At 32.1% G+C, this 236,855-nt stretch overlaps 14 protein-coding genes across 17 annotated transcripts; 6 read left to right on the top strand and 8 right to left on the bottom strand.

Annotated features, from left to right (window-relative positions):
• Positions 1-6,767: 6,767 nt before the first annotated feature.
• Positions 6,768-26,780, bottom strand: LOC134710997 (peroxiredoxin-5, mitochondrial-like). The gene is made up of 6 exons (XM_063571423.1): positions 26,647-26,780; positions 25,303-25,437; positions 23,300-23,431; positions 22,674-22,712; positions 8,090-8,145; positions 6,768-7,670 (listed from the first exon to the last, which is right to left on the bottom strand). Exons 1-6 carry the CDS (start codon positions 26,749-26,751, stop codon positions 7,565-7,567), a joined length of 573 nt encoding a protein of 190 aa, XP_063427493.1. The 5' UTR covers positions 26,752-26,780; the 3' UTR covers positions 6,768-7,564.
• A 23-nt stretch (positions 26,781-26,803) lies between these two features.
• On the top strand, positions 26,804-40,692 carry LOC134710996 (uncharacterized). 2 transcript variants are annotated; one of them, XM_063571421.1, is made up of 10 exons: positions 26,804-27,167; positions 29,079-29,246; positions 30,027-30,091; positions 32,011-32,120; positions 32,671-32,786; positions 33,262-33,298; positions 33,931-35,654; positions 36,292-36,387; positions 37,688-38,650; positions 39,320-40,692. In XM_063571421.1, the coding sequence occupies exons 1-10, from the start codon at positions 26,918-26,920 to the stop codon at positions 39,976-39,978; spliced, it is 4,188 nt and encodes a 1,395-aa protein (XP_063427491.1). In that variant the 5' UTR covers positions 26,804-26,917; the 3' UTR covers positions 39,979-40,692. The 2 variants fall into 2 exon arrangements, with proteins under 2 accessions (XP_063427491.1, XP_063427492.1); XM_063571422.1 differs by having other exon boundaries at positions 37,688-37,849.
• Positions 40,693-43,890: 3,198 nt separating this feature from the next.
• Positions 43,891-56,438, bottom strand: LOC134711000 (uncharacterized). 2 transcript variants are annotated; one of them, XM_063571425.1, is made up of 6 exons: positions 56,308-56,438; positions 48,456-49,141; positions 47,308-47,423; positions 46,513-46,652; positions 45,342-45,503; positions 43,891-44,318 (listed from the first exon to the last, which is right to left on the bottom strand). In XM_063571425.1, exons 1-6 carry the CDS (start codon positions 56,398-56,400, stop codon positions 44,283-44,285), a joined length of 1,233 nt encoding a protein of 410 aa, XP_063427495.1. In that variant the 5' UTR covers positions 56,401-56,438; the 3' UTR covers positions 43,891-44,282. The 2 variants fall into 2 exon arrangements, with proteins under 2 accessions (XP_063427495.1, XP_063427496.1); XM_063571426.1 differs by lacking the exon at positions 45,342-45,503 and adding an exon at positions 45,540-45,577 and having other exon boundaries at positions 44,208-44,318.
• A 1,987-nt stretch (positions 56,439-58,425) lies between these two features.
• On the top strand, positions 58,426-85,906 carry LOC134711001 (protein O-mannosyl-transferase TMEM260-like). The gene is made up of 19 exons (XM_063571427.1): positions 58,426-58,516; positions 58,914-59,029; positions 59,463-59,494; positions 60,241-60,392; positions 60,902-61,076; positions 61,663-61,776; positions 62,697-62,876; positions 63,635-63,675; positions 64,665-64,748; positions 67,300-67,417; positions 69,367-69,440; positions 69,870-69,951; positions 71,273-71,403; positions 72,720-72,774; positions 73,323-73,474; positions 73,826-74,005; positions 74,933-74,986; positions 85,018-85,105; positions 85,632-85,906. Exons 1-19 carry the CDS (start codon positions 58,452-58,454, stop codon positions 85,878-85,880), a joined length of 2,142 nt encoding a protein of 713 aa, XP_063427497.1. The 5' UTR covers positions 58,426-58,451; the 3' UTR covers positions 85,881-85,906.
• A 6,269-nt stretch (positions 85,907-92,175) lies between these two features.
• Positions 92,176-93,885, bottom strand: LOC134710575 (uncharacterized). The gene has a single exon (XM_063570951.1). It carries the CDS (start codon positions 93,883-93,885, stop codon positions 92,176-92,178), a length of 1,710 nt encoding a protein of 569 aa, XP_063427021.1.
• An 8,667-nt stretch (positions 93,886-102,552) lies between these two features.
• On the bottom strand, positions 102,553-104,367 carry LOC134709320 (uncharacterized). The gene has a single exon (XM_063569488.1). It carries the CDS (start codon positions 104,333-104,335, stop codon positions 102,629-102,631), a length of 1,707 nt encoding a protein of 568 aa, XP_063425558.1. The 5' UTR covers positions 104,336-104,367; the 3' UTR covers positions 102,553-102,628.
• Positions 104,368-118,977: 14,610 nt separating this feature from the next.
• On the bottom strand, positions 118,978-140,892 carry LOC134711012 (uncharacterized). Its single transcript, XM_063571438.1, has 5 exons — positions 140,696-140,892; positions 134,867-135,003; positions 128,130-128,211; positions 123,771-123,948; positions 118,978-122,143 (listed from the first exon to the last, which is right to left on the bottom strand). The coding sequence occupies exons 1-5, from the start codon at positions 140,840-140,842 to the stop codon at positions 120,909-120,911; spliced, it is 1,779 nt and encodes a 592-aa protein (XP_063427508.1). The 5' UTR covers positions 140,843-140,892; the 3' UTR covers positions 118,978-120,908.
• Positions 129,274-132,066, top strand: LOC134711013 (E3 ubiquitin-protein ligase TRIM33-like). Of its 2 annotated transcripts, none has more exons than XM_063571441.1 (2): positions 129,274-129,365; positions 130,287-132,066. In XM_063571441.1, exon 2 carries the CDS (start codon positions 130,305-130,307, stop codon positions 131,235-131,237), a length of 933 nt encoding a protein of 310 aa, XP_063427511.1. In that variant the 5' UTR covers positions 129,274-129,365; positions 130,287-130,304; the 3' UTR covers positions 131,238-132,066. The 2 variants fall into 2 exon arrangements, with proteins under 2 accessions (XP_063427511.1, XP_063427510.1); XM_063571440.1 differs by lacking the exon at positions 129,274-129,365 and adding an exon at positions 129,454-129,545.
• A 1,390-nt stretch (positions 140,893-142,282) lies between the features above and the next one.
• On the top strand, positions 142,283-152,441 carry LOC134709321 (cytochrome P450 4A4-like). Its single transcript, XM_063569490.1, has 12 exons — positions 142,283-142,572; positions 143,330-143,474; positions 144,024-144,068; positions 144,645-144,772; positions 145,698-145,813; positions 146,411-146,521; positions 147,365-147,500; positions 148,663-148,853; positions 150,086-150,219; positions 150,782-150,846; positions 150,996-151,072; positions 152,193-152,441. The coding sequence occupies exons 1-12, from the start codon at positions 142,408-142,410 to the stop codon at positions 152,356-152,358; spliced, it is 1,479 nt and encodes a 492-aa protein (XP_063425560.1). The 5' UTR covers positions 142,283-142,407; the 3' UTR covers positions 152,359-152,441.
• Positions 152,442-159,302: 6,861 nt separating this feature from the next.
• On the bottom strand, positions 159,303-164,592 carry LOC134709322 (dimethylaniline monooxygenase [N-oxide-forming] 2-like). Its single transcript, XM_063569491.1, has 3 exons — positions 164,536-164,592; positions 161,043-161,672; positions 159,303-160,574 (listed from the first exon to the last, which is right to left on the bottom strand). Exons 2-3 carry the CDS (start codon positions 161,670-161,672, stop codon positions 159,519-159,521), a joined length of 1,686 nt encoding a protein of 561 aa, XP_063425561.1. The 5' UTR covers positions 164,536-164,592; the 3' UTR covers positions 159,303-159,518.
• Positions 164,593-167,181: 2,589 nt separating this feature from the next.
• Positions 167,182-174,246, bottom strand: LOC134711014 (flavin-containing monooxygenase 5-like). Its single transcript, XM_063571442.1, has 3 exons — positions 174,079-174,246; positions 169,049-169,663; positions 167,182-168,322 (listed from the first exon to the last, which is right to left on the bottom strand). Exons 2-3 carry the CDS (start codon positions 169,661-169,663, stop codon positions 167,315-167,317), a joined length of 1,623 nt encoding a protein of 540 aa, XP_063427512.1. The 5' UTR covers positions 174,079-174,246; the 3' UTR covers positions 167,182-167,314.
• Positions 174,247-181,092: 6,846 nt separating this feature from the next.
• LOC134710576 (isonocardicin synthase-like) lies at positions 181,093-181,722 on the bottom strand. Its single transcript, XM_063570952.1, has one exon. The coding sequence runs from the start codon at positions 181,720-181,722 to the stop codon at positions 181,093-181,095; it is 630 nt and encodes a 209-aa protein (XP_063427022.1).
• Positions 181,723-184,644: 2,922 nt separating this feature from the next.
• LOC134711015 (cytochrome P450 4X1-like) lies at positions 184,645-195,315 on the top strand. Its single transcript, XM_063571443.1, has 5 exons — positions 184,645-184,773; positions 185,933-186,625; positions 186,919-187,020; positions 194,191-194,370; positions 194,801-195,315. Exons 1-5 carry the CDS (start codon positions 184,699-184,701, stop codon positions 195,116-195,118), a joined length of 1,368 nt encoding a protein of 455 aa, XP_063427513.1. The 5' UTR covers positions 184,645-184,698; the 3' UTR covers positions 195,119-195,315.
• Positions 195,316-202,719: 7,404 nt separating this feature from the next.
• On the top strand, positions 202,720-213,422 carry LOC134711016 (uncharacterized). The gene is made up of 3 exons (XM_063571444.1): positions 202,720-202,977; positions 207,662-207,718; positions 208,502-213,422. Exon 3 carries the CDS (start codon positions 208,505-208,507, stop codon positions 213,329-213,331), a length of 4,827 nt encoding a protein of 1,608 aa, XP_063427514.1. The 5' UTR covers positions 202,720-202,977; positions 207,662-207,718; positions 208,502-208,504; the 3' UTR covers positions 213,332-213,422.
• Positions 213,423-236,855: the final 23,433 nt, after the last annotated feature.

Below are 236,855 nucleotides of genomic sequence, written 5' to 3' on the forward strand. Positions count from 1 at the left end.
TGAAATTTTCAGATGAATCAGACAAGCCGTTGTTGGGTTGCTGCCCCTGAATTGGTAATTTTAAGGAAATTTTGCTGTTTTTGGTTATTATCTTGAATATTATTATAGATAGAGATAAACTGTAAACAGGAATAATGTTCAGCAAAGTAAGATTTACAAATAAGTCAACATGACGGAAATGGTCAGTTGACCCCTTTAGGAGTTATTGCCCTTTATAGTCAATTTTTAACCATTTTTCGTAAATCTTAGTTATCTTTTACAAAAATCTTTTCCTCTGAAACTACTGGGCCAAATACTTCCAAACTTTAACTGAATGTTCCTTAGGGTATCTAGTTTGTAAATTGTATCCGAATTTGTGATCTATCAACAAACATGGTCGCCATTGCTAAAAATAGAACATAGGGGTCAAATGCAGTTTTTGGCTTATAACTCAAAAACCAAAGCATTTTGAGCAAATTTGACATGGGATAATATTGTTTATCAGGTCAAGATCTATCTGCCCTGAAATTTTCAGATGAATCAGACAACCTGTTGTTGGGTTGCTGCCCCTGAATTGATAATTTTAAGGAAATTTTGCTGTTTTTGTTTATTTTCTTGAATATAATTATAGATAGAAATAAACTGTAAACAGCAATAATGTTCAGCAAAGTAAGATCTTCAATTAAGTCAATTTGACCAAAATTGTCAATTGACCCCTTAAGGAGTTATTGCCCTTTAAAGACTTTTTTCACAATTTGTTCATCATGTTGACTTACTTTAAAAAATCTTCTCCTTTGAAACTGCTGTATCAATTTTAGCCAAACTTAGGCTAAATGAGTTTCAGAGTATCTAGTATAAATTTTATATTTTATTTCCTTGTATGTCAAAAAACATAGCTCCTATGGCTAAAATAGAACATAGGAGAAAATGATTATTTTTTTTGGCTTTTGAAGAAAATAGGACGATCCAAAAAACATTTAAATAAATTGAAAAGCCAAAATAATCAGTGATGAGTGATTTAACCAAAAGAATTAAGGTGAGCGATTCAGGCTCTTGAGAGCCTCTTGTTTTCAATTATTTTTTTATTTTTCTATTGTTGTTTCAGGCTTCGCTCTGTGAAGCATTTTATTATTGTATGGTATACCAATATCTGTCTGATAGTCCTGTCATTAAATATGATTTTACCAATTATCGCTATTTTGTGCTTTTTTCCTTTGATCTTTTTTTTGTGATAATTTTCATATCATGCTTCTTGCTTGAGATGAAAAAATTATCACTAGAAACCAAGGAGGCCATGTGGCGTTGCTAACGAAATTGACATGAAATTGACAACGTCGTCATAGGTAAAATAGCGATAAACAGATTATCATTGGTCATCTCAACTTGATTGCTTTTCTCACTTTCGCTGTACCAGCTCAAGCGAGAAAATCAATCTTGTTGAGATGATCAACGATAATCTATAATTCTCATGTAATTTCAGCACAACATTATGATTGAAGGAAAAAAAAATCCCTTTCAGTTTTATTATTCCATAGAGACAGGAATTTAAATGTTAAAATTAGGCAATGTTTTACGTTTTGTGCATGTAACTCAAGTATGCCTGGATTAATTTCTCTAAATGTACTCAAAATTTTAACTCTAAAGTTTCTGTAATTTATGCATACGTTATGCAAAAACTTGAGTTTAATTGGATTGATCTACTTCAAAACATTACATACTAGTAATTGTAAGACTTGACAAACCAAAAAATCATTTGATTTAAAAAAAAACTATAACATTCCAGAGTTATGGGACTTAGACTGTTTTTTAATATCTTGCACTAGCTCAAGTATGCTTGGATAAGAGGAGAAGGCTCAGGAAGACTCTTTTTTGGTCTCAAAACAAAGCAGTTTTACAAAACTTTTAGCTATTCATTTGGAATGTAGAATATTTCTGCTACATAAATATGGGCTGGATTTTTACAAAACATTGCACATATATCAGGAATGTAACCATCATTAAAAGTGATGTTAAAATTACTGAAATCTTCACAATTTTAGCATTTGAGTTTTATTTTAGATGGTTTCCATCTTCAATCAAAGTGGCTGCATTCATGTTCATTTTTAATATTTTTATTTGTATTTGATGATAATACTTAAAACATATTAAGGTGGTAAATAACACTACAGGGAGATAACTCTGTAAAATTAGCTAAACACTTTAATTATGTTGTTGTTAAGGGAACATCAAGCTTCTCAATGATCAAATTAGGTTCTGTCAAAATGCTATATAACCAGTGTAATTTTTCTGATTCTTTGATTGGTTCAAATATTTTGAAACTTTAATATTTTTGTCAAAGGTTCAAAGTAAATACTTTGTCCAAATTTTATGAAAATTTAACAAGCCAAACTAATTAAAGTGAAAGTGTTGGGTACCACCTTAAAGTTAAGAGTGAACACGGATGTGGCAACTTTCTTTTTTGATCAATCTCATTTTGTCTCTGATGGAAAGTTGTCTGCTTGTCTATCATGCCACATCAAGCCAATATAATGCCAATTTACTCTCATTGTGGAGGCTTACAACTAGCCTCTAAAGAAAGGAAAAACCACTACTCCAACACAGTAGATAAAATGTATCTTGTAATTTTTTTCAAGTGGGAGCAGCAAGACTTATATAGGAAAAAATAAAACCACAAAAATACTGAACTCCCAGGAAAATTCAACGGAAAGTCCCTAATCAAATGGCAAAATTAAATTAAAACACATCAAACAAATGGGCAACAACTGTCATATTCCTGACTTGGTACAGCAGTGGTGGATCTAGAGGGAAGGGGGGAACACCCTTTTTTTTTGGACAATCGATGCATTTGAATGAACAGGTAAAAGATGGGAAAGCTTTACATGTTTATTAGGTGTAGGATGTAAGAATTGAAACCTTTAAGGTAAAGCACTCCTAAATAAGGAATTATTCTACATTTCTTATCAATTTCCCAGAATTCAAAATTATTTCAAACTCAAATAATTCCTTGTTTTCTAGTGTAAGTCAGCATTTGTTCTGAAATTAAAAGTAGTATCTCAACTTATAATACTAAAAAAAAACATCTTCTGATCTGAACCCTGTTTTAAGTGTTGTGCTCCTGTACTAAACATTATACTGCAATCAGCTATTTTACTATACAGATAAAGCTATACGTATAAACGTTAGCTTTATACGTCAATGACCCCAACTAACCTATAAGCCCCGCCTCCTTATTGTATTTCATCAACAACGACACGTCATGACCATGGCAACGTAAAGTAACAATGGTCAAACTTTTATGAATTTAAACTTTCATGTCTTCAAATTGGTTATTTATATACCATGATTATCAAATGTTTTTAATTAAGTTCATTTTCCCTTTCTATTTCCTCAATATGTCAATGTCTTATCGCCTGGACTACGCTCATAGGGGAATACCCCAAAATGGTACCCCAAGAGGGAAATTCCAAACACTTTTTTTAACAATTTTTGTTATATGTTTTTTTTTCATTTTTCATTTTTTTTTTCAATTTCAGTATAAAAACAATATACGTATAGTGTCTTGAAATATGAAATTTATTTGTATTCGGCACGAAACGGGAAAATGCTCGGTAGAACCTTGCATTTTCCCCTTTCTAAGCCTCATACAAATAAATTTCATATTTCAAGACACTATACGTATATTGTCTAATTCTATGGAATTTTATCTATATCATTTTTTCTTGAACCATATTTAATTGTTTGCATCAGAGATGAGCAATTGAGTTAAGAAAACTTATGGAGGGCTATTTAGAAATCTGTTTTTCTGTCAATATGCCAAGTTGCATACAGAGGCTGGACAAATAACAATGAAACTTTATACACTTGTTACGTAGAATACAACCTTAAAGGAATATATATTATATATGCGGTCATAAAACTTTCGAGCACGATTTTTGTACTCAGACTCGAGAATCAACCAATCAAAATGCTGAATTTCATGTTTCAAGCATGATTTTTGTGCTCCGAGCACTGAGCAAAGTTTTATGACTTCAACCCCTGGACCTACATGTTGCAAGGGAGATAATCATATTTATGATGCAGAGGTAATCTTTTGTGAGTTTACTCATAGTCAAACATGTCTAAGTGGTCAGATAATCATACTTATGTACTTCAATATGTGGTAATAGTTTCTCATAAGCTTAAATCAAGCTCTTGAACAGTACTTGGGGATGGACATTAAGCAATATAATCCTGGTTCTACATATAGGATAGATAATTGAATTTGTGACATAGGGGTATCCTTTTGTGATTTCACTTCTAGTTCTAATTTGACTAGCTCATTAATGCAATAAAATAATGTTATTCTAGTTCTTTGGGTGTTTCTCGTCTTATACAAAATCTCCCAAAAGAAAAACAAGAGTGCACACGCTGAAATGTCTCGCCTTCTTAACTAATCATAGATATTATGTTGATAGACCAAATATAAATCTTTATTACAACTATCACATAAACTCAACATTAACCAAGAAAACAAAACATTGATCAATGAACCATTGAAAATGAGGTCAAGGTCAGATGAACCATGCCAGGCTGACATGTACAGCTAACAATTCTTCAATACAACAAATATAGATGACTTATTGCTTATAAATTCAGAAAAACAGACCAAAACACAAGAACTTAACACTGAGCAATAAGCTGTGAAAATGAGGTCAAGGTCAAATAAAACCTGCGTAACAGACATATAGATCATACAATATTTCCATACACCAAAAATGGTTGACCTAATGAATATAGTATAAGAAAAATAGACCAAAACTCAAAAACTTAACTATAACCACTGAAACATGAAAATTAGGTCAAGGTCAGATGACACCTGTCTGCTAGACATGTACACCTTAAAATCATTCCATACACCAAATATAGAAGACCTATTGCATATAGTATAAGAAAAACAGATCAAAACACAAAAACGTAACTATAACTACTGAACCATGAAAATGAGGTCAAGGTCAGATGACACCTGTCTGCTTAACATGTACACCTTACAATCATTCCATACACCAAATATAGTAGACCTATTGCATATAGTATAAGAAAAACAGACCAAAACTCAAAAACTTAACTATAACCACTGAACCATGAAAATGAGGTCAAGGTCAGATGACACCTGCCAGTTGGACATGTACATATTACAGTCCTTCCATACACTGAATATACTACACCTATTGCTTATTAGTATCTGAGATATGGACTTGACCACAAAAACTTAACCTTGTACACTGATCCATGAATTGAGGTCGATGTCAAGTGAAAACTGTCTGACGGGCATGAGGACCTTGCAAAGTATGCACATACCAAATATAGTTATCCAATTATCTATAATAAGAGAGAATTTAACATTACAAAAAATCTTAACTTTTTTTTCAAGTAGTCACTGAACCATGAAAATAAGGTCAAGGACATTGGACATGTGACTGACGGAAAGTTTGTAACAAGAGGCATCTATATACAAAGTATGAAGCATCCAGGTCTTCTACCATCTAAAATATTAAGCTTTTAAGAAGCTAGATAACGGCGCCGCCGGATCACTATCCCTATGTCCAGCTTTCTGCAACAAAAGTTGCAGGCTCGACAAATAACTAAATCTGTAGCCTCTAACAAGTCTTTTTCCAGTCAGTTTAACCACTTCTTACTTGTCATGAGCAACACATATGGATCTGGTTACCCTTCAAGAGCATCATCCTATTCATCACTCTTTATTTCTTGGCTATTGTTTTATTTCTTTGACTTTGTTTTTCGTTATAATGTCCTTGGTATTTTCTATCACCTTTTCTGTTATCAGACTGGGCAACAATTTTGATGACACATATACAGCAGAATTATCTTATTATTCCGTAGCTCCTGCTGTCAATTCTGATTTTTGTGGCAGTTGTACTTGTGCTTGTTATTTGCTTCTGATTTGCCTTAATTTACTGTCATATTCATTATGAATTTTCTGTCTGTTTCAATGCAGTTGCCATTTATTTTGTTCTTGTTATTCTTCAATAATAATACAGGACTGAACTCTGAAAATGATGCTGATGTTGGAATGGTGTTTTTAATATACTGTTTAACGTCCAGTAGCAAATATTTCATGCATATAAGCGATGATAATATGTTATTATTTTATGAATATGAACCATACTCTTGTGTTGAAGGCCATACTTTAACCTATAATTTACTTTTTAAACATTGGAACTTGGAAGCACAGTTGTCTCATTGGCACTCATAAGACATCTTATTTCTATTTGTACTGGATCATCACACTGAGCTGGATTTTTAAATGTGCTAGAGTATAAGATTAGTCATTAGGTAGAAACATGACCTTACTGGGGCATGTTATCCTGACCAGAAACCAACTAGCCTTTGTTCATATTCTTGAATGCTGCTAAATAAGTGGAAAATCTGCAAATACTTGTACATTATTTTTTTTTACAAAAATGTTAAGGTTGCTACTACAAGAATGAGATAAGCATCAATTTTTGGCCTATTATATCGTACTATGTGATATGGGTTTTGCTCATACAGGCCATGCAGTGACATATAGTTGTGAACTTCTACTTCAATTTGTCTCTAGTGGAAATTTGTCTCATTAGCAATCATAAAATTGAAAATGGAAATGGGGAATGTGTCAAAGAGACAATAACCTGACCATAGAACAGACAACAACAGAAGGTCACCAATAGGTCTTCAATACCACATCTTCTTATTTTCATATTCATATTTTTCACATTCTGTGACTTTCCTTGCATGGAAATAAAAAGACATTTGCTTATAAAACCTTTATTTCACTTATTGTACTAAATATGAGAACTAATAACCACATGTAAACTTTAAATTTTACCATATATAGTTTTCAAAAATTTGGGATAAAACTAACAACCAGTAACTTATAATGCTGTATAATTTTTTTTTAAAGCTGTGCAATAACAAAACAGACTCTGACCCTTTAACTGACAAAATTGCTTAAGATTCATGGTTTAAATTTGATCAAATATATGGTACAGGTCCTTTAAAAATGGAATGATTGAAATGCTGACATTCATAAAGCAACTTCTTGCAAACAATTTAAAAAATGAAACAAACTTAACAATATGGCAAAATTTGAACTCAAAATATGATGTAAATGAAAAATAAAAGAAAGCTCTTGTGCATAAAAACACTGCACATAAAATTATCAAAGAAAAAAACCAAGCCCTTCTAAATTGATTCTTGTTAGAAAAAAAGCAATTGTTGATAAGCTTAAAAAAGCTCTTTGCATTAGCAAGAGTATTGTAAAAAAAAAAACAGCTACACAATTGCAGCTCTTTAGTTCTCTGACATAAGAGTATTGTAAAAAGTAGCTACACATTGAATAGTAACTCTTTATATCTCTGATCCAAGAGTATTGTAAAAATTTGCAAAAATGTATTTTGTGTGGCTTGAGTTATTTGTCTAAATGGCAGAAAAGATATTGTAAAACCTTGGTTTATTCAAATCCAAGGTCTATGCAAAACAATGCGTACAGATTCATGTCTATAAAAGGTAAATGTATTAATGCACTACACACGACTGTTCATTCAGACTAGACTTGTTTGAGAACTTCTGGGGCGAGACTGCAAGTTAGACCAGTTCCGTCTGGTTCAATGTTGAGTGCTGTTACTACACCATCATTCACTACCATTGAATATCTGTTAAAATAAATATAAGACATGTTCATTCTACAGGTTTACTTGAATGATTTACAATTTAGATCATATGTTTAATTTGAATTTTAATACCTGACAATTTCAGTTTGAAAAGAACAGAAAGATTGTAGGTCATGTATGTTTTTTTAATTTTAGTTCATTTATATGTTTTTGGAGTTAAGTATGACAAACATCAGTCCATTTTCATGGAACTAGTAGTACACATTTTTGATAAGGGTCAAGTTGAAGTCCGCCTCCAGGTGGAGGATTTTTTTGCTGTGTTGAAGACCGTCGGTTTTTTTACTCTTTGGTCATGTTATCTCTTTGACACATTCCCCATTTCCATTCTCAAATTTATGCACCAAGTTCATGACCTTCAGATTAAATTTTAAAGGTTTTTCTTTCACATACTATATACTAACCTCTTAGATCTTTTGCTTCCTAATGGACCACTCAAGTCAACTTCCAAGTCTACAGCCTGAAAAATAAAGATATTATATTCAATCACATGATAATTTCTAATGATTTCATTGGGGAGAACATGAGCTATTTCTATTACAATCTGCACCACTAGCCACTAGTCTGATGCCCCAGACTAGTAAAATTTATTAGAATAGTTAGTATTTGCAAAACTTTGTTTAAACACACTAAAAGAATGTTGGATTTTTGGTCTATGGACAAGTAGTTTTTTAGAAGTAGAATTTTAATTACCGGGTATTCATTATTTTTGGGATGTTTTTATACCTCAACAAGAGGCTGTCACAACGACAGCAAACCAGATTTATTAACATTTATTTGTGTCCTGGCAATATCACAAGAACCATTACTGATGAATGGTGAAAGTGAAAATCGTCAATATCAAATTTGACCTCCATTTTGTCATCAGTATCAACATAATAAAATTTGAAAAGCTTAGATTGAATGGTTCATGAGTAAATGCAACAACATGAATGGAAACCCCATTTTATAATCTTTCAAGAACCATAACTCCTGACGGGTAAAAATTAAAATCATCATTATTGAACTTGACCTCTATTTTGACATCAGTAACGGCATATTAAAATTTGGGAAGCTTTGGTAGAACAGTTCATGCGTAATTGCAAGGACACGACTGGAAACTCCATTTTTCAATCTTTCAAGAACCATAACTCCTGAACAGTAAAAGTCAAAGTCGTCATTATTGAACTTGACCTCTTTTTTGTCATCAGTAACGACATATTAAAATTTGGTAAGCTTTGATAGAACAGTTCATGCGTAAGTGCACGGACACGACTGGAAACTTCATTTTTCAATCTTTCAAGAACCATAACTCCTGAACGGTAAAAGTCAAAACCGTCATTATTGAACTTGACCTCCGTTTTGTCATCAGTAACAACATATTAAAATTTGGGAAGCTTTGGTAGAACAGTTCATGCATAAATGCACGGACACGACTAGAAACTCAATTTTTCAATCTTTCAAGAACCATAACTCCTGAATGGTAAAAGTCAAAATCGCCATTATTGAACTTGACCTTCATTTAGTTGTCAGTAACAACATATTAAAATTTAAAAAGCTTTGGTTGAATGGTTCATGAGTTAATGCACGGACAACATTTGATTGCCGCTGACCGACCGCCTGCCCGACCGCCCGCCCGCCGTACACCAAATCAATAACCGACAGTTTTGTCACAAAAATCCGGTTAAAAATGGCAATGGACAGGTTTTGAAATAGCAAAACGTAGCATCTTTGAATGCAGAATTCCAAATCTCAAATATTAATATTGGTAAAATTGTATGAATAATTGACAGGATGGTAGCCCTTGGCTAGCCAAGATGAGAACAACTACAGGAGCAAGATTGAAACTCCAACTTCAGTGCTCAGACAGGCTATAGTGATGATGTGGATTAACTACACAGACCACAAGGTCCCCACAAAACTACAAACAAATTTCTTTTTAAGAAAAAAAAACCTTTTTCGTGAAGTGTTTCAGCTTGAGTTATGTAAAAGGAGCCATCCCAAATGTGAACTATTAATTACTGTAACAAACTTATAAATAATTCAGAAAATGTTTTAAAATCATTTCAAGTTAAACTAATAGTGATTTTCAAATAACCTGATACATGTACTTCCATAAATTAAAAAAAAAAAGGCTAAACACAGCTATCCAAATAATACCCTAATGTGTCAAGCTGTCAATCCTACTGTGTTGAAACAAAAATAAACCTAAATAAAGCCCCCAGTTGTGAATGAAAGTGTAATGCAACTTATACTGTATTACGTATCTCTAGATCATTTCTATATTTAGAAGATTATGTTAAAGACAAAAGGAAGTGTATTAACATAAGTACTGTCACGACTGTATAACTTATATATCACGATTGTGTTAATCTCCTGAATTTTATGTAATACTTGCAACTGGACATTTAACAGCTCATATATCAATTCATCTAACATAAAGGGATGCAAAGACGGTGTAAATTTTATATCAAAGTATGCGATAATGTAAAAAATTACTCTTGACCATGCTGATTGAGATTTCATATGGTTTATACATACATATTTTTACAAGTCCAAAGTCCATCTCCTAACTTACTTGAGGGTCCCCCTTCATCAAAATCCTGGAACCCCATCTGGGTATATTGCTTATAACATAAGATTAATCATATGTAATATTTGATCTTCTAAGCATAAAGAGGAAACTTAGAATCAATTATAATTTTGAAAAGCTTTAAATGTACAATAATTGCAAAATATTGAAACTTGGAAAATATACCAGAGCGATGGAATTATTTATGAATCACAGAAATTTTTTTTGGAAGCAAGTATTGTGGAGATAACTTGTTGCATAATTTATATGAAATTCAGGGAAATTAATCAAATTAGATTTGACTAAAAAGCAACTAGTTATCCAAGTATTCTGTAAAATATCAGGAAAAAATAAATAGATATATCCTAATTTTTTTCTTCATACTTCCTTAAAATCGTTGACCACAGTAATCTCATCCTAAAAAATTATCAAATTTTGTTTCATTTTAATTTAAAAACAAAACAAAATTTCCTTGTACAATCTTTCTAAAATAACAGTATTTGTTTCTCCAAATATCTGGAAAACAAGAAGTCTGAAGATAACCTACATTTTAGAAATTAAAATTATAATTTTTACTTTTTTCTTAATTTATCATTTAGAATGTCTATTCTGGATGTAAAAGCATTTAAAATGTGATCAAGAACACAGCGCATCAATTCAAAATAGTGAGCCAAAATGCATGAAAAATACAAAACATGAGCAAATTTGAAACCAAATAAATGCTTTTAACAACCTATACTCCCCAGATGTCAATCAATAGGCATAGTTATACAAACTTATCAAATTTAACAAATGTCATGCAAAAAGTGCAAAATCTGTATCTGAGGTCCATGCATCCAAAAAGGTTATACTAAGTTTGCAGGAATATTAAAATAACAAAAGGTCCTGCTAAATTGTTGAACCTTTGATCAATTGATATAATAAATAAGAAGAGTTGGTATGATTGCCAATGTTTCAAAGAGAGACCATAATATGTAGAAGTAAGCAACTACAGGTCTATAATACAGCCTTCATCAATGAGCAAAACCCTGGTATACTGCATATAATGTTATAGAAGGCCAAGACATGACAAATGTAAAACAATTCATACAAGAAAACTAACTGCCTGACTTTCAAACAAAACAATAAACGAAAAACAAATATAGTGAAACCTGTTTAAACCGAAACCTCTTCAGGACTTTATATTTGGTTCCGTTTTGACCGATGTTTGGTTTTATCAGGTTTTTAACACAAATAATTTGATATGACAGTGCTTTTAAAAGAACATGCTTAGTTTATACAGGTTTTTGGTTCATGCAGGTTTCAGTTTATCCCGGTTTCACTGTCTTTTAAACAGCAACAATCAACAACCACCATAATTGGAACTTCACTTTATGTCCTCTTAGCGCAAAAGATGTTTCTTAAATTCAGCATAACATGTCAAAACTTCTACACACGTATTAGCCAAACAGTGCTTATAAATTGACATTACAAAGTTATCAATTTGATTATGATAAGTTTTAGCTGTAGCAACATACTAAACTAAGAAAAACACCTATACTGAAAATAATTTGGGAAATTGATTTTTCCGCCCATACGTGTCATCATAATTTATTATCTTTATTAATAATCTTACAGGGTTATTTCCAAATCAAATCTTGAACAGTCTGCCCATTTTAACGATTTTATTTCCAGTGTTCCTTGAAAGGGGTTTTAATGTAAGGGTACAACATTTTCCCCTGAAAAAATACAACCCCAAAAAAGCTTTGGTTACATCCACATTTGAAGCTCTGATTCTTTTCACGAATTTGGCTATACTTTTTGGACCTTTTGGATTATAGCTCTTCATCTTTTATATAAGCTTTGGACTTCAAATATTTTGGCCACGAGCATCACTAAAGAGACATGTTTTGTTGAAATGCGCATCTGGTGCAACAAAATTGGTACCGTTGATTTTATTGAAACAATACAGTAGAAATGGAAGGATTTTTTTCTTTTTCTGTAGAAAATAGAAGGATTTTTTTGTCTTTTTCTATGTGTTTACACTTTGGTTTCCATGGAACCAAATTGACAAAGTCTAACATCTATTGTATGTATGACGTCGGAGAATTTGAATAAGTGGTTCTTATTTGACTAAAAAATCAAGATACTTCCTAGCAACCACTGTTACAATTGATTTTTATTATTTTGTCAATCATTTACCATAGTGATATAAATCCAGAAGTACTACATTTGTACTAAGCAAATAAAATCAGTAAAACACAAAGCTTTGATCCTTTTTGGGAGAACATTTGCACGATAACTTTGATAACTAATGGCAGTCAACCCACTTCAACATGGAAATTCAAATATGAACAAAATATATAACTATATAGAACTCAAGTAGGTATTTCATTTTTTAAACCACAAAAAAGTATTTTCATGTGTGTAAGGTTATCTGATCTACCCCTTATTACTTTTTATTTTATCTAATAAGGATGTACCGTAGTCAAAGCAGATATGCAGTTGCTTAGACTATAAATCTTAAATAACACAAAGAACTACCAGTATATTCAATTGAAGTAGGCATGATGTTTTTTAAAGACCACAAAATAGAACATTCGTGTGTGTAAGATTATCTAGTCTATTTCTTTCTACATGCTTTTCTTTTATCTTATAAGGATGTAAGTAAAGCATTTATGTAGTTGCTCAGACTATAACATTTAAATGAAACAAAGAACTACCGGTATATTCAATTGAAGTAGGCATGATTTTTTTTAAAGACCACAAAATAGTACATTCAAGTGTAAGGTTATCTGGTGTACCCCTTACTACATTGTTTTCTTTTTATCTTTTAAGGATGTAGTCAAAGCATATATGCATTTGGCTAGACTATAATAGTTTTTAAACAGGCTAATAAACTAACAATCGAACTGTTTCTAATCAAAATAAATCTGTATAAATAAAAATAATTTTGCATTATTTGTTTTTTATGCCCCACCTACAATAGTAGAGGGGCATTATGTTTTCTGGTCTGTGCTTCCGTTCATCTATTAGTTTGTCCGTCCGTCCGTCCGTCCCTCTGTTCTGGTTAAAGTCTTTGGTCAAGGTAGTTTTTGATGAAGTTGAAGTCCAACCAACTTGTAACTTAGTATACATGTTCCCTTTGATAAGATCATTCTAATTTTAATACCAAATTAGATAATTTATTCCAATTTCACAGTCCACTAAACATAGAAAATGATATTGCGAGTGGGGCATCTGTGTACTGTGGACACATTCTTGTTTTACTATGTGAAATGTACATGTGAATGATGTGATGAATATAAAATAATAAGTTTGCAATTAGCAACTCATTTGTCTATTTTATCTTGTAACATAATACAGCATTTTTCCTTTGAAGTTTTTACGTGATAATCTGCTTAATAGTTGGTTTCTGAAAAACCATGGTTTGATATAAAGATCGATAGGTTTTTCCATTAAAAAAAAAATCATGACATACTTTGTGCTTGCAATTTCATGTAGATAGGCGGAGCTTAGACTATGGTTTAATCTGATAATTTTCATGTTAAACCATGATTTAAACCCCGCCTCTTTGTTACGACTCCATGTGACTGACAGTTAAGTGAATGCTCAACACGAATGAACCGGCTGATTTTCAAAAATTGACTGGATCTATTTTCTTGTGCACGTGATAAGCATGTGATAAGTATGGGGCTAGAACGACATTCTCACTGGGTTTTTATGGGATAAAAATCACTAGGCCACTTTTGAATGATGTTACAAAACATATACACCACACCTTACACCTGCGGATTCATCATTTAAATATGTTAACTCATTAATAGCGTGGTATATATAATACATTGTACTTGTGAATTAGATATGTAATGTAAAAAAAAATAATTTTGCATTTTGCAACTTATTTGTTATTTCATTTTATGATATAGACATGTGAGTTATATAAAATGATATAATTCTGCACTTTGCAACTTATTTGTCTATTCTATCTTATGGAATATACATGTCATGCATGTGATGAATGTTAAAAATAAGTTTGCAATTTGCACCTTATTTGCCTATTTCAAATTAGATATAGACTTGATATAGACTTTAATGTGACGTAAATATCATGTGTACATTGTATATATTGATCATGACAAGGAAATAAAGACTGAAACTGGAAGTATTTACAAAATCTTGGTCCTCCCTCTAGTCAAGTGCTATTTCTATATAAAGATATATAATGGGTTCAGTGGTTTATTATTAATGTCATACTCTTTGAGGACCTGGATGAGGAAATCTTCTTTCTGTATTCATTTATCATTTGTACTTATTTTTGTTTATATATTCTTTAATATTTAAGTCTTGTAACTATAATTTTCTTTAACCTCTATACCTCTTTAAAAATATTTTTATTCCTTACCTATTTATTTCTAATTCATCAATATTAAAGGTCATTATTTGATATAGTTACTAAAGTTCTATATAAAACAAATGCCATCTTTAGAGCCTCATTAGTAAAGACGTCACTACTGTATATATTTAGTCATTAGTTTTATTTTCTGACGATGCTATCAAGCATGAATCATTTACTTATACTATTTTTAAACTTTTGGAATTCTACCACAAAAATATATAAAAACAGACAAAGAAACTTTTCAGTCATAAATTGTAAGATGCTAGGATTGTAATCATAAAAGAGATACCAGCCTCAATCTTGTGTGATATAAAAGAAATTTTTCCAGGTGACTAAATTTCATATGCAACCATGGAGAGATGCAACTCACAAGTGAAAATTTCATGTCAGCTTTGCGATGGATCACAAAATCTCAAATGGCGCTGCATAGACTGTAGGATTACTATTTGTGATGGCTGCAGCGTAATTCACTCCAGAATCCCTTTTATGTCAGAACATATGGTAGTGAAATTTGGAGACATTTCTTCGTGTAATATGGAATTACGATTAGAGGAAGAAATCAAGAAAATGACATGTAAGAAACATAACAATGTGACATACACATTCTTTTGCCGATCATGCAACTTTTTGGTTTGCACCAACTGCATTTTTGATATCCAGTCAGATCACAACCTTCATGACCTTGCAGAGATTTCAAAATTTGTAAGTGAAAATTTTTCAAATGACACAAACACTTTAGTAGAGGACACAAAAAAAAAATCGTTCACAGATTCTGGATATGACGATAAAATCATTCACCAATTGGAAAGTCAAGGTAGTTCCGACAATACTTTTTGCATGCTGATGAAAGATTTCGAAGTTGTTCACACCGTCAGCACACATTTACCGTCAATCAATAAAATGACCATATCAAATAATGACGAAGCCTATGTGTGCAGTATTGACAGAAACAGCATAGTGAAATTAAAAATGAACTCAACTAGATTTTTAAACAAGAAACTAAAGCGTTCTAAATCAAAACAGTTGGAGCATACTGAGGGCTTCCAGCCAATTGATATCACAGTTGATTCCAATGGAGATGTACTCTTTTTGTCAAGGTTTGATAAATGTCTTAAATCCGTAACCAAAAACTCTCAAGGGAAAAGACAAGTGTCTGACATTCGAAGCTTTCATCCTTTAGAACCGATCTGTATTCACTGCGAAAAAGACAGAAACGGAAAGATCTGGATAGGTCTTACCGAAGGTGATTCTGACTTTGAAATAACGAAAAACAGCATTCGTCAAGTTGTTGCCTTAAATCAGAATGGCAAGTTGTGTAATACGTTGGAATTTTCAAAAGCACAAAGAAAACTTTTTACGCTGCCGTGGACAATAAAAAACAATAAAGACAAAGGAATCTGCGTCATTGACAGAGTCAGTCAAACTGCTGGAAGAGTTATTTCACTTGATGAGGACGGACACTTGATGTGGATCTACACCGATCTTCATTCAAGTTTTAGTGAGCGCCCATTTAATCCATCTGATCTAGAGATCACAAATTCTCAAAACGTTATCGTGTCAGATGCCGCAAACAATGCATTTCATGTTCTGAACAATACCGGTGATCTTATCTTCCATCAATCATCAATTCATTTAGGATTACAGATGCCTTGTAGCTTGAACATTGATAAAACTGGGCATTTATGGGTAGGCTGTCTGTGTGAAGCCAATTCAAGAGATAGGGTTGGAAAGATTTATAAAATCCAAATTGCTGGAATATAGTGATTTAAGTTCTGGTTAAGTTTATTCCTTGGAATTAATGAACTTAATAAACTTTATAACAGTCTATCAGTTTTGTTTTGATTCTAATATTGTACAAAATTGAAAAAATATATAAAATAGAAATAACAATAGTCTTCTTGTGTTTCTTTTTCCTTTTCAGATATAAACATTACAAAAATTCACTTAATTTCCTTTTAGGAAATAAGTAACATCAAAACTTCATTTACAAAACCTCACCATTGTAACAAAGGGGCGTAAAGCAGACACCATGGAATTTATCATTTTACACAAACTTTTTTCTATACTGAAATATTACCGTGTATTCTGTTTAGTATAACAAAGCCCTTTAAATTATTAAGATTAATTTTTCAAACTTTTGTTGGCTTTTGTTTTCTTTTCCTGCTTAAACTACAAAGAAATTTTTGTGCTTCTAAAAGTTTGAGTTTCAAAAAGGTATAGTAGTATAAGGAAAAATTTCTTTCATTCCAGTTCCAATGACCTAAAAGGTTAGAAAAATCAAACGCCTACTTTGAAGGCACACTAGGTATACATTTTTTTTTAGTTGGATACGAAAACTTCTATAACAAGAGGCTCTCAAGAGCCTGAATCGCTCACCTGAATTTTTTTGGTTAAATATCTCATCAATGATTATTTTGGCTTTTCAATTTATTTAAATGTTCTTTGAATCGTCCTATTTTCTTCAAAAGCAAAAAAAATAAATAATTTTCTCCCATGTTCTATTTTAGCCATAGGAGCTATGTTTCTTGACATACAAGGAAATAAAATATAAAATTTATACTAGATACTCTGAAACTCATTTAGCCTAAGTTTGGCTGAAATTGATACAGCAGTTTCAAAGGAGAAGATTTTTTTAAAAGTAAGTCAACATGATGAACAAATTGTAAAAAAAAACCTTTAAAGGGCAATTACTCCTTAAGGGGTCAATTGACAATTTTGGTCAAATTGACTTATTTGTAGATCTTACTTTGCTTAACATTTTTGCTATTAACAGTTTATCTGTATCTATAATAATATTCAAGATAATAACCAAAAACTACAAAATTTCTTTAAAATCATCAATTCAGGGCCATTATACCTGAAAAACCAGTTACCCAATTCGGCTTAAAATTTCAGGACAGGTAGACCTTGACCTAATAAAAACTTTAACTTCTTGTCTTATTTGCTCTAAATGCTGGAGTTTTTGAGATATAAGCCAAAAACTGCATTTTATCCTGTGTTCTATTTTTAGCCGTGACGGCCATGTTTTTTTACGAAATAGAAATTAAACACAAACTTTATTTTATACACCCTACTGATCATTCTGTTGCAGTTTGGTTGAATTTGGTTGAGTAGTTTTAGAGGAGAAGATTTTTTAAAGTTAGCAAATATGATGAACAAATTGTGAAAAATTGTCATTAAAGGACAATAACCCCTTAACCCTTTCCTCCATTGATTTTTTTTTTGCATACTTGATTCGCATAGGATTTTTTTTATAAAATGCTGAACTTATGCTTTGAAGTATTAAGGCATTGTGAAAAACAACTATTTCATCAAATAAATTTAAGTCGGATATTCCAATGATATTCCTTTACATATTGGATACAAACTTTATTAAGTCAACTGCAGACACTTTGTAGTAAAAGTGTTTCAACTGAGGTACTACACAGGCGTCAAAAGGCGTCATTATGGAGTAAGGGGGGTGGCGTCAAAAGGCGTCATTATGGAGGAAAGGGTTAAGGGGTCAATTGACAATTGTTGTCATATTAACTTATTGTAGATCTTACTTTGCTGATCATTTTTGCTGTTTACAGTTTATCTTTATCTATAATAATATTCAAGATAATGACCAAAAACTGCAAAATTTCCTTAAAATTACCAATTGAGTTGCAGCAACCCAACAATGGGTTGTTTGATTCATCTGAAAATTTCAGGGCTGATAGATCCTAATGAACATTTTAACCCCCATGTCAGATTTGCTCTAAATGCTTTCGTTTTTGAGATATAAGCCAAAAACTGCATTTGACTGCTATATTCTATTTTTAGCAATGGCGACCATGTTTGTTGATAGATCAAAACTTCGGATACAATTTATGAACTAGATACCCTAAGGAACATTCAGTTAAAGTTTGGAAGTATTTGGCCTAGTAGTTTCAGAGGAGAAGATTTTTGTAAAAGTTAATTAAGATTAACGAAAAATGGTTAAAAATTGACTATAAAGGGCACTAACTCCTAAAGGGGTCAATTGACAATTTTGGTCATATTAACTTATTTGTAGATCTTACTTTGCTGATCATTTTTGCTGTATACAGTTTATCTTTATCTATAATAATATTCAAGATAATGACCAAAAACTGCAAAATTTCCTTAAAATTACCAATTAAGTGGCAGCAACCCAACAATGCCTGAATGGGTTGTTTGATTCATCTGAAAATTTCAGGGCTGATAGATCTTTACCTAAAGAACATTTTTACCCCATGTCAGATTTGCTCTAAATGCTTTCGTTTTTGAGATATAAGCCAAAAACTGCATTTGACCCCTATGTTCTATTTTTAGCAATGGCGACCATGTTTGTTGATAGATCAAAACTTCGGATACAATTTATAAACTAGATACCCTAAGGAACATTCAGTTAAAGTTTGGAAGTATTTGGCCTAGTAGTTTCAGAGGAAAAGATTCTTGAAATAGTTTACGACGACAGATGACGACGGACGCAAAGTGATGGCATAAGCTCACTCGGCCCTTCGGGCCAGATGAGCTATAAATGACATTGTATAATATTATTTTATAAGCTACTTTTGCAAAATAAAATTAATAGGTGTAAGAAAAAGACTTTAAGTTTAAAATAAATATATAACTCAATTAAGAGCCAGAAAAAAGTCAATAAATGGTATAAAGTTTTCATATTTATACAATTCAGGACATTCACTTGAACATGAAACATTAAAACTTGTTGAAACCTAAACCAATAGTCATCTATAAAATTGTAAATTAAAGATTGGTGTCCCTAATGTTGTATATAACCTACAGGCACATGACAATGAAAATAATTATCTACACAGTTTCATAAGATGTGTTAAAAAATAATAGGGTTTTCCACAAAGGAAAAATACCACAGGTGGAAAGTTAAGATTAATCATGTTAATATGTCCTGTCTTTCGTATTTACTATAAAATTGTACGTTATTCTTCAACTTTAAAATACACCAATTATGTATTTTAGGACTTTAATTTAATTTCTAGGATAGCGATAATGTCTTGCACAATATTTTTAATCTGCCAGGTACATCTTTTAATCTGATTTTTTACAAGTAACTCTTCTGCTAAAACAGTGCTTAAATAGTTAGTCATTGTCACTCAATGCATAGTTTGCACTGTGACAATATTATGCAATAACCAATCACTTAAATCAATCTAAGGATTAGGAAACCAGCACTTCAAACACATTACAATTTATTGGTAATAAAACAAATTAAGTCCGGGTAAATTAAGTGCAATTCTTGCATAATGATTTATAATTTTCAACTTTTGAATAGGTTTTTTTAGATGACCTTGACTACCAATGAGGACCTTGCATAGTTGGTGCCTCTTTATTCTTATTTTCCATTTATATTTAATAATTTCATTTTGGATGTAACACTTCTTCAGATGGCTGACAGTAATTTGTCTATAAGCTCTTAGACATAATTTTGTCATGTGACTTTGATGCCATCAATGTTTTTTCCTGATTTACTCCAGCTTAAAATGGAATTCAGAATTAAACAATAAGGAATGAATGCAATATTTTTTCTGTCTATTCGAAATAACATAAAAAATGTGGTGCCCATTTTTAAAAAACCTGCTATGCATCAGGTAATTGGCAATACAATTTTGTATTTGGAGCACAGCTACACTATTGAGCAGTGCTTTACTCCTGCATAGACTTTATACATATTAGTTGAAACCAAAACAGTAGACAGTTTGAATGAAATCAAATTGATAATTTTCGAATTTTACACAGTGTGTACAGTAGAAAAGAAAGAATACACATGTACAGGGTATTCATCCATGACCTAAAATCAGAACATGCACAGTAAAAAACACTAAAAGCATGACCCAAAATCAGTACATGCACAGTAAAAAACACTAAAAGCATGACCCAAAATCAGTACATGCACAGTAAAAAACACTAAAAGCATGACCCAAAAATCAGTACATGCACAGTAAAAAACACTAAAAGCATGACCCAAAATCAGTACATGCACAGTAAAAAAAACTAAAAGCATGACCCAAAATCAGTACATGCACAGTAAAAAACACTAAAAGCATGACCCAAAAATCAGTACATGCACAGTAAAAAACACTAAAAGCATGACCCAAAAATCAGTACATGCACAGTAAAAAACACTAAAAGCATGACCCAAAATCAGTACATGCACAGTAAAAAACACTAAAAGCAAAGTGCTTTTAATGCTGTTCTAAGTCTTCAATCACAGTGAGGCCTTCAACACAGAGCAAAAACTCTCACCAAACTCAAAGTTTAAGACAGCCCCTAGCAGCTATTTGCTATATATGCAAAATGGTGATCACGACACAACTGTGAATTAAAGAACAAAGCCGTCTTAGTTATATCAATAAAATACATCTGGATAAATAAACATCATGAAAAAGTTTTCAAAAGACAGCTGATATTGAGATTGTATTCTCTAGAAAGTACATAAAGATATCTCAAAGTTAAAATGCCTGGTATAAAGTATCAGGAAAATGAAAACCTTTTTCTATAAAGGAAATTAACATTTCATAGGAAATAGAATAATAAACATAAAGGTACTGTGATTCTCAAATACCTTAGAACACAGAATGCTATATGTACATTAAAAAGCATGAATAGAGTTGCTATAATAAGGCATCATTTTGTACCCCGTGCTTGAATATTAAAATGCATTAAAATTTGGAAAGGTAATAAAGGTTATAAACTCTCATACTTTCAGATGTTTATGATTTATGATTCCAAACGTTTAGCTAGTTTCTTTTACCTATTGAGTAAACAATGCATGGGCTGAATAGCCAGTCAAGGTCGTTAAAACTCCCATCGTACCTATTGAGAAAGGCTGTGAAAATTCCTACCCACACAAAATGGACAGGAAGTTATAAGTTTAAATTTGGCCATAGTAATACAGTTGTCTTCAGAAAATTACTAAATTTAGATATAGGATTTTCTTTTTTAAATCATATGTAAATAGAGATGGGCATAGCACATTTTACAGCAAATCCCAAATGTACGTGATGCAATTATAGTCGCAAAAACTTTGACTTCCACAAAATAAGCAAAACAAAAGCTTTTATTATAAAATAAGATAGTCTTGTTCTTTTGAAGCCTGTTTATAATGTCCAGAAATTAAATAATTAACATCACATTTTTGTAAATTGTTCAACAAACATGACAAACGTCACACTTAATGCATGCAAAAAAATATAATTTAAAGAATACAATATTTATACCCTCATTAAAAGCATTTTAAGAGAGAACACTTTATTGCAACTATCTCGACCATCAATTATAAAAGAAACAAAAGGATATTGGTACTACGCCTTGACACAAAATCATTATGGGCAAAAACAAATACAACACAAAAAACAAAGGGATAATGCTTTTATTATAGTTCTTCATCTCAAAGACACACTGAGGCTTTTTACAAGTAGTAAACACACTCTCACCTCACTGCAAGTGTTTGTCACACTTTTTGTTAGGAACTACTGAACAGTTTGACTTCAAACTTGGTCAGCAGCACTACAGCTATGAATTGGAATATGTGAGCACTAATCATTCTAATAGGATCTGCCAGACACTGGCTTTGTGTTAACAGGTCTATACTTTGCATTTTTCATTATGTTACATGATAAAAAAAATTGGTAACTCATTTTTTCTAGAACTTCTAAACATAAACTTCACATTTGTTAAGTAACTGTGCAAGACCTTCAAACATTGCTCCCTGTACTGGTAGCTTGCAAATGAACATTTTTTGGGGGGAGGGGTATAACAGACAAAGGAGTTACATTGTCCATGAAAATAAACTTTTCTGGAAAGTCAAGACAATAATAAATGACAGACAGTAAAAAAGTTTAAAAGCAGTTTTGTCAAGAGAAATTCCAGAAATGAAGAAAATAAAAAAAATTCTAAATATCTAAGGGAAATAACTCTATATCTACAATATAATTTACCTGCACAAAAATCATGACTATATAAAAGACACTTTAAGTGTAAACTCTGAATGACTGACTGAAATGTTTGAAGAAAAAGACCAAATACTTTTTAACTTTACCTTTGTAAATGCTCCACATGTGTCTGCCAACATTCTAACCTGAAATTAAAAAGAAATCATGTTACATATATATATTTAAATAACAGTACAAATAAGATTCAATAAGAGAGCTCACAAGCTTCTTATTACGATGAAAATACGATATTTCCTCTTATTTGAAGTGTGACATCAACACATTTTAAATTGTTCAGATCAAATACATGAAATATGAGGATTTATTCAACATGTTCAAAGTGTGAACTAGTTTAAAAACACAGCATTACTTATGTATACATACATGACACAGATGCATGGATACAGTGCCATTTCATTTTCTATAAAACATAAAACATCACCTGCATAACATTTGTCATTTATCACTGATTCCTTTTTTTTTAAGTCACCAATTTTCATGGATATTAATTTCGTGGTTATACTAAAGTCATTGTACAAATCTAAAGAAAATCTTTTCTTTATTAAAACATTCAAATGGATCACATATAACAACGAAATCCACTCAAGTTGAGTTTCACAAATAATAATGAATCCACAGTATTAAAAAAGCGACAGGGATCAGAAATTTGGTCTCTGGGACTTCCCTTCAAGTTAAAACTGTTGCCTACAATAACTTATACTAGGATACAAACCTTGCCATCAGCCTTTTGTTCTTTGCCCCATGCCCCCATTACAAATGGATCATTGACAGAAATGCATGCTACGGAGTCAACACCTTTGGATTTCATCTTGTCAAAGTTTGTTACATAGCCTGGTAAATGAGTCTGTCAAAAATAAAACATATGATATACATATTTGATTGAGTTGTTTCTTCAACACATTCACCTTTTCCATTCTCAATTTTAAATGTATAAGTATATCAGAAGTCTATAAGAAAAGACCAACCAGAAATTTAATTAAGTACATGATTGTGAAGAAAAGGCAATTAATACTGTGCAAATATAAGAAATTGGGGGCAAAATTACGAAAGTTAAAATAGCATGATACTAATCATATCATGCTAAGTATCATGCTAATAGATGGCAATATATGAAGAAGCTGATATAAAATTGTATTGAAAAATGCAAAGACTGAACAAATAGCCTTCTTCAGTTTCAAAGGCTATCAGATGTAAAACATACAAACATGACTAAGGATTTTATGTTAAAATGACTAAGTATTACAGATAAATTTTAAACTATTGATTTAATCCAAAATCTGCACTTCATGCACTTCCTGAATTTAGGTTTAAATCAGGACATGATATATTGACAATTGTACATATTTTATATAGATTATGTAATTCTAATAATTTTTTTTTTAAATTTCATATTTAACATGTTTGATCACAAATTTCGATTCATAAATTTACAGTTATATCATGATTATTGTTGGATATTACTATGATAATAATGACGATAACAATGATGATGGCCTGGCTATATTCTAAGCTCAAAATATTCCATATCAGTGACCAATCCTGAAATTTGCATTAAGGGGGCCCACTGACTACCTAAAGGGGGGTGCTCCAGTCATGATTCAGTGATTTCATAAACAATCAATCAATGTTTTCACACAAAAGGGGGGTAGGGGCTAAGTCCTCTTGAAAACCCCCTTATTCTGCCTATGAATACCATTTCATTCTTTAATTTTAGAAACAGGACCAGATGAAATAACTTTTTGAACAGTTGAATCTAGGCTATTAACCCGGGAAAAATGATTCTGGATCTGACTAAAAATTTATTTCCACCTATCTTTAATGGGTTCAAAAAACTATGATGGGATGATTGAATAAAATTGAGAATGGAAATGGGGAATGTGTCAAAGAGACAACAATTTGACCACAGAAAAAAACAACAGCAAAAGGTCACCAACAGGTCTTAAATGTAGCTAGAAATTACCGCACCCGGAGGCTGGCAAACCACCAAACTTAAATATGGAGCAGGCACAACCATATTTAACTCAGTGGTTGTCTGCCTTTGTTTTAAAAAAAAATGTCAACTAAAATCTTTTTTCATTTCCTTTTACATGTCCTACCTCAATTAACATGATTAAAGCTTCAAAGTGTTAGACTTAAACTCATATAGTATACTATTTCATTATCTATCATATATAATAATTCATATATGAATATTCAATTTCTCTTCCTACTTTAATTTTTTTCAAAGATTCTCCATTTCACCCAAGTTTAATTGCATTAATTTGACAATGTTCATGACCTTCATTGGAAGGGGAACATCATTAATTCATCTGCTTCACAAAATACAATTGTTTAGTTTATTTTCTTTATCAATATTGCTCTTGGGGACAAAGGAGGAAACCACCAAATTTAGTAAATAAATGATTTATAAACTACCATTAGTTTTAAAACTTGATACCAACAAATAGAAAAAAATCACTTTAAATTCATTCAAAATATTGAAAGAATTGAAAGCATTGGCAAACAGGAAGTAGGTACAGATGTATCTAACAACTCTGAATAGTGCTACTGTAACACCTTACAACATGTACAAACATTACAGCTAATCATTTTCAAGCTGCTTACCAAATATTAAGTACATGTACCCTTATTTTCAAAAACTGTGTCCAAATATTTGTTGGACTAGGACAAAATTTCAAAATAGACCCAAATTTTAAAGTTGGAAAATAAATATACCATAGAACATCCAGGTGTAAATGCACCAGGTACAGCCAATATGACATGCTTTCCCTTAGCAAAAGCTTCTCCGGAGTTCACTTTAGTTCCAGGATCATTCTCAAACAGATCAACTGCTGGTAACTTATCTCCGACCTACAACATAAACAAAGATTTTAAACTCTAAATATTTAAATGCAACTATTGTTCATACTTTTCCAATCATATAACCTAGTCAGCTAGAACAAACATAAAAATACTCATTCTTAATGATTTTTTTATTTTTACCAGTTTTTTAGTTCAGTTCTGTATACTATTGAGGTAAAATAATTCTGGTCAAACCAAAGCCAACAACTTTTTGGTGTTCATATTTTAGTTTAGCCAGACATGACAGACAATAAGCCCTTACATTTCCCCCAATGCATGTCTTGTTTAAATATGTATATAAAATAGCGTAAATATAAACTCAAGACATATCAGTGTCCAGAAGGGAAAGGGATCGAATACAACTGTGTCAATTTTTTCTTCTATGTTGTATACTGTGAATTATACCATTATACAGGCTTCTCATTTTTAACTTCAGTGTACATATTAATTGAATAAACTTGTGACTTGATCCCTTTAAAGCATTCTCTAATTTTAACCTGGATTTTAATCTTTATGATCATGATGATGTACATCTGGAAAATATGTTTCCTGTGAACCCTTCGAACCCCCTCTGGCTACAGGTGTGAACTCTTCTGGTCCCTATTATCATGATTATATTTTGTTGATAATTTGTGATTTGTACTAACAAACCACAAATTGTCAAACTTTCACATGGACCTATATAGAACATGTAGAAGCTAAGTTTAGAACTTTTATTCTGATAAATAAATAGATTGCACCATTTGCCATGTTTGCTGCAAGAAATGCTAGTCCGGGGAATTTAATTTACGGCTAGGATGTTGACAGTATACACTGAAAATTCAAGCATGTTTATTGTTTTTTTCAATCAATTTCGGGAACAACCACAGGTGATCTTTGTATAAAAATAAATCTATATATAAATACATTTGTACATGTATGTATATATCTTTAATTACTCTACACCATATATGTCTATGTAATTAATTTAAAAACAGAGACAAGTACAGCATGTACAAGTGTTTGTAGGTAGTATGTCACATGTTTGAGTTGTGATTCATCATGACATGCAATTAACGCAATTATCTGAACAATTAGTAATTGTCTCTGTCTACTTTCTATTTCAACTGTATAAATGGTGTCACACCTGTAAAGGCTGTATAAAAAAAAAACTTTTTTTTTTAAATTCAATGCCTTGTCAACTTATGATACTAAGAGCTAGCTAAAACACATAACTACCTTGATTGGCATGGCTGCTTGACAACTTTTGCTAATTGCTCGCTGAAAAACCACGTTACAACTGATAAGGTTTCTTAGTTGTCTCGTTGACCTTGTAGCAAACATAGTTAGCCAATCACAATCGGATAAATAACACGCTTGAACCGGATTTAGTTTTGTATTTACATTGTACTTTGCCTCGATTTGGTTAACGAGACACAACTTCCGGTTAAACTTACGATTTTGGAGCGGTGGAAAATAATCGTAAACATTTGTTGCCTACAATGTAGTAATGAAGAGTCAACACCCAGATGCAATTGAACAAACCAATATAGAACTGAGACGTTCATCTAGGAATGCAGCAGGCAACAAACTTTCAAGAAGACGTAATGCGAAGTCAAAGAGTGTCCCCGAGTCTGAAAAGACCATAAGTTTACAAAGTCAGAGTATAGAGATTTTGCATAAAACTGTTTCACCAATAAAACACCAGTTACCAGTTATTCTTGAATCGCCTTCAATATGTCAACAACAGAGTTCAATTGGTATGATAATGAATGTTAAAGGACTTTATAGGTTTAGGCATAGGAGTTTTTACTATTTGCTGGTTTACTATCCAGGCCCGTAGCCAGGAAAATGAGGGGGTATTTGAACTCACGAACTGGACTTAAACAGTCACAATTCGAACAGAATGTTAACTAACAGTGCTTATTTGTTTTCAAGGGGAGGTTAGTCCATAGTCCAAACCCCCTGACTATGGGTATGCTATCCATACGGTTATGCATATTAAAGTATTGATAGTATATATACCTGGCAAATAGTAACCACCCCCCTTGGTACATTGTATGATGTCCATTTTCACTGATTAGTTCAAAATTTTATTTAGGGGCTAGCTGAGGCTCACCTGTGACGAAATGGGCCTTGTCTTTTAACTTACGTCATGTAAGTATTCAATTTGGAGCTACATTTGTAGCTAACATGAAGGCGCTTCTGGACATCACTTGTACCATTCTGTATAAACATATTGTAATGAGCTCACCTTTCGCTACAATTTTGGGTTCAGTGCATTAAGTGTCTCAGTTGCGAGCATGAACCTATATCGTTAAAAGGCCATTACAGACTTTTCCCTGTTTTTTAAAGTAAAAAATTAAGGCTGAAATCCAAGAGCTTCCAAGGGCATTTTGACTTACATGTATCTGCTCTTTGGTCAGCCTGTTGTCTCTGACATACATTTGTATTCCCTATTACCATTTGCAATTTTAATATAACATAAATAACCTCTTGAAAAAATGTGTTTAATCGTTCTAATTCTTAAACCAAATAATCATGATTTTTAATTCACATTTGGTGTGTAAACGCTACCATATTAACAATCAAATGCACAACTGACATGTGGTAACTAAGGAGTTGACGCCATATTGACTTTCTAAAATCCATAAATGTTCAATGGAATCTAAACTAAAATAGCACCTACCTCCAAAACTTCATTTGGATAATGCGATCAATTTGAAGTGTTGAAGTAACGAATTAATCTTTCCAATGAAAGTTTTCATTCGTAGGACGTCAGGTTTTGCCATGACGGGAATTCACCAAAGCATTCATGAAATTTCACGGAATTTTATTTAAATTTAAATTTTACATATTTTCAAAGCTTACATGCATTTATTTTATTTCTTTTTTTGTGGGTTATATATGGACTAAAATAGACAGAACTGTTATGCATTTGTTTTTTAATCTCAATTTGCTGAAAATCCTGTGAAACCTGCAAGCTTGTGTAAGTTGTGTATCACGCATGAATAGATTACAAAAGTAGTTTCTGAAACATATTTTATCGAAGTGTAAACTAAGAGAAAACTTCTAATCGACCAATCCAATTCAAGTATTTATAGATATGCAAATCATTTAAGAATTATAACAGATATAAATTTATTGGAGAAGTATTGTAACTGCTTTATCAGTAGCATGTGAAAACTAAGGTTGTGAGTTTAAATCTTGCAGGTACACTCAAATCTAATCTTTTTTAAGGTATCAGGTCTGTTCACTCCCACAACAGTCAACACATTCTCTTTCTACCCATTTGACTGCTTGGTTTTGTTTGCACCCAATTTTTACATGTTTTTTTTACAATGCAAACAAAGAAACATTATCTTCAGGTAATGTTTTTTTTTCCATTTTCTGATTTTCAATAGTCCAGGACTTTTGCACTCATCTGAGGAGAGATTCCTGTCATTACAATGAATTTTCAGTCCTCTTATGTACATGATATACATGTACATGTAGCATTAAGCAGAGTAGACACATGGATCAAGATGAGTTGATTTTTTTCAGTGGGTAAATTTTTCAAGAAATTATGCTTAGAACATTAATTTTAATTTATAAATGTACATGTGGAAGGATAGTGCTAAGGATGACATTGTATTAATTTAGAAATTCTCTGAATTTTGGTTTTATTTTAGGTCAACCTGCAGCAGAAATAGCCACCCCTAAGAGCAGCAAGACTTATTCATTTACGGAAAACACACCATACAAGGAGGATTTATTAATCTGTTCACAGCATTTTGACCCACAGCAAGACGTTGGTTGGGATTGTAGATCACCAGATGCTGTTAACTTTTTGAGAAAAAGTATAGTTTACATGTATTTACATCACATTATGTCATACATGACATATATACTGTGGATTAAACTATTTTCGTGAATGAAAAAAATAAATAGAAAAAAGATTTTCATTTTCATGCATATTTGGTTTCATGGTTTTGACATACTTTGTGAACCAGCATATTTAGAAAATCTAAATTTTGTTGAACATTTAAATTCATAATTCACCTTTTATCACCAAATTAAAAAATATTGGTATCCATCAAATAATAATCAATCTCTCCACAGTAAATAGAAAACGATTGTTTGGTATGATTGTCAGTGAGACATTTGTCAGAACTATGTTTCTGATTACATGTATATGAAGGATTTAAAAAAAATGAAGAAACAAATTTACAGTTATACCACATCTCCTTATTGTTTTTACAGAGAACCTACATCATGTACATTGTTTTTATGTACATATGCATACAAGGATTAATAACTTCCAGCTGAAGGACCCCTCCAGGTGTGGGAATTTCTCGCTGCATTGAAGACCTGTTGGTGATCTTCTGCTGTTGTCTGTTCTATGGTCGGTTGTTGTCTCTTTGACATATTTCCCATTTCCAGTATCAATTTTATCCTTAATGCTTTTGCAGGAAGAAAAGAAAGGTTATTATTCTGATTATTTTTTATATTTGATCATAGGATGATTGCCCAACAATAATCAACTGTACATTAATATATACTGTATATCTATTATTAAAGAAAGAATTGCCTTAGCAGAGTAAAATCATTTTCTGTAACATTTGATAATTTTTTTTCAGGCAGAAGAAGGAGACATTATAGTGATGTGTCCGACATTATTACTCAGCTCCATGTCAATACAGAGGTATGTGAAGAAAAGGCGCCAGACCACCAAATCAAAAAACTATAATATAAACAAACAATTTTTTCAGTTTTTATATATGAAAAATATTTAACCTTATGTTAAACTTCATAGAAACTATATTATAGATTAATAGCAGCAATATGTCAGACAAGTTCTATAATGTTGGTCAATCAACTTTTTGTAAAAGTGTTATGTCCCTTGGAAATATTAAATTTATGGAAAATGTCCTTTTCTGATTTTTGTCGAGCCTGCGACTTTTGTCGCAGAAAGCTCGACATAGGGATAGTGATCCAGCGGCTATGGCGGCAGCGGCAGTGTTAGCTCACTTCTTAAAAGCTTTATATTTTAGAAGGTGGGAGACCTGGATGCTTCATACTTTGTATATGGATGCCTCATGTTACGAAGTTTCCGTCAGTCACATTTCCAATGTCCTTGACCTCATTTTCATGGTTCAGTGACTACTTGAAAAAAAAGTTAAGATTTTTTGTAATGTTAAATTCTCTCTTATTATAAGTAATAGGATAACTATATTTGGTATGTGCGTACCTTGCAAGGTCCTCTTGTCTGTCAGAAAGTTTACACTTGACCTCGACCTCATTTCATGGATCAGTGAACAAGGTTAAGTTTTGGTGGTCAAGTCCATATCTGAGATACTATAAGCAATAGGTTTAGTATATTCGGTGTATGGTAGCACTGTAAGATGTACAGGTTCAACTGGCAGGTGTCATCTGACCTTGACCTCATTTTCATGGTTCAGTGGTTATAGTTAAGTTTTTGTGTTTTGGTCTGTTTTTCTTATACTGTATGCAATAGGTCTTCTATATTTTGTGTATGGAATGGTTGTAAGGTGTACAGGTCTACCTGGCAGGTGTCATATGACCTTGACCTCATTTTCATTCAGTGGTCAAAGTTAAGTTTTTGAGTTTTTGTCTTTTTTTCTAATACTATATATGCAATAGGTCATTTATATTTGGTGTATGGAAATATTTCATGATCTTCATGTCAGTTGCACAGTTTTTATTTGACCTTGACCTAATTTTTTACGGTTCATTGCTCAGTGTTAAGCTTTTGTGTTTTGGTCTGTTTTTCTTAAACTATAAGTGATAAGTCAATTTTATTTGTTGTATGGAAGAATTGTTAGCTGTACATGCCTACCTGGCGTGGTTCATCTGACCTTGACCTCATTTGCATGGTTCAAAGGTCAATGTTTAGTTTTCTTGGTTTATGTTAAGTTTATGTGACCGTTGAAATAAAGCTTTATTATTAGGACTATCAACATAATATCAATGGTTAGTAAAGAAGGCGAGACATTTCAGTGTGTGCACTCTTGTTATAAAACTTATGCTACAGGACTAAGGTTAATATCAGCAATATCTTGGACAAGTGCTTTAAATGGTGGACAATCGCTCTTTATCAAATAGTTATGCCCCTTTGAAATAACTCTTTTCTTTTATCTTTAAAGATAAGGAAAAGGTTTCTTTGGGAAATAAATTAAAAAAAATAGTAAGATAGTACAAGTTTGGGGTAATGGGGTTCATTATTATTCATAGGTACTGGTACCAATTTTCATAAAATTCATAAGTAAATCCTGAAAAGTAACTTTCAACAGAGTAATTTTTTTATAGGCTTTAATAGACACTGGAAAAACTACAAAAAATCAAGTATACTCAATTTCACACAGTTTTTCCTCAATCCACAAAAATAGGTTTCAACAACAAAAATTGATTTTACATTATTGCATATTGTTGAGTTAAGGTTTTGGTTCTAAATGGCTTGGTCATTCATCTGAAATTGTTCAGATTTTTCATTCTTTAAAAATAAAAACAGTAATCTGTGCTTCTACCTATGTTGTGATCAGCTGATATAGAAAAATATCATGAGATCCTCCAAAGATATGTCTTAAGTTTGTAATTTTATAGGATTTACATGAGGAAAAACCAGGATCCAGTACAACTCCTTTGTTGGGATTATGGATAAATGATGGAAACTGCTTTAGTAATAACAATCTACCAGACCCTCAACCAAACAGGTAATACAGAGTTTAGCAATAAGTATTCAGCATCTAGTAAAGTTTTGCAATTTTTATTTTCAATAAAATGAAACATTTCGTGTAAAAATTGTTTTGAGGGCATTTCTGGTTTGTTTTCATTGTTACGTTATTTGTATATTTGATTTGAAACTATGAACTTAAAAAGAGACTGAAGTGACGTTCCATTATTTTAAATTGAAATTTGTACAAATAGATATAGGAAGATGTGGTATGAGTGCCAACGAGACAACTCTCCATTTAAATAATAATTTATAAAAGTAAACCATTATGTGTCAAATTACAGTCTTAAACACGGAGCCTTGGCTCACACCAAACAGCAAGCTAAAAATTTCAAGTGTTAAACCATTCAAACGATAAAACCAGCAATCTGATCTATTTAAAAAATGAGAGACGCATATGAACTACATAAACAGACGACAAATACTGTACATCAGATTCCTGACTTAGGACAGGTGCAAACATTTGCAGCAGGATTAATGTTTGTTTTGATTAAATTATAATACTGGAAATTTATTTTTATATTTTTCAGAGAAAGAAGAAAGAAAAATAAAATCAAGTCAAAGTCTGTCAAATCTAAGAAAGGAAATGATGGTGCACCTGAAGCTTTGTTAGAAAAGTTACAGCATGTTTTGGAAAAATGTGAAGGTATGTAAGGGGAGATAACTTTAAACGACAGATGGTGTGCACAGTACACACAAGGGATCAGGCCAAAAACAAAAGATTAATTATATTTTCATAAAATGCTGTATTCAAATAATAAACTAAAAACATGACTATATTTTTTTGTAACCATTCTGGTAGCAATTTTTGCACAAATAACAATTTTGCAAAAAAATCTGATTTTACAGTATTTAAGAATGACATCATTGACATTGGGAGTATTAAATTTTTATTTGAATAAGTAGAATTTTAACGAGGTTAATTGTTGTAAAAAGCATTATTGAACATTGACTGTGAAATAGAATATAAGTATTGTAGGGGTGAAGGTACATATGTGAAAGTCTTCTAAACAATTTGTTTGGGCTGCTCCATTCTGAATGCTCACACGTCTTATATACTCTGAATCAAGTTTTAATTTAATCTCACCTGATAATCATAATTTGATTTTTTTCTTCTTTAGATAATGAAGGAAATGAAAAGAAGGACCGTAGGAAAAGGTAAGTTTGCTTGTCTTTGAACATAAATTTGATTTTCCTTTTATGCTGTTTAAAGATTGACCGGGGATAACCACTATATTATACCTCTAGTTGAGAAGTATATTTGACAATTTATTCTACCCCTGCTTCTTGAAGTAGGTGCTATATTGCATTTAACTTCTTTGTTTATTCGTAATTATTGGAAGCTCAATCTGGCAGAGTTGTCTCATCTTGCCCTTATTGTCATTGCTCATAGATTGATTTTAAGTTTTGTGGTTAAATTTTTTTTTTCCTATCCTATTAGTAATAGGTTAACTATTTTTTAGTGTCTAGAATTATTACGAGGTGTTCATAACTGCATTTTCAAATGGCAATGTTCATTTTTATTGTCTGTTGGTCAAGTTTTGTTTTTGTGGTTAAATCAGTTAGATACTATTTAAGCATTTAAGCTATACTAAAATTGGTGTATGAAATTATAACAAAATGTACATGCCTGTTATGAAAGTTTCATTTTCATACATAATATATAATGTTAATTTTTTGTGATGCCTTTAAAAAATTCTTTATTTTAAAGACTTTCTAGATAAATTCAGTAAAGATCAGTTAAGCAGGCGATATGTAGTATTCAGTCTATTTATATGTTATCATTTCAGGTCACTTTCAGTGGGTGATGAATCCAAGGACTTATTTGATGAAACATCTGCGAACAATAACGATAATGACAGTTGGAGTGATGACGATCTCTTCGAGGATGATTCATTTATCATTAAAGCAACTCAAATACAGGTTGAACCAAAATGTCAAAAAAGGAAAATGGAAACTCGTAAAAGTGACGAACCACCTGTTAAATTAGTGAAATATGTTGAAAATCAGAAGTCAGTTCAACCTAGTCTTCCAACTGTTAAACATGGTCTCTCAACAGCAAGATTAACAAGGGTTACTTCTAAAGCTTCACCCTTTAAAAAACACAAGAGTTTCAATGACAGACATGAATATCAAAAATCACAGGAGAAAAATTACAACTATGCTGCACAGAGTAAAGCCAGTAGACCTTTCAATGCTACAGCGAGTGTCTTAGCAACAAAACAAAATAATACAATTGTGTCAAAACAATTTTCAACAGTTACTTCAAAACCTCCTGTTTCTTCAGCGAAAGGAAATAGTTCATATAACACTTCTCAGCAAGTTAGTAATGTTTTATCAAATCCGTATAAGGCCTCTTTTCAAGTTTCTAATAATGTGTGTACATCGAACTCTAATGTTATAAGTGTTTGTAAAGAAAATGTTACTGCAACGACGAAATCTTACACATTCTATAATTCTAAACCAAGTTTTACTATGGCCAAACCTGGTACTGTCAGTCAGTGTCCAACGTCAAAACAATCATATAGACTAAGCAATCCTAACCATGGTGTAGTGCCTTCAGTAAAATCAACTGTCTCAAGTCAATCCTCTGTAACTTCAACACAAAGTGCATATAAAATTTCAACATGTACATCATTCTCAACTAGATCTAGTTGTGTAACCACTTCAAAGCCTATTTCATCTGTTGCTAACTTGTCCCATAGGAACATTGTAAAAACAGTCACAAGCACAGAAATTCCTGGAAAGGTGAAGGCTGCGAGTCATACACTTTTTAAGGAAACTGCATGTTTACAGTCTCCAAGTTCTCGTAGAACTAGTGGAGCATTTGACACCAGTCTTTCAGATGATCTTCTATGTCAACTTGTGGAACCAGATGAAATTTTAGACAGTCAGGTACAAGTTTGTACAGGAAGTGACAAAACTGATCATGTTGATGATGCTTTAAGTTTTTTCCATGATGTTCCACAGTCAAAGTCAGGAGCTGGAACTTCAAATTTAAACAGGCAAAAGGTTCCAAATTCCAAAATGATGGCTAGTCAAGCTAAAATAAACTACGACAACAATCATGCAAATTCAAGTGCTCAAAATCTAATGTGTTCAAATTTAAAAACTTCAGAGGTTAGAAAAGAAACAAGTAGTGGTGCTTATTTATCTAGTCAAATTTCAAAAGATAATTCAAAGAAAGTTGATCAGAAATGTTTGAATTCTATTAGACCTAACCAGAAAAACTATGTGGGGGCATGCGTAATAGAAGAAACAAACAGCTCATGTGCATTGGTCAAACAAGAGCCTATAATTAATCAGGACTCAAATGCAAGGAACTTTTCAAAAACTGTGAATACAACAACAAAAGGCCTTACTGGTGCTGTCAAGGTCAAAGTTGAAACAAAGGACAAACATGACAAAAGTAATGTGGTTGTGAAAAAAGAACTTAAAGAAGAACCAGCAAAATCATATCAACTCAAGTCAAGAACACCAAGGAGCAAAACGATGGCAGTATCATCTGCAACAGGTAAAATTTCTCTCTTGCTTGTTATAATTAATGAAGGATATGTTTTATTAAGTATTTAACGACGTCAAATTCAATGCACCACTTTGAGTACTTCAGGGGCTCAATTTCTGTATAAAAATTGTCCTGATGAAGCCTGCCTTGCAGGCGAAACATGTAGACATAGATAATAAAATTGCAGATCTTTTGAAGTGTTGTTGTCAATTTTAATTATTATTTAATGAAAAGCGTAAAATTAAGTTCAAATTTTAAGCATATTGAAGTATTCATCTGCAGTATGGTCATATGTCATTGAAGTCATTAGTATTGTGTTTATACAGATTAAGTGTAATATTTTATTAGGATTTCATTTTGATATAAGTGTACAGTCATCAATATATCAATAATAGGTTTTTCCATGTACTTTACAACATTTTATGGTCAATTATAGTCTTCTATGTTGATAGAAATAAGAATAACAAGTTTCTATTAGAGACCAAATGATGTAGAAGTTAGTAAATAAAGGTCAACACCATGTACAGCCTTCAAGAAAGAGCCAAAACAAAAACCACATAAAAATATAAAATGACAAATGAATTCATTACTTGTTATATAATGTTTTATGTCGTGTAAATTAATACTTTTTCTAACTATTTTATAGCTTATGCAATGGAGAATGCCAGTGAAGATTTGTTCATGTCTGATGATGACGAATTGTCTGAACCACAACTTTTAGCTTTGTTAGAAAATGTAGAATGTAAGTAGGATTTTTTTATTTAGAAAAGTTCCACATTTAAAAAAAAACACCTTGGTCTTGAGCATCACTGAAGAGACATTTATTGTTGAAATGTGCATCTGGTGCATTTAGTTGGAAGTTAAAACCATTGATTGAAATTAAGAAAAAAAAAAGGTTAAATGTAAATTTTAAAATCACATCTGATTTACATGAAATGAAATGTACTTCATTACATATCTGGCACAGGCACTTGTCTCAGAATTTTTTTTTCCTATATACCTTATTATAACACAAGGTACTTAACTTGCATTTTAGAAAAATGTTGGGTGGTGACGAAGTTCCATTATATGCCGCTTTATAGGCTGTTAATCCGACTAAAGCTTGTTATATCCTAAATCTAAATTGATTTATCTTTACAATTGTGTATAACATGCCTACATTTATTGTCGAAATCAACCGTAGCAATCCTACCAAAGTATGTCAATCGTTATAATTTTGCAAACCGCTGAAGAATTGGCAATAAACGCGTCATGCTCCTTGTATATCTCGGTTTCCGATTGGTCGATTCTATGGGAAAGTCTAAATGATTCTCGGAGTTATCGGATCTTGTTTCATTTCATACATAAAGTCAAGAGAGAGTCTGAAAGATATTGACGTCATGGGAAAATTTGTAACTAATTAAACATACCACAAACAACACTTGTTAGATTTTTTTCACGGTATATCTTACAATTTTACTAACTGTATGATAAGATCTATTCATACGAAAACTAACAGTTTTTTTTAAAACGATTTTTATAATAAATCATTTACCAATGTTTACTGCGGCCGTTTATTGCCAATTCTTCAGCGGTTTGCAAAATTATTACGATTGACATACTTTGGTAGGATTGCTACGGATGATTCCGACAACAAATGTAGGCATGTTATACACCATTGTATAGATAAATCAATTTAGATTTACGATATAACAAGCTTTAGTGGGGTTGACAATAAAGCGGTATATAACGGAACTTCGTCACCACCTAACATTTTTCTAAAATGCAAGTTAATTACCTTGTGTTATAATAAGGTATATAGGAATTTTTTTTCTGAGACAAGTGCCTGTGATATCTGGACTTATTTTAAACATTTTAAAATAATGATCTTTTGTTTTTTGAAAATTGAATGCAAAAGCATTGGTTATTATTACCATACTGGTATAATAATGAAATAATCATGAAACTCAGTATTCTCAGAAAAGGAATAGAATTTTAGAGAAGACGACTTCATCTTTTGCATAAAATATCTACATTAAAATATTTTGTATATTTTATTTTAGCTACCCAGTCATGCAGTTCAACAATGGGTAGAGGTACATTACCATCACGCACAGCCATGAGTTCTGTCAATTTTGATAGCCACTTAGATGAAAAGGGAGATAAAGAAGAAACTACAGAAAATAAGCAAACCACTTTTCCTCAAGCAGGAAAAGACTATAAAAGTCAGTCAAATTTATTTATAAGGCCAACAGCAAATTTACATCACACACCAATTGGAAATAATTGTCAACCTCTCAAAAGTCCATTTAAATGTTCACCTGAGGATATTGAATGGAAACGATTGGAGGCTATTAAACGCAAACAACATAAAACCAACATCGGTGATAAACATGATAAAGTTGGGACGTCTGGTATTATCCATTCTCTCTCAGACTTCAGTCCTATCAAAAGCACTCCTCCTAGAGCCGGTTCTCAGCCGATGAAAAGTCCATTTAAATGTTCACCAGAGGACATTGAAAAGAATAGACTTGAGGCTATTAAACGTAAACAACAAAAACCACAAACAGGAAATAAATTATGTACACCTTGTAATACTCAACTTCTTCCAGAGTTTAGTCCAATTAAAAGCATGCCTCCTAAATTAGCCAGTTCACAAACAGTTGGAAGTCCATTTCAATGTTCTCATGAAAACATTGATAAGAAACAGATGGAAGCCGTTAATCGCAAACAATGGAGTTCTAACATGCAAAATAAAATTAGTAGCAGTCCAACTATTTCGGATGAAAGTCCATTCAAATGCTCTCCACGGACACCAAATAATTCACACCTTTCTCAAAGTCCATTTAAATGCTCGCCAGAGGATATCGAAAAGAAACGATGGGCAGCATTAAAACGTAGACAACTTAAGTTTGATATCTCTGGATGCAATACTCCACAGGCACAGGTGGTTGAAAAAACATCATGCGAGAACCAAATAAACAAACACGTCGCTTACAAATATGGGAATACATGTCCTGTGTCAGGTAAGAGTAGAATTGAAAATATGTCTATAGAGAGCATCTGATATAATGAATTTAAATCTGGTGTAAGTTATAGAAGAAGACTTTTTTAATGCAAATAAAAACTTCCAATAGTGATCAAGTTTAATATACAAAGAGAACAATAAGTCTGGATATTTCACAAAAATTGTATTTTAAACAAGATTTCCTGATATTTCAATATAAAAGTTGAGATATTTCAGACCTGACTTAATGAATACTTTATAGTTTAGACATCATGAAATAACAACTCATGTTATTACAAATTATGTTAAAGTGATAAAAATCAATTAGAACTGTTTTTTAAACGAGTTGGTTGATGTTTTATTAGGTGGATACCAAATTAAATAGTATTCTCTTGATCTGTACTACAGACAACAGGCACACAAATGACACCCTTTTGCCTATGACAGCACATTAACAACTCCTACTTTTTATGCACGACTAGTTGTAATAAACTTAACAGGGATGTTATTACTTTGGTTTTGATGTAAATATATATATATATACTAAATATATAAATATAAATATATATATATATATATATATACTAATTTCGCAAATATATCCAAGTGAATGATTCTGTTTCCTAAAAACCTGTAATTAATTCTTGCTGCAAAAACTTTGTGTTAACAATTGTATTTTGTTTTGCAGCTTCTGAATCTAAACCAGAAAGACATGGTAGTGAAACAAGTCCATTGAAATATTCACAGGAAGACATTAAAAATAAGAAAGAGGAAGCATTAAGACGATTGCAGCAGAAATCGGCAAAAATTGTTAAATCAGCAGAAAGTACTGATGATCAAGAAAGTTCCTCTAAACACGTTTCAAAGACTCCAACAAAAACAGCCATAGATAAAAGTCATTTAAAATGTTCACCAGATGATATCGAAAAGAAGCGACTAGAAGCACTTAGACGTAAACAGCTAAAATTACATCAGGAAACAAACACTCAAATAGATAATGAAAGTCAATGTGATGCAAGTCCTTTTAAATGTTCTCCCGAAGATATTGAACTTAAGAAACAAAATGCTGTAATGCGAAAGAAGTTAAAATTTGATAATATAGATGACAAGAAAAATCCTGAAAAGAGTTCCGAAATAAAGGAAACAGTTGATAACAAAAAAATTACTAATAAGGCTTCCGATTTTAACAAAATAAGTAATAATACTAATGTTTTCAAAACTGCAAGTTCTCAGAATGCGAGTCCAGTTAAATATTCTCTCAAAGAGGAAATTGAGAAAAAGAAACAACTGGCTTTACAAAGAAGACTTGAAAAGATGAATTCTGCTAAAAACTTAAATTCCAGTTGATACACAATGTATCTTACAGTGATTGTAGACATCTACAGTGCTTTCATTTGTTCATAAAAATTATACAGCATTAATTTTGGTGATTTATTGTATTAATGAATTTGTTTTTGTGCATCATAGTTTTAATATATCCATCAGAATGGATGTTATGTTATACCATTGTAGCTATGCATTTCTGTCAGAAATGATTTTACATAAAACTTTTTGCTTGAAAAATGTCAAAGTTGAAATTTAATTAACTTGTATTGTGTTTTTGTTGATGTCATCATTAGGATAAATTTGCTTATGTTAATAATTTTGTAAACTGATGTTTCTTGGTCAAACTCCCGTAGCATATTGTATTATTAAATTGGTGCATCTCTATTTTTTAGGGGTTATCCTATACAATTTTCATTGCTTAGTTTTGCAAAACTTTGCATGAATTCTTTTCATAATTAGTTAAATTTTGTTTGGAACTACCAGTTCATAAGGGAATGCATTTTTACAAATGTTGCTAAAAAATTAACAATAATATGTATTTTTAGACATTTTTTTGAATATTTGGCTGCATGTGTAAGCCAAAAAAGTGTCCTATGAAACTGTGTCCTCTAGAACATTATTTCACAGTTCATCTGTAAAATTTTGTTCATGGGACAGTATATCACATTTGTACACCATAAAATAGTGTCTCCCTTAGTGAAAAATTGTCCCTAGTACTAGTATTTTTTGGATTAAGGCCGTGTCTGTTTTTTTCTTTGTTTTGCGTCAACTGATTCTGAGAAAACCTACCAGACAGCAAGGAAAAAAAACACACACAAAGAAAATAACACAAGAGTCTGCTTAAGTTCTGGACTGATTAACAGTGACTTTAGATCAATACTGTCATATCTAAGTGAAAGAGCAAACATGACAAACAGGAAATTTAGCAATGTACAAACTTGATATGACTATATTCTGAGAAATCATAAATGGCCTTGGTATTTCAAACATTTCCCATTTATACTGAAGCCTTTGAGAAGAGACATGTTTTGATCTGAGATGTGTCATGTTGTATTAAAACCTATGTATAATCAATAATTCCCTGTATCAAATCAATAATGCTTTAAGCATGAATTATCTCCCATTTTCAGAGTTATCTTCCTGTAATTTAAATACTTTATGTAAACTTTTTGGCAATATATTAATATTTTGTTCTGCATACTTTTTTTTCAGAAAATAAACTAATGAAATTATGTTTTATTTCTTAATATATTGTGGAATTAAAAATGTACATACTAATTTATCCTATCCTATCAGACAGTAGATATCATTTAAAGAAATTTATTAGAAATATTTGCAAAAACTACTATTTTTCATTTAAAAAAGTATAAAAATTTATTTCAATTATAAAATAAGATAACTTTGCAAATGGGAGGTAACTCTTTCTTCAAGCAAGTAAGGAACGCCTACTGTAAGACCTGTACCAAGGAAGAACCATTACAGTGAAATTGGTTGATCTTTTCAACAAAATTTAAAACAAATAAATCAAAACTTAACATGAGAACTAAAGTATAAAGGTGTTTTTGAAGACATAAGCACATCAAAGGCACTCTTTTGTTGATTTGAATTAGTTTTTTCACAAAATTTGTCAGTCAGCTCAAAGCTTACATATGCACCAAACATTTTAACAGCATCTATAGCCTTGAGAGATGTATTCATTTCAATTTTTCCCCGTTAGAGCTAGATGAAACATAACATTTTATCAGAGTTTTATCCCCTATGGTGATAGTTCTTGTATTTAACGTGTCTCTTATGCTGGCTACGTAAAGGCTCTCTAGGATCTGAGAAAAAGTTTCTGTGCCGGCGAGCGGAAAGGCATATGGAGCCAGAACGATCCTTTTATCTTTGAAAAGTGAAACACAAACGATCTCGCTCGCCGGCACATTTATACTGGCCATTTCTGCTGTCACATGTATCGAAGTCAAGATCGCTTAAACGCTTTAAATAAGGAGCGTACTTGTTATTTAAAGCGCAAAATAGATTTGAGTATAAGAATACACAAAAACACGGCTGGAAAAACCCGGAAAATACGGATTTTCTACTGACGAACAAAAAAAAGTTTGTGTTTGTTTTTGACACAAATTGGCCGAAAACCTACCCACACGCGGACGCAAAACAAATAAAAAAACAACTATGGCCTAAGTCTGTTTATCATAAATTATACCTGAACGGTTGATAATTATTTTTTTTTGTATGAATTCAGACTTTTCATTTGACTTCACCTGAGTTGCCATTTTGATCATTGTTGTAATTGGATGAGACAAATTAGTGTGTCATCATGATCTCTTGCATTAAGGTAATCTGTCTTAACACTGAAAAGAAATTCAATGTCAAAGAAGATTAACATTTTTTGATTGAGGAACATTAACTAGTGGTGATAGGGAAAAAGAAATTCATATGATAAATGGTGCAAAAAAGTATTTAATAGTATTGTGTATTTGTAGGTGTTTTATCAAAATATGTTGCAAATGATTGTATATTTCATTAAGATTATTTTTTTGTTGATAAAAATTCTACCCAGAGTGGCTAGAATTATATATATATAGATATACAGTACATAAATAAAATATTATGATAGCTTTTATAAGACTGATTGCTTTAAAAATTAGTGGATGACTATTAAAAGCCATATGGTGTAGAGCTGCTGTCTCATTGGCAATCAAACCACATATTTTGATATGGGACCCAGAGAAGGCAGTATGAAATCTAATGGTGGTTGTCAAGTACAGTGCATATGTTGGTAACAATACAAGTTTGCCCCTTTGTTTCTCCATTTTGAAAGGGTCTCCTAGGTTCCACTTGCATTTGTATGAAACAACCTTTAGTTTATTCATGGTTCACTTTTTGTGTAAGATAGATTTGTATAGAGGAGCCTCTTCAGCTTTCAATAAGATCATATTGTTGATGATCATGTAGGAAATTTTGGTTATGTTTTGTTTTCTATATTTTTCCTGTACAAGATAGTGAGGGAAAACTATCTGACAGCAGCAGCGGTGTAAAATATTTGTATAAAGCTATATCAGAAGGTAGAAGACCTTGATGCTTCATACCATGTTTGCATATACTTGTATGACAAAGTGTCTGCCTACCGGTAGTGTGTCAGTTGTCCTTGACCTAATTTCCATGATTTAGTGACCGCTTCTTAAAAAATTGGGTTGTTTTTGTTATGTAATTTTCTCACCTTCAAGTAATAGGACAAATATATTTGGTATATATGGGTTCCTAATAGGATAAATATATTTGGTATATGGGTTCCTTGTTACATTTACATGTCAGCCAGGCTTCAACTGATCTTGGTTCAGCAATCAATTTATTTGAAAGATACTACAGCCAGTAGTTGAATAATATTTGTTGTGGAGAATGATTCAGAGTACATTTCAGTCTGGCAAGTGTCATCTGACCTTGACCTTGTTTTTAAGGTTCATTTGTCAATGCTATGTTTTTGTGTTTTAGTTGGATTTTTTTAAACTTCGATAGGTCAACTTTTTTTGGTGCATGGAATGATTGTAAGGTGTATATGTCTGTTTGGCAGGGATCATCTGACCTTGACCTCATTTTCATGGTTTAAACTTTCAACATAAAACCATTGGACAGTAGAGAAGATTAGAAGAAACATCATTTTATGCACTCTTGTTGTATATGTGAAAGACATTATTGTCATAAATTATCATATGATAATTTCTAGGAAAAACTTGTACCAATTATTTGCTTGACATCCAGTCGAAAAAACATTTTTGCAGAAATGTTTTTTACAAAGCCTGGAAAATGCCTGAAATCATTTGGAATTACCAGAAAAATAAGACAACATTAATCATTCTACAAACTTGGTTCAATCACTTTCACTTGAAAGAAATGGTAGAACATGAGTACCAGTAATAATATTTTTCTCAGCAATAACATATTTGAAATATTTTTAATAGACATTTCTGAGATGCAAAATAATACAAAAATATATAAAAAAAATAATATCAGTCTCCTTACAACTTAAACTTGTACAAGTAATTAATAAAAAAAAAAAAGTTTATTAATTGAAATGAAGCAATCATTTGGGGTCTGAAAAAAAATATTACACAAGTTCGATCTTACAAATCTTTCTCTACAAATACAATATAAGTATTTGGATCACTTTTAGTTGAAAGTGTACTTGATTTCAGACTCTTTGATACCAAAATAAATCTATATTGCTGTTCTTTAAAATATAGGAACAACAACACCTCTTCAAGTACCATCTCCCGATCTGATCTTTAGTCCTTTTATAAAGAATGATGTATCCTTCTTGCAGCTACCTATACCCTTGGTGGAGGTCTCAGCTTGCGATTACTCTGTAGAAAAAATATTTTATAATGCATCATTTGTATCTACCGGTACTAAATTAAGCCACATAAACCACAAATTATAGATTTTTATCCTCCTTCAAACACATTTTGGAAAAAATATATTCAAGATTTTAGCTTATTTTTTATTTATCTATATATGTTTATACATGTAAAAGTTTCTTGGGAATGAGGGGGGGGGGGGGGGGGGGAATTCCTGGTTATTAATTTAATTTCTTTGTTTTGTCAAAGCCTATAGAAATTGTCTGTTCAATTTAACATATAAATCTTCATTTCAATTTTTACCAACAAATTCTCAAAAATTGATACCCCACAAATAATATTGAATCCTCTGTAATGGATGCAAAGTTCTTTTTATTCTACAAAATGAACATTTAAGCCTCACTAGATAAAGTCCTTGCTCTGTTGACTCAGTCACTTACTTTGCTTGAGAAAAATTCACATTACTGCTGAGTTCTTGAATTTTTACTATTTTTTTAATTCAATTTTAACATTTAAAATCAAAGATTTTACAAGTACAAATGTACTGTGTTATTGTATCTTTAAAGCATAATTTGTAAATTAGAAAGTTCCTCATGATTGATGTTAAATTTTAAATCAATTCACCAAATTATTGTTGTGACAGCAGCTTGACACTGATACGTGGTAATATGTGAGCAATTTTTGGTCTGATGAAAGATACTTCAGTATTCAAATATAACGAGTTACAAGATGGGGTATATGCCTATCATGATATTGCATTTAACTTCTAATTAAATAACTGCAAATGGTCTTCACAATCCATACAGATTGATAACATTTATATGATGAATTAATAATATGATTTTAGGAAACTTGTCTCCATAACTTAGAATTGAAAACAAGGCAGGCTGATATATTAAATAATATTAGTAAATGTTTTTAGGGTGACTGCAATGGTGTGTTAACTAGGATAAGTTCTAGTTGTCTTGTTTTCCCTTAAGATGATATTTCTTCCTTATGTATGTCAGCAAACTGCTGTCAGATTTTTACCCGTCGAGTTCCAAGAGGTGACTTTCTTTCAAACGTCTGCTTCTTTTTCTTCCTTCTTTCCCGATCTTTTTCACGTTTTTTTTCTTTGAATGCCTCAGATTCCTCGAAAAAGATTGGTTTTGCTCTCTGGCATTTTCTTTTTTTGAACTCTACTTTGGGTACCTAGAAATTAGATTTCAGAATAAATGTATTACTTACCATAAAGTATGACTTTTGTAGACTTTGAGTCATCATTCCTTCAAAGAAGAAATACAGCATTTAAAATTGAATAAACCTGGGTTAGTTTACGATTTCAATTACTGAAATTTTAAATCTATTCTGTATGGCTTTTCCCAAGTCAGGAGCCTGTAATTCAGTAGTTGTTGTTTGTTGCTGTGTTACATATCTGTTTTATGTTCTTTATTTTGTACATAAAATAGGCTGTCAGTTTGAATTGTTTTACATTATTCTTTTTGGGGTCTTTTATAGCTGACTAAGCAGCATGAACTTAACTTATTGTTGAAGGCGGTTAGGTAACCTAGAGTTTTTAATTTCTGTGTCATTTACGGAGAGTTTTCTCATTTGCAATCATACATAAAATGAGAAGAATGGAAACATCTCTATATAAATTGTGAACATAGGGCAATAGGTTTTGAAGAAGAGTTGGATTTAAAACTTTTGAAAAACAAGACAATATATACCAAATAAACTTAAGACTAAGAGTATTATACACTTTCAATCTAGGCTTTCAACTTTGTGTACTGTTTGATGAAGTTGTTGAATCTTGATAAATCATTCTTTCACCAGTTTAATTCTGTTTTAATAGTTTGTGGCTAAAAAATGTGTTAATATGTTCTATACAATCATATTCCAAGGGAGGTAACTATTCTGAAAATGTAGATTCATTATTATTTATTGGATTCCATTTTTTCGTTGATTTTGTGGTTATCGGTGAACTATGAATTTCAATGTACAACAAATTAAAAAAATCTATAAGAATGTATGCAGACTTTGGCTTAAACACAAAATCAAATATCCTTGACAAGGTAATTTTCCTGAAACCTTGAAAATTGGGCCTCAGAATTAATTGAATCTACACATTAATATATGAGTGACTCTTCTTATGGACTGAATTACTTCAAGATTTGATGAGAAAGACCTATTCATGTACCTTAGAGTAGCTCAACTTTACCTTTTGAAACATTTCTCTATATTCCTGGATGGGGTAGTCATTTACAATATTAAGTACATAATCGGCTACGTTAGCATCATTGACTTCATTGTACGAATCAATTTCTTTATCCACCATTTCAACTGGTTTAGTATCATCATCTGCAATTGATATTTAATAAACTTTTTAATTTTATGAAGTAATTTATAGTAATAGTATGCTGAAATGAAATGATTGATGTAATCCTGTTTAAAAATCTATTTTCTGTTTTGAAACACAGGTACTTATATAAAAGAAAAACAATATTGACACTTTTTTGAAAATCATAGATGAACATTTTTTTTATGTAAATCATTTTTTTTAATTATTATTTAATGAGACAACAAAATAATAGCAGATACAAGGAAATAAAAACTTAAATAAATGCAAACAGATTGAAATGGTAATTCTGATTTTTTCCTTAGAAGTTCAAAGTTCCGAGATTTTATCTAATCAACTATACTGATTATTTCTCTTCCTTGTATTAAGGCTGGTTATTTTTCTGTTAAGATGAGAATCTGTTATGTTTTATAAATTTGGCAGTTAAAAAAGATGGTATATAACACTACAAGGAGATAACTAACTGCTTTCTCCAACGAAAATTTTCCAATAAAGTGTGTTGTTCAAGTTTCTTGAAATTTTCACATTTTTGTCAAATTGTCTAAAGTAAACATTTTGTCAAAATTTTATGAAATTTGAAAGAGTCAAATTGATTTTAGTGAAGGAGTTTGGTACTACCTTAATAAATGTTTTTATATGCATATCTAAGCCCTATACCTATGATATTCAACAGGTCAACATTCTCCTCAAATCTTTCTGGAATGCTGTCTAGCAGCTTCACAGCTTCATGTAACATAGGAGTAAAGGGAATATACTGGCTTAATGATGGAGTACTGAAAAAAGAAATTAAATTTAGTGTTTGTGATATACATATGTTTTTTTTTACAAATTGTGACTTGGATGGAAAGTTGTCTCAATGACATTGATACCAAATCTTCTTTCGTCTATATATAAGCAAGATAAAACTAGAGGCTCCTAGGAGCCTGTGTTGCTGTCCTGATTTTCATGTTTACAATTGATGCATTAAATAATACAACCGTTATATTTTGCTTTAATTAGTATCAGAGATATATTAAGTCAAAAACTGCATTTTACCCCTATGATCTACTTTTAGCCATGATGGCCATGTTGGTTGACAAACAGGGTAATTTGACACATTTTTGCTGTCTAAACTATTTGTATAAGCTACATATTTTATAGGGAAAAGGACCTGGATGCTTAATATCTGGTAAACAAAAGCCTTACGTTATGAAATTTTCATTTGTCATATTAACATTATCCTTGACCTCATTTTCATTCATGATTGTTCTGCAATTGATTAAAAACAAATATGTACTTTTCTTGTTTTGTGATTTCTCACTTAGTATGTGTATTTTGATGACTATATTTGGTATATATATGAGTGAGTTCCTTGCAAGGTCTTCATGTCTTTATCATTCTCTTTTCCTCACACATAAAATTACAAGCAGGGCCCATGCCGAGTTAATAAATTTAGTTTTGCTCAAGTTTTCAGTGCTTTTTTCTTCCATTTATTTCCAGAGGTGAAATTTAGGAAGGCCCAGGGTCCCTGCCCTTCCCCTCTCCCTCTTTGTGGGAAAAATTTTGTTGATTATTTAGGGAGTCACCAAGACATGACTGGAGCAGGCCTCTACTAAGGCAGTCAGTGCCCCGTTCTCCCTATGAACATTTCTGGATTATAACATATCATTTCCTTTGCTATTCAAGATCACTATAATTAATCACTTTTATCAACAATACACCATTTTGCAGTGCCTTGCCCTTCATGGTATACATTATCACTAATAATTTCTGGTGTAAACATAAGAATTAATTATAGAATTCACATATTAAAACAATAAATATACCCAAAGTTTCTCCGTTTCTGCATTCTAGGTGTAGCACACAAAACTGATCTAAACATTGGTGTCTTTGGAGTTGATGGTTGGCTATAACTTAAACCTGTAAGTCTAGCAGAATTATAACATGGACTTTTCAAAAGAGAGTTCATAAGGTTCTTTTTCAGTTTTGCTTTGAAAGCTTTTGGCAAACGTGACTCATTTGCAGGATAACGTTCCTGGTAAATAATAGTTTGTGTACTGACTGATGCACATGGTGATTGTATTTTCGGAACTCTTGGACATTCTAAGGGCAAATCAAAAGAGGTAGTATTTCGTTGTGCAGGATCAAACATTCCAGATTTTGACACATTGTCATGAATACTGGGTTCTTTGTCCTGAAAACTGAATTCTTTGTCATGAAAATTGAAATCTTTGTCATGAAAACTGGGTTCTTGTCCAAAATTTGGTGAACTGCTTAATTCTGGAATACTATTTAATGTCTGTGTCAAGCTGAATTCTTCATGTTCTGTTGTTTCTGGAACACATTGTTCTTCATCAATTGCATTTCTAATGAACTCTTGGACTAGAGGTACTTCAATTGGTCTGACTTTTTTGTTTTCCAAATAGTTGACCATTCTATTTGACTTGCTCATTTCTTCAAAGGCTTTAAGATTTTTTCTCTTTCTTGTCTTTAGAACTTCATATTGATGAACCTGGAAAATTTTAACACATTATGTTTAAAGAGCTGCTAAAACATAATAATTTTTTTTAGTGGTGAACTTTGTGAGCAAAAATTAACAACAAATATTATTGTTTAACAAAATACAAGTTTTCCATAAGGTTTTGTATGCAGAATTCAATAGTGAAAACTAAGAAATGCAGTAGACATGATAATATATGAATTCATTGGTGCTCAATGCTTTTTGTCAAAATACTTTAGCTGTCCTTTTTACTTTTTTGATACAAGTCTTTTGAGACGAAATGTATACTGGCACTCAAAATCATAATCATGGTATCTTTGATGAGTATTTTCCCTCAACAATGTGCAAAACCAATATCTTAAAATAAGCTGTAAATGCAACGAAATAAATCAAAGACTGAAAGTGTTTTCTATATATATACTAGAGGATGACTTTTTGTTGACTCCTCTATGAAAGACAACATCTTTTTTTATTCTGTCAGCCTAAAGATATCTAATGTGAAAATTAAAACCATGATTAGAATAATATTCTCAAATTTTAAAGTTTCTGAAATTTTGATAGCAATTATTTATTTTGGATTATAAAAAAATTCAAGTTGGATGTTAGTTTTTTTTTAAATTCCAAATTAATTTATTTTCATAAGGGAAATAACTCTGGGTATTCTACAATTTTTTTATAAAAACATTGTTATGCGTTTACTTTTCTACATTGGTTAGAGGTATAGGGGGAGGGTTGAGATCTCACAAACATGTTTAACCCCGCCGCATTTTTGCGCCTGTCCCAAGTCAGGAGCCTCTGGCCTTTGTTAGTCTTGTATTATTTTTAATTTTAGTTTCTTGTGTACAATTTGGAAATTAGTATGGCATTCATTATCACTGGACTAGTATATGGGCAGGAATTCACTAGTGAAATTTTAGGGTCAATAGTGTTTATCCAATTAAAAAATAAAGAAATCATGCAAATATGGAGAATAAACATTGTTTAAATAGCAAAGTGGGTTAGTCTTTATTGCCACATGCAAAAAAAATGGATCCAATTAAAAAATAAAATAAAAAAATCAGCACTTGTTATGTGCTGGCAGTTGAAAACTGTAGACAAAAAGTGTGACATTTCTGCAGTGGCAAAACCCCTAGTCATATTTAGAATATGCCTGAAGAATTGTTCTTCTATAATAGTTGAAAATCAACTGCAAAATGATCGGTCTATCATTTAGAAACCCCATTTTGTACAGAATCCGATTATTGCTGCAAATAAAATATGTTTGAAAATGGACAAGTGCATGTAACTTTTCGGGTCAACAAATTTTACATGCACCTTTTCATTAGCTGATTAGCTTTGGAAGCAAGTTATTGGTTCAGCATGGCAAATTTTGAAAGGTGTCAACAATGGTTACAATTTGGATTTCATGATTTTTATCAATCAACTGAAGTTTGAAAAATATAGAAGGTAAGAAAATTTATTTCATTTTCGTGTCAATACTGCCCAATAATACTCATCTTTTTATAACAGTTGTATACTTTTTATAGTAAGCATTAACATAAATATTTTTTTCAAATTTCAACCCACTGATAATTACATTAAAATGTGGCTTTGTCATCTTTCACACTTGTCATCTACCAGTGATCAAGCAGATGATAAGAGAGTGGGACCAGGTTAATTTTGACCTCACAATGAAGTGTTACATGCACTTTTTGTGTAAATTAGGTTCTTTGATAATGATGTGTGACTTGCTTTGCAATTTTGTCAAAAAATATAAGTTTATCTTGTATTTAAACAGGTTTGACCCTTACGATATTCATTTTATTGCTGGAGAGATTTCTGTACATAACATTGACACGAAAATATTTACCAAGGAAAGGTGTCTATGATACATGCAAAAGCTTTTTTTTGTACGGTTTGCCTTATCAATCTAATTTTTTACATGAAATACCACAGATTAATTGCCAATTTGATTAACTAGTACTTGTATTCATTCTCAGCATTATAAAGATAACTGGCCACTTAATTTGAAAACATAAAATGTAACATTGACACCAGAATAAAAACAATATTACTTTATTACACTTAAAGCATAACTGGCCAGTGCATAATATTAAATCAAATGTAAATTTATGCTGAATTTTTAACAGAGAAGTTGTTGATCTTTCTTGATTTCTAGACTTTACAATATTTACTTGTAATTCTTATCGTTTAAAGGCATGTAACATTGACACATCTTCTGCGTCCAGGTTACATGCTACAACCTAATAAATGTGCATACAATTATTCAATCAATAAAATCTTGTTGAAATTTAAAATTTGCTTCATTAAAATGATATTAAAGAAATAAATGAGTTTTAATTATTTGTGTTTATTTTTTTCCTGATTGACTAGCAATTTTTCCTCATCATTTGTTGGTGTTCCTGTCAATGTTACATACATAACCCAGAATTATAATGTTTTAAAAGCATTGATTTCCAAACCTCTGTTATGAGCTTTAAAATGAGTTTATCTGAGTTTATAAATGACTTAAACATCTGAAATATTGTCATCACACAATTTCTTTGATGCTCCTATGATAACTTTATGAGTAACATGGACTACGATTTTTGTATCAGGTCTTTTTTGTGTTACATGAGAAGATTTTACTGTGTTGAAATCAACAGTTAATCTAATTTTTAATATTCAAAGTTATTATTATGATACTTATTTTAAAAAATAATGTATAAAGTAAACCCAAATTAAACTTTTTTTTCATTAAGAAATTGTGTATGTAACATTGACAGAGTCTATTATTTAGACTTTCACATGTTCAGGCCAGTGTTACATGCGTAAACAAAACTTACTGCCATATGGAGCTATTATCTTATTTTTTATTTTACAAAATTAAAGCGTTTTTATGTTTTCCTGTTTAATTTGTCTTTTAACACTAGTTAGTAACATTGACAACAATATTTTGTGTCCAGATTTTTTTATGTTACATGCAAAGGTATTACTTCCTTAAAGTCAGACATTTATATAACATTTTATAACCTAAATGATTAATTAGATATTACTGGGCAGCAATTATATTATTTCTCCAAAGTTGACTATTAAGCACACCACTTTCATCTTCTGGTCTTCATGTATGTAACATTGACATACAACCTTTTACTTTCTGTCAATGTTACATGCATGAACAGAACTGATAACATTTACTAACTCCTTTGCTCTATTAAGAGATTATTGATAATTTAACTTGTTTTACCACCATCAAACTTCATCTTTATTTCTAAATTTAGACATTCTTTTAAGAAGTGTATTTTCTTCATTGACAACAAAATTGGTGTCGGTCTTGAAAATTTACATGCAATTTTTAATAAAAAAAATCTACAGGCAATATAAACCTAAAAAGGAAAAAGTTGATCAGCAATAAATGTGATGAAGAAAACTCTCAGGAAGATGCTGCAAAAAGATACTGTCCCTGTCAACCAGTCAGATAGTGATGTCCCTGGCAGCCAGACAGATGGTGATGCATGTCCCTGTCAGCCTGGAAGATAGTGATGTAAATATCAGTCAATCAGTTAGTTGGTGATGTTCCTGTCAGTCAGTAAGTCTGTGATGTTCTTGTAATCCAGTCAGAGGGTAATGTCCCTGTCAGCCAACAGATGGTGATGTCCTAGTCAGCCTGGCAGATGGGGATGTTCATATTAGTCAGTCAGTTGGTGATGTTCCTGTCAGCCAGTCAGATGGTGGTGTCCCTGTCAGCCATTTCAGATGGTGATGTCCCTGTCAGCCAGTCAGATGGTGATATCCCTTTCAGCCTGTCAAATGGTGATAACCCTAGCTATCAGCCTGGCAGATTATGATGTCTGTGTTAGCCAGTCTGATAAGGTCTCTATTAGTGAGTCAGGTGGTGACGGTCCTTTAAGCCAGTCAGATAGTAGTGTTTGTCTGTGTCAGAAAACCAGATGATGGTGACTGTGTATGCAGACATACTAGTGATCTCCAATTTGACCATTCTACAGCAGTGTAGAAGATAGTTATTTCAAAATCTTGTTTATTTATCCCTTTTCAATCACCAGTCAACACATGTATCATGTGTATTTACTGATGCTCATTATAGAAATCATGAGAAATTCCATTTGTAACATATTTTTTTTAATTGTTATGCCAATAATTGACATTCCAGAATATCTTTTGCATTATAAGAGGTTCAGGCTCCTTCTGATTTCAAAATAATAATAATAAACTCATCATGGATACCAGAATTGAAATTTTGTAGGCCAGAAACGCTTTTCGTTTACAAAAACTCTTCAGTGACGCTAATTATAAAACAAAAAAGTAAAAGAAGGCCAAATAAAGTTGAAAACAGGACTATGGTCTAGTGGGTGTTGGTTTTCTCTTCTGAATTGTTTTACACTGGTCATTATGGGGCCCTTTAAATTGTGGCTTCCTGTAGTTTAGGTAACAAGTTTTCAAGATGAAATGGCATTGAAAAATCGAAACAAGATATTTGAGAGTTTCTATATTATTGTAAATTTTATAATCTATGCATGGATTTTGGTTCTGATTAAGGGTAGATTAATTGGGTTTTTTTGTTGTTTTTTTTCAGATAGATAGTTGAAAATGTTGGAGACAGAAAACAAGAAACAAGAAACTTGTTTTGAATGTTTGAAATAAAATTTATTGTTTAAACCTTAAAAAGTTATCATAAATGTAAGATTTACCAGCAGAAATAAAACGAGATATTGGGTAATATGTCTATCAGACAACAACCTCAAAGATGAAACCCAAATTGTTCTTTATAGAAGTTATGTAAACGATTGAAAATAAGATTCTCAATAAATGCAGCTGTATCAACCTCTCGTAGATTTGTCCATATTTTGTCTTGGTTTTTCATACTATTAATTTTAAGTGTAACTGTGTCACATGAATGAGGGATACATGTAATCATTTTGTACCCTTACTTTGTCAGTATTAGTTATTGAGTGAGAAACTTGTGGATGCTGATGGTTGTGTGGTTGTCTTCTTATCAATTTCATCCCTGTGCATAAAAAAAACGGGTTGCTTAAACTTACTGATATAAAAATGTTTCATGTTGTGGAAATTTTGGATGACTCCTTCATCAATTGATCTATCTTTGGTCTTAATTTGATTTTTCTGGTTATTTTGACATTTGAATATCTTTTAATTTAGCCTTCCATAGTGTACCACCATGAACAAGCATAACTACTGGTATAGTTAAAAAATATGTCTGCTGTCTGAAATTTAGGTGAATGGTTTTGGTATTAACCACTATTTAAATAATATCATATATGAGAAATGTGGCAGTATAATTGTATAATTTACATTCAGATGGTTGTTTGGAGGCTTTTTATATCTTTTAAGGTCAATTCTGGCATGGTTCATTATTCATATATTTTGTGTCCACGTTACATGCAACATTTAAGTCACTATTTTATGACAGAAATGAGATAATTGCAAAAATATTAATACAATTTTTTAATGTGAGGGTAACACAATGAAAAAGAGCCTTTACATGTTCAGAAAGAAAATGATTCTTACTGTATTTATCTCTTAAACATTGCATGTAACATTGACAGAAAAGTAGAGGAAACTTGTTTTCACAAAATTTCTGAAAGAAATGAAAATATACATTTTAGAGTTTTGATGATAGACAATGTTTTGTGATCAATATATATGATATTGAATGTTGAATAAGTTAAGGAATCATTAATCTCAATTTGGAAAAAGTGTCCATGTTACATGCTCCAAATTCATTATTTGCATTGGTAATCCAAACTGACGCAAGTTTGAAAATGATTTTTTGGTTACAAATAGAAGGACACCATTTGTAGCAATAATTTGTAAAAAAAGTAGAAGCTTATAATGATTTTTATTTTTTTCTTACAATGTCACACTAAAGTAGCATTAGTGAATTCCTGCCCATTATATATTTGTTTAGGGGCCAGCTGAAGGATGCCTCCAGGTGCGGGAATTTCTCGCTACACTGAAGACCTATTGGTGACCTTCTGCTGTTGTTTTTTATTTGGTCGGGTTGTTGTCTCTTTGACACATTCCCCATTTCCATTCTCAATTTTATATAGTGAAGATTTGTTTCAATGATGCAGCAACTGAGCAAGGGCTTAAAAAAGAAATAATTGGTTTTCTTTTAGTAATTTGTACACAATGACTTTGAAAAATTAAAAGAAAATATAAATAGTATATATTTAAACACCATATTCTATAATACAAAACACAGTTGATTATATCATTAGTATGTTAATTCCTTGGATTATTTTAAGTTATAACTGCTTTTAAATACATTGTTTCCAAAATATTCAATTATTGGCATATACACCAATTTTACTAAATTGGTTTCAGAAAAAAAATTTGAAACATTCTTTTTAGAGAGGGACTTAAAGGGAGTGGTATCTGCACAAAAGAACGTGAAATAAAATTGCCATGTCAGTATGAACAAACAATTAAATATGTTTTGCACATGGATCTTTTAACTGATTTCACAAAACACGGTGAATAATGAACCTTTTTCACAGCTACATGTAAAATAGAAATGGCAAAACACATTGTATAAAAATAACCCATAACCACCCTCTTAAAATATTTTATGATTAAGGGCCTGAGGCAGAATAACATGGTTTATTACCAAACTCAATGCAGAGTTCAAGAAAAGTGTCAGTCCTCAGGATTTCACCACCAAAATTTTGCATAGGACTGACACAATTTTAGTATTTTTCAATAGATTAATAGTGAGGACCAGCAGATTTTCTTCAAGGACCACCAGGGGGAGAAAGATTTCGCGAACTCAGTCAATGGGATCAAGCAAATAAAAGTAGACAAGTGTTCATTTACTAAATCTAAAAGAATTAAAGTACAAAAAATGGTATAAAAAAATGGTGAAAAAAACCAGTAGATCTCAAATGTAACTGTCATACAAATGAGAGGTTTAGCTAGCTGTGAAACCAGGTTCAATTCAACATTTTCTACATAAAAAAATGCCTGTTCCGAGTCAGGAATGTGACAGTTGATATTCGTTTGTTTGATGTGTTTGAGCTTTTGATTTTGCTGTTTGATTAAGGACGTTCTGTTTTGAATTTTCCTCAGAGTTTCATTATTTTTGTGATGTTACTTTTTCCATATTCTGTTTCTGAATAATATGTTGCTATATAGTCTATAGAATAGAGAGAAAAAAACACCTGGATAGTGGAACTGATTTCTTCAGCGTCAATTTCAACAAGAGGCCTATTCCTCAAACTACGAAGATAATATCCAGGCAGGTAATTTTTCATTTTTAACTGGACGTTTTTAAAGACTGCGTCGTCTGCTTTAAAAGAAATTGAGTGGAAAAGTCTCGAAAAGCTGCGAATGTAATTCCGGCTTTGTAAATGATTCAAAATTGATTTATTTGAATAAGAAAAACAAAAGAGTAACTTACATTCATATCAATAAAAGTAATTTATACATAAAAACTAACAGTGTGTTAATTTTGTTCAAGTTTTCAAATGAAATAATAATTCATTCCTGGTCAACCGATCTAGGTTTTAATTTTAGTTTAACTGTTTCCTGTTTCGGAACCTTTCTACTTTTTACCATGGTTTTGAAAAGCCGGCATACAGCGAAATAGGGAAATAATGATTATCATGATTATATAGTAAATATAAGTAAGGGCTACTTTATACAGTGCAAGAAAGTATGCATTCTTTATTCAGAAACTAGTTTACTTCGTTTGTCAACGTATATTTGTTCGTCAATACTGATGTTCCCCTGGAAACTTTATCAAAACATTGCCTGAGCCTGAGGCTGTGGGAACAAATATGCTATACCCTGTCTATTCCATTATCAACAACTACTGTAGCATTTTTTCCAGTGGAAATAATATTTTTGGGTTTTAGTTTTTCATTTGAAGGAATTAACCTGACACGCCACTGCTTTATTTCAGTACTTGCCCCAGTAGTACTATATATATATATTTTAAGGTTCATCATAACAAATGGACAAATTTGGCCGTATTTTCACCTCAAAAACTACTCTGTGTACAGACTTACCTGTGCTGTTTGGAAATTTTTAATGCCTAGCATCCACTAGATATATAGAGGTAAAATGTACTTTGTGTTTGAGAAAGATAAAAACTTTCTTGGTTTTTGATGGGCATTTTTTTTCCTCTCTGCAGAAGAGGGGGGATAGGACCTTTATCGGTACTCCGGGATCGGGTGTTTTTAAGCTCGGGATTTCGGGATTGACCCATTCAGGATCCGTGAATTCTTTTTTTCTGATTTCGGGACGTCGGGATTTACTTTATTTAAATTCGGGACCTCAGGATTTCGTATTTTTAAGCCCGGGATTTTGGGATCAGGACCCCTCCTATCCCCCTCTGCAGAAGGTGCAAAAATAAACAAACACCTGAATTACTTTGATACTGTCCACTCACTGACTCAGATGAACTCTTTAACTCGCCAACAGTTGTGAAGATACCTGGTGTCCATGTCAATTAAGGACAATGAAAACAATACAAACCGTTTTTTTACCTGAGGGAGCATCTCATAGTTGTACCACAACTTAGTCAATTTTCACACCTTTTGCATGAAGGAAAAAAAATGCCCATCAAAATCCAAAAGAGATTTTATCTTTCTGAAACACAAAATGCATTTAACTTTATTATATCTAGTGGATGCTAGGCTTTAAAACTTTTCCAACTTTACAAGTAAGTCTGTACTCAGAGTAATTTTTGGCTTGTAATACAGCCATATTTGTCCGTTTGTTATGATGAACCTTAATCTAACTTGAGTGCAGTGTTGGACCCCATTACTATACGGCATAAGGCAATTTACTGTAGTACAAAACCAAATTATTGGGCAGTTTTCTGCTCTTTGGTGGAGTTGTTATCTCTTTGGCCACATTCCCTGTTTTCTCATGTATCTGACAGATTGTTTGATGTTGAATAAAAAAATGTTGGCATACATTATTTCTAATGCAAATTGCAGAGGCTCCTGACTTGGGACAGGCGCAAACATGTGGCAGGGTTAAACATGTTTTTTGAGATTTCAACCATCCCCCTATACATGCTATACCTCTAACCAATGTAGAAAAAACAAAGGCATACCAATATGCACAGTAAAACTCAGTTTAAGAGAAGTCAAAGTCCCCTTGTTAGGCGTTTAGTATTATACCATCATAATATACTATATGAGAAGAACATAACTATAATGACTATATATATTTGCATTATTTTGGAAAACTTTTCACAGCAACTATGTAGTTGAAGTTTGAGGATCTGCTATATATATATAATTTTTGCTTTCAAATATGAGCAGATTGTAACAAGTTTGGTTATAAATGTGGAATGGATGCTAAGAAAAGAAACAAACGTTTACAGAAAAAGAGCAACAAAACAGAATCTGATTCAGAGTAAGTATTGCAACTTAGTAAACATTTCCCCCCACCACACCCCTTATGTTTATCATGTGTTTACCTCACATCTCATTTTATTCATGAATATTCAGGTGTACATAAGATTCATATTGAAATATTGGATAATATGTTGATTGCAGATTATGTATTTTCATATAACTTGTGTGTCATCAAAAGTTATATTGTAACTGAAAGGAAGTATAAATTATCAATGCAGCTGTGATAAATCTTTTATTGAAATATGCATGATTATAATAATAATGGTTATTGTTAATCTAAATCCAATAGCATTTCTACATCAATTAACATGAATTATGAAAACTGTTGCATTTTAAATTTTAATCCAGTCACATTTTTTTAACACTAACTATAATCTTTTTATTTATCTTTACAGATGTAAAACCAGCCATTCGCAGAACTATGATTCTGAATTGTCGTTAGCTTTGGGTGTACTGACCACAGGATTATATGTTGCTACCTTATACCCATCAGTGCCAGGTGGAGATTCAGGTTTGATTTTACATAGCTAAATAGTACTGTTAATTAAAAAAAATATGTTTTTACAATTGTGAAAAAATCAACTCTATCTTTACTGATATCATAAAGTTCTTTTTAATTTTATTTGAACTCCATTTAGTACAATGAAGTGGCTTCCTCCCAAATTGTCTGGTTAAAAAAAATGTCAAAAGTCTATCTTCAGAGGTTTATTACCTGTACAAAACACACATACTTCTGTCAAATGATGTTGTAATTATCTCCCTTGGTATTTGCTGTTTGTCTAATGAAAATTGGTCTGGAAAATATTTTCTTTTTTTGAATAATTTTTAGATAAATTTGATTTTTTTTTTACCTGAGATGCATTTCATTTTTTTTATTCAGAATCCACCTGCATTTCATAGTGATTAATTTTGTCTTTTAAGTCAGTTTGATTTTGTATTTTCAGGGGAGCTTATTGCAGCTGCATATGAACTTGGAGTAAGTTTGAATAAAGTGGAGATTGCAATATTGTCAAGAAAACTACTCAAAATATTTTAGATATTTTACTTCAACTTTATGAATATTTCTTTTTGTCATGTGAAATATTTACTTTTGTTCATAAAATACAACTTATCCATTGGCAAACGTTTTAAGACAATTTAAAAAAGAAGATGTGGTATAATGATTGCCAATGAGACAACCCTCCACAAGAGACCAAAATGACACAGAACTTAACAACTATAGGTCACCTGTATGGCCTACAACAATGAGCAAAGTTCATACCACATAGTCAGCTATAAAGGACCCCTAAATGAGAAAACTAAGGGCCTTATTTATGTATAAAAAGTAAATAAAAAACAAATATGTAACACATCAACAAACAACAACCACTGAACTACATGCTCCTGACTTGGGACAGACGCATACATACAGAATGCGGAGGTGTTAAACATATTAGCCGGATCCCAACCCTCATTTAACCTGGGACAGTGGTATAACAGTATAACATAAGAACTTCAATTTTTGATTTCTAGATCATGCTCTTGAGTAATCATATGATATAATAATATTTTATTGCCTCTTTTTCCACTATCTTTAGAAGCATAGCATATAGGTTATAATTTAGTTTTGCTTATCCTAAGCTGTGATAGCAATCTGTTTGAGGTTTATATAATAAGAAAGAGTATTAAAGTTGTTTTGAAATTTTATGACTTCTTTTCTGACAGTTTCTGACTTTTTCTTAGGTGGCCCATCCTCCTGGATACCCATTATTTACTCTACTTGCCAACTGTGTAATAAGACTGGTACCTTTTGGGAGCATAGCATGGAGAGTAAATTTACTAACAGCTGTATGTGGTGGAATGGCTGCAGCATTTTTATCCAAATTAGTTATCAGGTAACATTAAAATAAATTATCTAGCAAGTTAAAGCAATTACCAGCTTTGGATGGCAATTGTGTAATATGTCAATATTCAGTTTTGGATGCCAATTGTGCAATATGGCAATATCCAGTTTTGGATGCCACATAAGCAATAAGACAGGGACTTTCTAGTTTCTATACTAATATAGTTAGTATAGAAAATCCCTGATTATGGTTATATCTAGTTTTAGAGACTAATTATATAATCTATCTAGACTTAGTGCAGACTCAGAGATGAAAATATTAATGGCTGTTACAATTTAACTCTTGCTTCAATCTATTTCATGAATCTTAACGTATTTGCAAACATTTTGTCTATTTTGCTGTGATAAAATTGAATTTAAAAAATTAACTGCTGATGTTCAGGATAAAATTTGAATATAGCTATAGCCACTCAAGCCATTAGAAAACTTCCAACTGGCGTGCATGAATTCGTTCATATATCTATGTCATCTTCTCTAACTTTATACATCATATCTATTCAGGTTAACAGGCAGACTGTCTTGTGGTGCATTTGCGGTAGGACTTTGGTGTTGGTGCAAATTGACATGGACCTGGTCAATAACATCAGAGGTCTTCTCACTAAATAATCTGTTCATCACAATTATCATGAAGCTGTCTGTCGATTTTAACTATTCTGCTGGTGAAATGAAGCAAAAAGTAAGTTTTTACAATAGACCAATTTGAAATCCATTTTTAGTGTGATGTTAACAACTCTATTCTAAAGCCAAACCCAAATTCTCTTTGAGGTTTTTCTAGAGCCAGTTAGCTATTGTTTTTATACAAGTATTATTCATTTCAATAGGAGCAAACATTTCTGTATTGAAAAATTAAGTTCTGAAAAAAAGAAAGCAAATGAACCAGTCAGTTTTGAAGAGTGTTAGTAAAGATGTTTCACCAGTTAAATTTTCTAAGAAAAAATTGATTTACATAAATTGAAGAAAAAAAAATTGCAAAAACTCATGAATTGTTCAGTAGTTACTAAGTTCTTTGTACATAAAAAGGGATAACAGTTATCACCAAAAATACTGCACAATACAAGATACCTTGGACATCTTCCAACACTAGTCACCTTTAAAAAAAAACCACACACACACCCACAGAAGCAAAAACAAGACTTGGACTGTTTTTACATTATACATGATTGAGTTAAAAAAAAAAAAGATTTTTGAACTTTTGTTATTTAAGAGTTATTTCCCTTGAATAACACAATGGTTGATTTATGAAATTGCTTGCTCTGTTTCAGATTTCTTTATTTGGATCATTCATGTGTGGTTTATCACTGTGCAATCAACATACAATTGTTGTTTATAATATGATACTTATTTTATGGGTGCTGTTAGAATTAAAACAGAATCAGGTAGGCATTTAAAATTGTTTTGTTTTCTAGTTTAATACTTTGCAATTTAATTTAAGATAAATACATTCACATTTTACTCATACTGAAATTTTTGATTAAAGTAGATTGTTATGGGGTTATTTGCTGCAAGCATAGTCCTACTGTGACATTTTTTTGTGGATATGCTGTGAATAATAGAAAAAATTATACTTTTGATATTCTTAGATATAAGAAGATGTGGTATGAGTGCCAATGAGACAACTTTCCTTCCAAGTCAAAATTTACAAAAGTTAACCCTTATAGGTCAACGTATGGTCTTCAACAGCGAGCCTTGGCTCACACTAAACAGCAAGCTATAAAGGGTTCCAAAAATTACTAGAACCATTCAAATGGGGAAAACCAATAGTCTAATCAATCTATATAAAAAAAAACAGAAACACTTGTGAAAACATCAATAAATAGCAACCACTGAACATCAGATTCCTGACTTAGGACAGGTTCAACTAATTTCACTTGTCTGAAATATCATACACATTATATCTTATTTAACTGAAGGAGAGAGAAAGTAAGGGATTACTTTAGGACATTATGGAAATCAATCGCCAGTTGTTTTTTCCGATTTTTTTATATTGCAAACATTATTAAACTATTCAAAATACTGTAAATTCAGAATTATTGTAATGTTTTAGGGGTCATTCAAAATTGCCAACCATTGTCTCAAGCATACAAATCCTCACTTTTCTCAACCCTTAAGCATGCACTAAAATTATTGATGATTTTACCTCCACACACACACACACACCACCCCTTTTCCCTTTTCCCCCTCATCATGATTGGTTTTGCACACTTGATGAATGGTTGACAATTATGGACATCATAATAATCTCTGAATTAACAATATTACAAAGTTAAAATAAACAAATTTATTTAATATATTTCAGCTGCTGTCGGTCACATTTTTAATAAAACTAGGATTAACCTTTGCACTTGGACTTCTACCATACATTTACCTACCTCTGTCTGCATACTTCAACCAAGCCAGATGGACATGGGGAGATCAAAGGACAATTTCTGGATTTCTGAAGCATCTTCTACGCAAAGAATATGGAACTTTTGATTTGGTTTGTAAAATATTATTTTAGATAATTGGATTGAAGTTTTTTATACAGTATGCTGCTAAAAATAGTTTGGATTAAATGTAGTATGTATGAAAGGTCAATATAAGATTTCTGATTGCTATTTAAACTTTTTTTTAATAATTTAATGGGACTTGATACTTAAATCGAGACTTTCAAAATGAATTGTTTCTATATTCATATATTTAATTTATAATTTGAGCATTTGAATTTAAAATAACAACACAGCCTTTCATCAAAACAAAAGATACCAACTGAATTAAGCTTCATTTTTTTAAGGTTGAAAGGTTATTTGAAAATGTTGTACATGTACAATATATATATATATAAAAAAAAAGAAGATTTGTTATGATTGCCAATGAGACAAATCTCCACAAGAAACCAAATTACACAGAAATTAACAACTATAGGCCACAGTGCAGCCTTCAACAATAATCAAAGCCTATACCTCATACTCAGCTATAAATGACAAAGTAAAACAATTCAAATGAGAAAACCGATGGCCTTATTTATGTACCAAATACTGTAAACTAACTTATTTTCGCGACTTTCGCGAGTAGAAAAATAATCGCAAATATGTATCACTTGGATCTTTTCTTAAGTAAATTAGAAAATCGCAAAATTAAAAAGCCACGAAGTGGCCTAGATAGGACCAAACGCGAAATTAAGTATCCGCGAAAATAAGTTGGTTTACGGTAGTTTGTTTCAGTCAGTTGATGAATCATGTCTTTTTATTTATCTAGGGTAAAGACGGGGTTCAACAAGGATTGTTTCAGTCTTTACAGTAAGTTGTGAAGTTTAATTAATATTTAAGGAGAAAAGTGTGTAGAAAATCATCTTTTCACTACCTTTGCAAGTAAGCCACACAATCTTTGAAAATGTAGATGTTGAACTCCTATGCTTTTAATTTATATTACTTTATCTTAATTTAATTTCTTGTGAACTATAATGGCATGTAAGAAAGGGGTTTTCGAGTTTGTAAATGGTTTTATCACAAAAGAAAATGTTTGAATTTGGTATATTTGTGCAAATCTATGATCAATTACAATTAAAACTCTGTAGATAAGGAAGAATTTATAAACCACAGTAGGTATAAATAGAATGCACAAGATGCAGAAAGAACAAATATAACAACAAAACACAACAAAAGAAATCTAGAGGTCAGTTTACGATTCTATAGCAGTGGACGATTATCCAGAATTTCTGTCAATTTAAAAAAGAAGGTGTGGTATGATTGCCAATGAGAAAACTGGCCACAAGAGACTAAATGACACAAATACAGAAATTAACAACTGTAGGTCACTGTACAGCCTTCAACAGTGAGCAATTATTTTCCACAAATCTAGACAAGTTGAATACTCTAGGTACACAATGTAAGGAGTCAGTTTCAATATTCTTTGGAATTATTCTTAGACATCATTGATGGCATTGAATGTCTGTAATAGTCATTTAAACAGTGTCAGGAAAAAGTAAAAAAATAGCTCTCAATATTGTTGAATAACTTATTGTGTTTTTTTTTTTTATATATTTGTGCCATACCAATTTTGTGGATTTTATGGAAAAAGAAAAAAATGAAATTACACACTCAACAATATAAAAATTTAAGATACATTTAAGATACTTTGATCGTGGTGATAGGAGCATATGATGAAATCAACAAGAGATCATTTATTTATTTTTTTCTCAAACCACAAAAAATGAGACCAACATGAAAAATTAATCGACAGTAATCTATTTATTTTATATAAGTTGATTAAATTTATTGTGTTTCAGATTGTTCATGTCTCATCTGGTCAGTGAAATGACTGTTATAGTATTAATATTATTCTGTTTTGGAATAGCACAGGCTATTTATAGGTAAGAACATTTTCTGATGCTAACATTATATTTTATAGTGTTCTCTTACCTGAACACTTCTCAATAAATACATTGTATCAAGGTTCACTACATGGAGCACACTTTTGAAGATATTTATTATGTAATAAAAGAAATAATGATTAAGAGTTTCTGGAAAATATGCAATAGACCACTTTCGAGTTCATCCGTCACCAGCAAAAACTCATCCATTATGCGCGCCTTCATGACATCATTTACAAGAAAGAGGGGGTCGCCTGTATCCCCGCACTATTTACGTTCATATTCTAAGTTATCAGCTGAAAGAAAATGAAAGAACTTTGTATTGGAATTGGTGTAAAAAAATGATTGCTTTTATGTGTGTAAATTGATGTACATGTACATGTGATTATCATTGAATTTGTAAGAAATTTACAATGTTAGTTGTTACATTCTGGATATTTTTAACAAAATCATAGTAAATCCAAAGGATAAGGAGGATTGCTGTTAAAGATAACCATCCAATATACATGTAGTGTAAAATTAACTGATTTTTATACGACCGCAAATTTTGAAAAAAATTTCGTCGTATATTGCTTTCACGTTGGCGTCGTCGTCGTCGTCGTCCGAATACTTTTAGTTTTCGCACTCTAACTTTAGTAAAAGTGAATAGAAATCTATGAAATTTTAACACAAGGTTTATGACCATAAAAGGAAGGCTGGTATTGATTTTGGGAGTTTTGGTCCCAACATTTTAGGAATTAGGGGCCAAAAAGGGCCCAAATAAGCATTTTCTTGGTTTTCGCACTATAACTTTAGTTTAAGTTAATAGAAATCTATGAAATTTTGACACAAGGTTTATAACCACAAAATAAAGGTTGGGATTGATTTCGGGAGTTTTATTTTCAACAGTTTAGGAATTAGGGGCCAAAAAAGGGCCCAAATAAGCATTATTCTTGGTTTTCGCACAATAACTTTAGTTAAAGTAAATAGAAATCAATGAAATTTAAACACAATGTTTATGACCACAAAAGGAAGGTTGGTATTGATTTTGGGAGTTTCGGTCCCAACAGTTTAGGAATTAGGGGCCAAAAAGGGACCCAAATAAGCATTTTTCTTGGTTTTCGCACCATAACGTTAGTACAAGTAAATAGAAATCTATGAAATTTAAACGCAAGGTTTATGACTATAAAAGGAAGGTTGGTATTGATTTTGGAAGTTTTGGTCCCAACAGTTAAGGAAAAAGGGGCCCAAAGGGTCCAAAATTAAACTTTGTTTGATTTCATCAAAATTGAATAATTGGGGTTCTTTAATATGCCGAATCTAACTGTGTATGTAGATTCTTAATTTTTGGTCCCGTTTTCAAATTGGTCTACATTAAGGTCCAAAGGGTCCAAAATTAAACTTAGTTTGATTTTAACAAAAATTGAAACCTTGGGGTTCTTTGATATGCTGAATCTAAAAATGTACTTAGATTTTTGATTATTGGCCCAGTTTTCAAGTTGGCCCAAATCGGGGTCCAAAATTAAACATTGTTTGATTTCATCAAAAATTGAATAATTGGGGTTCTTTGATATGCCAAATCTAACTGTGTATGTAGATTCTTAATTTTTGGTCCTGTTTTAAAATTGGTCTAAATTAAAGTGCAAAGGGTCCAAAATTAAACTAAGTTTGATTTTAACAAAAATTAAATTCTTGGGCCTCTTTGATATGCTGAATCTAAACATGTACTTAGATTTTTGATTATGGGCCCAGTTTTCAAGTTGGTCCAAATCAGGATCTAAAATTATATTATTTATTGTGCAATAGCAAGTCTTTTCAATTGCACAGTATTGTGCAATGGCAAGAAATATCTAATTTCACAACATTGTGAAATAGCAAATTTTTTTTAATTAAGAGTTATCTTTCTTTGTCCAGTATAGTAAGCAAGAAATATCTGCAAGAATTTTTTTTAATTAGAGTTATCTTTCTTTGTCCAGAATCAACTTAAATCTTTGTTATATACAATATACAATGTATATTCACTTTTTACTACCAACTGATAAATTTAAATAATCTTTACCATTCAGTGATAACAAGCAGTTTTTTTACATCATGTATTTAAATGAGTAGTAATTGTTGCAAACTCCATTAGAATATTTTAATTGAAATTAGTTTTGGAATAAGGGAAAGGGGGATGTGAATAAAAAATTGGGTTAAATTTTTCTCATTTGAAATTTCATAAATAAAAAGAAAATTTCTTCAAACATTTTTTTGAGAGGATTAATATTCAACAGCATAGTGAATTGCTCTAAGAGAAAACAAAAATTTTAAGTTCATTTGAATACATTCATTCTGTGTCAGAAACCTATGCTGTGTCAACTATTTAATCACAATCCAAATTTAGAGCGGAATCCAGCTTGAATGTTGTGTCCATACTTGCCCCAACCGTTCAGGGTTCAACCTCTGCGGTCGTATAAAGCTACGCCCTGCGGAGCATCTGGTTTTTAGTGTTAAACTTATGTTTTTGTAGATCTGAACAAAAATTAAAAAACTCAAACTTATAAGTTCTACCATATTAATTTGTATTTTTCAGATTTGTATATAAGAAAGATCGGCTTTATTTTATATTTGCATTGATGATGTTAGTGTATACAGTATTTTTCTCATGGAGAGCCAATCTAGATGTAAACAATCCTCTAATGTATGGTGTGGTAAGTGTTCAAGATAGAATGCCTGGTCATTTTTATATTTTAAGTAATGAAGAATTTAAGTTGGACAGTTGTCTACCCTTTACTAATGTTTAATAATTTGTGTCAAATTAGTGCTTGCCAATTATTGTCTGGATAGGAAACTTTGAGTTTACCTGGGTTGGACATTATCCATAACAAAAATGTTTGAATTACTAAAGAAAAAATTTTAAAACAGGAAATTTGCAGACATTTTAATTATAACTTCATTGCTATTTTTAGCTCACCTGGCCCAAAGGCTTTTGATTGAGATTTTCCCATCACTTTGCGTCCGTCCATCGTCCTCTTTCGTCCGGCGTCGTTAACTTTTACAAAAAATCTTCTCCTCTGAAATTACTGGGCCAAATTAATCCAAACTTGGCCACAATCATCATTGGGGTATTTAGTTTAAAAAATGTATCAGGTGACCCGGCCAACCAACCAAGATGGCCGCCATGGCTAAAAATAGAACATAGGGGTAAAATGCAGTTTTTGGCTTATAACTCTGAAACCAAAGCATTCAGAGCAAATCTGACATGGTATTCAGAGCAAATCTGACATGGTATAAAATTGTTTATCAAGTCAAGAACTATCTGTCCTGAAATTTTCAGATGAATCGAACAATGGGTTGTTGGGTCTGCCCCTGAATTGGTAATTTTAAGGAAATTTTGCTGTTTTTGGTTATTATCTTTAATACTATTATAGATAGAGATAAACTGTAAACAGCAATAATGTTCAGCAAAGTAAGATTTACAAATAAGTCAACATGACCGAAATGGTCAGTTGACCCCCTTTAGGAGTTATTGCCCTTTATAGTCAATTTTTAACCATTTTTAGTAAATCTTAGTAATCTTTTACAAAAATCTTCTCCTCTGAAACTACTGGGCTAAATTAATTCAAACTTGGCCACAATCATCTATGGGGTATGTAGTTTTGAAAAATGTGTCCGGTGACCCGGCCATCTAACCAAGATGGCTGCAATGGCCAAAAAATAGAACATAGGGGTAAAATGCAGTTTTTGGCTTATAACTGAAAAACCAAAGCATTTAGAGCAAATCTGACAGGGTAAAATTGTTTATCAGGTCAAGATGTATCTGCCCTGAAATTTTCAGATGAATCTGACAACCCGTTGTTGGGTTGCTGCCCCTGAATTGGTAATTTTAAGGAAATTTTGCTGTTTTTGGTCATTATCATGAATATTATTATAGATAGAGATAAACTGTAACCAGCAATAATGTTCAGCAAAGTAAGATTTACAAATAAGTCAACATGACCAAAATGGTCAATTGACCCCCTAAGGAGTTATTGTCCTTTATAGTCAATTTTTTACAATTTTCATAAAATTTGTAAATTTTTACTAACATTTTCCACAAAAACTACTGTGCCAAGTTCATTATAGATAGAGATAATTGTAAACAGCAAGAATGTTCAGTAAAGTAAGATGTACAAACACATCACCATCACCAAAACACAATTTTGTCATGAATCCATATGCTTCCTTTGTTTAATATTCACATAGACCAAGGTGAGCGACACAGGCTCTTTAGAGCCTCTAGTTTAAAATAGACCATGATCTCCACAAAAATTAAAATCACTTAAAGCAATCAATATTATAGATAATGCAAAATACACATACTCCTTAGAGCCCTACTGAATGGGGGACGCCCTATAGTGAGCATTCTGTCATGTATATTAACCAAAACCAGAGGGTGTGTCATAATGTTTGTACAACTTCCTAGGTCAAAAACTGGTTTCAGTTGAAAAACCCATGTCCTATGTTTAAAATACAATTGCTATACCACACATTATTCACAGCGGGCCCACAGAGATAGCTCCCATCACAATGATATCAAGTTAGTAACTAATATTAGTACAAAAAATTTTCATCTGACATGGCATCCTTTTGACGGAGCATGTTTTCCTATGTATTCCAGGTGGAAAGGTTTTGGATGCAGAGTGATATTGTTGTCATTGTGATTTCTGCTCTTGGTTTTAATTTCATTGTCAGGTAAGTCTTTTTGTTATTTAGATGTTTAAATATCATTTCTAGGGAAATAATTAATTAATAATTAAGATTTGTCCCAGATCTGCTATAAAAATTAATATTGAGGATTCTATTTTGAACAATTGAGTCCACCACAATATATAAAATCTTACCTAAAAATCTCACTGACTAGACAATATTTGTGAATTTGTATGGAACTAAATTTAGCTTTGTATAAGAAACATTTATTTATTGCCATATTTTTTTTTCATTATTTAGACATTCCAGAGTTATTGCCCTTTAATATTATAAAAAAAGGTTGGTTTTTAAAAGCTAAGATCCTTTCATGTATGTATCATGAATGATGGTTGATTTTTTTTTTAAGAATATTTACACATTAAGTTATAAGTTGCATTTATATTAGTAATTGTTTGTTTTCTGATTACCTTTTAGGTTTTTTGAAGATCAGTTTCCAGTTCTCAGAAAATTGCTCATTGATAAACTTATAGTGGTAGCATTGATTGCTTTTCAACTGGTATGTTAATTACTGTATATACAGTCTGCACCAAAAACTTTTTCAACTACTACTACGAAGACCAACATTCTGACATTTTTCTTATTGGTCGAAACAAAGTTTTTGCAAAACCTTACTAGTCCGAATGAAATTTAACTAGTCTGCTTTTGCTCATCCATTTTCAGGTCTAAAATGCACCTTATTGCTGTATAAAAGTCAAACTGTACATAAAATCGCTGATTTTCCGAAGCAATTTTGATAATGTCTGAACCATCACAGTAAAAGTGGTTGTTATTTGACATCAGTTGTTTCATTGTCAAAAAGAGCAGGTCACAACCCAAAATATCTGTTAGCAATATTGTCTTTTATACAATTGTTTTTTATTCATAATTGATCAATAGTTTATCTTACTCGAATCCTATAGATATAATAGGACATCAGTCTATGCTTTAGTATTAATAGAAATTAATTACATCTTTCTTTTATGTAAATTTCATATTTTCTCATATAAGACTTTTTCCAATAAAAATTTTGCTGATTTTATCTGCTCAATAACTCAAAATAGAAGAAAAGGAGTGATTTCAATGACAATGATAGTAATACTATTTAGAAAATAGCAAATTCTAAGATAATGCATATGAGGTCTAGTGTAACACTTAACAAATATAGCATGCACATTTTTATGCCTAAACTACAATGATAGGGTGCAACATGATTGCTGGTTTGTGTAGTAATTAGTCCCCTACTGACGAAGTCTAGGGGGCTTTAGATTTTGTCTGTTGTTCTGTCTTTCCAATTTCAGGTTAAAAAACATGGTTACCATAGTTTACCATGAGGATAGGTTGAACATTAATACACATGTTATTATGATGTGTACTTTAAAAATCATATGGAAAATTAAGGTGGTACTCCAACACTTTAACTAAAATTAATTTGGCTCGTTTAATTTTCTTGAAATTTTGACAAAGTATTTACTTTCACCCTTTGACAAAAATATAGAAATTTTAAAAAATTTGAATCAACCGTTTTATCAGAAAAATTACACTGGTTATATAGCAGTTTGACGAACACTTATTTTGATCATTGAGACGCTTAATTTTCCCTTATCAACACAACGTAATTAAAACGTTTAGCTGATTTTACAGAGTTATCTCCCTGTAGTGTTAGGTACCACATTAAGTAACCCTTATTCCACCATTCACTGAATATGCAAATGTTATAGTATTAGTATGACATGGCATCTTATGGCCACATAATCTTAGTACTGAAAATAAACAAACTAACTACTGGTACTAAAAAGATCTTTTACCCTTCAAGTGAGTTACATTGCTATGTATTTCAGAATAGAAATTATTCATCCTGTAACCAGAGTCAAAACACAGCTGTGTATGAGTTTGGAATGGATGTTCTCAATACAATACCAAATGGATCATTAGTTTTGTCTAAAGGAGATCTACCTTCAAATACACTCAGGTACTGTGGATTTTTGTTGGAATCAATTGTTTTAATTGAAGATAAATTGAATTGTGTTTAGTCGATGAATGCTTGACTTCATTATTTTGACAAATTTTGCTTACAAGCTAGAGGATTTTTTTTATTTTGTAGAACGCTTATATATATTTGTTTAGGGGCCAGCTGAAGGACGCCTCCGGGTGCGGGAGTTTCTCGCTGCATTGAAGACCTGTTGGTGACTTCTGCTGATGTCTGTTCCATGCATGGTTGGGTTGTTGTCTCTTTGACACATTCCCCATTTCCATTCTCAATTTTACAATTCATCTTTACTTTGAAAATTAGTATAAAGGTTTTTTTCAAGTTCAACCTTTTAAAACAAGTGCCTTATATAATAGTAGGTGATTATTTTATTTCAATTTCATGACTCAGACATTAAATAACTGGAATTTGATGGTAAGCATAATTTTTATTTCACTGAACACTCACTTTACACCTATAACCTTTTACTAAAGCAATTAGGTATACGGTCTTACCAGTTGGTCAGTTTGTAAAGGTGAAAAACATACTGCAGTTAGATAAAACTTTTTGAGCAATTGGTATACTTATAGGGCAAAGCCTTCTAGATAAGCACTGTAATTTGTTTATGTCCTGAACATGCATGAAATTTTTGCTACTAAACATTAAGCAACAAAAAATCACCCAATATATTTTCAAGAAGATACACTGTTTGATTTTATATCATTTCAGTACGATTTAGTTTGGTTGGTGGCAGTTTAACATTGATAGAGCAATTTTTGTAATTTTTTTTGGTCTATTCAACCGTTTGTCCATCTGTCCTGCTTCAGGTTAAAGTTTTTGCTCAAGGTAGTTTTTGATGGAGTAGAAGTTGTATCAACTTGAAACTTAGTACACATATTCCCTATGATATGATCGTTCTAATTTTTAATGCCAAATTAGAGTTTAGATATCAATTTCACAATCCATTGAACATAGAAAATGATGGTGTGAGTAGGGCAACCCTGTACTATGGACACATTCTTGTTTAACATATTATTATAGAGGTCAGACGCAACACAGAACTGATGATGTTGTGACTTAAACCTAACAACTATTTCCAGCCCTTTGATATAGGTTTATAAAAAAGAAGATGTGGTATGATTGCCAATGAGACAACTCTCCACAAAAGACCAAAATGACACAGAAACTAACAACTATGGGTCACCATACGGCCTTCAACAATGTGCAAAGCACATATGGCATAGTCGGCTATATAGCTATAGTTTTGTATTCAAAGTGATTATGCTTTATTATTTATGACTTCCTTATATTTATTACAGATATTTATACTTGTGTGAAAATGTTAGACCAGATTTATTACTCTTTGATCAAGAGGTAAGCTAATCTTATTTGCTTTTATTGACTGAAATTCCAACTGAAATATTTATTTGTCATAGGAAATTAAATTGGTAGTGTAATTAACTCACAAGCTGTAAATTGTTAGGATTATTGCTAGTAACTAGTAAAATTTGAAATAAAGAATGTTATATTAATGTTATAATAATGTCATTTCAATAAGTAATGTATTATGCATCAAAAATAGTGAAGATAAACAAAGGTCCATGCTAGTGTCGTAGTGATATAATGATTTAGATAATAAGAATTTTAGGTTGTAAAAAGATGTCACAAAATAAATTGGACAAAATTAATTGTAAGGGTCTTATAACCTTTCTTTTTAATTGCATGATTTTTTTCCCTTATTTTATTTTGTGGAAAAAATAGTGGCTATAATTCAATTAACATGTTTTCTTGTGTAGAAATAGCAGTTGGCATTTTCCAAATAAAAATGTACAGTAAAAATGCATTCATATTAAACAACAAGTCTACCTTGCATGCATGCATGTTGCCAGTTTAAGTTGTAATGTTTCTAATAACTATTACAGGTATTAACTTATGATTGGTCAGTTTCTATGATGAAGAAGGTATACCCAGATATAGTATTCCCGGGAGATCATTTATACACACATGATGCAATAATGTCAGATGGAAGGACTGCATTTAGCTTCAAAAGATTCTTGGATGTTAACTCACAAAGGTATGAATACGATACCAATATCATTTTGAATACTTTTATACCATTGTGATCAGAATAAGTTTAAATGGAAAAAAAAAGTTTGCAAAGGTCTGTATACAAACCTATAAAAAACGTTGACTTAGGAAAACATTTCAATTCATGGATTACCTGTTTCTACAAAATGCACAAAAATTGGTATCCCACAAATATTCATGACGAGAGGAAGAAATAGAAATTGTTACCTCACACCTTTAGTAATTAGGGAAATTGATTCAAAGTCTGAGAGAGGATATAAAATCAACTGTTACAGGATTTTTTTAAAAGCATTTACTTGCTTATTAAGAAATTTACACATAATCCTTTTATTATTAGTAGATCCATATATGGTTGTATTGGTGTACAAGACCATGAGAATTCCTGGACGTCTAATCATGATTTACTACCATTTGGAGTATGCTCACAGTTTATTAAGAAAGGTTCCAGCATTAATCTATCTCAGTATACACAACAGACACAAAATATAGCAGAAAACTGGAGTCATTCTTATAATGGGTAAGACTAATATAGATTTTGCAACTTCTTCAATTGAAATACAATGTTTCTACTCTCGTTATGACTACTTTTTTTACCGGTAATTTTAATTGTTGCATGAAACTTTTACATATAAAGCATATGGATTTAGTGCAGTTAGGAGCATAACAGGGAGCCTCATGTGTTGTACTCTGGATTTTATTAAATGTGGGATACCAATTTTTGCTGATTTTTTGGGTAAAGATAAACGAAAAATTTATATATAAATGTTCATCGAACTTCAATTTTTCTATATATATGCTTGTATGTATACTTTGTCAATACAACAAAAAATACAATTTTTTTTTGCAAATTTATAAAAATTTGTATCCAGAAACATATGTTAATATATATGAAAAAATATAAACTAGGTTAAAAAGATTAAATCTTATAATTTTAGAGCATTCCACTGAAATTTGTGTTATTGTTTAATCAGTACATACAGATGCTATGCTTTTGGTTGTGATATTTGCCAATTTTTAAAATTTGTGTGGTTAGTTATCACAAAAATTAGTTGAAAAAACTGTTTCTGTAATAATGAATTTAAAATGCAGAGTATATGGTACTTAAAATAATTATGGAGAAATTCACTTGTTACAATTTAATTTTTAAAAGTGGTTTTATCAGAAATTAAATCATCTTGTCAGGACCAGTTTATATTAGACATATATTTTGTTTATATAGATTAGACCGTTGGTTTTCCCGTTTGAATGGTTTTACACTAGTAATTTTGGGGCCCTTTATAGCTTGTTGTTGAAGGCCGTACTTTAACCTATAATGGTTTAATTTTTAAATTGTTATTTGGATGGAGAGTTGTCTCATTGGCACTCACACCACATCTTCCTATATCTATGTTATTTTTTAAATTATTGCCAGTTTTATGAGATTTTAATTGAACTATTATTTCAGCTTTGAAGACTCATCATGGGAAAGAGTAGCTACCAATGAAATGTGGCATGCTAAGTATGTATGATGTATTACTATGCCCTATTTATGGACATTATATTTTCTGGTCTGTGCATCAGTTCTTCTGTCTGTCCCACTTCAGGTTAAAGTTTTTGGTCAAGGTAGTTTTTGATGAGGTTGAAGTCCAATCAATTTGAAACTTAGTAAACTTGTTTCCTATGATATGATCTTTCTAATTTTAATGCCAAATTAAAATTTTGACCCCAATTTCACAGTCCACTGAACATAAACAATTATAGTGGGATTAGGGCATCCGTGTACTATGGACAGATTCCTGTCATACACTAGATTAATTTATTGAATGTCTGTAGTTATTCTTGTATATGTGTGTTTCCTGTGCTCATTCCTCAGCACTTTCTCATTCTATACTATTGACTGGTTTTCAAAATAATTGTAGGAAACTTTTAGTGGATGTTGCCATTGTGTACATGGTATTAACTTTGATCTGATTATTTTGATGATTCCCATTCCCAGATGCCTAATGTGATGAATTTTCTGTCTATTTTGATGTCAATGTTCTTAATTAACTTTGCCCAATGGCAGTGCAACTGTTTATTTGAATTTGTAAGAAGGTCAGTTTAAGGGGAAGTCAATAAGAAATGTAAAGTCAAACTTAACATTGACCAATGAACTATTAAAAATAAGGGTAAGATAAGATGAAACCTGCCAGACCAATTTGTTCACCCTACAATTATTTCATACACTAGACACTAAACATAGTTGACCTATGTTATAATATCTAAGATATGAACTTGACCAACAAACTTAATCTTGATCACTGATCCTTCCTAGGAGATAGCGATCAGATGAACCCACTTGGGTAAACATGGTTACCTTGCAGGATCCCTGATACCAAATAAAGTTATCCTTTTACTCATAATAATTGAAAAAAAATTGTTGGCTTTCAATGAAATTGATGTCAAAGTTTATAAATGTACTAGCTAGTAAGTTCTTGTATTACAGTGCCAACCAATTATTTCTACAAGAGTTAAGGCCCTTGGAGATAGACATTTTATAGAAAATAACATTTCTACCAACCTTATGTTTACATTTCTTATACAATATTGATGAAAAAGTTTAAAAGAACAGAATATATGATTTTGTGATTTATTATCCATAGACAGAAAATACAACATTTGGGGATTTTGAAAAAATGTTCTTCATTTTTCATACCTGCAGATCTAGACCCTAGAATGAAAAAAGGTTAAAAAGGCCAAATAAAGTACGAAGTTGAAGAGCTTTGAAGACCAAAAATTTCTAAAAGTTTTGCCAAATACAGCTAAAGTAATCTATTCCTGAGGTAGAAAAGCCTTAGTATTTCAAAAATTCAAAGTTTTGTTATGGTGTAATACCACCATTGATTTTCCCCTATTAGTCTTTGTTAAATTTGCACTTTTCAAAAAATTGTGCAGAATTTATCTTTGTTTCAAATAAAGAAATACTTGGCATGAGTAAAGTTTTATCCTGTCCAGTTCTATAGAAAAAATTTCACATAACATTTCATTGCATATAAGAAAATAACCATCATTGGAAGTTAACCAATCAAATTTCTACCCTTATTCTATCTGTGTACAAGGTTTAGTCACCATTTAACCTCAAGATAACAACATTTTCTATAGAAATCACAAATAAAAAATAATGGTGTTTTGAAATATCCAAGACATATGTTTATGACACAGAAATAGTTTTACTGCAATAAAATGTAGGATTAATTACCTACAACGGTCAAATTCAAGGGAATATTTTTTTAGACCTACTTTCGTATACAACCGGATGTGACGAACCATGATTTGGTGGTATTACACCTTAACAGTTAATTTATAATTATGAACATATCAATGATAACTCATCATAAATACCAGGATTGAAAATGATTTTAGAACACTTGAAGAGTGTTAAAATGTGTCAAAATCACACTAAAAATAATTTAGAAACTTGTGTATGTTTAAACCGGAAGTTTGTATAGCACTAGAAAAGAAAAGAAATACGGTCAGAGTGTACGGAAAATCTGTACTTAGTAAAAGAAATCACTAGAATATGACTTTGAAAGTAAAACAGTTCTATCCTTCTGTAAAATAATGTTTAATATATCTATCACATAAATGTTGTGAAGGATCTTAAGCTTAAACAAATTGCATGCGTCAGTATAAAACACCAAAACAGAATAAATAACGGATTACGTTTTGTAGTTTATACATCGAAAGCTGGTACTCGGTTGACTTTTATACTTTTATCATTCTGTTAAATTCATACAGATTCCAGTTTATTTTAAGCAATGCAGTGAAAAAAAACGAGAAATTTGTAGTGAAGCATTTAATTTTTAAATGTATGGGTAAAAATTTGTTATTGAATAAAAATAACATATTAATATGGATTAGATAAAATAACTAGTTTTAAAAATGATAAGAGTGCCCTGTACAATATCAATAACAAACATGGATTTCTTGCTTATAGTACTCTATAGTCCGTATCCCTGTCTGGCAGGTTCAATTTTGGAAAATAAAACTGCAGACTATAAAATCCTTTTGGCGGTATTAATGAAATTCAGATCAATTTTGCCTCTCTTTCTGGTCAACTGACTTTTGGAGTGATTTATAACCGTTTGGGCTAAGAAAATTCATGGAAGTTGTACTAACTTATTTTGTTTAGACAAAGTCAAGGAAATTGTACTTGTCTTTTTTTTTTAAGTTTTATAATGCCATGAGGTTGGGAACTGCTGTCAGTGTATAATATTGACTAGCTGAGAGTGCATTTGTGTTTTACCAACATATCTACAGCCAAAACCTGTCCAAACCAAACACCCTCCGGACATTGTGTTTTGTCTGGTTTTCTCAGGTGTTTGAAATGGTAGAGGTAAACAGAAGTGAACAGTTTTAAATCATTTTGACACTTACTGAAGAGATACACCAGTTACACAACAGACGACACTATTATTTCTTGTTGATTCAGATGTAAATGTTAAAACAGTGAAAATATCAAATAGATGAAGAAAGCCAAATGGGGCAACTGATCAATTTTATTGTCTCGCCTTCACGGAGTCAAAAAGCGAGACATAGGTATGCTGTTTCCGGTGATGGCGTCAACAATGAATTAGTTTGTGATTAGGTCTAGTTTATGGTGGACCACAAGTGGTATGTCAATGATATTTGGTCTGCAGTTGTATAAGCATTGGCACATCTCATATCCATGGAGATTATTTGGCCCTGCCCCTTCAGTCATGGTCTATTGACTTCGAAACTTTTGCTTATTTTACATGTATTAGTTTGTGAATAGGTCGGTTTATGTGGAACCACAAATGGTGGGTCAATCATATTTGGTATGCAGTTGTATAAGCATTGGCACATCTCATTCCCATGGAGATTATTAGGCCCTGCCCCTTCAGTCATGGTCTATTGACTTCGAAAGTTTTGCTTATTTAACATGTATTAGAAAGTGGTTAGGTCAGTTTATGTGGAACCACAAATGGTAGGTCAATGATATTTGGTATGCAGTTGTATAAGCATTGGCATATCTCATTTCCATGCAGATAATTTGGCTCCACCCCCTTAGTCATGGTCTAATCGTCTATTGACTTTGAAAATTTATCAGTCTTAGTTTGATATTAGGTTATTTCAAGGGGAACCATTAGTGGAAGGCCAATGTTAATTTGTATTCAGTTGTATGAGCATTGGCACATCTCATTTCCATTGAGAAAATTTGGCCTTGCCCCTCAGTCACAGTCTAAAGACTTTGAAACTTATCTTAGTTTACATGTATTAGTTTGTGATTAGATCAGTTTAAGATGAACTGCTTATGTTAAGTCAATGATATTTGGTATGCATATTTATTGACATCTGCAAGTATCACTTCCATGGAGATTATTTAGCCCCACCCCCTCTTCATGATTCATTGACTTTGAAACTTTTTCATAGTTTACAAGTTAATGTTTGTATTTAGGTTTGGGCACGACTTATATTAAGTCGATGGTATTTGGTATGCAGTTGAATTAACATTGTCACATCTCATTTACATGGAGATTGTTGAGCCATGTAACTCAGTCATAGTTCATTGACCTTGAATATTTGCATAACTTGTGTAAGATGTTAAGTATTGCTATTTTGATTTCAACATTTGCATAATCAAAATTACAAAAAGGTGAGACATATCTCTGTGACAATAGTTTGTTTCTTTTAAGAAGTTCTCTCTATCATAGTTTTCAAGAGAATATCCAGTAAATGTGAAATGGATAGAAATTGTCATTCAAGGGCAACAACTCCAACAAGGAGTCAATTGTTTATTTCCATTGTGATGATTTATGTACATATCTTTTCTTTCTGGTAGTTTTAGGTACTGGCCAATTCTCTACTTGATTTTCAGTATAATTGCCAAAAGTACCAGCTTTAGGTAATATCTCTGCTTTAAAGCAATAACTCCTATAAGGAAGCAATTCCCTTGATTTGTATTTAATTATACATCTTATCTTGCTGATCATTTGCTGCTGTTTAAAGTTTCTCTCTATTTTGATTTGGCAGATAAAAGCAAAAGAAAGGAAAAGTCACCATCCAAGGATTGAACAATTTTATTGTGCTGACTCATTATAGTTCTCATCTTGCTGATTATATTTAATGGAACAGTCTATATATCTTATATCATGAACAAGTCTAAATTGAAAACTACGTTCAAACCTATGATTGCATTGGATAAAAACCGCAATTTTTATACGTGTGCATGTAAAACAAATTTTGTTGTAGAAGGGTCTTATATCATATATAGTTATCAAGAGAAAAAGCAAAATAATTATTCGTAAAACTTATAATGTTAACAGTTTCTTACTTTCTATCATAGTTTTTAAAGGCAATAGACCACTTCCGAGTTCTTCCATCACCGAAAAAAACTCTCCAATTATACGCGTCTTCATGACGTCATTTACCAGATAGAGGGGGTTGCCTGTATCCCTGCACTATTTACGTTCATTAAGCGTCTTAGTGATCATCATTGTGCAGGATAGACTAGATATAAGGGTTGTTCTGTAGGTACTTAATGACAATTCCCTAATAACATCAGTGCTGATTTTCAATTTTGAGAATTCAATTTGCTGAATAATTTGTACAATATAGAATTATAGTTTTCAAACCACACGCTCAACATTGGAATGGATGTGATGATGCCCCTAAACGCACAAAATGACGTTCACTAAAACCAGAGTTTATGACAGAAATGCATCGAACTCGAAAGTTGTCTATTGCCAAAAAACACATTATGTATTATGGCCTATGTAGGCAAACATACTACTGCTTTCCTGATGGGCATCTCAGCTATTTACTAGATCATTTTCCATAGGTGCTCTATATAAAAATTCATAGGACTACAATTGCATTTTTATTTATAAAATCCACATTACATATAAATAAACCCTTTAATAACATTTGGTATTGTAGGGACAAATTCCCTTCCTGTATAAACAATAAAAACAATATGTTTTAGTTAGTGTGTGTACATAGAATTTTATTTTCTTAAACCATTTTTACAGCAAATAACTTAGCTTTTGCACTTTTGTTTGCTGCATATCTATTGCAGCCAATTAATAAAATTCCATTTTGATCAAAATTGAGACTGAGTGGTAATTCAATCCCTAAGGGTTTTAAATCCTTATGTCCAATAAGGTTCCCAACAGAATTTAATATATGTAAAGCATGGTTGTTTTGGTCTGAAATTAAAATCATATTAGAAGAAGTTACTGTCATGTCAGTAGGACATAAATTGCCTGTATCTAAATTGAAATCACATCCCTTATATGTCCACAGCAGATTTCCTCCATAGTCTAACCCCATCGTCTTTCCTTCTTGGTTTCTGTTTACCCTATCAATGATATAGATATTGTTATTTAAGGTTAGAATTTTCCATGGTAGTGTAAACAGTCTCTGATTATCTTTGTCATTCTCATATGTATGTTGAATGTCACTGTCCTGATTTAGAACCACCACTCTTCTCACACTGTCTTTTGTAACTGAATATTTGAATGGAACACAATCAACCAAGCCAACAAATATTTCATTGTTCTTAGAAACATGAACGCTTATTGATGTTAAAGGAGAAAAAGACTTAAATGGTTTGAATTGTTTTTCAACTGAATACACTTGTAGTTCACTTTCCCTTGTTGACAGAAGAATTTCATCATTCTTTAATTTCGCCATATTACACACAGATATACTGAAGTCTTCCTCTACTTTAATTTTATTGTCTTCAAATTTTACTTTTTGTAGTTTTCTGTTATCATAGCATGCAATGAATGTGATATTGTTATCACAGCTAAGTATGTCCAATACATTTCGAAAATCACTTTGATATTGTCCTACTAGTTCTAAATCTGGAACTGCATAAAGGTCACCAAACATTGTACATCTTGTGTTTTGTTTTTCAAATATATTCCCAGAAAGGAATTTAGTTTTAAGAATGTCGCATTTAATTAGTTCCCCTGTTTTTTCTGGCAAAGTCTTATCCAGCTTTTTCCTTGAAGAGAAAATTTCAGAAGCTTGATGAGACTGCAAGGTTTTTTTCAATCTTTCTTTCCTTGCTATTAAGTCTTCTTTGGTTTTCTGTGTTGTAGAGAGTTCTGTTATGATCTTTATTTTGGTAGGCTTCCATTTTGATTCAAGATTCTCCAAAAGTTCTTTGGCATATTTTGACACTGTTTCCTTAATTTCCTTCTCAGTTAGCAGAATGTTATCTTTTATTTCTTGGTAATTTTTTTCACCATCTATAAGAAGTTTTTCTAGATTTTCATTTTCATCAACGAAAAGCTGATAACAAGATTCAAGTTTATTTTGTAAGTCTTTCATTTCAGAAATAGCAGTATCATAAACTTCATTTACTTTTCTATATTCATGTTTTTTATGAGAATCTATCAAACAGTCCATGCAAACTGGTTGGTCACAATCTGTACAGAATGCGCAGCATATTTGATCACTGTGAATTGTACATGGCATGCTTTTAAGATCTACCTTATGAATTGTCCTTGCAACATCCTCACTTCCAAAGTCTTTAAGATTAATTAATTCATGTTGGTCAGATGATTTGATTTTTCTATGAACCTTTGTTGTACAAAGTTGGCACATGAATACATCACAGTTGATACATTTCCACTTAATGTCTGATGACTCTTCACAGAACTGACACATAGCTGGTGATTGGGCTTCATCTGTAGGTTGTGAAAATGCCATTTCTTAATAATCTCAAAACGTCCTTGATACACTTGTATACATGTCTATAAGTTACAGGTAAATTACTTCCTTGTTAGAAGGTCAAGGTGAATTTAGTATAAAAAGATATTCATGGATTTAAATGGAACAATAAACTAGATATCTAATGTAGGTCATATACTGTCACATACTGTATAGTTTATAGATAATTATTTGGGAATTTCCTGTTATTGTTTACCTCTTCAATGTTTAACACCTCACATGCCTACAAAACAAACAAATACACAACAAAAACACAGATGGAGAAAAATAAAACATAAAACCAGAGGAACTTAAAGATGACATTTTTTAGTCAACTTAGTTTTTATTGATCAATCTATTTTTTTACTCAAAGTGTATAAATAGATTACACATGATAAATTTTACCATTTAAACAAGTAATTAAAAGACAAGTAAATATCTCTCCTGAAAATTGATCATTAAAGAATTCTTACCACATTTAAAAGAAAATAGGAAATGCATTAGCATTTTTAGCTTACCTGGACCATGGAAGTAATATTTAAAAGGAATAACAATGACTAATTAGCATGTATTAACGACCTGCAGAGCTCTGTACTAAAGTCATATGATTTTATCCAATTATAGTCTCAGCGGCAAGACCCCTTGGTTACTATATGTGATACCGCGGTTGTAAATGGCATCTGGAATTTCTTATCAGTCACATGATTTTATCGAGTCTGGTAATTATAAAGTACCTGTGTGGAATCCGAGATTTATTGTCAAGAAGGTGGCTCTGTATCATATAAAACCTCTACCTTCAGAAAGAAGTTGTATGTTGAAAAACGACCGAGAATTGTTCAAACTACAAAAGTTCAGCATGGAAAATTGTATTTAATGAAGCATATTTTTGCTTGTTACCGTTTGTTTTAAACTGTTCTAAAAGTATTTTCCGGTTAAAAGAAGATCCCAAGTAAACAGTTAAATACCGACGAATCGACATGATGTTTAACAAAATAATGTAGACAAATCTAGACACGGATTTGTTTACTGTTGAAATGTGCAAAGTTTATTGAGATTAAAAAAAAGGATATATACTTTCAAGTATTCTAAATTTATGTATAAATCATAAATGTCATAGATTACAGTATTGAAACTGGACATGCAACTAAAATGGGGATAAAACGTTCAATATTATATATATATATATTTTTAAAAGTGTTTATTGTGGAATACTTGTATCGCCATATGTAGCTACAGCAAAAATTAAAACAAACTTACAAAATGAGCTTAATGCTATCTGTCTTATGGAAAATTGATTTTTACACGAATTAGTATCAAGAACTATAGATTAAAGGATGTAACCGTTTAGAATTGTGAATATTTTTATTGACTAATACACGAAAGACTTAGATTATTCATCGTTAATAAAAGGGGGTCCAAACATATTTTTTGTACAATCATCTTCTTAACTTACGGAAATGGCTTTTTAATTATCTGTAAATATTAAAACTGATAATGATCCAGCCTTGTTCTCCAATATCATATGTGATATTTGTCGGTTTAAACTATTAAGATCGAACTAACCAGAAATAGGAAAATTGGACTAGAATAAAAATTGAACGAATGACTCTTTTCGACAGCGTACAGCAAAAGAATGTAACGAATGGACTATTCGGGTAAATCCGCAAGTATATACAACAAAAACTTGTCTGTTCGTAATTCGTTCGTAACACGAAAATGACCGTAAAGTGTCAGTGATTTGATAGATCACATGTGGAGAATCAATTTACCTGCCAGATATTAAACCAATTAACGAGTTATCGAAAAATGGGCGGTAACCAAGGCTTCCAAAACGCTCATATATTCAGGACATTTGTATAATGTCTGGTAAATTTCGTGCTGGGCAAAGCATTAAACGGTCATATACTTTTTCGTTTTCAAGGCTTTCTTAAGAGATGGTCATTTTAACATAATTGGCGATCTTTTTGACCCAACATTTTGCCTTTAACAGCCACACATATCCGGTCATAAAACTGACATGATCATTTATTACTATCAAAACAACCCCTACTTCAATACCGGCGGTAATGCAGATGAAGCCTTTGAAGGGACGAGGATGTTATTCCTTTCAATATTACTTCCATGCCAGGACATATGGACTTTTTAAAATAGTTGTCATCACTTGGTTTCTGTTGTCATCAACCTCTTAGACTTTTTAGAAAATCTCCTTCTGGGACCAGTGGAACTATATCAACCAAACTTAAACTTCAAGGATGATTAAAAGTTGGAAAATATTGTTTGTCCAGAGAAAAGGATACCATGCCCCAACAGACCATAAATGGTTGTTGCCTATAAACTATGATTTTTGACTCTTTTTTTTTTTAATTTTTGCCTATTATCTCATAGATTATAATATGAACCGTTGGAAGATTTTTTAAACATTTGACAATAATCAAAAATACAAGATCTGCCAAAAATGCTAATTTGACCAAAATCATTAAATGGTATGTTTCCTAAGACATTTAAAAGATTTTCCCATTTTCTCTTAAACTATGATAAATAAGTAAGAACACATAACACCAAAAAGATCATTACATGTTGCATTTTTGGTATGTGAACAATTAGGGCTCTTATAGGTTCCTCTTGTTTATTTGCAAATGAGTATTTACAGTCATAAGTTTCAAGTTTGTAATTATTGAATGAGGCTCATGAAAGATAAAATTTATTCTTAAAAGATGTAATACTAGAAGTTAGGTAGGAATAATGATTAAATTTATTTCAAAGAACATATTTTAACATCAAACTAGATTGTTTCACATCATACTAGATATCCAACTTTTTTTCTTTCAGAATTAGCAGTGCTTTCCAACTATATCAGATGTCTGAAGATGCAAAAATTGCCAAGAAAAAATCAGAATATTTAATAGCCTCTTATCAGGTAGGAACATGAATAAAGGTAGACTCTTCAAAGTCAAATGTTGGTATTGGGAAATCCTTAGACAAATGATAACACAAAAAAGGCATAACTTAATAAAATTGACATTTTTTCATGAATTCAATCCTACAATGGATGTAAATGAGAAGGGGTAAATATTGTGAATACATTATTGTAATTGTAAATTTTATACATGAGCTCCAAGCTTCTGCCATTACATGTATATGTAAAACAGTATACATTATCTTTCATATATTTCAATTAATTATGAAAACAGTTTTATTTGAAATTAATTACATTGTACATGTTTAATTAACAATCAATCTTTATTTTTTTTTACTTTGGTTTTAATCTTGTAATTAGAAAAACAGACATCAAATAATACTTCTAAATATGATGACAAGGATCATGTAAAAAAAGATATTAAAATAGTTCAGTTTTAATTTGTTCTCCATTATCAACTATAATGATAGAATTCAAAAACGTTATAGTAAACCAAATAATTATTATTACATTTGTTTATTTGCAGCTTTATGATTCAGCAATCAAGAGAAATGTTAACATTCCAAGCTACTGGCACAAGAACTTTGCTTTGGTTTGTGAAAGAATGATGCATATAGAAAGTAAATACAACAAGAAGGATATTTTGAAGAAAGTTATTCTACACTTTGAACTGTTTCTGAAGAAAGATCCTGGTGACGCAGACAATAATGCTATCAGGAAAGCTCTTGTTTCAATGAAAACACAATTAAATGGTTTTGATGGTAAAATTGTGTAATGTAATCAAAAGTGGATTGAAACAGGAACATGACTTACTTTTGACCTGTTCAATTCGAAATATGGAAAAAAAATATGCAATATTTTTTTCTGTGCTCAGGCAAACATGTTTTAGTTAGATCTGTTTTTTTTAATTTTCATCATTATAAACATGCAGCTGAAATATATTTGATTTGTTGCTTTTATTTTGCTATATTAACGTTTTTGAAAAAGAAATATTTATTAGTATTTGCTATCATTTTATGGATGATTTGTTATCTTCACTATTGTTAATAATTTCTTATCTATCTTATGCTGGTCTTCCCCCTCATGTATGATTCAAGAATTGTATTGATTGTGTTCTTATAAAAGTATCTGTAAGTTATAAGTAAGAATAGAACAAATTTTTACCATGTGTTACACAAGGAATTTTTTGAATCTGTAATAATTTTGAATTCTTAAAAAATCCATTTCCTTTAATGATTTATCAATAATAGCCATCTGAACTGAATTTGGACTTAATTCTGATTCCTCACATTTTTGAAAATACTAAACTTTCAAGTAAGAGAACCATAGAAGTTAAACAATAAGGTGTCAGTCAAAAGGCAGCCTTTTGTGAGGCTAAATGTCTACCTCAATCCTGATTGCCCTATTTCCAGTGCCAATTCAAATTTCAAGCCCTTGATTTTTGATGTCCCAAAATTTATTATCATGCTCCTATTTTTCTGAAATGGATTTTATATAGTGATGAAGAATATGATTATCTATTCTCTGTTCCACTTTAGTAACCATAATTGTTCCTGAAACATTGACAAACATTTTCACCTATTTTATTTTTTCATCCGCATTTCTTCTTCTTTTTTTAATTTATTTTGTAAGACATGGATAATTTCATATCAATGTCCTACTGTAACAGAAAATCTTAACCATATGATGCCACTCACTTCTTTATATTTTGACCAAACTATTTTTATCGTTTTCTGAAGCAAAGCAGGGACATTTTCAATGCCTGATCTTGGGGATACCTATTTTGTTTCAGCAATTTATTCTTAACACCTTATTAATTTTATAATTCATGGTATAAACTTCACAGGGCCCAGGAGCACAGAAGCCAATGCTACTGAAAATTTGGGTGGGCCTGTAACTTTAAACAGACTAATTTCATATGATCTAAACAAATTTTGACATTTTGTCCGTTGGGCCCCTTAAGTGAAAATTAAAGGCATATTCCCAGGTAATAGGATTTATTGAAACTTTTATGAGAACCTTTCACATAAAATGCTATTGTGTACCATTACTTTTTTCACCAAAAAAAATGTAATTTTTCCTTGATGAATGATATTAGTGATCAATTCCGACTTTGATTTTATTTAATGTTGGCTTGTGAGTATGAATTTGTGACCTTTTCCTGTATTTTTCAAGAAGATTCTATCGAAATTTCATGATATTTATTAGGCAACCAATGATTTTTCATGTTTTACTTTATGAATTAAACAGAATTCTAGTCCCAGCTATCATTTAGGGTTGCAAAAACTCAGAGCCGTGGTGTAGTGGTTAGTGCATCGGACTACTAACACAAAGGTTCCTTGTTCGATTCCCATTTGGGATGAAAATTTCAGGAACTCAATTTTCGGCTCTCCCTTGACACCATTTACGAGCATGGTCTTGAGGAAACGATGATAGTCCGTCGGACGGGGACGATAAATGGCTGACCCGTGTTAAGAGAGAGCCATATCTCTTGCACGTTAAAGACACCCTTGTAGATTTCAAAAAAGAGTAGGCTAATGCCGCTACAAAGCAGCACTTGCACCCGCAAAGTGGAAAAGGATTAATATAAGTTGCAAAACTTGTTTCCCAATCCACTATAAATAAATATGTTTAAACTAAAAACTCATCAATGATACGTAGGTTTATATTTTAATATCCCATACGTCTGTTTTGTCAACATAGGACTATTAATTGGCACAAAAACAAAAGTAGTTGTAAGGCCAAATCCAATTCCAAATTGAAGAGCATATTTAAGTCATTTGAAATTTCAAATTAAAAAAAAGTATGCTTATGTTTTTTATAACTAGATGGCTAGTTTTTATTATAAAACTTGTGTAATATACTTTTTTCTCAAGAAAATTCTATAATTTGTTTAAATTTTCATGAAGTTTACTTTATTTTAAATGCTTGCTTCCAGCAAACAATTTGCCCATGTTTTCAGTATGCAGCATGACCTTTTTTGTAAAAAAAACAGTGATCGCAATACACAAGTGCCCATTGAAAACCAAACGCAAACATCGCTCCGTCAACAAGATAAACTATATCTTATTGTACTGAATATCCATGCTTATGTGTTAATTGTTTACAAACGGGTGACGATAGTTAAATTTCGGCCCCAAAACACGATCATTAATTAGCTTCCATAACACTGACCAATTGAAATATTTTTTTGACGATTATACATTATAAAATTGGATTAACATTATTTTTCACCGGTCACTCTTTTCATATGACTTTAAACCCCATATTTGTAAACTCTTTAACTAATTTTGATATGTCCATCTCTACTTAAAGGTATAAAATACAATATTTTTAATAAATGAACATTATATAAACAGAAAATTTTCAAAAAGTGACCTTATCAGTGATATTTCATTTCAGCACCAACAATAGAATGTTTGAAAACTTGGCTAAGTGTAAGAATGAACTTCTTGAAATTCTTGACACGTATGTTTAATAAAAAGATAAATTTTCTAGTAAGTAATGGGCTATTCATATGTAATTGGGATTGTGTCATGCGAAGTGTCTTAAAATCATGTTTGAGTAAAAGAGGACTACAATTCTGTCCCCAATAGGAAAAAAAACATAAACTCATATGTAGGGAAAAAAAACTGCTTATGATAATAATAAATTGTTGTTACTGATATAAAACATGTAGTACTTTCAAATCAGGTTCAATCCACTGTTTTCTATTTAAATTTGAAAATGCCTGTACCAAGTCAGGAATATGACAGTGTTGTCCATACGTTTGATGTGTTTTATCCTTTGATTTTGCCATTTGATTAAACACTTTGGGATTCGTATTTTCCTCTCTGAGTTAATATTTTTTGTGATTTTACCTTATACTATGTAATACTATAGGGTTATTGCATGAATATTGTTTCAAGTAGATATTTATATTGCACGAGCTTGTGAGTGCAATTTATGTTCTACGAGGACAATATTCACCATTATTCATGCAATAACCATTTTATTGTATAGCAATATAATATTTGAAAGTAAAAATTGGTTAAACTAAGATTTTATTGTTGATGACGTCATGAATTTGAAGATTTATTGAACTAGAGCAATATTGGAATTTATTGCATGCTAACTTTTGGTTACTTTCTGTGGGAAATATTATATTGCTATGCAATAAATAAAGTTATATTAATCTTATTTTTACTATGTTTTGTTTATATTAGTGTTGACATAATTCTTCTTTTATCTGACTTTACATTGTCAAATTCTTTACAGGGATCATTGTATTTATTATATTAGCCTGTTATGTCAGTATTTTCTGAGTTTTTATTATCGAGTTTTTCTAATGCATATTTTGCAAATAATGATTTTGCAGTGTGAACAAGCTTATTTAAATCTGGTCAAGCATTTGCTCCACTTATTGATGTGATGTATAAAGACCTGATGAACCAAAACCAGGGGTAACATTAAAGATAAAAAAAAAATTATGAAAATAAGATTACTAAATAAGGAGATTCATTTTAAAAATCATAGAAAATTGTCAAAGAATCCTTGTTTAATCTAAGCAATTCATCATAAACTTTCATATACGAATCATTTATTCTCACATTTTAGTCATACAATCTTTTAGTATGGCGTTCATTATCACTGAACTAGTATATATTTGTTTAGGGGCCAGCTGAAGGACGCCTCCGGGTGCAGGAATTTTTCGCTACATTGAAGACCTGTTGGTGACCTTCTTCATTTAGCCAAATGTCAGCTAGGTTCAACTTTTGTGTCTTATTTTTAACACTCCCAAATACAACCATAACAAGAGCAAAATTATAACACAAATCTATTAAAAAAATGTATTCTGAGCAGACAATTTAAGGTTATCAGAAGCTTTTAAGGGTTCACCAGATCATTGTTTATCACACCAGCAAACTAAATACCTGATTTACCAGATTGAGTGTATATTTTATATTTTGAGGACCATAACATGTTTTATTTTTCGAACATTGTGTCTCATTAACTGTGATATTTTGTATAACACCATTTACCTTTGAATTTAATAGCTTATTAAAATAGATTTATACTTTTTTAATTCATGTTTTGTTGTTTCATTAACAGATACAGTTACAAAAAAAAGTAACATGGTTAAATAGTTACCAGGATTATAATTTAGCACGCCAAACACACGTTTCGTCTACACAAGACTCATCAGTGCCGCTCATATCAAAATATTTATAAAGCCAAACAAGTACGAAGTTGAAGAGCATTGAGAATCCAAAATTCCAAAAGGTTGTGCCAAATACGGCTAAGGTAATCTATGCCTGGGATAAGAAAATCCTTATTTTTTTCGATCAATTCAAAGTTTTGTAAGCAGGAAATTTATAAAAATGACCAACATATGGTTAAGTCGGCCTCCTATCTTGATATACACTTACATCTAAAAATTGACAATGAAGAAGTTGTTGATAAGTTGTTAGGATAAATTTTCCTGTATCTAGATTGATATCACAACAATTGTATATCCACCGCAGTTTCCCTCCACAGTCAAATCCCAAGACTCTGCCTTCCCACTGTTCATTTACATAATCAATTACATAAATATTGGCATTTAATGTTAACATTTTCCTTGGTAATGTTAAGGATGTGTAAGTAACTCTGTCATACTCATATGTATGTTGAATGTCATCCTCCTCCTGATTAAGAAACACAACTTCCTAACGCAGTCTTCTGTAGCTTGATATTTACTGGATGTCAACCAACCAATCCGACCAATATATCTCTGTCCAGGGAAACACTTATGGATTTTAAAGGAGAACAAATGACTTGAACGATTTGAATTGTTTATCTGCTTAATACAACTTTCTCTTTTTTGCTAAAATAATTTGATCATCCTTTAATTTGGCCATAATACGTCCATTAATACTGAGGTCTTTTTCTACTTTGATGTTATTTTCTTTAAATTTTTCTTTGTAGATTTTTCTCAATATAGCATGCAATGAATGTGATATTGTTATAAAAAAACTTCAGGACATTAGTTTTCTCGTTTGAAAAGTTTAACATTGGTAGTCATACCACATCTTTTTGTATACATTCATCACAAAAAAAATTATTTCATCTTTCTAATGGTGAACTGTCAACATCTATGTAGCAACATCCCATATGGCATATATATTATCTGGCAGTTGATATCATATTCCAGGGTTTTAGTTTCCTATCATGATTTCCATGATAGAGGGTTGGCATGCACGAGTAAGCTATTATACCAACAGTTTCGAGTGGTTAAAATCTTCTCTTTATAAATTTTACAGGTGCCATTATGAGATGGTTTAGCATTATAGAACATCTGTTTCACAGTTGACAACAGATATATTCTAAGTATGTCCTCTTGACCCACCTAATTAGACAAAGTATGGAGTTTGTACTTATGTTGTATCTATTCAATATAAATACTATATTTTCATATGTTTAATATAAACACTTATTCAAGCATTAAAAGTTGATTTCTGAAAAAGAAAAAACCAACATTATTCCTTTTGAAAGTCTTTTTTTTTTGTTTAACAAATAAAAACTGGAAAATGACGTTGTTTTAAAGAAAGCCTTCTATAATGTATTAAATCATAATAAAAATTCAGATATCTTTTGTTATGATTAAAACAATGTTATATTAAACAGAAATATATTATTTATATTGAACAAATACAACAACACAAGCAGTTCTGTTAGTAATATTTCATGTATTTTCATCAACTTAAAAGAACTTTTTTTTTACTCGAGTAAATTAAGCAATGAGCGATGGATTTCTCCTAGAAGAAATTTATATGTCCCAGTCAATAAACTACACAGTGAACATTAGGTATAATTGTATTTATTCAACGGACAATAGAACTGACAAAAGATTAAATACCTTGACCAAGAAGATGACTGTTGAAATAACAATTCATAGGACAACAACTTTATTTTTATTTATAAATCAACATCATATATGAAAGGATACAGCAAATAAACACCTCGATAACTTTGAATATTGAAGAGACAAAACCATCATGCATAACAATTGAAACAATATTTTAGTAACTGTGTACATTAAGACCTTTATTTTATTTAACCAGTTTAACAGCAAATATCTTAGCTTTGCTGTCTTTGTCATCTGCCCATCTATTACAACCAATCCACAAAGTGTCATCTTTGTCAACACTAAGACAAAGAGGTAATTCAATCCCTAAGGATTTTATATCCTTACATAAAATAACCTCCCCAGCAATATTTATTACATGTATAGCATGATTTAATTGATCTGAAACTAATATCATGTCAAAAGAGGTTGGTGTTATGTCAGTAGGATAAAATTTACCTTTATTTACATTGTTATCACAACCTTTATAAGTCCACAAGAGTTGTCCCCCATAGTCTGTCACTATGACCCTCCCTTCCCGCTGATCATTTACCCTATCAATGATATATATATTGTCATTCAAGGATATAATTCTCCGTGGCTCTGTGAACAACCTTTGACTGTCTTTGCCATACTCGAATGTATGCTGAAGATCACCGTCCAGATTAAGAACAACAACTCTTCTTACACTGTCTTCTGTAGCTGGATATGTGACAGGAGAGCATTCAGCCAACCCAACAAATATTTTATTGTTTTTGGAAACATAAACACTAATTGCCTTTAAGGGAGAAAAAGATTTGTATGATTTGAATTGTTTATCTTTGGAATACACCTTTATATCACTTTCCCCTGTTGCCAAAAGTATTTCATCATTCTTTGTTATCGCCATATTAATAACTCCGATACTGAAGTCTTTCTCCACTTTGATATTATTTTTTTCAAATTTGACTTTTTGTAGTTTACTCTTATTATAGCATGTAATTAATGTGAAATTGCAATCAAAGTTAAGTATGTCTAGCACATTTGAAAAATCACTTTGATAGCTTTGGACTAGTTCGAAATCTGGAACTGCACATAGGTCACCAAATATTGAACTTCTTGTGTTATGTTTTCCATATGTGTTTCCAGGAAGAAATTTTGTTTTAAGAATGTCACACTTAATTTCTTCCTGAAAGTGTTTTGCCAAAGTCTTGTCCAGCCTTTTTCTTGAAGAAAACATTTCTGAAGCTTGATGAGACTGCAGGGTTTTCTTCAAACTGTTTTCCCTTGCTTTTAAGTCTTCTTTGGTCTTGTCTGTGACAGAGAGTTCTGTTTTGATCTTATTTTCGGTAGGCTTCCATTTTGATTCAAGTTCCTGTAACAGTTCTTTGGCATATTTTGATACTGTCTCTTTAATTTCCTTCTCAGTTAGCAGAATTTGATCTTTTATTTCTTTAAATTTTTTATCACCATCTAGTAGTAGTTTTTCAAGTCTTTCCTTTTCATTACCATAAAACTGAAGACAACTTTCAAGTTTATTTTGTAATACCTTCATTTCATAAATAGCAGTATCATAAACTTCATTGAGTTTTGTATACTCATGTTTTTTATGGGAGTCTATCAAACAATCTATGCAAACTGGTTGGTCACAATCTGTACAGAATGCACAGCATATTTGATCACTATGATCTGTACATGGCATGGTTCTAAGATCCACCTTTCGTATTGCCTTTGCAACATCTTCACTTCCAAAGTCTTTTAAATTAATTAATTCATGTTGATCTGTTGATTTAAGTTTTGTATGAATCTTTGTTGTACAAAGTTGACACATGAATACATCACAGTTTATGCATTTCCATTTTATATCTGAGGACTCTTCACATAGCTGGCATACTGCTGGTGTCTGGGTTTCATCTGTAGGTTGTGAAAATGCCATTTCTTAAAGTCCTCGATGTACTTATATACATATAACTGTATCTTTAAGTTACAGGTAATTTACTTCCTTTTTAGAATTGTAGAAGGTCAAGGTGCAAAAAGTAAAATCACAAAAATACTGAACTCAGAGGAAAATCAATACGGAAAGTCCATAATCACATGGCAAAATCAAATAACAAAACGCATACAAAACGAATAGACAAGAACTGTCATATTCCTGACTTGGTACAGGCATTTTCAAATGTAGAAAATGGTGGATTAAACCTGGTTCTATAGCGCTAACCCTCTCTCTTTTATAACAGTCTCATCAAATTCCGTTATATTTACATGATGCGTTAAATAAACAGTCACATTTAATAAAATAGTCAAAATATGGGTACATCAGTCATCATCGCAAAACAATTTTATAATTTGTCGTTCAATGTGCATACAAACAGTTTTAAAATTTACATAGGCAGTGTAAGCATACAGAGTTAAAAAATCAAAAGTATGTAAGAACAAATTACAGAAATAGACCGATATTTAAACTAGTCCAAAAGTTATAGGTAGAATTTATGAGAATCCAAAAATAGTTAATTCCACTACGCGATTGAATGATTTTGACGTTTGTGGTTCAACGTATATAGTAATTCATAATAGAAATATATCATAATGACATATAATAGACCAAAATAATACTGACGGGATCTTTTAAAGTACAGAGTCACGTAATAAGAACAAAAGAAATACAAAGAGTGGCATATACAAAACAAACCACCAAAAAATGAAAGCCAATACACACACATTGCAAGAAATATTCATGGGTTAATAATGTGAGATTTAAATAGAACGATAAACTAGATATCTAATGTAGGACATATATTGGAACAGACTGCATAGTTTGTAGATAATGGTTCGGGAATTTCCTGATATTGTTTATTTCTTCACTACTTTTAAACATTTTCCCTTTAAAAAAATAAACAACAAACAGTAAATGCAGAGAAAGACATAAGGAAAAAAGAAAACCAGAGAAATTAATGGATAACAACATTACATTATTTCAGTTTTGTAATTCTATTTATCTATTTATCTATTTTTTCATTTATTTTTATTTTCAAGTGTATAAATAGCTTAGTCATTATACATTTTACTCTTATAAGTCATAAGAAACCTCAAATTGAAAAAAATTATGCGTATGTTTTTTTATAACTCAATGGGAAGTTTTCATTATAAAACTGATGTACATATACTTTTTTCTGAAGAAAATTCTTTAATTTGTTCATAATTAGAAGAAGTTTACTTTATTTTAATTGCTACCTTCCAGGAAGCTATTCCCCCGACATTATTTCCGTATGCAAAGTCACCTCATTGTGACCCATCTCGTAAAATTCCGGTGCTCGCAATACGCATGGATGTCCTTAAAATAAACTATTATCTGAATTTACATGTTAAACACGGTCTCAATGTCCATGCTTTTTGTTGATTTTTTGTTGATTGTTGACAAACAGGTAAAACTCTTAAAACTTCGGCTTCAAAACACGAACTTATATTACCTTCCATATTTTCACAACAATACTGACCGATTGAAAAAAATGACGATTATACGATATTTATGCGAGAAAAAAAATGATAAATTCGTGCACAGGAGACTAAGTTTATGATGTTTGTATGCATTGGTTCAAGAATTGGAATAACTTTATTTTTATCCGGTCACTCGTTTCTTATGACTTTAAACAAGTAAGCGTCTGTCAACTACAAACTATAAAATTGGAAAAAGTGTTTGCATTGAGAAAAGAAATGTTTTTTAGATCCCGTCTTTTTATCTTATAATTATAAAACTATTATCAGGAATACAAGATCTGCAAAAAAATCAAGTTTGACTGACACAATTTAATGATCAGTAGTCAGGTAGGAATTGTGATTTAATGTATTTTAAAGACATTGTTAAACATCATACTAGACATCCAACTATTTTTTTCAGAATTAGCAGTGGTTTCCAACTGTATCAGATGTCTGAAGAGTCAAAAATTGCCAAGAAAAAAATCTGAATATGTAATAGCCCCTAATCAGGTTGAAACACGAATAAAGGTTTAATCAACAAAGTATAATGTTTAAATGGAAAATACTTAGAGACAATATATAAGACATAAAAAGGATAAACGAGTTTATATTAATTTAATCCTTAAGTACAATGTATGTCAATGAAAAGTCGTTAAATATGCCAAATACATTGCTGTCTTGTGATTTTTATAAAGGAGTCCAAAGCTTATGCTCTTACATGTATATATTTATCAATATACATTATTTTTCATATGATTGATGATATAATGATGTTTAAAAAAGTTTTATTCTGTTAATAATATATTCTTGTGTTGTGTTGGGGATAACTACTCATCCAGTTCATTTGGTGGATTTAATTTTGTTTCAACGAAATTTACACGATATATTTGGTTTGCAGTTTGATCAGAAGAAACACCCACAAAGCTGGTTAATACAATTAATTATCTAATTACTACTTCTCACCACTTCAGTTTGATCATGTATATCTATTATATAGTCATTTTATAAAATTAACTGTTTGCAAAACTATGTATTATTCTTGGTTATAATAATGTTTTTATCTCAGGCGGAAAACCCTGGCCTCACAACTTTTTGGAACTTTTGGTCCTCGGCGATCTTTCACTTTGTAGTTGTTAAAGCTTTCAAACTTTTTACATCTGAGCATAGTTTTGTGTGGACGTAGCGCGCGTCTAGCGTATAAACATATTTTTTTACCTGTTAACTGTTGATAGCTATTATTCGTTTGTTTCTCTGTCCTAAATTTTTCCCCATTTATCTTTTTATTTATCGTTACCCTGTCCTGTAATGTTGTCATTTTAATGTTATAATTTACACTGCCATTAAAGCGGGAGGTTTGGCATGCCACAAAACCAGGTGCAACCCACCATTTTTTCATAAAATGCCCTGTACCAAGTCAGTCAAATAGCCATTGTTAATGATTATAGTTCGTTACTGTGTGTGTAACATTTCGGTGTTGTGTCGTAGTTCTTTTATATTTGATACGTTACCCCCAGGTTTAGTGTGTAACCCGGTTTTGTTTTTTTCTCTATCGATTTATGAATTTTGAACAGCGATATACTACTTTTGCCTTTATTTATTAAAAGTTTCATTGTAATAAACACAACATCTTGATGTTTTCCCCTGTTCAATTTGGTTTTTCAATTTGAATATAAACAAATATCAAAGAATGTTTCTAAATGAGGTGGCAATGATCTATAAAAAGTAAAATCACAAAAATACTGAACTCAAAGAATAATTGGTACAGGCATTTACCTAAGTAGAAAAAGGCGAATTAAACCTTGTTTTTTTTATTATACTGACAATGATGAGTGAACAAAACAAACAGACACAATAGGTAAAATGTCAAAAACAGGTAACCAAAAGAAATCTTACGTGTTCAGTTTTATTCTCCATTTTCTATGATACTGATGGAATGATACTGAAGTGTGAAACCCAAATTCTTGATTTAACAATTCTTTATCTTCAGCTTAATGATTCAGCAATCAAGAGAAACTTTAACATCCCATGCTACTGGCACACAAGTTTGTTCAACAGGAAATATATTAAAAAAAAAGCCATTTTATAAACAGTTAATTTACAGAATAATTTACTATATCAATGATATTTCATTTCGGCACCAGGAATGATATGTTTTCAAACATCTCGTAGAAGCCTCGGTAGCCGAGTGGTCTAAGTAGTTACTACTGTAATCACTAGCCAGTCAACACTGAAGTTGTGAGTTCTAACCCTGCTATTGCGGGTGCACACGACTCTAATCTTAATTGAGTAGGAATTTCAGTTTTCCTATCGCATTCAGGATTCTACTTCGTCAGAATTATCTCCCCATTACGCCAGTTCATTTTCACAATCGTAGAAATGGAAGCCATTGTAGGGATGACGCGCTACCAATTTTGCTCATGGAAACCGATAAATTCATCCATATTGAACCATTACGATCCTTATATGTCAGTTGTATTTTAAAAGACAAATGTATCAACTAGCTAATGAGCCTCAGTGAATGATCTTGTCTGCATTGATTCAACTTAAAACAATTGTCTGATCGGTTGTCAGGTGGAATTTTCGAAAATTCATAAAAATAAAAAAAAAAATCTAATTAAATATTTCGTGGAAGGGCAGACTAGACTTTTTTAGTGTATAAAGACTATAAACCCTAAACACAATATAATTTTTCAAAGATATGCATTTTCATCATCCAACTTGAAAGGCTTTCGTCAAGTACTTTCAGTAAAAATATAGCTATTCGAACACACCTTCTCTGTTTTTGCGACTCATTAGACCGGTATTTCACTTGACCCATATATTTCTTCTTTTAGTACTGTTATTTTTTGGTGTTATAAAGTCAATCTGTAGCTTTGATATATAAAAAAGATAGAATCTGAAGCGAGACGATGTATGCAATATTCTTACTTTGTACGATATCAAGACAAAATATTCAACTCAAACACGTCATAACATAAAAATGTGCACTCGATTTTCTCTTTTCGGTACAATTGTTAAATTAAAGTGAGAGGGTTAGCGCTATAGAACCAGGTTTAATTCACCATTTTCTACATTTGAAAATGCCTGTACCAAGTCAGGAATATGACAGTTCTTGTCCATTCGTTTTTGATGCGTTTTGTTTTTTGATTTTGCCATGTGACTATGGACTTTCCAAATTGATTTTCCTCTGAGTTCAGTATTTTTGTGATTTTACTTTTTGTTACCTATTTGGGGGAATTTTTTCTTCAGTCACATAATGGAAGGGCAGACACGAAAATTTTTAAACTGATAGATTGATATGTTTTCCGTCCGTGGTAATTTTTTCCAAAAAATCGGAGGTTATGCATTTTCTTCATCCAACTTGAAAGATACCCATGTCGTCGTCTTAAAATGTAATTGTTCTGCTTAACTATGTATTAGATAAATTGAAAACTTATGCAAATGGTGTTTTTAAAATAAAACAGCTTGTAATTGAGAAGAAAATTGTAATTATGTTTGTTTCTATTTACTTTTAAAAATGTTGTCACTATAGTAAACAATACAGTACACAATTATCGCCTTCTCTAACAAAGAGCTTCGATTCTTTTGTTCTATTTCAACTGGGTTTCCGACTGTATCGCAGGTCGGAAACATCCAAATTTCAAATCAAATCTAACATTTAGCAAAGAGTAATAATAAATTCATTCAATAAGTTTTAATGCTTTACACAGCATGTTTGGTATAATGATGATTTTTTCAGTTATTAATGGTTTATTAATATATAATCGAAATTGTGTCATGTGATAGTGTCAAAAACTCCTGTTTGGGAGTAAAGGGGAGTTGCAACAATTATGCCCTAAATCGGGGAATACATACTCTACTGAACAAGACCAAATAAATTGCTTATGGCAAAGATTAATTGCTGCTACTGATATAAAACATGTACCTTACTATTAAATACATAACATACATGTTTTGTTAATCTTATTTATATTTTGTGGTAAATATGAGTGTTAAATATTACTTCTTTTATCTAATTTTACATTGTCAAATTCTCTACTGAGAACATTGTATTTATACATACATCTCTATAAGTGTGTTATTTCAGTATGTTCTGTTTACATTGAGTTTTAAGCTAAAGTGTCTTTCTAATTCATTATGTGTGTGTGTTAATTCTGATCTTACCATGCTTACAGCGTAGACAAACATTTTAAAATCAGGTCTCACATTTGATATAACTTATTTGTATAATGCATAAAGATCTAGCGAATCAAAGCCAGGGGTAACATAAGGATAACATTTGAAATAAGATGACCAAATATTGTGATTCATTATATTTGAATCAAAGAAAACACAGATACATAGATGTTTATAACGGACAATTCATATAAAAAAGAAAATGTGGTATTATTACCAATTAGACAACTATGACCAAATGACACAGTAATTACAAAACATGCATTATCATTAACAATGCATTACTATGATATTGTAGACTTAAAAAGATATTGCTTAAATATCAAGATTTCCCTAATGTCTGTTAGGTTTGACATTGTTTTTTAACACCCACAACTACAGCCAGAAGCGAAATAATAAACACCAATTTATAAAAATAACCATTCTGACCAGACAAATTAAGGAATATTTGTTTGTTTTAGCTTATTTGATAAAAAAAAATCAATTAACAAAAAATAAAAAGGTAACATGAATATGACTAGATAATTTAAGGTTTACAGACACCTGTTAGGGTTCACCAGATCAAAATTTAGCATGACAGCAAATCAAATACCTGACTGAGTATATTTTTATATTTTGAGGACTATGATATGTTTTATTTTTCGAACATTGTGTCTCATTAACTGTGATATTTTGTATAACAACAATTTCTTTTGTATTAGCTTATTAAAATAAATTTCTACTTCTGTATTCCATGCTTTGTTGTTTTATCACACTGCATCCTTAGTATACACTGCTTACAACACAACCTATACTACTTTCTTTCCAGTAGTGTATTTAATCTCTTTTTTATGAAGTTTTATCTGTCATTTCGGGACCTTTTATAGCTGACTATACGATGTGAGCTTTACTCATTGTTGAAGGCCGTATGGTGACCTATAGTTGTTAATTTGTGTGTCATTTTGGTCTCTTGTAGAAAGTTGTCTCATTGGCAATCATACCACATCTCTTTTTTTTATATTGAAACCAAAACTGCTGATAGAACTCCGACAAGTTTAGATAAGGCAACATTTCTTGAAAAAAGCTGTTTCATCTAAAAAGCAATGATGTTTAATATACCAAAAGTTTGGATATGTTTAGGTAGCATTCAATATGTGCAGAGCAGTTAAAAGGTACATGGTTTTTTTTATCATTTTATAAACTACAATACTACAATGATGCAGCTTATATTGAATAATCAATAACTATCCAACAGAGTCCACATAACATGGATTTTTAGCAATTTTTATTCAGATATGACTAAACAAAAATATATCCCACAGAAGGACCATGGAAATCATTTCTCTGTCGTGCTAGTTCAATGCTTTACTGTGTAACATAACCCTATAGAAAAGTGGAATATCGCAAATAATATACGCACATATTGCTTTTCTAATTCATTAGCATTTATGCTATATTGAAATATGATAATCCAGATTAATTCTCAAGTCATTTCACGTTTTATCTATTTACATTAAGTAGAGCCCTGTGTGAATTCTTTCGTAACTATTCTCTAGAAGTGCAATTATCTTTAAAACTAAAATATAAATGGATAACAAGAGTGCACACGCTGAAATGTCTTGCCTCCTTTACTAGTCATTGACATTTTGTTGATAGTCCAAAATATAAAGCTTTATTACCACTGTCACATCAATTTCATATTAACCAAGGAAACTAAACATTGACCAATGAACCATGAAAATGAATTCAAGGTCAGATGAACCACGCCAGGCAGGCATGTACAGCTAACAATTCTTCCATACAACAAATATAGTTGGTCTATTGCTTATGGTTTAAGAAAAACGGACCAAAACGAAAAAACGTAATACTGTGTAATGAACCGTGAAAATGAGGTCAAGGTCAAATGACACCTGCCAGCTAGACATGTACACCTTTCAATCATTCCATACACCAAATATAATTGACCTATTGCATACAGTATAAGAAAAACAGACCTAAATACAAAAAACTTAACTATAACCACTGAACCATGAAAATGAGGTCAGGGTCAGATGACACCTGCCAGTTGGACATGTACACCTTGCAGTCCTTCCATACACCGAATAAACTGGACCTATTGCTTATCGTATCTGAGATATGGACTTGACCACCAAAACCTAACCTTGTTCACTGATCCATGAAATGAGGTCGAGTTCAAGTGAAAACTGTCTGACGGGCATGAGGGCCTTGCAAGGTACGCACATACCAAATATAGTTATCTTATTACTTATAATAAGACAGATTTTAACATTAAAAAAAATCTCAACTTTTTTTCAAGTAGTCACTGAACATGAAAATGAAGTCAATGACATTGGACATGTGACAGACGGATTTTTGGAATAGCGAAAATGATCTGCACGCTGCAAGATCTGCAAGAAACAAAATGATAGTAATAACCAGTTGACTCCTTTTAATGTTCTGCTATTGGATCTGGATCAATCAGCATTTATTAGAAGGGAAGAACTGGATTACCTTAAACGTTCTCATCAATTCAGCTAAGTATTAACAACTCTCCTTTTCGACAGGGAAACCTTGAAGAGTCATATCTGTTACTAATGTAAAACATATCAGTGGTTAAAGTCTTCATGGTTCGTGAAAATCTGTTACCAAAAACTGAAAGGACCTAACGATCGAAATAAAAAGCGGATTTTTCTAATCACAGAATAAAAAAGATTGTTACGTTTAGAAACATTACAGAAATTAAAAAAAAAAACACCACAAAATACAAAACTAAAGTTAATGCAATAGTGATCCCTGTATTACATGACATGTTCGATATTAAGCAATAGATAATTATTAGCTTGATAATTTATAATAAGTAACTTTCTTCTATAAGAAAATAAAAATGTGCGTCATGTACTATCAATCAATAGAATAATGATTTTTTTAATATTTTTCAATGCATGTTTTCACGATTAGAAATATGTTTCTGAATTCTAATTGTGAATGTGTATATAAAATGTTCTTGTATTATAATTCATAATTAAATAATATTTACATTAAAAAACAATCTAAACAAGTTTTACAGCAAATATTTTTGCCTTACTATCTTTTTCAGCTTTCCGTGTATTGCAGCCTATCCACAAAATTCCATTTTTGTCAATATCAAGACTAATTGGTAAATCAATCCCTATAGATTTTACAACCTTACATACAATAAATTCCCCAGTAGAATTTAATACATGTACAGCATTATTGTCCTTATCTGCCACTAAAATCATACCAGAGGAGTTTGTGCAGATGTCAATAGGATAAAATTTTCCTGAATATAACTTGGTATCGTAACCATTATAAGTCCACAGCAGTTTTCCCCCATAGTCTAATCCCATTATCCTTCCTTCGAAGTTTTTTTTCATTCTATCAATGATATAAATAGTATCATTTAAGGTTATGATTTTCCATGGTGATGTAAACAATCTCTGATTATCTTTGTCATACTCATAGATATGTTGCATGTCACCGTCCTGATTAAGAACCACAACTCTTCTCACGCTGTCTTCGGTAGCTGGGTATGTAAAAGGAAAGTCTTCAACCAACCCAACAAATATTCTATTGTTTTTTGAAACGTGAACACTTATGGATTTTAAAGGTGAAAATGACTTAAATAATTTGAACTGTTTATCAATTGAATACACTTGTAGATCACTTTCTCCTGTTGACAAAAGAATTCCATTATTACCTAGTTTTGCCATATTTAATACACTCATACTGAAGTCTTCTTCTACTTTAATGTTATTTCCTTCAAATATAACTTTTTGTAGTTTCCCCCCAGTATAGCTTGCAATAAATGCTTCATTGCTATCACAGTTAAGAATGTTCCATATGTTTATAATGTCACTATGATATTCTCTGACTAGTTGTAAATCTGGAACTTCATATAAATCACCAAATACTTTTTTTCCTATATTTTGCTTTTTAAATATTTTTCCAGAAACAAATGTTGTTTTAAGAATGTTGCAGTTGATTGTTTCCACTGATTTCGTTGGCAATTTCTTATCCAGCATTTTTCTTGAAGAGAAAATTTCCAAAGCCTGGTGAGAGTGAAAGACTTTCTTTAAACTCCCTTCGCTCTTTAATAAGTCCTCGTTATTTTTCTGTATGTCAGACAATTCTGTGTTGATCATATTTTCTGTCGGTTTCCATATTGCATCAAGGTCATCTAGAAGTTGTTTTGCATATTTTGATATGGTTTCTGTCATTTCTTTCTCAGTTAACAGAATTTCATCTTTTATTTCTTGATAATTTTTATCGCCATCCAGAAGCAGTTTTTCTAGTCTTTCCTTTTCATTTCTTAAAATCTCTTGACTAGATTCAAGTTTATTTTGTAAGGCCGTCATTTCAGAAATAGCCATATCATAAACTTCATTCAGTTTTGTACACTCATGTTTTTTATGGGAATCTATTAAACAGTCCACGCAAACTGGTTGGTCACAATCTGTACAGAATGCACAGCATATTTGATCACTATGATTTGTACATGGCATGGTTCTAAGATCCACCTTACGTATTGCCTTTGCAACATCTTCACTTCCAAAGTCTTTTAAATTTATCAATTCATGTTGATCTGTTGATTTAAGTTTTGTATGAATCTTTGTTGTACAAAGTTGACACATAAATACATCACAGTTTATGCATTTCCATCTTATATCTGAGGACTCTTCACAGAGCTGACATACTGCTGGTGTCTGGGCTTCATCTGTGGGTTGTGAAAATGCCATTTCTTAATAATCTCAGAAAGTCCTTCATGTACTTGCTGGATATAAATGTTTCTATAAGTTACAGGTAAATTACTTCCTTGTTTGAAGGTCAAGGTGCAAGATATATTTATGTGTATTTAATGTGAGATTTAAATGGAGGTCATATACTGTTACATACTGTACAGTTTAAAGATAAATATTGGGTAATTTTCTTCTAGTGTTAACCTCTTTTTAGTTTTATTTGCTTTTAGATCTTCCCTTCTCCAAATAAAACCTTCAAAAACAAACAACACAAAACAGAAGAAAAGGAAGAGAGAGAAAACAAATATTAAAGATGACATCAATAAGTCATCACATGACAGTTTTATTTTCCATGTATCCCTTGTTTTACTGAAAGTCCATAAATAGTTAAACTATGTTGAATTTTACCATTTAAATAATTTTAAGCATCAAATTGTCCAAAAACTGATAACTAATGACATCTCACTTCTTATGAAATAAAAATAAGAAATGAAGTAGAATTTTAGCTAACTTTGACCTATAGGCCATGTGAAACAATTGGAACAATTGGTATCTTGTGATCCTCGTAGCTACAAAAAATGTAACCACAGATATTAATGAACAATTTCAACCAACTGATTGCCCTAAATGATTTTGACTTAAAGCCAAATAAAATACACTTACAATTCAGGAAACTAACAATCTGACAGAAACCATTTGATGATTCCTTAAAGGAGTTATTGTCCTTCAATGATGATCATTTGTGTGTTCGTGTTTGCCTCATATCTTGAAAACAATAATAGAAGGGTTTAAAACCTTAAACAGCTTAAAAAACAAGCAATACAAGATCTACAAAAATGTCAATAAAACCATTAGATGACCCTTTACAGGAGTTATGGGCGGTAAGGCACAAACTATTTTGTAGGAGGCTCATGCGTTTTTTTTTAAACATTTCAAAAGATCAGTAACACAGTTAACATGAATAGTTTCTTTTTTATTTTCATAAAGTTGGAAAACATCAATTACCTAAAGAAAAAGAAATCATGCCAACCACAAACAATAAAGGGTTGGTGCATACATGACGTGTCCCCCCCCCCCAAAAAAAAAAAAATAAATAAATAAAAGAATAAATAAGATTTTGTCTTTTATCTAAAAAAAATCATAATAGATAGATAGATAGAAACTGTTGATGTCCACAAGATCTGTAAAAATGACAATATGTCCGAAACCATTGAATGATAATTAAGCTTCCTGCTATTTTTTTCAAAAGAGTTTGCCACTATCTCTCAAATTAAAATAGATTGGTAAGAACTACTTACAACAACAAGATCAATGCAAGCTGCATTTCTAATAGGCTAGTAATTAGGCTCTGAGGTTTCTGTTGTTTATTTGCAAAATAGTATTTACAGTTATAAGTTGTAATGTAATTATTGAATGAGGTAAATGGAAGATAAAACTGATTCTAAACAGATAAAATACAAGTAGTAAGGTAGGGGTTGTAATTAAATATATCTGGAAGATATTGTTTAACATAATCCAAGATATTCAACTTTTTTCTTTCAGAATTAGCAGTGTTTCCCAACTTTATCAGATGGCAGAAGACACAAAAATAGCTAAACATAAATCAGACTATTTAATAGCTTCTTATCAAGTAAAACAAGAAAATGTAGACGCCACAAAGTCAAATGATGAAATGGGAAATTCTTAAACAATATATAAGATATAAAAGGGATCGGAAAATAAAATAGACTTTATTATGAATTTAATCCCAAGTACAGTGCATGTCAATTAAAATGGGTGGATACGGCAAAAACACTGTTCTTATGGTGAAATTCGTAGATGATCCCAAAACTTCTGCTCTTACATGTAAACATAAAAAAAAATCAATATGCTTGACTCAAAGAGGGACAAAGTATACCAGAGAAACAGTCATAAATCGAAAATAAACTGACAAAGCCATGGCTAAAAATTAAAAAGGACAAAGGATAGTACACAAGAAACAACATAGAACACTAAAGACTTGCAACACGAACCCCACCAAAAATTGGGGTTGATCTCAGGTGCTCCGGAAGGGTAAGCAGATCCTGCTCCACATGTAGTACCTTACGTGTTGCTTATGTTCTAACAAACCCCGTAAATAGTCTAATTTGGTAGGTCAAATTCATGAAAAGCGAGGGGGAATGTTGTTACGACGCAAGAAACATGTGAAACGGTTATTCCATAATGGTCAATTAACTTGTGATGGCGTCCACAAGAATAACGAAGGGATGATTTCAACTTCACCATTTGGAACTCTTGGTGTTGTAGCTTCCTTGTAAGCAGAAGCATTCCTCTATCAAGGAAATCATGATAGGAAATGCAAGCTGAAAATATCATAGCAATTGGGAGATATATACTCCATATGAAGGCGTTGCTGGAATGTTGCTACATAATTATGTTTAAATATGAAAACAGGTTTATTTAAAATTGGCATTGTAATGCACAGTTTTGATTTCCATCGTCTATGGAATGATAACAAATTATAGTAGTGCAAATTTTTATTATTACATTAATTTATTTTCAGCTTTATGATTCAGCAATGAAGAGAAATGTTAACATTCCAAGCTACTGGCACAAAAACTTTGCCTTGGTTTGTGAAAGAATGATGCATATAAAAAGTAAATACAACAAGGAGGAAGTTCTGAAGAAGGTTATTCTACATTTTGAACTGTTTCTGAAAAAAGATCCTATTGACGCATACAATGATGCTATTCAGAAAGCTGTGGTTTCAATGAAAATCAATTAAACGGTTATGTAGGTTAAGTTTTGTACGTTATCAAAGTTGGATGGCGTCATGAGCATTACTGGCATTTGATCCATTGATTCAGAAATGGGTAAAAAGAAAGAAAAAGAGGCAATATTTTTTTCCTTTGACATTACATGTAAACATTTTTTTAGTTAGATCTGTTTCTGATATTTTCATTCTTATAAACATGCAGTTGAAATTTATTTAGCCTCATTAATGTTTTTAGAAAATATTCAAACACTCAAACAACAAATTCACAGAGAGGGTGGAAGTTGAAGCCCCCCTTTTTTTTATCAGTCAATGCATTTGAATGAAGACATGTACACATCAACTCAATTTGTTAATACACATTTCCAGTCTAGCTTTCAATACATTTGTAACGACCTTTAACCCCACTGACAATTTGCGTCTGTGTCCATACTTGTGTTTTTAGAAAAAAAAATATATTTATTAGTATTTGCTGTCATTTAATGGACGATTTTCTATCTTTACCATTGTTGATAATTTCTGATTTCATCTTATGCTTGCCCGTCCCCTTCATGTTAGATACAATCATTATGTGTTTGTGATAAATGTATCTGAAACTTGTCTCTGATAGAAGAACAACTTCATGCGATGTGTTATACAAAAAAACAATCTGGAATATTTTTTAATTTGGAAAATTAGTGGAAAAAATAACAAGAGAATGATGATAACTAGGCCAGGAGAGTTTGTCTTGTTTATAGTATATAGGAATTAAATGGGGATGACTTATCCATGATAAATAAGGAAAACCAATTCTTCAAAATATTTAAAAGTATAATTTAACTTCAACTTTAACATGTTTAATAAAATAATATTTGCTTCATTTATGTTTTTAGAGATTTTAAAAAGAAATATTTACTAAATTTGCTATAATATCATTGATGATTTGTTATCTCTACCACTGTTAATAATTCCTTATCTATCTTATACTTGTTCCTCCCCTCATTTATGATACAACAAGTATTTACCTGGAGTATTGATTTGGTTCCTCTATTCCCTTCCGACTTTGACTTTACTTGATATGGGCTTGTTGATCTAAATTTGTGACCTTTGCTTGTTTTGTCCTAAATATGCCTAATAAAATTTTAAGATGTTAATCCAGCAAGCAAAAGTCATTCAACCTTTAACACACTAAATGAATTAAAGCAGAATTCTAGTTACAACCTTGATTTAGGATTGTCAATAGTTGTAATAACTCATCAATTATATTTTAAAAAGTATGTTTTCTCCTCATAAGATTTACCGGTGCCAAACGTCATGATAACGTTTGCTAATGCCAAAAACGTCCTGATAAAATTTGCTAATGCCAAAAACTTCACGATAAAGTTTACTAATGCCAAAAACGTCATGATAAAGTTTGCTAATGCCAAAAACGTTATGATAAAGTTTGCTAATGTCAAAAACGTCATGATAAAGTTTGCTAATGGTAAAAAAAGTTATGATAAAGTTTGCTAATGCAATCTGCAATCTGGTTCAACAAATTTATAAACAGTAAATTTACAGAATAAATAACTTTAAAGATGATATTTGTTTCAGCTCCAGCAACAAAATGTTAAAAAAATTTGCAAAAAATAATAAATTCATCTAAATGGTTAATGCTACCCAGTATGCTTAACATAAGGATACATTTTCTGGTAATTTATGGGTTATTAATATATAATTGGAATTGTGTCATGTGAAAGTGTTTAAAAACTCGTGTTAAGGTGGTATGGGTGTCTTCCTCCATCTTGGATTGTAAAAAACAGAGAACCAGAGGTCCATATTTTCTATCAAGTAAGCAATATTTGATGCAGGAATGCAGATAATTAATGTGAATTTTCATTTAAAAGAACTTATTCATAAGAATATAACTTATAAATATTAAAAAAAATTGCCAATGTTGATTATTTTTGGTTGTTTTTTTTTTTTGTTTTTTTTAAATTGGCATTTTAAGGGGAGGTAACTCTAAAAAAAGTGCATTTTCTGAAGGATTCCGTTTGGAATTTTCCTATTTTGTATTTTAGCCGGAAAAAACGTACGGTGACCCTATCTTTTCTTTTGAGATTCTCAAAGCATTGTCTGAAAGCTATCTTTTCCTTAAGTATTTAACAATTCTATCATTTTGTTTAGTTTCTAATCACAAAATGGTGTTTTTTCCTGTATAATCCATACAAAATTTGTCATTTTGTCACGACCTCTAGCTCGTAAAAATGCGCGATGACCTATCATTTTTATTATATTTTTCAACATATATCAATAGATACTACGTTTTGGCAAAGTATGAACAAATTCTATCATTTTTATTTTAGACTCCCATACCACCTTAAGGTAAAGGAAAATTTAAACAATTCAGTCTCAAATAGGCAAAAACATCTTACCCTCATATGCAAGTTCTAAGAAACTGCATATGACAAAGTTAAATTGGTGTTACAGAATTTGTAAGGGTTCCGCGGAACCCAGTGTCTCGCCTACTCTTTCTGTTAATCGCAGGCTAAACAAAAATGAGGTAATAAATCAATGAAATATTCCTGTTGATATTATCTTTAAATTATAAGAAGCTTCTGTCCATGTTTGGTAAAAAATTCAGGATAGTTTTTGAATTTAGTAAATGTTTAAAAACTTCAGACTAAATGTAATGTTAACTGGAAGAAAACTAAATTTCCTTCTAGATACTAGTACTAGATTTTGTTCATAATAAAATTAACGGTACCAATTTTCTTGCACCAGATGCGCATTTCGACAATACATGTCTCTTCAGTGATGCTTGTGGCCTAAATATTTGAAATCCAAAGCTTATATAAAAGATGAAGAGCAATAATCCAAAAGGTCCAAAAAGTATAGCCAAATCCGTGAAAGGAATCAGAGCTTTGCATGAGGGAGATACATTCCTTAATTTATGATAATTTCGAATATTTTGTAACAGCAAATTTTAATAAATTAATCTAGCTTCTGTCCATGTTTGGTACAAATCCAAAATAGTATAAGAAAGTTAAATTTTAACGCCGCCGACCACGACGACGGAATGTAGGATCGCTTAGTCTCGCTTTATTCAACTAATGTCGAAGGCTCGACAAAAAACACGTACCTTACTATTTAATAGATAACATACATGTTTATTTAATCTTATAAATATTTTGTTGTTTATATCAGTATTTACAAATTACTATTTTTATCTAATTTTACATTGTCAAATTCTTTATAGGGAATATTGCATTTATACATACATTTACATAAGAGTGTTATGTAATTATTTTCTGTGTTAATTTAGATTTAAATTATAGTGTCTTTCTAATGCATTTTTATGGGGTTAATTATGATCTTGCAGTGTGGATAATCTTATTGAAATTATGTCTCACAATCGATTCTTATTATTGATATGATGCATAAAGGTGCTGAATTGAAAAAGGGATATAATTGAGATAACATTTCCATTTGAAATAAATTTACATAATATGTGATTCGTTAATGTTGAATAAAAGGAAACTGTCAAATATTCTATGTTAGTGCTTTACAATTCAAAACACTTTTTCATAAGCAAATCGTTTATTCTCATATTTTAGACATAAAAAGACATGGCTTTGATATCAAGATTTGAATGATATCTGATTGGTTGTATAATTGTCTGGTTTTCTAGTACTCCCAACTATAACTAGACGCAAATTAAAAAACAGAAATCTATCCACAAAAATAATCTTACCAAACATTTAAGGTTATCAGAAACCTATAATGGTTCACCAGATCAATGTTTTACATACCAGCAAATAAAAAAAAATGATTTACCAGACTGATTGTACATTTTATATTTTGAGGACTTTTGATATGTTTTATTTTTCGAACATTGTGTCTTATTAACTGTGATATTTTGTTTAACAACATTTCTTCTGTATTAGCTTATTAAAATAGATTTATACTTTTATAGTTGATGCTATGTTGTTGTATCACACTGTTTATACTGTTTCTATATCATACAGTGCTTACAACAAATAAAACTAGAGTCTTTTGTGTTAGTAGTCAACTTTATTTTCATATGTTTATTAAGCACTGTTTTGTTGAAACAAAAAATGTTGATGGAATTCAGTTACGCAACAAAATATACGCAATGGCGTTGTCAGCTAATTTTCAAAATGTATGAGTTTGACTGTCCTCTGATATCTTTCGCCCCTCTTCAATGTAAATTAGTTCAGTTTTGTTTAAAGGTGTTCAATCTTAATAGATCTATAATTGTGTAAATATAACTGGTTTTTCGATTGACTCCTAATAAGTGTAACTACGCCTGAATAAAGATTTAATGGTTATATGTTGACCTGCCCATTATTTGACGGAAGGCCTGTAGTAATTGGCTGGTCTGAGCATATTTTATAAAACCAGCTGTCACAATTACTTTAGTGAATACAACTGCCCAAAGACAATTAGAGAGAAAACTGTCATACTAAGAAGGGTTGGTTGCCTTCATTATAAATGACCATGTTATACCCTAATTTTGATGAGACTATTATTAAGTATGTCCTTTATGTATTGGACATTTATCATTTTTAGACTACCATACCCCATAACACAGCCTATGAAATAACAAATAGCATTTCAATAGAGTCAAAATAACATTGAATGTAGTAATTATAGGTCACAGTACAACCTCAACAATGAGCAAAACCCATTCTAAATAGTTATCTACAAATTACTTGAAAACACATGAAACAAAAATATGTCTCCATAGAAGTAACAAGGAAGTCACTTCTATACCTTGACAATTCAATGTTAAACTTTGTGACATAGTCCTACAGACAATCGTGATACAGAGCATAATTAAATGTGTGCCTTCCTTTGAAGGAATGATATAGGTTTTGAAGGAATATAAAAACCCTCATTACTTCAGTCCGAAAATATCTATAATGGAAAAGGCTTTCAACAAAATCATTGTATAAACAAAACCCTGTAGCAAAATTTCAAGATTAAGATATTCAGTTGCGCTAATTGTTGTCCGAAGCACCATGTGATATATTGATAAACTTCGTTACAAGTGAGAGTATGTTTGCATATAGAAATGTATGCCAAATGAAAAAAAAATGTTTTAAATTTTCATTTCATTTTTTCGATTCAGCCTTGCTGGATCTATGCGATCACTCTGGTTTTGGAGAGGGTGCAAAATACTTAGTTGAAGACATATCATGAAACTAATTATGTTTTTATGTCTTGCAGAAACTTTCTGCACCATTTTAATCACCAACTACCAACTTTTTACATGTTATGTGCCCTTAGATTAAGAAAAGATTGATCGAACCATCCTTTTATTTTAAATTAACACTCGCATATAACTCCTTTGTAAATCACAATTTAATTGTAAAAAAATCACTCCGTCATTGTTTGGAAATGAAAAGAGAAAAATATAGAAAAAAGTGACCAATTGTCAAGAATATAAATATACTTTCAGTTGGAGATTTTGAATAGTCAATACGTTTTTTCTGTTCTCAACAGTAACATACCGCCCGTTCCATACGTGAACATATATATCATTTAGTATGTTCTGCTCTTGCATGTTCATTTCGAGGGTCGTGTTTCTCATACAAAAACATTCCCAATAGAGTAATGAGTAATAAGAACGACATAATGAAAACGACACTGCAAAATGTTTTCGAAGATTTGACTTTTAGAAACCAGTATAGGCATTCGATATGTTTACCGATTGTGGCATTTTGACTGGCTATATATTTATGTACTGTCCTTAGTTTAATTTAGGTATTCGTTGATGTTCTGTGATTTACATGTAGAAACACAACTTAAAGTTTATCATTTATTAATAATTACATTAGATGTATGTTTCATTATAATACTTTATTTTGATTGGCTAACTGCACAGCACGGGTTATTCCGTAAGCAATTGCATCACTCAATAAAACTTTTCATTCATGATAGCACGTGGTCCCACAATAAAGTGCACAGGTAAATAAAATACAAAATTTATAAAATTCGTGTTTTCATGATCATAGCTAAAAAATGTATTTATAAGTATTGAATGCTTCTTTTTGTAACTTTATAGGGTTGTAAAAAAGCGTTGACCGTGCGCACATTTTTAGTAAGAAGCGCTTCCGCGCTTCATACAAAATATACTTCGGTCAACGCTTTTACACCCCAATAAATTTACAAAAAGAAGCTTTCAATACTTATAAATACATTTTTTAGCTATGATCATGAAAACACGAATTTTATAAATTTTGTATTTTATTTACCTGTGCACTTTATTGTGGGACCACGTTCTTTTGCATATTTTGATATAATTTCTGACATTTCCTTCTCAGTCAGCGTAATTTCGTTTTTTATTTTATGGAAATTGTTGGCACCATCTAGATGTAGTTTGTGTCGTCTTTCCTTTTCATTGTCGAAAAATTCAAGACTAGATTCAATTTTATTTTGCACTTCTTTCATTTTAGAAAACGTGGTATCATAAATCTCATTCAATGTTTTATATTTGTGTTTTTGGTGGGATTCTATCAAACAGCTTGCACACACAGATTTCGCACAATCCATGCAGAATACACAACACTTGTGTCCTTTATGAGTTGGACATGGCATATCCTGAAGATCAACCTTTCGGATTGCCTGTGCAGCGTCAATACCTCCGCAATCTTTTAGATTTAAAATTTCGTGTTTTTCGGCTGATTTAATTTTTGAATGAATCTTTGTTGTACAAAGTTGACACATAAATACATCACAGTTTATACACCTCCATCTTATTACTGGCGACTCTTCACAGAACTGACACATTGCTGGTGTCTGAGCTTCCCCTATGAGTTGAGAAAACGCCATTTCCAAATGATTTAAGAAAAATCATTGATACACTTTTTATGAATATAAATAGTCTATTAATAAAATACTTCCTGAATTTTTAGAATGTCATTCCAAACTGTATGAATGTAAGGTTCAAGTGGAACGATACACTATAAAATAAATGTAGGTCAGACTGAGTTGTCCATTCGTGTGATGTGTTTTTCATTTGATTTTGCCATGTGATAAAGGACTTTCCGATTGAATCTTCCTCAGAGTTTAGTATTTTTGTGATTTTACTTTTTTCTGTATGTTTTATAGATGAATTACTTATTTTCCTGGTATTGGTCGCCCCTTCTGATTAATTAACCCTACCCCCCCCCCCCCCCCCCCCCAAAAAAAAAGAACAGTGCACACGCTAAAATATCTCGCCTTCTTTACTGTTACCATTGATAATATGGTGATAGTCCTAAATAGAAAGCTTGACTACAACTATTACATAAATTTAGCATGGTCCAAGAAATGAGGTTAAAGTCATAAAAACCAAACGAAAAATACATGTTCACTTTACAATCATTCAATACACTAAAAATATTTAAAAAATGTTGCTTATAGTTTCTAAGAAAACTTACTTAACCAGGAAAACTAACCATTGACCATTTAATAATGAAAATGAGGAACAATACTAGGCAGACATGTACAGCTTACAACAAATATGGTTAACCCTTTGCTTATGTTTTCAGAAAAACAACAGACCAAAACACATAAACCTAACAATGAGCAATGAACTGTGAAATGAGGGCAAGGTGAAATAAAACCTGCGAGACCAACATGTAAATCATAAAATATTTCAATACACCAAATATAGTTGACCTATTACATACAGTATTAGAAAATATGACAAACACTCAGAAATTTAAGTTTCACCGCGAACCATGGTGATGAGGTCAAGGTCACATAACATCTGCCAATTGGACATGTACACCTTACAATCATTCCATAAACCAAATATAGTAGACATATTGTATACAGTATACAATAGGTCTGCTATATTTGGTTTATATAATACAGTATAGGAAAACAGACCAAAGCACAAAAACTTAACTATAACTACTGAACTATAAAAATGAGGTCAAGGACAGATGACACCTGCCAGTTGAATATGTACACCTCACAATCCCTCCATACACCAAATATTCTAGACCTATTGCGTATAGTATCTGAGATATGGACTTGACAACCAAAATTCAACCTTGTTCACTGATCCATGTAATGAGGTCAAGGTAAAATGAAAACTTCTGACGGGCATGAGGACATCGAAAGGTACGCACATACTACATAAAGTTATCATATTACTCATAATAAGATAGAAATAAACATTTCAAAATGTCCAAATTAGTAGTCACTGAACCATGAAAATAAGGTCAATGACAATGGAGATGTGACGGACGGAAACTTAGTAACATTAGGCATCTATATACAAAGTATGAAGCATCCGGGTCTTCCATCTTCTAAAATATAAAGCTTATAAGCAGTAAGCTAGCACCGCTGAAGGATCATTATCCCTATGTCGAACTTTCAGCGACAAAATTCGCAGGCTCGACAAAAAACTACAAATAAACACACGAGTGCACACGCTGAAATGTCTCCCCTTCTTTGATAACTATTGGTATTATGTTGATAGTCTAAAATACAAAACTTTACTACAACTACCACATACACTTTACATGATCGAAGAAAAAGTAGTAAAGGTCAAATAAAAAACCCAAGAAATACATGTTCACCTTCCAATCTTTGAATACACGAAATATAGTTGAACTATTGCTAATATTTAAAAAGAAAATGACTTAACCAAGAAAACTATGAAAATGAGGTCAAGGTCAGATGAACACTGTCAGACAGCACACCTTACTTTAAATATATGCATTAAATACAGTTGACCTATTGCTTATAGTATCTAAGAAACAAACTTAAGCATAAAAACTTAACATTGACAAATGAACCATGCAAATGAGGTCACGGTAAGATGATACCTGCAAATTAGACATATACATACTACAAACTTCCATACAACAAATACTGACATATTGCTTGTAAATTAAGAACACGCTGAAATGTATCACCTTCTTTTCTAATCATCTATATTTTATTGATAGTTATAAAACATCAGATTAATGAAGTCAAGTCGCACGAATTCTTTAAAGGAGAAGGTCAACTGCTAATAAAATTATCGAATTACATTGCACACAGATGCATGCCACAACTGTTTACCATAAACCGAAAAGCCAAAGAATCGGCTGCAGAAAATCATTCAAAGCTCTTAAGTTTGATCCGCATACTTGCCAAACACACTGTAATGGGTGGAACAAATAAAAAGCAAAATCAAAGGGTGCAAAACAGAACCCAAGACATGCCAAACAGAATTGGTTGATCTTTCTGGTGTTGGTTATAGACAGTCATTGTTTTCGACAGTGACACAAAGTTCAAACCAGGATTTTAGTTTATATCAAATGATTTGAAAAATAAAATGACGTAATCAACTCATCTTTCAAACTAATTTTGTTGACCTATTGCTTATTTATTAACTTTTTTTTAAGTCGTAACTGAACCATGAAAATGAGATCAAGGACAATGGACATTTGACAAATGGAAACTTTGTAACAAGAGGCATCTGTATACAAAGTATGAAGTATCCATGTTTTCCTTCTTCTATAATAGCAAGCTTTTAAGCAGTTACCCAAAATCGCCGTCATTGCCTGATCACTTTCCCAAAGTCGAGCTTTCTGTGACAAAAACGCACCAAAACACAAAATCTAAATACTGAGCTATAAACAGTGAAAATGAGGTCAATATCAAATAAAATTAAGACTGACATGCACATCAAAACATATTTCATGCACAAAATATAGCACACCTAACGCATACAGAATAAGAAAAGAAAAAAACAAGAACTTTACTGTAGCCACTGAACCATAAACAGGCTTAGGTCAGATAACACCTGTCAGTTGGACATGAACACACACCTTAAAATTCTTTCATAAACCCAGTATAGTAGATCTATTACTTATAGTATCTCAGATATGAACTTAACCTTGTTCACTGATCCATGAAATGAGGACGAGGTCAACTGAAAACTGTCTGAAAGAATATGAGAATTTACTATTACAAAAAAATCTTGAAATTTTTCAAGTTGTCACTGAAGAACTAAAATGAGGTGAAGGTCAATGGACATGTCACAGACGGAAACTTTATACCATAGGGCATGCATATATATTTAAGGTATAAAGCATCCAGGTCTTGCACCTATGTCAGGAGCAGGATCTGTTTACCCTTCTGGAGCACCCAAGATCACCCTTAGTTTTTGGTGGGGTTCGTGTTGCTTAGTCTTTAGTTTTCTGTTTTGTCTTCTGTACTATTTTATGTGTGTTTATTTTCAATCTATGAGGATGGCTATCCCTCTTTTCTAAAATATAAATCTTTTTAAGAAGTTAGCTTACGCAGCGACGGAACACTATCCCTATGTTGAACTTTCTGTGACAAATGTACATGTTTCCTCCTGTATGTTCATGACATGTCTTCTAGTAGGGTTGAATGATGATATCACTGTTTATCCTGAACCAAAAGGGTATTAAGGTTGGAGATTCTAACGCAATTTTCGTACATGCATCTATGTGAAGTTTGAAGAAAGTTCTAGATCCTGGTCCTAAATGAAGTTTTGTTCAGTGTAAATTAATCTTGAATTAATTGTAAATGATCATGCAGATTGTCAAACGTAAAGCTGGAACAGAAACTATATCTACATGTATCTAAAGTTGTGGGAAAAACTGTTATAAATATCACTTTTTATGCATTAGAGAATGGAAAGGATTTTTGTACATGTGCACAGGGATGACTAAGATGTATTAAGTTTTGACCATGACTTTTATTGTACTGTTTCTTTCTTCTAGTAGTGGTGACTTACTAATAAAAGTGTTATAATGCAACAACTATCCGCCTGAGACCAAGTGAAGTACATTTATGCAACTAATGGTCACCATAGAGCAGTTAGCTCCCATAAGGTGATAACTCTAGATCTCTACTGTAAAATCAGCAGGTGAATAATAAAATACATATTTCAATTATGGATCATCTTTATAAAAAAAAGAATTATCAAGGACTTTTAACCAAAATCAAAATTCCATTTCTTTTCATGACTTATTAACTATTGTGAAATTACATTCTAAAAACTTGAAACCAATACAATTTTTTTTATTTTCGTGTTTAACTCTGAATTCACATTGTCACTGAAACCAAAAAATTGAAAATGATTTCATTTTTTGTTATCTGCAAATCAGCAGTACAAGTTCATTAGAAAGAAAGACTGGTTCCCTATTGCAATATTGAGTATATAACACATATACCAATATAACTTTGTGACAGCGTATGAATATCAGCTAATACATGGAACGTAGTACCGGGAACTAGGATCATTCTAAATCTACCGAGGAAAACATTCCTCTTAATGAAATGGTAGCTGTTATTACATGTGTAATAAAAAAAAACAATACTTTTATGCTTTATTTTCCCGATTAAACATTGTAGCATATATATTTTATCTGAATATTCTCACACAATATTGAAAATGCTTATATAACAAGCCAAGACTAGACATATTCAACAAGAGGCTCACAGCCTATCTCATCAGTTATTAATACATGTATGTTCATTTTAATGTTTATACTGTAAACCAACTTATTTTCCAAGATATTTTTTTGTTTCTATAATTTAATTATAGCTGCTGGACTTTTCCTAGATTTATTTTAATGTGTTTTAAAATTGTTGATGAATTCAAAACAGAAATAGACATATTTGATATGGACATGTTCAAAAACTAATTGTATTTTTTTTTTCTCTAAATTTTCTACATCTGAATGTCAAAATGTTAATGATGAAAGTAAGTTTTTTACAATATATACCACTGAGAACTAATGTAGATCCCTTTATTTGTTGGTGGAAAAATTGCATTTTTGTAGATATTTGATTCAGTGGTGTGACACAAGTGAGCATTCAAACCTGTATAATATTTAAAACAATTTTGTTGAACATTTAAATTGATAGTTTCCCTTTACCCACAAAATCAATGAATACAAAGCTGTATTTCATAAATGCACAAATAGTCAAAATTTATCTTTACATCAAATATAAAAAATAAATGCCCCCTTTTCTTTATACCATATATGTACATGTACAAACCTCAGTTGAAATTGATCTTTAAATCTAAAATCAAGTTAATTTTGTTCAAAAATATCAGAAATAAATGTTTCTAGATTACCACAATTGATTTATTACAGCTTGCTATGTATGCACAATAAACCAAAAAAATACTGTCATGATTTTTTAAAAAGTACCATTGAGAATTATGTTTGGTAACCGATCATCATATATAACTGGTTACAGTTTCTATCACTTTATCCAATGGTAAGAATAGATTAGTTTATGTAGTCCATAAACATGATAGATACTCACATGACTCAAATGCACATCTGTCAAATGTTTTGGCAATTTTTTCATTTTAAATGTGAACATTTAATTTGTCTTGCAAAAAAAATTATGGACAAAGATAATTTTTCCTCACAACAAGATGAATTGTCTTTAATTTTCATTCAGTCTAGTTCAAGTACAGTTAACTCTCGTTGTCTCGAACTCGGTTGACTCGAAATTTCGGATGAGTCGAAGTTTTCACGTGGTCCCAAACTTTGTTCCATATAAATGTATGTTATTCGACTCCAGATGAGTCGAAATTGGATGTGTCGAAATTTCGGTTGAGTAGAACTAAATTTACGATCCCAAGGTTAACAAAAGCATTCAAAATTCATTATTTATCTTGAACTAATACACATATGTCAAAACATGACCTCCGGCATTTAAACGGATTGAAGAGTTAATCTGACAATACACGTGTAATTAAATTTCCAGTCACTGACCACTGTATTGATTTATGACATGCTATTTCCACGAGTGTTTACCTAAGATTATCTTTAATAGAATTTTTATAAATAATTAGTGATACATTGTTAATGTTCATGAAAAAGTATTTAAAATGTTTACAAAACAATTAATTGTGAGCTTGGGTGTGTATAGGGTAAGGATTATGACTTCGGTTGATGATCACCTAAAAACTACTCAATCGGCGTCTTTAATCTTGTTGTATTTTCTTTTTTTAAAAGAAAAAGTGAGATAAAACAAAATGAAGAGGAATCTAAATTTTCTAAAGTCTTTTGTATCCAAGAATAAACAGTTTTGTCAACTTTAAACGACCTGAATAACGAAACTATCGATTAGAAATTACTCTCTTGGATTAAAGCCATAGGAAACAATTGTAACTGAAACAATTAAATAAATAAACAATTGTTATTATAATAACGAAAGACCATGACATACAAATACATCGATCTGATACCAGAATATCGATCCCCTTCCCATATTCACCCGGATTTATTTTAGCCTTATCATGCTAAGCAAGAGTTGTGTCCCTTGTTCAGTCAAACTTCCGGTTTTCGTTTGAGTCGAACTATGTGTATCTCGAAATATTTCTCCGGTCCGGCTGACTTCGAGATAACGAGAGTCGACTGTATACTACATTATCTGATTTTATAAATGGTATTTTAAAATTTCTTATACATTGTAATTTGTCAATGAATCTAGAATAAGTTGATAATAGTTTGAACACCTTATATTTATATATGAGGATATTCTCATCAAAACATAATTATGGTTTAAGCTCACATTAGACTCAGATGGGAAATGGAACCGGTCAACCCAATAATTTGGGCAAATATGCAAAATATAAGGGTTTTTTTGTTTGTTCAGCGCTACCTTACCATGAAAGGTAACTTAAAAGGTATTTACAGCTAATTTCCTAATGCGTGTAAAGCAATTCTTTGGTTAGATTGCTTTCTTTGTTTGTATATTGTAATTGTATTAAAGTTTATACAAACAGAGCAAGCAAGCCTACCAAAGTTTAACTCTACAAGCATTTAGAAATTAGCTGTAAAACTTATGATAAATCTAAGCAACAAGATCAATGACAGGTACATCGTCTGGTTCTATGTCAATAAAACAACAACTTTCATCTCCCATCCAAACAACATCATCATCAACTTCTTGTAGTATTATAACATCATCATCAATTTCAATGTAACGGAACCGTTTCTCTTCATCATCGATCATTTCCTTTTTGATTTGATGGGACTCAAGTATCTGCATCCTGTCCGACTCTGAATGGCATTCCAGTTTGGTTTGGAAAAGGTCTCTTCCAAGATCTGATTGTGAATGGCGACCGAGTTTACCATTGAAAAGATTTTTCCCAATATCTGAAGGAGTGTGACAGCCTAATTTTCCGGTCTCCTCTATCATTTCCCTTTTCACTGAAACCAAAGAAGGTGAGAAACAGTATAGTTTCCTTGGATTGGCTGTTTCAGCACAATCCAAATCTTGCAATTTTGAGATGACGTTTTCAACTCTTTCGTTGTACTTTTCTTGTGCACTTATAGCCTCCTGCTTAATTGTTTTACTTTTTTCAGTGCACTCATCTTCAGCAGTGTTAGAAACACTTTTCTTAGACCTGAGTACTTTTTTAATGTTGTCAATTTCCATTTGGTGATTGTTCTCTTCAACAGCACTAATTGCTTCCTGTTTAATTGTTTTGTTAGTAATATTGTTTTTCTTCAATGCCTTGGCATCATCTTCTCCAGTCGTCTTGGTTACCTTATTCCTAGACCTGAGTCTGCTTTTAATGTTGTCAATTTCCATTTCCCAATTGTTCTCTTCAATACTTTTGGGCTTCTGAGCCATGTTAGATTCCAATGCAGGTTTCAAAACATTACATGTATCTGATACTGGCCTATTCAATTTGTCTGTTAAAGCGATCAAGTGTTTAGAGGGCTGTGCATTTGCCTTCTGAGATACTGGCGAATTCATGTGAACATCGTCAGGTTCACTAGCAGATATGTCTTTGGAAGACCTGACATTTTCTTTCTCTAAGGTTAGTGAAATTCCCTCCTGTTTAATAATACTTGGAACTTTTCCTTTTTCTGATGGTGACATTTCAACAATATGTTTGTCTGATACCCATGCTTTGTCAATTATTCCCAAATCCTCTAGAACATGTCTTGTTCTGTACTTGAGTGTTATTTTTCCAAAATTTCTTTGACCCAATTTATATCTTATCATGGTAATCATTCTATCTGTATTCTCAAAAGTACAAATTCCTCTTCCTTCTCTAGTTGATACTCCAATGCCACCTAACAACAAATAATTGTACATATTTAAAAGATGGGACTCAATAAACAATACGAAAAAAATCCCTGAAATTTTAAAACAAAGCACACTAACAATTAAAATCGTTTGGTCTTAAATATTAACTTTATATATTATGTTAGACCTTCAAAATGTAACAGTGTTACATAACTTGTGTCATCTCTGCCATTTTCAGAAGGCACAATGCCCAACTCTTTAGCATGTGCCCTTTTCCATGTATCTTGTTGTTTTGTCCTTTAAATGATCCACTCTTTTCTTTTAACAGCAACAAAATTTAAGGTAAATGACTGAGGATTTTAATACTTTCATACAGGTTAGCCTTTGAATAAACATGTTAAAGTTGGTTAAAACTATTTTTACAATCAAATGGATTTTGACATACTGTGGATTCAATACATTTTCATGGGTACCTATTTTGTGCATTGCGGTATCCTTGCATATTTTTGGATAGGATTGATGGTTCTGCCAAAGTCTGGATACAACTTTATAGAAATTTGTATTTCAACGAATGTTTAAATTCATGGTCCACCTGTACCTTAGAAGAATTGGTATTTTAATTACTCATGCGGAAGGTGAACAACAACATTGTTATGTCTTATAAATTAAAATTTGTATGAGTTTATTTTCAAAATGTACACTGTCAACTGATTATGTTCAAATGACCTACAAAATGTACAATGTATAAATGTATTAAACTTGGATGGAGAGTTATCTAATTGACATTCATATCACATCTTCTTATATCTATATACTGTAATAGCCGAATTTTAAGTGGAGGATTTAATTTCATTCATTTCTTGGAGAGAAGATGTCCACGAAATTAAAACCACATCAAAGATATAACCTGCATATATTATAATATCTATTTATTTGAAACCATGTAATTAAATCCCTATGAAATCTTATGCAGAGACTCCAAAATTTTGACCCAACAAAAATTAATGTTTCTACAATACAATTTCTACAATTCTACATATGTATGGCAAGAACTCATGTTGACAAAAGTATGTTGAAATCTCCTGTAGTAAATTTGTATTGCTTTGTTTCATTTGTCATGTACTTACATTTTCATTAAAAAAAAATTGTGATGTGTTGTTGTTTTAAATTCTTTGATTAAAATTTGTACCCCTGTGATGCATTGCAGTTTGAAATTCTTGATGGGTGTTTTGATCTATCTCATCTTGCATGTATTTAGGTATATTATGATGCATTGTACATTGCATAAATATTTTCCGCTTTTGCCTTAAATCTTCATTTCAACAGGTGTTTTCTTTCCACCTCTTTTTGAATTACACAGCAAAAGGAAGATAGAGTTACTTAGATTTTGATGTTTTAATGCCATTTTGAAGCACCGCATTTAGACTATTTCGAGGCGGAGGTCATTTTTTTTTGGTGGAGGAAGCCAGAGTGCCCAGAGAAAAACACCGACCTGTGATGGGAAAACTAACAAATCCTAGTCAATTAAGATTGGAGTCGAGTGCACCTGCTCGAGCAGGGTTCAAACTCAACCTCAGTGTTGACTGGCTAGTGATTACAGTAGTAACTACATGTACTTAGACCACTCAGCCACCAAGGCCCCCAACTCTATTGGGAAAACAAAAAAAATCATACCTCTCTTTGAACAATCTTGCTTGGTTGCTTGCTGGTGTACAGCTCTATCAGAAAGATTTCTTGGTGCTGTTTGGATGAACTGTCTCTGATAAGTCTGGAAGTACCCATCTTCAATGGCTTCTAAACATTCAAGGGTTATTGTACCAAGATCTGATTTCCAGTTTTTAGAACCTCTGTCCTGTTAAAGAAAAAAACTTTAATACCAGAGTCAATATTATTTTATAAACCTTCTGAATCTTGTATGTGTTAAAAATCGGAATAAGTAATACAAATGTAGCAAATTACTAATAGAAGTTGGTAGATATACTAGAACACCTTTAGAACAGAGGATGGAATTGAAGATGAATCCATTTCCTCATTAAATGTAAAGCGTTAGAATTTTATAGAAATGTACTTTTATGTAGTTTAAGTGATATAGTTACATCTTTTGTTAATATGTCTGAACAAGATAATTTAAGTTTCATTTTGAAAATTAATGATACAGACATTAGTACTGATGAACTGTGTAGCTGGAATAAGCAACAGTGTTGGACACAGTCGGTCGCCTGGTCGCCAAATGCGAACAAAACCTTGGTTGGGCGATTAGAAACTGTAAAAAGATAGATAGTTACTGACCCAAAAATAAATCATTGGACGAGTGCATTATTATTCTCAAAATCATAATTACTCCTATAAATAACACACCCCAACTTCGGAACACTCATTTTCGGAAATCCTTTGGTCACATCGTTAAAACGTAGAAGTTGAGGATGTGTTCCATAATTGGAAAGATATACATATACAAGAAGAATAAGTGCAACAGAATAATAAAATGGTGAATGACAAACACATTGTGCGTGATATCGCTTGTTTAGTGGGTCAAATAAGGTTTTACTGGCAATGGTGGTCGCTAAACAAATTATTATGTTTTATAAAAGATAACGACAGTCATTGACAGTGAAATCTAGTCTGAACCACTAAACCAAAAAAGGACAAGGGAATTCTGAAAGAACTCCAAACACAGATACAACATGAGAAGCTGTCAAAATATTTTTCATACGATTGTGGATAGTAAACCCACAAGGACTGAAACAAGTGATAAGAAAATGTATGTTAAAAAAACTTTATGAAATGTCTTTTGATTTTGCACTGACATTTTGTACTGAAATACAAACTTTTGAAATGACTGGCTGGATAGAATATCGCGGAAATTCCTAGGACTAATTTTAATAGATCAATTCGCAGAAAACTGTTTAATTTTAAACGCAACAGCAAAATCTTCAGTGATGGGCAAGAAATCACTATGCAACCGGAACGGTAATGGAACTTCACTTCTCGCTCCTCTCATGGAATGAGAGCTAGGTCGCCTTTTCCTCTTCAAAAACCCTATTTTGATCGATATTAGGCACTGGACAGTGAGGTTTCATTAATTCAGTGACAATGAAGACTGGGAATGTGTTTATTAGGGTTATGTGTCGGCAAGGTTTGATTAAAGAATTAAGAACATCAATTTATATTTTTTCCCCCCCCATTTTTTATGGCTCAACACGGAAAAAAAATTGAGTACAATAATTGGGCTACCAATTTGCATTTTGGGCCTGTGAAGCATTTTTTTTACTGGCCCAAAAAAAAAAAGACTGTGCTACACTGAGCAATATATATATATGTATGATTCGAACATTCATTTAAAGCAAACATAATATTGTTAAGAACTGTTATAGCTTATTATAAAAGCTGGAATTAATAATATAGTGTGAATAACACCTCCACACAATGTAGATACATGTATAAAATATGTGTCTCTGTATATTTGTTTTTTTTTGTATTTGTCTTTTGTAAATGTCAGCTGGTATCATTCCTGTATTGGAATTTACTCCAATAAAATTATTTGATTTGTATGTTTCAATGTTGACAATGGTAAAGAAGATAACTTTTTTTTAACATTTTTTACATATTATTCAATACTAGTATATGAACTATACCATGTATACCAACAATCGCAACTTCTGTGGATTCATTTTTTGATGTGGGAAGTAATTTTTGTGGATTGAGAACTTTTTTTTTTTTTTTGGTGGATATTGGTTTTTTCAAAGTCTGATTGAAATATTTTACTTCATGGTTCACCTCTACCCACGAAATTGATGAACATTTGGTATCCCATGAATGATAATGAATCCACAGTAATAGCACTTTACTGGATTTCATTCAATGAGGCCAAATAAAATATATATATATATATATGTTTCTTAATTCCCTGTTAAAGTCAAAATGTCCCTCTCATAGACTCAATGTAATAAAAAAAATGTAAAATGAGAAAAAAAACCTACCTACCAATAATATTTTTTTTAAAAATGTAATAGGAAAACACATATCATTTTTATTTTTGCCTATCATTATACTTTTTAAAATTACCAAAATATTATTGGACGGAAGAATGCAGCCTCAGACTGTTGATGGGTATAAATCATTTATTTTCTATAGACTAATTACTGTAAATTCAGACATTATTGCGTGCACTTATTATTGCGAATTTGTCATTTTACACTTGAATGCGATTTTAATTTTTACGATTTTGAGAAAAGTCATGCTTAATTCAGTTAAAATATTACAAAATGCGAGTTTTAATTATTGCGTTTAGGCCACACCAATTTAATTTCTTGTTCTACGGATTTTTGGACTCCAAAAATTGGGGCGAGCGAGCGATTTGAAAATTTTAATTAAAAAATATTTAATTTGCAAATTTTTGAGTCGAAGCTTAAAAAGTAAAGGCGAGCGATTATAATTTTTTTTTGTAAACATAAAATAGTAGGTTTTGACTATATTAAAACTTGATTTATCACTTGTACCTTGACATTTCTTTAATTTATGAAGTATTTTTTCCCTGTTCAACAAGAAATAATTGAAGAATTAAATCTAGTCTATGTATGTGTGACTGACAATGAGACAATTCTCCATCCAAGTCATAATCAGGTTCAGAACAACCCCTTAATGTTATGAATATCCCTTTTATGAGGGGTCAAAATATTAAAGTTATAATATTTTTTTTGTGTAAAAAACACTGTAAGTACAAAAGGGCTTATATTTTCCCAAAGAACTATAATATTTGGTATTAAATGGTCAAAACATGTCCAAGAATTTTGTAATATTCCTGGACTTTAACCATGTTAACACATTTACTTTAACAGTTTAATATTATTCAAAATAAGTTGACCCATCCCTCTTTTAGTTGTTTAAAATATAATGTATTTCTCCTCTTTTTGAGTAAAAAATTCTAAGTTATCAAAGGTTTTGTATAGTAGCACTGTACAAATCCTTGGTATTTCTATTTTCTTTTCTATAACAGACTGAACAGTAAACATGGTTAAATGACCCCTTCAAGGCCCTTGTCTGAGGGAGGGTTGGTCCCAACCTGATAATAACAAACATAGGTCAAAGTACAGCCTTTTACACAGTGCTTTGATCAAGACCAACCAGCAAGCTATAAGGCACCACAACTTAGTATTGTACACAATTCGAACAGGAAAATCAACAATCTAAATTATATTTCCAAACGGGAAAATACCAATGAACCACATCAACAAACGATAACTGCTGAACGACAGGTCTCTAAATCAACCAGGACAGGTGCACAAACCTGCAGCGGGTATGACCGTCACCATACATTATAATTGCAGTTGAAGGCAAATCCTTCAGAAGTTCTTTGTACTTTATTTTAACAACGAACATTTCTTTTATAGGGAATATAAGTTAGAGGGAAAGAAACCAACGTTTTGTACTGTACTGGTATTTCTATTTATATCGGAGCACTCCCGCTTGGAATAAATTGGTTTCATGCTGAAACAAATATTCTCGCAGATATTTAGTGTTGTGGGGTGCTGATAGGTTTAAAATCGTTATATAAAGGCTAGACTGTGATTTTAAAAAACAAATGTTGAGATCTTTATATAATATTTAGAAAAAAACGGTGCGGGAAATGGACATGATTTGATTTACGGATGCGGGAAGCGGGAATATAATAAAAATAAAAAAAATCTGTTTTGAAAAAAATAGGTGCGGGCGGGTCCGTCGAACAAGGAATCAAATTGGTGTGGCCTTACAACTCAGTCGCATTATTCGCAATAATAAGAACCTCGCAATATTTTCTGAATTTACAGTACTCACTAATTAATCAAACATTAACAGTGGGATCAATAAATAGTACAAAGTCATGCAGAATGATTTCTTTGAAGTGCTTTATTTGTTTTTACATGTATGTAAAATATACAACATTCTTCTTTTAAGAATCTTCATCAACTTATTTTATAATAAATGCAGCTAACATATTAAAATATTGACACACCTTTACAAGTACATTTTGTATTAAATTGGAGAATAACATACCTTTTGTGAAGTGATCTTTGGCAATGAGAACAGTAGCTCTTTCACGGTTCCTTTTCTATTGTCTTTAATACCAGTGACCTTGCTGCAAAATAAAAGTACATGCTCTTTACTGATGAATAAATCAAATGGTACAATCAAGACTTGAAATTTATTTATGAATGAAAATGAAGTTTATTGTTTATGTTTTGAAGATCTGCTAATTGTTCTGCACAACACTATAATCTAATTAAAAAAAATACAATCAGAGACACCAAGATTTTTTTTACAGGCACATTCAATAAAGATGAAAAAAATAGAGAATGGGTTGAAAAAATATACAGAATAGAAAAAACAAGTGAAACTGCGAGCTACTGCTCACTGATGATACCCCCGCCGCAAGTGGATAATATAAAGTGTCAAAATATGCAAGAAGTGTTCGGTAAACAGGAAGTTGTCGAGTGATGAATCTGAAATGCATCACACGGTATAGCTGACTTAGATAAACCCTGAAACCAAATTTCAGAAATCCTTGTATCGTAGTTCCTGAGAAAAATGCGACGAAAAAATAAATAGTGTAAAAATATGCAAGTGTTCGGTAAACAGGAAGTTGTCGAGTGATGAATCTGAAAACGCATCACACGGTATAGCTGACTTATATAAATCCTGAAACCAAATTTCAGAAATCCTTGTATTGTTGTTCCTGAGAAAAGTGTGACAAAAATTTTCAACTTGGCTATCATGTGTAAAATCATATAAGTGTTCGGTAAACAGGAAGTTGTCGAGTGATGAATCTGAAAACGCATCACACGGTATAGCTGACTTATATAAATCCTGAAACCAAATTTCAGAAATCCTTGTATTGTAGTTCCTGAGAAAAATGCGACGAAAAATATTCATGGGACGGACTGACTGACGGACGGACAGACAGAGGTAAAACAGTGTACCCCCCCTTTTTTAAAGCGGGGGTATAATTATCCCAAATATTTAGAATGAAAAAATAAGGACCCCCCATAAAGACCTTCTCTCTGATCAACTGATTTTTCCTTAGGTTCGATACAATTTGCTTAAATTTTAGCAATGTTTAGTTTTCCATGTTTTTTGGCCTTTTGATTATCCTCTTTTTTATGGTCTTTAGTCATTTCCTTTGATTGGGCCCTGTAATACTGTTTTTAGGTATAGAGTTTGGTAAAAAAAAAATAAGAAGGAAGAACACAGACAAGAAAAGTGGTTAAAACAACATATCAGATACTTTCTTATGTAATTATCATTGATAAAAGTATCAAAGTTGAAATTATCTATAAAAAGAATCATGTCTTTTCCTCTTTTGGTCTATTTATAAATTAATCAATAATCCCAGTTATTTTACTTCCCTGTGGAAATTTCTCTTCTGGGATTTCCTGAGAATCATCAATCAGTTTCCCAACAATTACACTAATGGTAAGATTTTTTTTGGAGATCAGGGGTATACATTTATCATTAATGAAACAGGAATGATTGCAAAAGAAAGGGATTTACAGGTAAACTTGTCATAATCAAATGCCATAATAGATGAATCAGGGTCCTTCATTAATGTCTTCTTTCATTCTAAAATTGCTCATTATTCTTTATCTTTAAAAATAATGGCTTTTATGTATGTAATTACTGTATGCTCAACTTTTTTTTTTTTTTGTAAACAGTATATTTAACCAATTGTTTAACGACCCCTCTTTTATAACTGTTTATATTTAAACAACCCATTATTCTTTATTCTTTCTTTCTTTTTTTTTTGTCATTTTTACTCTTTTTATTTTTATTTTTTCGCCTATTACAATGTATTCTGTAGATCTATTATTTCATTGTATTGCATTCACAGCCATGGCTCACACCAAACTATAATAAAGTGCCCCGAAAATGAGCTAGTGTTAAATGTTTTTATTTTTAATTCTCAATGAGATTTTCTCATCCAATATTTTCAACGGTTTCAACTTTTTAAAAACTTATCTGTACATGCCATGCAAATCTAAAAATATCCATAAAAGTTAAATATTATGAAAGTTAGGCTACACGTATGTTTCCTTGCTACATCTTGTGTTACCAGATGTAAGTGTGTTTTCTTTGGCCAAGTGATTTTTGGTTATAGTGTTGTTTCAATTGATATTAAAAAAAAATCTAAAAATCTTTCTCTACTCTTATTTTCAGAATAAAGATCTAGAGAATATGGCTTCATCAGATATGAAAATTTGCAGCCTCTGTTATGAGGATGATGAAGACGGATCATTTACAGATGCAGTAGAATGGTGCATAGAATTTGAGGTGTTCCTTTGTATGGATTGTGAAAAACATCACAAGAAGTCCAGAACATCTAAAGACCATAAAACCATGTCTACTGAAGACTACCATGAATTACCGAAATTCATGCAAGAAATAAGTAACCAGTGCAGAGATCACAAGAAGAAGTTTGACCTTTACTGTTCCTTCCATGCCTGTCCCTGCTGTGTCACATGCATTACTGATAAACACCAGCAATGTCAAGAAATGAAATCTCTGTCAGATGTTCTAGAGCAAGTTAAATCATCAGCCTCTGTTCAACTTCTCGAAACAGATTTGAAGGAAGTGAAGGAAAGCTTTGAAGAGATTAAAAAATATTTGAACTCTAGGTTGGAAACCAGCGATAGTCAGAAACAGAAAGCTGTTGAAAACATTAAATCTATGAGGAAGTCTTTAAATGATTATTTAGACAAAATAGAAAAAGAAATACTTGATGACCTTGAATCTCAACAATCAAAGCTGCAATCAAAGTTGAACTCTCTTCTACAACAACTGACTCAACGAGGCCATGAGATTATTCAATTGCAGAGCGAGTTTTCTAAAATGACACAATATGCAACTGACTTACAAACGTATGTTGGTCTGGGAGAAATTGAGAAAACAACATCACAAGCAGCAGAATACATAGAAGATTTGAAAAGTGGAGGTCAATTTGATGAAATTAACCTAGATGTGACCATCTCATCTGAAATTCAATCTATCATAAAAGATGTCCAATCCTTTGGAGATATTAATGTCAATACCAGTCCATGCCCTCTTCAAGTTAAGACAGGAAGGAAAAATCAAGCACAGTATTTAGCTCCACTGGGTTTCCATAATTGAAAAAATCAAGCCATTCATGTTAAAACAACTGACACTGCCAGAAAAAATAAATAATTTGAGGGTGAGGTATCTTGATATAGTTGCCTGTAGAATATTACCCGATGGTAGATATTTAATTCTTGATAGCAATACGCTAGGTAGCCGTCTGCTGTTATTTAGTAATGATGGCATGTTTTTGAGAGACATAAAGCCAATAAAGACACTGACTGGATATTCCTCAGATTTTTGCTATGTAAAATCTAATACAGTGGCTGTTACATTGGGAGATTTAAAGAAAATGAAGATGATAGCATTGGTGGATATAGAACTAGAAAAAATTATCAAACAAATTCAACTTTCTCATTTCTGTTATGGATTAGCGAGTGATGGTCAAATACTGGTCGTGGGCGGAAATGAAGACAGTACTATAGTTAATCTGAATGACAACTCGCAAACAATCTTAGAAGGAGTTAGGGCATATTGTGTTGCATTATTTAAAGGAAACATCTACGGTACCACAATAGAAGAGGTTTTTTGCATTGATACTTCTGGTACACCTGTCTGGACATTTAAGCATGAGGATATTGGCATTCCAGGAAAACTGACATTAGACAAGAATGGCTGTGTTTATATAGCTTGTAAGAATAAAGACAGAATTGTGGTTGTGTCACCAGATGGACAAAATTGTAAGACAATATTATCAGAGGCTAATGGAATTAAATCTCCTAAAGGAATAGATATCGACATAGAAACAGGAACTATGATTGTATCAAATCAATCAACTAGCATTGATCATGATCATGTTAATAGTGATTGTAAATATAATCAAAAAGCTTTTGTTTATAAATTGTGAAATGTAAAATATTTCATTTTGGAATTAAATTCTATAGTAACTCCTTCATGTTAACTGAACTCCTTCAGTGTAAGAATAACAACACAATTGTGTTAGTGTCACTAGATGGTAAAAACTGTAAGACAATATTATCAGAGGCTAATGGAATTAAATCTCCTAGGCTAAAGGAATAGATATCAACATAGAAACAGGAACTATGATTGTATCAAATCAATCAACTAGCATTGATCATGATCATGTTAATAGTGATCGTAAATATAATCAAAAAGCTTTTATTTACAAATTGTGAAATAATTCATTTTGGAATTAAATTCTCTTGAAGACAAAATACTGTAACACTAAAGGTTAAGAGTTTAAATCCCACATGTGGCAGGTATAAATCTGAATTAACTGAGATTGTCAGGTTTCATACCCAAGGTCAATGGTACTTCTCTGGGCACTTAGACTTCCTCAACCAATAAAAACTGACTACCATGAAAAAGCATAAAAGTGCTGAAAGTGACATTAGACACCAATCTATCAATATATCCTACATTGACAGCCTTCACTTTGAGTGGCAGGCCAGGATGGTAAAATTGCTCTTGGGTCTGTAAAAATCATATCTACAGGCCAACAGAATCCAACTAAAAATTTTCTAAAATTGAGCTCCGGGCCTGTAGATTCAAGAGTTTATCGTGAAGACTGCATTGATATGTCTCAGATCCCACTCTTAGAAATTGTGAAGCCTTCTACAGTGAGTCGACAAATGATCATTTTAACTATTAGTGTCAAATTGATTGATTCACTTTTGGTTCATATATATAGGAGGTTGTAAATTATAACCATTAAATCTAATTCAGACACAAAAATTGAATAGATAAAACAAGTTGATGCTTTATCATCTATATAAAAAGGTAGAGGTGTTATGGTTGCCAATGAGATAACATTTCACAAGAGACCAAACAATACAGAAATTATAGTCTCTTTGACAATTCCCTTATTGATCCTATATTTAGGGATTTTTTTTAATTTGAGTTGTGTCTCAGCATATGATTATAAGATTTTTTTATTGGCAACTAGGAGCTACTTGAAATGTAGTGGAAATACCAAATTTATCTGTGGTAATAAGTGTGTGTTATATTTAAATTTTACTAAACTCTTCATTCAACATAATCTATTTTCAAGCTAAACAACTAATTACTTTGATATCATTTTTAATTCTTTTTTTAGGAAATTAGATAAAACTGCTACATTTGTACATGTACATACATGTAGTACATATACAACACTTCTCATGCACTGCATGGACAGAAGCCCATAATGTCTAATAAGAAACAAGTCTACAATTGGCAAAGGGACACAACTCTTGTTAAAAAAGTTATAACAACACTTTATTTTATTTGTTCAGAAGTGTTTTCAGGATTTACATGAAAATGTGATATATAACAGAATCCCCTCAGTTCTTGTCAATTTGATTATTGAAGACATTAACCCAAAAAATGGGTATCAACTCAATACCCTGATTTTCGTTAAAAAGGACAAGACATTCTTATATTTCAAAGAGATGAAAAGGCTATGTCATTTATATGACCTTTTATTAAAAATCATATATTAGAATGTAATGGAAATAAATATAGTTATAAAATACATGTAGAATCTATGGTGACCATCATATAAAAACATGGAAAGGAGAAGGGCAATAAGGCCCTTGTTTGGCCAAAAAATTACTGTAAATTTAAAAGTTATCATACGTATTCTTAGATTACTGAAAACTTGTCTAAGGTATAAGGTTCTAATTATAAGGAAAACAAAACAAATTTGACATCAAACAAGATACCATGGCAACAAGTCATATCCTAATTTGCATATTTTGTTAAATTTCGTGATTATCCTTGTTTTTTCATCAAATTTTAAGTATATATATTTTTAGACTGAAATAGTACATGTATGTGCACACCCAAGAAACAACTTTATATTTGGTGTGATTATGCCAATAGTTATAATTGAGCTTTTGTTAAATTATTTTGTTGTTTCTCGGCTGCGCAGGATGTTTACACAACAGAATAAAAGTCTGAAAACTGCATAAATTATGTATTTTTTATAATTTCTGTGAAAACAGTACATATCATGGCGTAATTGTGACATCATAAGATTAAAATTTTTATGTTTTTCATTAATATTTCTTGACCCTATGCATTTCTAAACATTATGTGCCAATTTGAAAAAGTTGTCAAACATTTCATTTTCTTGGGTCAAAACTAGGCCTTAACGCCCTGCCCCTACTCCTTTATAATCTATGAACATCCTAAAATTTATTCTTGCTTTGCCTGGTCACTAAAATACATATGAAAGTTGCTTGCTTTATTATTATGTTTAATGTCCAGTGACAAATAGTTCATGCATATTCAGGATGTGAATAAATCATCAACTACATGTAATTCCAAAACAATTGATATGTTTTGCTACATGTCAGTTGATCCAATGTATTGTATACATGTACAGCAAAATAAAAAAAAAAGCAAATATAACTTAGTAAATATATGCATTATAGGGACAGAAGAATTCGATCTACATGTACATTGTAGTTAAAAATCTGCTGTGTTTTGGCATAAGAAAAAAACAATTATTAATCCTGATATAAACATGATAAAAAAAATTGGTAAAATATACATTTACATGTAAAATAAACAGAGATACATGTATTTTTTATTAGATGAATCACCAATATTCATAATGAAATATTACCAGCAAGAGCCATTTTCAACTAAATCAATCTGTTTGTATGTGTGCTATACTTATATATGTTATTTGTTCTTACAAAGACTGCTCTCTATAACTTGGAGGAAATGGCTTCATCCATATTTGTTGACCATCCACACATAACCTTAGGTAGCAAGGCAGGGTCAATCTATTCTTAAAATTTCCAATAACTTCAAATGGAGTGACTGGATAATGCTGCAATAAACAAAACATGATATTAATTTGAAAATGGAAATTTGATGGTACACAGTCCTTGAAATTAGCACAGGACTAAGTCACTTACAGGACATGTTCTGTAAAATATATTCAGTCCAGTCAAAATTTGTCAATTACAAATACAAACCTAAGAAAACATTTTGAATGTGAATCTCCTATTTTGACTGGAAACTCCTTTCCAGGGTTGGCAAAGTATTACCCGCCCGGGAATTCCCGGGTTTTCCCGGACTGGACAATACTCCCAGAAATTGGTATTAGTGGGCAATACGATTTTCTATGCTTATTTTAACACTAAATAGTATAGACTTGCTACAGTTTCATAGTATAACAGCTAAATATATATTTTTTATACAGATAACCATTGACAGTCATTTGAAAAAGATTGAAATATTAATTTCATTCTCTTCTCTATTAATTCTATGTATGTAGACAGAACAGAAGATTTGTACATTTAAAGATACCTTTTTTAATTACCAAGCATTGTTTTAATAATCCAAACCTTGAAACATGCATTTTATTGCAGTGTTTAAGTGACTTGTTAATTTTATTTGTTATACATTCATATTGCTAAATAAACACCCTAAAGGGTCATGCCAATAACACTTATAGAATTACAAAAATGTATAAGGGCTGATTATTTTTACATAAACAAATCTGTGTTCTATTGTAAATAATAACTAATTAATTAGTGACATTGTTTAAATGTAATTTTTCTTACAAGTAATTGTTAATTCTTGATAGGAGTTATATTTATTTGTAAAACAATTTTTTTTGCTTTATATTTACAGTTTGCCAATCTAGACAAATGCTAAACAAACAAAATAGGGTATAAATATCTTATTAAATGTATTACATTTATGTTTATCACTGAATCCTCTTTAAAATTCAGACAAGTATTTTATATTACCCAGTATTGACCAGGATTACCCACTAAAACCCGGGTTTTCCCAGTATTTCCCACTGGGCTGGGCAATACTCATAAAACCCGGGTTTTTGCCAACCCTGCTCCTTTCTGAATTCTGTCTGTATATGGCAAAATTTTTTTTTTGCAAAACTGGTCCGAGACCACCATTGTCGTCCCTTGATTTTCGTTGTTCACAAATATAGTCCCTAGTGTTGACAGTGGGTTACTTGCCATTAATTTTTATACCCCTTCCAAATTTATTTCTCCATGTTCAATGCCTCAAATTGCAAGTAGGGGGATGAAATTACACTGTACAAAAATTTGGGTCCAGAATTTTAAAGGAAAGTAGTGATTTGGTCCAGCTGAAAAAGGTTGAAAATGAGCAGTTCGGAAGCTGTCAAAAGATTTCAAGACGCCCTAAACATAAAATTGTCCATATTTTCAGTTAGAGGCGATGAAGTTTTCTATAAATTTGATATAATTTGTCCCAAAAGTAGTACAACACACTGTAAAAGTTTCTTTGAGAAAGCGCAGGTGGGATTTTTTTAATTTTTATTTATGTTCTAAAAGAAATGCACTACGAATTAATTGTGTTCTCGGACCTAAGAGGTGCCAACTTAACTTAATGTCCATAATATACATCCCATTGTCATGAAACTTTGTAAGCAGTGTTATAATACATTAAGCTTTGTTCATACCAAGTTTTTTTAAGATTTGTCAACTCTTTCTACCCTAAGAGGTGAAATCTGTAAATATAGAATTTGTACTCTGGCAACTTCCCTAAATGATTTAATGGTGTCAACTTGTCATATAGAATGAAACTAAAGGATTTAAACTTTTATTTTATAGAATTTCTGCAAAAACGACCATTTTTTGGCATTTTATGGTCAAAATAGGCATTTTTTTACTTTTTCAATATTGTTGCATAAATGGCATCCTGACTTTCTATCTGACAGGTTTTTATGTGTCAATACTTGTGTTTCTATGCCTTTATCTGCTTCTTTTACTAATTTATAAACTCTGAATCTACAGAAAAGAAGTTTATCTCAGATAAAATGTGCAAAATGTGTTGTATAAATGACCCTTGTCTAACGCCTTGTTTGGATGAAGTCAATAGTGGGGAGCTTGGTATATAAAATTTGATGTCCATATTAGAGACCTCACTAAATTTGTATCAAATGCACTTTACAATGTCTATTGTACCTGTTCCATTTCACATAATATATTTCTTTTCTTCTGTAGGATAGAAAGTGGTTTAAATATAAGCCTGTTGAGAATAAATTGCATGCAAGTTTTTCCCTAAAAAAGCAAAAATCTTTGTTTCAGCCCATACTGCTTGTAAGAAAAGTTAATTGCAAGAGTTTTGTTGTGCTCAGATTTGTTGTATTATGTCACATGAGTATAGAAATGATAAAAAAGACACAAATTTTTATTTTTTATAACCTCAATATGCATTTTTTAATGTAAATATGTGGCACGGCCTAAATTGACCCTAAATTTTTTCCAGTCTTACTTGGCCTAAGACCCTTTTAAACTAATATCATATGTTATTTGTAACTTTTCTTTCCATTTAAAGTACTTTAAATACATATGTAAGGATTATTTATAACCAAAAAGCTTCACAAATTTAAAATTGCTGGAAAATATTACATCTTCATGTAAGGCCCCCTTTCATTGAAAAACCAAAATTTTTAGGCGCAGGCTCATATAAATTTGACTTTTGAGTAATTATGTCTAGTCTGATAAATCAAATGAGTACTCTATTGCTTTAAGTACATGATAAGTTATATATTAAGGCATTTAAAAAGTATTTTTTTGCAATATTTTAATTTTTAAAGCCCCAAATGTTGATAGTTGAAATTTTTCAATTTTAACGTCAAAATTTTACACGCAAAGGAGAGTATAGAACTTAACTTAATGTCCATAATATACATCCCATTGTCATGAAACTTTGTAAGCAGTGTTATAATACATTAAGCTTTGTTCATACCAAGTTTTTTTAAGATTTGTCAACTCTTTCTACCCTAAGAGGTGAAATCTGTAAATATAGAATTTGTACTCTGGCAACTTCCCTAAATGATTTAATGGTGTCAACTTGTCAAATAGAATGAAACTAAAGGATTTAAACTTTTATTTTATAGAATTTCTGCAAAAACGACCATTTTTTGGCATTTTATGGTCAAAATAGGCATTTTTTTACTTTTTCAATATTGTTGCATAAATGGCATCCTGACTTTCTATCTGACAGGTTTTTATGTGTCAATATTTGTGTTTCTATGCCTTTATCTGCTTCTTTTACTAATTTATAAACTCTGAATCTACAGAAAAGAAGTTTATCTCAGATAAAATGTGCAAAATGTGTTGTATAAATGACCCTTGTCTAACGCCTTGTTTGGATGAAGTCAATAGTGGGGAGCTTGGTATATAAAATTTGATGTCCATATTAGAGACCTCACTAAATTTGTATCAAATGCACTTTACAATGTCTATTGTACCTGTTCCATTTCACATAATATATTTCTTTTCTTCTGTAGGATAGAAAGTGGTTTAAATATAAGCCTGTTGAGAATAAATTGCATGCAAGTTTTTCCCTAAAAAAGCAAAAATCTTTGTTTCAGCCCATACTGCTTGTAAGAAAAGTTAATTGCAAGAGTTTTGTTGTGCTCAGATTTGTTGTATTATGTCACATGAGTATAGAAATGATAAAAAAGACACAAATTTTTATTTTTTATAACCTCAATATGCATTTTTTAATGTAAATATGTGGCACGGCCTAAATTGACCCTAAATTTTTTCCAGTCTTACTTGGCCTAAGACCCTTTTAAACTAATATCATATGTTATTTGTAACTTTTCTTTCCATTTAAAGTACTTTAAATACATATGTAAGGATTATTTATAACCAAAAAGCTTCACAAATTTAAAATTGCTGGAAAATATTACATCTTCATGTAAGGCCCCCTTTCATTGAAAAACCAAAATTTTTAGGCGCAGGCTCATATAAATTTGACTTTTGAGTAATTATGTCTAGTCTGATAAATCAAATGAGTACTCTATTGCTTTAAGTACATGATAAGTTATATATTAAGGCATTTAAAAAGTATATTTTTGCAATATCTTCATTTTTAAAGCCCCAAATGTTGATAGTTGAAATTTTTCAATTTTAACGTCAAAATTTTACACGCAAAGGTGAGTATAGAACTTAACTTAATGTCCATAATATACATCCCATTGTCATGAAACTTTGTAAGCAGTGTTATAATACATTAAGCTTTGTTCATACCAAGTTTTTTTAAGATTTGTCAACTCTTTCTACCCTATTAGGTCCGAGACCACCATTGTCGTCCCTTGATTTTCGTTGTTCACAAATATAGTCCATAGTGTTGACAGTGGGTTACTTGCCATTAATTTTTATACCCCTTCCAAATTTATTTCTCCATGTTCAATGCCTCAAATTGCAAGTAGGGGGATGAAATTACACTGTACAAAAATTTGGGTCCAGAATTTTAAAGGAAAGTAGTGATTTGGTCCAGCTGAAAAAGGTTGAAAATGAGCAGTTCGGAAGCTGTCAAAAGATTTCAAGACGCCCTAAACATAAAATTGTCCATATTTTCAGTTAGAGGCGATGAAGTTTTCTATAAATTTGATATAATTTGCCCCAAAAGTAGTACAACACACTGTAAAGGTTTCTTTGAGAAAGCGCAGGTGGGATTTTTTTTATTTTTATTTATGTTCTAAAAGAAATGCACTACGAATTAATTGTGTTCTCGGACCAACTGCAGCGACTAAACTTGGGAATTTCAAGCTAGGAGCCCAGACCAGATATTTCATAATTAATTTCTATATGTTCAACTGAAATTTAACTGAAAGTTTAGGCCCAGCTCAAAATCTAGAATGACATCTTGAAAGGCTATGATATTTTTTTTACTTTGACGCCCTACACCGATGCAAGGAAAAGTAAAAAAAATATAATAGCCTCCTGAGACGTCATAAATATTTGGACTAACGATAGTAAACCTGGCAATTGTAACAAACCTGTGGTCCATTGCCTGTTTTACCAGACAAGCTGGGCCGTAGGACGTAATATGGGGACGAAGTCCCCAATAACAGTAGAAAATACAATAAAAAAAAAAATCGGGGAAAAATTCCTGAATTTTTCATTGTACTAATGAACTCAAAATCATTCAATTTTTTTATGTCATGTTTTGAAATCCCGGACCTGCGCAGAAATCTACAATGTACTTCCCTTTTCCGGTTTTGTTTGTATGAATCTTTCAGTAAAATATATATTTACCAGTCTATTATAAATAGGAAGAAACGCAATAACAATTTCATTTTTTATATGAAAAAACGTTACCTAATGAAAGCGTTTCTTTGTTTACATTTCATATGACGTCATAACTCACGCACAACTAAACTCTCTAACAACAGAACCAAAATCGGAAAAGTTAAGGTATATTTCCGTTTCTTTTTTTAACAAATGTTTAAGTTACAGAAAAATAATTCATACAGACTTCGTCCCCATTTACAGGTAATGCCTGCCTCATATTAGCTCATCCCATATTATCAAGATAGAAACAAGTGCCTGTGCCTCTGCAAGCTCGTTGGGTTGTTTTATTGTCAGTTGATAAAATAAAGTAGATGGGAACCTTACACCATTTGAGATTATTTGTGCTGAGTGATTTTTTGCTTTAGTTCCTCAACTTTGTTGATTGTATCCAAAAGGGATTATGCTTGAAACAAAATTTGATGTTTATAAAAAATGAACCTGTTGATAGCCTTCATCATCCGTATCCTGTATTATGTACGACGATTGAGAGTGTAAGTTTGCTTCAATGTATGTATCCCCGTCTGCCTTGTATTCAGGTAAAAGCTTGCCACCAACCAGTACTGAAAATGAAAATGTTGTTTCCATGCTGTCAAATTATCAAGCGGGAAAAATTTAAATAATCAACATAGAGTAACTTCCCTTGGGACCAAAAAAATATAAAAGATGGAGTACTGATCCCGCGCGTATACCCGATTCACTGCGTTTTACATCTTAACTTCTATATTTTGAATATAAAATTGATATATTGAATGCCGAATTTAAAGTTTTGCTTAAGTTGATACCCTGATAATTTTCACAGATTTGAATCATGCTGATAATTGTATCTTTGTCATATTACCCATTTACATTAGTCATTTGAAATCAGAGAAAAAAAATTCTAACTTCAGTATATTTTCTTTTTTTCTTTTTTTTTTATCAAGTTGAGCCTATTAGTACTGTGTCTAAAAGATAGTGAAGTTTTGCATCAAAAGAATAACCAAACATTTACAATTGGAATGTAGGAAGCACTTACAAGTAACTCAATTAACAATAATAAATAAATAAAGACAAAATAAGTAAAATTATCTTGAGTGTGCAACTACTCTTTTCGGCTTTGATATTCTACTGAGTCTATGAAAAGTGTGGTATATAATTGTATCTTGAAAGTCAGGGAAAATAAAAATTGAAAATCTCACTCTGTTTGGAATCATACTTTTATCATTTGTTTATTTATTTTCCGGTTTACTGGAAGCCGTATTGGATTGGATTTTGTCTCTCTGAATATTTCGTTTTCTCAAGATATGTATTTCATTGTGTTTGTCGGCGTGGCTATGATATGATATAATCGAATGTATTTACGTCTAAATATCATTAAAAGATTCATTTCTGCGAATGTGTTAGTTGGTTTAAGTAAAAAATTACACCAATCATGGTGAATTATTGGCCTGATGCGTCGAAACCAAGAGGCCAAAACAGTACCACAAGTAATATTTGTGTCGTGCATAATATAAATTATTGAAATGAACTGCATATAGCTGGTACCAGTTACGTGATACTCTTATCTTCAAACAACCCGTCCCATCCACATGTACTTGTCTCAGAATTTTTTTCCCCATTATACCTAAATATTAAGGTTTATCGGGAAAAACATTCTGAGAAAAGTGCCTGTGTTCCCATCCCATCGCATTCAGACTGACTGTATAATCGACTTTTTCACTTCACGGAAAAATATTCTTATATTTGACTCTCACTTCTCGCAATCTATATCGGTGTTCACGCATCACTCGGAAAATAAAAACGTCCCTCACGAAAATTATGGCCAAATAAACATAAAAAATGCAAACATTTCTATATTTTTTGGTTTCATATTTAAACAAATTGCTCGAAAAGTCACTTGGTATTTTTTTTTAAATTCTGAATAAGTTAAAACGATAGGATATTTTTTGAGTGGGAACTCACTTTTGTCTACTGACTGTACTACATCACGGTAAAATAAATTCACTTGGCCAAATCATATAGTTATATAACAATATTTTAAAAGTTTTCACAAACAAGCTATCGAATGTTGTCAAAATGTCTTAATATCTACGATGTCCACAAGTTTATCAAATTGACTATATAAATATCGTCGCATTACCTATCTTACAGATAATAAAAAGATAAAGGTTAAAATGGCTACCTTAACACTGACTTTGTTGAAATTTATACCTGTTTTCATTATACTATTCATAATAAAGAAACTGTTTGGATTATATCAAAGAAGAAAGGCACTACAAAGAGCATTGAAGGATTTCCCTGGTCCGGCCCCACATTGGTTATGGGGCAACATGAAGGAGGTAAGTTAAATACCGAATACACCGTCATAAATTTTTACATTACAGTTAGATTATCGTGTAGAATATGGCATTATTTATATTGAAATAGAAGGAGATTCCTAATGAGATATCTCCACAGGAAACCCAAAGATGTAGAATTAAACAATTGTAGGTCACTGCGATTGAGACAATGGCCTTCGGCAATGAGCAAAACCTATACTGCATAAATTATAAATGGCTTTCTGCCGTTCCTATTTGATATACTGAGTACCGAATTTTAAAATTCCATTCGTTCATCTTGGTCTATAAATTTGATTTCTTAATTTTGTGTCGTCCTAATTATGCATAAAATATGTCCCAATGGACGACCAGACGAAACATTCAAATATGACAGAGTTTTTGGTGTTCAACTCTTCCCCTTAGACATTCATAAAGTATGGGAGGTATAAAGAAATCTTACTAGAAAAATCAGTATTGAAAAAATGCATTATTGAATAATATTGAAACTATAACAATAAAAAAAATAAAAAGAACGAAAAAACATTGCACCTACTGAAGCCGGTCTTAAACCATGCCTCCTTTCATTGTACAAGTGACGGCTGTATAGCAGCATCCCTACAAGTGCAGAAAAAACATGACCAAGTGCAGCGATATATGTAATGAATGAAACGAATACATTATGCTATGTTCTACTAACAACAGTGCATGCATAGCGGGTAAAATCTCTATTGAGGGATATGAGAAATAGCTTGTAAAAATGTTAAACACTATGTTTTAGCTGACCGGAGATTACCAAGGGATGCTTCGGACTGTAGAGTATGCCAAGAAATACAATGGAGCATTCCCTGTATGGATGGGACCAACAGATGCCTTCTTGATGACTGTCAATCCTTCCACTGTTAAGTACGTCTTATCAGGAACAGGTACTGTGCACACTCAAGACGTTTTCGTATGTTATGGGGTTGTTTTGCCTTTTTTCTTCTTTTTGTTATGTGTTTTATGTTGTTCTTGTTTCTTTTTATTTCATGTTTGACTATTTTTGGTTTACTATTTTAAGTATTTTTTTGTGTTACTTTTTGTTTCTTATCTTATAATGATTCTGTAATTTCATTTTTTTTCAAAGTAAAATAGTATAGTTGTATGTAAAGTAGATTTAAACAGTTTAGATATTTTTTTCTTTTTAGTAAGCACTCATTTATGTCATACAAATATGTCCAGATAATCTAATATCATGGTCTTTTGGCTTCATTGCAGTTTGTTTTCATAAAGCCATTTATTTTTACATGTTCTTCATGTAGATGTTAATATCTCTGTATGAATAACAGCATGTCTGTCTTTTGAATCTATGTTTTGAGAGGACTTGGACGTGTATTCTCAGAACGATTTTCGATTTTATGCTTTGTCTTTTCATTCATGAAATGTAATACTAGTAGTAAAAAAACGAAATTAATCGTGTGTTTCATATCTTACAGATCCTAAAGATGAATTTTCTTATGCACTGATGAGGCCATGGATCGGTAAGTTTATGCTCAAAGAAAGTTAAACGCGAGGGAAGATAACGATTTTGTTTTTGGCATCACGCTTTTTATGGTCCAATTTTGAAAAAGTTCATGATGAAAGCTAGTGATATTATACATGGACATTGGAAAATCAAATTCCCTTTATTCTAAAGCCATAATTTCATTAAGGCCAGTGGTCTTTTTACTTATACATTGTTATTAATGATATTATTTTCTTGGCAAAAATGTTTGCGTAAGTTTTATCCAACCCAAATGATTTTCCTCAGGCCAGTAACAAGTATTTTAAGTAGTGACCTTTTTTAGTTGATTCAACATGCTCATCTTTTTTTGTCTATTTTTTTTGTATTCAAAGACTTGAAAGAGAGACGTTTATTAAGTGACAGGTTTGGCTAGCTTTAAAACTAGGTTTAGTCCACCAATTTTAATGCCTGTACCAAGTCAGGATTATGACAGTTGTTGTCCATTCGTTTGGTGTGTTTGGGTTTTTGATTTTGCTATTTGATTAGGAACTTTCGTTTTGAAATTTCCTCGGAAATCAATAATTTTGTAATTTTACTTTTCTCTTTTTACAAGGTGATGGTTTATTACTGAGTGGTGGCAAGAAATGGGATAGAAATAGACGTCTTATGACACCAGCATTCCATCAAGATATCCTCAAGAATTATGTGAAGATATTTTATGATTCATCTAAAATATTGATAGTAAGTATACCGCCATTTTAAACAAACATTTTTTCAGCGACAATTAAAAACATTTTCTATGAGTATAAATATTTTTCTCATGACAATAGATATGATTATATAAATATAAGAAGATGTGATAAGAGTGCCAAATGAGACAACTCTTCATCTAAGTCACAATTTGTAAAAGTAAACCGTTATTGGTCAAAGTACGGTCTTTAAAAGGGAGCGTTGGCTCACACCGAATAGGAAGCTATAAGGTTCCCAAAAGTATAAAAATTAGTTATTTTTGTTTTCCTCGTTTTAGATGCATACTTCACATAACACATATAAAATAAGTCTGTTTGATTGCATACATGTAAGTCTTAAGTGGAAAGAAGTCTAAACAAATTTAACATTTCTTACATTATACCAGATAACCTTTACTCAACTGGAAATCAAAATGTTGAACCTGACTATATCCTTTTGTGCCAGTTTCTCGTAAGAAACTACAATATAGGTTGATTTTTTATTCATTAAGTACTCGTAAGAAACTACAATAAAGGTTGATTTTTTTAGTGATTAAGTATGAAACACTTTTCACTGGACGTTAATTTAACAACAGACTTTCGATCATTTCTATTCAGAAAGAAGAATTCTAACTCGAGTCATTCATAAGTTAATTGTGCATTTGAAGAAAAGCATTTAGTTTGGTATTATTAAAGATAGGTAAGATATAAATGAATGAGACACAACCCCAACAACACAGAAAAAGTAAACGACTTATGTATACGTGTATGCATGCAAACTTGCTATAATTATGCGGTATGGATTTGTATAATTGTTGGATGCCGTACGGTGACCTATAGTTGCTAACATCCTTTGAACTTTAATATAGTTGTCTCATTTGGAAATCATAATACATCTTCATATTGTATATTCACATGGATCAAAATATTTATTTCAGGAAAAATGGAGGGAAACGACAGAACCAGTAGAAACTTTTCATTACATCAGTCTTCTTACCTTGGACAGTATGATGAAATGTCTGTTTGGCTACAACAGTGACTGTCAAAACGAAAGGTACGACAAAGTTAATCCGTTTCCCACCCAAGGAAAGTAAAACTCATGTACAGTTTTGCGAATGTATGATACCGTCTTCGAAGTCCCCTTTCCTATAAATATCGCTAACATAGCTATTTATTTACAATACATCTTTGGCGTTCAAATGTTCAAGTTTTAGCGTTAACGTTCTTGATGATTTTGTGTCTAAAGAATCCATTCGAACGCGCGAAATTAACAACGTGTTAGCACTGCTGGTGGACTGTTAATCCCCAAGGTTTCGATTACTAAAATAATTTATAACCTATTTTGTTTCTACAATTACCACAAGCTGTCCTGATCGTTAAAAACTTTTAAAATTTAAGGTTTAAGATGAAGGTAAATCCAGAAAAGGTGCTTCGAAGCACACACTTTATAATGTGTTATTTTTATTTACCACCAAATATTTCCCCGTTCAAAAGTTGCTGCATAGATTTCCCTTTATATTAGAGCCTTTTGTTTTTATCGATCAAGAAAGGCTATTAAAATTCCTGCAAAAGCAGTTTTGATCTCATCAGTTTGGTATATATGAATATAGAATTGAACATAAATATAATGATAGAATACCTTTATTTCTAGTACAAGACATCCATATATACAAGGAGTGTATGATGTGTCAGAGCTTATAGTAAAACGGATAACAAATCCATTTCACCACAACCCATTTATCTACAAATTTACAGAAAATGGGTAAGTAAGGAATTTTGAATACCTTTACAGTCGATTGCATTGAGTGTGTATGTAAGGGTAAAATCTTTGGTTAGCTTGCTTGCTTACTGAACAGTGAAGTCATTATTAGGTTATGTAAACTATCCTCCTTTAATTAAGAGTAGATAAGCCGACAGATAACAAATCAATTTCATTATATGTCTGCATGACTAGTCTACCTCGAAAGGAGAATAGTATACCTTACATTATAATGTCTTCACGGTTCAGATAACAAGCAATCTAACCTAAGATATTACCTTTTAGAGATACACGCTCAATGCAATCGGCTGTAAAAAGGCTTAGAAGAATTTCAGTTCTGATCCCATGTACGTTATTTGTCCTGGTCGGTTAAGGACCTTTTGTACTTTCATATACATATCATCTTCTATACTTTCCCGTCTGTTTACAATGGGGAAACATTTACCAACGTTCATGTCAACCCATCACTGCGTTAGCATCTATTGATTATGGTTTTGACGTTGTTTTGATCTTTCCATTCGTATGATAATGAACATTCAAATAAATACATTTGTATTTCGAGCCTCTTAAAAATCACAAAAATACTAAGCTCCGAGGAAAATTCAAAACGGAAAATCCAATACATTAAACGGATGCTTAAAAACTATCATATTCCTGACTTGGTACAGGCACTATTTTCTTATCTAGAATATGGTGGATTAAACCTAGTTTTTAAGCTAGCTAAACCTGTCACTTGTATAATATCTTTTCGTGAGTTTGACTCAAATTCGTGGAAAAAGTTTCATATGGATAAAAGATTTATGTTTTTAGTGGAAAGATGAAATGTTGACCTTTTCTTTATTTCAGAAAGAAATTTTACAAAGCTTGTGAAGTAATTCATGAACATTCATCGAAAATAATATCTGACAGAAAAAAGCTGTTACGAACGGAGGAAAAAGGCAGTAGAAACACAGACTTCTTGGATATTCTTATAAATTCGAGGGTAAGATTCATTTACAACAACAAAAATGTAGAGTAAGGTATCATATGTTTAATTGGCTTATATTTCAAAGTGAAATTATTTGAAGAAGTACTGTTAAAAAGCAGTGGAAATTTCGAACTAATGTGGAAAACGGAAATAATGTGTCGTATACTTGTAAAATCTAGTTTCTAAAAAATAGAGAGCAATATGACTTTAATTGACAATATGTATACAGACATTTTGGCACCAATTAAGAGTTATCGTATAGATATTTTGTTATCATCTGATTCAGTTCGCGATTTATTGTTACCGATTCTTAGTATTTTAAAGTGAACGTAAAAGAAGGGCTCATTGTTAAATGCGCATTCATAGAATCAAATTAATTTTGGTGTCTGGTAGTTTTTTTGTTTCTTTATTATTTGATTTGTTTGTTATTGCTGACGTTTGCGATGCAGATTTATATCTTAAAATCTCGCACTGATTATTTGTTACGCTAAATGGTGCATTAACGGTATCTTTGTCACTAATAAGTTCTATATGATATAAGTCAGTATAGCCCTTTAATTCAGTAGTTCTTGTTGTTTGTTGCTGTGCAACATATTTGTTTTTCGTTCATTTCTGTGTACACAAGTTAGTCCTTTAGTTTTCTCATTAAAATTGTATAAATCATTTCGGGGACCTTTTGTAGCTGACTATGCGGTATGGGCTTTGTTCATTGTTGACCTATAGTTGTAAATGTCATTGTCATTTGTTCTGTTGTGGAGAGCTGTTTCAATTGCAAATATTGAACATCTTTTTACATCATTGTCTTTTGATTTATCATTTTGATTTTAATAACTTTCCTACTTTCGGCCAAAAGTAAAAGTTTCCGGAATCCTATGCTTTTCTGAATTTTCGTTTTAGCATTATATGAGGGTTTAGATGGGGTTAAATTATTAAAGAATAATGCCCTTAAAAATGAAGATTAGAGAATAACGGGCTAAAAAAATAAAGATTAGAGAAAAAAGGGGTTATTTTTTTAAAGATTAGAGATAAAAGGGGTTATTTTTTTGAAGATTAGAGAAAAAAGGGGTTATTTTTTGAAGATTAGAGAAAAAAGGGATTTGACAACAAGAGATGAATGATTGAGAGTTTATTATTATTCTGACTTTATTATAAACCTAGCAATTATTTGTTTGTACAGGACGAGGATGGAAACGGAATGTCTGATACAGAAATACAAGATGAAGTCGATACATTTATGTTTGAGGGTCACGACTCTACCGCTAGCACTTTGTCATGGTGTCTCTACAACCTCGCTAAACATCCAGAATACCAAGAAAGAATCAGAGAAGAAGTGAAAGAACAATGGGGAAACAAGGATGAAATTACCTGGTAAATTGTTTTTAATAATATCTACATCACTGAACAGCTAAAATTGACGAGCCTTTTGGCTGAAACAACCTGATTAGTTTGGTTGGAAATTACTGAAGTGCGTTATAAAGTAGCTGTTTATTTTTTGTTATTTAGATATGTCCATTCCTTTAAATAAGGACTCTGTCTTATATAGAACGACTAATATAAAAAAGAAGATGTGGTATGATTGCCAATGAGACAACTATTCACAAAAGACCAAAATGACACAAAAATTAACAAGAATAGGTCACCGTACGGCCTTCAACAATGAGCAAAGCCCATACCGCATATAGTCAGCTATAAAAGGCCCCGATAAGACAATGTAAAACAATTCAAGCGAGAAAACTAACGGCCTCATTTATGTAAAAAAATGAACGAAAAACAAATATGTAACACATAAACAAACGACAACCACTGAGTTACATAAATAAATGTGGCGGGGTTAAACATGTTAGCGGGATCCCAACCCTCCTCCTAACCTGGGACAGTGGTATAACAGTACAGCATAAGAACGAACTATAAAAATCAGTTGAAAAAGGCTTAACTCATCAGATAGACAAAAAATAAAAGTGGACGTGGCCGGGTACTTATACATCCCGACACAAAAAGACACAATGAACAGATCTGAGAGTACTCGCAGTTATCTGACAGCTAGTTCAAAGCCATTAACAACTAATAAAAAATCATGCCTCTAAGACTTAGCAATCAATCCGTACACATCCAACATACAATGGATTTAATGCCTGCGTCAAACTGTCCCAAATTTGACTCCACATGAAAACATCATAAAGAAAAGGTTCAAATTTGAATGTGGTTGAAAAAAACATCGGGCCATCCATGATCATTCTTACGTCACTGCATGAATGAACACAAGTTGATTTCTCAGTGCCTCAGATTCCGGCAGCAACTTCATAAGCGGTAGCCAAATATTTGGCATTTCTCATTCATAAAATTGCCGAATTACCTTGTGAAGGAACATTTTCGTGTTGAATCCGTATGCCCATTTTATATCCCTCCGTAAAACCATCGTGTATGTAGAACTTCGTATGTCATTGCCTGACCTTTTGTAGGCATCGAACTAGTTAATTTCATTTCAATTTTACCTATAGTAGGAAAGAAAGGTTATGCCGTATCAATTCAACATGCAAATATGTATAAAGATAGATACTATATGAATTTATAACCAGTTAATTTCATTTTTTCTAATGAAGGGAAGACATCAACAAACTGGAGTATACTTTGATGTGTGTGAAAGAAAGTATGAGAATGTTTGCACCAGTACCAAATATATCTCGGTGTACAGAGAAAGATATACTATTACCCGATGGTCGGCTGATCCCAGCAGGTATTTGTTCTAGTATTTTGTATAATTTGTATAATTTGTATTACAGCCGATTACTTTGAGTGTGTAGATAAAGGTAATATATTTGGTTAGCTTGCTTGCTACCTGAACCGTGAATCATTATTAGGATAAGTAAACTACCCTCCTTTAAGAGAAGACTACTTCGAAAGAAGGGTAGTATACCTTACCTAATAATGGCTTCACGGTTCAGCTACCAAGCAAGCTAACCAAATATATTATCTTTAGCTATACACTCAATGCAATCGGCCGTAATAGATTCAGCTCGGTTCCTTGGCTTACCTAGTCATTTGTTGTCGCTCTTTGACTTATAAGTATATCATTATGTATACGGGCTTCCCAAATATTGTTGCTCTTTGACTTATAGGTATATACTCATGTTTACTGGATAAAAATAAAACGCACAATTAAATGAAGATGGATACAAATAAGCTAGCCTCACATTTACTATTATTTCATATCTTTCTTTTGACATTAGTAAATACATGACTTGCATTTTGTGTATTGCCCTAAGATTTCACATCGTTGTTTTTTTACTTTATTTTAGGGGTTCGGATGGGAGTATCTATTTATGCTCTTCAAAGAAACCCGGATGTTTGGAAAGATCCAGAGGTACAGTTGTTATAGAATAGATTTTGTAAAATGACTTTAACTTGCTGTTTTTTGTTCTTTGCAGATATTCACATCTTAAATTCACTAACACATGACATAACTTAAATATAACTGCAAAAATTATTGTAGTTTTTTCTTTATCATTTCAGATATATGACCCTTCAAGATTCTCATCAGAAAATAAAGTTTCAGCTTTACAATTCATGGCATTTTCAATGGGTCCAAGGTAAGGATCAGTTAACATGGTCTCTCGTCTGCATTAGGTCACGTGCATTGTTGAGTCAACAATTTCCTTTTTAAAACTGAAAATATAAAAAACAATATTTAGAAAAGATTGTCGCTTGAAAATAACACCACGCTAACATACAGTACATGCATTCCATTTAACTGTTTGTGGTTTAGTTAAATTGTGAAGCAATTGATGCATATGAAATAAATCGGACCGAAATCCATTGGTATATCATTGGAATATATTTTTGATGTAGTAGACAAATGTGTTCGATTAATATTTTTTTTAATGTATTGTACTCTTAACATGCATTTAAAATTGACTGCTGGACTTTCAAGCAAGACTAAAATGTGTTTTTCGACGTAATCGGTATAGTTTCGGTTTGTGCTCTTTGAACTTAAGGACGCTTTACTATGGCAACAGAATACGCACGCTCGAAAATCCTTTCTGTGATTGGACAAAATGCTGTCATGGTGGGTGATTTGGTTGTGTTTGAAAAAACGTCTCGCCAATTATATTGTGATGGAAAGCAAGTGAAAAACTATGAATATTTGAACTAGATCTTACAAAGATTTATATTTTTATTAAAATAATTGATTCTCCAATAGCTCTTTGCAACCATGACAGCTGTTTATTCGGGACAATTATATAATTTTTAATGTAAACTTTGTTGTACGAACGTACATGACTTTTAGAACGCACCTACGCATGTGAGATATCATCACAATATTCTTATATATTATTCCCTTAATATAACCAGACTTAGTAAAGAATTTCTTGTTGTTACATTCAGATGGAAATTTAAGTCATTGTGCTTCTGAAGGTTATCGAAATGATAGTTTTAAACATATACTCATCGTCGGATATATTTTTTAAAGATAGTTCTTGTTTTTATATATATTGCTTGGATGTTTTTGTTTATTCTTGAAAAAACAAAGTATAATACACACGACAGCAACATCATAACAAAACAAAAACCCAAATAAAAACAAAACATTTAATCGGAATTTTAGATAAACATTGAACTCTAAATTGTCATTTTTCGTTCTTTTGGGATTTCATCCTATTGAAGTTCACTCTAGGTCCACTTTTATCAACTTTTACTGATTTATTTTAGAAACTGTATTGGAATGCAGTTTGCGTTAACCCAGATAAAAGTAATTATTCCAATGATAGTCCGTAATTTCCACTTGGATTTGGATCCTGAGCGACCAGCAGAACCTGAGAGTATGTTGATATTAAGGAGCAAGAATGGATTGTATCTTAAAGCGACACCAATATAAATCTCGGCTCGGACAAAAGCGTCTTTGGTACTGGGTAACTGAATGTAAACTTCATGATCAAGCCGAGAGAAGAATGGTGCAGTCAATATTAAAGTGTAGATGTTATCATAAACCTGAGGTTATGAGCTTATACAGTTTTAATAAATATATAGTTTTAATAAATATATTAAATTTGTACGTTTACTTAATCAATAAAACCAGATGCACTGCCATTTGTGAGTTAAAAAAATAGTGTGCACTTGACCAAAATATTAATTGAGTAGGATTGTCAGTTTTCCTATCGAAGATCGGTAGTTTTCTCCGGGCACTCCGGTATCCTCCAACAAAAAAAAAACTGGCCGCCACGAAATAGCCTAAATGCGGTGCTTAAAAGTTGCGTTAAAATATCAAAAATCAAATAAAATCAGTTTACAATAAAATAGGATGTAAATGCAACTAAGTACGAAAAGGTACTAACCAAAATATCGAACCCCAAAGTATATCAAACTAGAGGCTCTAAAGAGCCCGTGTCGCTCACCCTGGTCTATGTGCATATTAAACAAGGACACATATGGATTCATGACAAAATTGTGTTTTGATGTTGGTGATGTGTTTGTGGATCTTACTTTATTGAACAATCTTGCTGCTTACAATTATCTCTATCTATAATGAAACTGGCCAAGAAGATATTTTGAAAAAAATCATGAAAATTGTTCAAAATTGACTATAAAGGACAATAACTCCTTAAGGGGTCAATTTACCACTTTGGTCATGTTGACTTATTTGTAGATTTTACTTTGGTGAACATTATTGCTGTTTACAGTTTATCTCTATCTTTAATAATATTCAAGATAATACACAAAAACGGCAAACATTCCTTAAAATTACAAATTATGGGGCAGCAACCCAACATCGGGTACTCGGATTTTCCCAGGTCAAATTTGCTCTAAATGCTTTGTTTTCAGAGATATAAGCCAAAATCTACATTTTACCCCTATGCTGTATCTTTAACCATGGCGGCCATCTTAGTTGGTTGGCGAGGTCACCGGAAACACTTTTAAACTAGATACCCCAATGATGATTGTGGCCAAGTTTGGTTTAATTTGGCCCAGTAGTTTCAAAGGAGAAGATTTTTGTAAAAGTTAACGACGACGGACGCAAAGTGATGAGAAAAGCTCACTTGGACATTTGGGCCAGGTGACTTAAAAAGGGGTCGCCAATAATAAACATGACAAAACTAAATGCTAGACTACATCGACCAATAGAGCAAAACAGCTGTCATATTCCTGACTTGGTACGGGCATCGTATGACAGCTGTTTACAGTAGTCATATTGACAAAATTTAATGAGCTAGTTGGTTTATGTGACAAAACAACTAAGACGTCAACATGCGGTTTCCAACAGCAAATAAAAGAGGGACGAAAGATACCAAAGGGATAGTAAAACTCATAAATCTAAAACAAACTGACAACGCCATGGCTAAAAATGAAAAAGACAAACAGAAAAACAATAGTACACATGACACAACATAGACGTCAACATGCGGTTTCCAACAGCAAATAAAAGAGGGACGAAAGATACCAAAGGGATAGTAAAACTCATAAATCTAAAACAAACTGACAACGCCATGGCTAAAAATGAAAAAAGACAAACAGAAAAACAATAGTACACATGACACAACATAGAAAACTAAAGAATAAACAACACGAACCCCTTCAAAATCTAGGAGTGATCTCAGGTGCTCCGGAAGGGTAAGCAGATCCTGCTCCACATGTGGCAGCCGTCGTGTTGCTTATGTGATTACAAATCCGGTAAATAGTCTAATTCGGTAGGTCACATTCATGAAAGGGAAGGGGATTGTAGTTACGACATAAGGAACATATCCGATATCATTTGTGAAACGGTTATTCCATAACGGTCAACCAACTCGTGATGGCGTCCGTAAAATTTACGAAGGAATGATTTCAACTTCACCATTTGGAACTCTTGGTTTAATAGCTTCCTTGTAAGCAGCAACCCTCTATCAAGATCATGATAGAAAATGCAAGCACGGGAATATCGTATCAATTGGGAGATGTATACCCTGTATACAGGTGCTGCTGGAATGTTGCTACTTAGAAATGGAAAGTTCACAATTGGAAAGCTGAACTCATCAAATAAGTGACATCATGTACGGTACGTCAAGCTTAATTTGAAAAGACCGGAGAGTTCGTTCTGGTTTTCTTTAAACATATATTATTCAATAAAGCACAGGCAATCATACTTTTAAAATCCATCGTTTAATCGGAAAATTGAAGAGGTACAAGATGTTGAAACTCAGATAGTTACTCAACATCTTGACTGGTTATTGCTTTACGCCGCATTAGCACAAAAGGCTATATCGCGGATATTAAAATTGTGAAGAAAAACATCCTAAATATTATGAAGCCTTGTCACCAACAATATGTGTTCTTTATTGGAAAATGGGCATAACAAATTATCAATAACAATCTTACGTCGCCATACACTTGAAGGGGTCAAGAAGATAAATTGACAAAAACTATTAATACAAGTAGATATGAACATCATGTCATCTGATAAAAGGTGGGTACTGATAGCAATATTACCTTAGGTATATAAGTACACAAAACAAACACACTTTACGAAAACTAAGATAAAACAGACAGGATTAAATGTGTACTCAAATATCATGATGACCCTTTTGACTCGCGAGTATCAGAACATCTGGTGAATCCAGAGTATGAAAAAATTGACGAAAGACAACCGTCAACATTGAGTAAAATATATTCTTTGGAAGTTGTTCGTCAATCAGAACAACTTCAAGCTCAGTGTCAGACGGTAATACTGTAACAACAGCGAATATTTTCAAATTATAAAAGTTACCGGTATGACAACATGCGAGACAAGATAACAGAGAAAATCAATGGCCTTATTTTTTGTTGAAAACAACAAAAGGCAAACAAATATGACAGACAACAAACAACGGAAACCATTGAATTGGAACAGCTGAGGAAAATAAATATTGTAAATGTTAAGCATACTTGTGAGATCTGTAACACCTATTTAAAACTTTGATATCATAGTAACATAACTTGTGCTCATCACTTTGTGTCCGTCAGCGCCCGTTGTCATTGTTCGTTAACTTTTACAAAATCTTTTCCTCAAACTACTTGGCCAAATTTAACCAAACTTCGCCACAATTATCACTAGCGTATTTATTTTTTAGCATTGGTGTAATTGTGAGTCGCCTCGGAACTAAAAAAATGAACTTAAATGAAGATGCATTTTTTTTTTAATTTCCTGATCTTTGTTCAAGCACAAACAGTTACGGTACAATCGGACATCGAGCGCCATACGGACATATACAAGTTAGTTTGACCTGATGAAATCTGTCACATTTTCACCTCGATCTTTATTTTACAATTTAAAGTACGCGGAATTTAACATCATAGACTCATTAACTTGACAAAGAACGGAGTCTGTGCGCTGTGTGTTCACTTTATGAACCCATTTCGTCCTTGTTGTCAAATCAAGCTTGTTTATCTGACCTTTTCATAATCAGCCTGTTTATCTGACCTTTTCAAATACAGCATGCTTGTTTGACCTTTACATACAAGTGCAGGCGATGCTACTATTTTTATTCTGATTACTCATCGTCCAGTGGCAATTTGTTTATGCACTTTCAGTACTAATTAAACAGAAATCAAATAAAGAGGGTATATTTACAGATTGTGTCGATGGAAATGGAGACTTTCACTGAGAAACAGAGAGAAACTGACATATTACAAGAAAAAAAACAGAGCGTTCCGAATATCTAACAAAATTCAATAAAGAGCACTGAATTGAGAAAGGAAATGGGAAATGTGTCAAAGCGACAACAATCGACCATAGAGCAGACAACAGCCGAAGGCCACCAATGGGTCTTCAAAGTCAATAAATCCACACATTTGTCATATGAAAAGACAGTACTCGTATAATAACAACAAAAGCTGAGCAATTCAGGGAAATAACGTGTAGCAACTATACAAAGAGTTATTCAGATTCCTTCTCTTTGTGCATTACAGCAAAATGCGTTGGGTAATATATTTGGATAGCTTGCTTGCTATAGCTAGGTATACTACCGTCCTTTATTAGTACACAAGTCGGACAGAGAACCAACTTATATCTGTCTGTAGGACTTCACGTTTCCAAAAGGAGGGTAGTACACACACAAACACACGTACAATACCACGCAATTACCTGATGAATCTTTTATCTTCTGTCCTATTATAAGTTTCTCTATATTAAGGTCTTCACCTATGTGACCCGAGTTCTAGGTAACCAAAGTCACGTATGTGTTAGATATTGGTCAGTTTTGTAACTGATAGTGAAAGGGTTAAAATTACGGTCAACTATATATATGTCCCCTCTAAATTAAACCCTCTTATCTCTTGAAATATTTATTTTAGTATCATAGGAAAACGATAACGATTGGCGTATCTTATTGTATTTCTATCATTTAAGCTTAGCAATGAAATCTTGGCTGCTGAATTGAAATGTAAATTTTTTTACCACTTTTGAAATATCATTACATACTTTCCTTATCTGCATTTTATCATCAACTAACAGTTTTTTTTATGTAATTTGATTATGCACTTTTATCACTTTTCTTTGTCAATTATGTTTTGGGTCCGCAGAAATGCATTGGAAATCTAGCTTTGAACGGCACTTTAAAGATCCTCTCCTTCAGCGTCAGTCCAAGTTGTAAACTATTCAACCTGGTCGACCAACACTGCAGAATCCACCAAAATGGATTTATTTTTCTATCTTATTGTTCTGAATGTGTGTGAAATATTTGCCACTGGTCATATTTCTCTTATAACAAAAGTCTATTACTTAAGGGGGCTCGCAGGTCTAAATAAATTTTTTTTAATTTAATATAGGATTTTGCTATATTTTTCTATAAATGAACTTTATCTTATACTAAATAAAAAATGAAATAAAAAAAAAATGGTGTCACCGTCCATTTTCGCTTACAGTCTGTCTTCTAAAGAAGGATACATTTTTGTAAAGGTACTTATTCTCTGTTAAACTGATAGGAGAAAAAGATGTAATATCGAAATAAAAAAGAACTTAATTACAGAAATCGCTAAAATTTTACAATTATTTAATTTATGTACAGCTTATTCGAAAACAACAATAAAAAAAAAATAGGTCACCTATGAGTTAAAAAAAGATATTTCCCGCATTTTTGCACCAAAAGGAGATAATTTGGAGCTTTTTCAATGATGTCTACATTTTAAAAGTCACCTGGGGCCAACACGAATTAATTTTGTGGAATGATTTTTGTACCATATGATAAAGTAACAAACTACTCAAGGTACTTAATAAAATTTGTAATGAAAAATAAATGTTTTTTTTTTCTTTCTGAAAATCTTATACAACAAATGGAAATTTTTAACGACCTTGACTGGCTATACAGCCCTTGCACGGTCGGTAAATCTTATACCCGCGAGCCTCCTTAAGAAAAACAGTCTGTTTTAAGGGTCTGTAAGAAATAAAATATGTTGAGTGGTCGATTGTTGTTTGATTAACTTCCATTGCTTATAATTTGTGTACTAGTATATTCAAACAAAAACAAATAATTTGTTAAACTAAGTACTGCATAGATGTAAATCCGGGATTTAAAGTTGATAATTTAAATATTTACTGTGAAATGAGATCATGTTGGATAGGTGCAGTACTTTTGCATTGCAAACACATGCAGGCTGCCTGCTAACTCTTCAAAGAGTTGTAAATCAGTTGTTGCAAGGGTTATTCAACGTGCAACCAGGCAGTGATTACGCTTTAATCCTCCCAATCCGTCCGGACGTGGCTGCGTATTTGTGCATCCACAGCCAAACGAACTGCAGATTTATTGCTGGTTTTGATACATTTCCATTCTTCTGTCGAACCATCTAAGGGTGAAATATTATCGATTAACTTGCAAGATATTTTATATTTCCAACATATTATTCGTCTTTTAATTGTAAGACTTTTAAAATGAATCAGCTACATTACACATCTTCAAACAGGACAGGTGCAAGTGGATTTTGAACTCAACACGCACATCAATTACGTAATGTGGCGCCCTGACGTTTGGAAAGTTAGATAGATAAAAATCAAGAATCAAAAACAAAAAAGAACAGAATTAGAACTGCCAAAAACCGTATAAATATAAAAAAGAAAATGTGGTATGATTGCCAATGAGACAACTGTACACCAAAGACCAAAATTACACAGAAACTAATAACTTTATGTCACCATACGGCCTTCAACAATGAGCAAAGTCAATTTGGCTGAAAGAGTTCCAATAGTAGTTTAAGTTCACTTTATGTAACACTTTAATTTTATCAGTATTGAAGTATTAGTGACTGGACGGTTGGCATCTCCGACGACCTGTTAGTGCACCAGTCGTGTGACCAACTGATGAAGTGGTTGTTCATTAAGAAGGTATGATACCTATTTATATGAGATAGCACGTGTTTAAAAATCCGTCATAAGGTAGACTCGAGACCAAAAGTTTGGACCGTCAAATTTATGAATCGTTTGATAGTATTAAAAAAACAAGAGACGTTAAATCTAAAATACCTGCACTTGTGAGACAAACACATCTTTCAGAACCAGTCTCAACAATTCTATTAAAAGAAAAAAAAATGCACAGCAACATTTTTGATCTTACTTAACTTGTTCACATTATTTATCCAGTCATTCTGCTCCCGAACTATTTCCTTAGATAACACCTATAATTGATCGACGCTTTGAAGCTGTATTTGGAGATTGTACTGCAAGTTTTAAAAAAATAAACCCTTCTTTCGCTTAATAAGACAACAATCATTGAATCCATAAGCGGAAAAACAATACATAACATAGACAATTGTCTTATCTCGAATTGTAATTAAGTCACAACAGTTGATTTAGATTTTGGAAGGGAGAAGTATACAATGTTTTTCTAAAAATATATTTAATATGAGGTTGATCATTTTTTTAAGTATACACAAATGAGAAAATTCAACTTTTGGCAGCATTTTTGTTTGCAGTAAATATCTGTATAGTAGGTTTCGTATACTGCAATTCCAGCCGACTTAAACTGTTCAATAACATTCATTTGATTTTAACACTGAAAATAAAATGGCGTGTATTGTTTCAGACATGTTAATTTACTAGTATGACGACCATTGTGTTAGTATAGAGATCGCTTGCGAAGGGAGTGATCTAATGCTGTCAATGTCTATGACTTTGTTTGTTTTAAGACAATAGAGACCATAAATGGCACTTGAGAAAAGTATAGATCTGGATATCAACCAAAACCATCCGTCATAAAGCCCTTTTGTGGTTCCTTCCCCTGCTCTTCTAGTTTGTAATGGATACCACGTCTTTTCGTCAACCTGTTCAATTGCTCGACGAGCTCCATCCCATTTTCCAGGTCCGTCTAATCTCCATTGAGGCGGTGCAGCAGGCCCAAAAAATAGCTTGGACCAGAACAGAGGGGCAGTGAAGAAATATTTCGTAAGATTGGGTTTGCATCCAATTAACCCAGCTATTTTGTCGACGTATGTAACTGCGTGAATCTGTAAACAGTACTTTGGAGACTCCGGAAAATGCCTTTTCATAAATTCGTGCTTTTTAGTAGCCATGGATTTCATGACTGACGCAGGCGGAAGTATGCAATTTCCAGAAAACACTCGCGCAGCCCATCTTGTCTGCATCTCTAAAATTGGCGGTAATGCTCCAAATGGCTGAACGAGACCAATGATTGCCAAGGTTGGCCTACTCAGATCTACTGGGAAAACCAATTCATGAAGATAAGGAAAATGGTTCTCTATTCTTACAACGGAGTCCTTCAGAAACGGGAAGCTAAATTTAAACCCTGTTGCTAAGATGATAACGTCTAAATTGTCTGCTGTTGTTCCATCTTCAAAAGTAACACTATTCGCTGCGAATTCTTTCACGTTAGGTTTTACAGTAATCGTTCCATACAGTATACGGGTTGGCAGGTCATCGCTGATTGTGACAACACTAAGACCAAATTTACCATTTGGTGCCAAGCTGTACTTTGTATGGTCAAATCGACTATTCAGCCTTTTAAAAGCAAACGGTTTCATTAACCAAAACGGTACTGTTAACCCATAGCGTGTCATCGCTTTATGGTCAAAGGGGACACCTTGGTCTGTTGTTCTCTGTATCACATAGGTACCAGTTCGTGTGCTCATATAAACCTGTAAAATAGTAATTGATTTTTTATTATCAGATGCTGCTTCTACAGAAAGGTAAATTGTGAAAATGTCTCTTAGAGCTTTGGAGAGGTGCTGAAGAAATCATACTAAACATAAATTCCGATTTGTACATGCGGTTTATTGTAATTTTGTATGGCGAAGACTATCAAAATGCATAAAAAAACGTGAAGACAGCACGAGGCAATATTTAAATAAATAGTGTGATTGGATTACTGTCATTTTGATGTTTTATTCTCTCCTTTTCAACATAAGCAATATAAAATGTATTATTATCTCCATTTACATTTTAATATTTCTTATTTGTAATGTCCAATGAATTATTTTTCGTTTAATAGCTAAAATTTAGATTGTCTCTCAGTTGAATTGATTTAACTATTTCATCCTGTTAGTAAAAACTTGGAAGAAAAAAGAACAATATGTTTGTCCCTTGAATGCAACTTTTTAACTTACATGTTCAGCATGACGACTCAATTCTGAAGCAACATCTGAAGCAGAGTTCCCAATCCCAATGACAAGAACCCTCTTTCCCTCAAAACTTCGAAAATCTTTGTAGTCATGGGTGTGTAAAACACGCCCTGTAAAGTTTGCAAGTCCTTTAAAAGTTGGTATGAACGGTTCGTGAAGATGTCCATTACAAACCATTACACAGTCAAATACGTCTTTGTTTGTAGAATTAGTGGCGAGATTTTTGTATGTTACCACCCATCTTCCGCTTTCTTCAAAGTCTTCTGCTTGTTCTACGCGCAAAATCATGTGTCTAAATCTGATAAAATTTCTAAGCTTAAAATGTTCAGCATAAAGTTGTAAGTATCGTTTGAAGTGTCTGTGTGCCATGAAGTTTGGAAATTCTTTTGGAATTGGAAAATCGCTATAACATGTCATTTCTTTGCTGGTGTTAATGCTACACGAGTTGTAAATACTGGGATCGCCTTCCTTTGATTCATCCTTGTAATTCCAAAGCCCGCCAACTTCATCGTCTTTTTCAAAACATACTGGTTCCATGCCTTCATCCAAGGAATTCTTGATACCAGCAAGACCTGCTACACCGGCACCAATCACGCATACCTTCTTTTTTGACATCTGAAAAAAATTTATGTTAACTTTAGGGAAAACATCAGTCAAAAATGCATTTGTCCTGGATATGCATGTACTATTTGCAACCGGACGTTTAAACAACCACCCTGCAAGTGATAAATAAAAAAAACATATAAGCTGATCGAGTGTCATGTTTTGGACGACATTTTTTAAAGTGTATTTTCCAACACTCAAGTTTGATTAATTTTAAACTTATTATCTCATTAAGACAGACAAATAGGGAACCCATCAGAGTTCCAAAGCAAACATTATCTGATGCAAAACCTATATCAAAAAGTAAAATCACAAAAATACTGAACTCAGAGGAAAATACAACCGGTAAGTCCATAATCACATGGCAAAATCAAATTACAAAACACATCAAAAACGAATGGTCATATTCCTGACCTGGTACAGGCATTTTTCAATGCAGAAAATGGTGGATTAGCGCCAAACCTCTCAGTCACTTTGTTGACCGTCTTATCAACTTGTTTTGCAATCTATAACATTTTAGCATGTTTCAGAAGTTTGAACATCAACCCAACAATGTTAGATCTGTAAATTTGCTTTCGCAAATTTTTGGTTCGCAAATTTTTGGTTCTTCCCTCGCCGGGATTCGAACCCATGCTACTGTGATATCGTGACACCAAATCGCCTGCACTGCAGCATATATATACAACTCGTCTAAACATCAACTCAACAATGTTAGATCTGTAAATTTGCTTTCGCAAATTTTTGGTTCTTCCCTCGCCGGGATTCGAACCCATGCTACTGTGATATCGTGACACCAAATCGCCTGCACTGCAGCCGTCCCGCTTGACCACACGACCAGTCTATAGTAAAGGATCCTACAAATTAATGTAAGATACAGTCACAGAAAATAATTATATTCATAAGTACGTCTGAGTCAGTGACAACCCTACAACAGATGTATCCATCGGATCGCCATCAATATATATCCGATATGTCGAAATCCGGATATGGTGTACTAAAGAAATATTGACACCGAATGTTTGTGGCACAACATCCTGTCCACAAGTTAACAATTTTTTTTTTTTTTTTTTTTTTTTTTTTTTTCTGTGACGTATTAAATTTATATTAGGATCCATTTTGTTACATCTTGTGATCAATTTTATTTGGCAATCGCCAATGGCAGTCAGCAGGGTTAAAGAACATCAGTTGTTCGACCTGTTAGTCAAATGCGTTTTGTTTAAATATACTTTTTCACTCTTTTGGTCTTTTGGAAAATGTTGTTTGTGCTGTTTTTAGACCCTTCTACAACGAAATTTGTTTGACATGCACACGTATAAAAACTGCGGTTTTTATCCAACGCAGTCATAGGTTTGAACGTAGTTTTCAATTTAGACTCGTATATATATATATATATATATATAGATTACTAATAAATCCAACATTTCCGGTATGAATAGTTTTAATTCACTAGTACTTTCATTATATATATATAATATTTATTAAGTTTATGTTTCAGAAAATTAAAAACTTGCCTGGATTTTTATGTGCATTTTTTCCAATCTGCAGAAGGAAGAAAAAACCCAAAAACATACGGTCCACTCAGATACACAGTTTAAATCACCCATGTATTAAAATTTAAAATGGCAATGGGGAATTTGTCAAAGAGACAACAACCCGACCATAGAAAGGCTAACAACAGAAGGTCATCAACAGGTCTTCAATGCAACGAGAAATTCCCGCGACCGAGGCGTCCTTCAGCTGGCCCCTTATCAAATATGTATACTCGTTCAGTGATAATGAATGCCATACTAAACTCCAAATTGTACACACAAAAAATAAAATTAAAATTAAACAAGTCTAACAAAGGCTAGAGGCTTCTGACTTGGGACAGGCGCAAAAATGATTATGAGATCCCAGCTCTCCCCCTATACCTCTAGCCAATGTAGAAAAGTAAACGCATAGTAATACGCACATTAACATTCAGTTAAAGAGAATTCCGAGTCTGATGTCAGAAGATGTAACAAAAGAAAATAAACAAAATGACAATAATAAATAAATAACAGACTAATAGCAGTTAACTGACATGCCAGCTCCAGACTTTAATAAAACTGATTGAAATATTATGTCTTCATCATATGCATATCAGGCACAATTGTCCATTTAAATCAATACTACCCTCAACATTTATTATATGAGGGGAGCTTCTCAAACCTCTTTAATAACTTAGTTTATTTATGCACCTACTGCACGAATGGTTCTGGAACATTTTTTAAAAATTTAACTATCTAGTTCCTGACATGTCTTATAACCTTTTACAGTAAAAAAAAAGGCTCTTAAGTATGAAAGTAAATGTAATATCTTTGGTGATCTTGCTTGCTAGCTGAACCTTGAAGTAATTCTTAAGTTAAGTAAATCGTGAAATCATTATAAGGCTGGGTATACTAGTACCCTCCTTTCGAAGTAGTATATAGTATTCCTATAAAGACAGATACATTGGTCATTTGTCGTTAAGAATATAGACTAATCCGACAAATGACCAATGTATCTGTCTTCATAGGAATACTAGACTACTTCAAAAGGAGGGTACTAGTATACCCAGCCTTATAATGATTTCACGGTTCAGGTAGCAAGCAAGCTAATCAAATATAATTACATTTACCTACACACTCAAAGCATTCTGCTGTAATGTGTACAGGTTTGTCTGTACTCAGAAAAAATGGTGTTGTAAATCCGGCCATTGTTTATATAAGATGAACCTTAACTCTTTTAAGGTAGCTTTGTTTACATTTGAATATGCTTCACATATGATCACATTTTGTTTTGTTTTAAAATTAAGTCTTTTGAAATGAATATATTAAAAAACGTTGATAAACAAACAAAAACTGTAAATACTTACGTTCGTCCACTTATACAACCTGATAAAGTTATCTTCAGCTTTAATGCCTTTATAAAGGTAAAGGTCAGGATTGAAGAAGATAAATAATCAACACGCATAACTTACACAACTGGACGGGTGGCGGTATTAACTAGTATTTAACAATTCTGTGTTATGAAAAGATCTTTTTTCTCATTTTAACCAATACAACTACGTTACAACATTAACTAGTATAAGTGCTGATGCATCATTTGCGCATTTCCCAAATAATGTCCATGAAGTTATGTTCTAAGCACAGGGGCGAATTCAGCCATTTTATAAAGGTGGTTCCCTTGTGGACTGCCACAATATATATACGTCCCCATTCACTGAAATGCATTGATCTCGTAAAAAAAGGAGTTATAATTTCCAGAATCCCCAATCCCTTGGATCTGCCACTGAAGCTTAATTGAGAATCTTGTAAAACGCTCAAGAACTGAAATAAACGGAAGAAGGACATTTTTCAATTACGTATCATCAACCCTTGCAGTTAGTGTTTTGCCCTAGAAACGATGAAAGATCATATCTTTATTAATTTTTCGTGATCTTGTACTTTTCTTAATCATTAAAATGCTTAGGTTTAAACACCCGTAGGTAAAGTTACCCTTAACTGTATTTCCTATTCATTTAGATGTCATTGAAAGGTGGTTACAAACACCTTGCCTAAAGTAAATTTGTTTCATTTAATTTTTATTAAATTTTGACCAAAACAAACTTAAATATAAATTTCCAGTTTACAAAACATTGAATTTCTTATCCCAGGCATAGATTACCTTAGCCGTATTTGGTACAACTTTTTGGAATTTTGAGCGTCACTGTCTTATGTAGACGAAACGCGCGTCTGGCGTATTAAATTCCATCCTGGTAACTATTTACGTTGACCCTTTGAAAAAATTATTTGAAAAACTTTGAAACACACTCTTTCTTTGATAAAAATCATTGAATATTATTATATCATTATATTATTATATCAGTTTATAAACAAACATTTATTTTGATCATTTAGAAGCCTGATTTTTACGGAGCTCTCCAATCGTTAATTTTACGGACACCATCACGAATATCTGTTTCGCAGACGACGACGGAAAGGTCGCAACCAAATCCCGTCCTCTTTTCCCCGAATGTGACCTACTAAATTTAACTTATAATCGGTTTGCACCTCCATCAGCAACACGACGGGAACCACAGGTGGAACAGGACATGTTACCCGTCCGGAGCAACTAAGTCACCCTGGTTTTTAGTCGGGTTCGTGTTTCTCAAATTTAACTTTTCTTGTTGTGTTTTGTGTACTGTTGTTTGTCTGTAGGTCTTTTCCTTTTTTGCCATGAAGTTTTCAGTTTATTTACCTTAAAAATTGTTTTTGGCTTTGATAAATACTATTCCAGAAAAAAAACGTTTTCTGAGCATTGACAAATAGGTTCTAATTACTGAACACGTCATTAACCTTACTATTGACGAATTGAAACACTCCTACTCACGTGGACGGTACTTCCAGCTTATATTTATTGACATCATGGATAGCCATGTGTTCATGGATATTTGGATTTGATTGGTCTATAAATGTTTGATGCTTTAGTTAGTACGGTAATTTGAATGTATCACAGTTACATACGATTTTTTTACTTTAATAATCATATTTTCATCAATTATTTCCCGTGTGCCTTTGTCCCATTTCTGTAATGATGTACAGTACTACAATGTATATATGCTAGTTGTTTACAGCTTCGGGAATGCAGCATTTCAACCCCAATAGAGTTTCAGTAGCTTAATTTTGTTCATTGAAACATTTATTACCATGCACTTATCCAATTTGATATACTAGTAAACAAAATCAAAATTCCAATGACGGTTCTTTTGCAACAATGAACATATTGTGCAGTATGGTCATTTAAAAACATAACTGCTCTTAGGGACGACATCAAAAGTTCAATGTAGGATAAAAAAAACTTAATTCAGATAGTTTTTTTACTGACCCCCCTACCCCCCCCCCCCCCCCTCATAACTTAATTTGGGGGAAAATGATTGACCCACATGGATATATGTAAAATCGATGTAGGATAAACAAAGCTTGCAGCAAGTTTAACCCCCCCCCCCCCCCCCCTCCCCCCCACCCCCAAACTATTTGAATTAAGTTTTTGTATCCTTCATTGATCTTTTGATGTCGTCCCTTACTGACGTCAATGTAATCAATTTTGTTAAAACTTTTCTTGAAAACGCCATCATTTCTCATTATGTTTAGAACATAACTGATAAACAAAAACATATAGTTAAAAAATAAGATTTCCCTATGATGTCATAGGTATTGCCACAGGCACTTGTCTCAAAAAATTTTTTCTATATACCTTAATATGTGTTATATTAAGGTATATAGGAATTTTTTTTTTGAGACAAGTGCCTGTGGGTATTGCATGTCGTCTACTGTTTCAAAATTTTCTAGTTTACTGACTTTTTCTGGCTTTGCCCTTCGAAATATTTATACGCAGTTTCAGTAAACCTCGAATGATTTTTTTGTGAATTGATTGTTGATGTAATCAACTATTAGTTAATGTAATAACATCAACAGAAAGCACAACTTGTTATACCGTATACATAGAAACTCTTTTTTTTAAATGAAAACAAAATCTAATATCAAGCTGAATAATTTATAATATACATTAATTTAGAGTTAAATACAATAATGAAGAAACATCAACCCAAAAAGTATTGATAACAATACAGGGGTATCGTTCCAGTCATAACCAGTTGAAGGGGTCAATTTATTTTAAACTTTAAAAGAATGCACACTATATCCGTTAGAGAACATGAAACGAAGAATAAAAAGTACGAGTATAAAGATTATAAATCTTTTCAACCATTTGATCCATCCGTCATATAATCCTTCTAGTTCTCCGGCTCCAGATTGCCTTGTTTTCATTGGATAGTATGTATTCTCCTGAACATTCTCGATTGCCTTTCGCGCTCCGTCCCATTTTCCTGGACCATCCAGTCTCCATTGTGGTGGTGTAGCAGGTCCGAAGTACAATTTATACCAAAGCTTTGGATCTGTGAAAAAGTGCTTTAGAAGGTTTGGTTTGCAACCTATTTTCGATGAGATAGTATCTAAGTAGGCAATGAAATATACCTGAAGACTATACCGTGGTGAATCGACATACTTCTTCTTCAAAAACTGTCGCCTTTCCTCAACAACTCTACGACGTTCAGATGGGCTTGGTAAACTGCATTTACCCGAGAACACCATACTCGCCCAGCGCGCTTGAATTTCTAGAATTGGCGCGAGACTGCCAAATGGTTGAACAAGACCAACTACTGCTAAAGTGCTCGGCTCCATGTCTACAGGAAATACAAGTTCATATAAGTACGAAAAATGGTTATCTACTTCAATGACGGAATTATCTAAGAAAGGAAAGCTGTATGTAAATCCGGTTGCCAAGACAACGACATCGATATTTTCAACCATAGAACCATCATCGAAAATGACTCCGTTCTCTGTGAACTTCTCCACGTTCGACTTGATGCTGATAGCGCCATACAATATACGGTTTGGTAAATCATCGCTAACCGTGACAACTCCGCCATCAAACCGGAAGTTCGGAGCCAGTCCATAGTTTGAATGTTTGTATTTGTAGTTGATTTTGTTGTAATGGATAGGTCTCATGATATCCCATGGTAAACTCTGGCTATATCTGTTTAATGCTATGTGATCAAACGGAACGCCGTACTCGCCAGCTCTTTGCTGAATGTAAGAACCCCTTCTGGTGCTGACATAAACCTTGAAAAAAACCCAATATAAATCAATTATATAGTTATAAACAAACAGAAAAATATACATTTTTTTTCATTTCATTTTAAAATTGATAAGATTTCAATTATTTTCACATTGCTTTTTAAAAACATGTTATGCGTCATGAAATGAATTGTTCGTTCTTTTTACTTTTTGTGGTGTGCTGAATATTGAATATAACGTGTGAAATTTACCTCTAAATTGAACACCTTTTTTTTTAGCAGCATAAGATATGCTGTGCCAAGAAAATATTTGTGTTGGGGGTACTTGTTAGCCTCTTTGTACCAATTAAAGTTAAACGTAAAAGAGCAAAGATTCGTAGAGGTGTAGAGACTACTTATTCTGTTTGTTTTTTTCAAAGAAACCCTGCAATATGTCTGGCTTTTAAAGTAGATAAGCTTTATTTACCAAATTTGTTATTCTATATTTTGTCTAAATTTCTGTTCGTTTTTACTCGCACTCGCCGAGGAACAATATTCGAGCGCGAAGCCATGTGTTCCACATCACTTTCTTTATATGTATTTCCTGTTAAAACCATTTCCTACACCCTACCTATCCTGATGCCCGACACTACGTTCCAGGTATTAGCTAAAAGCCATACTCTCTCTTATATTGGTATATGGGTAACATACTGAATATTGCGATCGGGAACCAGTCTACACCCTACCATAAGATATTCTACCATTAAAGAAACTATAATAAATGAAAACTAACGTGTTCAGCATGTCTACTTAGTTCACATGCAACGTCTGCTCCAGAATTCCCAATACCAACAACCAGTATGCGTTTGTCTTCGTATCCATGGAAAGTCTTGTAGTCACGTGTATGCATCACTTTACCTTTGAACCTGTTCAAGCCGGGAAATGTTGGTTTGTTTGGTTCGTGCAAATGTCCATTGCATACCATTACAAAGTCAAATAGTTCTGTAGAGTTCTTTCCGGATTTCGTGTTCTGTGTTCGGACTTTCCATCTGTTGTCGTCACTTTTCTCGATTTTTTCTACTAATGTTTGAAATCTTATACAGCTCATCAGATCAAAATGATCAGCATAGAGGTTTAAATACTTCTTAAAATGTTTATGATCCATAAAATTTGGGAATTCTTTAGGGATAGGAAAATCGCTATAACATGAAATTTCTTTGCTGGTGTTGATACTGCAAGAATTGTATAAACTTGTGTCGCCCTCTTTCGTTGTTGTATGATAGTTCCATAGACCTCCAATGTCAGTATCTTTCTCGTAGCAGACGACATCAAAACCTTCCTCCAAACTATTTTTTATTGACGTAAGGCCTGCTACCCCTGCGCCTACTACACATACCCGTTTTGTCATCTGAAAGAAGGATAATAAATGATTTAAAAAACCCAAACACAATATGTGTTTGTATTCTGGTGTTTTAATATGCGTTTAGGAATCTTTTTTATGTGGTGACTACACGTTTTAAGTTAATGTTGGGGTATTTGTACAGGTATTGAAACATAAGAAGCATTCTCCAAACAGCATTTATCGTGACCACCTAAAATTCGGTATTTATGTTATTATGTTTAGTGTTGAGTGTGTATGGTGTGTTTTTTTGTCGGCTTTTTTATGTTTTAAAACCGAAAACAAAAAATAAATATACCTAAACTTTTAAGAATTAAGAAATTAGGATTTTAAGAGTTCATTTAAACTTTAAAAGGTTATTTTAACCGTCAGTATAAACAAACTCTTTCGATACTCTTTTATTTAGATATGAGATATTATCAGATTATTACATGGCATTTTTCATATCGCATGTATTATCAGCCCTTAGTTCAATATCAGCCCAAGAGCCGCATGGCTCGAGGGCTGATATTGACCGAGGGCTGATAATATATGCGATATGAAAAATGACATGTTATGATCTTTTTATCATATGCTTCAACAATGGAGTAAAAAAGCTGATTCGTATATTGATCCTTGTACGTGGTTCTGTAATAGAAGTTCCTGAGGGAAAGAGAAAAGTTGGACGTCCCAAAACCACCTGGAGACGGACTGTAGAGACTGAAAGAACATCACTTGGATGGAACAGCTGGGCTACAGCAAGAACAGCAGCTAAAGACCGTGTTAAATGGAAAGAATGTATCAGGGCCTTAAATGCCGACCGGCATGAAGAGGATAGGTGAGGTGAGGTGTGAGGTAATAGAAGTTCAAAGATTGAAAAGTTCACGGACCTCGGACCCCAAATTTAGTACATTCGATATGAAATTTTTCTATCATTTGCCTCAACAGAGAAGAAACACATTTTAATATGGACGAATCGACAAAAACAAACGAAAATTAACAATACACATAATGAAGACTGTTTGGCAACTTTTTAAAGTAACTTTCTAAATTATGTTTGAAACTTTTAAACAATGCATTTATTTAATAATTTGTTTGTTGTTTTTTTTGTTTGTTTTTTTTTTAATTATTTCACAAAATATACTTTACATCATCCAAATGATTGTTTTGTACACTACTTTGTAATGGTTTTTATTGAAAACGTAGCATTGAGGTGTATTTTCTGGAATTTGCCGAGTATCACCGAAATGCCATGTGATAACCTTACGGAAAGGCATGTGATAACAATCGAAGCATGTGATAAACTTTTCATATCAGCCCGCTAAGGACTAATTCGAAAAATATTTAATGGTATTATCATACAGTAAAAATAATATGTTATTTAGTCTAAGTATATGATAATATAATATATTACAGGAAATTAATTTACTTCTCATTTATATAAAATTAGCTTTTAAAAGTAAACATATAAATAAAAAAGAATATGACCAATACAGACTTCGTAAATTAAAGTCAATTAAAATATAATTGAATTCGAAAGTTAGTTTTCTCTGTTTGTTTTGTTGTTCTTCGATCTAATGCGTAAGTCTATCTATACGACAGAATATGAACTTTAATCTTTTATACATCAGAAGCTGTATTGCATTTTGAGCCTGTCCTAGGTGTAGTCAGGGTTAGGGGTTAGGTTATAGACATTCACAATTTTATAGGAGTAGAATATTTAGATTGGCATGTTGTAGTTATGTTTTCTTTCGTGGTCCTGATTTTACAATAAATATGACCATGCTCAATATTTCTAGTTATTAAAAGACATTTAAAATGGTTAAAATGTTTGTAGTATCAGGCGAAAATTATTATATGGAGATGGCACATCATCAATTCAACCGACCAGCATCAATAATAGGATGCCTACTTTGACAAAACGTTTTACTTTTGAAGTTTGTATTTACACTCAAAAGAAAACTTACTAAATATTTGCATATACGAACTTTTTGTTGAAAGTTCAAATATATTTGGACTAATTTGTACATGCAATTTTATTCGGCCAATATTTTGCATCTAGATATCATTGAAGATTGCGCTTCAAAGTATTCCCATTAATGTGTTTAAGGGGGCTCCTGGGTATAAATGATTTTTTTTTTCTAATATAGGATTTCGCTATATTTTTTCATAAATGAACTTTATCCTATACTTAAAAGAAAAATGAAATAAGAAAATGGGGTCACCGTTCATTTAAGCTAAAATCTGCCTTTGGAAGAAGCATACATTTTTGTTAATGTCCTTTTTTTCTGTTGAACTAATAGGAGAAAAAGAGGAAATATCGAAATAAAAAAATAACCTTATATAAGAAATCGCTTAAATTTTACAATTATTTAGTTTATGTACAGCTTATTTGAAAACAATAATAAAAAATGTAGGTCACCGATGAGTTAAAAAAGATATTTAAAATTTAAGGCCAAAAAAATGGCATTTTTGCTCCAAAGGGAGATAATTTGGAGCTTTTTTTCAATTTTTAAAGTCATCTGGGGCCAAACCAAATCATTTTTTTGGGGTTGTTTTTTGTACCATATCATAAAGTAACAACTAATAGTGTAATAAATAAAATTTGTAATGAAAAAATAAAGGTTTATTTTTTTGCTAAAATTTTTGTACCCACGAGCCACCTTAAGTGATATATTTGTAGTATAGGTGACTGACGGAAGATCATATTTCGCACATTGGTTGTAGATTGGCATATTGAGAGGTTTCATGGTATATTTTTTTGATGTATAGCCCTGTCAATTCTCGCGAGGATATTGCTTTGGCGAATTTCTCACCTCGGTTTTATATTGGTTGATTGATTGATTAATTGAATTATTGGTGATTGCTATACGCCGCATCGGCAGAAAAAGCTTCTTTCAAGAACAAAAATGACGAACCTTTCTTAAAATTCTATGCGACTATCATACAAGTGAATGTTTAATAGCTATCAGGTTTAACCACCATTTATTTGAATAAGGAATGCCTGTTACAAGTCAGGAAAGTCAGTTCTTTTCCATTCATTTATTGTGTTTGAGCTTATTCTTATGTCATTGAATTTTGATTTAGGACTTTCAGTTTTGAATTTTCCCTAAAATTCGTTGTTTTTGCTATTTAATTATTGGCCTATTGACGAAACGACTATTCTCGGCATACATCGGCGTACAGATATTGACTCATACAGAAATAACTTTTTTCAGTACATTTATCTTTTTATTTTATTTTGCTAATTTCAATTTTCTGTTAATACTGCGTCATTGAGTTCTTAGTTTACGTTTAATTTGGAACTTCAATGTTCTGTTCTTTTAAGATTCGTGTGTGTTTTTTCTAGATATCATATACAAAAACAAAAAAAGGTATTGTGTTAAATCCTTGCAAATTTAAATACTGTTTAAGCTCCGGTCACAACAGATCGTACGATTTTTTTTGTCGTGGAAGATCTATAAAATAGATGTCGTAGCACTGTCGTGCAAAATGTTAAAAAATATTTCGAGTGGTCACATCAGCTACGAAATATCAACGATGTTTCCACGATGGGTACTAGACAGAAATAAATTGTAAGTGTTCTGTCGTGGGTTTATCGCATGTCGGTCGTGTGACAGTCGTGCGATAATCGTACGACAATCGTGAGTAGTTTGGAGCTATTTTTCAGGTTTTCATGTCATTGATTGCTCGTGTTCTGATGGAATAGACATCATGTTTAAACGATAAACGGTATTTTTTTCCAAACATTCATTCTAACCAAACGTATTCTAAATAAAACGAAAATATGTTGCACGACGAACGTACCACTGTCGTACGACGGACAATCAATGTTGTGCGAGCATCGTAAGAAATTTGGTGTTTGTGAGACAATCGTTCGACTGTATCACGAGTGTCTTCAGACAGTCGTGAGATTGTCGTACGACAGTCGTGTGACGATTGTTTGATTAAAAGGATTTGTGTTGATACCCACGACAATGTGTTTATCGCACGACAGTTGCACGATGATTGTAAGACACTTTCTTGACAGCCACAAGACTGTGACACGACAAACAAAATCGTAGAGCAAAAAAGGTGCATATCCAGTTTTTTTCCCACGACACACGACAACGCCACGATGCTCAAAATATCGTGCGATTGTCGTACGACGACCACAGATGACCCGCGATTTGATCAAAGTCCGTGTCGTGTCGCTGCATAGATGTGTCGTGTGTTCGTTGTGACCAGGGCTTTAACAGATCTTTTACCGTTGATCTTTATTTTATGAGATTGCAATGTAAGAATTTTTGACAACAGGAAAACCATAAAAAACACATCCAAAGCTTTTGGATGATATACTATAGTTTAGCGGTATATAAGGTGGGTTCATTATAGTGTAGATTCCTGAAAAATACCATTTTCTGAAAAGGGAGACAATTTGAACTGAACATAACTGGACTACATACCTTGTACTTCTCGTCTGTATGTGAATCTCGTCTCTATGTATTTACAGCCATCTGTATGTTCTCAACAAGTTTATAACGATTTTGATAAGATGTTTCATAAGTTAACTGATTAACGTATGAATTATTACGTCAGATATAGTAAGGGGTGCCTGATCTGGAGAAATGGTAGGAGTTTACAATTGATAATGTGGTGAAAGAGATTTGGACACATCCATTGGGGAACTAACACCGTTACACGGGTTTCGGAGATTATAATATTTGATTATTTAGTCTTCATTTTAAGTCGGCCATGATGCTTTTCTGCTCTGTTAGGGGTTCATTTCTGTAAGATCTATTATAAAAGAAATAGTGGAATCAAAAAATTATTTAGTTGAGTGCCCAAAGATTATGACCAGATATATATACATTTAGTCTTCATGATTATACTGAAATATGAATTACCCAAATTATTTATAATAAGAAGGAATAAATGGAATGGTATGTAAAAATTAGAAAACGATTATAAAATAAAACTAGATTTGCCATTGCAAGCAATAACGGATGGCACCCTTCTCCCATTGCCAGACAAATTTGGTTCAATTTTGTCATAATATGTCAAGGAACATCGCTGAGCAATTATTCACTTGCAAGTGAATAATTCGACCTAATTGCATCCGTATTTATGTGACCTTTAATTTCACCTATTAGCTAAAGATTGGTTAGGCATGTATTTGTCGTATTAGTATTTAAAAACTTCTCGTTGGCTGTCTAAATCTTTACATACAATCACATTTGGTTTAGACAACGTATACAGACACTGAAGTTAATATTTACCAAAACACTATGGAGGTACGAGATTTTTTAGCATTGTGTGATGTGTTAATTAATATATAAACACAAGACCAAACCTGGCCTGATAGGGTTAGACCATTGGTTTTTCTGTTTGAATGTTTTTACACTGGTCATTTTGGGGGCCCTTTATAGCTTGCAGTTCGGTGTGAGCTAAGGCTCCGTTTGAAGACCGTACTTTGACCTATAATGATTTTCTTTTACAAATTGTGACTTGGATGGAGAGTTGTCTCATTGGTACTCATACCACATTTTCTTATATCTATTTAACAGTGGATGAAGACATAAGTGTGCTGGAGTTTCTTTTTGGGGGTAGACTTTTTCAACAAATTGTCAAACTATGTGCCTCTCCTTGTCGACCTCTTCTTATTTAAGCATGAGTTGGAGCTCCTCCAAACACTGATCAAAATCAAGAATATCATAGAAGCCCGATATTTAAGATTCACATTCAGTTAAGTTGAGGATGTTCTTTCAAAAACTTATCTGATTGTGTTCCATTATTATATCCTCCAGAACTATAAATTAAAGAAACAACAGAAACGGCTCCCTCCGTCTCATATTTAGACTTATAACTCGAATTTGTCATAAGTGACTATCTCAGTACCAAAATCTATGACGATTTTAATAATGAAAATTATGAATCCTCCCTTAGCAAAAAAAATCCAACTCAACCTGCATATGGCCTAAACCTTTCCCCAACTCATTCGGTATTCAAAAGCTTGCAGCTGCTACTCAGACTTATTAAAACATCACCAGTGTCTGAACAGATTCTGAAGATTAACTGTGACGAACCAAGTTTATGACAAAGAACGTTTCGACCTTTTTCTAAAAATGGTGGTCATGAAGTATTGATTATAGGTACTGACGTGGTTTATTATCATAATCACATTAACGTGCTCTTTTCATTTGTTCTTATACATATTTAATTGGAATAAATGTTTGGCCTTGGCTAGGTATTTATACAGCCATTGTGTTATTACTAAGGTCATTTTTTTTCGTATTCTTGGCTTTCATGCTTATGGACTTTTTCAATAGAGTGTCAATATACTATTTTTAAATATGTATTTGTTTTATTGTGTTTAAGATCATAACACATAGTTGACTGCTGTACCACACATTTGGTTTGCTTTGTTTTCACGTTGCCTTGTCAATATAATTGGGTACATATATCAAATGCAAAATGTCATACAATTGAGAGGTTAAGCTAGCTTTAAAATCAGGTTTAGTCTACAATTTTCGATAAAAAGAAATGCCTGTAACAAGTCAGGAATATGGCAGTTGTTTTCAAGTCGTTTGATGTGTTTGAGTTTTTGATTTTTTGCCATTTTGATAAATGACTTTCTGTTTTGAAGTTTCCTTTAAGTTCGTTTTTAAAAAAAAAAAATTACTTTATATTAATTTTTGTTTTTATGACATCAAATTTTTTTTTTTGGGGGGGGATGTTATGTGTACTGTAAAAAAATGTCTAGAAATTGGCAGCATAGATTCTCACAAAAAATAATATTTGTATCATCAGGTATGGAACGCCATAGCTGTCTTATGTGTCTTTTTTATTGCTTTTCTATTATAAGATGGTGCTTTTCTATTATAAGATGGTGGTTTTCTATTATAAGATGGTGCTTTTCTATTATAAGATGGTGGTTTTCTATTATAAGATGGTGGTTTTCTATTATAAGATGGTGGTTTTCTATTATAAGATGATGGTTTTCTATTATAAGATGGTGCTTTTCTATTATAAGATGGTGGTTTTCTATTATAAGATGGTAGTTTTCTATTATAAGGTGCTTTTTTATTATAAGGTGCTTTTCTATTATAAGGTGCTTTTCTATTATAAGGTGCTTTTTTATTATAAGGTGCTTTTCTATTATAAGGTGCTTTTCTATTATAAGGTGCTTTATAAGGTGCTTTTCTATTATAAGGAGCTTTTCTATTATAAGGTGCTTTTCTATTATAAGGTGCTTTTTTATTATGTGATGGTGTTTCCCGTGATTAACCGGGAGTGTGGGGAAGCACTAATGACAGGACGATTGCCCGGATAGTGACAGGACGGTTGACCGGACGAGATATAAATAGTCATAACTTTTTTGTTATTCGGTAGATTGGTTTAATATTTGTAGACCTTAAAGATATTAAAATATATTTTATGAAAATAAAAGAAAATAAGTGAAAACAAATATTTTTGAGCAAATAAAGTTAACCGGACGGTATTCACACTCTTCGTTATACGCTGTACATATATTCAACTTGTTCAATTCAATTTAAAATATTTTATTGTTCATATCAAATGTACATTTAAACAAAGGGATTGGACAAAAGGCAGTGCCTATACAAATCCTTTCCCATACAAGACGAATTGAATAACATGCATGCTAGTATATAATTTTCTGGTAAGTTAATAGATCATACGTTGTTGCAGTGAGTCAGGGAGGCAGTTCCTCCACTTCTTGAAGTATTTTTTGTGTATACATTATATATGTTCCGGACCATATGAGTATTTGGACCATACGCGTATGGTCATGACCATATGGGTATATACTCATATGGTCCGACCATACGCATATGGTCCGACCGTACGCGTATGGTCGGGGTAATTAATACTCTGTTACAGTTTACTTTTAATATTTCTAAACTCTTCATATGGTCTGGCGTTTCTTTAAAAAGACGCTATCATACAGTTAATTTTATCTTTATATTATAGTAAAAAGGTTAGCTAAATAAAAGTTACAAGTTTCACAGCTAATATTACTTACTTGTTAAAACTATAATAATCACAATTTATACCGATTTATATCAATGTGGAAGTAAATGTCACCTCAAGCCTACATGCAAGAATGTAATTAGCGATGAAAACTTACTATGGCATAAATATTTTTTTTTACGTAGTATTTGAATTATAAAAATAATACATTGTTTTTTAGATAAAGTTTTTGTATTATTGAAACTTTTATAATGTGAGTTACAAAAAAAAATACCTGTATGGTCCAAATACTCATATGGTCCGGCCCGTTAATAACCAAACGAGTATTATACTCATATGGTCCGACCATACGCGTACGGTCGGACCATACGCGTATGGTCGGACCATATGAGTATACGCATTTGGTCATGACCATACGCGTATGGTCCAAATACTTATATGGTCCGGAACATATATAAATAACTATGTTAACAAAGTTAAAGCAAGACCTACTGAAGGTGATGTCGAATTTTATACCAAAATAATAAGTGTTGGTTAGGAATCAAGTAGATCATAAAGTGATTTTTACTCAAATTCACAAGCTCACTGCAACAAAGTTGTTCTATTTATATGAATAAAAAGAATTCATTGGCCCTTTTTTGCAATACATAAATAATTTAGTGTACCATCTTATTACACGACTATTATTTTCTTGATTTTTGAAAATATAATTACTAATACAAAAAATAAAATAAAATAAATATAAATTTATTTGCAAAAAGATTCTAAACACAATTGGTTGTTTTTTGTGTTAAAAGTTAGGTTTGTCTTAAATTAAGACTAAAGAGTGGTACACTGTGGTTATAGGCTGGTTTCTAAACAGTATATATCACATGAATTATTATAAAATCTTCCAGTTTCATGACTATATTGTTGTACATATGTAAATATCTCTGTGTTTTCGTCAATATTTAAGTCTGAGCAACCCTGTAGTAGGACATCAAGATTGACATTTTCAAAGTTACTTATTTTTTGAAAGAGCTCATATCTCTGATAAATGTAAAAATGGACAAACATAAAAGAAATGAATATTATCTTCTACTGGATCTCCACATGCACACATAGAGCTGTCCGACAAATGATCACAGAAGAGATGATCTTTTAGATCACTAGCCTCATTTCTTAATTGGCAGTGGATTATATTAACTTTACGTGAACCAGTGGAAAAGAAAACAGGACAAGGACTTATGTCCTCATTCAGTTTTCTTTTAAATCCTGTGAAGCTTAAAATATTTTTAACTTCTCCATCAAGGGAATTCCTCTTTTCAAGAGTATGTGGAATAAAACTGTTTTTATAGGCTGTGGTTCGACACTGAGGAGTTTTAAATTTCCTTTTTTTTCTCAAACCATACTGGTCATTAGTGTTTGTATATGACAAGATATCAGCAGCAATATAATTAGGAATATCTCCAGAAATAGTTTTATGACGAAACAATAATTTGTTTTTCTGACGTCAACAAGTGTTAATATCTTTGACAATATTTGTCCAAGTAATTCAGGAATCTGTGAGATTTAAAAAACAAATTATACGAAAATATAGATTTATAGTAAAAAAAAATATTTTTCTGCTAAAAAAGTTGACCGGACTAAATTCACATTCGCCGATGTGTTTAACAGAGACATATATGATACATGAAGAGATTCGCACATCTATAATTGTATTTTAGGTCTTTGGCTTTAAATATATTAACAGGATTTTCTTTCTTCACAGAAGGTTGACTGTCAGTAAGAAGTATCTGATGAACTTGACTGCCATTATCAGCATACCTCAATCTTAGTAGATTTCGGTGTTTATACAACCTTTCTGTTTTGACTGAGGTATTTTTAACTTGGCTGGTGTTTTCAACTTGGCTGATGTTTTGTTGTTTTTGGAGACTGAGGTTCCAAGGGAAAGGACATTCAAATAATATGCCTCCTAAGAGTCCGAGAAGCTCTCGAGATGCACGATTTTGCGTATTTTTTCAAGGCTTCTGGGGGTCTTGAGCGACCGCCAGACCCCTCACCGAATGATGAATATATTTTGCCTCACTTTTAAATTTAAATATAGTGACAGACTAGTAGTTAGTGACAGTGCAATATTATACAAGAGTAACTTTGTGTTCGATGCCCGTCCTTTATTTTCTATTGTAAAGTGTCTGAACACGACTGAATGCAAGTTTACTCCTTCGAAGTTAAAGGTCATATTGGAATACATTGTTGTTGTTTTTTTCAAATGATTTGATACCGGCAGATTGGTGGTCTCACTTTAATTTAATCCATGTCAGCTATCTAGTTTTATCTTTAAAAAAAAAAGAGAGCCAGTTTTGTATTCTTTAATAAAAAGTTCAATTCACTGTAATCTTTGTTTGGATTCTGATTGCCATCTGATTATATAAGTTAATTCAATTAAATGTATTTGATGTCTCAGGTGTGAAAACTTAAATGACATGATTATTTGCTTGATTGGTGATTACGACAGGTGTCAAAATTAGATAGTAATCTAATTAAATACATGTAATAAATATTTTATATATCAGGTCTTCTAGTGTGCTGGTGAGCTTACTCAAGTCAATATTTTAAGCTCAAAAGTTTTTATTAATTTATTTTATTTTATTTATTTATTAATGAAATGCGCATTTATACCCCTGGGGGTTAATAAAAAAGCACCTTATAATAGAAAAGCACCTTATAATAGAAAACCACCTTATAATAGAAAACCACCTTATAATAAAAAAGCACCTTATAATAGAAAAGCACCTTATAATAGAAAAGCACCTTATAATAGAAAAGCACCTTATAATAGAAAAGCACCTTATAATAAAAAAGCACCTTATAATAGAAAAGCACCTTATAATAGAAAACCACCTTATAATAGAAAACCACCATCTTATAATAGAAAACCACCATCTTATAATAGAAAAGCACCATCTTATAATAGAAAACCATCATCTTATAATAGAAAACCACATCTTATAATAGAAAAGCACCTTCTTATAATAGAAAAGCACCATCTTATAATAGAAAAGCACCATCTTATAATAGAAAAGCACCATCTTATAATAGAAAAGCACCATCTTATAATAGAAAAACACCATCTTATAATAGAAAAGCATCATCTTATAATAGAAAAGCATCATCTTATAATAGAAAAGCAATAAAAAAGACACATAAGACAGCTATGGCGTTCCATAATCAGGCGTTTATTTGTAACTGTGTAACATGCACACAAGAGGACATACAAAAACACATATACCGACTGCTTCAGTAAACCCTAAATTTCTTATTTACGAAAAATCGGGTCCAAGGATGTAAATGTTACAGCCTTAATAAAAATTATCAAGCATGAAAAATATACTGACGTCACGGGAGAATGAGATAGAACGGTATAAAAAGGGCGCCAAATAACATTATATAATTTTCCAAAAATTTATTCTATATCTAAATGCAACATCATATACAAACACAAATATTCATTGCCTTTGTAGAGTATAGTACTGGAGTATCCCACTCTTATCGTCAGCAATGCCAATACAATGTTTAACAACGAAGTTTTCCATCAAAGAAAAGTTAGCAGACGATAGCAAGACCGGTGTATGTCCAAATATTACCATGTATCCACCTTTCTTAACTGTCGGCAAAAGAGCACCAATGAGTTGTTCTGCTTCGGTGGACGTAACAACTTCAGAATTGAGAAAACGAATAAAGACAACATCAGCTGACGCTGGAGATATTTTTGGTTCCATGGCGTTCCCACAGTGTACCTCATCGACCCGAGTTTTAGAAAATCCTACCATTTGCTTGCTGAGATCTTGTCCAATGGTATAACTCTCGGGAAATGCCTTTTTCAAAGTTGACAGGAAGACGCCAGTTGAGCAGGCCGGATCAAACAGTACCAACTTTTGAGTGCTCAGAGTTTTTAGAAATTTAATGGTGTACGCTCTTATCCTTTCTTCCCCACATCCAAGCATTACGTCAAACGCATCATCAACAACCCAACCTTCGGAAGGTGAGCATAATTCCTTCCTTGTCGATTCCCGCAGAAGAGAAAATGGAAAAACAATCTCTACGTTTTCTATTTTATGGTCAGTGATGTCTTTCATTATTTTGAGCTTTTCACCGTTCTTCAACGGATGATAAAATACATTGACGAATGTTTCAGTTATCCTTTGGTCGGAGAATACGCCTAATATCATACCCGCGGAAATAAAGCTGCAGTGGATCTCTGGAATCCTATTTTGTATCCACAAGTCCGAGAGGATCTTTCTTCCCACTAGTCTATATTTCGATGGACCTATATTAAATGTTAAGAAGAATACACTTTGCGGAAGGGCCCAGTGCTTCTCAGTAAGTCGCTCCAACTTTCTATTATTGACTTCTGTCCAGTTAACATCGTCAACAATTTTGCAAGAGTTTGTAATGTGGAAGGTAACATAGCGATCTAGTTCACTTTTAAGAAGCTGCAAGGTACTCCTGTCTGACGGGTGTTCTCCCGACTGGGATAAAGATTCTTCTAATAATGCCTGTGCATTTTTCAACTGTCCTTCCGCAAGAAGTCGCCGAATTTGTAAAAATTTCTCTCGGAGATTATCATCGTACATTCCTTTGAAGATCCCATCGTAGCTTTTAATAGCATCTGTCAAAACGGGTGCCTTCTTGTCGGCCATTGTTTCTTTTATTCCAAAGTATATTGTGGTCACAAAAAGATTCACAAGAATATGATGACGTTTGTAAACAGTTTGTAAAATCCTTATAGCCTTGATCAGATGGTAGTTTAACCTTTATCGCTACTTAGTAGATATCGTATCGAACATAGATAACATTGCGGTTCAGGAAAACAAATCCATGTATGACTGGACTGTGAACCAATTATTATGTAATAGAATATACTAGTATTATCAAATATTCAATTGAAACCTATAAATAATTGTCAGATTAGGCAAATCTATTTGACATCCTTTAAATCTTATTTGTTTTCCGATTAAACATTCACACTTTTAAGTGAGCAGATTAACAGTCTTTCCAAAGAAATTTCACACCCTTGCTTTTTTTGTTATTTTAAAGCGTCTACTTGATTGCTTTTTATTTAGTTGAACGGTTCCGATTCGGTTATGGTTTGAAAAACGATAATATTAATAAATCTTATTAGCTTTTCTTTTTTACATTGATAAGAAATTAGAGAATAATATATGGAACTTTCTCTTAAAACTAACTATAATATTCCATCATCTTTCTAATAGGCTTTGTGATTTGGAGCATCGTATTTGGCTATTTTGCTATAATATTCCATCATCTTTCTAATAGGCTTTGTGATTTGGAGCATCGTATTTGGCTATTTTGCTATAATATTCCATCATCATTCTAATAGGCTTTGTGATTTGGAGCATCTTATTTGGCTATTTTGCTATAATATTCCATCATCATTCTAATAGGCTTTGTGATTTGGAGCATCGTATTTGGCTATTTTGCTATAATATTCCATCATCATTCTAATAGGCTTTGTGATTTGGAGCATCGTATTTGGCTATTTTGCTATAATATTCCATCATCTTTCTAATAGGCTTTGTGATTTGGAGCATCGTATTTGGCTATTTTGCTATAATATTCCATCATCTTTCTATTAGGCTTTGTGATTTGGAGCATCGTATTTGGCTATTTTGCTATAATATTCCATCATCTTTCTATTAGGCTTTGTGATTTGGAGCATCGTATTTGGCTATTTTGCTATAATATTCCATCATCTTTCTAATAGGCTTTGTGATTTGGAGCATCTTATTTGGCTATTTTGCTATAATATTCCATCATCTTTCTAATAGGCTTTGTGATTTGGAGCATCGTATTTGGCTATTTTGCTATAATATTCCATCATCTTTCTAATAGGCTTTGTGATTTGGAGCATCGTATTTGGCTATTTTGCTATAATATTCCATCATCATTCTAATAGGCTTTGTGATTTGGAGCATCGTATTTGGCTATTTTGCTATAATATTCCATCATCTTTCTAATAGGCTTTGTGATTTGGAGCATCGTATTTGGCTATTTTGCTATAATATTCCATCATCATTCTAATAGGCTTTGTGATTTGGAGCATCGTATTTGGCTATTTTGCTATAATATTCCATCATCTTTCTAATAGGCTTTGTGATTTGGAGCATCGTATTTGGCTATTTTGCTATAATATTCCATCATCATTCTAATAGGCTTTGTGATTTGGAGCATCGTATTTGGCTATTTTGCTATAATATTCCATCATCATTCTAATAGGCTTTGTGATTTGGAGCATCGTATTTGGCTATTTTGCAGCATCGTATTTGGCTAATTTGGAGCATTGTATTTGGCTATTTTGCAGCATTGTATTTGGCTATTTTGCCATTGGTAGAAAGTAGCATCTGTAAAACAAATCGGGGATTTCGCTCACTTGTATATTTTTCTTCTAAATACATGTATTAGAAAGGAAAATTCTCAGTAAAAATTCATAGATACTCATTAGATACTCATTTTCAAATAGTTTTTAGTGTGAGATTATTGGTAAACACAAAAATTAGGAGGGAACTACAGATAAATAATTTGAAAACTTTAAAAACACAAAATAAACAAATTCTAATTCGGCTCTCCCTTGACACCATTTGCAAGTATGGTCTTGAGGAAACGATGTTAGTCCGTCGGAAGGGGACGATAAATGGTTGACCCGTGTTAAGAGAGCCATATCTCTTGCACGTTAAAGACACCCTTGTAGATTTCGAAAAAGAGCAGGCTAATGCCACTACAAGGCAGCACTCACACCCGCAAAGTGGGAAGGGATTAATATAAGTTGCAAAACTTGTTTCCCAACCACTATAAATAATACTAAACTAAACAAATACAAAAAAAAATAAAAAAAATCTTAAAATAAACAAAAACTGCAGTTCATTTTTAGATGTTAAAACATTTTTTTCATTTTATAAAATTCTAAACGTTAGAATAAGTATCTGACAATATGGTGAAAATTTGAAATGTCTATCTTTTTCTTTCAATAATGGGCGGAGCTTAAAGATGGTCTAACACATGGCCGTTTTGTTTACAACTGATTACAGTGAAACATGGCTGATTACCACCAGATAGTGTCTTTCTGTTGTATATTCTGTTTAAAACTAATTTGTTATATCATTAATGTGGTAAGTTTTTTTAACATTTAAACTATAAAATACGTGTCACAAAAATACAAAATACTTATGTTTACATGCTTATACATTTGTTTAGTTCTTATGAAATAATATGCGTAGGCCAGAACAACTTTATTCCTGTTTTCACGATTTCTTGTCACGAACTTTTTCTGTGCACTGTAAAGGAATGCTTTTCTTTTCGCCTACTGATTGCTTTATTTGCTTATACTACGAATGCACATTTATGTAGTTCTATGAACACGTTATGCTAAAGGTAAATATTCTCTGCTGTTATCCGCCAAAGACAGGTCCTGTGTTTTATATCTGTTTTTTATTTAGAAAAGGCGTGGGCGGGTAGGTGCTACAACACTAATTCGCCTGATTATTAGTTATTCAAGGGAAATCGTCTTCTGAAAGGCGTGTCTCACTGTCTCTCCTCAACCTAAATTTTCCACTGCCAAATGAGTGCAAAAAGTTATCAAATCTAAATGTTATCTTTTGAATGTGCAGCATATAAATCTGTTCACGGTTAAAATTTAAGGTATAAAAGAACACACCAGTTGTCTTGTTGTTTGTTACTGTTTGTCATGTTTAATATACACGAAAACAAACAATAATTTACTAATATTTTATAGTTTTTTAAGGTGGTACCAAACACTACAGGGGGGTAACTCTGTAAAATCAGCTAAACGTTTTAATTACGTTGTGTTGTTAAAAGAATATTAAGCTTCTCAATGATCAAAATTAGTGTTTGTCAAACTGCTATATAACCAGTCACGTAATTTTTCTGATAAAATGGTTGGTTCAAATTTTTTGAAATTTTAATATTTTTGTCAAATGGTCAAAGTTAATACTTTGTAAAAATTTTATGAACATTAAACGAGCCAAATCAATTTTAGTTAAAGTGTTGAGTACCACTTTAATATAAACGAAAACAAACACTATATATATAATGTACTAATATTTTATAGTTTCTTTAGTAGAAAAGTATGTTGAAGAGACCAAAAACATGTACATATGATATAAAGCATACGGTCAATATAGAATGATTCGGCAAAAATGTACATGAACATTTGCTGTAGAGAACCAGGTTAAAGTTTCTATTGATATGTCTGAATCAACACACATTTTGCTTTCGTTAAAAGTTTTGACTTTCTCTCTTCTTTTCTAGGTTCCATGGTTAAGTAATGGTTCCGTTTCAAAGCCGTCCTGGATTATACAGTATCTGTTACAGAAAACGTTTGAAGATGACAAGTTGAAAAAGTTAGAATTTCTTACACAAATTTACCACAAGCAAGGTTTATTTCGTTTTGACAGTAAAATCTATATTTTCAACCAGAAGCTAGCACAAACAGCTATCAACAAGTTGGAAAAAGGAGCAGAAAATTACTTAGACAACTCTCCACTTAAAGATACATTTTTAGGTTCATCTCAGAAAAGTCCCGAAACAAGACGTGCTATCGCATCCTTGTTCAGAAAAACATCTATAGAAGAAAGGGCATCTTCGATGACAGAAGATATTAAAAAGATGTGTTTGAAAATGAAGCAGCAATCACTTAGATCTGTAAATATAACTCATTGGTCGCTACGTCTAGCGTTAGACATTGTCGGTCACGTGCTTTTGCAGTTAGATCTGAATGCTTTGGACGGCGAACAAGATGAATTATTAGAGTGTATGGTGACAATTCTCCATAGGTGTTATGCTTTAAATGAAATTTCAACAGACTCTGACGAATTTAAGCAAGCAAACGAGGGACTTGATCGGATTACTTCAAATATACTCAAAGATGCTCTAGAAAAAGACGATACTACAATACAGAAACGGCTGGTTGTTCAATTGCACGAGGCCTGTGGATTTGAAGAAGTGAGTATTTCCCTGTAGTTATAAAATCGCATAGTTTTCACAGGGACTTTCTATACTCCCTGTTTTTTACTCCCAAGTTCATCTGTATTTGTGTGTGTAAAGGAAGAATAGACAAGGGAAAGAATACTACACAAACACACAACTTTAAATTTTATTATGTCAAGTCAAATATTGAAAACCTACCAGCAAGTCTAGAATAAACAAATAGATTTCTTTTGCCTTTCAATATTGAAACACTTCATTAATCATCTTATTTTATAATGTAACAAATAGGCTCCTTTTTATTATTTCAGGCTAAGGACAATATGAAGCTATTTCTGATGGCTGGAACAGAAACAACAGCTTCATCTATTCCCGTGGTGTTCTCATTGTTAACTGATAATCCTGACATTCAGGTAAGTGCTATCTTTTCGGAATTTGGTTATGGAATTAATTTTTTTTATTGAGTATGCGACTGTCACATTTCCGTCTAACCTTGGAAGAGTTGTCTTTCCCTATGGTAAACCTGAATTTATTGACTTCTAGATGTCAATTTGCCTTTCTTTGTAGGTTGTTTGCTGTTACTTCAATTTGACGTAGATGTTATGAAAGGATTTAGGGCACTTGTGGAAATAATTAGAAATTGAAATAAAATAGATCTTATTTAAATAAAAGTATATGTTTATAGGTGATAAAGATAGTTCCAAGTAAAATATTATATAAAGGTCAAATGATTCGTTGATATAGGAAAATAAAATAAGAAGAAAACACATAAAGAAAATAGCGAATAACAAGCATATCTTAGATGCATGATAAACAAAAATAGTACAAGTCAAGAACCTCATTAGTTATTTGGCACGCGTTTAGAAGGTTGCTAGGTCGACGGACAGATGTGTATGTCGAATTGATATTACATCCAAGGTTATAACCATATTCACAGAATGTGTAGATACTACAGCATCATGAATATTCAGTAATATATTTAGGCACACAAGATTGTATAAATAACCAATCAAAAAGTTTAGATACGAAGATTGACGTACACAAGATATTAATTAAAATTTAACAAATCTTTAATTATCAATTATAATAGAGATCGGAAATTGAAATTCTTCCAAAAATATTATTTTATTTAATTTAAGAAATAAAAGTCCAAATGCTTTTCAAAAACAAATAAATACATTTTGCATATTATGAAGCAATATAAGTTTTGGCAACACATTCCAAGAAGCTCAATCTTGTCTGGGGAACAAGAATGTCGGGTAATGAGTAGTGACTATAAAAGCAAATATAAGTCTACTGCCCGTACATTACATTACAATCCTTGTTCCAACCAGCAAATTGAGTTGTCTTATTTATTTCATTAAAAAGGTAAGTTATATAATGTTAATTAAAGTAATTTAATAAAATAAATTAATTGCAGATTAATAGGAAATAATTCAATAAATATAATAGGTTTAATTCGAGCAATATTTGAAACAGAAATATATTTGTTATTGTTAAATGTTATCTATATTTAATCTGTATGATTTATGCACTGTAATATTTTACGATAAAAAAGAAAAGAAACATTACATTACATTACATTACAATCCTTGTTCCAACCAGCAAATTGAGTTGTCTTATTTATTTCATTAAAAAGGGTAAGAAGGCGCGAGTCCCACTCTCGCTGCCAAGCAAGTCCACAACAACGACATGTAGTCCCCAGATGTGCAAACATCCTTCTACCGACAAGAACTGTAGAAGAACGCAGAAAACAAGAAGAGACAAATCAACAACATGTAATCAATTAAGAAACCACCAAAGACAATTCAAATACAAACATTAACAAGCGACCTCCAGGTTCAGTTTCCAACAACAATAATACAAAACCCTTCACAACAATATGGCGGAGGACCCAAACCTTCTTTATGACAACAGAGGACGAGACGATTTAAACTACCTTATCAGGAGTAGACAGAAATTTAAAGGCCATGAGGAGACAAACAGTACCCTAAGCCAATTCATAAAAATCTACCTATGTGATGTTAGGAACGATACCATACAGGTCAATCGCCACTTGAGAATAGCGACTACAGAACCTCAATTCAGTGAGCCCGAATTTCAAAACAATCCATGACGATTCCAACAATTCTTACGGAAACAGATACAATTAGTTACCCATGCACTATTGTGACAACCCGAAGGATCAAACTAGAACAGATTTTCAAACCACACACGAACAATATTAATGTTTTCTAACAATATTTCCAATATTATCTATGGACAATAATTTCATTTCCAACTCGTATTATTTTTGTATTCACATGTACGGTAAGACGGTTGATTTTACTTATTTTCTCTCTACTAAAACAATGATTTAAAAAAATTAATGATAATAATAATAAAGAAAATTAAAAAGAAAATTAAAAATAAAAAAAAAATAGATAAATAAATTTTTCGTATTAAAATTTAAAGAAAGTAAATTTGAATACTTCTAACCATTTAAAAAAAAAAAAAAAAATTGTCACATCATGCAATTCAAATACAAAAGTATTATATAATCTAACTGGTATGTACATGTATCCTTTTGAATAGTTAATTGAAATATTATAAGGTGAACGTTTAACTGAACCTGTATTTTTTAAAATCATCACGGTGACACCAATTACTGATTTAATCTTTCAAATCGAACACTATATTTATTCTAAATGTCTTTCCTATAGTTTTTAAGTTGATATTCAGTAAACAAACCATATTTGTTTATAAAATTGCATTACTGACCACTTGATGCTCTCATGATTCATATCTGATATACAAGTTATATTAAATTGTTTTACAAAAAGAGATGAAACAATCGAAACTTTAACTAATATACATCCATAATTCTCCTATATCAAGGAAATAGAATTTAAAAGTACAAAAGTACAAGTTTAAAGTATACATCAAAAGTGGAAGCAAAACTTCCCACGCTTATTTATTATCTAAGATATAACTTAAATCGAACAATCAGGAAGATCGTACTACTGACATACTCATTTAATCTATAAACAAAATAAAGTATTCACCTTTATAATGATGCACCTATTCCGCCAGATAACATTTTAAAAATAAATATCATTCGTTCTGGCCAATGCATTGCCAACTATCAATAATATTACAAATGTAGATACCGTTGTAAAAAAAAGGAATACATCAGAGATAATATTCGTATTTCAAATACATCTATGCGTTCTTATTGAAAGGTTTATTACAATATAACATAGCTAAACAACAAAAAAATCCTATGAATGCAGGCAGTACGAAATGATAAATTAAGTTTTATACAACGTTTTCCAACCCAATGCTAAACAAAAACAAAAACAAAATAAATTGGGAGAAGTTTTATTTCAAATTGCAGTACCAGAAGAATTACGGAATAGCATAAACATATATTAATTGCATTTCACGATAATTCTTTCCACCAAGGTGTTATAAAAAAAAAATATGAAGCTATAAAAGCTAGATATTATTGGCCTGACATGACAAGTTTACAATCACGTGACATTGTGTAAAACATGCCAGGAAGTAAAATCAAGTTAACAAAAAAATGCGAGCGCCCTTACATCCTATGCCGGTGGTAAACGTTTTTGAACGTATTCATGTCGATATCCTTGAAGGATTATGCAAATTCCGTTCTGGAAATTCATTTATCCTTATTGGTCACAGACAGTCTAAATCACTGGTCGGAGTGCTTCCCCCTGAAAAAAAACAGGAGGCGAAATATATAGCAGACGTGTAATATTAAGAAATGGTTCCCCGTTATGAACAATGAGGGAACATATTCAAATTAGCTAAGTCCTTAATAGCGTCATGCTCAATCAGAATAGGACACGGAGATCAAGTGTTGAAAAGTGTTATGACGGCATTTCAAATGACGACAGTCACCCAATCTTTAGGATACTCGCTTTTAACATGCATATCAAATTGGGGAAAGAAATGACGTAAATAAACTATTGATACTCAATTGATTCCCACACAAAAAAAAAAATGGAAAAAGCACCTTAAGATTCATTGATGAACTAATTAAATAGGTCAAAATTATCCATAAAACGGCTAAAGAGAATATAACAGAGGCGCAGTTATAAAAGTAAAATATATAAAGATAATAATAAAAGTAAATTATTTATAAAAAAGTTATAGTTGAAGATTTCATAATGAAAATAAATAAACAATGAAGATTCGGTCCGGTAAGAAAAAGACACCGGAACCCTAACGAATGGGCCCTTAATATAAGGTACGGGGCGTATCAAATGATACGTACAAAATTTGTGAAACTGCAGTCACATAACATGATGATACCATTAGTTTTTGCTAATAGGTTGAAACCGTACAAAGATCCACGAGATTACAGACCACAGGCTGATAATCAATCGGATCCGCGTATTGATAAAAAGATTAACACACAAAGATGAATCAGACACAAAAGTCTATTCAAAATTTGCGTCAGATCAATCAGTACAGCAATCACAGACACGTGATACGAGTATATATAAACAAAGAGATAATATTAATTTTGATAAGAAATCAGACAATACACCTGACGGTACTAAGAATAGTAATAACGATAAATCATCTAAGAACATTTGGTTTGAAGAAACTTATTTTTTTTAAATAGAATTTATATCTAAAAAAAAAAAAAAAAAAAAAAAAAAAAACATTACTTGATACAATGGACGGAACGTTTAAGAAAAAAAAGACGATAGTGAAAATTGAGTTTTAGCTCATTCATCAAAAGAACTGTTTAAGAGGACGACTTTCAACGTAATGACAAATTACTTTCTGCCGAAAACGTTATGTTGCTTATAATTTTGAAGTTACGGATCCTAACTTCGATAATTTATATTGTAGGTCTGGCAAGGGTAATATGAATTATGTTACTACATTTTTAGTGTACTTCTCAGTTCTGACCATCTCAATGCTTGATGAAATAGTATAAAATTTGCAATATTAGGTCTGTTTTAGAAAAACATCAATCTGGACGCATTATGATGTGTCATTGATAAAATAGTATAATTCAAGACTACATAATATAGCAAGAAATACTTAAACTAAATCGACAAGGATATATATAAATATATTAAAGATAAGATACATTCATAACAAAAATAGACAGTGAAATGAAACTATATAAATTTATAACAGAGATCATTATAATGGTAAATAATTTGTCAAACAACTAAACATGCGTTGGTAAAGTAAAGTAAGAAGGTCAGAGATAATAACATATGTTTTGATAGTTAATCATCACTATATATATTTTTGGCACGCGAGAGAAATCAAGATAAGATTTTTCTAAACTGGCAGTTTGCCTTCAGAAACAGGTTGAGATTTCTGAACAATCTGTCATATAGACATTAGTTTAACTTTCATAACACATCAGAATAATAATAACATACATTTATTTGATAAAGATTATATTACTGTAACAATTCTAGCACACAAAAAGGAGGGTAGAAAAATTAAAGAATTAAAAATAATAAAAATGAAAATAAATCAAATGAAGTAAAAGAAAAGAAAAAAAAAGAGTAAAAATCATAAAAAATCTGGTGGAATTCAAACAATCAAGTCCGATCTTCCTCTATATATATATACATAAGAAAGTATTAACATGTTCAATATAAACGTTATAACAACCACGTTGAGTTAAATTCTCTATAGTTTAAATGACAAAAAAGAGAGAGAGAATATGTTATTTTATTCACTTGCATATGGAGTACATAAGACACAGATCTTCATATGACTTATTTTCGCGTGTTGGAGTACATCCAAAGACAGATCTCCAATATTTCGCAGGTGGACTTTTGTTCCACGGAAGAGGATCGGCATAATAATATTATTATTTTTCATTGTGCATGCATCATACAATTTGTGTATGTATATGTATTTGTGTTTCATTTATTGCAAAAACAGTTCATAGGAAAAATTAAATAATCACAATTAATAAGATTCAAAGATTAAAGTTAAATTCAAAACAAACATGTGAAAAAAAAATGAAATCAGGAGATTTCAAACTTAACAAGGGGGTAATGTTATGAAAGGATTTAGGGCACTTGTGGAAATAATTAGAAATTGAAATAAAATAGATCTTATTTAAACAAAAGTATATGTTTATAGGTGATAAAGATAGTTCCAAGTAAAATATTATATAAAGGTCAAATGATTCGTTGATATAGGAAAATAAAATAAGAAGAAAACACATAAAGAAAATAGCGAATAACAAGCATATCTTAGATGCATGATAAACAAAAATAGTACAAGTCAAGAACCTCATTAGTTATTTGGCACGCGTTTAGAAGGTTGCTAGGTCGACGGACAGATGTGTATGTCGAATTGATATTACATCCAAGGTTATAACCATATTCACAGAATGTGTAGATACTACAGCATCATGAATATTCAGTAATATATTTAGGCACACAAGATTGTATAAATAACCAATCAAAAAGTTTAGATACGAAGATTGACGTACACAAGATATTAATTAAAATTTAACAAATCTTTAATTATCAATTATAATAGAGATCGGAAATTGAAATTCTTCCAAAAATATTATTTTATTTAATTTAAGAAATAAAAGTCCAAATGCTTTTCAAAAACAAATAAATACATTTTGCATATTATGAAGCAATATAAGTTTTGGCAACACATTCCAAGAAGCTCAATCTTGTCTGGGGAACAAGAATGTCGGGTAATGAGTAGTGACTATAAAAGCAAATATAAGTCTACTGCCCGTACATTACATTACAATCCTTGTTCCAACCAGCAAATTGAGTTGTCTTATTTATTTCATTAAAAAGGTAAGTTATATAATGTTAATTAAAGTAATTTAATAAAATAAATTAATTGCAGATTAATAGGAAATAATTCAATAAATATAATAGGTTTAATTCGAGCAATATTTGAAACAGAAATATATTTGTTATTGTTAAATGTTATCTATATTTAATCTGTATGATTTATGCACTGTAATATTTTACGATAAAAAAGAAAAGAAACATTACATTACATTACATTACAATCCTTGTTCCAACCAGCAAATTGAGTTGTCTTATTTATTTCATTAAAAAGGGTAAGAAGGCGCGAGTCCCACTCTCGCTGCCAAGCAAGTCCACAACAACGACATGTAGTCCCCAGATGTGCAAACATCCTTCTACCGACAAGAACTGTAGAAGAACGCAGAAAACAAGAAGAGACAAATCAACAACATGTAATCAATTAAGAAACCACCAAAGACAATTCAAATACAAACATTAACAAGCGACCTCCAGGTTCAGTTTCCAACAACAATAATACAAAACCCTTCACAACATAGATCGCCAATACACCTCCTTTATGTATTTGGTCCATACTGTTTCACACAAGAGAACGCCAAATTGTATACTCATAAATGTTCAATTATATCTTACTAGTATTTATTTTTTTAAATTTTGATCGTCAAATTTAAAGTTTTCCTACAAATTGACCAAACAAAAGAAAACATTCCAGCATACAGCAATATCAGAGGGCTGTAAGATTCGCCAAAATTTAACACAATCTACCATTAATGAAACATTTTTTTTTCGAAGGAAGAACTAAGAGATGAAGCAATAGATCGCTGGTCTGAAATGATGGCGGAACCTACCACGTCTTTACCAAAAATAGAAAGTATGATTAAAGAGGTCCTAAGACTTTATCCAATAGCACCTTTCATTAGCAGACAAAACAATGTCCCTGTAAATCTGGGAAACATACACTTGGATGAACATGTAAGTTTCAACATATATAATGCAGTATATTTGTAAACCTTAGCTTCAACAGAGAATCAAGTTTCTGCAATGCTAGCTACTTTTTTTGTTATTCTAGGAATAATGGTTAATCCAATGGAAAACGCACATAAATGTTATTCGCCATTTACTTCAAGATTAAAATCAATATTTTTTTCTTGCAGTAATTGATATAAAAACTGCGTCTGCATATTGATCGAGTCCGAATGGCATCAATACGTGTAACATTTGTTAATCAGAGGTCTATTTGACACACCAAAAACCTCTAGAAAAAATGTGTTATATCTTTATAGATTATCAAAGAATTATTACATAACACAAACATGTTCCATATTTATTTAGATAAAATTAACTTGGATTATATAATATTTCTAGTATTTGCTCATTTTTTGACAATATAATTTCATTTCAGAGTGATGTCGTTATTTTCACATGGGGAATTCACAGATCTCCGTACCTGTGGAAAGATTCAAAAGTATTTAAACCGTTCCGCTTTCTTGGAGAGGAAGCTTTGCATTCAAACATGTATATACCATTTGGAGCAGGATCTCGAGTGTGTATTGGACAACATATGGCGGTTCTGGAACTGCGTTTAGCTATAGCAATCTTACTTCATACTTTTACATTTTCAAAGAACCAATCCACACCAGACTTAAAGTTTGTTGTTGACTGGGCCCATGCTGTTGTGCACCCAGATAAAGATATGATGTTTACTTTAGAGAATGTTTAATTGTCTTTTGAATTCTTAATAACATGCACTTCAAAACAGCTTGGACATAAGATGCATCGGCTAACTGGTATGTGGAAAAAACTATCCTGTTACATTTGTCGATTGGACTATATGCATGGCCCACTTCAGGAAACTTAAAAGTTAAATACAATTATGAGCACCAAAAACAGCTACAATAAAACATTCAGTGCCAAATATTTCGTAGCACTTTTTACTTGAGACATTTTTATCCATAGCCAATGCCAATCACGATAAAGTTAAGTCATCAGCCAAAACCATGACTCATTAATTGCTGTGACCAATGCCGTTTTTATTAGTATATTTATTCAGGAACGTTTAGATTAAGTCACTTTTTGAAAATTGAGCTGCTTGAGGCAATCTATGCGACAGGACAAACTTCATATTTTATTTCGTATTTGAATGTACCAAAATTTATGAAAGTCTCATACAAGTACATATATAAGCGCACTTGTATAAGGTCGATTTCGATCTGATATTTCAGAGCAGGTTTGACATGCATGCGTTCCGAAGTACGATATAATAAAGTCCCGCATTAGGCGATGTTTGCTTGCAGATTTTAACATGAGGTTTAACATGTTTATTTAGTCTTAGATGTATGATTTTATTTTATAAGTTGTAAGTGGCTTTGAACTAGCTGTCAGTAACTGCAAGTTATCTTTGGGATCTGTATGTATTGTCCTCTTGTTGTTTGGATATACAAGTACTCGGTCACGTCAACTCTGTGTAGTATTTGAATTTGTATCCATCTGATGAGTTAACCCTTTTCAATTCAAGTGTATAGTTCATTCTTATGTTGTTCTGTTACACCACTCTCCCAGGTTAGGGGGAGGGTTGGAATACCGCTAACATTCTGTATGTATGTGCCTGTCCCAAGTTAGGAACCTGTAATTCAATGGTTGTCTTTGCTTATTTGTAATATATTTGTTTTTCATTCATTTTTGTACTTAAATTAGGCCGTTAGTTTTCTCGTTTTAAGTGTTTTACATTGTCATTTCGGGCCTTTTATAGCTGAGTGACTGCGCGGTATGGGCCTTGCTCGTTGTCGAAGGACGTACGGTGACTTATAGATGTTAATTTCTGTGTCATTTGGTCTCTTGTGGAGAGTTGTCAATCATACCACATCTTCTTTTTTATATAATGGAAGAAACCCTAAGTCTTGATGACAGTTATATAGTGACCTTTTCAACATGCCGCCGAAATTAAACCATTCATGCATTAGAACACATAATTATAAGTAGGAATCCACATGACAGCCTGGAGTTTTCAAGCAACAACAATGACAACTATTTTACAAAATAAGCTGTATTTGAAGTACATACCACAAGACGTTGTTATATAAAAATAAGGATATGTGGTATGATTGCCAATGAGACAATTATCCGCCAAAGATCGAATAAAGTTGATATTTTATATTTATTGACTGGGTATGAGTAGTTGAGTAGTATAGTATAGTAATTTTATTGTACTCCGAGACGAAAGTCTTGACATGAGGCGCAGCATCTTTATGGTTCCATGAAGTTGTAACAGGAAATTAACTACTTTTCAACAGCTGTGAAATGAACGAATTAATTGGCAATATAATGGCTTTGAAAAAGGTGGTATGAATTTTCGCAATGGATTTTGAAGTTTCGAAACATAAAATTGAGAATGGAAACGAGGAATATGTCAAAGAGACAGCAACCCCGACCAAGAGCAGGTGATTAGTATCTACGAGTTTACGAGATGTGCGAAATAGATAAACCAAACAAAGTAACACCCGTAGGTCCGGCTTCTATTGCATTTCAAGTGATATGTCGTTTTTTACATTAACATTTACAGAAATATTAGAAAATACTATTTTGCTAGAATCATCACGCAAAATATTTAAGATATTTTTTTGCTAAAGCTCGAGATACTAACATACTGGCAGATTAGATCACATTTAATAAGTTGATCATTTTTCTATTGTACTATCTTATAATTACATTAGATGTATGTTTCATTATAATACTTTATTTTGATTGGCTAACTGCACATCACTTGTTATTCCGTAAGCAATTGCATCACTCAATAAAACTTTTCATTCAAGATAACTCGTGGTCCCACAATAAAGTGCACAGGTGAATAACATACAAAAAATATAAAATTCGTGTTTTCACGATCATAGCTGAAAAATGTAATTATAAGTATTGAATGCTTCTTTTTGTAACTTTATAGGGTTGTAAAAGCGTTGACCGTGCGTATATTTTTAGTATGAAGCGCTTCCGCGCTTCATACAGAATGTACTTCGGTCAACGCTTTTACACCCCAATAAATTTACAAAAAGAAGCATTCAATTCTTAAGTAAAATTATTAAAATATAAGTTTCAATATATACTTGAACACACCCGCGATATCGCGGGCATATGCAGCTTGTGAACTGTTGTAGGATGATTTTTTGTAAAAGATATTATGTATTGAGAATGACCTAAAAGGTAGCTTCCTTTTTCCAAAGTCCGATATTTGTTTCCTTTCTGTTAAATTCAATTAAAATTCGTGTTTCTGGCCTACGACCACAATTATTCTTCTCCTTTGCTACAATGCTTTTAAAAAATTGCACCGTTTCAAACATGAAATAAATGAAACTGCTTATATATAGACCATTATTAGTCTAAAAAATATGCTTCTATGACAATCTATCAGTGCTTTTTTTTTGAGAGCCTTATTAATATGCCAATGGTAGGATTTGAATCATGTATAAATGACTAATACCGACTAAGGCTAATTTGAGGGGTTGTCGTTTACATAAAAGGTATCTCCCTTTTTCCAAAGTCCGATATTTGTTTCCTTTTCGTTAAATTCATTTATATTTGTGTTTCTGGCCTACGACCACACTTATTCTTCTCCTTTGCAACAATGCTTCTTTTGGTAAAAGTCAAATAAAATTAAAAATTTGCACCGTTTCAAACATGAAATAAATGTAACTGCTTATATATAGACCATTATTAGTCTAAAAATATGCTTCTATGACAATCCATCAGTGCTTTTTTTTTAGAGCCTTATTAATATGCCAATGGTAGGATTTGAATCATGTATAAATGACTAATACCGACAAAGGCTAATTTAAGGGGTTGTCGATCGTTGGGGTCCTGATCCCGAAATCCCTGGCTTAAAACCATGAAATCCCGAGATGCAGAATTTAAAGAAATTCATATCCCGAAATCGAAAAATATATTCCCGGATCCCGTAAAGATCAATCCCCAAATCCCGAGCTTAAAAACACCCGATCCCGACGCCCCGAAAAATTAAAGTCCTGTCTCCCTCTAATCTCTACCTTACTTTCATTTTTGCCAAATTACTATTTTCCCTTTTAACGATAAATTATATATAGAAATTCCCTGACAGAATACAGAGAGTCTCTATATACTAAAGTAGTATAATCGTAGATGGTCCGAGCACACAGTTATTTCGTAGTGCATTTCTTTTAGACAATAAATGTAAATAAAAAAAATCCCACCTGCGCTTTCTCAATAATATTTTTACAGTGTGTTGTACTACCTTTGGGACAAATTATATCAAAATTATAGAAAACTTCATCAGCTCTAACTCAAAATATGGACAATTTTGTGTTAAGGGGGTCTTGAAATCTTTTGAAAGACTCCGAAGTGCTAATTTTTTACCTTTTTCGGCTGAACCTTATCACTACTTTACCTAAATATTTATGACCCAAATTTTTTTACAGTGTCATTTCAATCCCCAACTTGCTATATGAGGCATAACACATGGAGAATTAAATTTGGAAGGGGTATAACAAAAATTGGCAAGTAACACACTGTCCACATTAAGGACAAATCAAAGGACGATAACTGTGTACTCGGACCAGATTACATGTAGATAAACGCGAAAAATAGTTGTCCTCTCTAAGGGATATAATAGTTGTGATTGTTGCTATCTAAACACCATGATATGGAGAACGCTCTACCATTGGTTGTACTTGTGTCACATGTTTTACTTATTTTAATATAAATGCAACTGGTATGACCCCTTTGTAGATAAACGCGAAAAATATTTGTCCTCTCTAAGGGATATAATAGTTGTGATTTTTGCTATCTAAACACCATGATATGGAGAACGCTCTACGATTGGTTGTACTTGTGTCACATGTTTTACTTATTTTAATATACTAGTAAATGCAACTGGTATGACCCCTTTGTAGATAAACGCGAAAAATATTTGTCCTCTCTAAGGGATGTACTAGTTGTGATTTTTGCTATCTAAACACTATGATATAGAGAACGCTCTACGATTGGTTGTACTTGTGTCACATGTTTTACGTATTTTAATATAAATGCAACTGGTATAACCTCTTGAATAGTAAACATCTAAAAAAAAAAATATAGAAGACAGAATATAGAGATTCTCTATATATTAAAGAAGTATAATCGTAGTTTACATGTAGATAAACGCGAAAAATAATTGTTTTAAGGAGGTATCATAGTACTAAGTTGTGGTTCTTGCGATCTAAACACCATGATATTGAAAACGCTCTGATTGGCTTATCTAATTTTTTTTTGGTTATCTATCATACGATTGGTTGTATTTGTGCAAACAGGAAGTCTTATCTATGACTAAAAAGCAGTCTGATGAATGAATCATTTCCGGACTCCTTTTTTGTCGTTTTTCTCCCAAAATAACTCAATCTGAATAATCATAAGAATGGATGACAAATGCGACTATGCATGTTACCTATAGGACACGGAGGCATGATGATTGATTTATTGTGGAAGGAAGAGAAGCGACACCCAAAATGAGGTCTTCTCGTTTAATAGTATAGATTACCCAAGATAATCGTTAATATCGCCTACGATCTTCTATAATGTTTCTATTTAATTTTATATGATTCATTAGATTTCTTGAGAAAAAGAACCCTGCATTAGTAGTAAAATGTTGGGGTATAATTTTCTGCACGTACATGTAACTCGTTTCTAGAGTTCGTACAAGAACTGTTTATATTTCTTAAAACTCATATATTACAATATATATATAAAAGTGTAAAAACTGCTGAAAATTTTCTTTGTTTGTTTTTTCAAAGAATTTTAACAAGTAATTTATTAAAAACCAACGTTTTATTTCGTTGATTGCAAAATTTGATGGCTTTAAAATTGTAAAATTAGTTTAATTAATCTATGTACCCAAATGATATCTTAGTACTTTTATCCGTGATCTAGTTTACCTACAGTCAGAAGGATGGACTATATCACATCGTAATGTTACATTCTCATGTACTATAATCAACCTTGATAGCTGCTTACGTGTTTTCAATTGGTCCGGTTATATAATGAATGGGTCTGAAACTGCCATATGGTTCCTAAATATAGAAATTATTGACCAATTTGGTAAGACTATCATTTCCTTAGTATTATAAAACGTGCTTCAAGGTCATCAGTAAAGATGATCAGATACGTTCATGGTTTGAAGAAATTACCAGAAATTACCAGAAATTACCAGAAGTATATTTGTGTAAATCTAAATAATGGTAATTGTGTCACCCACCTAAAAAGTCCTTCAAAGTTCATTAATATACTATCATAATGCATCAATTAAGTCTTTGTGTCTTCTCTACAATTAATTATCTTTTCGTCTTTTTATTTTTAGCCATGGCGTTGTCAGTTTGTTTTCAATCTGAGTTTGACTATCCCTCTGGTATCTTTCGTTTCGTCTTCTATGCATCAATTAAACTATATTCTTGCGTTTTATTGTCAATGGGAATTACAACATCAAACCCTTTCTGTCTATATTTTTTTTAGTTTATTATAAAATTATTCTAAAAGACGCGATTTTGAACAAGGAGTTGAAGCAGTTTATAGGGGTGCAAAATCGACCAACTCACTCTTAAAAAGTGTGTACTTTTTATGATGTAAACTCACTGCATGTTAAATGGGATGTCTTTGAGAGCGAAAGGCAGTATTCAGTTATTGGCAAACTCCGTATATTAACTTTAATCTCCTAAAAATATACTAAATATTTTGTCTATATCTAATTTTAGTGAACTCATAAAGAACTATTTCGCCTATGTATGAATTCATATTCATGACGTCAAGATACTGGCTTATACTCGTAGCCGTTTATATTACTTTTTTTATAGATTTTTGACCGGAATGAAATCAAGCTGTCTGTAAGGCCACATAGTTCATAGCGTGATGTGAAAGTTCATGCTTTTCGTACTATAATTGGTTATTTGCTAGATCCACGTCATTTGGATAAAATATGAGGACGAGAAAAAAATATAAATCAAATAAGTTGATTCTGCTAAAAAAGGAAAAAACAAGACCTGGGAATGAGATGAAGCAAGAAAATGTAATTCAGATTTATCACAACTTTAATATGCAGTTAATGCTTTGACCAAATACAAACATCATAAGACCTAATGTTTCATACAAATATAGATAAAAAAAGTTATAACTACCGGATGCGGTATGAGTGCAAATGAGACAAATACTATAAAGGGCCAAAAATGACTAGTGTAAAACAATTCCGACAGGAAACCCAATGGACCAATCTATATAAAAAAAAACGAGAAACGAGAAACACTTACGAACCACATCAACAAACGAAAAACACTGAACAAAAAGATAAATCCGACATCAATTAAGTTTGTAATTTGTATATATATATTGAGTTACTTAGTTATTGTCTTTATTTGTTATTGTTGTTGTTATATGTCACAAACTGTAAAGTTTATATGGCAATAAAACTTTGAATTGAATTGAATTGAATTGAATATATTGATTGTTTTAAAGACTTTGCCATGTATCAATTGAACCCAGGTACCGATGTTGGTGCGGTTCAACCTTTTGACCCCAACTTACTATGTTTTCTCCGATTCGATAAAATCTGAAAGGTGGGACACGTATAATGTTATCTGTAGCGGTTTTAACAAATTTATTCAGTGGTTAGGTCAGTTTTGGTGTTTTAGTTTTTGAATTTGAATTTTAGTTTTATATGTTGTGTCATGTATACTATTATCTTCTGCCACTATTTCTCTGCGGTTTTTTTTGTCTCAGCGTTTACAGTTTCTTTTAGTTTTTGAATTCTCCGGCTTGGTATCTTCTGATTCAAGTTTTCTTTTAGTTTTGTATTCCCCCGCTTGGTATCTTCTGATTCAAGTTTTCTTTTAGTTTTTGAATTCCCCGGCTTGGTATCTTCTGATTCATGTTTAAGTAATTTGATATATTTGTTTTAAAACTCTTTTTTCCTCAATATTAACGAATAATTGTTATTCTTGAAAAAGTATCATATTGATAAGTGCACATGTGGAGCAGGAAATTGCCACACTTGGAGCAGGATATGTTTACCCTTCCGGAGCACCTGATATCACCCCAAGTTTTTAGGTTGGGTTCGTGTTGCTTAGTCTTTGGTTTTCTATGTTATGTCATGTGTACTATTATCTTTCACCCCTTTTTATAAAATATTATGAAAAAATAAAAGTACAATTCAATATGTTCATGCATAGACATATCATATCAGTGAATAAATAAAAATATGCAATCATACACGGATAATATTTCATAATCTCAATTGAGATAAGAAACCTTATGGACAGTACTGTTAAGGCAAAATTAAGTGATGCAGTGAGATTGATCATAGATTCTCTTTCTGGACATACATGCAACGTAAAAGGATATAATCATTATTATTATTGAACCCACTGGTCACCATGTCTTTAATCTAGGGTCAGAAGTTTGCTGTAATCTTGATAATATTTGACCACGGTGTACCAAATAACCCAAATGGACTCATCAGAGATAAGTCAACAGAAAGACAAACTTTTTCAGAGAGCCACCACCGGTGTTGTTCTGGGGTTAGGAAGGCCAGGATAGGTATGTTTTTTGCAGCTTGTAAATTATTTTAAAGGTTTAAAGCAAAATAAAACAAACATAGGAACACAAATTTTAAATGTTTTGTAAATACACACACAACATTGTTCGTTCCAAGTGTGAGCTAGTAGATTAGGACATATGTTCCTGGAATTAAAACATCAATTATTGCGTGTGCTAGCGATAATTATCCAATAATTTACTATATATCAAAGAATAGGTGCTTTTAATTGTTAATTGTCTTCAAGATTTACATTTTCCCCTTCAGAATTGTAGTTCTTCATCTTGATACTTGCTGATTTGTCCTTAAAAACGAACAGTATGCCGTTAACCATTTTCGTTTCAGCATCCTATAAGAATATCAATTTGCTGTATTTTTTCATTGTAAATCTCTGTATGAACAATTGATGTGTATCTTCTTTAAGATTGTAGTCCTTTATCTTGATACTTTCTAATTCGTCCTTAAAATGAACAGTATGCTGCTATCCACACTTAGTTCAGCATCCTATAAAATTTTACATTCGCGAAGTTTCATAGATTATATTTGTCGACATGAAGATGAAAGGTTTAGATGAAAAAGTGCTATTTTATTAGAAAAAAAAAAATCTTGCACTGCCGATAGATGAATTAAATTCTGAACTCGAAGAAATCCCAGCAAAGAATGCCCCCCCCCAAAAAAAAAATAAACGATTAAAAGAAAAAAAAAAAAACACCACAAACCGGGGTTGATCTCCGATGGACCTAAAGATGTTAATAGATCCTGCGCATACTGTTAGGGGTATGGTGAATAAGGAACGAAAATATAAACAACGCTTCATTGAAAAAATGTCAGTTATAAACATGTTGTGAAAAGTTCAGAATCTGAGATCACTTATACCGTAAAACCAAATGGTTGTCCCAAGCATGAACAGCAAAAATGTATATGTGCCTTCTCTGGAATACCTGCTAAAAACTGAATATTAAGGAAATATCAAGCAACGTCATAATCAAATTTTTGAACACAGCAAATTACGTCCCTTTACGATTTAAAAAATAAATATGATGAAAAAATTATGAATATTAAGGCAGGGTCTAAAATATTGCTTAAAAATATAACCAGATCAGTTCAAAAACTTATGTTAATTATAAGACTTTCAAAAGATTAAAACTGGCCCTTTCATTTTGGTATTATTCCAAATTGGACAATATTCTACAAAATTTAAAAAGAAATATTGTGAAAAACCTATGACATCATGGCGCCTAAATGATGCCATATTTGTATTATAACGCCCATTTTTGTCTTATTTTTCAATTTTTAGCATAAATAAAGTTTGCATTACGCCCTGATTCAGATTATTTTTGTATCATACTTTTTGGACCTTTTGGATTATAGCTCTTCATCTTTTATATAAGCTTTGGATTTCAAATATTTTGGCCACGAGCATCACTGAAGTGACATGTATTGTCGAAATGCGCATCTGGTGCAAGAAAATTGGTACCGTTAATTTTTTTTACACAGCATTAAGGATTTAAAAAAAATGATCTTTTAAAGAATCAAAGTTTGTTCTTTTTTTTAAATAATCTGAGTTAAGTTGAAATTTGCTGATGACAATATTTGAGGACAAGTGCAGCCCTGAATGAAACCGGGAGTCAAGTCAAATGGACACGTGTTGCCCTTGTTAGTCTTGTATGTTTTTTTTTTAATTTTAGTTCATTGATAGGTTTTTGAGTTTAGTGTGACGTCCATTTTCACTGAACTTGTACACAATTTTATTTAGGGGTCAAATAAGGACCACCTTCGGTGCGGGATTTTTCTCATTGAGTTGAACACACATTGGTGGCCTACGACTGTCGTCTACTCTTTGGTCGGGTTTTTGTCTCTTAGACATATTCTCAATTTCCATTCTCAATTTTACGGTATCTGTTTAAGTATGAAAACTAGAAGGCAAATGCTATTTTTATTTGGTTTATTTATATCAATGTTGACACTTCTTGCTTCAGACTCACTTGCAAATTTAACGTTTTCAGTTCCAAATTGACATTTCTCTTACCAAGCTGACATTTATCCTTTCATATTGAACTTTGTAGTTGACATTTATACCTTCGAAGTTGATATTTCTAGCTTTGAAGTTGGCGTTTCTAACTTTGTAGTTGACATTTCTAACTTTGCAGTTGACTTATCAATTCCAAGTCCATATTATTCAATCAACCTTGACTTTTCTTAATTCAAACTTGACATTTTCCAATTCGAACTTGGAAGTAATCAATGTACACCTGACATTTTCTACTTCCCACTTAACATTGCTTATACTGTTTAAACTTTGAAGTGAAAATGTAAACTTGAAAGTGAGATATGTAAAATATAGAAGTGAGAAATGTCAAGTCTGAATTGAGAAATGTAAGCTTTTATATGAGAGATTTTAACTGAAGAATATCCCTACCGATCTCCGAATTTTCGTCATTATTTTAAAATAAATATTTGTAAATGATTACAAGTGTGGAAACATATCAGTGTAAATAGTATGTTTAAGCGTTTGACAGTGTTTTCTTCCTTTTTTTTAAACTATCAATGCAACTGGGCCTATAATTAATACTCTTTAAAATTTTAAACTTAAGTTTTAAAGGTTTTTAAGGTCTAATGTGAAACTTTTTTGTGTTACATCCAATTTTTGTCAGAGTATTGTTCTTACGAATCATCACTGCAATATCCCAAAAACCAAAGCTGTAAAAGGCAATCGACACAAATAACTATACAATTTAATTTGTCTTAAAAACTACCAAAACGCGGACATATAGTGGACTAAGTAGTCCGTATAAATTTTCTATGACGAATTGACTCGATTGCCTTAGTGTTTCTCTATGAAAATGCTAAAATTGTTTTTTCCGAGCAAAAAAAAATCCAATTATAGATAATAAAAAAAATTACTAAAAACTGGCTGTACAAGTAGTTTCTTGAGAAAAGTAAAATTAATTTCCATTCAACCCCAGGAAGAGATTACATAAGCTGTATTTGGCAAAACCCTTTTTGAAGTTTGGAACCTCAATGTTCTTCAAGTTTGCATATTATTTGACCTTTTAAACTTTTATAAGTATCCCATTTAAGTTTTGTGTAGTCTGGCGTACAAAACTTTCATCCTGGTATCTTTGATGAGTTATTTAGTTCAACGATTTTTTTTAGTTTATGTAGCACTTGGGTCATCTTTCAATATATTTCGTCCACAAAATGAGAGCACTAGTCACAAATCGGGACGTTTTAGAGGTTACGATAGTGCGTGAGTGCCTATTCATTTTCGGTCATAAGGTGACTTCCGGGTACGGCGAAATAAGTCGTTTGGTAAAACAGTGCTCATGTGCAGAGATTCCAAGTAACTGCAATTTTCAAAGATTTTTCGCAAATTTTGATCATTATTTTTCTTAAAATGAATAAGAAGGAAATTCTCAACCAAAACCATAGTTATACCAGAAGAACAGATATGTATCATGAATAAATTGGCTTGGTTTCTGTCTATAAAACAGCTACTCATCGAAAAATACACCAAAAGGAAAATTTAGAAGGCAACATCCAACCATCCATTATTTAATTTCTATTATAGATAGGTTTTATTAAAGTTCGCATCTGAACCTTGCAACTAAGTTAAAAAACATTGACGAGAAATAAGCCACGTACTTAATTACCGAGACACTACTGTAATATCGAGCATATTTATATATTATTAGGTCTTTCATTATTGCTTATTACTGACCTATATTCTTACACTGGCATGTGACCGACTTTCTACCACCACTGTCGTATGATTTATCACTGGACTAAATGATTCCTGATTCTGGACTTTCTAAATCCATCTAGTGAGATTAGACATGAGCTTTCGCTTTTGACTCTTTATTATCTAAATAGTACACTTGTAGACATACTAACTTTGTAACTTTTCGTTTGTATGTTAGTTGTTTGTTGTTTTTTTTTACTTCGTGAGACACTTTTTTTATTTATTGTTTGTTCTCATGTTATGCTTTTACACAAGTATCTTATGTTGGGGTAGGATTGAGCGCACATAAAAATGTTTAACCCGGCCACATTCTGAATTTGCTTGGGATGACTGTAATTCGGTGATTGTCGTTGGTAAATGTCTGCGATTTTTTTTTTATCGAATATCCTTCCAGAAGCAAGCGTTATGAACCATTTTGTATTTGCAAGTTTTAAGTTTTTCCACACTCAAGTTATAACTATTTCGTAAAGCGGTGGACTTTTGAATTTATAGTTTAAACGAATGTTAAAATTTCTAATTTATTTTGTTTTTTTTCATATTATGTTCTACCCCCAACAGGCGGATATTTTGTGAAGAAATCACTAATTAACGATGTCACTGTAAGACGCCCAAGTTGTTTTTTTCAGTCAAAAATTAATTTATATAACTATTAAAAGAACTATTATTTTTCATAAAAATGATTAACCACAAGTTTGTACAACTAAATGGGGTTTTGATTGAAACCTTAGTCCAGTGGCAAATATTTCGACCTTATAAATCATATAGATGACTTGATAAGGGTGAAGGTCAGACGTCGTTAATGTTTATTCTCAAGTGTTCGCTTTCAAGTATTTTTGTCGTTTCGTCCCTTAAACTGAATATAATCAATGAATTTATCGTGCGTAATAATTTCCTCATGATCATTGTTGTAATAAATATTTATCTTATATTTTCAACTTTTTCAGATTATATGAAGAATGTATGCATATTCTTAGAAGAGGGCAATTTTAGTTACTGAACCTGTAAGTGAAGTTGTGATTTTCAGTATTCTGTGCACATTTCAACTTATATGAATACGACAAAACCATAATACAAAATATCGCGTCTTTAATTTTTTTACGAATAAGGTTTGTATGAAAAAAGTAAAATCATAAAAATACTGAACTCCGAGGAAAAAGTGCCTAATCAGAAGGCAAAAAAATCAAAAGCTCAAACACACCAAACGAATTGATAACATATTCTTGACTTGGTATAGGGAATTTCTTACCTGGTTTTGTATCTCGCTAAACCTCTCACTTGCATGACAGTTGCATCAAATTTCTTTAACTATTTTGTTCTTTGAAAATTTATGAGAACTCAATCGGTAAATCAATAAAAAGACTATCACGTTTGAACTGTTTTACATTGTCTTATTGGGGCCTTTTATAGCTGACTATGCGGTATGGGCTTTGCTCATTGTTGGAGGCCGTACGGTGACCCATAGCTGTTAATGTTGGTGTCATTTTGGTCTTTTGTGGATAGTTGTCTCATTGGCAACCATACCACATCTTCTTTTTATATATCAAATTAAAAAAAAATGATAAACAACTTAAAAATGATATTCGGAACAGATATATACTTAACTCTATATTTAAACATAGTGATATCATAATTCGGAACAATTATGAAAAAAAACACACCCAAAACAAACATTCTTAAATTTGTTCTATAGTACAGAAGTTTTGTGTAGATGAGCACAAACAAAAATGGTTGTTTCTATGTTGTGGGTGTTGATTTTTGTTAATCTTTTTTTTTATACTTTCCAGTTCATGATGCCACCTTCCAGTGTGTTAGAGTCAATTCCTTGTGTGTGTATTGGGGAAGGAAATCTCCTGCTCTGTTGTTTGCAAAACCTGAATGAACTTAGATTCAACGTTATCACCGTATTTACAAATACTCCAGCCGTTCGAAAATACTGCGAAGATGGAAACATTTGTCACTGGGAGAGAGGAGCTAACATGGAAGATGTTTTAAAGCACGCAGAATTTGATTATTTATTCAGTATTTCAAATCCACGTATAATCAAAGAAAATGTTCTTAGGCTGCCACGTGTGATGTCAATCAATTATCACGATTCCCCACTTCCGGCGTATGCTGGTGTCCACTCTACAAGCTGGGCAATTATGAACGGTGAATTGAAACATGGGATCAGTTGGCACGTCATTGAAATAGGAATAGATACGGGTGATATTCTACAGTTTAAGGAGGTGACTGTTGCTGACAACGATTCAGCTTTGACTCTTAACCTTAAATGTCAGGAAGCTGCTAAACAGGCATTTGAAGATCTGCTCTCAGATATAAGAAAAGATACCATTAAACGACAGATACAACCACAAGTAGGGAGATCATATTTTGGTCTGTATGCTATTCCTCCAAACGCAGGAGTGCTATCATTTGACTCTAAGTCACAAGAAATATACAATATAGCGAGATCACTTGAATTTGGTAACCATAACAACGCGCTTGCTAGTCCAAAAATTGTTACAGCATCAGGGGAATTTCTTTTAGTAACAAATGTTGAACCAGCTCGTGGAGAAATCTATAAATCTGGAGATCCTGGGTGTATTTTAGATATTGTTGACGATACTCTAGTCGTTAGCACAGCTGATAAACCCCTTTTCGTTTCATTTGCATATTTAGATGGCACCCATCCACTTCAAAACACTTACAAAGACCACAGCCTATATACAGGAGCAAAATTGACAACTGTCAATTTAAATACTGATGCACTAGTAGACATAAAGAAGAAAGAACAGTTTTGGAAGAATAAAATGGCTGCTTATGAACCAACAACTTTTTTCCGTCAACGTATGAATGTAGTTGCCGGCATCATAGATGTATCAACTGAAATCAACGTCAAAACAGCTGTTATACAATTACCCAACATCCCACTACCAGTTGCTTTTGAGGATGTTAACGACTACCTCTCAGCTGCGTTTCTGGCATTTATGGCCCGTATATGTTGCATCAAAACTATATGTGTAGGTATTTTAGCAGATAAGGATAAAATTTCAGATGCAGCTCTTCCTTTGTATTCCGACATCTGTCCTGGTTTATTCAAAATCAACATCCGTGATGAATTGTCCTCCATTTTGAATTCTTGTCATGAATCACTACAGAAACACCACTCGTCACACTCGTTCTTGATGGACATGTTCTATCGATATCCGGAATTGAGAGGTCGGAAACAAGTTCCGCATCATAATATTGTACTTGGAAGTCTGATTAAGAAATCATCAGAGCGGGAATTTAAAGAAAAAGTTCTGCATGACTGCAACATCCTGCTCCTATTTGAAAATTTCGGAACCGAGATGCATTTGCTTTATAATGAAAGACCTTCACAAGACTTTGAACACATTAAAGACGTCTTGAAGCATTTTCCTACATTTTTAAAATCTATGGTTGAAATTGGAAATGATGCCAAACTATCAGAAGTGTCCATGGTTTCAACAGAAGAGTTGCGACAGCTTTATCCAATTTATACTCATCCGGAGATCATAGCAGAACCACCCTTTACAGCTTTTGAAAAACAATGCAGAGCTACACCAAATAACGTTGCATTAACATCTACGCAATGCAGCATGACCTACAAACAATGTTACAACGAAGTAAAGAGATTAGCTAAACTCATAAGTGATCGTGACTGTTCTCCTCAGTTCGGGAACAAAATTGTGGCATTGCACCTACCAAACTCTTTGTCTTACGTCATATCAGTAATGGCCGCCATTCACGCAGACAAAGCGTTTCTGCCATTGCCTTTAGACTACCCTCCTGAACGATTGGGTTTTACCATGAAAGATGCAGATGTTAACATTCTTATTATGACAACCGAAACATATGAAAGCTCCGACTTCACAAAAATCAGAAACATTAAAACAAAAGTTGGTATTGTTGGCGATGAAGACATAGTCATAGTAGAATTCAAACCAGAAGAAAAATCCGTTCAAAGAAACCAACGTGAACCTAAGAGAAAATCGTCTATTGCACCATTGGATGATGATATTTGTTACATTATGTATACATCTGGATCAACTGGCCGACCAAAAGGTGTACAAGTTACAAAAACAGGAGTTCTCAATCTTTCAAGGGCCCAAATAGAACTGTGGAGTCTAAGTGAAAACGATATCATAGCCCAGTTTGCATCGATAGGATTCGATGCTACTATATCTGAAATATTTACAGCATTATTTTCTGGTGCAACTTTAGCAGTCCTACGAGAGAACGAACGATTAGGACAAGAATTTGTCGTTTCAATGAACAAACTGAAAGTCAATACCATTACTTTGCCACCATCCGCTCTTAATGTTTATAAACCATCAGACCTCCCGAATTTGGAAAAAGTCATAACAGCTGGAGAACCTTGTACTCTTAATACAGCAGTCAAGTGGACGTCATCTGGTAGAGATATACAATTCTTCAATGCATATGGTCCAACTGAAACAACAGTTTGTGCAACAAACTACAAATTCAACAAAGGACTTGGACATGAAGATGTCAATAGAGACATTCCAATAGGAAAGGGGATTCCTGGCGCATGCGTATATTTATTTGACGAATTTCTACAACCTGTCCCACCTGATGTTGTTGGAGAAATATACGTTGGTGGTTTAGGCTTATCAAAAGGATATATAGGACATGCAAGTCATCACAACACAGATAAATTTATCCGGAATCCGTTGTCAGATGATATACTTCTGTACAAAACCGGAGATCATGCCTTTCAGGATCCTGACGGCACATTAACATATATAGGTCGCCTAGATGATATGGTGAAAATTCGAGGCCAGAGAGTAGACCTAAGTGAAATAGAGCAGGTTCTTATTCAACATCCTAAAATAGATATTGCAGTTGTTGTAGTCCACAGATGTCAAAAACTCAAAGAAATGAGCATTGCAGCTTATGTTTCTCCAACGTTTGTTTACACGTCAGAACTAAAAGAGTATCTGACAAAAGTCCTGCCAAAATATATGATTCCAACGTATATTAAAAAGTTAGAGGTAATAGATTATCCAATGACGCTAAACGGAAAAATTGACCGAAAGCTCTTAGAAAAGGACGAGTCCGTGCATGAACAGCAACAGTATGTTGGATCAAGTCACTTAAATGAAACACAGCTGGCTATTTCTAAGCTTTGGTGCAGCCTTCTTAAATTTGAAGAGTCATTTGCTTATACTCTTCATCGACAAAGTTCGTTCACAGAACTCGGTGGCAACTCTTTACAACTGGTTCTTCTGCAAAGGATACTAGAAGAAAAACTCAGCGTTAAATTATCGTTCACCGATCTTGGTACTGCCGATACAGTTGAGGAGTTTGCAGAAGTTATAAAACGCAAGAAAGATGTTCTGAGAAAATCCTCACAGTGCCCCACTAAAGATAAACACGACCTCAGAGATTTGATTTTAAAAGATTCCCAAATAGCTTTTGATGATCGAACACGTGTTGGTAAAAAAGGAGCCGTCCAATTTCAGTATTTTTCTCCGTCTACAGCTAAATGTAATTTCAAATATCCAAGAAATATACTAATATCTGGTGTTACAGGCTTTCTCGGGGCTTACTTACTGTCACAACTTCTGGAGCAGACAAATGCACATATATGCTGCATGGTTAGAGAAACGACAGAAGCTCGTGGTCTTGGAAGGATCATAGAAAATCTGCGGCGGTATAATTTATGGAAATTCAGTTACTCTACAAGAGTGGCAGTAGTTATATCTGATCTTTCCCAGGAGAAGCTTGGAATTGCACCTGATATATACAACGCACTTTGCAATGCTATTGATGTAGTGTTCATGAATGCTGCAATGATGAATTTCAATACTAATTACGAAGATCACAGAATTGCAAATGTCGACAGCACCAAAGAATTTGTTAAATTTGCCATGACCGGAGTTCAAAAATATATATTTCAGACTTCTTCATTGAGCGTATTTCTGTTCCCACCAGAACCCAAAACTGGAGAACCCCAACATCGTATGTGCTACGAGTCTGATTTTTTCGACGATCCTTGTGCTGTTGAAGGTGGCTATGGTCAAAGTAAATGGGCTAGCGAAAAAATCGTAATGGAAGCAATAGATCATCTACCTGGCGGAGCAATATTTAGACCGGCAAGAATATCTGGATGTTCAGTTACTGGATCAGGACCCAAGAACGATCTATTTGCGTCTACTTTGATTGGCATGAGAAAGTTTGGTTATTATCCCGACATGGATTTTCCATTTGACCTTACACCGGTCGACTTTTGTGCGAAAGCAATGGTAGAAATTGCAGTCCGAATCTGCAACGAAAGTAATGGATTTCCCAAAGCCTACCATTTGTTTAACTCCAAAACATTCCCTTTCCGTGACATTTTTAAAGGCATGGACTTAAAACCGTTGCCTCTAAATGATTGGAGAGAGAAGCTGAAAAAAGCGCCAGAAGAATACAAAGAACTAATACCGCTTACACCATTTTTCATGTCCCAGTTTTGGGACAGAGCAGCTTATTGGCCAATCTTTGATACATCTAACACCGACAAAATGATTTCCAAAGAAACAAAGGACTTGATGTTACATAGCACTGAACTATTAGAAGTTTATAAACGCTTTTTTGGAATATCATAAGCTAATACAAACAGGATTATAAAAACTCTTTTAACCACTTGATCTGATAAAAAAAAATACATTTGTGTGCATATCGTGATTTGTCTGTATATTTATTGTTTTATTTGTAATTCTACATTAATTTCTGACATGGAGACTAATTATTATGTGTCATTCCATATTGTATATATAAAGTCTATTTAAATGCATATCAGTCATTAGGGATATATTGTCTATCAAGAAGATTTTCATTTAACATTATACTATCTCTGTTCAATTAAATCTATTTGTATTTTATACAAGTGTGGACACAGATGAGTGTGGATAGTATGTTTGGATGTTTGACAGTGTCTTATGACAATAAAGTTTTATGTTTTTCCTATATGGTGTTAATAACTGTGTTGCACGATGACAACCGATCTGAGCATTAGGAGTGTTATTTATTTGATATTTTTTTATGTTCAATGCAGACATGGGGAGACAGTTATTACATTAGTTACCAAATGATTATGATAGAACATGTTCTACATCTTTGGTTTTGGATACATTTTGTAGCTGGGAGAGCAATTGTTAATTTCTGTGTTGATTTGGTCTCTTGTGGAGAATTGTCTCATTGGCAATCATACCTCGTCTTTTTTATATGTATTTGCTTACTATTGGTATGGTTCTATTTACATTACTTTGTGGTGGATCGTCAGTATCATTAGTAATTTTTTTTGTTAAAATGTCGAATTTCTTCCTCATATTAGAATACATTTATTGGTTTTAAGTAATGACAATGGCTTATGTCTGACATGATTATTGGGGCTAAATAAGATAGGAAGTAAACCTCTGTGCTGATTTATATCAATTCTGTATATCTCCTCCAAAGCTGGTCGAAGCAAAGACAAATTTTGACCAATATAAAAATGATTTCACCAAAATAACCTTTGTGAGCATGTTTCAAAGACTCATAACTGCTCCAAAAGTAATCTGATTGAATTTGAAGCATGTCAAGCAGATATCATCAACATCTACTTAATAAGTCTTAATATGTCTAAATACCTAAAAAGCTATTTAGTACTCAAAAGGTATTGCAAAATTATTCCTTTTCATTTTTTGTTTTGTTATATGGATACAAATATAAGTGATACATGTACCAATACAGTATTTGTTGTGGTATGCAAGTGTAGTAATTAACATTTACTGTAACAATGTTAATTCACACAAATTAAGAAATAACAAATGAATGGAACAGATACTCCGCAGGGTGCTGCTTTATACGACTGCAGAGGTGGAAACCTGAACGGTTGGGGCTAGTATGGACACAACATTCAAGCTGGATACAGCTCTGAATTTGGATTGTGGTTAAATAGTTGACACAACAAAATTCATTAAATTGGACATTTACCTATTTTGGTCCAATATCCAAAATCTAAATACATGGTTAAATTCAGAATATCATAGAGCCCGAATAATTCAATTTTTGATGAAATCAAATAATGTTTAATTTTTTACCCTTTAGACCTCCATGTGGACCAATTTGATAACCGGGCCCAAATATTAAAAATCTAAATACACGGTTAGATTCATCATATTGAAGAACCCCATATATTCAATTTTTGTTGACATGAAACAAAGTTCAATTTTTGACCCTTTGAATCTTAATGTAGACCAATTTGAAAACGGGACAATACTGTGCAATTGAATATTCCTGGCTATTGGTAATACTGTGCAATTGAAAATTTCTTGCTATTGTGCAATATTGTGCAATTAGATATTTCTTGCTATTGTGCAATACAGTGCAATTAAAAATTTCTTGCTATTGCACAATACTGTGCAATTGGAGATTTCATGCTATTGTGCAATACTGTGCAATTGAACATTTCTTGCTATTGAACAATACTGTGCAATTAAAGATTTCTTGCTATTGCAGAATACTGTGCAATTAAAAATGTCTTGCTATTGCACAATATTTAGTATAATAATTTTTGACCTCGATTGGGACCAACATGAAAACTGGGCCCATAATCAAAAATCTAAGTACATGTTAAGACTTGCCATATCAAAGAACCTCAAAAATTCAATTTTTGTTAAAATCAAGCTTATTTTAATTTTGGACCCTTTTAAATGTAGATCAATTTAAAAACAGGACCAAAAATTAAGAATCTTAACATTGTTAGATTTGGCATATCAAAGAAGCACGATAATTCATTTTTTTATGAAAGCAAACAAAGTTTAATTTTGGCCCCTTAATCCTTGGGACCAAAACTCCCAAAAATAATACAAACCTTCCTTTTGTGGTCATAAACCTTTATAGATTTCTATTAACTTATATGCTAAAGGTATTGTTAAAAAAACCAAGAAAAATGCTTATTTGGGACCTGTTTTTGGTTCCTAAATCCTACACTGTTGGGACTAAAACTACCAAAATATATTCCAACCCTCCTTGTGTGGCCATAGACCTTATGTTTAAATATCATAGATTTCTGTTTACCAATACTTGAGTTATAGAGCAAAAACCAAGAACAATGCTAATTTGGACCCTTATTCCTAAACTGTTGAGACCAAAATACCCAAAATCAATCCCAGCCTTCTTTTCATGGTAATAAACCTTGTGTCTAAATTTCATATATTTCTATTGACTTTTACTTAAGTTAGAGTTCGAAAACCAAATGTCTTTGGATGAAGACGATGACGCCAACGTGATACCAATGTACAACCAAAAAAGTTTAAATTTTTGCAGTCGTATAAAAATGATCTCAAATCAAATTTCTAATGAGGTTTGCAACAATAATTATTCAACTACTCATTTTAATAAAACAAAGTATTAAAATATAAATGTCATACAGTCATGGTGATGATGCCCCTTCTAGCATATAACGTTAAAAAGGTACATAAAGTGAAGCTGCCAAAAATTGAACTTAAACTGAGTTTAGAGGTAATAAGCATTATATACACATTTCACTAAATTTAGTTGAGACAAAGTTCGAGAAATTTTTCCATTTGTGAAAGGGCATAACCCTAGAATGATAATCAAAGTGCTTGTAATCACTGAATGGCTATTAAAGACTGCTTAAATTTATCAGTTGGTAGTAAAGTGAATTTTGCATTGTATATTGTATATACATGTATAGCATTATTTTAAGTTGATTCAACTACTATTCTGGACAGAGAAAACTAAACTCCAATTTTTAAAGAAGATTTCATAAAGCATTGGTTTTAGGTAATTCAAAAACCATTCTGGACAAAGCAATAACTCCAATATATAGTCTGGAATCTACAAAAATGTTTGTTTATGGCCCTTAATTCCTAGACTGTTTGCCCCATAACCCACAAAATAGACCTCAACCTTCTACTTATGGTATTCAATATTATGGTACAATTTCAGAACAATTGAAATACTTATACACGACTTTTTGTAAAAATTAAAGATTAATGCTTGTTTTGGTCACCTTTGGAACCCTTCTATAATACTAAAATTACGAGGTCCAATTTGTCAGCCGTCATCACGTAAAAACGATGAATCAAAGAATTCAACCTTGTATATAACTAATATAGTACAATAGTGTTGATTAAAAATTACACCACTCCAGGCCCATTTGTTTTCCACGTAATTAATACTGCCAATAAATAAGAAGTTCCGAGTCGAGTCGGACACCGATACCAATAGTATATTCAACTGTTACCTATTCCTACATGATCTGTATGTTCCGCATTTGACAGGCGCACCACCAAACGGTGTATTTAGAATTTTGCTGTATACTGTTAAAAAGTACTCCACGGCCCTTTTGTTTTGCAAATTAATAATATTACCAATAATTGATAGGTTCCAGGTCGACGGGTTCAACATGTTCAAACAGAAAGATTTTGAAAACAGAGAAAACTGTGCATCTTATAATCGGCATGACTTGATCAGATGACAATACCAATACTAAAATAAGGCATACGCATAGTTATATACTTTGATTCAGTCACGGACCCGCAATATCACGGGTGTGTTCTAGTATTCCTAAACCTTAGGGACTATATATATACCCCCCCCCCCCCAAAAAAAAAACAATCCCAAGCTTCCTTTTATGATTATAAATATTACTGTGGATTCATTATTATTCTTTGGATACCAATTTTTGTGGCTTTCGTTGGTAGAGTCTAACCACGAAATTAAATGTTCAACGATTAACACATTTTTTATAGGCTTGTATGCAGACTTCGGCAAAACCACAAAATTAAATATCCACGAAAATGCAAATTTTCTTTAATCCACGAAAATTGGTACCCACGAAAATAAATGAATCCATTATGAATATGTTATAATTTTAAGGCTTCCTTTTTACTTATACTGAAGTTATTATCTGGAAACCATCCATCTTGGGAAGACGACGACAGGATACCTACATGTATTTCAACTGCAAAAATTTCTGTGGTTGTTTAAAAATTTCAAACATGTACAATGAAATATTGTTTTAGAAATTGATAAGCCTAGATATGCCTTATAATTTTTCCCCGCATAGTTGAAGGATCATTTACACTCAGAACCAAGTCATCAGTAGGCAGCTAGTACAGATGTATTAAAACAACCTAGCATCATATTGCTAGTAGAGGTAGTAGCATTCTCGGGTAAATTTGTTCCTTTTTTTATAATATGGTTGGTTCAAATCAAAATAGAATGCTTTTATCTCCCTAATACTTACATCGTAAATAGAGGTGATACTACTTTGACAAATCCTTGTACATGAGAGTTTTCTGTCAAATCTTTATTTCACAAAGAATGATTTGCATAACAATGAACTGAGCTCAAAGCAAAGTATTCAATAATAAACTTAGACAAAGAGCTAAATTCAGTGATATACTTTGTACTACAGGTCCTTCATTAACATCCATCGACCAAAACCACATCTCAAAAACATTCCATACTACATGGTTGGATTCAGAAGTCCTGAAAAAGACATGATTTTTTTTATCATATTTTTTTTAAAGTATAGATACACAGGTTAAAACTTTCTTGTGGTACAATCATTCCGTATCTAGCAACTATCAATTTGCTTCATGCACATATTGATATGTGTTGAGTTTATTACCTCTGTTGGAAATAACAACACACAAACCATCACCTAATTTTAGTCAACAGACAAAAGATTCAAAAATATAAAATATTATCTAAGACTTGTCAGTGTCTATATACCATTGTCACTGAATATATGTACACATAATTATATACATGCAAGACTAAAATTATAAAGTACATATATAAGACTAAAACTGACATTCAGTCTTTACGATATCTTCATTCCCAAAGTCATTTTCAAATTTGACTTCATGGTAAAATAAGATTCCATATCTACAACCAATGAAAAGGAAATATCCCTCTAATAGACTAGCATTTAAATCACAGTTTTCGAAAATGGAAGCTAGGTCACCGTGGAACCTAGAACTAAAAAAATCGAAACAATATATCTTAAATATTTCAAATGCATGTACATGAAATAATATTAATCTCTAAAATTCACCATATTGTTCCCTTTTTTATCTTCTGTTTGATACTGTATATCCAGTGGCGGATCCAGAAATTTTCTTAAGTGGGGGCCCACTGACTGACCTAAGAGGGGGCTCGCTCCAGTCACGATTCAGTGATTCCCTATATAAGCAACCAATTTTTTTCTCAAAAAGCAGGCCCCCCCCCCCTAAATCCGCCTCTGATATCAACCTCTAGATGTCTTTCAATTACATTCAGTTTAGTGTGGGTTGATGTTTGATTGTTGTACATGTTAACTTACAATGAGCAAAGCCCATACCGCAGTCAGCTATAAAAGGCCCTGATAAGACAATGTAAAACAATTCAAACGAGAAAACTTACATGTACATGTCTGTTTAAGGTTACATCATCAAAATATGTAGGGTAGGTAGGTAGGTCGGTATTTTCTTTTTATTATTTTGTCCATTACATTTTTGGCGCCATGATTTTGAATTGTGTGGTCCGTCTTGCATGGTCCGAGTATTGTCCATGGGGCGAGAGTTCCCCTATTTATAATGATTCGATTATTTCCTACGACGGCAATAAAATTGCTTAGGGTGGGTGCTCAAAATAGGATCGGTCAGGTACCCGTAAACAAACATAATTTTTTGGCCTTACCGAGAGCACCATTGAAATATATACAAATCACGAATGGGATACGCATCAACTATGCAAGACCTTATTTCAACACCCCTAAACAGTGAATATTTTTTTATTGCAAACAGTAGAATTTCATTACATAATCTGAAAGATGAAACCTTGAACTTCACAGGAAAAATACTCCCATTGCTGGGAAAAATCATTTAAAAAAGTATCAGTTCAATATGTAAAGCCATTATTATAGCATTTTTTCAACTATAATAGAATTTTCAACTAAATGATAGCATCAAAGGCATACACCTTGCTACTTAAAAGTAGCAAAAATGTCTTTTAAATGTTCATGTACTAAATAAAAGATATCATTTAAATCTATTTGTTTTAAGTTTTGAAAAACTACAAAATCCCAATTTGTGACTAAACCTTGCAAATTGAATTTTCTACTAAAAAAAGTGATTTAAAAATCACTTATTTCAGTAAGTTCCCTGCATGACTGAACATACAAAAAACTTATGATAAATGTCATGTTTCTGTATACCAATTTATCTGTTTCCTTCAACATATATTTAGAAATTCTGTACATCGTTTTCATTAAGATACCAGATACGACTAAACATGTAAACAACCCCTGTTCTACAATGTTATATGGAATCGTCCATAATGTAAACCCCAACATACAATGTTGTACGGAATCGTACATAGCAGGCGAAAGACAGAATTCGCGAATACACGGTTTCCGCTGTTAATGCCAGTGTTATCATGACTGACATTATGGGATGAAATGCATATAGATGTCTATAAACAGCTGATAAAGTCTATTCAATAGTAACTTTTTTGTTCGTTGAAATGTGTACATGTGGGGTTGTGCAGCACGTGTCATCATAACATGCGTCCCTTCGCGGCCTTCAGTTTAGATTTATATAGACTAGGGAAGAGACTAAATGCGTACAAACCTGATGTAAAATGAAGATATACGGAATTTAAATAACGTTGATCCTTTAAATGTACGAAACACAAACGCATATGACAATTGTTCATATAAAATAATAGAAATTTTTTCCAAATGAACGTCCATTAAAATTAAGTCTCTGATGAATATTTCCCGCGCAAATGTCATGGAATAGACCAAAACGAATTGTAGGTGTGTGTTTTCATTAAAACATTCGGGTCAATGAACACAGTTAGAAATTAAAGATATAATATGTTAACTATATCTAAATTGGTTTTTCAGAAAAGTGACTTTAACAGATTTTATTTTGTGGCAAACAACGGTAAATAGCCTATATCATCTTGACATGACATATGAAAACCCCTTAAGCATAATGGTGTGTGTATGGAATAGTCCATGGAATTGTCCAAACCGATACAGGTGAAATACGTAGAATAATATTGCTGTGTCTATTGTGGTCACAGCAATAAAATCAGATTTAAGATCCTCATGAGCCCGTAGTAAAGTAAAAAAAATCCTGTAAAAAGCCTTATTTAATAAAATTTGCTCGATTAACCTTGAAGTGAAGACTAATAAAAATTTGCGTGTATAGTGAACCCCCTAAATAAAATAATACTGTGTTCTATACCACTTCCCCTTTCGGTGATCTACAGAAATGATTTTTTATTATATAGTATGTTAATCATATCTATATAATTATAAAACTACCTTAAAGTCTTTCCTACAGTAGAAATAACCATCAGCACTCTTAACAAATGAAAAAATAGTATATTTAAAAAAAAATAATGACAGTACCGAGACATATGAAATTGAAAATAGAAATGGGGAATATGTCAAAAAGACAACAACCCGACCAAAGAGCAGATAACAGCCGAAGTCTCCAACGCAGCGGGGAGCTTCGGCACCCGGAGGAGGGTCTCAGCTGGCCCTTATCTAAAAATGTGTACTAGCTCACTGCAAATGGACTTTAACCTATAATGGTTTACTTTTCAAATTGTTATTTGGATGGAGAGTTGTCTCATTGGCACTCACACCACATCTTCCTATATCTATTCATAATTAACTCCGAAACTAGAATAAAAATACAATACAAATTAATTAAGGCCAGAGGCCAGAGGCTCATGACTTTGGACTGGCGGGATGAAATATATTTTGTGAGATCGCAAGCATCCCCTATACCTCTAGCCATTGTAGAATAAAGAAAACCAAGCATTACGCAATCATAAAAATACTGAACTCGGAGGACAATTCAAAACGAAAAGACCCCAATCAAATGGCAAAATCAAATGATAACAAATCAAAAGAATGGACAACAACTGTAATATTTCTGAATTTCGCAAATGTAGAATGTTGCTTTGAATCTGGTTTTATAGCGCTAAACCTCTCACTTGTATGACAGTCGCAGATTCCATTATATTTACAACGATTCGTGAACAACAGACATAATTGGTAAAATTGTCAAAATAGGGGTTCAACAGTCACCACTGTGTCACAATCCTAATTAGAACAAAACAGACAAACATTTAACAAAGAAGCACAAAAAACATCTATCTTCAACAACCACATTCATTGCTAAGAGTCGCGTGTTTGGCGTCAGAATGTTAACGTCAATATAAAATAATTGTGTCGTTCAAAGTATTTTTAAAATTACGATTTCACATGAGGAATGCATGGTGGTATAAAGGGTTGAAAATCAAAAGTTTTTTCATAACTTATTTCAGAAAAAGACCGAGATTCAAAATTATGCAAATTTATTTTTAGAAATTTTAACAATCCCCATATGGTTAATACAACTACGAGAGTAAATACTTTTGTCGTTCATAGTATTTTCAAAAATTATAATAGAACAATAACATAATGAAAGGACAGTTAAAAGTACAGAGCCTCGACATAAGTACCAAAGAAACACAAAAAGTTACAGGTAAAAAAAAACACTAGCAAAATTGAAAAATAATACATACAACACATTGACGGGAAGTATAAGTACTAAGCCACGTCGAATGGAAATCACAGAAAAGAGACAAAACAGTAAAAGTAATATCAATAATAGAAAAAGACAAATAAAAGAACAGTATAACGTGTTGTTAAGATGATAGACACATGTCACTACGCAGAATCTATACATCAAGACCATCATGTTTGATTTGTGAAGTTGATACGGAATATTCATCAAAAAGGTTTTGATACCTTCCAATGAACTTTTAAAATTATTTTACATACCTCTGATTCACTAGCTTTCTGCTCAGACACTGGTGACGTTTTATAAAGTCTGAGTAGGAACTGCAAGCTCTTGAATATCGAATAAGATGGGAAATGTATATTCCATATGCATATAGCTAATTAACATATAGTTTGAGAAGCTACTTGCCAAAAAATGTAGAAAAGTACATCAAAACTTTATATCAACGCTTGCAGTAATGTGGTCAGTTTGAAAAAAATGAACAGAATAAAACCGAATTTGGTTCAGATGTTCCATACAAATAACCCATCATTGATACCAGATTTAAAATTGTGTACGCCAGACGCGCGTTTAGACTACAAACGAGTTATCAATGACGACCGAATGAAGAAATATGTAAGGTCAAATTGAAGATCCAAGTTTTTCTAAGTAAGGATTGGTTACGACCGTTTCGTCAACGACAAATAGCGGTTTATTTTTAAGGAGTAAAGAAAATGTTTATATCTGTCCGTTTATCAAAGATCTTCTTCTCAAGATCTACAAAATTCTTCTCTAGTCTATTGAGTTAATTTAGCCAAAAAGAACGGGTTCGACCCACCGTTTTCCTTAAAATTTCCTATACCAAGTCAGTAATAGGGCCATTGCTATTTCATAGTTCGTTTCTGCAGGTGTTGCATATTAGTGTTGTGTTTCTGTTGTGTCGTTGTTCTCCTTTTATTTTTTATGTGTTTCCCTCAGTTTTATTTTTTAACCCGGATTTGTTTTTTTCTCCATCGATTAATGAATTTCAAACAGCGGTATACTACTGTTGCCTTTATTTATTAATTTGATGACAATCAACATAGTTTAAAGGTTAAAGTATGTAAAATGTACTTTAATTATTGAATCCCTATAAGAATATACACTTTGTTTTTAGTCTCAAAGATATATAAAGCGTGATAAAACAAACCAGGCAGAAGTGTTCAGTACTTAAATATTGGCAAGCCGTCAGGACTTTGTACAATCAAACCTTGATTTGTAACGCTTACATCATTGATTAGTAATTTGTTGCTGTTGGCTTACAAGGCATATATATGTCATGCATATTCAGAATACAATTAAATTAAGATTAAAACTGAAGGTATAGCAAGATAGGTCGAACGTTATGAAGGGTTAGATTTCAACCGTCACTAGAAAATTGACTTTCCCAACAGGACAATTACTGATCAATGACAGTTTTTGTTTTTGATCTTAAACAGACGGCGAATATGAGGCATTGGATTACATTTCAACATTTAGACGGAAAGCAGAAGTTATTTTACATCATTCACAGACATAATTTACTCCTCTTAGAGTTTTTCCCCCGCATTTATCGGAGAATCCAATCGGTTGTGTATTCCTTTGTTTTTAAAGTGATTAAGATTATATTACAATGTTGAAAATCGATTGAGAGAAAACAAATACGGGCTACAAACAAACTTAAATCGAGGGAAAAAATCAAATTTAAGAGGAAATCAAACGAACAACAGGAACACTAAAGTGAACAAAACAAAAATCATTCTTAGAAGAGCAAACACACAACCTTTTATGCCGCATGCACAATTAGATTCATCAAAGTAGTAACTAACATATATAGAAACGAACTATTTGATAAAAAAAACTGCCATATTTCTGACTTTAAAATTTTAAGGATAAATGGTGGGTTGGACCTGGTTTAATGACTAGCCAAACCTCCCGCTGTGTGACAATAATAAAAAATATCGCTGAAATTACAAAACTACGTGACAGAAATACAACACAAACACCAGCAAGAACATTCATCACAGAGAAGCGCACAAACAAATAATATTATAGTCGACACAACATGCAAACTGCAGAACAACAACAAACATATTTCATCTTCGACAAACACCATAGGATATAAAAATAAACAGTGACGCACTTACATAACTAAAATGCAATATCGTTTTCTTCTGAAAGAATCCAGCAACTGCATTTTAATGATTTTTTCACTATCGTATCAACTTACAAAGTATGACCCAAATCCTTACAAACAAAGTACAAATCAAAGTTACTGTAGTATTATCAAACAATGAAACTTTTAACAATCGCGGTAATAACTGAGTATGATATATCCAAAGAATATTAATCAATAGTATTATTATACAAATAAACATGACAAATAAAGTATTTTTTATCATCAAACAAATACGATAATGGTCAATGTAGATTGTCCTTGACTCCCTATCCAAACCGACCCTTATCCTACATTCCTAACAAACTGACCCCATATATTCAACGAAACTGATCCACATATTTAACTCGCATAATAGTTCTTTAAAAAATTGTTTTGTTTTTTTTTGTTCCGTGAGAAAAAAAAATACATCAGATATTTTTATAACTGAGAATTGGTTTTATTATTATTAAAAAATATTAATCATACTTATTACTTATGATGTCTGTGAATTGAGTTGTGTACTCGTGTACTCGAAAACGGGAGAAAGAATTTTAGTGAGCCGATTTTGAAATTAGTTATCAAAGGTACCAGGATTATAACTTAATACGCCAGACGCGCGTTTCGTCTACATAAGACTCGAACGATGGTTGTATGAACGATCAAGGTATATAGTCCTTTTGCAATCACCGTGTTATACAATCAAAGGAAATGATATCAACATTATTAAAAAAAATCTCCTAACAAATTACTAGATATTTTTTAGCCACATCATCATCATAAGCACACTCAGAGAACATAAACGCAATTTAAATCTTAAACCAGCCGATGAGAAAAATTAAAAAGATTAACTTTACATTTAAAAAATAAAAAGTCCTCATTTTGAATAGACCACAACCGTAGAACATATTTAAAAAGAAAAACCAACAAGCAAGCAGAGAGAACAAAGATCTGGCCAAACTACAAAAAGAATGCAAACAAGATATTCAAAAGGCTGAATTGGAATTCATCAAAAACACTTCAAGGGTAGGTCTGGAAAACAACAACCCAAAACCTTTATTAACAGAGTATCACTGTTAAACGGGTAGGCTATTTGGTAGATGACAGTTAAGGGAAGGCAACACTACTGATACAACAATTTAAATCAGTATTCACCACGGACAAGGACAAGAGCCTGCCTAAACATGAAAAATCATAGAGAACTCAATTGCATCCCTCGAAAAAAATCATGAAGGTGTCAAAATCTTAGACAACTAAATACATTAAAAACATCATGTCCGGACGTCATACAAAACACAATCATCAAAGAGTGCTCAAAACAACTAGCATTATCATCGATTTGTCGACTTTAAAAGCAAAATAAAAAAATAGCAGACAACTCGACCAAGAACAACTCAAAGGCAATTGATATATCAAATTGCAATACCGAGTAATTTAAGAACTCATTCTTAATTCGTTTAATCTGTGATCCATTTGAACCAACTGGAAGAAGATATAGTGTGCTCCATGTCAGTGGAGAGCTCCAAAAAGATCTTTATCATCGCCAATATGTGTTATCTGTCTAAGGTCAGAACTAGTATTTTCGACCAAGGATTTGTGCAATTCTTGTTACCGAACGATAGATACCATTTCAGAATTTAAAATACTGATGAAGACAATATCCGCAGACCCTGTCGATCTTTTGGGTTCTATTGCGTTGCCCCCAATGAACTTAATTTCTAGCAAATTCTGTCATTCGTTTGCTCATATCCTGTCCGATTGTTAAGGGTTCAGGAAAAGCCTTTTAGAGAGCCTTGTTTGTCATAAAGATATCAGAAGAACAAGCTGGGACAAATAAAATCAAATTTTGTGAACATAATGTTTACAGAAATTTATCGGTATTTAATCGTATCTTCTCTTCACCACAACCATTTCATCAAACATATTTTCAACAACCCAGCCATCCGATTATGAAAACAATTATTTCCTTGATTTCTCACTCAGAAGTGAAAATGAAAACAAAATCTCTGTATCAACCTGTGATGTTCAGAAACACCTTCAGTTTTTCCCTATCTGTCAATGGTTGGAAGTTCACATAGGCCTTTTTTTTAGGAACTCTTTTGTTCTGAAAACCGATCAAGCATGTTTTTTTTAAATTTAATTTAATATTGACCATTGAAGCATGAAAATGGTGCAAATGAACGCTGCCAGATAGACATGTTCATCTTTAAATCATTCAATACAGAAAATAAAGTGGCCATATTGCTTATACAAAAGAGGGACGGTCAAACTCATAAATCGAAAATAAACTGACAACGTCATGGCAAAAAATGAAAAGGACAAACAAACAAACAACAGCACACACGACACAACACAGAAAACTTAGGAATAAATTACACGAACCCCACCAAAAACCAGGGGTGAGCTCGGGTGCTTCGGAAGGGTAAGCAGATCCTGCACCACATGTGGCACCCGTCGTGTTGCTTATGCGATAAAAAATCTGGTAAATAGTATTATTCGATAGATCACATTCATGAAAGGGGATTGTAGTTACGACGTAAGGAACATATCCAATATCATTAGTGAAACGGTTATTCCATAACGGTCAACCAACTCGTGATGGCGTCAGTAAAATTACGAAGAGATTATTTCAACTCCACCATTTGGAACTCTTGATTTAATAGTTTCTTTCTGAGAAACCCTAAAAAAAATCATGATATGAAATGCAAGCACGGGAATATCGTATCAATTGGGAGATGTATACACCGTTTGCAGGTTCTGCTGGAATGTTGCTACTTAGAAATAGAAAGTTCACAATTGGAAAGCTGAAATCATCTCTTTTGTTGTAAAGTTTTGTTTCCAATCGACCCTAATTGTCAATTTTTAGATGTTAGTCAAGATATGAGGCCGACTTAGCTGTATCTGTTGTATCCTTTATTTCTAGTTCAATGGGATAGATATGTTCGACATAGTCATCGAATTTTGAATTATTTAGTAAAAGAACATCATCTAAATAGCGAAAAGTACAGGATATTGCTAACTTCTTATCTTTCTTTCTACGAAGTTCCTGTATGAAGCCTCATAATAATAAAGAAACAAGTCGGCAAGAAGAGGGGCAAATTCGTTCCAATTGGAATGCCGATAGTCTGTTAAAATCACGTCCTCCAAACGTTACAAAAATGTTGCCAATCAAAAAATCAAGCATCTTGATAATGTCAGTTTCAGAGAATTTTTTGTTTGAATCAGAGTGATCCTTTACAAAGTAGGATTTATCCCTTCATAAGACAAGATATGTGTTTCTTCGTTGGCCATTCTTTTTGATGAAGCAAAGCAATACCAACTCAATTTGTCTTTTAGTTTGGAATGCGGAATACTTGTATAAAGTGTTCAAAAGTAAAATGTTTTAATAATATTACAAGATGAAAGAGAGTTATATTGTACGTACTCTAAAAGATCTTTGGAATTTTTAAGTATCCACATCTGATTCACGCCACCTCTAGAATAGGCAGTTAAACAATAACTTAAAAGCCCGTCTTTGATTGCTAATAAAATAGATGTTAATAATTTAGAAAGAGGTTTCGTGGAGCACCGGGAAGATCCAGCAATATACCGTTGTTTGTAAGGACACTTATGCAGTTTAGGTATCAAATACAGTGATGGAAGATCCAGTTCATCATCTTTGGTAGAAATTCCAAAGGCACATAGGACAGACCTATGATTATCCAGGATTTCCTCTTGAGTAAGTGTCGTGAAGGTATATGTTGGGTTTCCAAGTGAATTGTAAATACCTAATTCGTTTATCAAGCAGTTAATGTAATAAGTTTTACACACAAAAACGATGTTGTTTGAGCACAGGCACTTGTCTCAGAAAAAAAAAATTACCTCTATACCTTAATATAACACGTGTTATATTAAGGTATAGAGGTAATTTTTTTTTCTGAGACAAGTGCCTGTGTGTTTGAGGCTTTATCTGCGGGGACAATATTTGTCATGAAGGTAGGATAAGTGTTTTGCAACGTTAGGGTCTTTAAAGATTGACGTAGCATGGACATTGATAGACCCATTCAGTTTCTTAATTCTGATTTGTATCAACGACCTCACTGTCTTAATCCATTCGGAAAGAGTGTCTTCGTCTTCCTTCTCCCGATTAGTTAAACTTGTTCTATAATATTTGTTTTAATTAGTGTTTTCATTGTTATTTATAATGTGATTTAATTGTGTATAATCATGTAATTATGTATAACTGATAAAACTCATTTTAAGCTAATCGTTATTATTAAATATTTTTGTCAGAAGTTGCTTTTGACTCTTCTTGAATGAAAATGCAAATGTAAAAGCTATGTTGGATTAACAATATATATCCAGGTTCATTCATGACTTCATTTTTCATTCAGCAGGTCCGACGTTTGTAACAAAGTGCCGGTTCCTGACTTAGGACACCATACACATTTTGACGGGGTTATCGTGGTTTAAAAACACCAAACTTTTTTTTTTAATTATTTATTTCAATGGAATATTTTGTCTCTTTGACTTGTAAGTTTGACATCTGAGTTTTGGTTATTCTTTGGTTTCTTCTGTCTTTTTTTACTTGTTTTGCGTATCATAGTACCGTCCGTCAATAAAAACTAGAAAGATGTGGTGTGATTCCAATGAGACAGATATCTACAAGAGACCAAATGACATCAAAAAATAAAAGTTATCAACCATATCTTTCGTCTATGTTTATTATTTTCGTTTTAAAAAAAAAAAGTGAAATTTTAGGCTTATTCAGATTTTTAATTTTCCGTTCAGGTCCGAGTTTTGACAACCCAACAATATTTTTCACATATTTTTTTTTTTTATATTATCATTATAACTAACTTTTAGTTTCACAAAATCAAAATTTGAAAGATATCCATTGTATATAAAAAAAAGTTATTGAAGTTAGAATTAGTCCGACATAGATTTTCAGGTCCCTTCAGGTCTTTTCATTTCTCCGTTCAGGTCCAATTTTTTGCTTCAACAACTTGTTTTTGATTTAAAATATCTAAATTTTAATGAAATATTAATATTTGCAATTAATAAAATTCCAACTTGAAGAGATTCCATCCAACAATAAAAAAGTTACTGCAATTTGAATAATTTCAGTCGTATATTTTCAGGTCTTTTCAGGTCCACTTTCAGGTCTTTAGTGTAACCCCATTACCTGGCATAATCCTCGACTGAATCAATCAAAATTTTAAAGTTGTATTTCCAATTGATGGATTTCGGCTCACGATATTTTGGACCTTTCGATAACACATTTCGTAGGGAAGTGTTAAGTACAGCTCTTTGTAAGAACCAGGCAGAGTGTGATACATGAAGGTTTCAGATTTTTTCTATAATTGGTCTAGTAGAAGCTTTTAATGAAAAATGCTCAAAAAATAATTTTGAGTGGGAAAATATGAGTGGTTGCCATGGTAACGGACACTCTATTTTGTGGTTGTTACGCATGGTAAAATCTTTCAAAATCAGCTAAATCACCACAATTCAGAGCCTGATTATGAATCAAATCGTGCATTTTTCTTTAATTTTCATATGTAACATTGATAGAACTTGGTTTAAGCTTCATTTTAGTGAAGATTGCATGTCAATCAAATTTGTAATTTTTTTGTTACATTTTGTGAAAAAATGCATTTTTTCAACTTTTCTGAAAATGGGATTTTTGTTGAATTACCCCATTTTCTCTGGTGTTTTTCAGAAAAGTGCAAATGTGTACAGAATAGTTAGCACTGTAGTTATGAAGTTTGGATACTACTTTACCAAATTTAATAGAAAAATGTGTGGGATTTTTTTTCGTTTTATCACCATAGCAACCGATTTTTTCCTTGGAAACGGAGTTTTCATTTGCAGAATATTGCAGTTTAAGAGCTTAAATGTCCTGAATTTTTCATAACTGATAAGAAAAATACATAAAAGCTAACGCAAACTTTAAACTACAATCGTTAAGTGTTGTTGACTTCAATAGTTGCCACGAACAGACATATTATCCATAGCAACATCCACTAAAAAACTGCATAAATAGAAATTTATGTGAAAAAAATAGATAAATAAAGGGTTCAAATTGGAATATGACTTCATTCTTTGCTTCACTCACAGTCTTGTCGGGGATTTTTTCTTCAGATTGTTCAATAAATGTAATGTCATAAAACATTAGGGTTGGGGGGGAGGGGGGGGGGGGGGGGGGCTTGGAAAAAGGGGGGAGGGGGGTAAGTTGATTTTTTCAAATGTTGCATACAAGTAGATACTTGAAAAGATAATTGCGTTTCGTCGTCCGAAAAAACATTGGTTTTCGCACTTTTACTTTATTGTTAGTTAATAGAAATCTATGAAATTTAAACACACGGTTATTTACCTCAAAAAGAAGGTTGGGATTGATTTTGAGAGTTTTGGTCCCTATAGTTTAGGGATTAGGGGCCAAAAAAGGGCCCATTTAGACATTTTCTTGGTTTACACACAATAACTTCAGTATAAGTGAATAGAAATTTATAAAATTCAATCACAATGTTCAAGAACACAAAAGAAAGGTTGGGATTGATTTTGGGAGTTTTGGTCCCAGAAGTTTAGGAATTAGGGACCAAAAAGGGGCCCAATTAGGCATTTTTCTTGGTTTTCGCACCATAACTTTAGTATAAGTAAATAGAAATCTATGAAATTTTAACACAAGGTTTATGACCATAAAGAAAATTTAGGATTCATTTTGGGAGTTTTGGTCCCAACAGTTTAGTAATAAGGGACCAAAAGGGTCCAAATTAAACTTTGTTTGATTTCGTCAAAAATTGAATAATTGGTTTTTTTTTAATATGCCGAATCTTAACTGTGAATGTAGATTCTTAACTTTTGGTCCCATTTTCAAATTGGTCTACATTAAGGTCCAAAGGGTCCAAAGTTAAACTTAGTTTGATTTTAACAAAAAATGAATTCTTGGGGGTTCTTTGATATGCTGAATCTAATCATGTATTTAGATTTTGGATATTGGACCATAATAGGTAAATTTCCAATTTTTAAGTTTCTGAGTTCTAGTTCTCATACCACATTTATTCTGGGTCAGAAAACTATGTTTTGTCAACTATTAAATCGCAATCAAAATTCAGAGCTGTATCAAGCTTGAATGTTGTGTCCATACTTGCCCCAACTGTTCAGGGTTCGAACTCTGCGGTCGTATAAAGCTGTGCCCTGTGGAGCATTTAGTTTAAGGTTGACAGATGATGAACTTCATGGGATTGCAATAGCCGGGTCAACCTGGCTTATGGAAAGGCAAGAGATATATGGCCCTAACAAATGTAAGAAAATTCTTAATTTCTTATGGCAGATGAGATGTTATTCCACCAGCATAAATCACAAAATTGATCAGTAACATAGTATTAACAAATCATTAATAGAATCATTTGGTCAAAACATTTCTAAACTGAAACTGAAGTGTGATGGACAAGTGGATATAGACGGACAGGCAAATTGAACACATTTTACGTTAGTGGTGATATACATGTAGCTATTAACATATCATCAATAACTGCTTTGTTGTACTACTATCCCGCAATTGAAATTCAGGATCTCTGAGATAGACAAATAGAATACATCTGCTAAGTTGGAATTGTGTTAATCCCGGTAGAATAATTATGCTATTACCGGCAAAAGTACCAAATCAGAATTATTAAGCAATATAATTGTATCAATACGGAATCATTCCTTACTATGCGTCGTTCTACATATATCTCACAAGTTCTAGATTCCGATAACATAATATCTTGTGTGTGTGTGTGTTTTAGGGAGGGGGTTCAGCTGAAGCACACTTCTTATCCTTCTGAAATCCCCCTCCTCTCCTTTAAGATAGTAAACCGGTAAATAGAGGTATCATTTTTTTAGAATGAATCTTCAAAAAAAATGTTTTGCTACTCTCAACGTTTTTTTTTTTAACCTTTACATGAATTACGCCCTTATTTTCTGTATCTGTCTCTGTAACCTTTACAAAAGACTGCATTAATCCCGAGATTTGGAATGAAACCACTAAGCTGAGAATGTCTGCATAAATACAAGAATAATAACAGTAATAATTTGAATACAAATTCCATACATTCAATTAACTGCAACACTAGAAACAGCGCAGTACATACCAATCTTATTTTTAGCTCACCTGGCCCAAAGGGCCAAGTGAGCTTTTCTCATCACTTTGCGTCCGTCGTCGTCCGGCGTTAGCTTTTACAAAAGACTTCTCCTCTGAAACTACTGGGACAAATCAAACCAAACTTGGCCACAATCATCATTGGGGTATTTAGTTTAAAAAATGTGTGGCGTGACCCGGTCAACCAACCAAGATGGCCGCCACGGTTAAAAATAGAACATAGGGGTAAAATGCAGTTTTTGGCTTATAACTCAAAAACCAAAGCATTTAGAGCAAATCTGACATGGGGAAAAACATGTTTATCAGGTCAAGATCTATCTGCCCTGAAATTTTCAGATGAATCAGTCAAATGGTTGTTGGGTTGCTGCCCCTGAATCGGTAATTTTGAGGAAATTTTGCTGTTTTCGGTTGTTTTCTTGAATATTATTATAGATAGAGATAATCTGTAAACAGCAATAATGTTCAGCAAAGTAAGATCTACAAATAAGTCAACATGACCAAAATGGTCAGTTGATCTGTTTAGGAGTTATTGCCCTTTATAGTTAATTTTTAACCATTTTTCGTAAATTAAAGTTATCTTTTACAAAAATCTTCTCCTCTGAAACTACTGGGCCAAATTAATCCAAACTCGGCCACAATCATCTTTGTGGTATCTAGTTTAAAAAAATGTGTGGCGTGACCTGGTCAACCAACCAAGATGGCCGCCACAGCTAAAAATAGAACATAGAGGTAAAATGCAGTTTTTTGCTTATAACTCAAAAACCAAACCATTTTGAGGAAATCTGACAATGGATAAAAATGTTAATCAGCTCAAGATCTATCTGCCCTGAAATTTTCAGATGAATCAGTCAATCGGTTGTTGAGTCAACAAAATCTACATGAAAGTCGAAAAATATAGTAGTGTATGTATGACGAAAAGAGGGCTCCAGAAAGGTTCTCCTAAGATCAAATGGTAACTTTTAGAAATTTCTTTAGTTAACTGGCCCATTTAGGTTACATGCTATTATTCCGACAGCCCATTGGTCCGACAGTCCATTAGTCCAACAGCCCATTAGTCCGACAGCCTTTGGTCGGACAACCCATTTGTCCGAAAACCTATTGGTCCGACAGCCCAATACTCCGACAATCCACAAGTCCAACACTTATTAAGTCAAGCATAAGGGTAACAGGATAAAACAAAAATGTCTGTCTGTATTATTACGTTTAGATATAAAAACATGTTTTTAAAGAAATAGTTCTGTATATATAACATCAGGCTTAGGTAGTTCGAATACTTTCTATACACTCAATTCGAAATTTGTATATAGAATAAAACAGAACAGAAATTTCATTTTTCCAAATTAAAGGGTCTATAAAGAGCATATAAACAACCAGTGATGGTGCAAACTACTTTTTTTTTAACTTGGCTGTCATGTGAAAAGTGTTCGATAAACAGGAAGTGGTTTAGTGATGAATCTGACAACTTATCACACGATATAGCCGACTTCAATAAACCTTTGAGGAATCCTTGTAATGTAGTTCAAAAAAATCAACGAAAATATTCATGGGACGGAGGGATGAACTGGACGGTTGGAAGGACGGACAGACAGACAGAGGCAAAACAGTATACCCCACTTTTTTGAAGCGGCGGTATAATGATTGGAACAACATAAAGACTTTATAACAATAATAATATGATACAATTATCTTTACAGCACCATAAGCCTCAGTCACAATCGGAGCCAAAACAAAATAGAAAAAAAACAAACTATATTTCTCAAATAACAGTCAGTATCAAGACATGTACTACATAATTCAAAAGAACTATTTTTTAACAGTACAATCATCAGTATCCCCCATAAAAGTCAATTTTTCTTGTGTTAACATCGAGATGTGCTAGAAATGTGCTGAAAGAGTTCCTCCCTCAAATTGTTATGAAGTGAGCATTCGATTGAAAAATGACACTCATCCTCAACTCTATCAGCTGTACATTTAGATTTTTCAATTCTTAATGTAATGGGTGAGCACTGATTCTTAACTAACATATGCACTACCTTTCTTAAAATCTACGGAAGCGTATTAGTGCCACATATTTTTTTTAATTTTTCTTCCAATGTTTGAGTTATAACGCAAACCTTTACGAAGTACTGCAAACCTTTGTTTTATCTTATTTCTTATTTAAGATTCAAAGGAAACAGTTGTTATTAATAGAAGAGGCTGTATATATTAAAATGTATAAAATTGTAGTCATTGTAAAGTAAAAGCCTTGAATAATTAGATCATATCATTGACTTCAATAATGAGCAGAATAATATAAGAAAATGTGGAATGAATGCCAATAAGAAAACTCTTTATCTAAGCCACTATTCCTAAAAGTAAACCATCATTGGCCAAAATACGGTTTTCAACACGGAGCATTAGCTTACCCTGCATGAACAACAAACTACAAATGCCCCACAGAAACGATATCCTTGTTACTACTAGTATATATATATTACAAATAAAATTGAGTAAACTGTGGTTATACGGGAAAACAAAATTCAACCCTGCTAATATAGCTATAACCGAATATAAATATACTACCAAAGTAAGCTCTCTTGTGTGTAAAGTAGGTTGGCAAGAAATCTATATAGAATGAAGATGTTTTATTAATAAAATTATGTTCTCTCTATTTAAATTGCTATCCAAGTTTCTTAAAAAAATACTTCATTATATCGAAATGAAAATTCAATGACTTTCTATCAAAGAATCTTGTTCATATTCTGAGATTTTAAAAAAAATGTTTCCTTATTAAAAATTCATTTTTAAGCAGAAAGATAAATTTGTCCATTTGACTTGGAGTTTCACAATTGTATGACATTATTTTGGATCTTTTAATTTAAATATTAGTGGATATCGATAGTGGATCAATAAAGGAATCAAAAGAGTAAAAAAATATACAGATCAATGTGCTTGATTTCGAGATATTAGCCATTGAAATTTTGGCGGGAAAATAGTCTCTCTTGACTTTTCTTAGCTATTTCATTGACAAGTTTACATTCTCAAAACTATCAAAAAATAATTTGAATTTTATAAAACTTTAACAGATTGCTTATCATTATACATGTAAAAGATTCATAAAAAGATAAATGGGGGTCAATGCCATTTTATTAAGGCATTCAAATGAATAAAACCTGAAGTTTCCGAAAACCTGACAAAAAATCAAAAACATGGCAAGAGAACTGCAATGTACCTTAACTAACATCTGAAGCTAAACCCAAGCTATAAATTATCGATCTTATATATATAAAATTTCTGAAAAAAAAATGATTCTATTTATAATCAGGCTCTCGGACCAAACATAATCTTTTCAAGAATCTACATGTATGATATATTTAAAAAATAAACCTACCCCCCCTTTTTTCTAACCTTCCAACCATAATATTACATTATAAATTACATTTGTTGAACCTTATGAAATAAACAGAATAGACTGTAAGTGAAGAAAAGCAGTCATATTCCAATTTGAAAATAAACACCCTATATTTATGTATTTTTTTACATAAGTTTCTATTTATGCAATTTCAGAGTGGATGTTGCTAAGGATAAAATGTGTTTTCGTGGTAAAAATTGAAGTCAGCAACACTTAACGATTGTAGTTTAAAGTTTGCGTTAGCAATTATGTATTTTTCTAATCGGCTATGGAAAATTCAGGACATTTAAGCTCTTAAACTGCAATATTCTGCAAAAAAAAACTCCGTTTCCAAGGAAAAAATCGGTTGCTATGGTGATAAAACTAAAAAAAATCCCACACATTTTTCTATTAAATTTGGTAAAGTAGTATCCAAACTTTATAACTACAGTGCTAACTATTCTGTACACATTTGCACTTTTCTGAAAAACACCAGAGAAAATGGGATAATTCAGCAAAAATCCCAATTTCAGAAAAGTTGAAAAAATGCATTTTTTCACAAAATTTTACAAAAAAAATACAAATTTGGTTGACATGCAATTTTCACTGAAATGAAGCTTAAAGCAAGTTCTATCAATGTTACATATGAAAATTAATGAAAAATGCATTATTCTATTCATAATCAGGCTCTGAAATGTGGTGATTTACTTGATTTTTGAAAGATTTTACAACGCTTAACAAACAAAAAATTGTGTGTCCGTTACCATAGCAACCACTCATAATTTCCCACTCAAAATTATTTTTTGAGCATTTTTCATATATTGCTTCTACTAGGTCAATTATAGATAAAATCTGAAACCCCCCATGTATCACATGTATATGGCACACTGCCTGGTTCTTATAA

This window comes from Mytilus trossulus, chromosome 3 (assembly GCF_036588685.1).
Source record: "Mytilus trossulus isolate FHL-02 chromosome 3, PNRI_Mtr1.1.1.hap1, whole genome shotgun sequence".
Classification (NCBI taxonomy): Eukaryota; Metazoa; Mollusca; class Bivalvia; order Mytilida; family Mytilidae; genus Mytilus; species Mytilus trossulus.

Excerpts from the sequence above, each read along its gene's own strand:
- LOC134711000 (XM_063571425.1), bottom strand. The coding sequence starts at position 56,400 with ATGAAAAATTACCTGCCTGGATATTATCTTCGTAGTTTGAGGAATAGG. Across the intron at positions 47,424-48,455 it reads CAGAAACGGAGAAACTTTGG|TACTCCATCATTAAGCCAGT; the intron begins GTATATTTATTG and ends TTCTTTTTTCAG. Across the intron at positions 45,504-46,512 it reads ATAGAGAAATGTTTCAAAAG|GTACCCAAAGTAGAGTTCAA; the intron begins GTAAAGTTGAGC and ends TCTAATTTCTAG.
- LOC134710575 (XM_063570951.1), bottom strand. The coding sequence starts at position 93,885 with ATGGCATTTTCACAACCTACAGATGAAACCCAGACACCAGCAGTATGC.
- LOC134711016 (XM_063571444.1), top strand. The coding sequence starts at position 208,505 with ATGATGCCACCTTCCAGTGTGTTAGAGTCAATTCCTTGTGTGTGTATT.
- LOC134710576 (XM_063570952.1), bottom strand. The coding sequence starts at position 181,722 with ATGAAAGACATCACTGACCATAAAATAGAAAACGTAGAGATTGTTTTT.
- LOC134709320 (XM_063569488.1), bottom strand. The coding sequence starts at position 104,335 with ATGGCATTTTCACAACCCACAGATGAAGCCCAGACACCAGCAGTATGT.
- LOC134710997 (XM_063571423.1), bottom strand. The coding sequence starts at position 26,751 with ATGTTTGCTACAAGGTCAACGAGACAACTAAGAAACCTTATCAGTTGT. Across the intron at positions 23,432-25,302 it reads TTACACCTGGATGTTCTATG|ACTCATTTACCAGGCTATGT; the intron begins GTATATTTATTT and ends TATTTTTGACAG. Across the intron at positions 22,713-23,299 it reads AACAAAAGGCTGATGGCAAG|GTTAGAATGTTGGCAGACAC; the intron begins GTTTGTATCCTA and ends TTTTAATTTCAG.
- LOC134709321 (XM_063569490.1), top strand. The coding sequence starts at position 142,408 with ATGGCTACCTTAACACTGACTTTGTTGAAATTTATACCTGTTTTCATT. Across the intron at positions 144,773-145,697 it reads ATTCATCTAAAATATTGATA|GAAAAATGGAGGGAAACGAC; the intron begins GTAAGTATACCG and ends TATTTATTTCAG. Across the intron at positions 148,854-150,085 it reads AACAAGGATGAAATTACCTG|GGAAGACATCAACAAACTGG; the intron begins GTAAATTGTTTT and ends TTTCTAATGAAG.
- LOC134711001 (XM_063571427.1), top strand. The coding sequence starts at position 58,452 with ATGGATGCTAAGAAAAGAAACAAACGTTTACAGAAAAAGAGCAACAAA. Across the intron at positions 60,393-60,901 it reads TTATCCAAATTAGTTATCAG|GTTAACAGGCAGACTGTCTT; the intron begins GTAACATTAAAA and ends ATATCTATTCAG. Across the intron at positions 73,475-73,825 it reads TTGGATGTTAACTCACAAAG|TAGATCCATATATGGTTGTA; the intron begins GTATGAATACGA and ends TTTTATTATTAG.
- LOC134710996 (XM_063571421.1), top strand. The coding sequence starts at position 26,918 with ATGAAGAGTCAACACCCAGATGCAATTGAACAAACCAATATAGAACTG. Across the intron at positions 30,092-32,010 it reads AGCTCCATGTCAATACAGAG|GATTTACATGAGGAAAAACC; the intron begins GTATGTGAAGAA and ends GTAATTTTATAG. Across the intron at positions 35,655-36,291 it reads GGCAGTATCATCTGCAACAG|CTTATGCAATGGAGAATGCC; the intron begins GTAAAATTTCTC and ends ACTATTTTATAG.
- LOC134709322 (XM_063569491.1), bottom strand. The coding sequence starts at position 161,672 with ATGTCAAAAAAGAAGGTATGCGTGATTGGTGCCGGTGTAGCAGGTCTT. Across the intron at positions 160,575-161,042 it reads TGAGTCGTCATGCTGAACAT|GTTTATATGAGCACACGAAC; the intron begins GTAAGTTAAAAA and ends ACTATTTTACAG.
- LOC134711015 (XM_063571443.1), top strand. The coding sequence starts at position 184,699 with ATGGCTGATTACCACCAGATAGTGTCTTTCTGTTGTATATTCTGTTTA. Across the intron at positions 184,774-185,932 it reads TTTGTTATATCATTAATGTG|GTTCCATGGTTAAGTAATGG; the intron begins GTAAGTTTTTTT and ends CTTCTTTTCTAG. Across the intron at positions 187,021-194,190 it reads CTGATAATCCTGACATTCAG|GAAGAACTAAGAGATGAAGC; the intron begins GTAAGTGCTATC and ends TTTTTTTCGAAG.
- LOC134711014 (XM_063571442.1), bottom strand. The coding sequence starts at position 169,663 with ATGACAAAACGGGTATGTGTAGTAGGCGCAGGGGTAGCAGGCCTTACG. Across the intron at positions 168,323-169,048 it reads TAAGTAGACATGCTGAACAC|GTTTATGTCAGCACCAGAAG; the intron begins GTTAGTTTTCAT and ends GTTTTTTTCAAG.
- LOC134711012 (XM_063571438.1), bottom strand. The coding sequence starts at position 140,842 with ATGGAAACAACATTTTCATTTTCAGTACTGGTTGGTGGCAAGCTTTTA. Across the intron at positions 128,212-134,866 it reads AGTTATAGAGAGCAGTCTTT|CAAGGTCACTGGTATTAAAG; the intron begins GTAAGAACAAAT and ends TTTATTTTGCAG. Across the intron at positions 122,144-123,770 it reads GCAAGATTGTTCAAAGAGAG|GTGGCATTGGAGTATCAACT; the intron begins GTATGATTTTTT and ends ATTTGTTGTTAG.